Raw genomic sequence first — 288,358 nt, 5'->3', positions numbered from 1 at the left:
TAGCTCTGTAGTGTCCCTAGGGCAGCTGGGAAGTGTGGTGGCATCGAGCTCTGTTCACGGAGCAGTGTTTGTTCTCAGGAGGAGACCAGTGGAAAATTTTGAGCTGCAGTTAGAAACCAGGTGCATGGAAACTGAAGATGTTCCTTTAAAAGAAAAATCTCAGTGCTTTTTAAACTCAAATAGCAGCATCGACCATTATCTGCTTTTCTCTCTTGCCAGCTCTTGAGTTTTCTTGGGATGTTATCAGGGCAAGTGTCAGAACAATGTCCACTTCTGTTTTGTTTTTAACCTGAATTACAAATTACCCACCAGCTGATGTAGGCCAGGCAAGAGAGCTTCTCCTGAATGCTGGACTTATGCAAAAATGTGGAGGCTTGGTGGTTGTAGTTCTGGGTTTTTTTTGTGTGTTTTTTTATTCCCCTCTCCTTTTCCCCAATGAAGGTACTTTTTATGTTCAGTTTTTGAGGACTACTGAAGATTGTTTGAGAACTTGCCTGCAGAGTAGTACTGACATTTTCTATTGCCAACTGTTATTTATTATTCTTAAAAAAAAAAAAATCAAACAAGCAAAAGCTATCCCTCCAAACAAACTCTAAAACCAAAACAAAACACACAAACCCACAACTTTCATATAGTTCTTTCTGAAAAGCAAGATGCTTTTGGTCACCACTAAAACCTTTTAAAAACTTCACATTTCAAGATATAGTAAAGATAGACTTTATCTGATTATTTTTATTTTGGAACTATGTTTCTCTTCCTGAAAGAGGGTTCAAATTAAAAGAAAACCTTTTGGTTGTCTTCTTTTATCTAGTTCAGTTTTCAGGGGTCTGATAGGGTGTCTGATGTACGGTGTCCCCAGCACACTCACTGTATGTAGTTCATCTTCTCACCTCTTTGCTCTGAGAATACTTTGCCCTTGACCTGTTGTCCTGCTTACCAATGACATATGATTCCCTCTTTTCCACTACACAGCAGGCTGTTTGGGGGCAGGGCTGTGTGGTCTACAGCTTTGTAGCCCAGTGCCAAGCAGGGATTGTTGCCTGGCAGGAGCCCAGAGTCTATTAAACATGAGCTGAGCATCTGTGGTAGCAGGGTGTCCAGTGGCCATTAGGAAGAACACGCTGGCCGTACTGACAGCAGCTCTGAAAGAGGAGTCAGAAAGTGACCTGCACAAAAGCCCAGGGGCTCCAGGCCTGGCTCCATCTCCCCGGACTCATTTGTTGCACAACAGAGAAATGGCAGCTGGTTAGGTGTGTGAGAGTCCTCCTTAACTCTCCCTCATTAGTCTGCCATTTCCTGAAGGTCAGGGTCTGCTCTTAATCATCTTTTTATCCCTACATCTAGGGTGTGATAGGTAAATGGTGGAGGGAAGGAAGGAGACAGGGAGGGCAGAAGGGGTCTGGGTCCTTGCTACGGGGCTTGTTCCAGACCTGAGTTCCCACTGGCCCTTAGCGCGCCTTCCCAGCTCCCAAGACAGCAGCACAGGGTGGCCTATCGTAACTGTTCTTGGGAAGGAGTCACAGGGGGGGACCCACATTAACATGCCCTAAAAACCCAGTTCCAGTCTCGGGCTATTTCAAAGTGGAAGATGGCAAAAATGTTTTTGTTGAAAAGCAAGTTGTTCCTTTTCCTAACTTTTATATCCCAAGGCTAAAAAATAGCATAAAACAACTTTTAAAAATCGATTTCAATGTGTTCCATTGTTTCCTGAAAGAGGGTCATGAAGGATACAAGAACATTCATGTGATTCACTCATGAACGCATCATGAGCTCTTTCAAAAGAACGTTTTATTTAGGAAGAAATTATTAAGAACTTATGGCTTTAATACAAATTATATTTAAAATTTTCATACAGGTTTAATAGTTGGTACAATTTTACTTGCTATCTCCCCCTAATTCCCTGCAGGCAACATTCAGAAAAGGCAGGGCCATATGTACACAGGTATATAGATTTGCACACACACCTTTAAACTGCAGAGTCAGGATGAGAGTTTTTCCTATGAAATACAGGTGTTCAACAATCTATTCTAAGATACTTTTAATCCACTTTCATTATCAGATCATCTCTTCTAAATTTTATCATTACACCACAGTTCCAGGAGGAAAAACCTAACGTAAGCTCTGACTTGGTTTTTAAAAAACACGCTTGGGATTTAATATTCTAGTAGAAGAAAGTTTGGCTTCTGATACTATCCTTAAAACAGAGGACATAGTATTTACTCTATTTCTGTAAGGTGAAGACAGATATTTCCTAAAAGGCCTTGTTATTTAGGCCAATGTTAGTGCTTTATGTATTATTTTACTCCCTAAGGTCTGCAATTCTTTGCATCCAAGTGAAATGCTCTGTTTACTGAACAACAGCCACCCCTTAACTATGCAGACTCTTCCAAAGCATACAGGGTGAGTATAAAACATTGGGGATAGACAATCAGAAGTCTTAGCAAAGCTAGCTTACCCATCTCCAGATGTCAAACCTAATAACATCAGGGTACGATCAGTACACAGGGATTATCTCTGAGCTTCTCTGCACTGTTATCAGTCTTCACTTTACGGAGGGGGAACAACAAAATAATAGTACCTACCATTTATCTATTCACACATGAGTGCTTATCCTATATGGGTTACATCCTTGTTAACCATTACATTTTACAGTCTTCCTGGTGAGACACACATCTATGGGTTCGCCTATTTGTAGCATTCTCATGGCTTACAAATAAAAATTCTAATGTGCTTCTTTAGGAGGATGTGTGATTCCATTTAGTGTTTGATAAATACAGCCCATCTTAGTACTTAATGTGGATTCTTTTTCTGTTTTTACACTTTTCCTAATTTTTTGAATAACTATTGTACTCCAAAAAGCTTTAATCAGCAACATTTCCAGTGAATGAGTTGGGACATGCCTCATTTAGGTGGAAACTAGGAAGTCACCAGCCTCTCTCCCTCATATGAGCCATGGTTCTGATACATCCCAAGGAGGAGACCAGCTTTTACAAGTTGCTGCAGGAAACAGTCATTTTTCCTTAGCCAAGCAAAAATTCTTTTGATTTTCTAAATCTGCTCTGTCTAATTCCATAGCCACTTGCCACATGTTACTATTGAAGTTTAAATTTTAATTAATTAAAATGAAATAAAATTAAAAATCCAGTTCCTTAGTCACAGTAACCACATTGCAAGTGCCCAATTCCCACATGCAGCTGATGGCTACCAGCTTGAACAGCAAAGATATAGAGCACTTCCATCCTCCTAGAAAGTTTTACTGGGAGCTGTCCAGATTATTTAGACTATCAAGCACCAAGTTCTACAGTTTAAAGTGAGGGTGGCTTTGACAATCTAGAAACCAAAGGAGAATTGTCCTTCAGTGATTTTATATGAATCTGGGCCTCTGACTGCATCTTCTCACTGCCAGTTCCATTTATTTCCATCACTGGGAGTAAACAGTGTTCAGCTCATTAGCTACTGATGCAGAGTAGACAGTAAACAGCAGCTCCCGGCTGCTTTTGCCAGCTTCTCTCAGGTGCTCTGCTTGGGTGGCAAGTTGAAACCTTCAAGATGGCCTGGGTGCCCAATGCAGCTAGTCTTCAGCAAGCCTGGTGCAAGAAAACCAGGGCGTTTAGTGCCCTCTTTCCAATGAAAACCCTTGTTCATTGTTGACCAGACTTAAAAGCTATTTTCCCTAGATTTATTCATGATCACATTCTAGTTTGTCTCATCTCCACTGTGTCCATATAGTAATAAAAATTTGGAGGAGTCTGTAGGTAGGATGGGAACACAGCCCTCAGGGCCACAGTAACTGTTCACAGATGCCACCCTGGCAGCAACCACAGGGGCCAGCGTTTGTGTGATGGAGGCTGGAAATTGCCCAGGGAAATTTAAGTTGTGTTTGAAGCTTCAATGCTCCAACTACCATCTTGGCTTCTCTATATGTTTGAGAAACATGACTTCACCTTGAGTCATTGAACTAAGTTGAAAATCTTTTTTTTTTTAATCCTCACCCTAGGATAGGTTTATTGATTTAAAAAAAAAATTTTTTTTTTGAGAGAGAGACACAGAGAGAAACATCGATGTGAGAGAACCATTGATTGGCTGCCTCCCATATGCACCCTGACAGAGGATTGAACCTGCACCCCAGGTATGTGCCCTAACCAGGAATTGAACCCACAACCTTTTGGTATACAGGATGACACTCTAACCAACTGAGCTACCCAGCCAGGGCCTTTCCCTCCAACTTTTATCTCCCCTGACTAGAACCTCCAGAAGCCTATAGCCTTCGCTCCCAGCTACACAGCCTCTTTCTCCCAGTCTTCCTTTACTTGAAAGAGTATTTTGTGTGTTTTCTTTTTCTTGCTTTTTATTTTCTTTCTGACCCATTACAGTCTGACTTCCACCCCACAACTCTACGGAAACTGCTCTTCTTAAGGCAACCCATTTCTTCCTGGATAGGAAATACAGTAGGATATTTGGTGCCCTTAATTTTTACCTTCCTCTGTCATTTGATATGGGATGTTATTTGCTTTTCAAAGGCATTATTCTCATGGTTTGTATGATAACACTCTCAGGATATCAGTCCCTCTTGGTGGAGTGTGTACCCTCCTCCTCATGGCTGGTTCTTACTCACCAAGATCCAGCTAGAGAACTGCCTCCTCCTGGGAGCCTGCCTTGACTGGGCCCTCCCTGCTGGGTTTGAGCCTCAGCACACTCCCGTAGACCCAGGAGAGCAGAGCCACTTGTATGTTCTCACTCCAGCCCATTCTTCTGTTCCAGCCATTCACTGCATACCTGGCTATCAGGTGTTATTGTAGTGACTTATTGGCCTGGGCCATAGTTTTCTTCTCTTTATTGTTTAAAAAGGCTACATAGACAACACATAAATATATTTTAGTACAAGTTCAAATAATGGAGAAATGTATAAGTCATACGTGGCAGTCCCGAAACACCACCTCTAATCCTACCTCTCTTCCTGAAGTAATCTCTGCTGGTCATGATCTTCTTCCCAGGCCTTTCTGTGCACTCACAGTCATATTGTATATGTACACATTAAATCTTTTTGAGACATATTAGGGTCTCCACCTGTGTGCCACACCACATAGGCCATGGTTTTCTTACTAAAGGACTGAGTTAACTGAGCCCTAAGGTGTCTATTGCTTGTCTCTCCAAGTAAATGGATACCCAGATGTTTTGTGGGCAATTGTTTTCTAAAAATCTCACAAAGAATTTTACTGTATTTTCTAATTAAGAGCCTCTAGGAATAGTGTTCTTAATTTCACCTTATGCTGCCAGTTTACTGAATATGTTTATTACCCTTGGAGTCTCTTTCCAGACAGTCATATAATGCCCAAGTAATAAGACAAAAAATAGAACTATAGTACGTTTTAAATAAAAATTTTTTAAAGGCAGACTGCCAAGGGCAACCCCTCAGGTGGATGTGTCTGGAGTGTTGACGCTGCCTTACGTTCTCCTACAAATGGACCTTGAGAGCGAGTGTGGAGGTTCTAGCATGGAGGCAGCTACTCCTATGCTCTTTGCTGAAAACAGTCCTCCTATATCTATGAGGCAAGGTCGTCCTCTTCATTGAGTGCAGCTTCTGGGGATGCAGATGGAGTGGGTAGGAGGGGTGACACCAGAGCAGCTGAATCCACTCTGGTGGACAATGGATGACTGATCACCTTCATATCCAGAACTATATATTTTTAATTTAAAGAAATATCAGCAATTCTAAAACTCTGAAATATAGAAAAGGCTATTAATAGAAAAGATGATTCTTTTTATTTCTATTAAAAATAGAAAAAGGTGATCCCTGGTAGCTATGGCTCGGTTGGAGCATCGCCTGGTGCACCAGAAGGTCACGGTTTGGATTCCTGGTCCGGGCACATACGTAGGTTGCGGGTTTGATCCCCAGTCAGGGTGAGAACCAGAAGCAGTTGAACGATGTGTCTCTCTCACATGGATGTTTCTCTCTCTTTCTTCCTCTCAAAAAATAAAAAAGAAGAGGTGAGCTGATTATTCTTGTCATCTTGCTATTTTTAAAGGAAATAAAATAGTGTATCTTTGCTTTACAATATGCCAATCAAGATAGATTTCAAGGTAATAATAGTTACTTGATGTTAATATTCTTTTATTCCCTCATTAATAAAATAAGTTATGCTTATATATTCCCAGTGTCATATCAGCTCATCATTTCCAAAATTAGCCAAGCTTTTAGTGTGTTCGTATATTATCTATTGCTATTTGATTTTAAACCCTATCCTTTAAGGAGACTGGCCTATTTGGGATACTTACAAATCTGAAGATTAAACTATAATAAACTTGCAAAAGAAAGTTAACACTGTACTTATTTGTAACAGAGGGAATTTCTGTTCTTTTAAAAACTCAGAAAATCCTTGTGAACTGTTGGCAAGAATATAAAAAGGTGCAGCCATTATGGAGAACAGTTCTTTAAAAATTAAAAATAGAACCATATGACCCAGCAATTCTACTTCTGGGTGTTTATCCAAAAGACTTTAAAGCAGGATTCCTTTTTTTGTTATTGTTGTTACTAAAGAGAGCTTTATTTCTTTTCCATTCTGGAAATATTTTATTTATTTTTATTGCTATATTGCCTGAATTAACACCACCAATACAATATTGAATAGAAAGGTGAGAGAGGGCATCCTTACCTAATTTATGATTTCAGGGTCAAAAAATTCAGTCTCTCATCATTAAGCATACATTGTCAATTTGAAAAAGTTCATTTCTTTTCGTATTTTTTTGAGAGTTTTTATGAATGGTTGATGGTTTTTGTCAAATAATTTTTCAGCATCTATTGACATATCCATAAATACTTTATCTATTTTTAACTTTCTTAACTTACATTGATTTTATTTTATTTTATTTTTTTGATGAAAGTATGACAGGTGCCCCCCTTTTTCCCAATTGACACCCCTCCTCCCCACTCCAGCCACATCCCCAGGCCTTCACTGCACTTTTGTCTGTGTATATAAGTTCTTTGATTAATCTCTTCCCATCCATTCCCCAATTACCACCTTCCCTCTGAGATCCCTCAGCCTGTTCCATGCTTCTATGTCTATTTTGTTCATCAGTTTATTTTGTTTATTACATTCCACATATGAGTGAGATCATGTGATATTTGTCTTTCTCTGACTGGCTTATGTCACTTAGCATAATACTCTCCAGTTCCCGCCAGGCTGTCTCAAAGGATAAGAGATCCTTCTTTTTCACTGCTGCATAGTATTCCATGATGTAAAGGTCCCACAGCTTTTTCTTTTCTTTTCTTCTTTTTTTTTCTTGTAAAGCAAAATATTTTATTTTGTTGTTACCCAGGAAAGTAGGTGTTTGGGGTGGAATTGTCCCACCCAAAGGGCATATTTAAATCCTAACTTCCAGTAATTCAGAATGTGATCTTACTTGGAAACAGGATCCTTCCAGTGGTAAGCAAGTTAAAATGAGGTCTTTAGGGTGGGCCCTAATCTAATATGACTGGTATCCTTATTTTTATTATTATTTTTTAAAATTTTATTTTTGTTTAAAATATTACAGATGTCCCTTTTTCTCCCCAATGACCTGCTCCACCCCATCCCTTCCCCCTTCCCAGTCCCTCTCCCCACCATTGTCCGTGTCCTTGGGTTGTGTATATTTGCATATAAATTCTTTGGTGACTCTCTCCCCCTCCACCGACCAGCCCTCCTCCATCCCTTTGACATTCGTCAGTCTCCTCTATGCTTCCATGTCATTGAATCTATTCTGTTCATCAGTTTATTAAGTTCTTTAGATTCCACGTATAAGCGAGATCATGTGATATTTGTCTTTCGCTGCCTGGCTTATTTCACTTAGCATAATATTCTCCAAGTCCATCCATACTGTCCCAAAGGGTACGAGATTCTTTTTCTTTACAGTTGTGTAGTATTCCATGGTGTAAATGTCCCACAGCTTTTTTATCCACTCATCTACTGATGGGCACTTGGGCTGTTGTAAATTGCTCTGCTATGAACATAGGGGTGCATAAGTTCTTTCTGATTGGTGTTTCGGGTTTCTTAGGATATATTCCTAGAAGTGGGATCACTGGGTCAAATGGCAGTACCCTATTTAATTTTTTGAAGAAACTCCATACTGCTTTCTTTAGTGGTTGCACCAGTCTGCATTCCCACCAGCATTGTACTAGGGTTCCCTTTTCTCTACACCCTCGCCTGCACTTGTCTAACATTGATTTGTTGATGTTAGGCATTCTGGCAGGTATGAAATGATACCTCATTGTGGTTTTAATTTGCATCTCTCTGATGATTAGTGACTTTGAGCATTTTTTCATATGTCTCTTGGCCATCTGTATGTTTTCTTTGAAGAAGTGTCTATTTAGGTCCTTTGCCCATTTTTTAATTGAATTGTTTGTCTTCCTTTTGTTAAGTTGTATGAGTTCCTTATATATTTTGGATATAAACCTTTATCAGATACATGATTGGCAAATATGTTCTCCCATGCAGCGGATTCCCTTTTCATTTTGTTGGTGGTTTCTTTTGCTGTGCAGGAGATTTTATTTTGATGCAGTCCCACTTATTTATTTTCTCCTTTGTTTCTCTTGCCTTAGGAGATGTATCAGCAAAAAATATTGCTTCTAGAGATGTCTGAGATTTTGCTGCCTATGTTTTCTTCTAGGATTTTTATAGTTTTACATCTTACATTCAAGTCTTTTATCCATTTTGAGTTTATTTTTGTGCATGGTGTAAGTTGGTGGTCTAGTTTCATTTTTTTGCATGTACCTGTCCAATTTTCCCAACCCCATTTATTGAAGAGACTGTCTTTACTCCACTGTATGTTCTTGCATTCTTTGCCAGATATCAATTGGGCATAATGGCTTGGGTTGATTTCTGGGTTCTCTGTTCTGTTTCACTGATCTATATGTCTGTTCTTGTGCCAGTACCAGGCTGTTTTGATTACAGTGGCTTTGTAGTATAACTTGATATCTGGTATTGTGACCCATCCAACTTTGTTCTTCTTTTTCAAGATAGCCATGGCTATTTGGAGTCTTTTTTGTTTCCATATAAATTTTCAAAGTGTTTGTTCTAGATCTGTGAAATACTGTATATTCTTCCACTTGTTTATATCTTCCTCTATCTCTTTTTGTAATGTCCTATAGTTTTCTGCAGTACAGGTTTTTTACCTTCTTGGTTAAATTTATTCCTCAGTATCTAAAATTTTGTTGTAATGGTAAATGAGATTGTTTTTATAGTTTCTCTTTCTGAGAGTTCATTGTTGGTGTATAAACACCCATCAATTGATGGTGTATAACACCCATCAATTTATGGGTGTTAATTTTGTTTACAGTTACCTTGCCCAATTCATTGATTGAATCTAGTAGTTTTTTGGTGGAGTCTTTATGATTTTCTATGTACAATATCATGTCATCTGCAAATAATGACAGTTTTGTTTCCTTCTTTCCAATTTGGGTGCCTTTTATGCCTTTTATGTTTTCTTCTTGTCCAATGGCTGTGGCTAGGACTTCCAGTACCATGTTGAATAAGAGTGTTGAAAGTGGACACCTCTGGTTTGTTCCTGTTCTTAGGGGAAATGCTTTTAGTTTTTGCTCATTGAGTATGATGTTGGCTGTAGGTTTGTCATATATGGCCTTTATTATGTTGAGATATGATCCCTCTGTTCTCAGTATGTTGAGAGTTTTTATCAAAAATGGGTGTTGGATTATGTCCAATGCCTTTTCTGGGTCTATTGATATGATCATGTGATTTTTGTCTTTCAGTTTGTTTATGTGATGTATCACATTTATTGATTTGCAAATATTGTACCAGCCTTGCATCCCTGGAATAAATCCCACTTGGTCATGGTGTATGGTCTTTTTAGTATATTGCTGGATCTGATCTGCTAATTTTCTGTTGAGGATTTTAACATCTATGTTCATCAGGGATTTTGGCCTGTCATTCTCTTTCTTTGTAGTGTCTTTATCTGGTTTTGGAATTAGGCTAATACTGGCCTCATAAAAAGAGCTTGGAAGTTGTCCTTGCTCTTGGATTTTTTGAAATAGTTTGAGGAGTATGGGTGTTAGTTCTTCTTTGAATGTTTGGTAAAACTCCCCTGTGAAGCCATCCAGACCAAGGCTTTTGTGTGCTGGGGTTTGTTTTTTTTTACTGCTTCAACTTCATCAGCAGTTATCAGGCTATTCAGGTTTTCTGACTCTTCTTGATTGAGTTTTATAAGGTTCTATTTTTCTAGGAATTTGTTCATTTCATCCAGGTTGTCCAGCTTGGTAGTGTATAATTAATTATTCATAGTATTTTCTTACAGTCCTTTGTATTTCTGTTGGGTCCGTTGTTAATTCACCGCTTCTGTTTCTGATTTTGTTTATTTGGGTCCTCACTTTTTATTTCCTGATGAGTCTGGCTAAAGGTTCATCAATCTTGTTTATCTTTTCAAAGAACCAGCTCTTGGTTTCATTGATCTTTTGTATTGTGTTTTTAGTCTCTATGTCATGTATTTCTGCTCTGATCTTCATTATTTACTTCCTTCTACTTACTCTGGGCTTTTCTTGTTATTTTTGTTCTAAGTTTTTAAATTGTAAGTTAAGAGAGTCTTTTAGAATTTTTTCTTGTTTTTTGAAGTATGCCTGAAGTGCTATAAACTTCCCTCTCAAGGCGGCTTTCGTTGTGTCCCATAAGTTTGGGGTTGTTGTGAGTTCATTTTCATTTGTTTCCCCAAAGTTTTTTTTATTTCTTCCTTGATTCTTTGGTAACCCATTCATTGTTTAATAACATGTTATTTAGCCTACATGTGTTTGAGTGTTTTTTAGTGCTTTTATTGTAGTAGATTTGTAATTTCATTCCATTGTGATCTGTGAAGATGCTTGATACGATTTCAGTCTTCTTGAACTTGTAGAGACTTGTGTTGTGTCCTAACATGTGGTCTATCTTTGAGAATGTCCTGTGTGCACTTGAGAAGAATGTATATTCTGTAGCTTTGGGGTGGAATGTTTTGTAAATGTCAATTAAATCCATCTGATCTAGTGTGTCATTTAAGTTCACTGTTTCTATGTTGACTTTTTGTCTGGAAAACTTATCCAGTGAAGTCATTAGGGTTTTTAAAGTCCCTTACTAGGACTGTGCTGCTGTCAATCTCTCCCTTAAAGTCATCCAGAAGTTTTCGTTATGAATTTAGGTGCTCCTATATTGGGTACATATGTTTATCATGATTATATAAATTTGTTGGATCAATTCCTTTAGTATTGGGTAGTGACTTTTCTTGTCTCTCATTATGGACTTCAATTTGAAGTCTAGTTTGTCATATATGAGTATTGCTACCCCAGCTTTTTTTCATTTCCATTTGCATGGAAATTTTTTTTCTATCCCTTCACTCTCATCCTGTGTATGTCTTTTAATCTGATGTAGGTCTCTCATATACAGCATTTATTTGGGTCATATTTTCTTATCCACTCACCTGCCCTATGTCTTTAATGGAGCATTTAATCCAATTATATTTAAGTTTATTTTTGATAGATAGTTATCTATTGTCATTTTAATTCTTAATGCCTATGTTTCTCTCTCTATTTCTACTTCTAATTATAGCAGTCCCTTTAATATTTCCTGAAATGCTAGTTCTGTGGTGATAAACTCCTTTAGCAATTTTTTGTCTGGGAAACTATTTCATCATCTATTTTGAAAGATAGTCTTGCTGGATAGGGTAGTCTTGGTTTCAGATCCTTGTTTTGCATTACCTTGAATACCTCATGCCATTCCTTTCTGGCCTATATAGCTTCTGATGAGAAGACATCTGATAGCCTTATGGAAGCTCTTTTGTAACAGATTGCTTTTCTCTTGCTGCCTTTAAAATTCTCTCTTTGTCTTGAATTTTTGGCATTTGCTCCACCCACTGGGAAACCTCTTACCCCACTCTGTGGAGTTTACCCTTTGCTGTGTTATACAGCCTGAGGCTTATTAAGAGACTAAAGTGAATCAGCCTGTAGGCAGAGGCAGACCTCTAGGAGCTTTGAGTCTTTGCCTGATCTGCTCAGGGAACTGGGCCTTGGTAAAGCAGCATTTGGTGTGCATCTTGATCCTGTCCTAACACACTCAGCTCCAGCAGAGGGAACAACAAGCCAGCCCAGCAGAGGGAACCACAAGTCATGAGTTGTTGATAGCCCCAAACATGGTACACAAGGCCAGTCACAAAGACTGTCTGACACTGACCTGGACCAGAGACCCTCCAGAAAGACTGAAAGTCCTAGCATAGCCACCTAATACAAAGAAACAACCCAAATAGGCAGCCATAATGGAGATACAAAAACAAGCCTCAAATGAAAGAACAAGAGAATTCTCCAGAAGAAGAACTAAATGAAATGGAGATAAGCAGTCTATCAGATATAGAGTTCAGAATACTGATTGTAAGGATGCTCAACAGCATGAAAAAAGATATGGAAACTATGAAGGAAATTAAGAATGACATAGCAGAAATAAAGAATATATTGGAAGGAAGATTAGAAGAAACTGAGGATCAGGTAATCAAATTAGAAGACAGGATAGAAAAAGATAACTCAATTAGGACTTGAAAAGAAAGAACAGTTAAAAAACAGGAGGACAGCTTAAGGGAGCTGTGGGATGTCATGAAACATAGCAATAGTCACATTATGGGAGTGCCAGAGGGGAAGAGAATAACCAAGGAATAGAGAATTTGTTTGAAGAAATAATGGCAGAAAACTTTCCTAACCTGGTCAAGAAAAAAGCCACAGAAGTTCAGGAAGCACAGGGAATCCCAAGCAAGAAGAATCCAAAGAAGCCTATACTCAGACACATCATAATTAAAATACCAAAATTCAAGACAGAGAGGTTCTTAAAGACAGCAAGAGAAAAGCAACCTGTTATCTACAAAGAGCTTCCATAAGGCTGTCAACTGATATCTAATCAGGAACGCTACAGGCCAGAAGGGAATGGCATGAAGTATTCAAGGTAATGCAAAACAAGGATCTGAAATCAAGACTACTCTTTTCAGCAAGGCTATCCTTCCAAATAGGTGGCAAAATAAAGAACTTCCCAAACAAAAAATGGCTAAAGGAGTTTATCAGCACCAAATCAGCACTGCAAGAAATATTAAATGGACTGCTGTAATAATTAGAAAAACTAGAGAGAGGAACATAGGCATAAAGAATTAAAATGGCAATAAATAAGGACCTATCAGTAATAACACTCAGGACTTTAAGGGAGAGATGTCAACATCAGTACAATCATAGCAGGGGATTTGAACACCCCACTGACTCTACTGGATGGGTCTTCCAGATAAAGTCAACACAGAAATAGGATTCTAAATGGCACACCAGATCAGATGAATTTAATTGACATTTACAGAACATTCCACCTCAACGCTACAGAAGATGCATTCCTCTCAAGTGCACAAGGGTCTTTCTGAAAGATAAACCACATGTTAGGACACAAAACAAGTCTCTACAAGTTCAAGAATATTGAAATGATATCGAGCATCTCAAATCACTAGGGCATGAAATTAGAAATCAACTCCATTAAAAACACTCAAAAACATTCAAACACATGAAGGCTAAATAGCATGTTATTAAACAATGAAGGGTTTCCAATAAGATGAAGAAAGAAATCAAAACTTCCTGGAAACAAATGAAAATGAACACACAACAACCCAAAACCTATGGGACACAGTAAAAGTAGTCCTGAGAGGGAAGTTCAGAGCACTACAGGCCTGTCTCAAAAAGAAAAAAAAAAAAAAAAAAAAATTTAATAAACTATCTAACCCTAGAAGTTAAAGAATTAGAAAGCTCCCCTGTGAATCTGTCTGGGCCAGTGCTTTTGTTTGCTGGGAGTTTTTTTTATTGCTGCTTCAATTTCATCAGCTGTTATTAGCCTATTTATGTTTCTGATTCTTCCTGATTCAGTTTTACATGATCTCACTCATATGTGGAATCTAATAGACAAAATAGACTAAGGAACAAAATAAATCCAGAGACATAGAAGCATGGAACAGATTGATGAATATCAGGGGGATGGCGGGGTTGGGAGAGTGGGTGGGGGGAGATTAATGAAAGAACTTATATGCATATATGCATAACCCATGGACACAGACAATAGTGTGGGGAAGGCATGGGGGGGCAGATTTGGTGTGGAGGGGATCAATGGGGAAAAAAAGGGGGGCATATCTTTAATACTTTCAACAGTAAAGATAAATTTTAAAAAATAAAAAATAAAAATAAAATTGTAGCTTTAAAAAATTAAAATTATAATTAAAAATAAAAAAATAAACATAAAAATATTTGCCTTCAAGAAATAAATTTAAAGAGATTTCTCTTATTTTATACATTATGTGAAGAATTTAGATCTATTGGTTTGCACAAGTTCCCTCGTGGAAAAAAAATTGTTCTGTATATCTCTCTTCTCAGTGACGCTTCTTTGGATCTTTTTAATACCTGAATTATATTACTAGTTTGACTCTTTTTTTTTTTTCATTGAAAGTTTAAAATTTTTTAAGCTTAGCCATTTTAGTTTAAAATTTTAGTTTTGAAAAATATTTCTGTGGAGGAAATAATACATTATATTAAAATTAACTAATCCTTCACACAAATTAATTGAAAAGTTAATTTGTTCTATAATCTTAATCCCCAAAAGATAACCATACTGAACTGGTGTGTACTCCTCTAAAACTTTAGTAAAGACATATGCAAATATATTCTTTTATTTCTTTTTTCAAAAAACACTGTACTGCATGATACATACTATACTTACTATACTTGTTAGCTTATTGTTATTTTCCATGCTGCTGTATGTGGACATGAATCACTCTTTTTATAGGTGCATAATTTGTCATTCTATGGATATACTGTATATTTTTTGGAAATATTTCCATATTAATAAGCATTTAAGTTGTTTCTATTTTTTCATTTACTAAAGATGTTTCGATAACTATTCAAACACACACACACATACATATATACCCTTCTGCAGTTCTTCCAGAATTTCTATATCCAAAGGATAAAATGTTTACAACTTGATGAATATTTTAAATTGTTCTTCTTAATGAAAACACTAATTTTCTACCTCCTCAGATTCTCCTCTAAACTGATCATTATTAACTGTTTTACTCAGATGTTCTTTTAACTTGATTATTAGCTTTTTTATCTAAACTAATGTGATAAATGAAAAAATAGTGTTTTAGTTTGTATTTTTTTAATTCTAATAAGATTGATCCTTTTCCAAATGTTTATTGACCATTTTTATTGTTCATAATATATATATATATATATTATGGAGTTCTTTGTACAGTGTTGGTATGACAAATATCTTCTCTTACTCTGTGGCTTGCTTTTTCAGTCTCTTAATGCTGTCTTTTGATGAACCAAAGTTTTAATTTAGATCTTAAATTAAGTAAATTGCTTAAATTAAGTAACTTAAGAATTGAAGGAATAATTATTAAAATAACCCAATTTATTATTAATTATTTATTATTAATTATTAAAATAAACCCAATTTATTTGTTTTTCTTTATGGCTAATACTATTGGTGTCATTTGCCTTTCACATTTAAAACTACAGTTAAACCAGAATGATTTTGCTTATGGTGTGAAGTAGGATCAAAGTTCATTTTTTCCATATAAATAGCTAATTGATTACCATTTATACTAAAAAAGTCCTCTCCTCACTGCTTTGTTTGTTTGTAATGCTGACTTGGTCATAAACCAAACATTCATACTTAACTGTTTTCTTTTTGGCCATCTTCTATTCTGTTGGGCAACTGACCCACCCTTATGCCAATACCACAACTGCCAGAGCTAGTCCTCCCAGGCTATTCTTATTCAAGAGTATCTTGATTATTCTGAACCTCATGCATTTCCAGATAAATTTTAGAATCAGCTTTTCAAATTTCATAAAAATATGTTGGTATTGCATCTCGTTACTTTGGGGAGAACTGACATTTTTATAATATTGACCCTTTCAATCAAAAACATGGTGCATTCCTCTATTTAGAAATTTGCTTCATTTTCTCTTGGTGATGTTTGACAGTCTATGTAGAGTAGAGGCCTTGGCACTTTTGTTACATCTAGTCCCAGGAACAGTCAAGTAGCATTATTAGCAGTTTCTGTAATTTTCAAATTTGCCTACTTGCTGATGTGATGTTTTCATGGTCATTTGTGTTCATGTGGAGAGTGACAAAAAATTTGAGTTACCCACATTCCCCGCTGAGGTCAAGCAAAGTGACATGCTGCCTGTTTGCTTTAACTCTGTAAACAAGTGTCTTTTTCTTTTATTTTTCTTTCTTTATTTTTCTTCTTTTTATGTTAATCCTCCGCCAAGGATATTTTTCCATTGATTTTTAGAGACAGTGGAAGGGAGGAAGGGAGGGAGACACATCAATTGGCTGCCTCCCACTCATGCTCCAACCAGGGCCAGGATCAAACCTGCAACCCAGGTATGTGCCCTTGACCAGCATCTAACCCCAGACCCTTCAGGGAACAGGTGGGTGCTGTAACCACTGAACCACATAGGCCAGGGCATACTTTTCAAAGTCAATTTAGTGCCACATTCCCCACACTTTGGTATGTTTTTTTAGGGTGGTACAGGGATAACTTTGCCATTTAAAATGGCCCCAAAGATTCCGGAAGATGGTGGCATGGTGAGAATCACCAGAGCACCCCTCCTCCCAGACACGGTCTCATTTTACTAAGATACTATGTAGCCAGCTTGGAAAAACAAGAGAAATATACCTAAGTGGACATATTTTGAGTAGGGAGCACTGAAGAAACATCACAGAGTCTGGTAAGAGAAGGGGGCATAGAAAGTGGGAGTACCTACCCCCTGAAGCCCATGCTGGGCTCCGAGCCCCTAAGGCTTAGAGGATGCAAAGCTCCCTCCCCTCAGGAGTGCTGATTGGCATCCAAAAACAGGGATCTCAAACCTGGAGAAGAGGAGAGGGGAAGGAGAGCCCCGCACAGAGTGCAGAGGGAGCCAGGGGAGCTGTGTGCCTGAAAGGAGGAGACTTTGTTTCCTAGGAAACAAAGCTTCTAATGGCGGCCTCCACCGGTGTCTAATGCACAGGGTGTGACCACAGGAAAGGCTGTCTCAAAGCTTTTGGCACCCAAGTAGAAAGGGACCAGAGGTCTGCAGTCAGCAGCTACATACAGGGACCCTAGGCCTTCTGGTAAGGCATTGTGTTGAGCCCCAGAAAGCATTTAGTCTGTGTGGCATGGGGAAAGGAAAGAGAGCCCTCCCACCTCCAGAGATAGACTAGAGCTACCAGTAGGAGGGAGATTTCCTTCAGCGGCCTGAACTCTTGTTGGGGAGAGTCTGGGATTCTGGGCCAGCCCTGAGGTGTGTCGTGGTGGTGCACATGGAGCTGCCCCAGCTTTACTGATATCAGTGGTGCAGGGGAGCTGCGTGGAGCTGACTTTGGGTCCCCTCCTGTGGGGTGCTTTGGCACGAGGGCTGCAGGAGCTGGCAGGGAAGACTCTCTGCTTATGTGTTGCTTTGTGCATTTTTGAGTTTTTGATCGCTGAACTGGCTTCCACCTTCCTGGCTTGCATTAAGTGGACAGACCAGCAGAAGCTGGGATTGGTGTCTATACAGTAGAGCGAAATACATGTCCTGTGCGACCAGCCAACCAGATCTGAGAAAGGAGGGGCGGAGCACGCCTACTTCCCCTGCAGCCTAGGATCACCACCCCCAATAGGAAAGGGGTTGGTTAAGCTCACTGAAGCCCCAGGTATCCCCCACAAGGCACAGTCCTGAGGGGGAAGAAAGAAGAGCTCACAGAAGGACATTACAAGAATAAGACTCTAAGGGACTATTGTTTGGGAACTGGAGGAAAAGCTGGGGGCTGGACAGGCAAAGTGTTCATTGGAATGTTTTTTAATTGAATCCACTAAGCCCAAACTGCTGAAACTGCCCATACAGAAAAGGCAACAGACTGAAGTCAGTCTGAAACTGCAGCAGGCCAGTGTACGGGGAACTAGAATCAGAGGATAAGGTAGAGACTGAGGAGCTGGCTGTGGAGCAGAGACTAACTTCCCCACAGTAAGTGCCTGACAGTGAAACCTCTAAGTAAGGGGAGTGATATCCTGAGCTACACGAGCCATCCTGCACCCTAAAGACTCTACAGAAGACTCTGGAGTAATACCATGCAACTACAATGTTCCAGAATAGCTGACAAGTAAAAGTGGCTCACAGAGAGCCTCAGATCAGCCAACTACCTAAGGACACCAAAGCCAAACCTAGATAGCCCCTCACAGTGGCTGATACACAAGTACCTCCTAGGAGAACAGAAATCAGCATACAAAACAGTGAGCCGCAAACAACATAAGCTGCCCAAAAGAAACTCACCTGATTGACTTTCTTTTTCCTTAAAAAACAAAAGGAAAAAAAAAGTTCTTTCTTTTTAAATTTTATAATTTTTTTTAAATTTAAAAATTTTAAATTAATCTTTTTAAAGGAATTTTATTTTGCTTAGCTTTTTTGTTTTGGTGTTTTTTTGTTTTTTGTTTTTTTGCTTTATTTTGTTTTATCTTTGCTTCCACTATCAAGATTTTCTTGATATTATCTGTTTAATTGCTGGGACTTTATCATTATAACGAATAAGTTCACTCTTTTCTCTATAGTTTCCCCCATATCCTTTATTGGACTCCCTTCCTGCCTGTGCTTTACCTCTCTCTCTATCCTCTTCATCCATAAGTTAACTTTTTTCTTCTTCTTTTCTTTCTTTCTTTTGTTTTTCTCCCTTCTTTCTTCCTGTCTTTTTGTTTGATTGTTAGTTTCTTTCTTCCTGTCTTTTTGTTTGATTGTTAATTTCTGCTTATTTCTTTATTGTATTTTTATTTTTTTATTTACAACTGTTCTCCTATTCTTACTCTCTCCCTTAATTTTTTGCTCAACCTTCTTTCAAAATCTTCTCTGCCTCTTTTACCTCCCAGTAGCTTCTCTATTTTTTACATTTTAGTTTAGTTTATTATTATTTTTTAAATTTTCGTTACTATTAACAATAATATACTTTTCTCTCTCTAGCTTTACTTTTCTTTCTTTCTATTTGACCTTTTTTTCCCTTTAGAATTTGTGTCCTCGCCCAACCAGGTGTGGCTCAGCAGTTGAGCGTCGACCTAGGATCCAGGCGATCGGGGTTCGATTCCCGGTCAGAGCACATGACCCGGTTGTGGGCTGCAGCTGATCAATGACTCTCTCATCATTGATGTTTCTGTCTCTCTCTCTCCCTCTCCTTTCCTCTCTCTGAAATCAATAAAGATATATTTTTTAGAAAAATAGAATTTGTGTCCTCCCTTCACTCTCCCAGTTCTATTTTCACTTTGGTTGTTTTCATTGTGACTGCCAAGATATTATGTAAGATTCCTCTTGTTTCCCGGAAGTTTAGTTATGTATTGTCCTGCCTTGCCAGCAACCATACAACAGCTCACACAACGTGATTGGGACTGAGAAACACAGTTAGCCAATCTGAGAGGAGAGTCCTCCAAAGAGAAGTCAAAAACTATCTAGACCCAATCACAACAGGAGAGACCAAAGAACCCACAAAAGAGACAACCATAGAAGGAACAAGGTTAGAGCAAAGAACTCAGAAGTATAAGGAAAACACACCTCTGGGCTGCACTGTACTCACACTACAAAATCCTTCCCAATAAGGCTGGGAGACAGCAAATATATCTAATATATAGATACAAACACTAAGAGCTAACAAAATAGGGAGACAAAGACACAACCCCTAAAATAAAGAAAAGGAAAAATCGCCAGAAAAAGACTTTGATGAGATGGAGTTAAGGAAGTTATCAGAAATAGAGTTCTGAGTAATGATTATAAAGATGCTGAAAGGAATTAATGAGAACAACAAGACACTTAATTGTAAGGTTGAGGAACTTAATGAAAACATAAAAAAATAGATAAATACCATAAATAAGAATCAGGCAGAAATGAAGAATACTATATCTGATATCAAGAATACACTGGAAGGAATTAAAAGCAAGCTCAATGAAGCAGAGGATAGAATAAGTGACTTAGAAGATAAGGTAGAAAAAACCACTCAATGAGAACAGGAAAAAGAAAAAACACTTAAAAAGCATGAGGACAGTCAAAGAAGCTTTGGGACAACATGAAGCAAAAAAACGTTTGCATCATAGGGGTAACAGAGGGGGAGGAAAGAGAGCAAGGGATAGAGAACTTGGTGGAGGAAATAATGATAGAAAACTTCCCTAAACTGGAGAGGGAGAAAGCCACACAAGTTCAGGAAGCACAGAGGGTTGCAAACAAGAGGAACCCAAAGAGATCAACTCCAACACATATCATAATTAAAATTACAAATGTCAAGGACAAAGAGAGAATATTAAGGGCTGCAAGAGAGAGATAAGCAGTGACCTACAAAGGAACCCCCATAAGGCTGATAGAAGATCTCTCAACAGAAACTGTTCAGGCCAGAAGGGAGTGGCATGAAGTAATGAAAAGTAAGAACATGCAACCAAGATTGCTTCATCCAGCAAGGCTATCATTTAAATTGAAGGTGAAATAAAGAGTTTCCCAGACAAAAGAAGGCTAAAGGAGTTCAGTACCATGAAACCAGCTTTGCAAGAAATGCTAAAAGGAGTGCTCTAAGAAAAAGAAGGAATAGTGAGAGAAAAGTACATCAGCATAAAGGGGAAAAATGGCATTAAATAAGTTGATATCAATAGTAACCTTAAATGAAAACGGAATAAAAAGTCCAATCAAAAGACATAGGGTAGCTGAATGGATAAGAAAACAAAACCCAAATATATACTGTCTACGAGAGACCCACCTGAGAGCAAAAGATTCACACAGGCTAAAACTGAAGGGATGGAATAAAATATCCCATGCAAATGAAAACAAAAAAAGAGGTGGAGTAGCAGTAGTTATTTCTTACAAAATAAACTTCAAAATAAACACCAAAACAAGAGACAAAGATGGTCACTACATAGTACTAAAGGGATCAACCCAAAAGGAGGAAAGAACCCTTATAAATATATATATGCACCCAATATAGGAACACCAAAATATATAAAAAATTTCTTGGTGGACTTTAAGGGGGAGATTGACACCAACACAATCATAGTGGGGGACTTTAACACCCCACTGTCAACACTGGACAGATCATCAAGCCAAAAAAATCAATACGGAAACACAGACTTTAAATGACACACTAGATCTAATGAATTTAATTGACATTCACAAAACATTTCATTCCAAAGCAGCAGAATACACATTCTTCTCAAATGCACATGAAACATTCTTAAAAATAGACCACATGTTAGGGCACAAAACAAGTCTCTACAAGTTCAAAAAGACTGAAATCATATCAAGCATCTTCTCAGATCACAATGCCATGAAATTAGAAATCAACAGGTATAAAAAAACTCAAAAGCATTCAAACATATGGAAGATAAATAGCATGTTATTAAACAATGAATAGGTTACCAATGAGATCAAAGAAGAAATAAAAAACTCCTTGGGAGAAAATGAAAATGAACAGACAACAACCCAAAATCTATGGAACACAGTGAAGCAGTCCTGAGAGGAAAGTTTATACTGCTGTACAGGCCTATCTCAGGAAACAAAGAAAAAGCTCTACCAAATCATCTAACACAACAACTAAAAGAACTAGAATGATAGCAGCAAGAAAAGCCTTAAGGAAGTAGAAGGAAGGAAATAATAAAGATCAGAGCAGAAATTAATGACATAGAAACAAAAAAAACAAACAAAAAAAATCAATAAACCAAGAGCTGGTTCTTGAAAAAGATAAATAAGATTGATGCACCTTTAGCCAGACTCAGCAAGAAACAAAGAAAGAAGACCCAAATAAACAAAATCGGAAATAAAAGAGGCGACATAACAATGGACCCAAAAGAAATACAAAGAATTGGAAGCAAATACTATGAGCAACTCTATGCCAACAACTGGACAACATGGGGGAAATGGACAAATTCCTAGAAGCATACAATCTTCCAAAGTTGAATCAAGAAGAAGCAGAAAACCTGAATAGGCCGATAACAACTAATGATACTGAAGCAGTAATCAAAAAACTCCCAGCAAACAAAAGTCCAGGACCAGATGGATTTACAGGAGAGTTTTACCAAACATTCAAGAAGAATTAATACCTATTCTACTCAAACTGTTACAGAAAATTCAAGAGGAGGGAAAACTCCCAAACTCTTTTTATGAGGCCAGCATCATCTTAAGACCAAAACCAGATAAAGACACTACAAAGAAAGAAAATTACAGGCCAATATCTCTGATGAACATAGATGCTAAAATCCTCAACAAAGTACTAGCAAACTGGTTCCAGCAATACATTAAAAAGATCATAACCACGACCAAGTGGGGTTTATTCCAGGGATGTGAGGCTGGTATAACATCCACAAATCAATAAATGTGATACATCACATAAAAAATACAAAGGACAAAAATCATATAATCATATCAATAGGTGCAGGAAAAGTATTCAACAAAATCCAGCACCCATTTCTGATAAAAACTCTCAGCAAAGTGGGAATAGAGGGGTCATAGGTCAACATAATAAAGGCCATATATGACACACCTACAGCCAACATCATACTCAATAAGCAAACACTAAAACCGTTTCCCTCAAAAACACTATCAAGACAGGGGTGTCCACTTTCACCACTCTTATTCAACATAGTACTGGAAGTCCTTGCCATAGCCATCAGACAGGAAGAAAATGTAAAAGGCATCCAAATTGGAAAGGGGGAAGTAAAACTGTCATTATTTGCAGATGACATGATACTGTACATAGAAAACCCTAAAGACTCCATCAACGTACTACTAGATTTGATAAATGAATTTGGCAAGGTAGCTGGAAACACAACATCCAGAAGTCAGTGGCATTCATATACACCAATAACGATCCCTCAGAAGGAGAAACTAAAAAAGCAAAATCATTTACCATTGCAAATAAGGATTAAAATACCTAAGAATAAACTTATCCAAGGGTGTAAAAGACCTGTACTGAGAAAACTACAGGACACTGAAAAAGAAATAGAGGCAGATATAAACAAGTGGAAGATTATAACATGCTCATGGATTGGAAGAATTAATATCATTAAAACGTTCATACTACCCAAAGCAATCTATAGATTCAATGCAATTCCTATTAAAATACTAACACCATATTTCACAGACTTAGAACAAACACTTTGAAAATTTATATGGATCCAAAAAGACCCTAAATAACTGCAGCCATCTTCAGAAAGATGAACAGAGTGGGAGGGATCACTTTACCGGATATCAAACTGTACTACAAAGTCATTGTAATCAAAACAGCCTGGTACTGGTACAACAACAGACATAAAGATCAATGGAACAGAACAGAGACCCCAGAAATTGACCCAACCCATTATGGTCGGTTAATATTTGACAAAGGAGGCAAGAGCATACAATGGAGAAAAGAGAGCCTCTTCAATAAATGGTGCTGGGAAAACTGGAAAGGTACATACAAAAAAATGAGACTGGACCACCAACTTTCACCATACACAAAAATAGACTCAAAATGGATAAAAGACTTAAATGTAAGTCATGAAACTATAAAAATCTTGGAAGAAAACATAATCAGTAAAGTCAAAGACATCTCACGTAGTGGAATTTTCACTGATACATCTCCTAGGGCAAGAGAAACAAAAGAAAATATAAACATTGGTACTACATCAAACTAAAAAGCTTCTGCACAGCAAAAGAAAACAGCCTCAAAATAGAAAGGAACCCCAAGATCAGAGAAAACATATTTGCCAAGGGTGTATCTGATAAGGGACTAATTTACAAAGTGTACAAAGAACTCATACTACTCAGCAAGAGGAAGACAAACAATCCAATTAAAAAATGGGCAAAGTACCTAAATAGACACTTCTCCAAATTGGACATACAGATGGCTAAGAGGCACATGAGAAAATGCTCAACATCGCTAATCATCAGAGAGATGCAAGTTAAAACCAAAATGAGGTATTACTTCACACCTGTAAGAATGGCTACCATCAACGAATCAACAAATGACGTGCTGGCGAGGATGTGGAGAAAGGGGGACCCTAGTACACTGCTAGTGGGAATGCAGACTGGTGCAGCCACTAAGGAAAACAGTATAGAGGTTCCTCAAAAAAATTAAAAATGGAGCTGCTTTTTGACCCAGTGATCCCACTTCTAGGAATATATCCTAAGAATCCTGAAACACTAATCAGAAAGAATATATGCACCCCTGTGTTCATAGCAGTGCAATTTACAATAACTAAGATCTGGAAACAGCCCAAGTGCCCATCAGTAGATGAGTGGATAAAAAAGCTGTGGGACATTTAAACCATGGAATACTACACAGCCATAAAGAAGAAGAATCTCTTACTTTTTGGGACAGTATGGAAGGACCTGGAGAATATTATGCTAAGGGAAATAAGCCAGGCAGAGAAAGACAAACATCATATGATCTCACTTATATGTGGAATCTAAAGAACTTAATAAACTGATGAACAGAAATAGTTCAATGATATGGAAGCATGTATCAGACTGATGAATCTCAGAGGGATGGAGGGGGTGAGTGGGTGGAGGGGGAGAGATTAACCAAAGATCTTATAAGCATATATGCACAACCCAAGGATAGGAACAATGGTGGGGAGAGGGAATAGAGAAGGAGGAGGGGAAGAGTGGAATGGCTCATTGGTCAGGAAAAGGGACATCTGTAATATTTTGAACAAAAATAAAAAACAAAAAATAAAATAAAGTAAATACAAAATTAAAAAATAAAATGACCCCAAGTCATAGTTCTGAGTGCTGCCTGATGTTCCTAAACACAAGGCTGTGATATGGAGAAAATCCATTTGTTAGATGAGCTTTCGTCAGCCTCAAGTTACAGAGCTGTTGGCTGTGAGTTCAATGTTAATAAAGCAACAACATATATTAATTAGGTGTCTTTAAAGAGAAACACACATAAAACAGGTTATGTACTGATTCATTGATCAGAGGAACCTAAGGTTTTATTTTCCCAGAAGCAATAATTCACTATTCACTAATCCAGTGTTTGCAGTAACTTTATAAAACAGAACTACTGCAAAAAATGATAATCAACAGATATTTTTATAGTATTTTAAATGTTATCTTTTAAATTTTTCAATCTAAAATTTTTTACTGGTATTAAAAATTCAATTAATTTTTTATAACTGTACTGTGGTTTATTAAAAATATTCAGCTAAAAGACTGCATTTGCAAGTTACTGATAACTCACCCTATAACAATTCTAGAAAATGTAAAGTATTTATAGTTATTCCTTTAAAATATCTATATTTTACAATATTGTTTTGCAAAATGTTGTAAGGTATAGAAAGATAAAAAATGTTCAGTCTTATTTTTAAATGGGAGTCAAACTTTCTAATACATTATTGTGTGACCAATTAAATACTAAAAAGTGGCAATATTTTGCAAACTAATGATATAATGAATAGTTTAGAAAATTGACAAGTAACTGTAGCAAAACAACAACAACATTAATGAAAACTTTCACTTTCTCCCCCAATGCATTAAATGGTTGACCTTGAACTAGTGAGTTATGATTTTTGAGAAATAGTTATATATTTTTGATCATGTAGTAAGTTTGATCTTTGGAGGGGGGCTAAGAATTTTAACACAGGAATAGATTTGTGTGACTACCACCACAGGCAGGATACAGAAGAGTTTGAATGCTCCAGTAAACTTCTTTTTGCGATACTCTTACAGTTGCCCTGGCCCTAAACCCCAAGCAATTATCCATTTGTTCTCCATTTCTATAGATTTATCTGTTTGAGTATGTCATACAAATGCAAGAGGCAAAAGCCTAAAGTTTTTCACAATCTAGACTTTGCCCCATGTGTCTTGCAAATCATTTGATTTTATCTTAATCTTATTTTTCTTTCAAAACCCCAGTCAATTGTAATTTCTCTGGAAAGTGTGCCTTGACCGCTCCTCACTATCATCAGGCTAATCAAGATGTCCATTCTCTGAGCTCCCATGACATTCTGTGCAAACTTACAGGAATTTTAACCTCCATTAGACACAAAGTTTTTTGGGGACAGGGGTTATGGTTATTCAAATTTGTTTTCCAATTACCTATCATATACATACATATGTATATATAATTAGTAATTAATTATTAAATATTGAATGAATAGATGAATAACTAAGAGAGATGTTAAAGAGGATAGCATTGAAGCTCCTAACCTTGGGTATCTGGGTGCTGGAGCTAAGGAAAAAATAAAAGCAATGGCACATTAGTAACTTCAAAATACAAGAATTTGAGAAAGTTTCCTAGAAAAAAGTCACAAATACAAAGTTGTGCCCAGATTCCATTATTTATTACATATTATAACTCCACACATGTATTCAGGTAGTCCAGTACAAATATTTTAATAAATATTTTCATACTTGATGGCCAGTTATGGTAGTAACCAATAGTCATTCAGTGAGGAGAGGGTGAATTTCCCAGGTCAATGGTTTTCAAGCTATGTCCCATTTTAACTGTCTAAAGAAATACCTCCAAAGTCAGTAGGACTGAGTAAAAGACTCCAAATCCCTGACTTCGGTTTTAATCAGAGTTCTGCTTTTGTTTCAGTTTGAAGAAAGAATTCTATAGCTTAAAAAATTAAAGTTGGAGCACCATTGCCTTGGATGGAGTAGCCAATGTGGCCCGTGTCCATCCTTGATGTGCCAACTTCTTCAAATTGTTTCCTTTAAGGTATTCTTTAATCAGATCGTTGGCATTTGATCCTGTTCATGGTTATAATCCATTCCTGTCATGCTTTCTTGAATTTCTGCCATGTTCTATAAACTACCATTAGTTTTGATAGTTCTCTGGAGGTCTGTCATGGCAATATGGTCTTCAGCGAACTCCTGAAACTCCTTCACTAACCAACAGACACTTAACCACCTCCATTCAGAGTTCTTTGCAGTGAAAATCCTTCTCAATAAATAATTGTGTTAGCAGTCAATAGTCCTTTCATTTATATTGTTCATTTTTTTTTATTTATAGTGTTCATGGTGTAGCATAAAATTATGAGACTTGTAAAAAACAGAAATAGTACCACTTGAATTCCACAGTCAAGTTTAACTTATAATTTGAATGCAATTATGATAAACTCATAGTGTCTTTAATCCATGGTGTCTAATTCTGAGTGGGAAGGGAGGAAAGTAATTGCCTTCAAAGGAGGGTGACAAGGGATTGGGAAAATTGGGTGAGGTAAAGAAACAGAAACTCCTAACAAGCAGGAAGAGTAATTTCAGTGGGTGTAGCATGTGGGAGAAGTAGAAGTCAAATAAGTTCTGGTCAAGAGAGGCCAACAGGAAGGTTCTAGAGGTGAAACAGGTCTAAGGGATGACAAAATCCAAGATGTGACACTGCTGGTGGGTGGCTGATGGATGAAGTGAAGGTAAATTGAGGAAGTCATCTTGTGAGGCAACTACCAATAACAGAAACAAAAGATGGGAAATCATTACAGATCCTATAGACACAGCTTATCAAGATCTGTGTGATGTTGAAGAAACTTTATAACTTTGAATGGATATGTTACAAAAGAAGAAAGATCCAAAATCAATCAGCTAAGCTTCCTTCTCAGGAAGCTAGAAAAAGAAGAGCAATTAAATCCAAAATTGGCAAAAGAAAAGAAATAAGAATTAGAGCATAAGTTAATGAAATTGAAAACAAAAAATCAGAAGAGAAAATCAACAAAACAGAAAGCTAGTTCTTTGAAAAGATCAATAAAATCAATCAGCCTTTAGCCAGGCTAAGGAAAAAAGACACATAAATTACTAATAATTAAAAGAAAATAATAATTAGATATAAAAGAGGAGACATCACTTAAAATAATAATCAGAAATGAAAGAGGAAACATAACTAAAGATCCCAAGGGCATTAAAAGGATGATCAAGGAATACTATGAACAAGTCTACGCCCACAAATTTGATAACCTATATGAAATGGACCAATTCTTTGAAAGACACAATCTGCCAGAACTCACACACGAAGAAACAATCTGAATAGGCCTAACCAATTAACAAAATTGAATCAATATTTAATAAAGTGCCATAAGGGCTCATATTTAAGATAGAAATTATACAAATTCCCTACTATGTCTTCCCAAAGACAGAAGCAGAGGGCTCACTTCCTAACTCGTTCCAAGAGACCAGCATTAGCATAATAACAAAGCCAAATAGACACTAAAAGAAAAAACTACAGACCAATATCTCTCATGAATACAGATGTAAACATCTTCAACAAATATTAGCAAATCAAATCCAATAATGTATAAAAAAATAATATACCACAACCAAGTTGGATTTATCCTAGGTATTCAAGGCTGGTTCAACATTTGAAATCAGCTAATGTAATTTCATTACATCAATAGGCTAAAAAGAAAAATAATATGATCATATCACTAGATGCATAAAAAGCATTTGTGAAAATCCCACACCCATTCATGATTAAAAACTCTCAACAAACTAAAACTAGAGAACTTCCTGAATTTGATGAAGAACATCTATAAAAAACTTATAGCTAACATCTTAATTACTGGTGAGAAACTTGAAGCTTTCCCATTAACATCAGGAACAAAACAAGAATGTTCCCTCTCCTCACTGCTTTTTACCACCATATGAAAGTCCCAACTAATGCAATAAGACAAGAAAAACAAATAAGTGATGAACAGATAGGAAAGGGATAATAAAACTGTCTTTGTTTGCAGGTGACATGATTATCTATGTAGAAAATCTGAATGGGCAAAAAATTTCTGGAACTAATTTAGCAAGATCGCAGGATACAAACTTAAATTTTTCAGAATACTAAAGAAACTCTTTCCTAAATACCAGCAATGAACAAGTTGAATTTAGAATTTTTTAAATGCCATATATATTTGCATCCAAAAATGATATATTTAGGTATGAATCTAACAAAATATGTACAAAATCTATATGAAGAAAACTACAAAATGCTGGTGAAAGAAATCAAAGAAGAATTAAATAAATGAAGAGAGGTTCCATGTTTATGGATAAAAGACTCAATATTTTCAAGATGTCAGTTCTACTTAATTCAATCAATGCAATCCTGGATAAAATCTTAGCAAGTTATTTTGTGAACATCAACAAATTGATCCTAAAGTTTATATGCAGAGACAAAAGACCTAAATACAGTATTTAGGGAAAAAACAAAATCAGAGGACTGATGCTATGTGATCCCAAGACTTACTATAAAGTTATAGTAATCAAGACAGTGTAATATTTGCAAAAGAACAGACAAGTAGATCAGTGGGCAGAATAGAGAGCCCAGAAATAGACCAATGTAAATATAGTCAACTGATCTTTGAAAAAGGAACAAAGACAACACAACGTAGAAATGACAGTCTTTTCAACAAATGGTATTGGAAAAACTAAACATCCACATGCAAAAAGATAAATCTATACACAGACTTTACATCCTTCACAAAAAACTAACTCAAAATGGACCACAGACTTAAATGTATAATGTGAAACAAACTCCTAGAAAATGACATAGGAGAAAATCTAGGTGACCTAGGATTTGGTGATGTCTACAACACTAAAGGCACAATCCATGAAAGAAATACTAATAAGCTGGATTTTGTTAAAATAAAAAATTCTGCTCTGTGAAAGACATTGTCAGGAGAATAAAAAGAGAGTCCATAGACTGGGAGAAAATATTTGCAGAAGACACGTATGATAAAGAACTGCTTTCCAATTTATACAAAAAAAAACCCCTTAAAATTAACAAGAGAAGGCAATTCAAGATGGCAATGTAGAAAGATCTGGAACTCAAGCTTCTCCCATGATCACAACAAATACACAAGACACAACAAATACACAATTACATATGGAACAGTTCCCTGCAAAGAACCTGAGAACCAGCTGAACAGATACTCCACAATAAAAGACAAAAGGACCTGCTGAGATGGGTAGGAGAGGCAGAGACATGATCTTGCCAAACCTCACCCCAAGCACAATAACCCACCATTGGGAGGGACCTCAAAAACAAAGGAAAAAGTACATAACTAGAGCAGCTAAAGATCTTACTAGACACCTCACTGAAGAAGATATACAGATGCAAATAAGCATATGAAAGATGCTCCTCATCATATGTCATCTGGGAAATGCATATCAAAACAACAATGAAATACTGCTCCATACTACTAGAGTGGTCAAAATCTGGAACATTGACAACATTAAATGCTGGGGAGGATGTGGAGCAACAGGAACTCTTACTCATTGCTAGAGGGAATGCAAAATGGTTCAGCCACTTTGGGAGATAGTTTGACAGTTTCTTATAAAACTAAACATAGTCTTACCATAGGCTCCAGCATTTGTGATCCTTGGTATTTACCCAAAAGAGGTGAAAACTTATGTCCATACAAAAACCTGCACACAGATGTTTATAGCACTTTTATTCACAATTGCAACTGATATGTCCTTCAGTAGGTGAATGGATAAACTGTGGCACAACCAGAAAATGGAATATTCTTCAGCAGTAAAAAGAAATAATCTATCAAGCAATGAAAACACACAGAGGAACCTTAAATGCATGTTGCTAAGTGAAAGGAGCCAGTCTGAAAAGACTACTTACTGTATGGTACCAACCATATCACATTCAGTGGTTGTCAGGGGTTGGGGCAGGGAGGGATGAATAGGCAGAGCACAGGGGAGTTTTAGGGCAATGGAACTAGTCTGTGTGATACTATAATAGTGGAGACCTGACATTGTACATTTGTCCAAACCCATAGAATGTACAACACCAAGAGCGAACCCTAATATAAATTATGGACTTTGGATGATAGTGATGTGTCAGTGTAACACATCACTCATCAGTTGTAACAAATTCACCTCTCTGGTAGGGAACATTGATAATTCTGGGGGGCTATTATGTGTAGAGCCAGGAGGTATATGAGAAATCTCTGTATCACCTGCTTAATTTTTCTGTAAACCTAAAACTGTTCTAAAAAATAAAGTATATTTAAAAAACTTTTGTAAGCCTCAGAATAAGAGGGCTGGCACAAGCCAAGCATCCCAGGTTGGGCACAACTCCCTGCTGCACAGTGCTGCTGCAGCTGAAGGCAGGTCTCTGGGGTAAGATCTCTGCACCTGCTCCTGCCCTGCTGGGGAAACTGTCAGACATGTGTGGATGGTCATTCTGATCTGTAGCCTATCTGAAATACGCAGAAATCCAGGAGTCAGATGACTTTCCAAAGATAGCCTAGAATGGAAACTGAAGGATTAAGCAGGGAGAGGGGACCTCTCCTGTTCATTGCCTGGTGAGGGTAGCCTCAATGACCAGCCCAGTAATAGACTTTGAAATCAGTTTGGTGGGTCACAAACAGGATTTTCTACATAACTAGGATAAAATAGAGTTGAAATGGAATGCATGGTATTGTTTTGTACACTTTTTGTTTTAGATACTTCTGTGTGTGTGTGTGTGCGTGCGCGCGCGTGTGTGTAGTGGGTCACAATATAAAATATATTTCTTACTATAGATTAGGTCAGAAAGGGTTGAAAAACAATGCAGAAGGTGATACTAACAAGAGGTGATTGGAAGATTGTCAGGCTCAGAAAGCCAGGTTTTGCCTCTTTTCAGGATACTAGTTTTATGACGTCACATATTCCTTCCCGCTCTGCTTTTGCCGGTCGCAATCACTGTTTAAGTCTACCCCACAAGTCAGGAGCAAGTGGACCAAGGTTTGAGGGGTGTTTCTGTGTTCAGCATGCATGTTAATTAGAGGAGTGAAGTGGGGGTGGTGAGAAAGTGGACAGCTTGTAGCACCTGCTGAACAGTTCAGTGGCTTCGAACATCTTATTTGTCAGGGAACATACCTTCATACCATCTATGAGAAGTAGAAAGTTCTAAATGGCTGTTATCACTCCAACATTAGCTCTTACCCAATCCTCTCTTACCCACCGTAGAGGCCATTGGTGACTTCAGAATAAAGTCACTTTGATGTTAGAAGAAATACAGTGGTACCTCAGTTTTCAAACGTCTCTGTTGATGAACATTTTGGTTTATGAACACTGTAAACCCGAAAGTAAATGCTTTGGTTTTCGAACATGCCTCGGAAGTCACACATGCCACATGGCTTCGGCTGAGTGCAAGATCCTGAGGCCTAACTGTCAGTTGTTGATCCCTCGGTTTTCGAACGTTTCAGAACTTGAAGTCTTCCAAAACAGATTACATTCAAAACCCAAGGTACCACTGTAGAAGGATTCTGTTCTCATGTGCCCAAGGCCTGTTTGTGGCCTCATTACAATACTGAGCAGGGGCAGGGCTTGATTACAATGTGACCTGTTCTAAACCCCAAGTTCTGTGTTTATCTTTGGCCAGTTGGCTATGTGACCCCTGCAGGGCAGATCATTCAATGAGATTTGTTTTCTGAGGTTACAACATATAGATGTTGCCATTTTCTCTTACATGCTGTGAAAATCCCTAAGATCAAGTTTAGGATATGATACAGAAGCTATTCTCCAGAGTAAGTACACCACATTATTACAACATGACCGATCTGAAGGAAGTTCACTTATGTTTTCCCCAGTGTGAATGAAAACAATTAATGTGGTTCACAAACTCCTTTTGTTATCAAACGCCAGAAGTTACCTGAAAATAATTTCTCTTCTGAGTTCTCCTGCTAAGAATATATATATATAGTTGTTGTTTTGTTAATCCTCACCTGAGGATATTTTTTCCATTGATTTTTAGAGAGAGTGGAAGGGAGGGAGGGAGAGAAGAACATCAATGGAGAAAAACACATCTATTGGTTGCCTCCTGCCCCGACAGGGGCCAAGGATAGGGCCTACAACCCAGGTAGGTGCCCTTAACCAGGAATTAAACCCTTGACCATTTGGTCTGAAGGATGACACTCTAACCAATGAGCCACACCAGCCAGGACAAGAATATATATATATTTTAAAGTATATATCTTTATTGATTTCAGAGAGAGGAAGAGAGAGGGAGGGAGAAAGATAGAAACATTAATGATGAGAGAGTTATTGATTGGCTGCCTCCTGCACTCCCCTGACTGGGAATGGAACCTGTAACCCTGCATGTGCCCTGACCGGGAATCGAACCGCAATCTCCTGGATCCTAGGCCAATGCTCAACCACTGAGCCACACCCAGCCAGGCAAGAATATATTTTTTTAAGCAGAATCACATTTATACATTTTAGTGGACACTTGGGGGTTGGGGGTTTGGGGGACACAGAGAGAAGGAGGAAAGAAGAAAAACACTAGATTTAATACTAAGGATTAAATCTGAAAACAAAAACTACCAGCAAGGTGGAGCGGGAGTCTAGGCACAAAGAGCAAGAGAAAACAATACAAGAGAAAGACAAAGTAAAAAGACAGTATCTTCATTTAAATTATCATTTTAAAACATAAAAAAAAAAAAGTCTCCCTTCCATGGGGCCCCATAAGGCTGGCTTGGCACCCAGTAGAGTGAAGGTTGAGAAGTGGTTTTGGGAGAAGGTAAAAAAGCCCTTTGTGTTCTAATGAGGGAACTCCATCCTCAAAGCAGCAGGCTGATAAAAAAAATGTAAACAGTTCTTTCAAGACTTCTTGTACATTAAAGAGTTTGTAAAATTTGTCAGTGATTTTAGAACAAAATTTTAGTGTCTTATTTTGTACCCACTCTGCAGTGTCTAGTACTGGTAATTTACTGAGCTACTAACAGACTTGGGAAAATTTAAAATGCATCAAAGAACATTATCAAGAAAGTGAAAACACAACCTTCTGGATGGGAGACACTATTTGGAAATCATCTATCTAATAACAGCTTAATATACAGAATCTATAAAGAACTCCTATGACTCAACCACAAAATACAAACAAACCAATTTAAAAAATGGCAAAGCACTTGAATAAATATTTCTCCAAAGAAGACATACAAATGCTCAGTGAGCACATGGAAACATGCTCTACATCACCAGTCATTAGGGAAATGCAGATCAAAACCATGAAGAGATACCACCTCACACCCATTAAAATGGTTATAATTTTTTTGAAAAGGAAAAGAAGTATTGATGAGGATGTGGAGAAATTGGAATCCTTGTGCATTGCTGGTGTGAATGTAAAATGGTACAGGATTGTGGAAAACAGTCTGACAGTTCCTCAAAAAGTTAAACAGAATTATCACATAATCCAGCAAACCCACTCCTAGGGATATACCTAAAAGAACTGAAAACAGGGACTCAAGTATCTAATAGATACTTGTACGTGAATGTTTCTAGTAGCACTATTTACTGTAGCCAACATGTGGAAGCAACACAAGTGTCCATTTACAGATGAATCGATGAACAAACTATGGTATAGACATACAATGGAGTATTATTTAGCTTTTATAAGGAATGAAGTTCACACACATGCCACAATAGAAATAAGCCTTGAAAAATATGCCAAGTGAAATAATTCAGACCAAAAAAGACAAATATTGTGTGAGTCTATTTATATGAGTTACCTAGAATAGGAAAATTCATAGAGACAGAAAGTAGAATGTGGGGAGAGGGGAGAATGGGAAAGTAGGGATTAATGGTCATTGAGTTTCTGTTTGGGGTGATGAAAATGTATTAGAAATAGACAGTGCTGATAGTTGTACAACATTGTCAATGTACTTAATGCAACTCACTGAATTGTACATGTAAAACTAGTTAAAATTGCAAATTTTATGTTAAATATATATTTACCATAATTTTAATAGTTAATAGCATAATATTCCAAAAACCACTGAATTGTGCACTTTAAAGGGGTGAATTGTTTGGTATGTAAATTGTATTTCAATAAAGCTGTTTTTAGAAAAAGATGTGAAAGCAGAGATTGGGCAAAATAACTGCTGACTCTTGCTGAGTGCTGAAACATGGGACCTTTTTCACCTAACGGTGTCTGCAGTTGGGACAAGCTTGGTGTGTGTCCCTGGGGACTTTCTGGAGTTTCTGGAGTTGTATTTACTTTTACAGATACTGCTGAATTCGGCAGAATTTTCTACATCCACTTGTATTTTGTTTGGTATTCACTTTCTTACAAAAATGGACCACCAAACCCAAGAAAACAAAAGGTCCAATTACTACTCTTCATTTCACCCCAAAGCAAAACAAATTCAATTTCCAATTTTAAAAAAAAATAGAAAGCAATGTAGGTCCTGTATTACCTCCTCTTCCATAAAACAAGTGTTTAAGATGCCCAAAAGAAAAGCAGTTTTCTCCAAGGGCAAGAGACTTTACCTTTGAGGTGTTGGTGTCAAAGTCAACGCCACTCTCACATGGGTTTTGGGGCATATCCAGGCCCTGGTCCCAAGAGCTTTTCCACTTATCAGAATGAGGTTTCCATACCATCTGCAGCAGAATTCCCTGGGCTGCCCAAATTCTTGGTGTGACATCAGGAGTCTGCATTTCTTTCTTTTTCTTTTTTTTAATATAAAGAATGTTGGGAGTATTTTAAGTAAAACTTATGATTTCAGAAGTTTTCGAGAATTCCCAGGAATTCCAGGGAATTTGGAAACACTGCTTTCTACCTTATCTCTTAAATTTCAGGATCTGTTGCCTTCATCTCTGCCCTGACCCCGAGGTGCCATCCCCTTTTTTGTTTGTTTGTTTGTTTTTTTATCTTTATTATTGAAAATATTACAGATGTTCCCTTTTTACCCACACTGATCCCCTCCACCCCACATCCACCCTACCCCCAGGCCTTCCCAGGACCAAGGTCTGTGTCCATGGGTTATGCTTATAAACATATAAGCTCTTCGATTAATCTCTCTCCACCAATTCCCCCATCCTTCCCTAACCTCTGATATCCCTCAGTCTGTTCCATGCTTCTGTGTCTCTGGATCTATTTTGTTCATCAGTTTATTACATCCCTCATATGAGTGAGATCATGTGGTACTTGTCTTTCTCAGACTGGCTTATTTCACTTAGCATAATACTCTCCAGTTCCCTCCAGGCTGTCCCAAACTATAAAAGATCCTTCTTTTTTATAGCTGCATAGTATTCCATGGTGTAAAGGTCCCACAGCTTTTTTATCCACTCATCTACTGATGGACACTTGGGCTGTTTCCAGATCTTAGCTATTGTAAATTGTGCTGCTATGAATATAGGGCTGCATAAGTTCTTTGTGATTGGTGTTTTGGGTTTCTTAGGATATATTCCTAGAGTGGGATCACTGGGTCAAAAAGCAGCTCCATTTTTAATTTTTTGAGGAAACTCCACGCTGCTTTCCATAGTGGCTGCACCAGTCTGCATTCCCCCTAACAGTATACTAGGGTTCCCCTTTCTCCACACCCTGGCCAGTACTTGTCATTTGTTGATTTCTTGATGGTAGCCATTCTGACAGGTGTGAAGTCATGCCTCATTGTGGTTTTAATGTGCATCTCTCTGATGATTGTTGACTTTGAGCATTTTTTCATGTCTCTTGGCCATCTGTATGTCCTCTTTGAAGAAGTGTCTATTTAGGTCCTTTGCCCATTTTTTAATTGGATTGTTTGTCTTCCTTTTGTTAAGTTGTATGAGTTCCTTATATATTTTGGATATTAACCCTCTATTAGATCTGCCATTGGCAAATATGTTCTCCCATACAGTGGATTCCCTTTTCATTTTGTTGGTGGTTTCTTTTGCTGTGCCAAATATTTTATTTTGATGTAGCCCAACTTGTTTATTTTCTCCTTAGTTTCTCTTGCCCTGGGAGATGTATCAGCAAACATATTGCTATGAGAGATGTTTGAAATTTTGCTGCCAATGTTTGTTTTCTTCTAGGCTTTTTATGGTTTCATGTTTTACATTCAAGTCTTAATCATTTTGAGTTTATTTTTGTGTGTGGTGTAAGTTGGTGGTCTAGTTTCATTTTTTTGCATGTACCTGTCCAATTTTCCCAACCCCATTTATTGAAGAGACTGTCTTTACTCCACTGTATGTTCTTGCGTTCTTTGTCAGATATAAATTGAGCATAATGGCTTGGGTTGATTTCTGGGTCCTCTGTTCTGTTTCACTAATCTATATGTCTATTCTTGTACCAGGACCAGGCTGTTTTGAATACAGTGGTTTTGTAGTGTTACTTGATATCTGGTATTGTGATCCCTCCAACTTTGTTCTTCGTTCTCAAGATTGCTGTGGCTATTCTGGGTCCTTTTTGGTTCCATATAAATTTTTGGAGTATTTGTCCTAGATCTGTGAAATATGTTGTTGGTATTTTAATAGGAATTGCATTGAACTTATAGATTGCTTTGGGTAGTATGAACATTTTAATGATGTTAATTGTTCCAATCCATGAACACGGTATATTCTTCCACTTGCTTATATCTTCCTCTATCTCTTTTTGCAACATCCTATAGTTTTCCCAGTACATGTGTTTTACCTTCTTGGTTAAGTTTATTCCTAAGTATCTAAATTTTTTTTGTTGCAATGGTAACTGGGATTGTTTTTTAGTTTCTCTTTCTGAGAGCTCATTATTGGTGTATAAAAATGCCAATGATTTCTGGGTGTTAATTTTCTATCCTGCTACCTTGCTGAATTCGTTGATTAAACCTAGTAGTTTTTTGGTAGAGTCTTTAGGGTTTTCTACGTACAATATCATGTCATCTGCAAATAATGACAGTTTTACTTCCTCTTTTCCAATTTGGATGCCTTTTACTTTTTCTTCTTGTCTGATCGCTGTGGCCAGGACTTCCAGTACTATGTTGAATAAGAGTGGTGAAAGTGGACACCCCTGTCTTGTTCCTGTTCTTAGGGGAAACACTTTTAGTTTTTGGTCATTGAGAATGATGTTTGCTATAGGTTTGTCATATATGGCCTTTAGTATGTTGAGGTATGACCCCTCTATTCCTACTTTGCTGAGAGTTTTTATCAAAAATGGGTGTTGGATTTTATCAAATGCTTTTTCTGCATCTATTGATATGATCATGTGATTTTTGTCTTTCAATTTGTTTATGTGATGTATCACATTTATTGATTTGCGAATATTGTACCAGCCTTGCATCCCTGGAATAAATCCCACTTGGTCATGGTGTACGATCTTTTTAATATATTGCTGGGCCCGATTTGCTAATTTTTGTTGAGGATTTTAGCATCTATGTTCATCAGGGATATTGGCCTGTCATTCTCTTTGTTCATAGTGTCTTTATCTGGTTTGGGAATTAGGGTAATGCTGGCCTCGTAAAGAGAGCTTGGAAGTGTTCCTTCTTCTTGGATTTTTGGAAATAGTTTGAAGAGGGTAGGTGTTAGCTCTTCTGTGAATGTTTGGTAAAACTTCCTTGTGAAGCCATCAGGGCCAAGGCTTTTGTGTGCTGGGAGCCCTTTGATTACTGCTTCAACTTCATCAGTAGTTATCAGCCTATTCAGGTTTTCTGACTCTTCCTGAATGAGTTTTGGAAGGTTGTATTTTTCTAAGAATTTGTCCATTTCATCCAGATTGTCCTGCTTGGTGGCATGTAGTTGTTCATAGTATTTTCTTATAATCCTTTGTATTTCTGTTCGGTCCGCTATTATTTTTCCTCTTTTGTTTCTAAATTTGTTTATTTGGGTCCTCTTTGTTTCTTGATGAGACTGGCTACAGGTGCATCAATCTTATTTATCCTTTCAAAGAACTATCTCTTGGTTTCATTGATCTTTTGTATTGCTTTTTTAGTCTCTAGGTCATTTATTTCTGCTCAGATCTTTATTATTTCCTTCCTTCTGCTTACTCTGGGCTTTTGTTATTGCTCTATTTCTAAGTTTTGAAGTTGTAGGGTTAGGGAGTCTATTAGAAGTTTTTCTTGTTTTTTGAGGTAGGCTTGTAGTACTATGAACTTCCCTCTCAGGACTGCTTTCATTGTGACCTATAGATTTGGAGGAGTTGTGTGTTCATTTTCATTTGTTTCCAGGAATTTTTTGATTTCTTTCTTGATCTCTTTGGTAACCCATTATTTGTTTAAAAACATGCTACTTAGCCTCCATGTGTTTGAATTTTTTTAGTGTTTTTATAGTAGTAGATTTCTAATTTCATGCTATTGTGGTCCAAGAAGATACTTGATATGATTTCAATCTTCTTGAACTTGTAGAGATTTGTTTTGTGTCCTGATATATGGTCTATCTTTGAGAATGTCTCGTGTGCACTTGAGAAGAATGTATATTCTGTAGCTTTGGGGTGGAATGTTTTGTAAATGTCAGTTAAATCCATCTGATCTCGTGTGTCATTTAGGTTTGCTGTTCCCTTGTTGATTTTTTTTCTGGAAAATCTATCCAGTGAAGTCAGTGAAGTGTTAAATTCCCCCGGTATATTATTGTCTATCTTTCCCTTAAAGTCCTCTAGGAGATTTTTTTATAAATTTAGGTACTCTTATATTTCTAACTGCGCCCCTTCTGATTTTATGCAAAGATTAGAACAAGTGGTGTGAATGCTTTTGTTTTTCATCTACACTAAGAGGTTGCAGGCTTTACTCTACAGAAGTGATGTGATAGAGTGACATTGCAAGTCCCCGCTAGAAGTACAAACCTGCTATATTGAGCCATGGTATAATGCTTTTCTCTCCCAGCTCTCCTGTGTCTGCTTGGTGACTCCTGGTTGCTGATCTGCTCTAACTGCAACAACTTGAGGGGCTTAAGTTCTGTGCTCTTGACCTGACCTTGGGCCTCAAATATGTCCATCCTCAGCTTAGACCATTCCCTGTTTCCTGCCAGGTCTCTCCTACTCCCAAGACAGCTGCTTTGAGAAAGTCATTTCCAAACTCTGACCTGTGGTTCAGGAGGATTTTAAACAAAAAGGCATTACCTTCCTTAATGCCCAGCCCTGATGTTCTCACATTCTTTTAACAGCATGACAAAAGATTTGGTTCAGTCCTCTCCTCTTGGAACAGGTCTTCTAGATATCACATCAGGGCTGGACACAGAACTGCCCAGAGGGGTGCCTGCCCCAAGGAACACTGCTCACTTGAGAGCTTTTTTACTGAGATAAAGCTGAGGTCATGTCTGTGTCTTACTCATCCTTCCACCTTGCCCCTGAGCTCTTCTTTAAGGGGGGCTTTTTCTCATGTGCACCACCCCTTTTCCAGTCCCTGTCCTACACTCTTCATGAAATGGTATTTCTCTATCATTTTTTTGAAAGGAAGGTTAATTATAAATGTGTGGTGAAAAGGAGCAACCTTACTAGAAATAAGTGGTGCCTCAGTTGGATGCTCTGCTTACTGTTGGGTATGAAGCCTTCCCAACCCCATTTTAACCATAATTACACTGCAGTACAAATGTCTGACTTAAAGAATGGAGGTGTCACACAAGACATGTCACATTTGCCTGAACCCTTGCAAGTTTCAATAACCCTCTGTATATCATCCTATCCAGAAGCTCCATCTCCCAGCAGAACTTATGTGAAACATGCCTTTAGTATCATCCAGCTGTCTCCTGACTCTTGGCGATTTCATTTTTATGAATATCTCTAACAAATGTATGGATGCCTTCTATGCACCAGCTGAGTACTGAGTACTAATATTCAAGGCTGAACAAGGCAGACCTGGGTCAGTGGGTGCAGACAAGGAAACTGATCACCAGTGTGCACTGGATACTAGGCAAGAGGGGCTGTCAGGTCCTTGGGGCCAGGTGGGGGTGTTTAACAGTCTTTAGGACCCAGGAATGAGTTGCTGAGAAGTGGTATCTAAGCTGTACCCTGAAGGCTGAGTCAGATTTTAACCATTTTATCCCAGTCCCTAAATAAGTTACTAAGCTTAGCATTCTTCCTTCCTTTCTTTACACCTGAGATAGAAGGCTCTTCTAAATAGATAATTAATGAACAAATGGGAAAACCATTGAAAGGAATCTGGAAGACTCAAATCACTTGGATTAATAAAAAATATTTCAGCGGTCAAAAGGTTTGAAATCCTGGGATGTCATTTGTCCCCCCAAAGATTGGAACCATTTCCTCCTTGGTGCTGTCATTAGCCTCATCTTCATAGTGGTATTTATAATAATGCATTTGCTGTAATGTTTTGTTTTGCTTTGTTTTGAGAAAAGAATTAGCCCCGTTAGGACATTAGATTATTTCCTGTTGGTGACATTCTGTCCCTGGGAAACATTTTTTGCCCTGGAGACCAGAACCCCATTAAGTAAAGAGTGTTGAAGCCAAATGCAAGGTTCATTATTTGTGAAGGAAATATAAGCAGCAGTTTCAGAGCTGAGTTTGTGATTGTTTAAAAAAACCCACAGAATTAAAAGTCCAAAGATTCTAGTCCTTCGGAAGCAGCTACTACTTTGACTCTTGGTGCGAAACAAAAATGCTAAAAACAAAGAAACAAACAAAAACCCACCACTACGTCAGAGCATTCTATTAAACAATGTCATTATTTCTCTTATTTCTCCATATTTTATAATGCAAGTTACGTAAATGTTCATTTAGTATTAGTGATGATTGTTATCACAATTTTTCCTTTCTCAGCATTGTTCTAAGGAAACGTAAATGACATTGTTACGACAGTCCACTGACAGCTTCTCAAGCAGAAAAACCAAACACTTAGGCCTCACTTTACACAAATGACCATAAAATGTTGAATCAACATTCCCGATAACACATTGGCAGTAGAACAATGCAATGAGGGGGGTTCCTATATACCCGGGTCAAATATGCCCCCAAGAGAAATACAGGGAAAGTGTGGATGGGTATATTCTCACCCAATCCAGTATTTCATCAATATTTATTTTATCCATACTATTTCACCAAGTCAGTTTAAAAATATTTATGAGGCAAAAATGGATGGTTGTCTTCTCACCATTTATTTTTTAAGGTCTGCAGTCACTGCTTTAGAGCGGAATGGAGTGGAGAACTCACTATACGCTGGGGGTGTTGGGAGCCCTTCCCTCTACCCCACAGTGACATCTATAAGCACACGGATGAGAATGTCTGCATTGGGGACAGGTTCACTCAGAGCACAGACCCCTGAAGGGTCAGCGATAGCAGTGGTGGTCCCTGCTGCCACCTTGCCACATCTCACATGACTTCCTGCCCCTCAGAGCCAGCTCCGCATAGAGACTGCTAGTCAATGTGGTGTGCGGTTTCCATTTCTTTTTTCTGGTCTTTTCCTGGGCAATGTGCTGCAAGAATCTATATGTAGGACATGACCTACCAAATTCCTAAAGAGGCTGTTGTTTACAAGTCTAAGGATTTTTATGGAGGGCTATTCCACTGAAATTTATATTTGTAATTAAGTGGCTCTTGTGTGTGTTGTGCCTTATACAGGAAAACAGCTAAGGACAACACAGCAGAGAGCTGGAGCCAACTGTGCACACAGCAGAGAAGCTGCACATTGAAAACATCTTGTCCTAATCTCTGCACCCAGAAGACCTGCCAAGAGCCACTCTGACATTTCCAAGGTCTTGAGAGCTGCCTAGAGAACTAGCTACCCCTGTGCATCCAGGACAATGCGGGGTGAAGAGGTTTTCATTCTCAACCCTGCTGCCCTGAAGAAGCCCATGGGGAACGTGTCCCGCAGAGAGGAGGCTGCTCACTCCCACTTTCCATCTGGGTGGCCTTAGTGAGTTACTTCACTTCTCTGAGCCTTGGTTTTCTCACCTTTAATTGGTGGTAATTATAACTGCCCTGCCCACCTCTCGGGGTTGTTGTGAAAGAGTGTTTCAAAGGGTAAGTCACAATGCCAGTGGGAGTTTTTATCATTATTACTAATCCTAATAATGACCTTGCCAGGCAGGCAGTGCACAAAGTCACTTTATAAAGGAGGAAAGAGGCTTAGTGATCTTAAAGTGATTCACCTAGTGTCACAAGCTGCCTGGGGAAGGAACACAACTAGAATTCAGACGTCCTGATACCTGGTTGAATGCTGTTTTCCCTATAACATAATCAGGGGAAGAAAATATAGCTGACCCTTAACTGACATTTTGTTTCTGGTTGATAATTTAAATGTAACCAAGAGATATGATGATTAGATCTTTTTTTGTCTCCTAAACATTGACATAAGACTTGCAGAAGTGTGCTCTATTTCCTTCCATAGTAGTTTTTCCATCAAAACTATATATAGTCTTGTTCTATATAGAGATTCTTACAGCACAATACCTAGGGGAAGAGCACAGAAAAAACCCCAGAAAACCCAAGACAACTGGTAGTGGGTAGTAGCCACTAATTATCTTTTTCTTTTTTTTAATCTTTTTTTAAAATTTAATATATATTTATTGATTTCAGAGAGACGAAAGGAGAGGGGGAGAGAGAGATAGAAACATCAATGATGAGAGAGTCATTGATCGGCTGCAACCTGCAACCTGGGCATGTGCCCTGACCGGGAATCGAACCCTGATTGCCTGGATCCTAGGTCGATGCTCAACCGCTGAGCCATGCCCGGCTGGGCGCCACCAATTACCTTAATAGCTTTGTAAACTTCTTTTTGAAAGCTATTTCTAAAGTCCCAGGAAAAGTGATGCCTAAATTATTTATCATCTATCTACTATCTATCTATATCTATCTATCTATCTATCTATCTATCTATCTATCTATCTATCTATCTATCATCTATCATCTATCTATCTATCATCTATCTATCATCTATCTATCTATCTATCATCTATCTATCTATCTATCTATCTATCATCTATCTATCTATTATCTATCTATCTATCATCTATCTATCTATCTATCTATCTATCTATCTATCTATCTATCTATCTATCATCTATCTATCATCCATCATCTATCTGTCTATCATCTATCTGTCTATTATCTATCTATCATCTATCTATCTATCTATCTATCTATCTATCTATCTATCTATCTATCTATCTATCATCATCTATCATCTATCTATCATCTATCTATCTATCTATCTATCTATCTATCTATCTATCTATCTGTCATCTATCTATCATCTATCTATCTGAATTTTGATCCAGCCCATGCTGATTGGGAAAAAAATGCCTATGGTTTATGAAATTCATCTCTTGCTGGACCCAAGATGAATCAGTCGTTATCTAAACATAATGCCTTCCTGGTATGTAGTAGGTTCTCTACAACTATTTGTTGAATAAATTAGCTACTCAGTAGAGCTGGGTCTTGTTAGCCTGAAAGGAATAAAAAAGATGTGGATGTGGAGCTGGAAGTCGGAGGCCTGGGCCCATTCCTGGCTCTGCCGCCTAGTAGCAGTGAGGCCCTGGTTTCATCCTGGTTTTGTCAGTTAGTGTCTTTAGCCTCTGGCTCTCCTTCTATAAGTGGTAAGGGCTGGACAGGACCAGCATGGCAAAAGATTTCCATTCAAATCCCACTTGCAGTCTGGGTGGAAGCTGGTGGAGGTGCTGGTTAAGGATTCTGAGGCTGTGATCAGGCCAAGGGGGAGAGTGCCGGCTGGATGACAGGGACCACCTGGGGAATGGATGCAGGGCAGCACGAATGCAGACATCTGTCATTGCTGGTCTGAATCATCTCCAGGACCTTGTAGTTTTATGAATCTACAACAAACGAGGGTCCTGGATTTGGCAGAAGTTGAATCTTAGAAGAAACTCAGGTAGCTCTGTGTCATTTATGTTAAAAGCTTCTTCTCCTAGGGTTCTGGGTTGCAAGAAATAAAGAATTAGAGAACTACGTTGGGACATAACCAGGCTCATGGTTAAGAGAGCTCTCTGCAAATTCTCCCAGAATCTCTGGAAGGGAAGGCAGTGCATACTCAAGACACTATTATCTCTCCCGATTATAGAGAGGGGATTTGAGGCACAAAAGGTAGAATTATCTGTCTTGAGTCATCTGTAGATCTGGGCACATATTTAGGTCATTTCACTCACTTATGCTTTCCTTCCTAGTGAACCGAGTTCTAGCTAATTCAGGACATAAGCACCTCACCGCTTTCATTCTCGTTACTTGTCCTGGCTGCAGGGTCGGGCTTGCTGCTGCTCCATGAAAGGACTTGCTTATTGCTCTCACCCTGGTGACTCTCACCCCATCAACACTCTTCTGCTCAGGAGCTTCAGTGGATCAAACCCACAGCTTCCTAGCTCTCTCTACTATCTGTTTCTTTATGTCACAACTTAGAGAACCATCTGTTAAGGGTGCTGACAAACACATATTAGCCACTCTCAATGTCAAACTGATGCTATGGTCCTGGAAGGGATTTGTCACTTGGACAGAACTGCCTTTCAGAATGTGCAGACTGTAAGGTAGTGTTCCTGGAAGCCCCAACATCACATGGCAGGAAAAACACAGGCATGGAGTGGAAGCTGGGTTTCAATCTCAGTTTTACTGTTTATTAGCTAAACGACTTGGTTTCCTCCTGAGTAAATGGGAAAAATGAGGATCATTGTGAGAAAGGACAGAATTATATGAAGTATCTGTTACAACGACACGCAGCATGGGGAGCCAATAGTGCTTGTTTCTTCTTCCGTTACAAAAAGAAAATTATGTCACACAGTAACTTCAAAATGTCACCCACCAAAATGTCCCAAAGTTACAAACATTTGGAGCACTCACAATTGTGTGTGTTGTTTTTAGCAGTTCCATCTGTAGTGATCATAGCCAGAAGCTTCCAGAGCTTGGAGCCAGCCAAGAAACTAGGTGGGAGGGCAGAGGGAAAACTGGCAAAGAGGAAACCATTTTAAATAAATCAACCCTAAATATAAACCAGTATGCTAAATAGGAGGTAAACCATGTAGGCCAGGAATGCTGCAAGAAACTCCTTTAATTGCTTAACCACCCCACTGAGATGTCATTAGAGGAAACCAGGGCTTTTGTAACCAAGAACAGGAAGAGAGTCCTGAGGTGGGGCGGCCACCTGAACCAGCAAAGTGATAGTTCTGGAGTCAGGCTGCTTTTCTGGTGTGGGCCTTTCTATCCTGCCACAGGGACCAGGGCTAGCTGTCCTGAGAGGTGCATCCCCAAGAGTGTGAGGGGTGAGCATATGATCCTAGACCCTCATTTGAGCTCCCTGTCACTCTGGGTCTGGGGCTGAGGCCAAGCTCTGTGAGGATGAATGGACAGAAGCTCCTGCCCTGGCTCATGGCCACCTCACCTCTCTCTGGTGTTTCCTTATCTGTAACGAGGGCTTGGACTAAGTGGAGGTGAAGACCCTTCCCTATGGAAGGTTGTGAGGGTTTCCACAAACCCCCACCTGAGTGACTAAGCTTGTAGCTGCAGATGTCCTGGTCTCTTAGCCCCTTTTGAAGAAAAGTAACTGAGGCTCAGAATCCTTAAATCCTGATTCTATGTGCTTTGCACTGAGAAGTTTCTCAGTAAAAGCTGACCTTGTAACTGAAAGAAAGGAAGCCTAATAGATGAACAGACACAATCAATCATCTTTGGTTAAGAAAGGCTGTGATGCCCGGCCGGGCATTGCTCAGCGGTTGAGCATCGACCTAGGATCCAGGTGAGCGGGGTTCAATTCCCGGTCAGGGTACATGCCCAGGTTGTGGGCTGCAGCCGATCAATGACTCTCTCATCATTGATGTTTCTATCCCTCTCTCTCCCTCTCCTTTCCTCTCTCTGAAATCAATAAAGATATATTTTAAAAAGAAAAAAAAGAAAAGAAAGGCTGTGATGAGCCAGGGTGCTGTGGGCAGATTCTTCCACAGCTCAGTGGTGGGGATTAGGTGTGTGTCCTCTGGAAAGCAATGTGATACATGCATATAGAGCCATAACAGCCCCCTACCCTTGACTCAGTGATTCCATGTTTTAAACCTATCATAGGAAATAACAGGAATTTTGATAAAAATTCATCAGAAAGGGCTCAGTGCATTCGTACTGTTTTTCAGTGTACATCAGTGTGTCAACAGGTTTGTGTCCATCGCTGCCCACCTGTGACCTGAGGGCTCTGAGGGCTCTGCCTCAGAGTCAGGACAATGGAGAGGCTCAGGCTTTACTTACTCTCTGAGCAAGAACCTGAGGCACTCTGTGTGGGGCATCGGCAGGGATGTGGTGAGTACTGAAGATGGTACAACTTGGTATCTACTCTCACAGAGCTTCACATTTAAGGGGAGTCATGACTCAGGCACTTTCATGCCTGTGATACACACTGTGACAGGTGGCAGGACAGAGGTGTCTAAGTCAGGCCAGGGAGCAGAGACAGGTCAGAGGTGCGCAGGGAGAGGGGACAGGACAGGCAACAGCCTGTACTATGCAAGGGCAACAGCGGGGAGGGAGCAGAGAAGGCACCTGCTGGCTCCATGAAGAGTCCAGTGATTACTTGGGTGTCTGAGGACCACCCCTACACTGCCACTAAACCAAGTATAGATTGGACAACTCATACCATTGAGACAGAAGTCCCTTTGTCAACTGACATGTCCCATGTCTAAGAATGCTTTTCTGGAGACCCCAACAAGTCCTTGGAGGTAGCAGCCTAGAAGAGAAAGAAGAAAACAAACAGTATTTACTAAGCTCAGTTCTCAGCACATGGAACAGATGTAAAAGTGCCATGTCCCAGGCCAGCCCAGGATCAGGGGCACTTGTGAATGGAGACCAGACAGTCACAGGGGGTGGGGTGAATCCTGGAAGAGAGGAATAGCTCCTCCTCCATGTTTTCTTTCCTCCTGGCTCCTTTTTGTTTCCCTCCCTCCCCCTCCCTCCCTCCCTCCCTCCCTCCCCCTCCCTCCCTCCCTCCCTCCCTCCCTCCCTCCCTCCCTCCCTCCCTCCCTCCCTCCCTTCCTTCCTTCCTTCCTTCCTTCCTTCCTTCCTTCCTTCCTTCCTTCCTTCCTTCTTCCTCCTTACCCAAGGGCATGGTGTTGGTTTCTTTATTGATTTTAGACAGAGAGAGAGACATCAATGTAAGAGAAAAACATTGATCAGCTGCAACCAGAGATCGAAACTGCAACCTAGGTATGTGACCTGACTGGGAATCGAGCCCACAACCTTCTGGTGTGAGGGATGGTGCTCAAAACCAACTGAGCCATTCGCCCAAGCTCCTTTTTGTTTTTTAGTGTGGTAAAAGGTACATAACATAAAACTTACCATTTTAAGGGAAAGGTTCCGTGGCCCTAACTACATTCACATTGTTGTGCAACCATCACCACCCTCATCTCCAGAACTTTTTCATCAGCTTCTTTTTGAAAAGATTTTCCTGTCTTTTTCTTTCTCCTGCCTAAGCACCCAACTAATCCTAATGGAATTTGTTTAAAATTGTATTATTGGATGTACTGAATAAAAATTCTTTGCAACTCTTCATTTTGAAATCTTTCATAAAAATCCCACCAGTGGATTCATTATAAGTTAGTTTTCACTTTAAACTGGTCCTTGGTGGACTTTCTTTCTCACCTGGGAGAAGGAACAACCTGTCCACAAAAGTAATTTCAACCATTGGAGAGTGGACCCCATGTGCTGAAAAAAGAGACACAGATAACACAACTTCCATGTAGACAACACTGGACTTCCTTCCTCGAATATTCAATGGGTGGGAGGGCAGGCCATACCTAGAAGACACATTTCACAGCCCCCTGCACAGCGACGTCCACTGGCCATGCAAGACCACTGCATGGATTCACAAATGGACTTGCTGTGTTTGCTGAGAACTGTCTTTCAAATGACAAGTCAGTTATTCCAACACTATTTACTGTCTAATCCAGTGATTTTCAACCTTTTTCATCTCATGGCACACCTAAACTAATTACTAAAATTTTGCAACACACCAAAAAATATATTATGTTTTTTGCCTGTCAAAAAATAGGTATAATTTTGATTCGTTCACACCAGATGGCTATTGTTGTATTGGCTGTTGTCATTTTTTATTTGACAGTTTAAGGGAAAAGAGGTCAGTGCCCCTGACTAAATAGTCAGGTATTGCATGTTGAAAATCGTTGGTCTAAACATTATAAATGAATTACCATATATCCTGAATTTTGTTTCTAAATTTCCTATTCTGGTCTGTTTATCTAGCTAGTCCTACATGACCACCATCTGTTTTATTATTACAGTTTTATAAAATGACTGAAATATTTTTCTTCACTTAAAACTTTGGTTTGAATATTCTTACATTTACTTGTACAGGTAGAATTTTAATCTAGAAACACATTACAAAAGCATCACATTGGGATTTTGATTGGGATCACATTAAACATTTATGAGTTAATTTGGGATAGTGTATTTTGCAAAATTAATTTTTTTCATCTAGGAACATGGAATATGGCTCTCCACTTAGACAAGTCTTCTTAAAGTTGATTGAGATAGACATGTCTTTTACAACCTAGTAGTAAGATTGACAATTTAAAAAATTATATTAACAAAACGTGATGAGTGTTGATAGAGGAAATGTTAAAATGTCCACAGGACTTTGCAAATCAAATCACCAAGTCACTGTATGATCATAAATCCATCATTAAGTGTGCTCATTCATGCTCACACATGCATAAGCTCACACGTGTCACTAGGTGCCTGCCCATGCACTTGCCTGTCCCAGTTCCTCAACTTGGAACGCTGTCGTCATCCTCCATCCTCTTGCTTGCCCCTGCGTTGTCTACGTAGTGATTTTTTGTCCTACTGGGTCATCACTTTGATGCTTCTCTCAATTCCTAGCACCCAGTTCAGGGCGCCCCGCTCAGTTCTATCTCTGTCCGTTGTGCTCCCACTATGGCACACACCTTGGATTCCAGTCACCTTTCCATGTGTTCTGACCCCGCATTGGGGGGACCCCCCTGAGAGGTGGCAGTGCTTAGCCCAGTTGTGAGGCCTTCACAAGTATTTATTGTCCTGGGCTAGAGGCTCTAGAAGAAATTTGCAGGGACGCTACCATACCCAGTGCTTTCTTTTTGTTTCTCCCACCTTCTCTACCAGTGAAAGCTCCATGTGGCCCAAGTTCGTGGGTCAGCAAACACTTGATTTCCACTGGCCAGTGTTGTCCTTGGCAGAAAATGGAAGAGTCAACAACCCTGGGTGGAAAGATGGAATAAATGTATGTGGAGGCTTGGTGGTAGGGGATCTCTAGAGCAGATTTGTATTTCAAAACAACTCAGGCTCAGACACTCATGTTCCACTTTCTTCCAGAACTGCTCCCTTTGCAAAACTCTGCTTAAAACAAGAAGAGCATAGAATAGACTGGCCCTGCCTTCCTCTCAGCAGGTGCACAGCAAGGGCCCTTTATATCCCTGGGACAGGCCCAGACTTCAGGGAGAAAGATGCTGCTGTGGCCCATCCAAATATTAGCTGTGGACACTTTCCCACTTTGAAAACATGAGACACCATGCATTCAGAGCCTTGCCTTCCAGAGAACACAATTGCATCTCCTTTTCTTCTTCCAATGGATTGAGGCTTGACACTGGCCATAACTTTATCTTCACATATTTGCTAAGGGTTTGCTAAGTCAGGGCTTATTACTGCTGTTCTTTGGGCAACGTCTGCTGTCCAGTGATCTTCTCTGCCTGGGCCCTCAAAGCAGGAGATAAACCACAGACACAAGAGAACATCCTGAGGGTCCACAGGACTTCTGCAAAGCTGATGAACTTCATCAAATCTGTGGGGGAAACTGGCCCTAAACTGATGTTAAACAAACAAGTGTTACCTCCTGCACCTGGTACTAAGATTGTTCCAAGGTCCAACTACAATCTGTAACCAAAATCAATATTTTTCATGTTACTATCTGATCATACAAAGAAGGTCAATTTATCAAATTAGAAAAATGTTGCACAATGGGTCAACATTGAGTCATGGCTATTTTTTCTTTTTAATCCTCAGTTGAGGACATGCTTGGAGAGAGGAGGGTTGAGAGAGAGGGAGAGAGAGATATAAATATCATATCAGTTGCCTTCGGTATATGCCCCAAACTGGCAACCTTTTGATGTGTGGTTACAATGCTCTTATCAACTGAACCACTCAGCCACGGCTGGCCTATCAGGCTTGATTGTCATTTTCCCAGGGTAGGTTTTTGTTCATTCATTTGTTTTCATTTTAAATATGTTTTTAGTGATATTTAGAGAAGAGAGGGAGAGAGAGATAGAGAAACATCAATGTGAAAGAGAACATCTATCGGCCGCCTCCTGCACAACCCCTACTGGGGACATGCCCCCTACTGGGGATTGAGCCCCAACCCTGGGCATGTGTGACTGGGAATCAAACCAGCAACACTGATCAGGGCCTCAGGGTAGGTTTTAAAGTCAAATTGGAGAGTATGTCAAGAGAAGTTAGGCTGCTATTCAATTCAGTGTATAGACTTAATTGAATTTTATTCCTTTTGACTTGGCACTGCTGTGGCATAAGGTTACAGGGAGAAGCAGGCATGGTCAGTGCCTGTCAGCACTAGCTATGAACCAGCTTTTAACCAAGGTGAGTCTATGTGTTTTTTCCATTGCTTTTCAGAGAGTGGAAGGGAGGGAGGGAGTGGAGAGAGAGACAGAGAGAGAGAGAGATCAATATGAGAGAGAGAGACGTCAATTGGTTGACTTCCATGCACAACCGGACTGGGAGCAGGGAGAGAACAGCAACCTAGGTACATGACCTTCACCAGGAATCGAACCTGAGACCCTTTGGTGTGCAGGCCAACTCTCTAACCCCTGAGCCACACTGGCCAGAGCAGACTGCGTGCTTTTACCCACTGGAACAGTGAACTGAGATTGTAATTTGGATCATAAAAACCTCTATAATCTAAAAGTAGAAACAATCCAAATGATCATCAACTGATGAACTGACAAATAAAATATGGCTTCTCCATATAATACAATATTATTTGGCCATAAAAAGGAATGAAGTTCTTTTTTTCCCCCTCCCCCCTACATCCCCTCCCCTACAAGCCTTCACCACACTATTGTCTGCATCCATGGGTTATGCATATATGCATAAAAGTTCTTAAGTTATTCTCTCCCCACCGACTCCTCCATCCCTACCTTCCCTCTGAGATCCCTGTCTGTTCCATGTTTTTATGTCTCTGGATCTATTTTGTTTATCTGTTTATTATGTTTATTACATTCGACATATGAGTGAGATCATGTGGTAGTTGTCTTTCTCAGACTAGCTTATTTCACTTAGCATAATACTCTCCAATTCCCTCCAGGCTGTCCCAAAGGATAAGAGATCCTTCTTTTTCACAGCTGCATAGTATTCCATGGTGTAAAGGTCCCACAGCTTTTTTATCCACTCATCTACTGATGGGCACTTGGGCTGTTTCCAGATCTTAGCTATTGTAAATTGCTCTGCTATGAACATATCGGTGCATAAGTTCTTTCTGATTGGTGTTTCTGGTTTCTTAGGATAGATTCCTAGACATGCAACCACTGGGTCAAATGGCAGGTCAATTTTTAATTTTTTGAGGAAACTCCATACTGCTTTCCATACTGGCTGCAACAGTCTGCATTCCCACTAGCAGTGTACTAGGGTTCCCTTTTCTCTACACCCTTACCATCACTTGTCTATCACTGATTTGTTGATGTTAGGCATTCTGACATGTATGAAGTAATACCTCATTGAGGTTTAAATTTGCATCTCTCTGATAATTAGTGACTTTGAGCATTTTTTCATATGTCTGTTGGCATCTGTATGTCCTCTTTGAAGAAGTGCCTATCTTTTATTTGTATTGTTTGCCCATTTTTAAATTTGGATTGTTTGTTTTCCTTTTGTTAAGTTGTATGAGTTCCTTATATATTCTGATAAACCTTTATCAGATCTGTCGTTGGCAAATATGTTCTCCCATACAGTGGGTTCCCTAATTGTTTTGTTGATGGTTTCTTTTGCTGTGCAGAAGATTATATTTTGATGTAGTCCCACTAGTTTATTTTCTCCTTAGTTTCTCTTGCCCTGGGAGATGTATCAGCAAACATATTGCTATGAGAGATGTTTGAAATTTTGCTGCCAATGTTTGTTTTCTTCTAGGCTTTTTATGGTTTCATGTTTTACATTCAAGTCTTATTCATTTTGAGTTTATTTTTGTGTGTGGTGTAAGTTGGTGGTCTAGTTTCATTTTTTTGCATGTACCTGTCCAATTTTCCCAACCCCATTTATTGAAGAGACTGTCTTTACTCCACTGTATGTTCTTGTGTTCTTTGTCAGATACAAATTGAGCATAATGGCTTGGGTTGATTTCTGGGTCCTCTGTTCTGTTTCACTAATCTATATGTCTATTCTTGTACCAGGACCAGGCTGTTTTGAATACAGTGGTTTTGTAGTATTACTTGATATCTGGTATTGTGATCCCTCCAACTTTGTTCTTCGTTCTCAAGATTGCTGTGGCTATTCTGGGTCCTTTTTGGTTCCATATAAATTTTTGGAGTATTTGTCCTAGATCTGTGAAATATGTTGTTGGTATTTTAATAGGAATTGCATTGAACTTATAGATTGCTTTGGGTAGTATGAACATTTTAATGATGTTAATTGTTCCAATCCATGAACACGGTATATTCTTCCACTTGCTTATATCTTCCTCTATCTCTTTTTGCAACATCCTATAGTCTTCCCAGTACATGTGTTTTACCTTCTTGGTTAAGTTTATTCCTAAGTATCTAAATTTTTTTTGTTGCAATGGTAACTGGGATTGTTTTTTAGTTTCTCTTTCTGAGAGCTCATTATTGGTGTATAAAAATGCCAGTGATTTCTGGGTGTTAATTTTCTATCCTGCTACCTTGCTGAATTCGTTGATTAAACCTAGTAGTTTTTTGGTAGAGTCTTTAGGGTTTTCTACGTACAATATCATGTCATCTGCAAATAATGACAGTTTTACTTCCTCTTTTCCAATTTGGATGCCTTTTACTTTTTCTTCTTGTCTGATCGCTGTGGCCAGGACTTCCAGTACTATGTTGAATAAGAGTGGTGAAAGTGGACACCCCTGTCTTGTTCCTGTTCTTAGGGGAAACACTTTTAGTTTTTGGTCATTGAGAATGATGTTTGCTGTAGGTTTGTCATAAATGGCCTTTAGTATGTTGAGGTATGACCCCTCTATTCCTACTTTGCTGAGAGTTTTTATCAAAAATGGGTGTTGGATTTTATCAAATGCTTTTTCTGCATCTATTGATATGATCATGTGATTTTTGTCTTTCAATTTGTTTATGTGATGTATCACATTTATTGATTTGCGAATATTGTACCAGCCTTGCATCCCTGGAATAAATCCCACTTGGTCATGGTGTACGATCTTTTTAATAAATTGCTGGACCCGATTTGCTAATTTTTGTTGAGGATTTTAGCATCTATGTTCATCAGGGATATTGGCCTGTCATTCTCTTTGTTCATAGTGTCTTTATCTGGTTTTGGAATTAGGCTAATGCTGGCCTCGTAAAGAGAGCTTGGAAGTGTACCTTCTTGGATTTTTGGAAATAGTTTGAAGAGGGTAGGTGTTAGCTCTTCTGTGAATGTTTGGTAAAACTTCCTTGTGAAGCCATCAGGGCCAAGGCTTTTGTGTGCTGGGAGCCCTTTGATTACTGCTTCAACTTCATCAGCAGTTATCAGCCTATTCAGGTTTTCTGACTCTTCCTGAATGAGTTTTGGAAGGTTGTATTTTTCTAAGAATTTGTCCATTTCATCCAGATTGTCCTGCTTGGTGGCATGTAGTTGTTCATAGTATTTTCTTATAATCCTTTGTATTTCTGTTGGGTTCGTTGTTATTTTTCCTCTTTTGTTTCTAAATTTGTTTATTTGGGTCTTCTCTCTTTGTTCCGTTTTTGTTCTTTTTTTTTTTTTTACATCATTCTATGCTACCTTTTTTCTTTAATTTATTTTTATTGTTCAAAGTATTACAGGTGTCCAACTTTTTCCCCAATTGACTCCCTCCATCTCTCTCCCACCCCCTCCCCAGGACTTCATCCCATTATTGACTGTGTCCATGGGTTCTGCACAAATGTATATAACTTCCTTGGTTAATCTATTCCCACCCTCCACCCCCCTTCCCTCTGCCCTATGAAATATAATCATCTGTTGCATGCGTCAATGTCTCTGGATCTATTTAGTTCATCAGATTCTTTTGTTCATTAACTTCTTCTTAAAAAGACCCTTCAACATTTCCTGTAGTGCTGGTTTGGTGGTGATGAACTCCTTTAGCTTTTTCTTATCTGTGAAGCTCTTTATCTCACCTTCAGTTCTAAATGATAGCTTTGCTGGGTAGAGCAATCTTGGTTGTAGTTCCACGTTTTTCATCACTTTGAATATTTCTTGCGACTCCCTTCTGGCCTGCAAAGTTTCTTTTGAGAAATCAGCTGACAGTCATATGGGTGCTCCCTTGTAGGTAACCAAATGCTTTTCTCTTGCTGCTTTTAAGATTCTCTCTTTGTCTTTAACCTTTGGCATTTTAATTATGATGGGTCTTGGTGTGGGCCTCTTTGTGTTCCTCTTGTTTGGGACTCTCTGTGCTTCCTGGACTTGTAAGTCTATTTCTTTCCTCAGGTAGGAGAAGTTTTCTGTCATTATTTTTTCAAATAGATTTTCAATTTCATGCTCTCTTTCTTCTCCTTCTGGAAACCCAATAATACAAATGTTGGGCCGCTTTAATTTGTCCCAGAGGCTCCTTATACTATCTTCATATTTCTGGATTCTTTTTTCTTTTTGCTCTTCTGGTTGGGTGTTTTTTGTTTCCTCTTGTTCCAAATTGCTGATTTGATTCTCAGCACCCTCTACTCTACTGTTGATTCCCTGTAAATTATTCTTTATTTCAGTTCACGTAGCCTTCATTTCAAATTGGTACTTTATTATGTCATCGATGGTCTCAGTTGTTTTCATAATACTCTTACTAATATGCTTGAGCATCCTTATAAACATAATTCTGAACTCTGTATCTATTAGCTTGCTTGGTTCTATTTCATTTAGTTCCTGTTCTAGAGATTTCTTCTGTTCTTTCCTTTGTGACATGTTTCTTTGCCTCCACATTTTGGCTGCTTCTAGTTGTTTGTTTCTATGTATTAGGTAGAGCTTCTATGTCTCCTGGAATTGGTAAGGTGGCTTTGTGTAGTAGGTGTCCTGTAGGGTCCAGTGGCTCAGCCTCCCTAGTCACCTGAGCTGGGCCTTCTAGGTTCTCCCCTGTGTGGGCTGTGTGCTCTGATCTCTTGTAGTTGAGCCTTGGTGGCTGTTGGCATCACTGGGAGGATTTGACTCCCAGGCCAATCGGCTGTGGGGACCAGCTGCAACTACAGCCAAAGAGCTGCTGTGCTGGAGACACCCCTATGGAGCAGGATTTATTTCAGTGGAGCTTTGGTGTTCACCAAGTGCACCCCTTGAGTATGTCACTCGCGGATATGCTATGGTTGTAATCCAGCATGGTCGAGTCTCACCACCAGGTGCACTGTCTCTGTGCCTCCTGGGAGGTGCAAAGTCAGCCTCTGCTAGTGCCTTGCCCAGGGCCAGCCAGCATGAGCTACAAAGCAAACCATAGTTGGCTGCTACTTGTGTTGGCTTGGCTGTCTCCCAAAGAGGCCAAGCTATGCACCAATGCAGGCTGCCACTAGTGCCAGGCTTGGGGCCACTTATCAAGACATATGGGGCAGCTGCTGCTTGTTTGAGAGATTTTAGGAAAGTCTTAAGCATGAGGCTGGAGAGGCCACTTGCACAGAAAAGCCACTGGAAATAGATTGGATGAGCTTGCAAGTAGGGAGGGCTGAGGTCTCTGGGAATCACCGGGGCAGGACCAAACGTGTGAGTCAGGTGCTGGCGATTCAAATATGGCTCCTGCCTACGGGCTCTGTTGGGGGAGGACTTGCCAAGGGAGCAATGGCCTCTGCCAGCTCTTCTGTCTGGGGGAAAGCTGCCCGTCCAGCTCTCACCCCAATTTCAGGCAGGTTAGTTCCTCCCCAAATGTCCCACGTTCCTTTCAAGCTGCTGCCCAGCACTGGGGCTCAGAGGGAGTGCTCTGAGTGAGTCCGTGCGTGGGCCCTTTAAGAGAAAAGTCTGGGACTCCCACACCCTCCACGACCCTCGGGGACAGTCCCCGCTGGTTTTCACAGCCCAAAGTTGTGGGGACTTCTCTTCCTGGCCCTGGACCCCTGGGCTGGGGGACCTGCTATAGGGCTGGGACCCCTCACTCCTCCAGGGAACCTCCACTGCCAAGGTATCCTGCCCTGATTTAAACTGCAGCACCAGGTGTGGGCCCACTGCTGAGTCTCCAGGATTCGTCCCCAGTCCACCCACATCTCCGCCCCTCCTATCGGTCTCGATGCTCCTTTAGTTTCCTGTTAAGCTAAATTTCAGGAGGTTCTGAGTGATGGTTGTTCTGTATTTTAGTTGTAATTTTGATGTGGTTGTGGGAGGTGGCGTTACAGCTGTTACCTACGGTGCCATCTTGTTTCGCTTCCCTCTCTTTATTTCTTAATGAGTCTGGCTAAAGGTTCATCAATCTTGTTTATCTTTTCAGAGAACCAGCTCTTGGTTTCATTGATCTTTTGTATTGCTTTTTTAGTCTCTATGTCATTTATTTCTGCTCAGATCTTTATTATTTCCTTCCTTCTACTTACTCTGGGCTTTTGTTATTGTTCTATTTCTAAGTTTTGAAGTTGTAGGGTTAGGGAGTCTATTAGAAGTATTTCTTGTTTTTTGAGGTAGGCTTGTAGTGCTATGAACTTCCCTCTCAGGACTGCTTTCATTGTGTCCCATAGATTTAGAGTTGTGTGTTCATTTTCATTTGTTTCCAGGAAGTTTTTAATTTCTTTCTTGATCTCTTTGGTAACCCATTCATTGTTTAAAAACATGCTACTTAGCCTCCATATGTTTGAATGTTTTTTAGTGTTTTTATTGTAGTAGATTTCTAATTCCGTGCCATTGTGGTCAAAGAAGATGCTTGATATGATTTCAATCTTCTTGAACTTGTAGAGACTTGTTTTTTGTCCTGACATATGGTCTATCTTTGAGAATGTCTTGTGTGCACTTGAGAAGAATGTATATTCTGTAGCTTTGGGGTGGAATGTTTTGTAAATGTCAGTTAAATCCATCTGATCTAGTGTGTCATTTAGGGTCACTGTTTTCTTGTTGATTTTTTGTCTGAAGACCTATGCAGTAAAGTTAGTGGGGTTTTTAAAGTTTCCTAGTATGATTTTATTACTCTCGATCTTTCCCTTAAAGTCCTCTAGAAGTTTTTTAATAAATTTAGGTGCTTCTATATTGGGTGTATATATGTTTATCAAGGTTATATTCCCTTGTTGGATTAATCCCTTTATTATTATGTAATTACCTTTTTTGTCCCTCATTATGGTCTTCATTTTGAAGTCTATTTTGACAGATATGAGTACTGCAATCCCAGGGGGTTTTTTTCCATTTCAATTTGCATGGAAAATGTTTTTCCATCCCTTCATTCTCATCCTGTGTGAATCTTTTGTTGTGCGGTGGGTCTCTTGTAGACAGCATATATTTGGGTCATGTTTTCTTATCCATTCAGCCACCCTATGCTTTTTTATTAGGGCATTTAATCCATTTACATTTAAGGTTATTACCAATAAATACTTATCTATTGCTATTTTAATTCTTTATGCCTATGTTTCTCTATTTCCACTTCTAATTACAGCAGTCTCTTTTACATTTCCTGCAATGCTGATTTGGTGGTGATAAACTCCGTTAGCCTTTTTTGTGTGTGTGGGAAGCTTTTTATTTTACCATCTATCTTGAATAATAGTCTTGCTGAATAGAGTAGTCTTGGTTTCAGAATCTTGTTTTGCATTACCTTGAATACTTCATGCCATTCCCTTCTAGCTTGTAGAGTTTCTGATGAGAAGTCAGCTGACAGCCTTTTGGGAGCTCCTTTGTAGGCAACAGATTGCTTTTCTCTAGCTTCCTTTAAGATTCCCCCTTTGTCTTGAATTTTTACATTTTAATTATGACGTGTCTGGGCATGAGCCTCTTTGGGTTCTTCTTGCTAGGGACTCTCTGTGCCTCCTGAACTTGTGTGACTTTGTCCTTGATCAGGTTAGGGAAGTTTTCTGCCATTATTTCTTCGAACAGGTTCTCTAACACTTGCTTACTTTCAACCTCTTCTGGCACTCTCGTAATGCAAATATTATTATGTTTCATGTTGTCCCTCAGCTCCCTTAGACTGTCCTCCTGATTTTTAATTGTTTGTTCTTTTTGAGTGTCTGAATGAGTTATCTTTTTCTACCCTGTCTTCTAATTCAATTATCCGATCCTCAGCTTCCTCTAATCTGCTATTTATTCCTTCCAATGTATTTTTTATTTCTGCTATGTCATTCTTAATTTCCTTCATAATTTCCATATCTTTTCCCATGCTGTTGAGCATTCTTACAATCAGTATTCTGAGCTCTATATCTGATAGATTGCCTATCTCCATTTCATTTTGCTCTTTTTTTGGAGAATTGTTCTTTCATTTGGGGCTTGTTTTTTTGGTTCCCCATTTTGGCTGCCTATTTGGGCTTGTTTATATGTATTAGATAGATCTGCTAGGACTCAGTCTTTTTGGAGGGTCTCTGGTGCAGGTGGATGTCAGATGCAGTTTGTGAGTGGCCCCGAGTACCATTTGGAGTTATCAACAATCCTCACCTTGAGGTCTCCTATGTTGGGGATGGGTGTGGTTGGACAGGACCAAGATGCACACCAGAGTCTGCTTTTCCAAGGCCTAGGTCCCAAAGCAGAACAGGCAAAGACACAAAGAACTCTGAGGTCTGCCTCTGTCTGCAGGATGATTAATCTGATTCTCTTAGTGAGCCTCAGGCTGTAGAAACTCCACAGGATGGGGCAGCTGGTTGTTATCAGTCTCTTAACAAGCCTCAGGTTGTAGAAACTTCTCTGGGTAGGGCAAAAGGTTTTTCAGAAGGGTGGGGCAATTGCTTCCCCCATCCTCACTCCCACCCCCAGGCAAAAGCAGCAAATTGTCTGCCTGAGAAAGATGTCCTTTGCAGTATAGTGGAATGACTTGGCACAGGAATCCAGATGGGTGCCCTCTGATCTCAATCTCCAAAGTCAGTAACCCTAGATTCTCCTCATTCAGCTCCAGTCCACCCTGCTCTCCCTCTGCTGGAGCCAAAGGTGAGGGGCTTCACATGAAACTTTGTGTGTTGGCTCTTTAAGAGGGTGCCTGTAGTTCCAGCTGTCTCCCCCTGGCAGACAGAAACTCTGCTACTTTTCACACCAGTTGTTATGTGGGCACCTTTCTCAGTTCTGGTGCTCTTGGCTGGAAAGCCCAGCCTGAGGTTTAGGCCCCAGAGTTCTCAGTGGGAACCTCCCACAGCTGAGATATCCCTTGGAACCTTCAGCTACTGCCTGTGGGTGACCAGCCAGCCCTCTCACATCTCTGCACTTTCTACCAGTTTCTATGAGGTTTCCACATTTCCTCGTTGGTTATGAGGGTGCTCTCCACCTCGTGTTCTGTGGATTACTCAGGATGTTTTTTCTATATTTTAGTTGTAATTACAGTTTGGTCCCAGGAGAGTGTCTGTGTAGCTTCCACTCAGTCTGCCACCATCTTTAATCTCCACCATTTTAATTCTTTATGTCTATGTTTCTCTCTCTATTTCTATTTCTAATTACAGCAGTCCCTTTAATATTTCCTACAATGTTGATTTTGTGGTGATAAACTCCTTTAGTCTTCTTTAATCTGGAAAGCTCTTTATTTCACCATCTATTTTGAATGATCGCCTTACTGGATAGAGTAATCTTGGTTTCAGGTCCTTGTTTTGCATTACCATGAATTTCATGCCATCCCCTGCCAGCCTGTACTTTCTGATGAAAAGTCAGCTGGAAGCCTTATGGGAGCTCCTTTTTAAGTAATAGATTGGTTTTTCTCTTGCTGCCTTTAAGATTCTCTTTTTGTCTTGAAATTTTGGCATTTTAATTATGGTGTGTCTGGGCTTGAGCCTCTTTGGGTTTTTCTTGCTTGGGACTCTCTGTGCTTCCTGAACTTGTGTGACTTTTTCCTTGCCCGGGTTAGGGAAGTTTTCTGCCATTATTTCTTCAAACAAATTCTCTATCCCTTGCTTATTCTCTTCCCCTTCTGGCACTCTTATGATGCAAATATTGTTATTTTTCTTGTTTTCCCACAGCTCCCTTAGACTATCCCCCTGTTTTTTTATTGATTTGTCTTTTTGGATCTCTGATTGAGTTATTTTTTCCTACCCTGTCTTCTAATTCACTGATCTGATCTTCAGCTTCCTCCAATCTGTTTATTCCTTCCAATGTATTCTTTATTTCTGTTATGTCATTCTTCATTCCTCACTGGCTATTTTTCATATTTTCTATATCTTTCCTCATATGAGCTGTTGAGCATCCTTAGAATCTGTATTCTTAACTCTATATCTGATAGATTGCTTATCTCCATTTCACTTAGCTCTTCATCTAGATAATTCTCTTGTTCTTTCATTTGGGGTTTGAATTTTGTCTCCCTATTTTGGCTGCCTATTTGGGTTTGTTTCTATGTATTAGGTAGATCTGCTAGGACTCTCAGTCTTTTTGGAGGATCTCTGGGGTAGGCCGATGTCAGACAGTTTTTATACTGTCCTTGAGTAGTGTTTGGGGCTATCGACAACCCAGGGCTTGAGGTCCCCTCTGCTAGGACTGGGTGCGTTTGGACAGGACCAAGACGTACACCCAGGAATGAAGTTCTGGTCCACGCTACAATGTGGGTGACCCTGAAAATTTGATGCTAAGTGACACAGATCAGTTACCCAAAGTCATATAGTGTATGATTCCATTTGTATGAAATGTCCAGAACGGGCAAATCCACAGAAACAAAAAGTGGATCAGTGGAGCCATGTTGGGGTCAGGGAGAATGAGATGGTTGCTAATGGCTGTAGTGTTTCTTTATGGAATGATAAAAATGTCCTAAAATATATTGTGGTGACAGTGGCCCAAATCTGTGACTATATTAAAAACCACTGAATTTTATACTCTAAATGGGTGAACTGTATGGTCTGTGAACTGTATCTCATTAAAGCTGGGTGTTTTTTTATTAATTAAAAACTTGTAGCCCGGCCGGGCGTCACTCAGCAGTTGAGCCTTGACCCAGGATCCAGGAGATCGGGGTTTGATTCTTGGTCAGGGCACATGCCCAGGTTGTGGGCCTGATCCCCAGTTGGGGGCGTGCAGGAGGCAGCCAATCCATGACTCTCTCATCATTGATGTTTCTCTCTATGCCTCTCCTTTCCTCTCTATGAAATCAATAAGGATATATTTAAAAAAAAACAAAAACCTGTATAGTTTTTGTTCTATATACAGGCCCATTTAAAACCCCATTTAATGTAATGAAGTGATGTCTTTTTAAATAAATTTTTTGTTTTTAGTTTGTGAAAAGTAAATTATCTTACCATTATGTCTCAAATTTACCCATTTGGTCAGAAGTGGGGTTTTAGACATGGTCAAGAGTACGAGGCCCCAGAAAGTCACACCACCGTATTCCCTTCCCCAGAGGACCAAAAAGGCATGAGAAAGGACAGCCAATGGCCTTCACACCCAGCAAAGGGATATCCTGACCTTGTTTTTTTCATATCCAGCCCACATCCATCTGGGCTACACCAGTGAGTATCTGACATCTTGGCTATAATAGGCTCTCCAGCAGCCATGGCTTATACTCCTCAGAAAAACCAAAGTACCCAACATAGCAACTCTCCTCTAAGACCTGGGATTCTGGTGGAAGCAAAGAACATTTTAATGTAATGCTGAGAATCACTGGGGGGGGGGGGGGGGAGTGTCATTTCAGACCTGGCCTTTCCTCACACTTCCAAGACCTCCATCACTACCCTTTTCTCAGGCATTGACTAGACTCCCGGTTCCCTCATCTCCAATTTGTTGGTCCTCCTGTGTCTGCTCCTATTTTCATTCCTACTGTCACAGTGGGTGCCATGTCCTGGTTCTGGGCAGATAATTTATCCTTCCCACATCCTCAAGGACCTTGTACCTGCAGTAAGTATACCCTTCTCTCTTCTGCATTGATTCTGTCTTCTCTGGATCATTCCTAATATGCTCCAGTATATAATCCCTCCTTTGTTTTTAAACTTCTTTTGATTCCAATCCTTTATCTCCTCTACCTTATCTCTCTGTCCCCTTCACAGATAGTCTCAAAAGAACTATCTATAATCACTGCCCTCACTTCCTCCCCTCCCACTCTTGCCATATCCAGTCACGACTTCTCTGTTCTCATTTTATTTGGCCTCTTAGTAGTATTTGGCATGATTCACAGCTCCCTCTTTCTTCACACACTCTTTCCTTTGTTTCTGTGACATCACACCCTCCTGGTTTTCATTTCTCCCTATTTACCACTCCTCCTTGGCCTCTTCTGCTTTCTTCCCTTTCTGGATCTGACCTATAAATGCTGGTGTGTCCCTGGTTTGTCCTGGGACCTCCCTAGGACTTTATTGCTAGTCTGGGTGGGGCTGGCAGGTAGGTCAAGTTTCTTGGTAATCCATGGGCTTACATTTTAATACTCATATGGGGAGAGGCTGACAGGTAGTGGGCCCAAATAAGAGAGGATGTTAAAATTATAAGTGGACAAACCTGAGAATGTGCAAAGGACTATAATCCTAAATGAAAAGGTTGACTAGAAAAATATACAAAGGAAGATGACAAAAAAAAGCTTTCTTGGGCTGAGAGTCTAAAAGACTTCAAAATAAGTGTGTTTTAAATGATAAAGAATAAAAATAAAGGAACCAAACCTAAAACAAGTAAACAAGCTCCTCCCATCAATGAAAAGAATAGAAAGATTTGAAAAAGACTCAAATAAAACTTCTAGAAATTAAAGCCATTGTCATTAAAATGAACACCTCTGGGATGAATTAAATAATGAATTAGGTACAGATAAAGAGCTAATTACTGAACTGGAAGATAAGCCAAAAGGAAATTACTCAGAAAGTATTGTTTAATGGCTACAGAGTTTTTGTTTCAGATGATAAAGAAATTCTGGAACAAGATAGAGGTGATAGCTGCACATCAATGTGAATGTACTTAATGCCAATGAACTGTACACATTAAAATGGTTAAAATAGTAAATTTGTTTGTATATTTGACCACAACTTAAAAAATCACCAAAAAATATAAATGTAATCATTAAAAGCATAAAATAAAATATGATTTTCAAACTAGTAAAGGGGAAATAAAGAGGGAATACACCCCAAAAAATAAAAAGAGAAAAAAGAGGGGCAAAGAAGAGACACAGTAAAAAGAGTTCAAAATAAGAAGGTACAAATAAATTCAAATGTATCAGCAATGGGAATAAATATAAATAGACCAAACTCACTAGTGAAACAACAGAGATTCTAAATCTACACATTTACCCTATGTATTCCAATCACTTTTATATTTATATCTCTAGCCAACACTGTGTAACAAACTTCCATATGCAGGTTACTACTTCACATTGCTTTTTGGAATAATAATAAGCATCTCCAACTTAACAGGGACAAAACAGAAGTCTTAGTTTCTTCTCCAGATATGTTCCCTAATTTTCCTCTTACATCTTCCTCATCTGAGTAAATATTTTTACCATCCACTCAGCCGCTCAAGCCAAAAACCCATATCATCCTTGGTTCTTCTCATTTTTTTCACCATTCCTCCTCATCCAGTCCATCTGTCAGTCTCTCATGTTACTTCCCAAACACCTGGTCAGTCTGTTTCTTTCCATCTCCATTGCTATAGTCTGAGTCCAAACCATCCATAATTTCTCTAATCCCTCTGCACATCTCCTGATGTCTCTCTTACCTATCTATAAACTATTCTCTATATCAGGGATGCGGAACATCCAGCCTGCTGGCCGTATACAGCCCGTGAAATCATTTGGTCTGGCCCCACCAAGGCAATCGCAGGAGGAACTCAAAATTCAATAAATCTAGGAGCTTTAGTCATAGCTAATTTTTAAGTTGATAATTTTGTATGACCCACAAATGATCTTATAAATATCCAAATGGCCCTTGGCAGAAAGTTTCCCCACCCCTGCTCTATATGGAAGACAGAGTTTTTTTAAAGTATAAAATATTTATATTATCAATATTATATACATTATATTTTATTACGAAGCCAAATAATAAAATGACACTTATGAACCTACTACCCTACTGAAGAATTAGCAGAATGTTCCTGCAAAAATTAAATCTGAATGTTACCCTCCACCCCTTAAAATCTCTAACAGCTTCCCACTACACTTAGAGCACAATCCTGACTCCTTTGCTAACTCCCAAACTCCTTTTGGACTCTTACTGTCTGACCATGTTCCAATCACACTGACCTTTCTGCTCCTAGAATATGCCCCAGGGCCTTTGCACTCACAGTTCTTTATCTTGAGAGGATTGGCTCTTTGTGTCATTCGGATCTTAGTACAGATATAACCCTCCCCATGAGGCCTGCTCTGACTACCTTATCTAAATAGCATTTCCACTTGCAACCATGATTCCTGTTTTATTTCCTTCAGAGTGCTTATCACTATCCAAAGGTATCTAACTCATTTTGTTGTTTATTTTCTGTCTTCCTTGTATAAGCTCTATGAGAACAGAGACCTTGCCTGTCTTATTATTTCCAGGTGCATCCCTAGTGCCTAGGACACAGTAGGTGCTCAACAGACACTTGAGTAAATATGCAAATAAATACACCTGAAATAAGTTATAATTTATGAGTTGTAGCTAATAGGCCCTTGTTAGATTTTTCTTTGAGCTCTTTGTTGTCAAGTCCACATTATTCTCATATGAATATTCCATTATAGTGATTTATCTTAAAAACTTTGAGAGCCTTATAGCCAGCATATTATTTTAGCATCCCCAAATCTAGCATGACTTGAAGCATTGGGGAAAACTTCAGGTCTGGAACTAAAGCCTAAATATCTCACTCTGGAGGGAGATCAGTCAGGACCATATTCTCTCTAATGAGTGACTTCTGGGGAGCTGGTCCAGTCCTGAGTATTTTCCCTGACTTCTCTAATGAATTTAGCCAAATTGTAAAATTCTAGATCATTTTTTGTGCTTTCTTGTGGTTATTAATAAGCATATGTCACCTTTCTACTCCCACACTGGCATAAACCATAGGCAGTTTTAGATTACGAAAGTATCTCACATTGCTCATCCCTTTAATAATCCTCTCCAGTGGTCTCCTCCATAAATTCACTTCTGTATTGAGCACCAACCAAGTACACAGTGAGCTACGTACTGGGAATAATACCATGCTGGTTCTCACACTTTACTGTGCATAACACTGACCTGTGATGTCTGGTTAAAAATGCACATTTCTACCCTGTTTGGGATGGCTCAGTTGGTTGGAGCATTGCCCTGTGCACTAAAAGGTTGCAGGTTCAATTCCGGTCAGGGCACATACCTAAATTGTGGGTTCATCCCTGATCAGGGTGCGTACAGGAGGCAACTGGTCAATATTTTTCTCTCACATCGATGTTTCTCTCTCTCTCTCCCACTCTCTCTCAAATCTATTTTTTAAAAACACACAAAAACATCCTCAGGTGAAGATTAAAAAGAAAAAAGCAGAGATCTAGTCCTAGTTTGGCAAGTTTTAGGTAGGGCCCAGGACTTGCACTTTTTAATTCATACTATATCCAATGCAGGCGTCTGCCAACTCCATTCAGACAAACACCCAAGGGGAATTTGCTGGTATTTCTATGTGCATGGGAAACACAGCCCCTAATCCGAGTGTCCTGTGCAAGAGGACCCCAGCAAAACTCCCACAGAGAGGCTGGCTTTGCTTAAATAGTGAGCATCAGGGCTCTTTCCTCAGCATCTTTGTTTACATAAAAATTCCACTCTATGAAGCTAATTTTTCTAAAAATATTAAATGGCTACATCCTGTCAGGGGTATTTTTTTAATTAATAAACTTTGTTAGAGCTGTTTCAGGTTTACTTAAAAATTGAACAGAAAATGCAGTGAGCCCTCTATGCCCTTCCTCTATGCACATTTCCCCTCCATATCTTGCATTCGAGCAGTGACTTTGTTATAATCGATGAGCCAATATTGATCCCTTATTATTTTCTGAAGTCCATAGTTTAAATTAGAATTACTCTTGGTGTTGTACATTCTGTGGGTTTGACAAATGTTTAATGGCATGTACCCACCATTACATGAACATTTGGATTGTTTCCAATTTTTGTCTATTATGGATAATGCTACGGTGAACATTTGTCCACAAGTTCTTACATGTTTTCAGTTCTCTTAAAGCTACATATTCTGGAAATGTGCTCTGATCTCTTCCATGCTCTGAATGGAGCAACAAGCTGTGCACCGACTAGGGACATATTAATGGTGAGACAAAGCCCCTCCCCTCTTTAACTCCACTCTATGTTCCCCCTGGTCCATCCCCCTGTCCCTGCCTTGGCTCAGGCCCCTAGTGTCCCAGGCATCTTCTAACTACTCACCTGTCCACCATTTTGCTTCCCTTAAGTCCATCTAGACATCAGGGTGAACCATCTATAAAGCCAGCTAATGTGGCCCTGTCAGCCATCTGCTTTAAACCCCTCATGGAGTTGGTCATCTCTAGGATAAAGGCAGCACACTGAGGTCCACACAGGCCAGCGATGATGTGACCCTTACTTTCCTGCCTCTCCAGCTGCACCTGGAGCCTGGCACCTCCCGGGGCTTAACCCCACCTTCACAAAACTGCCCACACTTCTTACAAGTCCTCACTGTTCCAAGCTCTGCAGAGTACTTCCCATCTAAACACCCACTGCACATCCAGCACCCACCACCACTGGGATTCCACAGTCAACAGGACATACACCCATCCCTCTCTGCCTTTCTTCCTGAGATCATCTTCCTCCCAGTGTCTCCTATTTATCCATCCAGTCTCACCTCCCTTCTGGAATCTTCCATGATCCCTCAACTCATTTGCTACCTCTCATGGGACTGTTGCAGGAGAGCAGGAGATGGAGCTGGGGTCAAACCCCACTTGACCTCATTAACTGAGACTTCACCAAGTTAACGTAACCTTTAAGTGGCAAATTCCTCAGCTGCAGATGTGCAGGGGGCACTGGACACAGAGGAGATGACACAGGACAAGGGGTGGCACAGTGTTGAGGCATCTCAGGAAGCCTGTATTAAGCTAGTCCTCACTTTTACCACTACTTGAGCATGTAACATAATACTAATTTTCCCAATAGAATTATCACATTGTATTACTGTTTGTTTATATGTTCCTTCTGCCCTACTAATCTAAGAGATTCTGGAAGGCAGTAACTACTTATTATGACTAGCCCTGGAATCCCTCATTCCAGCACATTACTTGAAAGTAATTCATGGGTTTTCCTTCCGTGGATTATTTTAATTACCCCTAAGAAGATCTGGGAATCTCGCTGCACCGGGCAACACGGTGGTTTCCTGGTAGCCAACAGGATGATCCCAATGCACAGAGAAGGAACCTGAGTGACTGACAGGTGGGCCACACTCCAACACCTGTGGTGGTGACATTCAGCATCTGCCTTGGTAAAGGGCTCTCTTTTCATGGTGGTCTCCTCTCCCCCAATAAGCCCTCAAACCTCCTCCCTGCACTAACCAAAGTGCACACAGACCTGCTTGTTCCCTGTGGTAACAGGTGCCAGGGCCTCTGTGGGGCCAACTGACGTCTCCTACAGGCTGGTTCCCAAAAGGAGGGAGCCTGGGTCCTGGTCCAGCTTCTGATTTCATACTGGTGTCCTCAGCAAACCCTCTCATCAGGCTGAGTTCTTAAGCTTTAGTGCACAATAGAATTACCCTAAGGTCTTAAAAAAACTACTGATGCTCCCACCTGGGGACCTTCAAGGGCTTTGGAGCTCCCAGGGGCTTTTTAATTTTTATTTATTTATTTTTTTTAGCAGTGCTTAGCAAAGATTGGGAATCTGGGAGCTAAGCTCACAGAGCAAAGAGCATCTCCAGAGGTTGCCCTCCTCTGGATGTGTGGGTGACAAAGAGCACCAGCAACTGTCACCTCACTGTCACGGGATGGGAGTGGAGGGTTCCTGTCATAACATCCAGAACATTTGGGTGGTAGTCACCACAAAAACCCTTAAACAGAGAAATTACTGTTTGGTGGTGAGGTAGATTTTTCCATTATGGAATGCCACTGTTTGAAAAGCAAGCAAGCAAACAGAAACAGGGGGGAAAGGTGAGTTTTTAAAAATGAAGATGAAATTTGCCCCCAGCTCCTGCCTTGCTCTCCTTGCTCCTGCCTGCTACCTGAGCTGCATGGCAGTTCACTTTTCTTTTATCAATACTTCTATTTTGTGGGACACAGGAAGGAAAACGTGGTCCCTGACTCCAAGGAGCTTCCAGCCTAAGGGTAGAGACAGACTCCCAACAATGATCAATTCTACACAGTCTGGGAGGTGAGAACAAGGTGCTGTGGAGCAGAGGGGGAAGGAAGTTAGTCTGCTCCCACATTTGTAAGGCCATGTGCCTGGACCTGTGTGTTTCTCTTCTCCTGCTCAGGGTGGGGGCTCATTTGTGGAGTTACTCAAAGGAAGGATGCCAGATGCCCCCACCATGCTGATTCAGTTGGATAACTATTCCCCAGAGTCCCAGACAAATCAGTCTGTGCTTTGATCATGAAACAGTGGGAAAGTTTTATTTCTTCAGTGATTAAGTTAGATGCACAAGATATGGTTAATTATCAGATGGTGAGGCTTCCCCTCTCTCCTACGCAGTTGCCTTCTGGTAAGCATATCATTGTGTTGGCCCCAAACCAACCATAAGAAACCAGAGTGAGGGTGGGGAGCTATTTCAGTAGTTCCATACACATTCCTGGCTGCACAGCTAAGAGGCCATTTGGGCAGCTGCTGTTCTGGCTAAACATTGTGAGGTCCACACTCCATCATGAACTCAGTTAGAAGCACTCATAATGAAACCACTTCTCTTTTCCAGGAGATGGATATGCTCAGAGTCTGACATCACATGTCTTCAGTAGTTAAAGATACACACAGTCATTCAGAAAGAGTAAGGCAAGGGCTCAGCTTCAAAGAACAAATCCACCACAGCCTAGTTGCAGCAGGAAGAGATTTATTCTAGGCATATCCAACAGCTTACACTGCTGGGTGAAGGTTAGAGAAACAGAGTCAAGACTCGGAAAATTCTCCTAAGGCCACAGCTCAAGACCAGACCAGTGAAGAGGCAGCTATCTCTGCTGGAATCTGGAAGTTCCAGCCCTGAACTCCAGACAGGTCACACTGTCAGGACTTGCAGCAGCTGTAGGTGCTCCAGGGCCCAGCTCTCCACCTCTTCCTCGCCGCTGGCTGGCCCTGCACAGCCCACCACCTGGCCGCCGCAGCAGAGAAGGGCCCACATCTGCTTGGGCTCCAGAGCCACTTGAGAGTGTTAAGTCAACCAAACACAGATCCTGAACTGTAACAAAGCTGGAAATAAGGATCTCACATTCGGTTTCTACTATGCAGTGACAGTAAAAAAATGCCCAATACCAGGCTGCATCTCCACACAGGCCCCTGTGAACTGGGAAAGGACAGGGACACTCAGACCTGACCCCAGACTTTAGAACCAGGACATCCTGTGTTGCCATGACTCCCTCCCCAGCCCTTGGTCTGGCAGGCAGCCTTCTCTCCTCTCTCACAGTCTATATAACGAGACATCTGTATCCTGCTGCTATCATGTGCCAGCCTGGATTCCCTCCCACTTCTGTTATTTTGTCCCATCCAGCCTTCAAATTACAGCTGAAGTCTTCAGTGAAGACTCTTCGACTGCTCTGTGCTTGTGAGGTCTCTATCACTGAGTACTATGCCCTCTGGTTTCCTCCAAACGATTCAGCATGTATGTCCTCTCAGTGGTGAGGCCACTGATACCCCTACAATTGCTGCCTGTGTGATAATCATGAAAATGTTTTCCCCAGAAGCCTTAATGTGGGGTTGCTTAAGAAAGGACAACTGAAACATGAAGGATAAAAATTCACAGACCCATTGAGAGTATGTCAGACATGATTGCTGAAGTTTGAGATACTCTGTCCCTGGGTCCGGATTCTCAGTGCAGATTCTACACACAAGTGCAAAACCAGGTCTGTGAGCCCTTTCTCCATCCCTCTCCTCGCTGATTTGTATTTACTAGGACAAAATTGTGATTCACCATGAATTTGAACTAGAATAGCCAACTTTTTAAAATTTGTTTCTATTTCTTGCTCATTCCTGCCTTTTTTAGCCAAATTCTTAATTATGGTAAATATCACTGCTTTTTTTAAGCCCCACATATGATTAATGGCAGCAAAACATTATGACTCTGAATATTAAAATCTAAAGGGCAAGCAGTGACCAGAAAGTGGTTGTCAACAATTTTTGGATGGCCATTCCAAGAAATTACTCAGGAGATTACACTTTTTTGAAGAAGTGATAAGGAAGGCTTGGTGACTCACTCAGTTCTGGGGTTTGGGATATAAGAGTGATCCTTGAGTATATATAGGGTTTAGTGGTTTAAAAAAAGTGTTTCACACCAAAAATGCAGGCCTGTGGATGATGATGGAACTTCAGACACACAGTGCCCAATGCAGTGTTTGACTGAGTCCTGGGCCGCCATGTGGCAGCCTCTGCCCTCTCTACTAGCTCAGGAATTTGGTAAGTTGATGGCTTTCCACTGGAATGCATTTTCACTTTTCATCCAAGTCGGATCCTTCTTTGCCTCCCCAGTTGAACCCTCACCCCCACAGGGAGTTAGTACACATTTTAGTGTTGGCACTTTCACAGCAAGAAAGAATAAAAATCATCACAAGTGGTAAATCTATGGGTACATATAAAAGGCTATTTTTCTTAAGTTCTTGATAAGCAAATTGTCTGTAAAATGTAGAAATAATAAAAATATGTTTATTGTATGGTTTATATATATGTAGAAGTAAAATGTATGACAATATAGTAAAGGGCTAGGGGTGTAAATGAAATAATAAGGTTCTTGCATTAGATGTAAATACTAAAGTTTGACTATAATACATTGAGAATATATAGTAAATCTCTAGAACAACCACTAAAATATGTTAAACAAAGCTCTTTACCTTTTAAGTCAATTAAGGAGATAAAATAGAATACTAAAAATTACTTTTCACGTAAATCAAAAGAAGGCAGGAAAGGAAGAACAAACAGGTAGGACTAGGACAAATAGAGGACAAACAGAAGGTAGACTGAACTTCAACCCCATCACTCATTATACTAAATGGAAATGATCTGAACATCTGTATGCGGCCATGCTGGCATGAACAGTGAGAAAACTGGACAAATCATATAACAAGCCCTGTGCACTGCACAACTATGAGAAGAGTTTTTTGGAGAGAGGCCTTTATTTTAGACCATCTGGTAACTTCACCCCAAACCCATAATTCAAACCATCTCCTTGGATAAGTCAGTCTCTGCTTGAATGACTCAGGTAAGTGGATCGTCTGTTGGGTTTGCATCCAGGTTTATCATATGGAGTGTGGAGTAGCAGATAAAAAAACCTGTGTCCTTGTAGGGAGAGGGATCCAGCCTTGTGCTGTCTAGGGGGTGTGTCTGGCCTTGACCCATCCCTGGTGTTTTGTGGCACTCCTGCTAATATCTGAGGTTGATAAAATTATGGCCAATTGTTTTCCACTGGCCTCGTGGCCTCCCAATCAAAGAGGGCCTCCTCTCAAGCACTTCTGGTGTCTCTGTCAGAGAAGCAAGAAGATTCTGTTGTATCTATCTGGTTGAATAAATGAAGGATTGAATGATTGAGCAAGCCCAAGAATATGCTCAAATATAATGTTAAGCTACAAAAAGAACATAAAAATAAAAATTTTACATAGACCTTTATTTCAATTTCTCAAAGAAAAATACATATGCATTTGTGTGTATTATACACAGTCACACAAGACACACACACACACACACACACACACACGACCAGAAAGAAACATACCATATAAGCACTGGTTATTTGGTGCAGTGAGACTTTGTGATTCTTTTTTATGTACACTTTCCTTTGTACTTTTCATACTTCCCTGTATTAAAAAAATATTTCTCCTTCTTCATAGCCATGGTGTCATGTATTTCTCCCTGGAAGACTGAACCTTAGAGAATGAATGGTCCTGTCAAGCTCACTTCCTACCAAACTTTCATTTGGTTGAATGCCAATTATATGTAAGTAAACCCAGGACCGTATAAACCCCAGCACCCCTCAGGAACACTTTGCCTGCAGTGAAGGGCACAGGATACTGCCTGTGGGAGTAACTTCATTTGGGGTTTTGCCCACCATGTCACACTGTTCACCCTTATAGTCACAATGGTGCCCCAGTCTCTAAGAAAGCTATGATCCTAGTATTCTTATGATAGACTGCTTTCCATTCTGTGATTAAACTTACATCTTTCCAACTAGTATCCCCATGATATTGAGAATGTAGCCTTTTAAATTAATCTTTGCATCAGTGGGAACTAAAATGCAGGGTCCTAGTAAAACAAAGGAACAGGCAATTCTCAGAGTGAGAACATGAATTCTACAAATATTTATCCTTACAGTGATTTTTTAAAATTCTACAGCAAAGACTCAAATCAACAAGAAGTAATCTTTGAAGTAGCTACATCAGAACAAATTCATGCACTACCTCAGTCTTTCCCTTCATCACTGTCTTTCATTTGACAAGGCTTGATTTCAGGAATCTGGGCAAGAAAGCTGCACTTACAGCCAAAGAGATGTGGAATTCCCAAGAGCAATTCCTAGGAATGAGGCTGTGATATTATCTGTTCCTAGAGACGAATTCCCTTGCAAAGGACAGGCCTTAACTGATAGGAAGAAGCCAGCTTACAGTTAGTTAAACATATTTGTAAATGGAAGACAACTTGGAGATATTGGACACTGTTTTGGGGGTTCCCCAACTCTTTGCTGTTAACCCTTCTCCAGGCTGCATAATGGAAACACATTTACACTTTTCCCGAAAGTGAAGGAAAATCCAGGAAACGACAGAGAGGAAAGAACAGACTATGAAGCTGGACAGGTCTGAGTTCTGATCTCCTTTACACAATTGATAATGAAAGTACTTCCTTCCAGGGTTTTCTGGATCAAAGATAATGAACATAAAGTACCCATCAGTGTCAGGAACATGGTAGGTACTCAATCAAATGGTAGATGTTATTATTTGGGGAAAGAGAAGCTGAGATGAGACCCAGCTCTACCACATACCAGCTCTGGGTACAATATCTTAGTTCTACTGTAAAGTAGGAATAATAATGGCAAAGACAAATTAGATCACAGGTAATAAAACTAAAGCACTAGACATCACATGGTGTTATTCTGACCTTTGCAGTCTATAATTTACTATCTGATAAAGGGTGGCATTAAAGGTACTATGGTTTAGAACCAGATGAGGTTTACAAAAAATAAGGGCTCACTTGCAACAGCAATTCTGGTATTTTCAAAGTAAGAACGTTAATGTTATCTTCCATAACCCAGTGGGTTTTCAATTGTAGATAAAGACTTATGACATAAAGCTGTAGTTTAGGACCAAAGCTAGCCCTATAGTGGAATTAATGCTCTCTGTTAAACTAGAAAAACTAGTGGTTATCATGGCTTTTGGAAATACAATGTAAAGACTCCTGATTTGTATGTTTTGAAAACCCCAAATTCTCTTGTAGAAAACGGTAGGCACCATCAAAATATTGTGCTTTTTCAATCTGACAAACACCCTTTTATGATAGGCAAGCAACTTTTTTCCATTATGTATTATAAACAAGGTAAAGTGGAATAAAGAGAAAGGAGTTCCGGTCAAGATCGCAGCATAGGTAAATACAGTACTTGGAATATCCCACAACCATATCAAAATTACAGCTAAACTACAGCACAACCATCATTCAGAACCATCTGAAATCTAGCTGAACAGAAGTCCTGTAACTAAGGATATAAAGAAGCAGCTACTCAAAACTGGAAGGAGGGGCAGAGACAAGGAACAGGCTAGCCCATACCCTGTAGTGGTGATTTAAAATCTGGAGAGATATAGTGGATGCAGAGGTCCCCCCTGAGAAGCAAGGGGTACCAGCCCCACACCAGGCCCCCAAGCCCAGGGTTCCAGTTCCAAGAAGAGAAGTCCCCATAACTTTTGGCTGTGAAAACCAGGTCAGATTGTGGTTGAGTGAGTTGAAGGACACTGGAGTCCCAGGCAGTTCCTCTTAAAGGGCCCATGCATAGACTTACTTGGACTCACTCCCTTTGAGCTCCAGTGCTGAGACATCAGGACATAAGGCAAGGAACTTAGTTGTCTGGCACTGGCCAAGAGCTGGAGGGGAAGCTTTCTCCTGGACAGAAGTGATAGCAGAGGCCATTGTTCCTCTTCTGGGCCCTCTCCACACACAACCCGCAGGCAAGCACCACATAAGTCTCCATCAACCTGGCTAACACCATTCACCCCACCCTGATGATTCCGAGACCCCACCCTACCCAACATGCAGACCCAACCTACACCATTTGCAGTGGCTTTTCCATACACAGAGCTTGTCTTGGCTCATGCTTTAAATTTTCCTAAAATCTCTCAAACAAGCAGCATCTGGCCACGGCATACCCTGTACCTCTCATAAGTGGTCCCATGCCCCACACTAGTGGCAGCTGGCCTTGGTTCGCAGCTTGGCCTCTACTGGGCATCTCCAAGCCCAGCACAAGTAGCAGCCACCTGCAAATTGCTTTGTAGCTCATGCCAGGTGGCTCTAGGCAGGGCATAGGTAGCAGCTGACCTTGGCTACACCTCCAGGGTGGTCCCAGAGCCAGTGCACCTGGTTTCAGTTCACAACACTTTCAGATCACATCAAAGCACCACCCAAACTCCTCTACAAGGGATAGACTCAAGGAATGGACTCAGCAGGCACCAGAGCTCTGAAGAAGTCCTGCTTCATGGGGTTGGCCCCTGCACAGCTAATTCTCCACTATAGTCAAGGTCAGTCCTCATAGCCAGTTGGCCTGAGGGTAAATCCCTCTCACTGACATGCCAACAAAAATCAAGGCTCAGGTACAACAGGAGGGTGTACACAGCCCACACAAGGGTGTGCACCTGGAGTGCTTAGCCAGAGCAACCGGAGAGGCTGTGCTACTGGCCCCTACAGGATACCTACCTTTTCTTCCCGATGGAAAGTACTATTTTCTTGAAACATAGTTGCCCCTTCAATTGCATTTGGTAAATCACAAAATCGTACTCAAGGGAAACTCTCAAGTCTGTCGTACAAGAAACACTGTGCAGGGCTGGATTAGACTAGCAGGACATAGGAGAGGTTAAAGGACTGACGGGGAACCAAGGCAGAGGCTCCAGGACACAGATGTGATTCAACATGAGAAAAAACCTCCTAAGTCAAGATTAGCACACAAAAGGTGGTAAGAACTTATCTCTGCAGAGATTTGAGAGAGATCAGATGGGTGGTAGGACTAGAGTAATTAATGGCTGTTCACCAAAGTTACCAGGGGTTCCTGTTTAAAACACAAATTCCTAGGCCTTGAGCCACAGATTTTGATTTAGATGGTCTAGGAGATGGAAAAACTGTATTTTTAACAAGTGCCCCTGGTGGATCCAATTCACTCTGGGTGGTAGTTTCAGAACATTTGGTTTATACATTTCTTCTGCAAGATTTGGAGGATGTCAAAGGTTGAACTGGGTGGTTGGTAATGGGTGGGGGTGGGGGGATGAACAGTGCAGGCCAGTCTGAAAGGTGTGGGTGTCATCTGAGAGCCTGGCTCAGCAATCAGTGAAACTAGGAAATGGGACATGACTTTCAGGCTGGTGTCAGCCTGGGGAGTGCTGGTGAAGGTTTAACCACCACCACCATCACACACACAGAGAAAAAAACACACCAAAAAAAACAGCTAATTTTTTTGCCTTGCCAAATTCTGGATATCCATACATTTAACACATTGTAGTGTATGGCCAATTTCAAGCTATCAATTTGACATCACTGAACATAGAGCTGGAAAGAGATGCCCACAACTGGCCCACATGGCCTAGGATGAGCCAGCTCTAGTCCACTGCTGAGCCAGCATAGCTACCCAGTGGTCAGTCAATGGGAGAATCCTGGCACCTGGCATTCATCTAAGAATGGGTATTGAGAAGAGAGCTAAGAGTTGTGTGTTCAGGGCTCCTCCACTTGGAGTACCCCAGGTCCCAGAGTGGGTTCATGGTCCATTTGTGTGTGTTCAAGTACAATGGGTATGGATTATCAATACAAAATTTAGAACTGAGTTGAAGGCAGGGCTATGGACAGAAAAGGTGAAGACAAGGAATTTTTCTTTAAGGATAGAAGACAGATCTGAGAAGTCTCAAGGGAAGAAAGCAACGAAGAGGCAGAGATGACTGATGAAACCAAGTCTTGAAAGTGGGGTGGGAAGAGAAGATGGGCAAATCTGAACAAGTGGGTACAGATGGCCTAATACACCAGAAAGAGTCATGGACACACAGAAGAATCAGTGAGTCGTGATCGAAGACATGTCCAAGTTGATAAGTATTGAAGTTAGGTTCAGGCAGAATGAGGGCACACATAGCTCATCACATTATTTCTACATTTGTGTATATTTGAAATTTCCCGTAATAAAAAGTGTTTTAATCCCATAGACATACTCTTAAAACCTTCTTTTTGTGAAATACAACCTTACTACAGAAAATTTCATAAAACATAAATGCATATTAAATATAATAACTAAAAGGTAAACACACATATGTAGTTACCACCCAAGTCAAGAAATAGAACACTGACAGCACTAGAAGCACCTACCCCATTTTTTTAATTTAATTTTTTTATTGACACTATTGCAAACTTCTCCCCCTTTGCCCATCTCTACTCCAGTCCCTGCTCCCCACTCCGTTGGTCCTCACCACATTATTGCCTTTGTCCGTGGACTATGCATATATGTTCTTTAGCTAATCCCTTCACCTTCCTTTAACCAGTCAGCCCCACCCCCTTTTCCTCTGACATTTCTCAGCCTGTTCCATGTATCCATGCCTCTGGTTCTATTTTGTTCATTAGATTCCACATATGAGTGAGATCATATAAAACTGAATCGGGAACAATTCAGAAAACTAAATAGGCCAACAACAACTAATGAAATTGAAGCAGTAATAAAAAAAACTCCAAACAAAAGCCCTGGTCAAGATAGCTTCACAGGGGAGCTTTACTAAGCATTCTAGTTCTTATTACAGCAGTCCCTTTAACATTTCTTGCAATGCTGGTTTGGTGATGGTGAAGTTCTTTAGCCCCCCTTTTTTTTTAAATCTAGGAAGCTCTTTATTTTACCATCTATTTTGAATTATAGCCTTGCTGGATAGAGTGGTCTTGGTTTCAGATCCTTGTTTTTCATTTCCTTGAATACTTCATGCCATTACGTTCTGGCCTATACAGTTTCTGATGAGAAGTCAGCTGACAGACTTATGGGAACTCCTTTGTAGGTAACACATTGCTTTTCTCTTGCTGCCTTTAAGATTCTCTCTCTGTCTTGAATTCTTGGCATTTTAATTATGATGTATCTAGGCATGAGCCTCTTTGGGTTCTTCTTGCTAGGGACTCTCTGTGCCTCCTGAACTTGTGTGACTTTTTCCTTCACCAGGTTAAGGAAGTTTTCTGCCATTATTTCTTCAAACAGGTTCTCTATCCCTTGATCACCTTCTTCGCCTTCTGGCACTCCTATGATGCAAATATTGCTATGTCTCATGCTGTCCCACAGCTCCCTTAAACTGTCCTGTTTTTTAATTGTTTTTTCTTTTTGGTTCTCTGATTGCTTTTTTCTACACTATCTTCTGATTCACTGATCCGATCCTCACCTTTCATTAATCCACTGTTTATCCCTTTCAATGTATTCTTTATTTCTACTATGTCATTCCTAATTTCTTAATAGTTTCCATATCTTTTCTCATACTGTTGAGCATCCTTACAATCAGTATTCTGAACTCTATATCTGATAGATTGCTTATCTCCATTTCATTTAGCTCTTCTTCTGGAGAATTCTCTTGTTCTTTCATTTGGGGCTTGTTTTTTTGACTCCCCATTTTGGCTGCCTATTTGGGTTTGTTTCTGTGTATTAGGTAGATCTGCTAGGACTCCCAGTCTTTTTGGAGGGTCTCTGGTGCAGGCCAATGTCAGATGCTGTTTGTGACTGGCCTTGGGTACCCTGTTTGGAGCTGTCAGCGATCCATAGCTTGTGGCTCCCTCTGTTGGGGCTGGGTGCATTTGCAAAGGATAAAGATGTGCACCAAGGTCTGCTTTTCCAAGCCCTGGGTCCAGAAGCAGATCAGGCAAAGACTCAAAGCACCCACAGGTCCGCCTCTGTCTACAGACTGTTATTCTTAGTCTCTTAATGAACCTCGGGTTGTAGACCACAGTAAGGAGTAAGCTCCACAGGGTGGGGTGAGAGGTTTTCCGACAAGTGTGGTAATTGCTTCTCCCCCAGGAAAAAGCTTCCTAGATGGCAAACGTCTGCCTTGGAAGGATGTCCTCTGCTGTATGGGGGAATGACTCAGCACAGGAATCCAGATGGCTGTACTCTGAGCTCTATCCCCAGAGCCAGCACCTCTAGATTTTCCTCAGACAGATCTAGTCCACTGTGCCCTCCCTCTGCCAAAGCCAGAGGTAAGTGGCTGTACATGAAACTTCATGCATTAGACTTTTAAGAGGGTGCCTGCATTTCCAGCCATCTCTCCCTGGCAGACAGAAACCCTACTGCTTCTCACAGGCAGATGTAATGTGGGCACCCTTCTCAGTTCTGGTGCTTTGGGCTGGGTAGCCCAGCTTGGGGTCTATACTCCAGAATTCTCAGCGGGAACCCCTCCCAGCTGAGATAGCCCTCCAGACCTTCACCTTCTGCCTGTGGGTTTCCGGCCAGCCCTCTCATGCCTCCTCACTTCTTACCACTTTAGTTCCTTGTTTATAAGGGTTCTCTTCAGCTAGTCTTCAGTAGATTATTCAGGATAGTTTTTCTATATTTCAGTTTGATCCTGGGAAAGTGTCAGTGTGGCTTCCACTTAATCTGCCACCATCTTGGAATCTCCCACGGTAAGGATTTTTAAAGTCTGGGAGTTTAGGGGAGGTGTTAGGGAAGTGCTTAGATCTATTTTTACCTTATGGGTTTTTTCAGGATGGTCGTTTCATAATTTCATCATTCTTAAATTAATAGGTTGAATACACAGAAAAAAAAAAATCTATCCTATTCAACTATTTGGTTACCCTGAGGCATATGTACATAGGAAAAGCAAGTGAAATGTTTGAGTCTTAATCAGGGTGCTTGTAATCACAGTGCTCTGTTGCTTCTCAAAGAGAAGGGATTGTGTAATATTTATTTCCAATCCTTGTCATGTTGTTTTTGCTATTGTGTACTCTTGCAGCACATTTCCCTCACTTAAGATCATGGAATAAATAGTGCTCCACCTGTCATCCCTCCGAGGTGAACTGTTAGGTCATGTCCTTTGTTACCATTTACAGGCCATGTGACAAGGTGTGAGCCAGGCTTCTGAGCTGAGGTCAGGCAATGAGCACTGCCTACCCAGTGCTCCCCATAGTGAGCCTTGGAGATCCACCTCCCTCAGGCTGGAAGGTCTTTTTTGTCATAAAAATGAGGGCAGCATTTTAAATCTTCAGCCTCTCCAATGCAAACAGGTCTGACCTGCAACCCAGATGCAAAGGTGCTATGGGCATTTTACACTCCTTCCCCAACGCCAGCATCCAAACCATGACTCTACCTGCATAGGAGTACCCAGTTTCTCCCTCTCCTTGTACCCCCTGGCCTGGCCTGGCCTGCATTACAGCAGCCTCCAACCTCCATCCTCCAACTTGGGCCATGCTGCCTCCCTCAGTCCTCCAGGGTCCAGGCCTTCCTACCACAGTCTTTGATGTCCTGTGAGCTAAGAATGGGCTTTAAATTTAAATTGCTGGAGTGGGGGGGGGGTGTCAAAAGAACATTTCATGATACATGAAAATTCCATGAGACTTCTAGTGAACATGAAGGAGTAGGTAAACACTGTGCTCGCCTCCTCCCACAACCACATCAAAATTATAACTACATTATAGAACCACCATCATTGAGAACCATATGAATAGTAGCTAAAAGGAACTCCTATAACTAAGGATATAAAGAATCCACATCAACACTAGTAGGAGGAATCAAGACACCAAATGGGGTTGTCCCACAGAATTGGGTGGGATATCTCGGCTGCAGAAAGGAGCAAGGGGTCCCAGCCCCACACCAGACTACCCAGCCTCAAGCACCAGTCAGTGCCAGGAAGAGGAGCCCCCAAAGAGCTCGCTGTGAAAACCAGTTTGGACTCCATCCAGATGAGATGGAAAGCTGCTATAGACCCAAGCGTCCTCTTAAAGGGCCCTATGCACAGAATCACTCGCTCACAAACACTCACCCTAAGCTCCAACAAAGGGACTTCAGCTCAAAAACCACCAAGGACATTGAGGGAGGGGCTCAGTTGTGTGCTTCAGGGCAAGGGCTGGAGGGATAGCAGCTCTCTCCACCATTTTGTTTCTTTTCAAAATGCAAAGCAATTAGATCACACCACTCCTGGACCTTCCCACTACATTTAAATGAAATCCTGACCTAATCTTAGAAAGTCTGTGTCCAGCCAATGCCCTCTCTCTCAATATCCTCTCAGTCCACTCCATCTGCCCCACACTGCCTCCCTGTTGCTCCTGGCCCTGCTGAGCCCTCCCCTCTGGCATGGGCTCCTACTGTGCTTTGTACCCCCACACCCCATCCTAGAGTGTACAGGGCTGTCTCCTTCTTGTCACTCAGGTCTCAGAAAGGCCTTCCCAACCATTGTATAAGGCAGACATTGGGCACACACTGTCCCATCACTCGATTTCATTCTCTAATCAGCACTTGTCACTTTCTAGTATGTTCCTTGTTTATCTATTCTTTTTCACAGCCATCCTCATTTAGAACACAAGCTCCCTGAAAGCAGCAACCTGGTCTTGTTTTGTATTGCATCCCCAGGACCTGAAACAGCAGATTCTAAGGCTGTTGAAGAGTAGGTGATGGCAATGGTTTTTAAGAATTTATCCATTCATTCTAGGTTATCCAATTTGTTAGCATATAATTTGTCCACAGTAGTCTCTTATGATCCTTTGTATTTCTATGACATCAGTGTGGGTTTTTTGTATTTTTTTTCTTAGAAGCACCTTTATTACAAAAGCTCTTAAACACTTCTCTACAAGTATTGCAGAATGGGTATAACTTCAATTCACTAATATAACATATCAGCTTTAATGTTTCCTCTTTCATTTCTGATTTTGTTTTCTCCCTTTTTTCCTTAATCTAGCTAAAGGTTTGTCAATTAATCTTTTCAAAGAAACAAGTCTAGGTCTTATTGATATTTTTCCTATTGTTTTTCAATTCTCTATTTCATTTATTTCTGCTGTAATATATTTCCTTACTTCTGCTAACTTGGAGTTAGTTTGTTCTTTTTTGAGCTCCTCACAGTGTAAATTTAGGTTATTTGAGCTCTTTCTTCCTTTTTAATAGAGGCACTTATTACTATAAACTTGATTCTTAGTACTGCTTTTACTGCATCCTATAAGCTTTACAGATGACATGATCTTATATGCAGAAAACCTTAAAGATTCCACACAAAAACTATTAGAACTAATATACAAATTCAGTAAAGTTGCAGGATATAAAATTGACATGCAAAAATCAGTTATGTTTTCATACACTAACAATAAACTATCTGAAAAGGAAATTAAGATAACAATCTTGTTAGCAATAACATAAAAAAATAATATACTTAACTTAATCAAGGAAGTGAAAGACCTGCACACGGAAAACTATAAAACATTGATGAAAGAAATTTAAAGACACAAATGTTTGTTGTCTATGTACCCCCATGTTCCATCCTAGAGTGAACAGGGCTGTCTCCAGCCTATGTTTGTTGATTGGAAGACTTATTGTTGTTAAAATGTCCATTCTACCCAAAGTGATATACAGATTCAATGTAATCCCTATCAAAATCTCAAAGGAATCTTTTACAGAAGTAGAAAAACAATCGTAAAATTGATATAGAACCACAAAGAACCCACCCTGAATGACCAAAACAATCTGGAGAAAGAAGAACAAAGCTGGAGGCACCATACTTCCTATTTCAAAACTTATTATAAAGCTACTATATTTAAAACATTATGGTACTGGAAAAAAGACGTACAGACCAATGGAACAGAATGAAGATCCCAGAAATAAACCCACACATATGTAGTCAACTGATATTCAATTTAAAGGGTGCTGAGATCATACAACAAGGAAAGGACAGTCTCTTCAACAAACATTACTGGGAAAACTGGATATCCACATGCAAAAGAATAAAATTGGACCCTTTTCTTATACCATAAACACAAAAATCCACTCTAAATGGATTAAGGACTTAAATGTAAGACCTGAAACTATAAAATGTCTAGAAAAGCTTCAAAACATAGGTCTTGGCAATGATTTCATGAATAAGACACCAGAAGCGCAGGCAACAAAACCAAAAATAAACAAGTGAAACTATGTCAAACTAAAAAGTTCTGCACAGCAAAGGAAATAATCAACAGAGTGAAAAGGAAACCTGTGGAATGGGAGAAAATATTTACAAATCATCTATCCTACACTTTTGTTCCTCCTCCCTAGATCTCTCCATGGCCCCGTTCCTCACTTCCTTTTAGGCTTCTGCTTAAGTGTTATCTTTCACTATGCCTTCCTTGATTACTTCTGTAAAACTGGACACTCACACACCCCACACTAATTGTATTCCCTATTGCTTTCCCCTGCTTTATTTTTTAGCTACATAACTGAGCACCTTCTGACATTTTCTACACTTTGCCTATTGATTGGTTTATTTTTGCTGTCTCCCACTAGAACTACAGAAGCTTCATACGGGCAGGTAGTTTTTGCCTGTTTATTAGTGTATCCCCAACATTTGGAACAGTGACCAGTACACAGTAGGTGCTCCAAGAATGTTTGATAAATGAATCAATTGAAAATGAATAAAACTGCCCTTCTGTTTTATATTTCAGTGTTGCAAGTTTGATTAGCCTGGGAAAAGCACCTTATACTTCATCAGCTACACATGCACCTCCAAACCAAGCAAGATTCAGACATGAATATCAGGCACCCCACTGCTAGCCCCATCTTTGACATCTTTCTGTGACTTCCACAGAAACAATATACAATCTATTCTTTTGGAGCTGGCACCACCTCCAGTCCTGAAGGAGCACTAAGCAGCTAAGCTGTAGCACACAGAAAGGGAAACCATGGGTCCTTTACGCAGGGATGGGGACCGGGGCTTTGGGGAAAAAGACATTTGAAAGCAGAGACCAACGTGAGAGAAACTGTGTTACAAGGGGGATGGAGACAGATAGCTTTGAAGTTCTGAGAAAAGGACTCAGAAACCAGTCAGGGCAACATCCAACTGGGCTGGTCCTTCTCACAGCCTCAGCAATGTCACGTAGCCCCTCATAGGATGGAACGAGAAGGCACTTCACCCCTGGGGTATTCTTCCCAAAACCTAATCCCAGGGTAACTAACCATGAGAAAACACTAGACAGTTCCACACTGGAGATAGTCTACAGGCTACCTGGCCCAGACTCCTACAATTCTCAGGGTCATGGAAAGCAAAGCAAGACTGAGAAGCTTCCACAGCCTAGAGAGGAGACTTCGCAATACAATGCAGTGTGGTTTCCTAGATGGGATCCTGGGACAGAAAGAGAACATTAATGAGAAAATTGGTACATGAGCTTACATAGTTGCTAAACTCATCAAAGCAAAAAGGCCCCAGGGATAACAAACTGAAGAGCAGAAAGGCCTCCTTTGTCTTACAATTTATCTCAAAGACTTGATTGCTTGGGGTCTGTCGTAAGTCACGCTCACATACCTGGCCTTCTGTTTAGCTCCCTGCTGGACCCATTCCTCACTCTATCCAGCAATTTCCTTAACTGTCTTCCTGTCCAGAGCCACAAATATGCTCTCTGCTGTTCTCACTTGTAAAGTCCAATTTTCTTCAGCCCTTAGATGAGAATCAAATCACCAGTTCTCTGGCATCCGCTCAGCCCATCACTTTCAGTAGCTGCCTCATTACACACTGTGATGGCTGCAAGGAAAACCAAGAAGCAATTCCACTGGTGTATCTCAGGACAAACCTGATTGCCATACAAAAATACTTTACAGCAAAGTAGGGGAACAGAACTGAAACATATAAATGAGTTTTATCCCAAACTGTCCACACTCTGTCTTCCCCACCCACACCACCATAGGGGACACCAGGATGCACCTGCCTTGCTCTCCTACCGGCCTGAGCATTAAGCCAGACAGCCTCATGTGGCCACTCCTTCTGGAACCCAAGTGGCTCATCAATGCCGTGAAACCAAAAGGGCATGTCTATGTGACACCCACCAACACCTCATGTCCCCCAGCTAGGTCATTTGCATATCAGTGTTCCCAAACCTGGGTCCAGGGACTGCGGGCAGCCTTCACGTGCTCCTAAGGGAAGGAATCAGACAAACACTGAGCACAGTGCAGAGGTTTTGAGGAGACGAGGGGGAGTATGTTGAAGGGAGAGGAGCAGAAGCTACTGGAAAAAGTAAGGTTTTGACTGTGGCCCAGAGAAATGGCCCACCAACAGGTCATAGAAGGAAGGACTGAGTCATCAGAGTTTAAGGAGAATTTACAACTTAATCAGATGAAGAAGGATCCTTTCAGGGCTGACAACCTCCTTCGTGTCTTGCCACATTATCTTTTCTGGGAAGTTTAATATCTGGGACATTCCAATTTCCTGGCCCTCCTCCTAATGTCCTTATCTTGTAACATGGCATAGTATCTGCACAGTTGCTGGAGCTGACACTCTGAGGCTCCGATGTCACTTTCCCTAGGTCACCAGATTACTCAGTCCTACCTCCAGAGTGATTTCCACACTCACCAGCCCCCATGCTGACCACAACTGGCTCTGCCTCCAGCTTAGTCCCTTCCATTGTCACAAGGAACTTTATGAAATTCTGATGACTGGACCACATAGGTCATTTAGGCTCTCCATTTCTTTACATAGGTCTTACCATTGATGCGGCCCCAAGGCTCTTGGCCACCATCTGGGTCTGGCCCTAGCTCTAGCCTCCCCTTTCACACCCAGGGAACCACTCCCCTTTTCCAGGGTGCCTAGCACTCTTCCCTGCTCTGCTCCCTCGGCCAGGAAGGCTATCTTCTTACTCAAGACCCAGCTCAAAGGTTGTCTGCTATGAGGCCTTCCAGGGCACACCCAGGGGCAGGTAGTCATAATCTCCAGTGTATATGACCCTCTGGAGCACTGTCCTATTTTACTATAACATTTGACTGTCTTACAGTAAACTTTTGAAAGGCAATGACAATGTGCGAGATGCCTGGTGCATTACAGCTGCTCAGTGGATGTTGCTGCATAAATAAATGTGGGAATGGGTGAAAAGGGGAAGGGATTAAGAAGTACTAGTTGCTAGTTATAAAAATAGTTACAGGGATGTAAAGTACAGCACAGGGAATATAGTCAATAATATTGTAATAACTATGTATGGTATCAGGTGAATACTAGACTTATCAGGAGGATTGCTTCGAAAGTTATATAAATGTCTAATCACTACGTTGTACACCTGAAACTAATAATATTGTATGTCAACTGTAATTACTTTTTTAAACTAATAAAATAAAATAAATAAATGCATGTGATGGATGAGTGATGTGCATACTTATCTGAAAATACCACTTCCACATGGTTCCCAATCAGGGACACTGGTTCCAACACCACCACAGCCTTGGCTCCGAGGAAGACATCTCCTACTGGGTGAAGCTGGGAAGCTGGTTACCTGAAATGTAAAGGCTGGAGCATCATTTGGACTGGGAGCTGTCAGGGGCCCCATACAGGCATCCAGTGATCAAAGTCACTGTGACATGCTGGCCCTATGGGATGGGGGAACTTTTGTGCAATCTCCCAGAGTATTTGGAGAGAAAGTGCTAGAGGCAGACTCCATTTCAAAGAACATGATGGGGTACTGGGTGAAGTTAAACAGGTATCTTTACTACAGAACTTGGAGTCCCTAATTTCCTATAGACATGAGTGCCCAAGGGGAGGCAGTACATGGAGTTTCCCACAGGTGATTGCAGAGCCACAGGGCACTGTGGAACACACTTTGGAAACATTGGCCCAAATAGGTGGATTTTTACTGAATAACAGACAAAGAACCCAGAATGAAGTATTTGCCGCCTACTCATTTATCACAGTCATTCTAAGAAACATCAATCATCAGGATCAAACAGTTTCTCAAAAAGATCAGAAGAAAGAGGACACCAGTATGGAATCAAAAACTTTTATTCAGAATAAGCACTGGCAAAATGAAGGTAGTTAGCTGACTCAAAAATGCAGGGGTACAGAGTACTCAGAAAGGGATTAGAAATAATTATAAAAATATTTTGCTACAGATTAAAATGACTTGAAACTACAATCATTGTCTATAAAATGTAGGATATGTAATCACACTTAAAAATAAAAAATGAAAATCTTGAGATGATTTGCTTGCCCAGATGGGAGAAAATCAACAATGCTCAGAACTCAAGAGCTGTTTTGACACCCACATCTACGGTATGGTCAAAAGTGACTATATCACTGCTAACCAGAGACCAAGCTCAGGACTTGTATGCCAAGGTACCTCTGTGGCTGCCACTGTTTCAAGCAATATGATTAAGTCCTTATAATTCCACCAACCAGGACTTCGAGTGAGGGGAGTAACAGCATTATAAAAAACTTCACTGGTCCTGGCCAGTGTGGCTCAGTTAATTGGGTATCATCCCATCTACCGAAAGGTTGCAGGTTCGATTCCCAGTCAGGGAATATGCCCAGGTTGTGGCTCGAAACCCAGTAGGGGGTGTGCAGGAGGCAGCCCACTGATGTTTCACTCTCTCTATCCCTCTCCCTTCCTCTCTTTCTAAAAATCAATTTAAAAATCTTTTAAAAACAAAAAAACTTCATTGGGATGGCATCTGACTTTTCAGTTTGGCAAGTCTCATGAGGCACTGGTCCCTCCACTGTCTTCTCGCAGCTAAGTGCTCAGGATCATCTGGGACTTTCACACACATGGCCTGGGAACAGGGAAAGAAGAGAAAAGACAACAAGAAAAAAGAAGAAAAAAATAAACAAATGGGACAACATCAAACTAAAAAGCTTTTGCAAAGCAAAGGAAACTATCAACAAAACAAAAAGACAACCTACTAAATAAAAGAACATATTCATCAGTGATCCATCTGATAAGAGTTTAATATCCAAAAACCTCTTAACATAAAACAAACAAACAATTTAACACCAGAAAAAAATTCAATTAAAAAATGGGCAGAGGGCCTGAATAGACATTTCTCCAAAGAGGAGATGCAGATGGCCAATAGACATATGAAAAGATGCTCAACATCACTAATCATTAGAGTACAAATTAAAACCACAATGAGATACCACCTCACACCTGTCAGAATGGCTATCATCAATAAATCAAAGAATTGCTGGCAAGGATGTGGAGAAAAGGGAACCCTCATGCACTGTTGGTGGGAATCGGTACAGCCATTGTGGAAATCAGTACAGAGGTTCCTCGAAAAATTAAAAATGGAACTACCATGTGACCCAGCAATTCCACTTCTGGGTATTTATCTATCTGGAGAAATTCAAAAAACTAATTCAATTAAACAAAAATAAACAAAAAAAAAACAAAAAACTAATTCAAAAAAGAATCCTTGTTCATTGCAGAATGATTTATAATAGTCAAGTATGGAAGCAACCTAAGTGCCCACCAATAGAAGAATGGATAAAGAAGAGATGGTATATATATATATATATATATATATATATATATATATATATATATACACACACATATATATATTTATATTTATATATATTTTTATATATATATATAAATAGAAAATTACTCTGCCATAAAAAAAAAAAAAGAATGAAATCTTACCATTTGAGACAATATGGATGGATCTACAGGGTATAATGCTAACTGAAATAAGTCAGAGAAAGACAATATCATATGATTTCACTTACATGTGGAATCTAAAAAACAAAATAAACAAAGAAAATAGAAACAAATTCATAGATACAGAAAACAAACTGATGGTTGCCAGGTGGTAGGAGGACTTGGGAGAATGGGTGAAAAACATTAAGGAATAAGAAGTACATGGCCTGGCTGGTATGACTCGGTTGGAGATTCATCTTGTACACCAAAAGGTCATGAGTTTGATTCCCGGCTGGTGCACATACCTAGGTTGCAGGTATGAAAGGTAACCAATCAATGTTTCTCTCTCTCTCCTCTCTCTCTCTCTCTCCAGCCATTGCTCCCTCCCTTCCTCTCTCTGTAAAATCAGAAAATCAGTAAACATATGCTTGGGTGAGTCTAATTAAAAAAAAAATACAAACTGTCAGTTACAAAATAGTTATGGGAATGTGAAGTACAGCATAGGATATATAGTCACTGATAGTATAACTATATATGGTGTCTGGTGGGTACTGGGCTTATCAGGAGGATCACTTTGTAAATTATATGTCTAACCACTATGCATATACCTACAACTAATATAAAGTAATACTGAATATCAACTGTAGCCCGGCTGGGCGTGGCTCGGCAGTTGAGCGTAGGCCTAGGATCCAGGAGATCATGGTTCGATTCCCGGTCAGGGCACATGCCCAGGTTGTGGGCTCGATCCCCAGTCGGGGGCGTGCAGAAGGCAGCCGATCAATGACTCTCTCATCATTGATGTTTCTATCTCTCTCTCTCCCTCTCCCTTCCTCTCTCTGGAATCAATAAAGATATGTTTAACTATATATATGTATCAACTGTAAGTAAAAATTTTTTTAAATAAAAAAGAACAAAGAAGCATGAAGAGGAGGTAATTTACCAGAAGCATAATTGATGGTCCTACTGTGCAAACTGAATTTGCTCTCGAAGACAAAAGGAGTGGAGTAAACCCTCTGTGAACACGAGCTTTCTGAATCCAGAGACTCCAGCTCCTCAGAGATAAGTCACAGTGAGCTTAGAGTTCACTGGTCACACTGCTCTGAAGATCTCCGAGGACCATGACAGAATTGTGGATGGCAAAGTTAGGGATGAGGGACCATTAAAACCAAAAACAAAGATTCTAGCTGCACATAAACGTCCCTGGGCACAGAGCTACCTCCCCCTCAGCCTATAAAATTCTCTGCCGTCAAGCCACATACCTGGTGAACCTTTTCAACTGTGGGCCCAGAAAACTCTGGAATGGGTCCAAAAGTCTTGAGGACATGTTTCATGCTTTCACCGTATCTGTCACAGTAGCTTAACATACCTGAAAACATATGAACACAAGAATCCACAAAATCAGTCAGAACATTAGAGGACTCCCAACTAAGACCGACCCGGAGCGTCTTGCCCTGGGTCATATTAATTACATTCCTTTCTTCCTGTGAGTGAATAAAAGGAGGTGGGCAGTGCTCCTGATTACCTGGCACTGAGGACTGAGGGTCCTCACCATGAGTCAGTCACTCATCAAGCTTTCCCTCCCATCTCAGAATCCTGAAAAGCAAGGGGTCCCTGGGGCCTGCCATTCTACCTCTCTCAGTGTACCTCACAGGACATTCCACTCAGCCTGTGTTCCTGCACTGATTTATTGATTATCCCATCAAGTCCTATATTCACCAAAAATGTTACGTAGAACAATGTATCTATGAGGTTACTTGTGCAAATGGCCTGAATGCATTTTCTGAGAATCAGATGTTACAGCTCACTTAAATCTGTTTCCCATTTCATGCTTGTTCCCTCACTTCTAGTCACCGCTTGACTGGGGTCTATAAGGCAGCAGATAATTTAACACAGGCTCAGAGTGTGGCCAGTGGATGACAGCCCTGTCACCGGAGCCCAGGCTGCCTCTGTCCCCAGGCTGCACTGCTCTCCAACTGTTTTTGCAGCTGGCGCTGGGGAACCCAATCACCTTCTCAGATGCCGAGATAAGGGCCCTAGGATTTTGGTGGAGAAACTAATGAAGAGGCTCATTGGCCAGGAGAGAGGAGGAAGAAGCACAGTAACTTAGAAGCAGTTGTGGGCTCTGTGCAGCTGAAGCTAAGCTCTTCAGTTTGAGTCAGATGTACACAGAGAGCAAAGCAGAGTCTAGGGGCCTCACCTCCCAGCAAGTGGAACGGGCCTGCTGGGACCCGTCTGCTCCTGGCACTCCTCCCCTCCCACTGCCTGGGAGGCAGCAGGGCTCAGCCAGTGCAGGCGTGTGTGGGGAACAAGTCCCATCAGAGGCCAGGCCTGGGTGTGCATAGACGAGGCATCTCTGAGCCTGGGCCCACTGGAGACACGGCTGAGCCACCTGCTGTGCCACCCTTTCAAGCTTTCCCTCAGGTTATACCTGTGTTAAATGAAGTGAAACATCTTTCACAACCAGAAAGACTCAGAGGTTGGTCAGTCAGGCTAAAAGGTAATAGGGGAACAAATGAACAGCAGAATTTGCCAAGAACCTCAAGCTTGGTTCTTATCCACCCCAGAAAAACTGTTCTCAATTAATTTTAGATAAAAATCATCACAAGATATTCTTTAAAAAAAAAAAAGAAACTTTTTTGCAGTTTAGTGGTTTTTTTTAAATGTTTTTTTATTAATTTCAGAGAGAGGAAGGGAGAGGGAGAGAGACAGAAACATTAACGATGAGAGAATCATGGATCTGCTGACTCCTGCACACCCCCTACGGGGGATCAAGCCTCCAATCGGGGCATGCGCCCTGACCCAGAATCGAATCCGGACCTCCTGGTTCATAGGTCAATAGTCAACCACTGAGCCACACTGGCCAGGCTTCGGGGTTTAGTTTTGGTGGACCCACACTGTCGTAAAAGCCTGAATTCACTGAATTTCAATTTTATTTGCCTCAAATAGCTCTCCTTCTCTTTCAATGTGCTAAAGTAATATCAAACTTGCTCTTAGAAGAGAAATTATTTTGAAGGGTAAAATATTCAAATATACCAACTTTTCTGACATTAGCACCTACAATTAAGTGGTGGACATTCTCTTCTTAAAATAAGGGGTTTCACTTCATTTAACACAGGTATAACCTGACAAAGATTCTGGAAGACTCCCTAAAGGTTCCAGCACTGGCTAGCTATCTTAGAGAGCTCAGCATATCCAGAACACAGAAAACCACCATTACATTTATTTCCTTTGGAAATTAAATATTTTCTTCACTTTATCTATGAGTTTATTTATTCAAACTAAGCGTGGTAAAATCTAGACACAAATAGTTATTCCTTTTGGGGGCAGAGACACAAGAGTCAAATGAGTTGGAAAGATATTAAATGAGAAGAAAATGGGAGGATTGGCTGGAGCTGCGTATTCATCCACGTGCAGGGAAACAGAGACCAATGGTACCCTCCCGGGAACCAGTTCCATCTCCCTGTCCTCCTTGAGCTGCAAAAAGCCATGGATGCAATTCAAGGACTGTATTTCACCTCTGGATTACTTCACATTTTCTGAACAAGCATTCACCTTTCTGTGCCCCTGTGAAGTCATCTGACTCTCCCAGGGGCTTTCGAAAACTTTTTCCCCTGCTTTTTATAAAATTTGTGGCTTTAAAAGGGCATTTATTTCTTTAAGATGGAATAAAATACAGTAAAACTCTTTATAATATAATTCATAATTTCCCCCCAACTTTTCCAGGAAACCAAATAAAATTCAGTCTTACAAATATAAAAACCCTTTCTATAGCATTCACTCAAGCCCATGGGGTAAGCAGCCCTGAGTCTATGGTGACCATAAGAGGCCACACAGCTGGTGTGTGGAGACCTCCACTTCATGGGTGGAGAACCAGACACCACAGGATGGCTCTCTCACTATCATAAAGTACAAGTTCATGGTTACTTAGTGTCACAATTATTTACAATGTCCCAGCAACATCAGTTATTTGCAGTATCTTCCCTTCCGTTAGAGCAAAATAAGAGGTTTGAATGGGCATGTTCCAAAATACCGAGACACTTCACATTTTATCCCACAGCCTGTCCCTCCTCTGCATTACCGTGAAGTGAGCCTCCCCTATGTTTTTCCTTCTATGCTTCCATGCCCTCTATTCTGGTCAACCATGTACTTCCAACAACTCTCAGAGAGCTTAGCTTTTTACAAGACTTTGAACCTAATTTCTTAAGAGATGCTGATACAGAATGAGAAAAAATGAGAAAAAGAATTGATTATCATGAGATTGGATTTAGCTTCTCTTGCTGCTTTCTGACTTGTTCCTTGAAGGTGTTATTCCTTGTTATTGCCCTGAAGGTGAGACACGACCCAAGGTGATGGAGTGGTGGAGGGCAATCCCATCTGTCTGTGTTTACAGAGCAGGCATCTGTCTGTGTGGCCACTGTCACAGTAGAGGAAGCTGCTGGGACACTCCCCAGGTGTTGTTTCTTGGAGAGCCTTAATTGCTACCCACACCAAAGGAGTCTGTTTTTCATATAGCCTAAGAACCAACACTCACGTGAATTCACCTGCCTTTAAGAGACAAAACTTATTAGGGAAGATCAAAAAGGCCCCAAAGCACAGTGACATTATCTAATTCCCACCTGAGTGAGACTTTGCTGGAGGCGGGTAGACAGAAATTGCCAGGAACAACTCACCTGTTTCACTGTAAATCACAGCTCCACTCAAATGAACCAGACCCACCAAGTAGGCATCTCAATTCAAAACAAACCAACAAACAGCCCTAGCTGGTTTGGTTCAGTGGTTAGAGCATCAGCCCTTGGAACTGAAGGGTTCCAGTTCGATTCTGGCCAAAGGCACATACCTCCATTGCAGGTTTGATCCCTGGCCGTAGCTGGGCTGCGCGCGGGAGGCAACCAATCCATGTGTCTCTCTCACATTGATGTTTCTCTCTCTCCCTTCTACTCCCCTTCCACTCTCTTTGAAAAACAATGGAAAAAATATCCTCGGGTGGAGGATAAAAAAAATAAAACAAAAAAAACAACAAAAAGACAAGTATCTACACAAGTTTTCGAAGAAAGGCAAGATGGTGAACATTCATTTCAACTGGAGGTGATGTCCAGGGGCTGCCAGGTTCCAAGAAACAGTCATTTCTCAGGTAGAGCTGAACTCAGCAGGCACCCAAAAGGCTGCCAGGTGTACGAGGGACCAGTCTTTGCTGACCTGCTAGTCTAAAAGCTTAGCAAGGAAACAAACCAAAGTCTTGAGATTTCATATTCCACAGCAAAAATGTGCTAATCTGTATGCATTCTGTATTTCTCTCATGTATTTGTGAATCTTTTGTGGAGATTTTTTTTTTTTTAAACTGGAAGAGTAGGGAATTAAACAAAACTCTGTGTGAATATAAAATTTATTATGGACTTCATATGTCAGCCATCCAGCTAAGTGTCTCCATCTGGTTTAATTCTGACACCACCCCTGTGAGGTTGTTACTGCTGCTGCCCCATTTTACAGATAGGGATACTGAGGTGCAAAGAACACACTGGCACAGGGCTATTTAGCTTATAGGTGAAGTAGAGACCCAGGCTGACTGGCTCCATGAACCAGGTCCACTCTTCTGAGAGCTTGTCCTTTGTGGGTGTTACTTTTTAAAAGTAGCCAAAAAAGGAAGGAAGCATGCTGGCCTCCTGTTTTTCAGGTGCTATTTTATTAGATTAAAAACAAATAGGTCAAGCCTGTGTGGTTCCATGGTTGAGTGTCAACCCAGAACCAAGAGGTCACAGTTGGATTCCCAGTCAGGGCACATGTCTGGGTTTTGGGCTCGATCCCCACCCAGCAGGGGGCGAGCAGGAGGCAGACGATGATGCTTCTCTCTCATTGATGTTTCTATCTCTCCATCCCTCTCCCTTCCTCTCTCTGAAATCAATAAAAATATTTTTAAAAAGTTAATACAAAATAAAAACAAATAGTCAAATATTTTTACCCTTTCTAGATAAACTGTAGCCTTTAAGACTAATACCTAGTCTTAACCTGAGATGCTGGCTTTATGAAAACAACATCAAAAAAAGAACTCTCTCAACTCCAATCTTGATATATCCTGGGTGACACTGAGAGGAATCATGATCATTTCCACTGGTTCTGAGCCCTATCTTATAACTGTCTCTGTTCCTTGGAATGCTCTGAAGTTGAAAACTACATCCGTCCACCATTATCATATTAAGCCAATTAGGTTTTCTTATCAAACCTGCTTTGTGTGAAAAATTGTTAATGGGCCTCCTTCCTATCTGCCATGTTGTTTGACTCCCGAGTTTCTGGTTTCATCGGCTTCAGTTTCTACTTGTTTGAGAGTCAAAGCAGTTCTCAAGTCTCTCCCTATCAGTTTCTCCTGATACCTGAATTATCTTATTTTTCTCAAGAAAAAAAGAAAAGAAAAACACAGTGGTTATCCAGCAATGTCTACATACATTTCAAATGCTTTAATATGTTCATTACATTTAAGGTTCTGGTTAAAAAAAACATTTAAAATTATCCAAGTCCGGCCAGCATGACTCAACGATTGAGCGTCGACCTATGATCCAGGAGATCGATTGATTCCCAGTCAGGGCACATGCCCAGGGGTTGCCGGCTCTATCCCCAGTAGGGGGCATGCAGGAGGCAGTCGATCAACGACTCTCTCTCATCATTGATGTTTCTATCTCTCCCTTCCTCTCTCTGAAATCAATAAAAATGTATTTTTAAAAAATAAAAAATAAAATATCCAAGACTTTATTTTAATGATACTTCAAAACTCTAGTTTCACTTTAATGAAGCTTGTGTCTTTACATTACCCTCCTACATTCAAGTGTTATTCTACCACAAAAGTAACATGGGGTGCCAGGTGAGAGTCCCGTCTCCCTTCAGTTCCTCTCAGCTGGGTGTTAAGGAAGAATCAAGTCACCTATTGAACCACTTTTGCATGACATGCGACCAATCCACTCAAGGACACAGGTGTACACCTGCTGTGTGCAAGAATACATCTGGTAAAACTGTTTGTAATTATCCATTGGAAATTGTATTTCATTAATTACCACGGTGAAAATTAACTAAAATATTACTAAAACCTTGTGGAATTACAAAATCTAAGGCAGACTCCCAAAGGTCATCTGCTCCTACTTCTGACCTCACTGCAAGACTCCTGTCAACATCCAGTCATCTACACAGGTGAGGACCAGCCTCAGCAGCTAGGCTCATCTCCTTCCACATCAGTTCCACTTCCTAGAAAGTTCTTCCTGCCATGTCCTGATCCCAAACCTGTCTGCCTGCCATTTCCAGTCTTTCATTCTGGTTCCACCCCAACAAAAGTCGTGGACAGACGTACACACATACTCTGATCACTTCTGGATCAGCTTCAGTTTCTTGATATTTTTGTTAAATGTAGATCATGGAGCTGAATAAAATATTCCTTTTCTCTTTCTGCATATGTTTTACAAGTTAATAATATAATTATTAAAATAACATATAATTATAGAAATTTATGACAACACAGAAAAGTAAAAAGGTAATAAAAGTTACTTATAATTTCAACACCAAAAGACAGTCACCAAATTATTTAGGTGACATTTCCCCAGATTTTTATACATGGCTTTTTTTATTCATTGTTTTAATTGGGTGTAGGTTTTATTATTTGTTTTTCAAATAATGTCTTCTTTTTAAATGGCTTAAAATCTGGTGGACAGTTTCATTCTTGGAAGTTTCTCACCCATCTCAAGTGACCTTGCTTTTAAAATCATCAGATCAGGAGCTCATACTTACTTCCCCCAAGCCCTTTGAGGTGGCTTCCAGGGTAACTGATGGCCCAGCCTGACCACTTTCCAAGGGCACCAGCCCCTTCTCCTGTAGAAGCCCCTCTGTCGTGGCACCCTACCTTCTATAGATCAGCAAATCATACTCACAAGCTGCCTGCATTTAGGCAGAAGGTAAGTCAAGCAGAGGTTCATGTGGTTATTTCCCTACTTTTTTTTTTTTCTTGCCTCTAAATAATGCCCTTATCTTTCTCAAGAAAATACCACTTTATCTTCTATCAGGCTGGATGACATGTGACAAAGTCTCCATAACATTGCCCACCTCTCCTTCTAGTCCTCACTGAAGTGCTGTTCCACACAGAGCCCTGAGGTCCATAGACTTACATCCTGGGACACAGCCATCTGTCCTGCCCCTACCTGTGAACAACCAGGGCTGGCCATCCCTCCTGTACATGATACTGTTTCTATTCAGTTGTAAGAAAAGACAACCTTTAATTGTCTATGAAACCCATGAAAACACTACACTGCACAAAATTCCCATCTGAGCCCCTACCTTCTGCATTGAGATGCATGGTTTCCAGGGGTCCAATGAACGCATATCGCAGGCCCAGGCCGTGAGACATGACGAGGTCCAGGTCGCTTGGAGACACTATTCCTTCCTAAACAGAAGAAAGGGGGTGACACATGGGTGAGTCCTCCGGAAAGAACTTTTCTTACCATTACTTTTATCCTAAATGGGGCAGGATCCCCAAAAACTCTCCAAGCACTGTAATAGTGTTTTTATCGAATTTTGCATGATGAAACTATACTATGGAATCTGAAAAGAGACTATTTTGAGAAATGCCAAATACCAACTTGCTTTTTCCATAGCTGTAATCAACCTTTTCCCTTACTGTGCCCATTCTACTATCTTCCCTTCTCCACCCACAACCCATGGCTCACCTGCAGCCCTGGCAAAGGAGGAGAGGATGAAGGGAAAGGGAAGAAATAAACCGGGTACTAAAGGAAAAGGGCAAGAAGAATTGTCTACACATTTGTTAAGAACTGGGGCCGTAAGACTGGAGCCATCAAAAGAACTGTGAAGTTGCTCTCCAGGCTGTTCCTGCATGCAAGCCTGGCCTTGTTTAGCTTCTAGTGAGTTTATAAAGAATGATATTCTTTGATGAAATGCAGCCTAACAGGGTGTTTGTTTGCAAAGGTGGGGCCCTATAATCTTCTGCAAATGTGAATTGCAAAGCAAGAGGCACACTGTTGGGCTTTTAGGTTGTATGTCAAACTGACCATCAGTATGACCTGGTCTGTTAGAAATATTTGCATCATTGGGCCCTTCACTGACAGCTCAGAAAATATCTAAAGATATTTTCACCTTGGCCATTTCAACTGTCAGGAAGACAGACATGGGGGAGGCTGTCATGTGTTCCCCTAAGTCTTCACTGATCAGACCAGTAGAATGACTGTGAAATCTCCAGCTCCTATCCTGGGTGGCTTCTTTCACAAATAAAGCACTGTGGGCACAGACACGGCTCCTGCCTGGCAGCCATGCCAAACTGCCTCTGTAAGTGGCTACTCACTGTGCTGCAGTGCTGATACCTCTTCCACCGGCAACACTGGTGGCCCTCACCAGCCCTAAGGAGGTGGTCCTCAGTGTAGCAAGGTCCCAGGAGAGGAGAATGAAGTGCTCAGCTGTGGAAATCTCAGTTCTGCCCTTACTCCCAGGTCACACCCCCACAAAGTACCCATCCAACTCCCAAGAACAAGCTCAGACATGTGGCCTACCCTACATGGCCTGTTACTCTGGGTTACAGAGAAAAGCCTTTACCTCTCCTTGAAGGGCTGCCAGCTGTCTTATCGGAAGTGTCTGAGGGGGCGAGGGTCATCACAGGTTCACCATGGCCCTGTGGCCAACAGGAAGGAGCCCTCCACCCTCCAGATGGCCCTAGGGGATCTGGGCTAGGCCTTCCATGCTCAGTAACTGCTGTTCCTCCTCCTCCGAACCAGATGACTTCTCAAGTCCCAAACTTCAAAGTCACCCAAGAGGTAGAAAGGGGGTTTGTATCCTCAGCCTCCATGACCTGCAGCCCAGCTGCTGAGGGAGAAACACCAGTGACTTCAGGTCTATGTGGATGTCTGGACCTCCCTGGTGTGGGGCAGTGGGTGGGACTGGAGCTGAAGAACCAAGAAGACAGAACCACCCACAAGGGGCCAGTGCAGTACAGGTATGAGGAGAAACTTCATTAGAGGAAACCATTCTCCACCTAACTTTGTGTGTAAGAGAGATAAACAAAGACATGCAAAAACCATGAATATATTGTTCAGAGAATGATTACAAAGCAACCCCTCCAACCAACACCGTGACTATCTTCCTGATCGTATCCTTTCCAGAGACAAACATCTGACTTTTGTAATAACCATTTAAGATTTGCCATCTAAAGATGACAAATTTAGATTACTAAACCACAAAGTGTGCTTTTTGCATCTTCTTCAAAGTGGAATCATACTGTAAATTCTTTTGTGATGTCAACATAAGAAACGTTCAAATCTATATTTTTGTGAGTTTATTTGAGCCAAACTGTTGACAATTGCTGAGAAGCAAATCTTAATTGATTGGGATAATGCTTCAGAGAATAGCAGTTTTACACCTTATTTTATACATTGTAATCAAAAGAGAAGACACAAGTGGGTTCCATGAAATCCACTGGTGATAGATTAGGGCAGGGGTGGTCAATGTCTGGCCCTCGGGCCATATATGGCCTGGAAAATCACTTGGTCTAGCCCTGCCAAGGCAACCTCAGTTCCAGCCATCACATTAGAGGTGAGTTAATTAAATGACCAAATATAGCAGGCTAATTTTTAAATTGATAATTCTGTATGGCCCTAGAATGATGTTATAAATATTCAAACGGCACTCAGCAGAAAAAAGCTTCCCCACCCCTGGACTAGGGAGACAGGAGAAAGAAAAGAGGGGAACCTCTGGGATTGGATGAAAAGTAAAATGACAGACATATACATCTTTTACGTTGGTGGGTACAGGATAGTTAATAACAATGAGGGGATTTATGGTCTCCCATTGGTTATGCCCGAGGGGTCTGAAAAAGGGGAGTTAGCTTGACACTGCAAAGGTATGTTATCTTAGATGCAAAAGACAATAGACAGGCTTAGTTAAGGTAAAGGTTGACTTTTGTCAGGGAAGATTCTAGCCTAGGATATGACTATCTGCCATAAGCTGCTTTTAGTTAAGAAGTTTTCATTTCAGACCATCCTATGTAGTTACTTTAGGTCTCTGAGTTTGCAAGGCCTCCATGCAGGCCTTCCCTGTGTTTGTAAGGTTAGCATGTGGCCCCTTTTCGTCCACAGTGACCTGCTTCTTTCACGCAAACTTATGCTTTTAAGCTCTGCCTATATGCATAGCTGTAGTCTGCCCATTCTCGCTGATGCATGAAAACCAGAGCTGACTCACCCATCCTGCTGTGCATGAACCTCTGGGTCGTTTCTAGTTATCGAGTACTGTAAACACTGCTGCAGAGAACATTTTTGCTCCCTGCTCCCAGGGTGCATATCTGAGGCAAAACTGCTCTCCCCAAGCATACACATCTCTGATATGTGAGAAAATGCTGAGCTGCTTCCCGAAGTGGCTGCACTCGTGTGCCCCGCCTCCAGCAGTGTATGTGAGGTCTCATCACTCCACATCCCCATCAGCACTTGGTGGCCTCATGCTTGCAAACTTTTTCCAATATGGTTGGCTATTGTGAGACCTCACAGGGTTTCCTATTAGTTCTAAATCATCCTACTGTGAGTTCATCTGGACTCCTAACAGCAAATTATTCTGTTTACTTGAATGCTGACAAGCTTCACCCCCTTCACTTCAGATAGCACAGCTGTAAGGAGGGAGGGGCAACAAAGGGAGGAAATAATATACAGAAGCTCAAAGTGATGCCCAGAATCATTAAGAAACCCATGTTGAACCACAGGGCACCCTCCTCACCCTCCTCCAAGCTCTGGGGGCAGGAAGGGTGGCTTCTGGTTCCCTCTCCAGGCTGCCCACAGGCATCTGGGGTGGCACCTGGCACCCCAAGGGCTCCAGAATGCTGTGAAAGGCAGGGGCCCTGCAGACTCTCCCTCATCCCTGGCTACCAGGTCAACATTCCAACCCTGAAGTTCTCATGATGGCTTTCAAACTGTGAGGATGTGGACAGAGAAGCTGTCTCACACTTGCAGTGCTATTTGCCTTGGCTCTTTTATAACGGTGTTTAGTACTTTTAGGGCTGACTTCAAAAGGATTTCAAAATACCCAGAAAGGGAGCCACCCAAGGGTGGTGGTTTCTTTTTGATTTGTAAGTATCATGTGAACTAACAGTGACACCACAGAAAGCCTCAGAGGGACTCTCCATGCTACATCATCACACAGGGAGGAGCCACACCTTCTCCAGATTCCCAAATGTTCTCCACTCCCTCCTGGCTCGTCTACGGAAGGGCTCTACTTTTATCAGTTACAATTTATTAGCTGAACAAGTTAGAAATGGGATAACATTTTAATATCTTCTTTTCTTAACTCCTTCTTTCTGCCGCATTTGCATTATTGAAGTAGACTTCTCTAAGCTTGAGTTTTTACCCAGCAATTAAATCCAGAGAAAAGAAACAATTAGAAGTGGTTCAGCTGAGATGCTCACTCATTAAGATTTCACCTCACTGAGGAAGTTTATCCCCGCTGCACTCAGCAGTGAATGAAATGCTCATAGTAACGATTTTTGTTTGTTTGTTTTTAATCCTCACCCGAAGACATTCTTAGAGAGAAGATGGAAAAGAGAGAACACACACACACACAGTGTAAGAGAGAAACATTACTTGGTTGCCTTCTGTGCGCTCTTGGACTGGGGAGCAAACCCACAACCCAGGTGTATGCTCTCACTGGCAAGTGAACCGGCAACCTTTTGGTGCACAGACTATGCTCAACCAGCTGAGCCACTCTGGCAGGGTAGTTAGGATGTTTTGAAGCTCAAGTTGCTTAATTTTGTTGTTGAGCTTCATTCTTCTGAGGGAGACCAGAGTTTGCCACCCCAAAATATGCCTTTTGGGATAGTGATGATTTCAAGCTGGTTATTTTTAAGAAACAGAAGACTCAGAAAGAAACTTGGATCCTTCCCCTTCACCTGCCAAAAGGGATTCAGATAGGAAAACCTGCTTCAGGAAGGGAACTTTAGCATATTCGCCTCAGCATATGTAAAGTAAGTGGCAGGCAGGGAGGATCCAAGCAAAAGTCTGTTTGTTGGACTTCCCTCCCTTCTGTGTCCCATGGTTTCCGGGTGGAAAGCAAAAATGTCTTGACCACAAGTTTGCTTTTTCTCATCTACCTGTGAATTGCCTGCTTCCCCCTTTGAAGTCCCAGATCCCGCCTCCCTCTCCTTGGTCCAGAATGGCATATAAGCCTAACTGTCCAGTATGTTGTCCTCAGGTCCCGTATTCCCGTGGAACCCACGTAATGTACATCCATAATAAATTTGTTTGTTTGTTTTGTTTTTGTTAATCTGTCTCATGTTAATTTGATTACTAGGTCAGCCAGAAGAATTTAGAAAGGTTAAAGGAAAATTATTTTTCCACTCCCCCAGTTTTGGCAAGCTAGCCAGGTGCACTCACTAGCTGGGACACCACTAGTATTCTTACCCTGTAGCCTCCCTGGTCTCTTTCTGCAGAGTTTGGTAGAAGTTCAAAGTGGTAAGAGTCCTTTTTTCTCTTCAAAATTTAGACTAGCAAAGGGAAAATATTGGTGAAACTAGTTTTCTGGGCAAACACAACTATGTTGATCCTTTTTCTCCCAGAATGGTCACTGTTTGTCTATGTCATTTGTCTTATTCTGTTTTGAGAGCTTGGTTTTGATCTCCTTTTTGTCTCTACCATCCAGAAGGTTCACATACCAGCATGTATTTGGCAGCCAGTCAGGTAGGCTGAGGGTTCCAGGCAGCTGTGTCCAGTAGATGCAACTGGGCAGCTGTACCCAGTTGACTGACATCTTTTTGCCTGTTTGTCCAATCGTGCCAGCTCTCAGAATTGGTCACGTGTCCCAGTCCTAAAGGGCCTTTATCATCTCAACCTTTGTTGTTTGATCACCTGAAGCAACAAAGGGATTTTACTGTCCTTGACTATCCTGGGGGTGAACTTTTGGATCTTGTGATGGTTGCATCCTTTGCACTCTCTATGGAAGCCTCTTGCTTCCTTGGTTAAGCCATAAAAGGCACTGGTTTGAGTTTCTATAGATCCTATGGTCAATGGCCAGACAATGAAACCTCTGAATTGAAAAAATTTCTAAATTGGAAAATTATTAGAGCTCTCATCATAACAGCTAAAGAAAGACACAATTTAAAAAGTGGATACAAAGAAATATAAATAAAAACCAGTTTAGGAAGCCTTATTGAATCTGCTGTTTCAGCTTTCCCTTTGGATCTTACAGATGCTAATAAAAACAGTAGGTTAGTTAACAAGGGAATGGGAAGAGCTGAAGGGAGAGTCAAGGAATTCTTTCCAACAAGTTGGAAGAATTTTTTTTTTTTAATGATCAAGAAATAAAGTAAATAAAGCAAATATTGATAGGAGCAAAAGAAAGAGGAAACAGAAAGGGAAGAGTCACAGGACCCATCCCAGCAAGGCGGAAATCTTTAGATTATTATTAAGAAATGAGATAAATAAAACTGACATTGATAGAGTTAAAAGAGGTTTTCATACAGCACTAGCAAAGGGAACCCGCTTCTGGTCGCCCAACATTAAAGGGCCCCAAACAAGTCTCCTCTATTTATCCCAGTTTAGAAAATTTTTCAATTTAAAATGTTTAATTTTACAAAGAGATTACAAAGAGAAACCTGACCAGCAATCAGTTGGGCAGCAGTTAGGCTGGTTAATCAAGTTACTCCTTCACACAGCACCCCCTGCACACTGTGGTACCAAAACACATTGGTGAAGCCTGACCTAGGCTACAATTAGATTAGAAAAATGGCAAACTGTAGTGGTTAATAAGATTATAGAAGTTGGAATGTTTAGCAGGTATTATTTAAATTAGTTACATCAACTTTACCTGAATGTTTTATGGGAATGGATATTTTATGTCTGGCTGGGAACATGTTCCCTTCCTAGTGCTATAAATCTAAAACCTGTTCATTAAGACCTAATGGAGGCTGCAGATAGTGAAGGGGTCCAGAACAGGGCTCCCCAAGAGGGTGCCAAATTGGCATTTCAGCCAATTTGAGCTGAAGGTAGAGCCTTCAATTTGAGCCTGTGGGCCCAAGAGGAACTTTTACCTCTCCCTTAAAGAATTTAAACTGAGGACCTTGCCCATAATAAAGAGTTATCACCAGAAATAACTTTTAATGACCTATCCATATGGCAGGGCAAACTTCTAATTACTGAACACCTGCTCTTATCCTGAAAATGAGTTTCCTCCCCTCTGAAGCCCCAAAGCGTATTACCCTCCTTCTTAGCTCAATGCCATATATGCCTCATTTTCCCTGTCTGTCTCTGAATCTCTCACGTATGTGGGCTCCCATATGTATGTATGTAATTACATTTGGGCATTTCCTCTCTTTTATCAAGTGATTGTCTCTTTTAACCTATTGTATTATGAGGATGGAAATTTTATCTAATTGGGGAACATTTCCCATACCTAGTTTCTGTAAAACAGAAGGCATGTGAATCTGCCCTTCAAGCAATAGGAGTTGGCCATGCTAAATGGGAACCAATAAAACTGCCTAAGCCACACAGTGAGGAGTAGAAGCCAGAAGCTTCTTTCAGGGGCTGATAGAAACAGATTTTTCTGAAAAATCTTGTAACTTTGATATTTTCTCCATGCCTTTATAATATAGATTTTCTACCTCCATCTTCTCTAGGACCTAAGAGCCATTCCTTAAAATGCGAATGATTCTTGGAAATCGGGTAAATGAAAAATCTTAAGTATCTTCACTACAACAATGAGATCTCTGTGTTTGTATGTTTTATGGGTGACATAATGGTTTTCTACCTCTGGAGGGTATTACTAAAGAGCTCTGTTTAATCTTCTTAAAGGAATTAAGCACTTATGTAAAAATTCTCAAACATATAATAGAAACTAACCCAAATTCTTTTCAGGGTCACATGATCTGAGAGAATATTTGACATTAAAGCTAATTTAAGTTTGTTGGTTTAATTAAAACAGACGTGGCTTTAAAATTACTCGTATTAAATATTTTTATTTTACCCGGGTTTAAAAAAAAAAAGCTCATATATTTCTAAAAATTATGAAGTACATTTTCCAATAAAAAACCTATGTTTCTAGAGGTTACAAAATGTATTCTCGAACTTGTTGATCTATAGAATGTTGATACGACTACTCATAATTGCTTGCTTTTTGGTTTTCATTAGAAATTAAGGTTTTAAGGGTTAAAAATTCCAATATATGTAATTGAAACTATGAGAGATAATAAGAAAAACAACTTTGAATGCAAGGAAATAATATATGTTTTTGGTAATAGAAGGTATAAGATATGAAGATAAATTTTTTGAGGGACTTTAATAAGGAAATGGTTTGTTCTAAAATATATTGGGCCCAGCTGGGCGTGGATCAGCAGTTGAGCGTCGACCTAGGATCCAGGCGATCGGGGTTCGATTCCCGGTCAGGGCACATGCCCGGGTTGTGGGCTCGATCCCCAGTCGGGGGCGTGCAGGAGACAGCCGATCAATGACTCATCATTGATGTTTCTCTCTCTCTCTCTCCCTCCCCCTCTCCTTTCCTCTCTCTGAAATCAATAAAGATATATTTAAAATATATCGGTTATTTCTGAATAGGTAAAAGAAAAAAGAGACAAAATAAATTAGACAAGGAAAACTGTAGGTTTATGAAAAGGAATTTTGGGAACAAAAATTTATGTGTGGTCAAGTTGAATAAGATTGGAATGAATTCAATTAAGTACATGAATTTAAATATCAAAAGTAAACTAGTACAAAGTTAAAAATAGTTTTGACCCTTTAAAAAAAAAAAGGACAAAGTTTTCTTGGGCTATTGGTCTGCTCTTGATAATATATTGTGATAAGTCTTCTGTCCTGGAAGCTAAGATCCTGTGTTTTTGTTGTTTTAATTAGGTCTTGGTTACTTAAGAAAACTAAATCTCACTAGTTAAGAACTAAAGTTTTGCTAACTATGTAACCTTCTGTATTTGTCTTTGAAATATTTTATTGTCACTTCGGTTAAATGAATAAATAGTGTTTCATAATGATCTGTGCTCTTTTTAGTCAAATATTCAAACCTTTTGATGTTTGACAAACTTCCCAAAATTCAGGTTTTAAATAATTTTTTACTTAACCTGAAAATAGCTTTGAGATTTTCCAAAAAAAGCCCTTGGAATATTTCAAAGGATCTCTCACTCCTCCCCTTATAAAAGAGAAATATTAAACTAATGAGGCTTATTTGGTATGTTGAATTGTATGGAAAGCATTGTCAAATAAGTGAAGATAAACTCCTGTGGTAGATTGTATCAGTAAATGCTATTAATACAACTATTCCAAAAATTGTATGAAATTTCTAAAATTTTGGTATGTCCTGATATAATGTTATCACTTATAATTCTAATTATTTTCTTAAATGTTATATCACAGAAATAAGCAAATTTACTTATCAATTGCATTATAATGAACTCTCATCTGACCCTGAACCATGGGCATTTGGGTATTTGTCATTTGCAAAGTCATTGTCTTACTCAACTGCTTTTACAAATATGTTTCATCTTCAGAGAGCTTCATGGAGAGAACTAGGACACTCTGAAATACAGGTTTCTGATAAAGTTTTACCACTGAACCGGGTAAAAGTCTGCAGAACTGATGGCTCCATAAAACTGCTAACAAAAGATCAAAATAAACAAGAATTAATTATGTGGGACTGAATGAACTGATAAGGATGATTATAATTTTTATGACTTTAATTTGAAATATTGCTGATTTTTAAAATATTTTGTTTTTCTGATATAGGGAAAATTGTTCCTCTTAAACTGCCTATGACTTAGAGTAATTTGGTAAATTATACTTTTGTAAGCAGAATTGAAACATTTATCTTTTTCTCCCTTCCCAATCTCTCCAGAATTCAGAAACTCGCAGTGAGTATTCTTATTTTCATAGAAATATAGTTATTTGCATAAATTCAATAAGAATTTGTTCTCCTTGTAACAAGACACAATTGGAAATTGGTTATATTACCAAGGCTTTGACTGGAAAGTCATGTTTGTGAGAGACATGCATAGACTCAGACATGACCAGACAACTTTAAGGAATTAGGATTCAGATTAATTTATGGAAGCCTATTTAGAAAAATCAGCCTGATACCTTGCTTATTGGGTTCCCAACAATCTTAACAGGTGAGTAAGGGAGGTCACTTCCTGGCAGGTTCCGGAACCTAAGATATTTTGGGAATCTCAAAAAGAGAAGAATTAACCCAAGTGTAAAGGTACTGCAGGCAGTTTGATGGCAAGTATTTGGTTTGGCCTCTTAGTCTCAAGAGGCTGTTAGAAGTTCAATCAGGAGATTCCTTAAAAAAAATCCCAGCAAAGCAAATGTAAAAGAACCTATATGATCCATTGCTATTCTTGTTGTATTTATACAAATAACAGGCCAAAGATATTGAAACAAGACTTGTTTGGAAATAAATTAGTCTTAATTTGGCTATCTTTGGTAAAAATGAAGGCAATTTTAGAGAGAAAAACTGTTTTGGTAGAAACTATAATTCACATTTGTAGACATTAGATTCTAGTTCAGTTAATTGTCTTTGAGGCTTCGTTTTCCAACTGTAAAATGAACTGGACCCTGAATTCTTCTAGTTTCCTCAAATATTGAGCTGCAACTCTCCAAACTAATGTTTCCAATTTTCTTATCTTTTCACTTATTGTCACTGAGAACTAAAACTGCCTTTTTCCTGAAGTCCTGCAAACTGCAACTAGATAACATAATATAAACTTCAGAGAAATCATCCTAACAGCTCATGTTTAGACAATCTTTGTGCCTTTACACTGTAAGCCACCAGAAAAGTCTGTCTGAATACTCAATCACATTCACACTGCAAACAGGAGAATCTTTCAGCCCTGGCTGGTGTTGCTCAGTGGTTACAGCACTGGACTGCACACTGAAGGGTCACAGGTTTGATTCTCCATCAAGGGCACATACCTGGGTTGCAGGTTCAATCCCTGGCCCAGTTGGGGCATGCGCAGGGGGAAAGCAATAGATGTATTTCTCTCACATTGATGTTTCTCTCCTCCCCCCAAAAAAATCAATGGAAAAAATATCCTCAGTTGAGGGTTAACACACAAAAAAAGAGAATCAGACTGTCACAGCCTGCCCTCACTCTGGCAAAAGACGCTTGGAGCCTGACATCTAGAAATTTTCTCAATTGGCAGCCTTCCAGGCTCAGAAACTGGTTTATAATTTGCTCTAATCATTGAATTTATTTTTCTTCTGTTTCCATAGAAATGCTTTTTATTAAATGTCTGATTGCTTGCTTACACAATATAGGTCTAACTTTGGGAGCCACCTGTATTACCGTGTCTTGAGATGAGACAGAATGGTTTAACTGAACTGACCTATTGTCAGGACTCAGTGATTGGATCAGTGAAATAAGAAGCAATCTTCCAACTTAGCATCTGGAACGTGAGCCTTCTTATTCAGTTTCAAAGGTGGGGCTGAGGGAGACCAGAGTTTGCCACCCCAAAATATGCCTTTTGGGATAGTGATGATTTCAAGCTGGTTATTTTTAAGAAACAGAAGACTCAGAAAGAAACTTGGATCCTTCCCCTTCACCTGCCAAAAGGGATTCAGATAGGAAAACCTGCTTCAGGAAGGGAACTTTAGCATATTCGCCTCAGCATATGTGAAGTAAGTGGCAGGCAGGGAGGATCCAAGCAAAAGTCTGTTTGTTGGACTTCCCTCCCTTCTGTGTCCCATGGTTTCCGGGTGGAAAGCAAAAATGTCTTGACCACAAGTTTGCTTTTTCTCATCTACCTGTGAATTGCCTGCTTCCCCTTTTGAAGTCCCAGATCCCACCTCCCTCTCCTTGGTCCAGAATGGCATATAAGCCTAACTGCCCAGTATGTCCTCAGGTCCTGTATTCTTATGGAACCCATGTAATGTATATCCATAATAAATTTGTTCATTTTTCTCCTGTTAATCTGTCCCATGTTAATATGATTACTAGGTTGGCCAGAAGAACTTAGAAAGGTGAGAGGAAAATTACTTTTCCACTCCCATGCCACCCAGAGCCTTAGTGGCATCTGTGGCCTAAGTGTTAATATTGTCAGGATTAACTAATTACAATGGTATAAAAGGCAGAAACAAGTGCTTGAGTTGAGCCCATGGATGTGATAAACAATTCCTTGGAAACAGTACACTGCACACTGTTTAAAGGTTGAAATCCAACTCCACTTCATGGTGTTTGTGGTTCAACCAACATTTGTCTGTATAGCTATCAGTAGTTCCTCCATTTCGTGGTAAAATTCTCAAGTGACCGGTACAAAGGAAGCCCCGTGTTGTTAAAAGATTCCTAAAAGTTATACAGAATGACGAACGCTAAGATCACTATTATTTCAAAGCCTGGCTGTATCACATCTTAAAAAATCAGCAGACGAGCCCAGCTGGGTGTGGCTCAGCGGTTGAGCATTGACCTAGGATCCAGGAGATCGCAGTTAGATTCCCAGTCAGGGCACATGCTCGGGTTGCAGGCTCGATCCCTGGTAGGGGGCGTGCAGGAGGCAGCCGATCAATGACTCTCTCATCATTGATGTTTCTCTCTCTCTCTCTCTCTGAAATCAATAAAGATATTTAAAAACAAAAATCACTAGGCGAGGAGAGCCTAGCCCAAGTGGTAAGGAATCCCCTTTATTGAAAAACTTCTAGCTTCTACTTCCTTTAGTTAAAATCTAAGACTTACCACAATCAACCAACTCATGGCCATGGCACACACTGTGCACCTGGCATGAATTGGAAGAAGGATAGGGGGAGATGTCACAAGACTACCATCCATTAGTAAGAAGCAAATACAAGATGGTAAATAAAGTATTAAATTACTGTGATACAAATTTTAAGTATAATTAATGGTCTGGGGCGGGGGAGAGGGGTATCAGTCAGGGTACTACCAGAGAGACAGAACCAGCAGGTTACATATGTGGAAAAAGACTTTTCCAAGGTATTGGCTTTTGCAGTTGCAGGCACTGGCAAGTCTGAAATATGGGGCAGGTGCTGAATGGTGGAAACCTCAGTTCTGCTCTTAAGGCCTTTCAACTGATGGGGTAAACCTTGCCTAGATTATTGTGAATAATCGTCTTTAATTAAACAGATTATAGATGCTAATCATATCTACAAAACACCTTTACAGCAACATCTAGCCTGTGTTTGACTGGGTATCTGGGCACTCTAGTCTTGCCAAGCCAATCGTCAGGGGATAGAATAGACGCGGTATCCTGGGTCTAGCACTTGTTTGTGGAGTGGTGGGAGGAGGAGAGAAGACACATCTACTGATTAACAACTGGCAAAAAGTTGATGGGTGCAGTGGTTCTTGATCTTTTGGATAAACACGGAGAAAGCAGGGAAGTCTTGCACAATTTAAGGATGAGATATTTGATGAATGAATCTCTTGTATTTCCTCTATTGATTACAAGTACATAGAATTATTTTTCCTTCTCTCTAATCATCCCATTCATAAATTAAATTTTCTTATTCAATTCACATGATTTTCTTGCATGCTCTCATTTTCATTTACTGTTCTCATGTTTCTTCCTGCCATCTTTCCTTGTCCAGTTCTTTTTTTTATTAATCCCCAATTTTGGATCTCCTATTTTGTTTCGCTCTACTTTTCACCACACTTGGTCCTAAATTTTAAAGTTTTTCTCTGTAAATACTGCTATAACTTTGCCACTGCCATCACACAGACTTGCTACCCAGGAACATGGACTAGGTCATGTACAAGTCCTTCCACACCTCCCCAACCAGAGCTGTTTAGGAGTCAATCCATTGTCTTAACTGGGAAACAGAAGCCAGGAAAAGCTGTATCTTAAGTAAATGTTAGATAATGAAATGCAACTCACAGGCATGAAGCAGGTAGTGGACTTGTTCAGTGTCACTGAGGTCAGAGGCCAAGGAGAAAGGGCATCAGGAAGGAAGCCCAACTCAATCTCTAGTTAGAGCAAGGACAGAACAAACTTAAACTTGAATGAGCTCCCCATCTCCAAAGATGTTGCAAAGATGGGCTAGAGAAGAATAAACACTGGTGTAGAAATAACTCAAGTATGAGTGAGTTGGACTCTCTTTTTTTGGAAACATCCAGCCCTGGAGTCCTTGTGAATAGCACAGAGATAATAGAGTTATAGATCTTGAAGTTAAATGAAGAACTATCATGATGATTCATGGTTCTTCTCCTGAGAAACTAACTAGAATTGTGAGTCTGCTCCCTCAATTTATATAGACTTAAACTGGCCCCAAGCAAGAGCAACAAGACCCGATCTGACCAACCCACCCACACTACCTTCAGGGAAAGATGAGGCAAATATAAGACTTTAATAAGCAGAAAATAAAAGACTGCTAAGTGCTGCCCATTGTTGCTCAAAGGCTGTGGTCGGGTTGGAGAGCTGGTCGGCCTTGTGCCAACGCTGACAAGTTTTCTTAGACACGGGGCACAAACGTTCCTGCAGAATGACTCAGGCAAACTTTGCTAAGTCGTAGAAGAGCTGATTGAACACCACACTTAACTGATGCAACAGGACACTGAGTCAGAGCCATGAAATACTCACTGTCCAGAGCCCCAGGGGAGGCCACTCAGGGAGAGGAGATGGAAGTAGGAGGTGGATGTGTTGTCAGGCTGTGGGACACCATTCCACCATTCCACTGATGGCCAGAGGTGTGGGTGGAACCCTCTGGCGGCATTTTGGGTACACCTATCAAGTCATAGAAACATGACGGGGAGACCTGCCACTAGAAATTGTTCCAGAAGAGACTGTGCATGCAAAGGGGCTCACTGAGGTATTATCATGGCAGAAAACTTGAGGCTACCTTAAGACAAGATTAGATTTTTTTTTTTTAAATCAACTTAATGAAGTATCATGAAGCCATTAAAAATGAAAACCCCAGAAAAGTACTCTTAATAGAAACTGGACAGGGACACAGAAAAATAAAAGCCATTTAACAGGGCAGGGGAAACACAAGTGGTATTTTTCTCTTTCAATATTCTTTCAAATAAGGATCTTATATAGAAACGAATCAAAAAAGGGAAGAGAAAAAGAGGAAAGACTTCATCCTGATGCCAGGGACGTTCCAGAGCTCTTCAGGCCCCAGTGGTCATACTTGGTGTGTTTTTTCATTCTGTGCTGTGCACATAACAATGCTTTCAGGGAGAAAAATAGTATTAAAGAGTCTGAAAGAATGGGAAAGGTCTTGACCTTAAAAGCAAACACAGCAAAAGGAATCCATCCTTTTGTGCAAATGTGAAGAAGTGTGCCAATTCAGCAAGGGCAGGGATCCCTTCATTGTGGGGTCTTCTGAGAACAAAGTGTTTTACAAAGAGGTTTGAACCAAAGAGTTTAAGCCCCACTCCAAAACCAGAAGCACAGCACATCCCCCTCTGTGTCTGCTCCTCCCTCAGAATTTCAGCGGGGCTTCTTGTCTCCTGGGTACCAGGTCACAAGCTTTGGAAAGCAGAGAAGGCCAGTATGAGTTGTTACCTGCAGCCGCCCTTCTCTGCCTTTTCTCTTGAGAACCCCTCTGCCTTCCTTCTATCCTCGATTTCAGGGGCCCATTATCTCCTGCCTATTAACTTTCCAACTCATACTGGAGGAGCTGAAATCCATCATTTATATTCACCGATGGATTATCTGTTGGTGGTTGTTAGTAGCCTGGTGTCAGCAAAACAGCATTTTCATTTAGTGTTTTGTTTTGTTTTGTTTTAGAGTTACAATACTAACATAGAAGCTCTTACTTTAAACACTACTAAAGCAATCCCAGGCAGGCCAAGCAGGTGTTTGGGTTTTTTTTAATTAAGTATGTGTTTGATGTTTCCATTATGCTTGTCTGTTAATGCGGCTGGAGGTGTCTCTACAATAATAAATCAGCACGATCTCTCCTTTCAATAGGGCTTTGTTGCTTGCCAATTTGACTACTCAGAAAGTTATCTCCCATAAAGTAATAAAAACAATTATAAAAGTGGACTACTTCTTAAAAAGACACTAGCTACTAGAAGGAGTTCTAATTAATGGATGATTCCCAGCCAGCAAACCAAGTTTTCAGAGAGAAGAGAATTCATTTCTGCAGTGCTCACATCCCCACTGACTGTTCTGGAGGGAAGTCACACTGTGCACACCTCCTTCAGCCACCAGCTTTCTTGGAAGAGTCCTGCCCTCCCTTAGCCACACATCCCATGCATGGTCTCATACCTTGAGTACCATCTAGATTGGGTCCCAACCAGATGGCTGAGTCTACATTGCCTATGAATGCCTATAAATGGCCTCTACTTAACTGACCCTCATCCAGTGGTCAGAGCTGCATCCTAGGTGTGGGTTCTGATACAGCTCTGGGACTTCTTAAAATGCCAAGACCCTTGTTATCTATTCAGTGCCTCCCTATAGATGAAAAGTATCACCCTCTCTCTGAACAAAAGGCCCCTGACAGAAAGCTCTCCAAATTTAAAGCCAAGAGGGAGCAGGTCTCACTCTATTTGGAGGATGTACTGGTGAAGAAGTTGACACATCTGCTCTAAAGGGTCTGAAGTCCCCAGAGGAGTCCTGACTGAGCTGTAGCACAGAGAAGTGGGTGGAGGTAAGGAAAATGACAGTTGTGATGGGTCCATGGCAGGCTTTCGTAAACTGCACGACATGAGAGAGCTAGAGGAGTTAGAGCCAAGAGAACTCCTTAATGTCCTGGGCTGATGAACTTGCTGCCATAGACAAACCAACTCCCAGGCTCTGAGAGGCAAGAAAGACAGAGGCCAGGTGAACACAGGAACAATGGAGCTAGGGGTCTGAGCAAGGTGCAAAAGTAAGCATGCTCCATATACTGAAGGGCTGAGAGACAGTTCACTCAGCCTCATCCATACCAATGTCTGGGTATATTTCCAGGAGCTAGAACAATACAGAAATGCAGAAAAAATGTCTTAGAAAAAGTTTTTGCTGGGGTGAATTTTTGACCAGGTGGGAAAGGGCAAATGGAGATTGGGAGTTGGAAGATTCCATGTCCACTGTACCTGAACCTGAGCAGAACACAAAAGAAGGAACTACACAGAAAGAAACAACAACAACAAAAACAAAACTAGTAAAAGAAAGACAAACAAAAAAAGAAACAAAAATATAAAAGGAGACAAAACCCCACTGAACTTCACTGGAGAGATCTTTCAGACAAAAAGTCAATACAGAAACAGTGGCTCTAAATGGCACACTAGATCAGATGGATTTAATTGATATTTACAGAACATTTCACCCCAAAGCTGCAGAATATACACTCCTCTCAAGTGCACATGGGTCATTCTCAAAGATAGACCACATATTAGGAAACAAAACCAGTCTCTACAAGTTCAAGAAGATTGAAATCATATTGAACATCTCAGATCAAAAGGGCATGAAATTAGAAATCAACTACAGTAAAAACACTAAAAACATTCAAACACATGGAGGCTAAATAGCATGTTATTAAACAATGAATGGGTTACCAATAAGATCAAGAAAGAAATCAAAACTTCCTGGAAACAAATGAAAATGAACACATAACAACCCAAAATCTATGGGACACAGCAAAAGCAGGTAGTTCATAGCACTGCAGGCCTACCTCAAAAAGCAAGAAAAATTTTTAGTAAACTATCTAACCCTACAACTTAAAGGATTAGAAAGCTCCCCTGTGAAGCCGTCTGGACCAGGACTTTTGTTTGCTGTTAGTTTTTTTTATTACTGTTTCAATTTCATCAGTTGTTATTAGCCTGTTCAGGTTTTCTGATTCTTCCTGATTCAGTTTTATATGATCTCACTCATATGTGGAATCTAATAAACAAAACAGATCGAGGAACAAAATGGATCCAGAGACATAGAAGCATAGAACAGACCAATGAATCTCAGTGGGAAGGCAGGGTGAGGGAGTGGGTGGGGAAAGATTAATCAAAGAACTTATATGCATATATGCATAACGCATAGACACAGACAACAATGTGGTGAAGGCCTGTGGTAAGGGGGGATGCGGGGTGGAGGGGATCAATGGGGAAAAAAAGGGGGGACATCTGTAATACTTTCAACGATAATGGTAAATTAAAAAAGAAAAAGAGAGACAAAAATAAAAGGAGACCACGGGTCAGGCAAGGGCACAGCAGGACCCGAGTTGGGACCAGAGGTAAGACCTGCTGTGAATCCAGAAGCGATAGGAACCAATTGCCTTCCTGCAGAGTCCTGTGTAAAGCAGGGAAAGCTGTCCAGGTTGATTCCTAAAGGGAGGCCCAAGCTAGGAATGCAACAGGGAAACGGAGGTGGCTCATTTCTAGGATGTGAGGCTCAGGGCAGGGTCAGGGAAGGTGCCCAGAGATTCTCAAAGCTCAGTGTTGCCCACTGAGCAAGCCTTGCCGGCTGCCGCAAGCTAGTCCCTTACAACCACAGGCGATTCACTCTGACACTTTGTACATTATTTAAGAAAATTAAAACCCTAAACTCTTAAGTTTAAACTTTAAAATCCGTAACATGTAGAAACTCCTACAGCTGAGGGTGTGGTGTGGAGGGCAGGAGCTTGCTTCTCTCTTGGCTCCTTTTAACTCCTCTTTATATTCTGGCCCATCATTCTACATGACTCTTCTTGCCAAGTACACAGATGTTGTCACTGTCTTTACTTTACTCAAGCCTTGGCTTTTTCCTGCTGGACACGTTCCAGGGTAGCCATAGCCTGAAGCAGTGCATAGTGTCTCCAGCATTTCTCTCCAAAGAAAAACTATCACAGCCCCACCTTCCAGCTGCCTATAAGCAACTGATTGCCTTCAATGTGGTTTCTTGTGTTGAGACTCTGAAGCCACAGGAAAACTGCTGCCTCCTTGGTCTCAATATCTGTGAAATAAGTGATCGAGCTGCTCCAGTTTCTTTTTTCCATCCTCACTGCTCGGTTTTATATTGTTTTTCTTTCGAGAGTAGAAGTCCAGGTAGTGTACTTACTTGGTCACAGGGCACCTGCTCAGGGTGATACTTAAGGAAAGATGCTATCAATGGAATGATAGGGCCTCCCTAGACTGTCAGAAAAGGTCAGGCCATGGAGGCAGCATATTGTCGTAAATGTGTAAGAAGAAAACATCCTGGGGATTAATGAGAATTGGAGAACTGGACCCAGGCTAATACTAGTTTATGAAAGGAGAGAAGAACCAAAGACAGTGTACCTCCACATGGCCTCAGCATGTGTGAGGGAAATGTAAGAGGTCATGATAGTGGTAAATTTACATTTTTAGATCATCTTTTCCCCCTAAAATATGTTCGCCCAATCAACCAGTATCCTTTGTGTCACCCTCCCACTCCATAAAGGAGCTTATTGTACATTCTAACTTAAGGGTAACAATTCCTAATATGCAGGTTGCTAGTTCCCTGGCCAACAACACAAGACACGAGTGCACCTGATTCCCAGCCCTGCAGCAGGAGGAGGTGGGCTCTCAATACAAGGAGACTGCCCGTTTTGCCTCATACCCTTGAGGGACCTGCTTCTGTTCACACAGGCCCATGATTAGTAAGAGGAAACCTGAAACAAAAGACTATATGAGGGTGGCTGTTATTGTGTAGCAGCCAGTATGACAAGAAGATGCTGTCTGGGATGTGGGGAGGTCAGCTCTGGTTTGGACCAGAAACTCACATCCTCTGGGCAGTGATAGCCTTGCATTCATTTGTTCTGGTGTGTTTGTTTTATTCAAAAGTAAATTAAATATTTTTTTAATCAATGTTCACATCTTTTTGGGGTAACCAGAGGTATTCAGTGTCGTAAAACTAGGACTGAAAACCATTGCTCAAAAGTGACCATGTGAGAGCCTTTACACAAAGCAGAAAGAAGCTGGTTAGAGCTACAGGTTTATCTATTATGAGCCTGAGTCAGAGGTAAAGAGAGTCACAAACAAGAGCCATAGAGAGACAGAAAAACATGGAAGGAGAAAAGACAAATATAAGAAGGTAGAATATATGGTATCTCATTGAAATTAAGATTAAGACTGCATCAGTTGAAAGTTAAATTAGTATTTAATGTTCCATTAAGGAAGAAAAACACTGCCAATAAAACCAAGATGTTGAAATGTTAAAAAAAAAAAATGTTTATCTTAGAACAGATGAAATATAATACATGAAGACTTTGAGGCCAAGGTTTCCCTGGGCAGTGAGCCAGGACTTCTCTGACTTTAATGTGCACATGAACCTCCTAGGGAGCTTGTTAAGATGCAGACTCCGATTCTGTAGGTCCAGGATGGGACCTGAGATGCTGCACTTCCAACAAGCTCCCAGGCCCACACTGCCATCCACAAGTCCCGGATCTCACCTGGACGTCACTGGTGTAGCTAGGATGTGCGCATTTCAGCCCAGCGCTACCTCAGGGGAGACAGCTGTTGCACACAAAAGTTGTTTTAAAGGACTCAGAAAACATTGTCATCACCAATGTTATCATGATAATCCATTATATTTACTAAACTGTACTATATGTGAGGCAAGTTCTCAGGCCTAAACATATATATATAAAACCCCATCCAATCCTCATCATATCCCAGGTCATATCCATTGTCACCTCCACTTATAAATACAGACACAGAAGCACAGAGGTGGCACAGATTTGAATCCCTGCCTGTCTGTGGAATATGGATTAGACAATCTAACTTCCTGGGCTAGTGTCTTCATTTGTAAAGGCAAAAATAGCATGGTTTTAAGATTGAATGATTAGAAAATATCTGAAAATCCTAAGAAAGTAAAGTACTCTGTTAACTGAAATGATGAATAAAGGATCCCAGGTGGTTTCTGGTGTTGAGTCCTGATTCCTAGGTCACTCTCATGAATTACACTCAACAGAAACCCCAACTGCATTTACCACCAAGAGCCTCATCTATTAATATTACTACATGATCTTTGGGATCTATTTTATTACCTGAAAAAATTCCTCATACACTTGGCATCCATGTCTGAAAGTAAAGCTCAAAGAAAAAGTTCTGGAATCTCAAAGGGTCCCATCTGGGTCCCAAAGACCACCCTTCACTGACAAGAAACCATGAACTGAGCTTGTGCAGCTCAGGACTCTGGGCAACAGAGATCCAGCATAGGGATCACACTGCTCAGAAGGATGAGTAAGATCTGAGCTCAGCACTTTTCACATATCGTCACAGGCACATCAGACAAGCTGAGAACCTGTTCGTGGCCCCATGACTCATGCGTGCTCACCTCCACTTACTCACCCTCTATGGAGCAAGGATTTATGGGTAGTACAAGCTCAGCTATTGTCTGGGAGAGTTTATCACTACAATACAACTTCCTGGATTGTGCTAATTAGCTTAAGAATATCACATAAAGTCACATTCCTGGCCAACAGGATCCTGTCACCCAGTAACACAATCTTGGGTTGCTCAATTGCAGCCAGACTTGTCCATCTACCATTTCCAAGCTTACAAGGGCAGCTTCATCCTGATTCTGAAGCCAACTGGACAGGAAAAAACGGAGTGAGGTCTGTCAGACAACAATAGAACCCAGCTCCCAAATTCCCTCAGATTTTTGGGAGCCCATCTTGCTCCCAGACAGTCCCTGCCCTTGAGAAGCTGTGTGGGGACAGATTCACTCACCGGCGATGAGAAGACAGTGTGTCAAGGTCTAGGATGCAGTCAAGACAAAGTGCTTCTTATTCCTAGCACTTTCCCTTTCCCTAGAAATGAAACCTGCGGCTTGGCTCCCCTCTCGAGACCCACAGTTGACAGGCCAGCACAGGAGCCTCCCTGCCCTATCTTTCTTAAAATTTCTCTTTCATGCTTGGTTGCAAGTATTAAAATATGCCCTCTAGAGTTAGTAAGTGAAGTTGAAAACAGAAAAACCAATGAGAAAGTCAATGAAACAAAAAATTGCACCTTCAAAAAAAATCAACAAAATTGATAAAACTCTAGAAAGAGACAAGGATAAAGAGAGAGCTGACACAACACCACATCAGGAATGAAACCAGGGCCATCACTACAGACCCTGCAGCCACTGAAAGGATAATAAGAGAGTTCCACCAACAACTTTATACTCATAAATTCCACAACTCAGAAGAAATGGACCAATTTCTCAAAAACCACAAACAACCAAAACTCAACCAAGATGAAACAGAAAACCTGAATGGTTCTAGAACCATTAAAGAGGTGGAGTTTGTAATTAAAAACCTCCTGAAAAAAAACTCTCCAGGTTTAGGTGGTTTCACTGGAGAATTCTAACAAACAAAGAATAATTAACAAAAACTTTACAATCTCTTCCTGAAAATAGGACAGAAAACTTCCCAACTCATTTTATACATTATCACCTTAATATCTATGTAGTATTGCCTTCATATCAAAATAAAACAAAGATAGTAAAACAAGAAAGAAAACTACAGACCAGTATCTCTTCTGAACTTAGATGCAAAATATTCTCAACATAAGCAAACTGAATCCAGCAATGTCTAAAAAGAATGACACACCAAGACCAAGTGGGATTTATTCCAGGCACGCAAGGCTGTTCAACATGGGAATGTCAATCAAAGTATCCTCTGCATCAACAGAGTTAGCAAGTGGCAAAGCAGCTTCCTCTGCTTCTCTGACACCCATATCAGGACACCTCCAGGGCTGGGTGGAAATGCAGGCTGTCATTTGGGGCAGGCCCCTGCCTGTCCCACTCCAGCTCAGACACCAATGTGGAGGTGGGGCCCCTGGAAATCCATGGTTGGATTAGGTTTGTGCTGCTGTTTACACAGCCAATAGGGAACAGCACTCCTTGATCCATTGCTGACCAGCACCTAAAAAGTCAGGGCAGAAGCACACAGGCCCCTATCTACTATATAAGATGCCTTAAGAGCTTTGGAATCAAGTCATCTTGTATTTTTCCCACCCAGGCTGGATAGCATACCAGCCCTGGCTGGGGTCAAAGAGAAAATTCTCTGCCAAATTTCAACATGCTTTGTGAATCCAGAAAGTAATGAACCAGAGGCACCCATGTGAGTCCTTGAATAGGGCAACTCCTGCTCATCTCAGCTCGCTCCGCTCACCACATCGAGGCTGAGCCTCACAGGGGCTTCCAACCACACATGAAACCCCTCCCAGAAAGATCATGTCATGAAAATATAAAGTTTGCAAGGTCTTTTGACCTTTTTAACTTAAAATATATACAAAAATCTTCGGTTTTTACTGTAAAAGTTCCCAGATTCAGCTCCTTTTTACAATAAAGCTGCCCCTAAATGTCTTGAGATTAATTTGGAACACTCCAAATCTAATCAAGTTTAACTGGCTCTGAAATTGTGAGTCAAAGGGGTGTCATCTAAGCCCAGCCCTGGCTGGCTCCATGCACACATTGTGCAAAGATGTGCAAAGATGAAGGGGTGGCTCTGAGGGGACATTCTCACCTTTCCTGACTCAATACCTGAAGTGGAAACAGACCCCCAAGAAGCAAAGGTTTTCTTTCAAGAAATTCATGCAATAATGTCAAGAATCCTTAAACCAGTCCCCCTAATACGCAGAAACATTGATCCACTCTTCCCAGAGGGAGTGAGGAAGGGGGTGATATCTCTATTGGGGTGTAGGAATCACAAGTGGCCATGTGCTCAACAAGATGTATCCTGCACTGGTGGAGTGAGACCCACAACTTCTCTGCCCTTGTAAGCAACTACTATGGGAACAGGTGCATGTCTAGTGTGCTAGTGGCCCTCTCGTGTCTGGGAGGCCAAAGAAGCAGCTGTCCCTGAGTAATGATAGCAAAAGCAGGTGCAATACCTCCTTCCATATTTCCTCCCCTTGAAACCTGACCCCCATAGGAGAGACACTTCACTATCACTGTAAGTCTTCCCAGCAGAGCTCAGGGATGCTCTATAGCTCTTCTGTTCCACCCTCACCCCAACCTGGACAGAGAGACCTGTGGTTTCTAGATCTGCCTTCATTCTCACTGTCTGAATATCAACTTTATTTATTTTTTAAAAATTATTTTAATCTTCACCCAAGGATTTTTTAAAAATTTATTTGAGAGAGAGAGGAAGGGGGAAAGAGAGAGAGAAACAGTGCTGTCTCCGGACCAAGAATTGAACCTGCAATGTAAGTATATGCACTGACCAGGACTCAAACCGGCAACCTTTTGGTACACAGAACAACACTCCAGCAAACTGAGCCACTCGGCCAAAGCTCAACTTTATTTTTTTTAAAGTGAATTATCTCCAAGACGTCCACCGAAGACAGTTCTTTGAGTTCTATCCACACTTTCTTAATCTCATTTCTGTAGCCTCTTCTCATTTTGTCACATTCACACTGTATCCCGTGGGATCTCAGCACTAGGTTCCTATGGGAACTCCATGCATGGGCATCCCACAGCAATCACTGCAGAGACACATGCAGGATTCCCTTTCTCAGGTGTATCATCCCCGAAAACCAGCAGACCACACTGTCTGTCATTAGCCCCTGGAGACCGGAAAGTTGAAAGAAGGGTGGGCAAAATGAGGCAATAACTGACAGAGCAGCCAAATTCCATGACCACTCCACCTTCCCACCTCTCCAACCAGTGAAGAGGACAGCAGAATCCTCCATGGCTCTTCTCACAATGTTTTACTGTTATATTGAATTTTTCTTGTGCCTATTATATTGTTCCCCTACTCTAGATAAGTGGAAATATTTTAAATAGCTCTCCAAAGGGGTGCTTTTAGTTCAGTGTTTCTTTCAAATGTCCTATCACCAACTGATGTTCAAAGACATTCTAAAATTGCTAAGAAATTAAAACTGCAAACTTCTGAAACTTTTTTCCTTCTGAAAATGATAACACTGGGGGCACGGGGTCTGAGTCTATGGGAAATGCAGCATGTGACCCAGAGACAGTTATATGATAATGGTAAGTAGGGTCAAGAAACAGTCTATCACCTTGTCCGATATCAGATGATTCCGTGTAACAGTATCTTTGAAACAATGAATGCTGTGCTGACGGTTTATTTTCGTTGCCTTTTCACTGCACCTGAGAGAACAGCTAGCAGTCTCCAGTGAGGAAACCTGACTGCAGCCATGGCACCCAGGAAGCTGTTTCCATTCTGCCTCCCCTCTCAGCTAGTAACCATCCCCAATCCCACCCCTTGCTCATCTGCTCTTCTGCCTCTACTCACATTGGCCCGGCTTCTGCTCCCCACTTCCACCCTCCACCCATCAAGCTCATCCCTTGGCTACTTCCACCCTCCCTCAGACTGTCCCTACTACTGTCCCCACTGACCGGAGCAGCCCAAGTACCTGCACCAGCCTCCAGGCCTCGCTGATGACCGCAAACTGGAGGCGATTCAGGACAAATCCGTCGACCTCCCTCAGGATCCTGACAGGGGACTGTCTGATCTTCTGCATCAGGGTGTGGGTCCTGTCCACTGTCGCAGGGGCTGTCTCTGGGTGTGGGACCAACTCCACCAGCGGGACAAAATACGGGGGATTCACCTTATGAGACAGGAGTGAAGACAGTCAACAGATAGCTCCAGAGTTTGGGCATCATTCTGCAGACCCTGTTCACCCATGTCAGATGGTCAGATTCCTCTGGGAAGGGCCTTGGACTCAGCTCCCAGTGACAGCAAACTTGAGAAACAGAGTACTAATTCACAAAGGAGAAAGAAAAAGAAGGAACTCCAGCACCAGACTGCATGGTTTTGTTTAAAGAAGCATGTCCAATAAAGGAGTTGAAATTTAGAGGTTCAGACCACCATCCTGTCCATTACATCCATTCCCAAACCCCTGATCTCTAGGGGATTTCACTGCTATCAGTTGTATAGACTTCACACCAACCCAGCCACCCTGCTGAGCCACCTCTTCTCAGGACAGTCACTATAGGTCCTGCAATTCTACTGTGTCCATTAGAAAAGACTGACAGGATCTTCCAAAACTTTGGCTTTTCCTTAACTTTCCCATGTTGAGTTTCAAACAGCAGCCTCCCCAGTTGAACCTCACCTATAAATTGCACAGCCCCGGAACCCCTCCACAGCCTAGACCTGGGTTCACAATGTAGGACAGAAGAGTCTGTCCTCAGGAGCAGGTCCTGACGGAAATGCTTGTTCAGCCCAATACTGAAATATTTGGCTCTGGTTTTCTTGGTTGACTTTGAGGAACCATTCTTGAAGATTCCCAGAGAGAATTATCAGATGTCCATAGATAGCACTGCTGAACACAACCCGATACCTCACACACTGCAGTAAACTTTCCCAAGCGTTGCTTGTAGATTGTTTTTCCTTTATACATGGGTGAAAATTGGTAGAACCTCATGTTACCAAATAACTACAAGAAGTACCCATTTTAAAATGACTCCAACAGAAAAGGAAAACAAAATGTATTTCTCCTAGGACACTGTGTAGAAGACGTGGCTGGTCCACACATAGCTATACTTCAAAGGCTCTTGCTCTCAGCCTGACTTGGTCACAGTTGCTCAGCGCTCTTAGAAAATGACAGAGGATGGTACCTGTTTTCAAAATAAATTGTAAATCAATGCCTCACCTCAATTACTTGTCTCCTGCCTTAATCACTGAATTCTTATAAAAACATTTCACCTTTTTTAAAGATCAGAATGATAAGAACTGGAAGTGTGTCTGTGTCAGATGAGCTTTTATCTCACTGTACAGCAGGGATGCTGGGCTCAGGGTTTCTTCAGTGTTGTAAGCTTCATGTAGCAAAACACAGATGCAGTCAAACAGTTAAAAAGCATTTTCAAATGAACTTGCTAGTTCCCTATCTCCATCCTCCTCTCAGACTCTCCTCCTGCCCAAGCTCTCTCTGGGTGATGGTGCTCCAGGCTGCACCCATGGCCTCCCTGTGTCCAGACTTTCCAGGAGGGCTTATCAGCTCCTAGGGCTTGAGTACCACCAAGATGCTGAGACCTTACACAGAGCACAGCTCCCACTCCAGGCCTACAGTTACAGTTGTGCACTGGACACTTCCTCAGACATCTCACAACCTGTCATAAACTCATGTCTCTCTACTCCAACACCTGTTCCTCTTCCTAGCTTCCCATCTTGATAAGAACACCCAACTTAGTACCACAAGAAGCATCCTTGGTCCCTACCTCTCTCCCTTACCTCACCCACTTTCCATTAGTGACAAAAGTCTTCTCAATTACATTCACATCTCTCAAAAAAATCCATTTCCTCTGCTATATGCTTAGCTCGGGCCATCACTTCCAACTTGGGTTCTGACACTCTCCTTTCCTCACTGGCCTCCTCCTGCAGATTTCCTGTCACTACCAGGGTGACCCTTTGTAAGGTGGAGCTGTGAAATCCACAGAGACAGAAAGTACAGAAAGGAGAATGGTGGCTGTCAAGGGATTTGGGAGGGAAATTGGGAGTTGTTTTATGGGGACAGAGTTTCAGTTTTGCAAGATGAAAAGAGTTCTTGAGATGGATGGTGGTGATGGTTGTACAACAGTGTGAATGTACTCAATGTCATCGAACTGAACACTTAAAATGGTTAAAGTGGTAAATGTTATGTGTATTTTATCACAATGAAATTTTTTTTTAAATTAAAAGCAGAGCACTGGCAGGTTTTGCTCAGTGGTTAGAGCGTCGCCCCGCGCACCAAAGGTTGTGGGTTCAATTCCCAGTCAAGGGCATGTACCTGGGTTGCAGGCTTGATCCCCGGCCTGGTTGGGCATGTGTGGAAGGCAACCAATCAGTGTGTCTCTTTCACAGCGATATTTCTCTCTCCACCCCCTTCCACACTCTCCAACTCTCTCTAAAAATCAATGGAAAAATATCCTCAGGTGAGGATTAACAAAAACAAAACAAAACAAAATAACAACAATATTAAAAGCAGGACCCTGCCCTAGCTGGTTTTGCTCAGTGGTTAGAGTGTCTCCCCACAGACTGAGGCGTCCCAGGTTCAATTTCAGCCAAGGGCACATACCTCAGTTGCAGGCTCAATCCTCAGTCCTGGTTGGGGCGCATGTGGGAGGCAACCAATCGATGTGTCTCTCTCACATTGATGTTTCTCTCTCTCCCCCTCCCTTCCACTCTCTCTGAAAAGCAATGGAAAGAATATCCTCAGGTGAGGATTTTTAAAAAGTTAAAAAATAAAAAATATATTAAAACAGGACCCTGATCACACCACCTCAGCTCAGAGTCCTGCAGCAATTCCCCAGCACCCACTATAAAAGTCACAGCTACATGCATCCACCCTTTGTTGTGTCCCCAGGCTCAAGCTGATAGGCCACTGGCAAAGGACCTTCAGGTGCCTGTGGGCCTGGATGGGGTCATTCTTGCCACAGTACCTCCTCCTATGACAAGGAAACTTAATCTCTATTTCACACTCAAGAAGGATCCTGACAATCACGACAGGTACCCCTTAAATTTAACATGGTACAGTTGAGAGGAGAAGAAGGAAGAGGAGAGAAAACCACTGTAAGTGATTTCACTAAAAATGAAAGAATGTCTACTTCCTGAAATGTTCTTCCCTTTCTGACAGGGACACAGAACTGGCTTTCTGCTGTTGGTCTACGAGGAAGACAGAGAAATAGCCCCTCAAGAAATGGAGAAAACAAAAGAGAAAAGGAAGTGATTTCTTTAAAGGTTAGGCACACTGGTCCCCCGGCTGAGCCATGTTGGAGGCATAAGAGGGGACTGTGGCCCAGCTGGGCGGCACAGGGAGCTTTTTTCCATTCACCTCATGAAAAGCCTTGCCCAAATCTGGAACACAGCCGGGGGCATGTGATCCTGCGATAGCACAGCCCAGACACAGAGGCCTGTTTATTCTCTCTGCAGCTGATTAAAGAAGTTAACCTCACAGAGGAAAGGTAGCCTATCCCTTCTCCAAAAGATCCACTCACACCCCCACAGTGAAAGCACTCCTGTACAGGTGAACTCCTCCTCCTCTTACAATATGGGTACAGAAATGATGGGGTTCTTGTTTACAGCTGGTTTGGAGGATTTCATCTCAGTATTTTGATAATTTAATGTTTGTCCTCCACAGAGAGAACAAACAAAAGCAGCCCCTGTGACCAGGGAGCTGGCAATCTGGAACAGGCAGCAATGTGCAGTGTGCAGGACACAGAGACACACGCACTCTCCATACATAGCACACCCAGAAATGGACCATTCCAATGACCACCTGCAAGAGGACAAATAGGCTCAGGTTCAGGGGGGGCAGTGCAGCAGAAAAGGTGCATGCATGGCAGGGAGTGCTGGATGGGAGCACCCTGGACATCTGTGCAGGCACACCTGATTGAATCCCAGCAGCAGTCCAGCTCTGGCATGACTGGTACCTAGGTTAGAGCTGTGACTTTGGGAGCTGCTCCCACTCAGAGCCAAAATCCCTGCGGGCTGACGTGTGTCCTTCCAAGGCATTCCCATCTATGGAGCATCTGTAAGATGCAGGGCAACGCCAAGAGCCCTGGATGCACAAACAAGGCCCCATAAGCTCAACAGGACCATCACATCCTCAACTGCAATAAGAAAGGAAAAAGAGAAAACCTTTATTATAAAGTACGGCTGAAACTATTGGTGGAAACCTAGGCTGTCTTGATGGACTGCTAACATAGATTCTAGGCACCAAGAGAGACTATGCCAAACTAAACCTTCAGACAGTCATTGGCAAACACTGCCCCACATGGCCATCACCAAGCCCTCTACACCTCTACAGGAAGGACAGGCAGACTGGGAAAGGCAGTATAAAAACATCAGATAGAAAGCATGTTGGGACACAGAAAATGGTTGTATCATCCATCTCCCCTCTTGCTGAGCCTGTTACTTTTCCCTCTCTCAATCCCATTTCAACTCCTGGGTGCTGAGAGAGCACAAACACCTACCAGTGCTGAGAGGCCCACTGGAAAGGTGCCCAAGAGAATATTTGTGATCTCAAAACTCACTGGAAGGTGACCTTTTTGTGCAAGGCTGGAGACAGCAATCTTTCAGGACATGAACAGCTTCCTCTTCCTTTATCCTGTTTCCTGCCCAGGTAGAGGAACCCAGTGAAGGGCACCGAGCTGAGGGCAGGTGCATGTAAGCTGACGCTCTGACCTGCTCCTGTCTGGCAGCAGTGCTGAACAGAAAACCCTGCAACTCCTCAAAGGTCACCAATGGGTCCTGGCCGGTGTGACTCGGTGGTTAAAGCTTCGTCCTACATACCAAAGGGTCACAGGTTTGATTCTTGGTCAAGGGCAGGTACCTGGATTGCAGGTTCAATCCCTGGCCTCAGTAGGGGAGAGTATGGGAGGCAACCAATCAACGTGTCTCTCTCACATCCATGTTTCTCTCTCTCTCTCTCCCTCTTTCTCTCTCCCTCCCTTCCACTCTCTGTAAAAATTAATAGAAAAAATATTCTCCAGTGAGGATTAACAACAATAAAAAATGGTTACCAACAGTTCTGGGTTCTGTAGGTTCTCCCAGTCCAGCTAAGGTTGAATTATCCAAGATGCTTTCTGTCCTTTCTAGAGGTCAGTGGAATGATCAAAAGGTGAATTTTTCACCAGCACAGAAGGAAAACAGGATAAAATTGCAAAGAGTGTCAACCTCAGTGCTTTGATTTGCTTTATTTTTTAAAATTTATCTTTATTGTTAAAAGCATTACAAATGTCACCTTTATCTCCCCCACAGAAACCCTCCACCCTACTCCCAACCCCTCCCCAGGTCTTCACTACACTACTGTGTCCATGGGTTATGAATATATGCATATAAGTTCCCAGATTAATCTCTCCCCACCCAGACCTGCCTTCTCTTTGCGATTCCTCAGTCTGTACCATGCTTCTACATCTCTGGATATATTTTGTTCATCGGTTTATTTTGTTCATTAGGTCCACATATGAGTAAGATCATGTTACACTGGTCTCTCTCTGGCTGGCTTATTTCACTTAGCAAAATACTCTCCAGGTCCCACCATGCTCCCTCAAAGGGTAAAGGATCCTTCATTTTTACAGCTCCATAGTATTCTAAGGTGTAAATGTTCAAGAAGGTGCTTGATATGATTTCAATCTTCTTGAACTTGTAGAGACTTGTCTCATATCCTAACATGTGGTCTATCTTTGAGAATGTCCCATGTACACTTGAGGAGAATGTATATTCTGCAGTTTTGGGGTAAAATGTTTTGTAAATGTCATCTAAATCTATCTAATCTAGTGTGTCATTTAGGGTCACTGTTTTCCTTGGTTTTTGTCTGGAAGATCTGTCCAGTAAAGTCAGTGGGGTGAGCCAGTGGGGTGTTAAAGTCCCCTACTGTGAATGTATTGCTGTTGATCTCTCCCTTAAAGTCTTCTAGAAATTCTTTTTTCAGCCCATGTGAGTCTTTTGTTATGAGGTGGGTTCTCTTGTAGACAGCATATATTTGGGTCATGTTTTCTTATCCATTCAGCCACCCTACGTCTTTTGATTGAAACATCTAATCCATTTACATTTAAGGTTCTTATTTGATATGTACTTATCTATTGCCATTTTATTTCTTTATGCCTATGTTTCTCTTTCTATTTCTGCTTCTTATTACAACAGTCCCTTTAACACTTCTTGCAATGCTGGTTTGGTGGTGGTAAACTCCTTTAGCCTTTGTTTTTAACCTAGGAAGCTCTTTATTTCACCATCTATTTTGAATGATAGGCTTGCTGGACAGAGTAGTCTTGGTTTCAGGTCCTTGCTTTTTATTACGTTGAATACTTCATGCCATCCCCTTCTGGCCTGCAGAGTTTCTGTTGAGATATCGGCTGACAGCCTTATGGGAGCTCCTTTGTAGGTAATAGATTGCTTTTTTCTTGCTGCCTTTAATATTCTCTCTTTGTCCTGAATTTTTGGCATTTTAATTATGATTTGTCTGGGCGTGGGCCTTTGGGTTCTTCTTGCTTGGGGTTCTCTGTGCCTCCTGAACTTGTGTGTCTTTTACCTTGTCTATGTTAGGGAATTTTTCCACCATTATTTCATCAAACAGGTTCTCTAACCCTCGCTTACTTTCGACCTCCTCTGGCATTCCTATAATATGAATATTGTTACATTTCATGCCCCACATCTCCCTTAAACTGTCCTCATGGTTTTTAAGTGTTTTTTTCTTTTTGGTTCTCTGATTGAGTGATTTTTTTCTACCCTGTCTTCAAATTTGCTGATCCAAACATCAGTTTCCCCTAATTTGCTGTTTATTCCTTCCAATGTACGTTTTATTCCTACTATGTCATTCTTAATTTCCTTCATAGCTTCCATATCTTTTCTCATGCAGCTGAGCATCCTTATGATCAGTATTCTGAACTCTGAATTTGATAGACTGCTTATCTCCATTTCTTCTGGAGACTTCTCTTGTTCTTTCATTTGGGGCTTGTTTTTTTGTCTCCCCATTTTGGTTGCATGTTTGGATTTGTTTCTATGTATTAGGTAAATCTGCTAGGACTCCCAGTGTTTTAGATGGTCTCTGGTGCAGGCCAATGTCAAATGTTCTTTGTGACTGGCCTTGAGTACCCTGAGTACCCTGTTTGGCGCTATCAACAAATATACGGCTTGTGGTCCCATCTGCTGGGGCTGGGTGCATTTGGAATGGATCAAGATGTGCAACATGGTTTGCTTTTCTAAGACCCTGGGTCCAGAAGCAAATCAGGCAAAGAATCAAAGCACCCAGAGGTTGACCTTATTCAGTGTCTTAATGAGCCTCAGGCTCTAGGAACTCCACAAAGTGGGGCTAGAGGCTTTCCAACAGGGTGGGGTAATAGCTTACCCCCCTCCCCACCCCCTAGGCAAAAGCTGCTTGAACAGTAAATATCTGCCAGAGAAAGATATCCTCACCCTGGGGAAATGACTCAGCAGAGGAATCCACATAGCTGCCCTCTAAGCTATATTCCCCAAGCCAGCATCCCTAGATTCTCCTCACACAGCTCTAGTTCACTCTGCCCTTTCTCTGCTAGAGCCTAAGGTGAGTGGTTGCACACGAAACTTTGTGTATTGGCTCTTTAAAAGGGTGCCTGCATTTTCAGCTCTATCTCCCTCAAACACAGACACCCTGCTGCTTTTCACAGCCAGATGTTATGTGGGCATCTTTCTCAGATCTGGTGCTCTGAGCTGGGAAGCCCAACTTGGGGTTTAGGCCCAAGAATTCTCAGTGGGAACCCCCATAGCTGAGATATCCCACTGAACCTTCAGCTGCTGCCTGTGGGAGCACAGCCAGTCCTAGCATGCCTCCACACTTCCTACCAGTCTCTATGTGGTCTCTACTTTATGTGCTTGGTTATGAGGGTGCTCTCCAGCTACTCTTCAGCTGATTATTCAGAATGGTTTTCCTATATTTTAGTTGTAATTCCAGTTTGATCTTGGAGAGTGTCAGTGTAGTTTCTACTCAATCAGCCGCCATCTTGGATTCTCCCTTGATTTGTTTTGGTTAATGTCCTTTGGGTTTAAAATAATGTATAAAAGTAATGTGAGGTTGCCCTGGCCAGTGTGGCTCAGTTGCGAGAGCACTGATTGTCTGTCAAGGGCAGGTATCTGGGTTGCAGGTCTGATCCCTGTCCCCATCAGGGTTCGTGTAGGAGGAAACAATTGATATGTCTCAGTCACATCAATGTTTCTCTCTCTTTCTCTCTCTCTCCCTTCCACTCTCTCTAAAAATCAATGGAAAAAATATCCTCATTCCTTGGGCGAGAATTGAACAAAAGCAAAAAAAAGAAATGGGTCCATGAATAAAACATAAGTCAAGAAACAAAAATAATGTCAACAAACAAGTGCTAGTGAGGATGAGAAGAAAAGGGAACCCTTGTGCACTGTTGCAAATTGGTGCTACCTGATTCTATCTGATTTGCCCAGCCTCTTAGTGTAGCCTCTCCCTAGCCTTAACCTCCAAAGGCCTAGTCGTTCTAAGGATGTGGCCATCATCCTATACTGTTATACTTCTGATGACCTGAGCTAAGCTAGCCTTTCTGTCCTAAAAGATCATCTAGGTTCTCCAAGGTCATGCTGAGCTCACAGTTGGGACTCAAACATCCTTCAAGTGATCCATGACTTCCCTCTCTGATTCTTCACTCAAACACATTAATCAAGATGATGCATTGAGTGCTTGCGTGCCAACTTTAAACTCATTATCCAATATGCCTCATAATACACTTCTGGTGAATAAGTTTGCCCAGATAATTACAACTGACGGGTGGACAGGAACCAACAAGAAGGAGGCGTTCCTACTGAACTGAAATCTTAGGTGTGGGATTCAGAATCTCCATTTTAGCTAAACTTATCCTACATAGTATAAGTGAAAAATCTATAAAATCCTACTCAATGTACAAATTATTTTCATGTAGACTGTTCTTTGATAAGGGAGTTATTGGTTTAGTATTCTCTCTCCTCAGCAGGACAGTGAGTTACTTGAGGGAAAAAGTCTATAAGGAATGCTCATTCCATCCCATTATGCTTTAGGTACATAGATACAATCCTAAAAATTTGTGGATAAAATTCTTTTTAAAAATGCTAGTCTTTTACAACTCTCTAAATACAATCCCATTTACCATTGTAACAAAAAAATTAAGATACTTAGGAATAAACTTAACCAAGGAGGTAAAAGACCTGTACTCGGAAAACTACAGAACATTGAAAAAGAGACAGAATAAGATATAAACAAGTGGAAGAATAAACTGTGTTCATGGATTGGTAGAATCAACATCATTAAAATGTTGATGTTGCTACCCAAAGCAATCTGTAAATTTAATGCAATCCTTATTAAAATGCCAACAGCATACTTCACAGATCTAGAACAAATACTCTAAAAATTTATATGGAACCAAAAAAGACTCTGAAGAGCCGCAGCAATCTTGAGAAAGAAGAACAAAGTTGGAGGGATCACAGTACCGGATAACAAGCTGTACTACAAAGTCACTTGTAATCAAAACAGCCTGGTACTGCAACAAGAACAGGCATATAGATCAATGGAACAGAACAGAGAACCCAGAAATGGACCCAAGCCATTATGCTCAATAAATATTTGATAAAGAAAGCAAGAACATACAATGGAGTAAAGACAGTCTCTTCAATAAATGATGTTGGGGAAAATGGACAAGTACATGCAAAAAAATGAAACTAGACGACCGACTTATACCATACACAAGAATAAACTCAAAATGGATAAAAGACTTAAATGTAAGATGTGAAACCATAAAATCCTAGAAGAAAACATAGGCAGCAAAATATCAGAAATCTCACATAGCAGAATTTTCACTGATACAATGCCTAGGGCAAGAGAAACAAAGGAAAAAATAAACAAATGGGACTACATCAAAATAAAAAGCTTCTGCACTGCAAAAGAAACGAGCATCAAAATAAAAAGTGAACCCACTTTATGGGAGAACATATTTGCCAATGGTACATCTCATAAGGGGTTGATTTCCAAAATATATAAAGTACTCATACAACTCAACAAAAGGAAGACAACCCAATTAAAAAATGGGCAGAGGACCTTAAGAGACACTTCTCAAAGAAGACATACAAATGGCCAAAAGACATATGAAAAAGTGCTCAAAGTGACTAATTATCAGAAAGATGCAAATTAAAACAACAATGAGGTACCACCTCACACTTGCCAGAATGGCTACCATTAATAAATCAACAAACAACAAGTGCCAGTGAGGATGTGGAGAAAATGGAACCATAGTACACTGCTGGTGGGAATGCAGACTGGTACAACTACTATGGAAAAGTATGTAGAGTTTCCTCAAAAAATTAAAAATTGACCTGCCATTTGACCCAGTGATCCTACTTCTAGGAATATATCCTTAGATACCCTAAACACCAATCAGAAAGAACTTATGCACCCCTATGTTCATAGCAGCACAATTTACAATAGCTAAGATCTGGAAACAGTCCAAGTGCCCATCAGGAGATGGGTTAAAATACAGTGGCACATTTACACAATGGAATACTATGCAGCTATTAAAAAAAGGAGGATCTCTTACCCTTTGAGACAGCATGGAGGGACCTGGAGAGTATTATGCTAAGCGAAATAAGCCAGTCAGAGAAAGGAAAGTATCACATGATCTCACTTCTATGGGACTATAATGAACAAAATAAAGTGATGAACAAAAAAGATCCAGAGACACTGAAGCATGCAACAGACTGACATATTTCAGGGGGTGGTGGAGGGTGAACCAATGAATTTATATGTATGTATGCATAGCCCATGGACAGACAATAGTGTGGGGAAGGCCTAAGGAGGAGGTGGGAGCAGGGTGGAGTGGGTCAATGGGGCACATCTGTAATACTTTCAACAATAAAGATAAATTAAAAAAATAATCAAAATTAATATGCTAAAAACCATTAAATTGTACAATTTGAATTGTGTGGTACATGAATTATATTTCAACAAAGCAGTTAAAAAATATTAGTGGATTAAACAAAATGTTGCTCCCCAAAAGCATAATGAGATATGATCAATATCCATGTTTGACATACTCACAGGATGAGCCACAATGCACTGCTTCACATGCACCAATCCAGCAAACAGCTGGGAAGGCAATAGGCACGAGGTGGAGCTGCTGAGGACAACATCATCACCAATGATTCCATCTAACTGAGCAAAAATCTTCTTTTTCAATTGTAGGTCTTCTGGAACACATTCCTGAGAAGGACATACACAAATCACTACTCATGACCACTGCACTCGGGCCCTGAGCAAATCATCTCAAGTTCTATTCATTCCAAAACGGAACCAATTAGAAAATCATAAGCAATATTTAAGAAAATACAAAAAGCTATCCCAAAATATGATAAATCTTGATAACTCTGGAAACTGGGTGATGCCTATAGGAGAGGTATATCCTTTAGTTTTGTGACCCAGCAATTCCACATCTGGCTATTTATTCAAAGAAATACAAAACACTAATTCTAAAAGATACATGCACCCCTATGGTGTGTTTTTTTAATCTTCACCTGAGGATATTTTTTTCCATTGCTTTTCAGAGAAAGTAGAAGGGAGAGAGAAAGACAAACATCAATGTGAGAGAAACACATCGACTGGTTGCCTCCTGCACTCACCCTGACCAGGGCTAGGGTTCAAGCCTGCAACCGAGGTACGTGCCCTTGGCTGGAATTGAACCCAGGACCCTTCAGTCCATGGGCTGACACTCTAACCACTGAGCCAACACCCTTATGTTTGTTGAAGCATTATTTATGACAGCAAAGATATAGAAGCAACCTAGGTGTCCATCGATAAATGACAAAGATATAGTACATATATACCATGGAATATTATGCAACAATAAAAAAGAATGAAATCTTGCCATTTGTGACAACACGGAATGACGTAGAGGGTATTAAACTAAGTGAAAGCAGTCAGACAGAGAAAGGCAAACACCATATGATTTCACTTATATGTGGAATTTAATAACCAAAATAAATAAACAAGAAAAACAGAAACAGAATCATAGATACAGAGAACAAACTGATGGTTGCCAGATGGGAGGGGTGTTGGGGGAATGGGTGAAAAAGATGAAGAGATTAAGAAGTACAAATTGGTAGTTACAGATTAGTCATGGAGATGTAAAGTACAGAATAAGGAAAATAGTTAACAATATTATAATAACTATGAATGGCGCCAGATGGGTACTAGACTATTGGGGAGATCACTTTGTAAGTTATATAAATGTCTAATCACTATGTTGTGCACCTGAAATTAATATAATATTATATGTCAACTGTAATTGAAAAGTAAATTTTAAAAAATTAAACCTGTCATAATAAAAAATTCCTCCAACCACATGGGGAGGGAGAGGCTACAAACAGAACACACTCAGCAGCACCTAAGACAAAGTGCTGTGAACATCAGTGGCGTTGTTACCACATTTTCCCCTATCTCTCATCTTCATGAAATGAACAAACATGTTACATTCATAGTTCCCCAAAGGCTTCTTGAGCACCCATAGAACTTTGTTTCTAAAAAGCTAAAATTACTTGAATAGGGGTTAGGGAAGAGAATAGAGATGCAAATTTGGATTAAATACTGCAGATAACAACCATGCTGAAATTCTCATCATGCAAAGTTGGGGTGGACATGAGATGACACTACCAAGTACCTAGAGCCAGCCTCCAGTGAGATGCGTCCCTGGGAACAGGATACCTGTGGTGGATCCCTGCCTCGGAAGCAAGTGGACCAGGAGAAGGATGCTTGCTGCTTCAATCCTGCAAGTACTAGAGGCATCCTTCTCTGCCTTCCACCAACAGCTCTGGGAAATCACACCAGGGGCCACTCCAGTCAAGGTGGTACCTAGTCACCTGGAGGCAACAACCCCTGCAAGGGGAAACATCACTATTCCAAACATCCCCTGGTGAATTCAGAATCGTGGTTCTCAGTATGGTCCACAACCATCAGCAACAGAATCAACAATGCGCTCATTAAAATGCATATTCTCAGGCTCTCCCACCCCACACACAGACCTACTGAATCAGAGTCTCTGGTGGTGGGACCCAGGCATTTGCATTTTAATCAAACATTCTGACAATTTTTGCTCCTAATGAAGTTCGAGAGCCTCTGTTCTGAGGAGTGGGTCCAAAGTGTGGTGTGCTACCAAATATATCCTCAGGGCTCTGTTCTTTCCCCTCCTCTATGCAGGACTAACCAACTGTGCCCTGATTAGTGTATTAACACTGTGGTAGTAGAAATAGCATAAAAACCAGTAAATAACCAGAAGTATACAAAAGTGGAAGTGTAATGCTGAAGTACTACTAGGTATTGCATCAAAACCTTCCTCAAAAATAAAGAATATATTTTCAGGCCTGATTTAATAATATCTAATAGTTAATAATAATATCTAATGTTTTGAAATCAGCTGTGTAAATATTATGACAAATTCCATTTCTATATCATCTACAAGATTTTAAATTTTAACTCAAAAGGGTAGGGCATCAATATTGTGTTTGTTTATATTTTTAAAAAATATAATCAAACCACGTGAAATTTTATTGAGAACAAAAGGTCATACCAGCACCACATCTGAAAGACAGGGAAAATGGAGTCATTTAAGATCTGTAAAGCCCATTGTGTTAAATTCCCTTATCAAACGGGAAAAAAGGCTACAGTAGCTGGCTGGTTGTATTGAGTAATTCCTGGATCAGTTATGTCTGCAAGTTGGGTTCAGTTTAAATAGAGCCTTGTAGTAAAGCCAGAGACTAAGAATGATGCAGATACTGTGTAAGCTAATAAAAGGGCCCTTGTGAATGGCCCTATTGTGAGCCTGTCATGCAGCTTCTCCCTTGAAACTCTACGCCCTTCTTCAGATCATTTGATTATCAGAGGCAAGAAAACCTGAACCAGAGGAAACCCAAACCTGCTGCAGTTAGTTATGTAAGGCGTTTTTACCAGCACATTGGCTTGAAGTTTTGTTGTTGTTGTTTTTAATAGTAACCCAGTTGTGCTCAATTTGTTGAGCCAGGTTTATGATGTCTCCCTCATCCATGTCAAGCCTGAAGTTCATTTCCGATCTTCAATGGGGAGCTGACACCCCCCTTGTCTGAGAAAGGGAGCCTGACACACACTGTTAATCAGGACCTTCATCACTTGAGGTGGATTACAAAGCTAAGAGAGGCTACAGGCATTCTCTCTGTTCTAAGCGGGCTGAGAGGAAAGGCAGGGACAATATCACACAATGAGGCAGCTGACGGCCTAACAGCCAAGTCACCATGCTCTCTCTAAACCACAGCAATGTGACCAGGTGAGAACACCCCACCCAACCCCCAAGCACTTTCAAGTCTACGTTATCCAGAGTCCTTTCTAAAGAAAGCCACCAAATGTGAAGTGTTAGCAAAAGCTCCATCACTATGGAAAGTAATTAACTAGAGTTTGCTTAAACTCTAACAGCACTTTCAAAGCAATGACTATTATTTGTTTGTGTTTTGTTTTGAGGTGGGAGGGAGATGATATTCTCATGCAAAACCACTCCAGGGACAGGCTCCAATTTTGACAAACAAAACAAGACAAAACTTTGGGGATGAGGAAAACAGAGTGACAAGTATCACAACTATTGCTGGTACATCAAAAACGAGGTCATTCAAGTCAGCAGCATCTGATGGTTAAAAGGTGGGGTGGAGTTTAAACACTCCTTTTTCCCTTTCCGTCTTGAAAGGAAGAAACTAAATGATAGTATTATAGGTTTACATTAATTCTCTCTAACTTACTTATATTTTTAAAAGTGAATCATTTATAAATGTCCCTGTTTTATTAATAGTAAAGCTGACCTGTGACAGCACTCAACTCATTAAGGAAGCAGCAGCACCACAGCAAGTCAGCCCTGGATCACTCCCAGAGAGGAAGTGCTAGATAAGAACTCACATCTGAGTTTTACTCACTTGCTGTGCAACAACATGCATTTTTCCAAAATAAATATTTTCACGGGGAAAATGAAATTTCATTAATTTTTTTAAAATCCACTTAGGAATTTTAGGCATCCTGTTGCTAGAAAATCTACATTTGCTCATGCAAAATATCTGGAAGCAATCTTAAACGTGCTTTCCAGAAAGAAAGAAAAATTAAATTGGAAGACTTTAGTGCCAAAAGTATTTTATATGCAAAGAAGTTCTATTAGCCGATTTTAGGGAGAAAGACATGGAAGGAAAGAAAGATGAGCTCAAATCCTGTTGTAATCATGGCAGAGGGCAATTCTTTCTCAAGTTGAAGATGGAAGTGCTCCACATGATAAAGTCTGTCTGTTAGCACTAATTAAACCTCTGGCTTCAATCAGTCTCATTATCACCAGCAGTCTCCCGTCACTATTTCTTCCAAGAGTACAATCTTAAAAATCTATCCGATTAATAGACTGTTATGGCTACACTTCTCAAGAGGTGAACATCATAACTACAAAAAAAAGGAAAATCTTGCTCTAGAAGAAATAGTATGTGTTCAGGAAAAAGAAAGGAAAACAAGTATAAGCTTTCAACATCACAGGCAGTAAATTGCTCTACACCCTGACCAGACACTCATTTTTTCCCTTAAATATCAAAACAAAGTTTTAAAAAAACACATATTATAATCCTAAACAGAGTTCTACAACAATATAGAACAAGTTACACCCAATCAAGAGAGAACTTGCCAAAGTAAAAATCAGTGTAGACCGAATTAGGGACATTACTTCCTGGGGCTTAGGTGTTAAGGTTAGCAGGATTATTGTGGTTTGCAATTAAAGAGCAGTCCTTTCTCAGGGTAACCACACACATCAACTGCTGTCCTAATGAAGTTTCTATTCCATCCTCATTCCAATGATTTTTTTATTCATACCTTTTATGAAATCACTCATTTAGAATTGGGTTATAATGTTTTATGTGAAAAAAAATTATATAATTAAAAATATTGCAGTTAAGCCTGCAAATAGCATATAGTTTTACAGCATATCCAAGTAATATTTCTCATGAGGAAAAAGTGAGATTTTTTAAATACAAAGTTTTTTATTTAACAAAGTTCTGGGAATAGCATGAAACAAAAGTTTAAAAAGGCATAAGGAATTAATTTTTGAGAAGAAAAACATAAAATAAATAAGTTGATATAAAAGACATCACATCAAATTACATCACTCACTAAGAGCACTTATCGGTGAGGAACATCTTTTTTTTTTTTTTAATATGATTTTATTGATTTCAGAGAGAGGAAAGGAGAGGGAGAGAGAGAGAGAAATATCAATGATGAGAGTCATTGATCAGCTGCCTCCTGCAAGCCCTTTACTGGGGAGCCAGCGGGCAACCCGGGCATGTGCCCTGACTGGGAATCGAACCACAATCTCCTGGATCATAGGTCAATGCTCAACTGCTGAGCCACACCGGCTGGGTAGTGAGGAATATCTTTAAATTTCAGTTGACAAATGAGACACTGAGAGAACTCTGTAAGTTATTTTTTTGTAATTTTTTGTATCTAATTTGGACACATGTATAATGCATTTCCATCTGTGACCTCTCTGTTTATAATACAGTAATTTTCAAAGCAGCAGAGAACTGGGGGAGAGAGAGTCTGTTAGTGAGATTCAGGGGGAGGAAACATGAAAATTAAAATACATTCCTCTTGCCCTACCTGGTCTGGCTCAGTGGTTAGAGCCCCGGCCCACGGACTGAAGGGTCGCGGGTTCAGTTTTGGCCAAGGGCACATACCTCAGTTGCAGGCTCGATCCCTGGCCTCAGTAGGGGAGAGTATGGGAGGCAACCAATCAATGTGTCTCTCTCACATCTATGTTTCTCTCTCTCTCTCCCCCCTTCCCTTCCATTCTCTCTATAAAATCAATGGAAAAAATATCCTCAGGTAAGGATTAACAAAAAATAAAATAAAATAAAAATAAAATAAAATGCATTCCTCTTGTTGAGAATAATTTAACTAGATATTTTTTGCCAAAACACTTTGTAATTGCTATGAGTAAAACAACAACTTGTGTTCAATATATTTCATTGCATGAGAACCAGTTTTATGAAAATGTTCTGATTTTTGAAAATTCAGGTTTAATAGTATCATAAAACTAGTTTCACTTGCAACCATGTATGTATGTTTGACTACAAAATAATTTTATAGTATTTGGAAGAGAAATAGCATCATCAAAGCAGTAGCTACCTGTATCTTGACAAGAGAAACCAAAAAGTGAAACCATTTATGCCTACAGTTGTGAAGTGCAACATAACTTTAAAAAGTCTGTGCTATGTATTCTAAAAGGCAGTTTTTCTCATCATAAGGTGATACACTCTTTCTAGTTGCTGGTACAAGGCATTTACAGGAAAGAAAATCATTTTAACTAAGAAGAGAGGTTTTCAACATTAGCTGGGCTTGCAAACTTCATGTAGGAATTTTATAACTTTTTTACAAGACATTAAGCTATTATTATTACTTTAAAATACAAATAATTATCTTTTAACTACAACGTTTGTTTCATTTAGTTCTGACAATCAGGCCTTATGTTCGCCTCTTCTTGATTCCTTTTTATCCACTTAATCTCTCTTCCTTATCTATGTCACTGAGGAGAACTACAACTTTAAAATTATTTTTTATTGAATTGAGAAAGGAAGGCAGAGAGAAGGGGAGAGGGAGAGGGAGAGGGAGAGAGAGACATCGATTTGTTGTTCCACTTGTTTATGCATTCATTGGTTGCTTCTTGTATGTACCCTGACCAGAGATTGAACCTGCAACCTTGGTGTAATGAAATGATGATCTAACCAACTGATCTACCCAGCCTGGGGAGAACCACAGTCTTTATTAATTGCTATCTAGAATAATAAACATTCATTTCATTTTATTTTAAATTTCTTTTAAAAAATGGAACCGAGTTGCTTTTTCTGTAATGTTCCTTAAGTGATCTTTTCTGTATCAATAGTTGCTTAATACAAATGCTTAAAATAACCTTGTCCTCAATTTCTAATGTAACTCTGGCCTGTGCCAATATAAGATGAGTATACCCTCATGGGCTCATACATAAATTATTAGGAGTATTATGCTGGCCTCTTCTTATTCTATTAAACATTCAGAAAGTCACCAAGCAGTGTGCTCCTTGCCAGACACTGTATAAAGAGGAATGTTCTGTCACTCCTAGGTCCTTAAATGAGTCCTCCCCAACTAACAAGCATGGAGTTTCCTAGGAAGTATCAAAGCCAAGGAAAGGTGTACTTCAATGACCTGCACTACCAGCCCATGTAAAACTGGTAAAGAGATGCTCAGAAGCAGTTCTGTTTAACAGCAGTTCTGATATTTTACCTCTCATTCAGAAAAAAGGTAAATTTAGAAAGATAGTTAACATAAATGTAAATATGTATTTCTTTGCTTAGTTATTGGTTTGTCTTGTGTGTGTTTATTGAAAAGTGACCTTTGGCCTTCAATAAAATTCAGCTAAAAACAGTTCCTCTTCAGATTTTCCCAATCGGTACAAAAACAGCTGTTAAAAAAAAAAAAAAAGTAAACGTATATAACCCTGAAGAAAAAAGGTGGTTAGGCAAATTCATGTCAATTTTCTTTTTAAGTTAAAAACATATAGTGTGTACGCTAATAAGAGTTTCTCTCATAAAAGTGATAGAGGCGGAGGGAAGATGGCGGCACTCTGAGAAGAAGCAGAGCGCCCTTGCTCCCAGCCATAGGCTTGATTTACGGCTAAAATACTGCGTAACCAGCTTGAAAAAACAAGAAAATTTACCTGAGTGGACACATTTTGAGCAAGGAGCACTGAGAAACACCACAGAGTCTGATAAGAGAGGGGGGCGTAGAAAGGGGGGAGTCCCCCCTGAAGCCTGTGCTGGGCTGCGAGGCCCGAGGGTAGAGGATGCAAAGCTCCCTCCCCTTGGGAGTGTGGACTGGCAGCCAAAGGCTAGGATCTCAAACCCGGAGCAGAGAGAAGGGAAGGAGAGCCCCACGCAGAGGGCAGAGGGACCCAGGGGAGTGGTGTGCCTGCAAAGAAGGGACCATGCCTTCCCAGTGAAACAACGCACCTAATGGCAGCAGATGGGAATGGAGACTTTCACCAGGGACACTGACTGCAGGAAAGGCTGACTGGCAGTGTGGCTGCCGAACAGGAAGGGGACAGAGGGCTGCAGTCAGCAGCCACTTACAGGGACCCTCTGCTTTCCTATAAGGCACTGTGTAGAACCCCAGAAAGTGTTTGAACAGTGCCTGAGGGGAACGGGAAGAGAGCCCGCCCGCTGCCAGAGAGGCATGGGAGCTGCCTGCAGGGTGGATCGGGTCTCCAGCCACCAGAGCAGCAGAGATGGAGAGTTCGGGAGTTTTGACCCACTCTGAGGGAGGCAGGATAGCGCACAGGAGCTGCCCTCACTTTACAGACATCAGCTGTGCAGGGAACCTGCGTGGGGCTGACTTTGTGACCACTCCTGCTTGGTTTTCAGGCACGGGTGCAACTGGACTTCGCAGGGCGGGTTCTCTGCCTATGTGTTGCTTTGTGCATTCTTGAGTTTTTGATTGCTGAATGGTCTTCCACTTTCCTGGCTTGCACTGGGAAGAAAGACCAGCAAAAGCTGGGATTTGTGTATGCATAATGGAGACTTTGAAAGAGAGCATCCTGTGAGATGAGCCAACCAGATCTGGGAAAGGAGGGGCAGGGCACACCTACCTCTCCTGCAGGCTAGGAGCACCACACCCAACAGGAAAGGGGCTGGTTGGACTCACTGGAGCCCTGAGGCTCTCAGGGACTATTGTTTGGGAACTAGAGGAAAAGCTTAAAGCCAATTTACCAAAATTTTTTTGTTTGTTTAAAATATCACAAACGTCCCTTTTTCTCCCCAATGACCCATTCCACCCTGTCCCATCCCCCTCCCCAGTCCCTCTCCCCACCATTGTCTGTGTCCTTGGGTTGTGCATCTATGCATATAAATTCTTTGGTTACTCTCTCCCCCTCCACCCACCCTCCTCCATCCCTCTGACATTTGTCAGTCTGATCTATGCTTCCATGTCATTGAACCTATTCTGTTCATCAGTTTATTAAGTTCTTTAAGAATATTTTTTAATCAAACCCACTGAGACCAGGCCACTGAAACGGCCTATACAGAAAAGGCAACAGACTGAATTCAATCTGAACCTGTACCAGGTCACAGTGTACGGGAACTAAAATTGGAGGATAGGGTAGAGACTGAGGAGCTGGCTGTGAAGCAGAGACTAACTTTCCCACAGTGAGTGCTTCACAGTAAAACCCCTAAGTAAGGGGAGAGATATCCTGAACTACACTAGCCATGGTGCACCCTAAAGACTCTTCAGAAGACTATGGAGTAAGACCAGACAACCACAATGGGGAGGCAAAATAACTGGCAAGTGGACTTGGTCCACAGAGAGCCTCAGATCAGCCAACTATCAGAGGACACCAGAGCCTAACGTAGACAGTGCCTGACACTGGCTGAATCACAAATACCTCCCAGGAAAACCAAAATGAGCATGCAAAACAGTGAGCCTGAGACAACATAAGCTGTCCAGATGAAACTCACCTGATTAACTTTTTTATTGTTCAAGAAAAGAAAAAATTTTCTTTTTAAACTTTTTAATTGGTTTTAATTTTTTAATTTGTGTTCCTTTGGTTTTTGTTTTTTTTGTTTTTTTTTTTGCTTTGTTTTGTTTTGTTTTTTTGTTCTACTATCAAAATTTTCTTGATATTCTCAACATAATTGCTAGGGTTTTATGATTATAACCAATAAGCTTTTCTTTTTTTGCCTGTATTTCTTATTGAACTCCCTCCCTGCCCTTACTTTATCTCTCTCTCTCTCTTCTTGTGCCAAAGGCAACTTTTTTTTCTTTCTTTTCTTTTTCTTCCCTTTTATTTTCAGTCTTCCCGTCTTTTTGTTTGTTTCTGTTTGTCTATTTTATTTTTATTTTTTCTTTTTCAATTATTTTCCTATTCCGACATGCTACCCTTAACTTACTGCTCTTCCATCTTTCAGAATCTTCTCTCTGCCTCTTTTTCTCCCAGTTGCTTCTATTTTTTACATTTTATTTTAGTTTACTTTATTATGTTTTATTTTTCTTTACTATTAACAATAATATCCTTTACTCTCTCCCTATTTTTTTGTTTCTCTTTTGTTGTTTTTGTGTTTTTTTTTTCTTTTGTTTCATTTTGTTTGCTTTAGCATTTGTGTTCTTGTTTTGCTCTCCCAATTCTACTTTCTCTTGGGATGTTTTCACTGAGATTGTCAGGATATTTTGTAAGATGCAGCTTGTTTCCTAGCAGTTTGGTTGTGTTTTGTTTTGCCTTGCCAGCAGCTGTACAACAGCACACAAGACGTACTTGAGGCTGAAACACACAGTGAGCCAACCTGACAAGAGAGTCCTCCCAAGAATGGGTCAACAACAATCTAGACCCAATCACAAAAGGAGAGCCTAAAGAACCCACAAAAGGGACACACCTAGAGTAAATAGCTCAGAAGTATAGGGAAAACACACCTCTGGGGCCCACTGGAAATACACTACAAAATCCCACCCCACAAGACTGGCAGACAGCAAATATGTCTAAATGTAGGTACAAAATAGAGTTCCAAGTAATGGTTATAAAGATGCTCAAGGAAATTAATGAGGAGAAGAAGACACTTAATGGAAAGGTACACGAACTTAGTGAAAACATGAAAAAAGAGATAAATATAATAAATAAGAATCAGGCAGAAAAGAAGAATACTATATCTGATATCAAGAAAACGCTAGAAGGAATTAAAAACAGACTCAATGAAGTAGAGGATAGAATAAGTGACTTAGAAGATAAGGCATAAAAAAACACTCAATCAGAACAGCAAAAAGAAAAATCACTTAAAAAGCATGAGGACAGTCTAAGGAAGCTTTGGGACAACATGAAGTGAAACAACATTCACATCATAGGGATTCCGGGGGGGGGGGGGAAGAGAGCAAGGGGTAGAGAACTTCGTGGAGGAAATAATGGCAGAAAACTTCCCTATGCTGGTGAGGATAGCACAGAAGTTTCCAAACAAGAGGAACTCAAAGAGACCCACTCCAAGACATATTACAATTAAAATGGCAAATGTTAAGAACAAAGAGAATATTAAGGGCTTCAAGAGAGAGACCTATAAGAGAACCCCCATAAGGCTGACAGCAGATTTCTCAACAGAAACTCTTCAGGCGAGAGGGGAGAGGCATGAAGGTCTCAAAGTAATGAAAAGCAAGAACCTGCAACCAAGACTGTATTACTCAACAAGGTTATCACTTAAAATTGATGGTGGCCCGGCCAGGCATGGCTCAGTGGCTGAGCATTGACCTAGGATCCAGGACACCGAGGTTCGATTCCCAGTCAGGGCACATACCCAGGTTAAGGGCTCAATCCCCTGTTGGAGCATGCCAGAGGCAGACAATGAATGACTCTCATCACTGATGTTTCTCTCTCTCTCTCTCTCTCTCTCTCTCTCTCTCTCTTTCTCTCTCCATCCCTTCCCCTCTATGAAATCAATAAAGATATATTTAAAAAAATTGAAGGTGAAATAAAGAGCTTCCAAGACAAAAGAAGGCTAAAGGAGTTCAGTACCACCAAAGCAGTATTGCAAGAAATGCTAAAAGGACTGGTTTCAGAAAAAGAAGTTTTGAGAAAAGCACATCAGCATAAACGGGGGAAAATGGCATTAAATAAGTATATATCGCCTAGCTGGACATGGCTCAGCAGTTGAGCATCAACCTAGGATCCAGGAGATGGGGGTTCGATTCCAGGTCAGGGCACATGCCCGGGTTGCGGGCTGCAACCGATCAATGACTCTCTCATCACTGATGTTTCTATCTCTCTCTCTCCCTCTCCCTTCCTCTCTCTGAAATCAATAAAGATATATTTTTTAAAATAATAATAATAAGTATATATCAATAGTAACCTTAAATGTAACTGGAATAAATGCTCCAATCAAAAGACATAGGGTAGGTGAATGGGTAAGAAAAAAAGAGCCATATATACACTGTCTATAAGAGACCTACCTAAGAGAAAAAGATTCACACAGGCCGAAAGTGAAGGGATGGAAAAAAATATTACAGCAAATGGAAACCAAAAAAAAGCTGGAGTAACAATATTTATTTCTGACAAAATAGACTTCAAAATAAAGACCATAACAAGAGACAAAGAAGGTCACTACATGATACTAAATAGATCAATCCAACAAGAGGAAATAACCCTTATAAATATATATCCACCCAATGATATAGGAGCACTTAAATATATAAAAAATTTCTTGGTGAACTTGGAGTGGGGGATCGACAGCAACACAATCATAGTGGGGGACTTTAACACCCCACTGTCAGCATTGGACAGATCATCAAGACACAAAATCAAAACGGAAACACAAAACTTAAATGACACACTAGATCTAATAGATTTAATTGACATATATAGAACATTTCATCCCAAAGCAGCAGAATACACATTCTTCTCAACTGCACATAGAACATTCTCAGTAACGGACCACATGTTAGGGCACAAAGCAAGTGTCTAAAATTCAAGAAGATGAAATCATATCAAGCATCTTCTCAGATAACAATGGCATGAAACTAGAAATCAACCACTATAAAAAATTCAAAAATATTCAAACACATGGAACTAAATAGTATATTATTAAACAATGAATGGATTACCAATGACATCAAGGAAGAAATCAAACACTTCTTGAAAAAAAATAAAAATAAACAGACAACAACCCAAAATCTATGGGACACAATGAAAGCAGTCCTGAAAAAAGGTTGATAGCAGTTCAGGCATACCTCAAGACACAAGAAAAAGCTCTACTAAACCATCTAACACAATAACTAAAAAAATTACATGGAGAACAGCAAGAAAAGCCCCAAGACAGTAGAAGGAAGGAAATAATAAAGATCAGAGCAGAAATTAATTACATAGATGCTAAACAAATATAGCAAAAAAAAAAAAAAAATCAATGAAACTGAGAGCTGGTTCTTTGAAAAGTGAAATAAGATTGAGGAATCATTACCCATACTCACTAATAAACAAAGAAAGAGGACCCAAATAAATAAAATCAGAAATCAAAAAGGCGATATAACAATTGACCCAACAGAAATAAAAAGGATCATAAGAAAATACTATGAGCAACTATATGCCAACAAACTGGACAACCTGGGAGAAATGGACAAATTCCTACAAGTATACAATCTTCCAAAGTTGAGTCAGGAAGAATTAGAACACCCAAATATGCTGATAACAACTAATGAAATTTTTGAAGCAGTAATCAAAAAGCGCAACAAACAAAAGCACAGACTAGATGGATTTACAAGTGAGTTTTACCAAACATTCAGAGAATAATTAACGCCTATTTGCTTCAAACTATTCCAAAAAAATTCAAAAGAAGGAAAAACTCACAAGCTCTTTTATGAGGCAAGCATAATCCTAATTCCAAAACTAAATAAAGACACTATAAAGAAAAAATTATATGCCAATATCCCTGATAAACATAGATACTAAAATCCTTAAACAAAATACTAGCAAAACAGATCCAGATATACATTAAAAAGATCATACACCACAACCAAGTGGTATTTATTCCAGGGATGCAAGGCTGGTACAATATTCGCCTGCCAATAAATGTGATACATAACATAAACAAAATGAAGGACAAAAATCATATGATCATATCAATAGATGCAGAAAAAGTATTTGACAAAATCCAGCGCCCATTCTAATAAAAACTCTCAGCAAAGTGGGAATAGAGGGAACATACCTCCACATAATAAAGGCCATATACAACAAACCTACAGCCAACATCATACTCAATGAACAAAAACTAAAACCATTTCCCTTAAAAACAGGGACAAGACAGGGTTAGCCAATTTCACCACTCTTATTCAACATAGTACTGGAAGTCCTTGCTACAGCCATCAGACAGGAAGAAAACATCAAAGGTATCCAAATTGGAAAGGAGCAAATAAAACTGTCATTATTTGCAGATGACATGATACTGTACATAGAAAACTCTAAAGACCCCACCAAAGTACTACTAGATTTGATAAGTGAATTCAGCAAGGTAGCTGGATACAAAATTAACATCCAGAAACTGATGGCATTTTCATACACCTACAATGAACTCTGAGAAAGAGAAACTAAAAAAACAGTATCATTTACCATTGCAACTAAAAAAATAAAATACCTAGGAATAAACTTAGTCAAGGATGTAAAAAACCTGTACTCAGAATACTACAGGGCACTGAAAATCAAAATAGAGGAAGATAAGATATGAACAAGTGAATGACCATACTATGTTCATAATTAGAAAAATTAATATCATTAAAGTGTCCATGCTACCCATAGCAATCTATAGATTCAATGCAATTCCTATTAAAATACCAACAGCATATTTCACAGAGCTAGAAGAAATATTCCAAAAATTTATATGAAACCAAAAAAGACCCTGAATAGCTGCAGCCATCTTGAGAAAGAAGAACAAAGTGGGAGGGATCACTTTGCTGGATATCAAACTGTACTACGAAGCCATTGTAATCAAAACAACAGAGACCCCAGAAATAGATTCATGCCATTACGGTCAGTTAATATTTGACAAAGGAGGCAGGAGCATACAATGGAGTAAAGACAGTCTATTCAACAAACGGTGTTGGGAAAACTGGACATGTACATGAAAAAAAAAAGAAACTAGATCATCAACTTACTCCATACACAAGAATAAACTCAAAATGGTTAAAAGACTTAAATGTAAGTAGCAAAAGCATGAAAATCCTGGAAGACAACATAGGCAGTAGAGTCACAGATATCTTATGTAGTGAAATTTTCATTAATACATCTCCTAGGGTAAGAGAAACAAAAGAAAAAAGAAACAAATGGGACTACATCAAACTAAAAAACTTCTGCACAGCAAAAGAAAACAGCCTCAAAATACAAAGGAACCCCATGGTATGAAAGAACATATTTGCCAAGGATGTATCTGATTTGATAAGGGGCTAATTTCCAAAGTGTAGAAAGAACTCATACAACTCAACAAGAGGAAGACAAGCAATCCAATTAAAAAATGAGAAAAGGACCTGAATAGACACTTCTCCAAAGAGGACATACAGATGGCCAAGGGACATATGAAAAAATGCTCAGCGTTGCTAATCATCACAGAGATGCAAATTAAAACCACAATGAGGTACCACTTCACACCTGTAAGAATGGCTACGATCAACACACCAACAAATGACGCTTGCAAGGATGTGGAGAAAGGGGAACCCTGGTACACTGTTGGTGGGAATGCAGAGTGGTGCAGCCACTATGGTAAGCAGTACAAAGTTTCCTCAAAAAGTTAAAAATGGAAGCCCGGCCGGGCATGGCTCAGCCGTTGAGCGTTGACCTAGGATCCAGGCGATCAGGGTTCGATTCCCGGTCAGGGCACATGCCTGGGCTGCGGGCTTGATCCCCAGTCGGGGGCGTGCAAGAGGCAGCTGATCAATGATTCTCTCATCATTGATGTTTCTATATCTCTCTCCCTCTCCCTTCCTCTCTCTGAAATTAATAAAGATATATTTTTAAAAAATTAAAAATGGAACTGCTTTTTGACCCAGTGATTCCACTTCTAGGAATATATCCTAAGAATCCTGAGACACTAATCAGAAAGAATATATGCACCCCCATGTTCATAGCAGTGCAATTTACAATAGCTAAGATCTGGAAACAGTCCAAGTGCCCATCAGTAGATGAGGGGATCAAAAAGTTGTGGTACTTTTATACCACAGAATACTATGCAGCTGTAAAAAAGAAGGATCTCGTACCCTTTAGGACGGTATGGATGGACCTGGAGAATATTATGCTAAGCGAAATAAGCCATGCAGAGAAAGGCAAACATCGTATGATCTCATTTATATGTGGAATCTAAAGAACTTAATAAACTGATGAGAAGGAAGGAAAGCGCAGGCGGCCTTCAAATATAGCCCTGCAACCAGGAGCATGCAGCACGGGAGGGAGGGAGGACACTGGCCATAGCAGGCACTTCCTTTGGCCAGGAGGAACAGAGAGCTGTGGTGGTGAGACCAGCAGAGTTGAGTAAACAGTGACTGAGCCAACAGATACCTAACAGAGCACATGGTTCTGCTGCACAGCTACCCACAGTAAGGCTGGGGTGTTTCTGACAAAGAGCCCTGCTGCCCCTTGAACTCTGAAAACTCACCTCCCATTGCCCTCGGTGTGGGGTCAAGGAACATTTTATCTGTAAGCCAAGAGCTACTGCAGTGGAACTGCTCTTCTCCTCTGTGACTGATCCCCCGGGTTTGGTGCTTGGGGCTGGACCCCATGGATTGCTAAGGTCCAGGGTCCCCATTACAGTGAGGAAGGGAAAAAACATTCCCAAGCATCCTGGCAGTACTGTCTTATGGAAGCCTTGGAGATCAATCCTGGTAGATGACAGAGGGAAAAATACTGTGATTCAGCACCATCTACTGGAAAAGAGTAGAAAAACCTCTTAAGAGAAACCTATTATATAGAAGGGATATTCATACCTAGATAAAGGAGTGTAGCAAATGCCATGAATAACCACGGTAATGAGGATGATCAGAAAGAAAATGGAAAATCCCCAGAAAGAAAGCTGGAACACACGGAAATATGTGATATAAGTAAAAGAGATTTCATGATTGCAGTTCTGCCCGGCCAGGTGTGGCTCAGTGGCTGAGCCTCGACCTAGGATCCAGGAGATCGGGGTTCGATTCCCGGTCAGGGTGCATGCCCAGGTTGTGGGCTAGGCAGCCGATCAATGACTCTCTCATCATTGATGTTTCTATTTCTCTCTCCCTCCCTCCTTTCCTCTCTCTGAAATCAATAAAGATATGTTAAAAAAAAAGATTGCAGTTCTGAAAATACTAAATGGGATGTGAGAAAATACAGATAAGTAATTTAGTACATGCATAAAACATATCAATGAACAAATCAAGTACTTTACCAAAGAGATTGAAACTTCTTTAAAAAGCCAATGAGAAATCCTGGAAATGAAGCATGCAATTAAGGAGAGATAGGAATGAGCTATTAAGCACAGGAAACAAAGCCAACCAGATAGAGAAACGAATTAGTGATATTGAAGATAGAAATGACACAGGGAAGAAGAGAGAGACCAGAACATTAAGAAATATGAAAGAGCTCTATGAGAATTATCTGACTCCATCAAAAGAAGCAATATTAGAATAATAGGCATTCCAAAAGAAGACAGGGAAAAGGGAATGGAGAGTCTATTGAAACAAAGAGTGGATGAGAGCTTCCCAAATCTATGGAGAGAACTAGGTCCTCAAATCCAAAAAGCAAACAGAACACCTAGTTACCTCAATCCAAAGAGGCCCTCTCCAGGGGGCATTACATTTAAACTGTCCAAAATTAATGACAAAGAAAAAATTCTAAAAACAGCCAGGGAAAAGAAGAAAGTGACCTACAAAGGAAAACCCATCAGAATTTCATCAGACTTCTCAGCAGAAACTCTACAAGCAAGAAGAGAGTGGAACCAAATACTGAAATGTCTGAAAGACAGAAATGCCTAGCAATGAGTATATCGAGAAAAATTATCCTTTAAATATGGAGAAATAAAGATGTTCCCAGACATACAGAAGCTGAGGGATTTTATCACCAGAAAAACACTATTGTAGGAAATACACAAGGGAGTTATTCTAACTGGAACAAAGAACATAAGGTCACAACACTACAAGTAAGATCACCAAAAAAGTTACAGCATAAACAGGGATAATTTGTGACAACAAAAACATAAAAGGAAAAGGGGTAAAGATCTGAACTGACAAAGGAGGATAAACATCAGATGCACTCAAAAGAAAAAGACTATGTATATATGCAACTTTATTTTTTATAAACCTAATGGTACACACACATAAAAATCCCCAAACCAGGACATACTGCTTAAAAAAAGAGGACACAAAAGAAAGAAGTAGGAAACACCACCAAACAAAAACAACAGACAGCCCTAGCCAGTCTGGCTCAGTGGTTAGAGCTTTGGCCTGCTAACCAAAGGGTCCCGGGTTTGAATCGCGGTCAACGGCATGTACCTCGGTTGCAGTTTCAATCCCAGGCCCCACTAGGGACTCTTGCAGGAGGCAACCTATGTGTCTCTCTCACATTAATGTTCCTCCCTCTCTCTCGCTCTCTTTCTCCCTCCCTCCATCTATACCTCTCTCCCTTCCACTCTCTAAAAATCAATGGAAAAATATCCTCAGGTGAGGAGTATAAAAAACAAACAAAAACCCAGACAGAAGTACAAAAGTAAAGAACCAATGGAGGCACAGAGCTACCAGAAAACAAAAGATAGAATGGCTATAGGAAATGCTCATACATCAATAATTACCCCAAATGTAAATAGTCTGAATTCACCAATAAAGAGGCACAGAGTAGCAGAGGGGATCAAAAAACAAAACCTGACCACACGCTGGCTATAAGAGACACAACTAAGCTGCAAAGACAAAGGTAGGTTCAAAGTAAAAGGGTGGAAAATGATTCCCCAAGCACATAACTTCCACTGAAGTGGAGGTGTAACCGTTCTTACACCTAACAAAATAGATTTCAAGATAACAAAGATAACAAGAGACAAAGACAGACACTTTATAATGATAAAGGGGACATTACATCAAGAAAACATAGCTCATCATAATATACATGCACCCAACGAAGGAGCACTGAAATATATAAAGCAACTACAGAACTAAAGGGAGAAACAGATCAAGCCAATCACAGGTGGGGATGTTAGTACTCCATTGACAGCTCTAGACAGAGCAACAAACAGAAAATCAATGAAGAAATATCAGCCTTAAATGAAACGCTAGACCAAATGGACATAATTGACATTTACAGAGCCTTTCATCCAAGATTATACATTCTTATCCAGTGCATGTGGAACATTCTCAAGGATAGGCCATATGTTGAGTCACAGAACTAGCATCAACAAATTCAAGAAGATTGAAATTATACCAAGCATATTCTCTGGTCATGCCTTGACATTAGAAATCAACTGCAAAAAGGAAGTAAAGAAACCCACAAATAGGTAAAGATTAAATGACATACTACTAAAAAATGACTGGGTTAAAGAAGAAATAAAATATGAGATCAAAAGATATGTAGAGACAAATGAGGATGACAATACAACATATCAGAACTTCTCAGATGCAGCAAAATCAGTAATAAGAGAAAAGTTTATATCATTACAGGCCTATCTCTAAAAACAAGAGAAATCCCAAATAAACAACTTAATATCACATCTTAAAAAACTAGAAAAAAAAGAACACAAGCAACCCAAAGTCAGCAGAAGAAAAGAAATCATAAAAGTTAGAGCAGAATTGAATGAAACACAGAACAAAAAGATTATACAAAAAATAAATAAAACAAAGAGCTGGTTCTTTGAAAAGATTAATAAAGTTGACAAACATCTGGCTAGACTCAATAATGAAAAAGGGGGAAAGACCCAGTACACAAAATCAGAAATGAGAGAGAAGTCACCACAGACATAACAGATATATAAAGGATCGTACAAGAATATTATGAAAGACCATATTAAATTCAGTAACTTAGAAGAAATGAGTAAGTTTCTAGAAATATATAACCTTCCTACACTAAGTCATAAAGAATTGGAAAATCTAAATGGACTGATCAGCAGTGAGGAAATTAAAACCACCATCAAAAAACTCCCCCCCAAAAAAGTCCAGGACCAGATGGCTTCACTAGCTAATTCTACCAAAAGTTCAAAGAAGACTTAAAACCTACCCTTATCAAACTCTTCCAAAAAACTGAAGAAGAGGCAATCCTTCCTAACACATTTTATGAGGTCAATATAACCTGGATACCAAAACCTGACACACAAAAAAGGAAACTACAGACCAATATCTCTGATGAATATAGATGCAAAAATCCTAAACGAAATACTAGCAATTTGAATACAGCAGTATTTAAAAAAAAAAATGCATCATGATCAACTGGGGTTCATTTCAGGGACACAATGATGGTTCAATACACAGAAATCAATCAATGTAATACAGCATGTTAACAAAAGAAAGGATAAAAATCATATCTTATAAATGGATGCAGAAAAAGCATTTGATAAAATACAATATCCATTTATGATTAAAACACTCAATAAAATAGAAATAGAAGGAAAGTATCTTAACTTAGTAAAGACCACATATAAACACTCAGCTAATATGATACTAAATGGTGGAAAAACTGAAAGCTTCTCCTCTAAGATCAGGAATAAGATAAGGATGTGCACTTTCACCACTATTATTCAATATGGTTCTGAAATGCCTAGCCAGAACAATAAGGCAAGAGAAATAAATAAAAGGCATCCAAACAGGAAAGGAAGAAATAAAACTGTCATTTTTGTGGATGACATGATTCTGTATATAGAAAATCCTAAAGACTCTACCAAAAAACTATTAGAAACAATAAACACAAACTGTAAAGCTGCAGGATACGAAATCAATGTACAAAAATCTATTGACTTCTTGCACACTAACAACAAAACTTCAGAAAAAGAAATGGAAAAAAAAATTCCTTTTGCAATTGCAACCAAAAGAATAAAATGCCTGGGAATAAACTTAACAAAGAACGTAAAAGACCTATATACTGAAAATTACAAAGCATTATTAAAAGAGATTGAAAAGGACACAACAAAATGGAAAAACATCCCATGTTCATGGATTGGAAGAATCAACATAATTAAAGTGGCCATATTACACAAAGCAATATACAGACTTAATGCAATCCCCATCAAAATATCAATGTCATTTTTTAAGAAACAGAACGAGAAATCATCAGGTTTGTATAGAACCAGAAAAGACCCTGAATACCAAAGCAATCCTGAGAAAAAAGAAGGAAGCTGGAGATATCATGCTATGTGACTTCAAATTGTACTACAGAGCTATGATAATCAAAACAGCATGGTATTGGCACAGAAAAAGACACAAAGATCAGTGGAGCAGAATAGTGAGCCCAGATTAAAACCACATGTATATGGGCAGATAATTTTCAATGAAGAAGCCAGATACACACAATGGAACTAAAGATAGTCTCTTCAATAAATGGTGTTAGGAAAACTGGAAAGCCACATGCAAAAGAATGAAACTGGATTACAGTTTGTCCCCCAGGTACAAAAATTAACTTAAAGTGGATCAATGACTTAAAAATTATACCTGAAACAGTAAGTTACAAAGAAGAAAACATGGGTACCAAACTGAGGTAACTTAGTTGTAGAAAACATTTAATGAATTTGACCATAAATGCAAGGGAAGTAAAGGCATAAATAAATTAATGGGACTATATCTAACTAAAAAGCTTCTGCACAGCTAAAGAAACTGACAACAAAACAAGAAGGAGCCATCCAAATGGGTAAAGATATTTGCAAACATTAGCTCTGACAAAGGTTTAATTTCCAAAATATATAAAGAATTCATAAAACTCAACACCAAACAAACAACCCAATCAAAAAGTGGGCAGAGGACCTGAACAGAAACTTTTCTCAAGAAGACATACAAACAGCCAATAGATATATGAAAAGATGTTCAACATCACTAGCAATTAGGAAAATGCAAATCAAAACTACAATTAAGATACCACATCACACCTGTTAAGAGTGGCTATTATCAACAAAACAAGCAATAACAAGTGTTGGAGAGGTTGTGGAGAAAAGAGAACCCTTATTCACTGATGGTGGGAATGCAGACTGGTACAACCACTATGGAAATCAATCTGGTGATTCCTCAAAAAATTAAGAATAGAGCTACCATACAACCCAGCAATTCCTCTTCTGGGCATACACCTGAAAACTCAATAACATGGATTCATAAAGACATATGCACCCCTATGTTCACTGTGGCATTATTCACAGTGTGCCTGACATGGAAACAACCTAAAGGTCCTGCAATAAAGAACTAGATAAAGAAGAAGTGGTACATGTACACAATGGAATACTACTCAGCCATAAGAAAGGATGAAATACTGCCATTTGCAACAACATGGATGCACGTTGAGAATATTATGCTAAGTGAAATAAGTCAGTTAGAAAAAAATAAGAATCATATGATTTCACTTATATGTGGGATTTAAAACTGAAACTCACTGACGCAAACGGCAGTGTGGTGGTTGCCACGGGGAAGGGTATGGGAGTAAAGAGGGTCCTACTATGTGGGGACAGGAGAAGATATAAATTTGGATGGTGGGCACATAGTGCAATATACATATCTTGTAATACAGAAACCCACACCTGAACCTATATGTTCATATTAACCACTGTCATCCCAACAAATTTAATTTTTAAAATGTCTATACTACCCAAAGCAATCTACAGACTCAATGCAATTCCTATTAAAATACCAGTGGCAGATAAAAGATGGCAGCCAACTGAGTGGAAGCTACACTGACACTCTTCTGGGTCCAAACTAAAATTACAACTAAAATATAGAAAAACCACCCTGAATAATCAACTGCAACTGAAGACTAGCTGGACAGCACCCTCATAACCAAGGAGGAAAAGTGAAAACCACATAGAGACTGGTAGGATGTGAAGAGGCTCGAGAGGGCTGGCTGGGCTCCCACAGGCAACAGCTAAAGGTACAGAGTGATATCTCAACTGTGGGAAGTTTCCACTGAGGACTCTGGGGCCCAAACTCCAAGCTGGGCTTCCCAGACAAGAGCACCAAAACTGAGAAAGGTGCCCACATAACAACTGGCTGTGAAAAGTAGCCAGGTTTCTTTCTGCCAGGGAGAGAAGGCTAGAAATGCAGGCATCCACTTAAAGAGCCAACACACAAAGTTTTGTGTGCAGTGACTCACCTTGGGTTAGAGCAGAGGGAGGGAAGACTGGACTGGAGCTGTGTGAGTAGAGTCTAGGGTGATAGAAGCTAGGGATCAGATCAGTGAATTAGAAGACAGGATAGAAAAAGAATCACCCAATCAGAGATCCAAAAAGAAAAAACAGGACAGCCTAAGGGAGCTGTGGGACATTAAACATAACAATATTTGCATCATAGGAGTGCCAGAAGATGTCTAAAGTAAGCAAGGGTCAGAAAACCTATTTGAAGAAATAATGCCAGAAAACTTGCCTAACCTAGTTAAAAAAAAAAAGTCACACACGTTCAGGAGGCACAGAGAGGCTCAAGCAAGAAGAATTCAAAGAAGCCCACACCCAGACACATCATCATTAAAATGCCAAAAATTCAAAACAAAGAGAGAATCTTAAAGGCAGCAAGAGAAAAACAATCTGTTACCTACAACAGAACTCCCATAAGGCTGTCAGCTGACTTCTTATCAGAAACTCTACAGGCCTGAAGGGAATGGCATGAAGTATTCAAGGTAATGCAAAAAAAGAATCTGAAACCAAGACTACTCTATCCAGCAAGGCTACCATTCAAAATAGATAGTGTAATAAAAAGCTTCCCACACAAATAAAAGGCAAACGGAGTTTATCACCACCTAACAAGCATTGCAAGAAATGTTAAAGTGACTGATGTAATAAGAAGAAATACAGAGAGAAATATAGACATAAAGAATTAAAATTGCAATAAATAAGGACCTATCAATAATAACCTTACAGACTTTAAGGGAGAGATCAACAGCAATACAGTGATAGTCGTGGACTTTAACACTAAATTGACGTCACTGGATAGATCTTCCAGACAAAAAGTCAACACAGAAACAGTGACTCTAAATGGCACACTAGATCAGATAGATGTAATTGATATTTACAGAACATTTCACCCCAAAGCTGCAGAATACACATTCCTCTCAAGTGCACATGGAACATTCTCAAAGATAGACCACATGTTAGGGCAAAAAAGAAGTCTCTACAGGTTCAAGAAGATTGAAATCATATCAAGCATCTCAAATCACAAGGGCATGAAATTAGAAATCAACTACAGTAAAAACACTAAAAACCATTCAAACACATGGAGGCTAAATAGCATGTTATTAAACAATGAATGGGTTACCAATAAGATCAAGAAAGAAATCAAAAACTTCCTGGAAACAAATGAAAATGGAAACAAATGAAAATGAACACACAACAACCCAAAACCTATGGAACACAGCAAAAGCAGTCCTGAGAGGGTAATTCATACTACAGGTCTACCTCAAAAAGTAAGAAAAATTTTTAATAAACTTTCTAACCCTACAACTTAAAGAATTAGAAAGTTCCCCTGTGAAGCCATCCAGACCAGGGCTTTTGTTTCTGGGAGTTTTTTGTTATTGCTTATATTTTACCAGTTGTTATTAGCCTATTCAGGTTTTCTGATTCTTCCTGATTCAGTTTCATATGATCTCACTCATATGTGGAATCTAATTAACAAAATAAACTGATCAACAAAATATATCCAGAGACAGAGAAGCATGGAATAGACTGATGAATCTTAGTGGGAAGGTGGGGGTGGATGGTGGGTGGGGAGAGATTAATCAAAGCATTTATATACATATATGCATATCTCATGGACACAGCCAATAGTGGGGTGAAGGCCTCGCATTGGGGCAAATGCGGGGGGGAGGGGATCAATGGGGAATAGAACAGGGAATATCTGTAATACTTTCAACAATAAAGATAAATTAGAAAATAATAATAAAATAAAATACCAGTGATATATTTCACAGATCTAGAAAAAAATATTCCAAAAACTTAGATAATAACAAAAAAAAAACACCCAAAATAGCCTCAACAATGTTGAGAAAGAAGAACAAAGTTGGAAGGATCACAATAACTGATATCAAACTAACCAAAACAGCCTGGTATTGGCAGAACAGGTATAGAGATCAACAGAACAGAAGAGAGAGCCCACACCTTTATGGTCAATTAATATAAGACAAAAGAGACAAAAACATACAATGGAATAAAGATACTCTCTTCAATAAACAGTGTTGGGAAAATTGGACAGGTACATGCAAAAAAAATGAAGCAAGACAATCAACTTAGACCATACACAAGAATAAACTCAAAATGGATAGAAGGCTTAAATGTAATTCACAAAACCATACAAATCCTAGAAGGAAACATAGGCAGCAAAATATCAGAAATCTCACGTAGCAATGTTTTTGCTGATATTTCTCCTAAAGCAAGGGAAAAAAAGAAAAAAATAAACCAATGGGACTGCATCAAAATAAAAACCTTCTGTACAGCAAAAGAAACCATCAACAAAATGAAAAGGGAATCTACTCTATGGGAGAGCATATTTGCCAATAATACATCTGATAAGAGATTAATTTCCAAAATATATAAAGAACTTACACAACTCAACACCAGGAAGAGAAACAATCCAATTAAAAAATGGGGGAAGAATCTAAATAGACACTTCTCCAAGGAGGACATACAGATGGCCAACAGTCATATGAAAAAATGTTCACTGTCACTAATCATCAGAGAGATGCAAATTAAATCTACAATGAGGCTTCACCTCACACCTGCTAGAATGGCTACTAACAATAAATGAATACACGAGTGCTGATGAGGATGTGGAGAAAAGGGAACCCAGGTGCACTCCTGGTGGGAATGTAGAATAGAGAGGCCACTGTGGAAAACAGTATGGCATTTCTGCAAAAAATTAAAAATGGAACTACACCAATTTGAAAGTACAGACCTCTATTATGTTCATAGCACCATTATTTACAATAGCCAAGATCTGAAAACAGCCCAAGTGCCCATCAGTAGATGAGTGGATGAAAAAGCTATGATACATTACATAATGGAATACTATGCTGCCAAAAAAAAAAAGGAAATCTTACCTTTTGTGACAGTATGGATTGACCTGAAGATTATTATGCTAAAGGAAATAAGCCAGTCAGAGAAAGACAAATACCATATGATCTCACTTACATATAGAATCTAATGAACAAAATAAACTGATGAATAAAACAGAAACTGAGGCATAGATACATGGAACAGACTGACAGCTGTCAGAGGGGGGCACTGGATGAAAGAAGATGAATGAATTAGCCAAAGACATATATGCATAGCCCCTGAACACAGACAACAGTGTGGTGATGGCCTGAGGAAAGGAGGCATGGAGGCTGGGTGGAGGTGGACAAGGGGTAGCAGGGATAGGGACATCTGTAATAGTGACAAGAATAAAAATAAATAAATAAAAATAAAATTACTAAATATGTTAAGCAATAGTATAACACAACTGAAGAGAGTATCAATGAACTAGAACACAAGGTTAAGGAAATTATCCAGAATATAGAAAAAATTAAAACAAAATTTGACAGATCAACAAGGAGACTCAGACAAACCTAGCACTGTGTAAAATTTTAACACCTCTCTCTCAAATATTGATAAAAATTTCAGTTAGTACAAGAAAGAAATAAACAACGTACTTAATAAGCTTCATCTACTGGACAAATATAGAGACCCTTGCATCTAAAGACTAAAAAATACACATTCTTTTCAAGCACAGGTGGAACACTTAAAAAAGGTGCCTATGTACTATATTATAATGCAGGTTTCAATAATCCGAAAGGACTCATATCATATACGCCATTTCCTGTAACTACAATGCAATTAAGACAAAATTACAAACAAAAAGTTAGACTTTGAAAATTGAAAAGAAACTTTAAGTAGTTCATGGGACAAAACAAAATCCTCATGGAAGTTAAAATATACTTAGAACAGAGCAGAAATAAAATATTGCATATAAAAATTTGTGGATTGCAACTACAATAGTTTTTAAATGCAGATTTACTTTTTAATTTTTTAAGAAAAGGCCTAAATATTAACAAGCCAAGCATCCAATTTAAGAAATCAGAAATAAAACAGAATAAATCTAAGGAATACAAAAAGATGATAATAAAGGAAACAGAAGTCAATAAAATAGAATATAGGTCACATACAGGGAATCAATATCAAAATTAGTTCTTAAAAAAGATTTGTAACATTGCCAGACTTCTGGAGAAGCATCTTCAACCCAGCACTAAAAATTGTAGCTCCTCAAAGCTCAGTCCCAGATACTCTTCTCCTCTCACCCTATAGAGGCATACCTCATAGTTATGCAATAAAGCGAGTCACACAAATATTTTTGGTTTCCCAAGGCATTTAAAAGTTATATCCACATTATGCTGTAGTCTATTAACTGTGTAAGTATTATGTCTAAAAAACAATGCACGTATCTTAATTTAAAAATATTTTATTGCTGCCCTGGCAGCGCAGCTCAGTTGGTTAGAGTATCATTCCAATATGCCAAGGTTGTGGGTTCGATCCCCAGTCAGGGCACACACAAGTGTCCACCAATAAGTGCATAAATAACTGGAACAACAAATCAATGTCTCTCTCTCCTTCCTCTCTCTCTAAAATAAATAAATAAATAATTTTAAAATTAAATACTTTATTGCTAAAAAATGTTAACTATCATCTGAGCCTTTAGGGAGTCATTATCTTTTTGCTGGTGGAGGTTATTACTAGATTTGTAAAAACAAAAGCAATGTCTGTGAAGTGTAATAAAGTGAAGCACAATAAAACGAGGTACACCTATATTGTTACCATATGAAATCTTAACCAAGCCCGCAGCTTAAATCACTGATCTATATACTCGACTCATACATTTATTTCACCTTCTTTACATGGATGTTCCACAGGAGCCTCAAATTTACCTAATCTTGTTCCCTCTTCTAGTGCCAGCTGGTATAGAAGTTTACTAGTATAAAAATAAACTTTGGAGAGAGACAAGATGGTGGCGTACCCACTGCCTCCCACAACATCAAGATTACAACTAAAATACAGAACAATCATCACTCAGAACCTCCGGAAATCTAGCTGAACATAAGTCCTACAACCAGGGAACTGAAGAAGCAAGGAGACTGGTAGGAGAGATGGAGACACGGGCCATTCAGGGCTGAATGGCAGAAACCCAGTGGCAGGTCCACACCCAGGTGCCTCAGTTTAAAACTGGAGGGATATCTCAGTGGTGGAGGTTTCCCAAAGGAGGGGTCGAAGTCCCACAATAGGCCCCCCAGCCCAGGGTTCCAGGGCCTGGAAGAGAAGTCCCCACAACTTCAGGCTGTGAAAACCATTGGAGATTGTGGCTGAGGAACACAGAGGCTGCTGGAATCCCAGGCAGCTCCTCTTAAAGGGCCAGCACATAGACTCACTCAGATGGGCTCTCTCTGAGCTCCAGCACTGGGCAGCAGCTTGAAAGGAACCTGGGACATTCAGGGAAGAACTAACTTGCCTGAAATTGGGGCGAGAGGTGGAGGGGCAGCTTTCTTCCAGACAAAAGAGCTGGCAGAGGCCATTGCTCCTTTGGTGAGCCTTGCCTCACATAGCCGGCAGGCAAGTGCCATATTTGAATCTCCAGCACCTGACTCACACCTTTGACCCAGCTCTGGTGATTCCCAGAGACCTTGGCCCTCCCTACATACAAGCTCATCCAAGCCAGTTACAGTGGCTTTTCTGTGCAAGTGGCCTCTCGAGCCTCATACTTAGGACTTTCCTAAAATCTCTCAAAAACCAGTAGCTAGCCTCAGCTTGCCCCATACCTCCGAATAAGTGGCCCCAGGCTGGGCACTAGTGATAGCCTGCATTGGTTCATAGCTTGGCCTCTCCTGGACAATGCCAAGCCCAGCACAAGTAGCAGCCATCTACTGTTTGCTGTGTAGCTCATGCTGGGTGACCCTGGGCAACTGACGTAACCCATTGATTAACCAATGTAATCAATTATAATCAATTGATGTAACCCAATTGATGAAGCAGATTAGATGACAAAGAGGATCAAATCAGTGATTAGGAGGACAAGGTAGCAGAAAACACCCAATCAGAACAGCACACCTAAAGTGCCCAGCTCCGGCGATGAGGGAGGCTGAGCTACTGGGCCCTTTAGGACACCTCCTACACAAAGCCACTCTACGAATTCCAGGAGACATAGCAGCTCCACCAAATACATAGAAACAAACAGCTGGAAGCAGCCAAAATGTGGACGCAAAGAAACATGTCACAAAGGAAAGAACAGAAGAAATTCCCAGAAAAGGAACTAAATAGATCCAAGCAAGCCACTAGATAGAAAGTTCAGGATAATGGTTACAAGGATGCTCAAGGATCTTAGAAAGACTATTAAGGAAACTAGTGACTTCATCAATGACATAATAGAGTACCAATTTGAAATGAAGGAGACACAAACTGAAATGAAGAATAATTTACAGAGAATCAACAGTAGACCAGAGGACACTGAGAATCAAATCAGCAATTTGGAGCATGAGGAAACAGAAAGCACCCAACCAGAACACCAAAAAGAAAAATGAATCCAGAAATATGAAGAAGCAAAGGAGCCTCTGGGACAACTTCAAGCGGCCCAACATTCATATTATTGTACTGCCAGAAGAAGAAAGAGAGCAAGAAATTGAAAACCTATTTGAAAAAATAATTACAGAAAACTTCCCCTACCTGGGGAAAGAAATCGACTTACAAGTCCAGGAAGCACAGAGGGTCCCAAACAAGAGGAACCCAAAGAGGCCCACACCAAGACACATCATAATTAAAATGCCAAAGGTTAAAGACAAAGAGAATTTTAAAGGCAGCAAAAGAAAAGCAATTAGTTACTTACAAGGGAGCACCCATACGACTGTCAGCTGATTTCTCAACAGAAACTTTGCAGGCCAGAAGGGAGTCGCAAGAAATATTCAAAGTGCTGAAAAGCACGAACCTACAACCAAGATTATTCTGCTCAGCAAAGCTATCATTTAGAACTGACGGGCAGATAAAGAGCTTCACAGATAAGAAAAAGCTAAGGAGTTCATCGCCACCAGACCAGTACTACATGAAACGCTGAAGTGTCTTTTTTAAGAAGAAGCTAATAAACAAAAGAATCTGGTGAACTAAATAGATCCAGAGACATTAACGCACGCAACAGATGGTCATATTTCAGAGGGAAGAGGGAAATGGGGGTGGAGGGTGGGAAGAGATTAACCAAAGAAGTTATATGCATAACCCATGAACACAGACAATAATGGGGTGAAGGCCTGGGGACGGGGTGGGAGCAAGGTGGAGGTGATTAATTGGGGGGTGGGGGGGGGGAATGGGATACCTGTAATACTTTCAACAATAAAGATAAATTTAAAAAAAGAAAAAAAGAGCCCGGCTGGGCATAGCTCAGCGGTTGAATGTCGACCTAGGATCCAGGCGATCGGGGTTCGATTCCCGGTGAGGGCACATGCCCGGGTTGCGGGTTCGATCAATGACTCTCATCATTGATGTTTCTCTCTCTCTCCCCCTCTCCTTTCCTCTCTCTGAAATCAATAAAGATATATTTTTAAAAAAAAAGAAACTTTGCCTTGGTCGGGTGGCTCACGTTGTTGGTTCAATTCCCCATCAGGGAACATACAGAAAGCAACTGATCAATGCTTCTCACATTGATGTTTCTTTCTCTCTCCTCCCTTCCTCTAAGAAAATCAATAAAAACTTATCCTCACGTGAGGATTCAAAAAACCTTAAATACTCTTTTAATCGAATGCTCTATGGGAAAATAGCATCATAATTCAAATACCCTGCCTACAAAGTTGTTTACAGTAGTAAGTCTTGTTATTTTGTAAAATGTTTCTAAAATACCAAATTTATGTGATAAAAATATTTGTAATCAGCAGTGTTAATTTTTAGTAGTCTAACACTAAGTAACAGATTTTTACTATAATTAGTATATTTAAGAAACTAAAAGATATTGAACAATTTTAGCATATATCTAGAAACTATAAAAAGAATCAAATGGAAATTCAACAACTGGAAAATATAATTAAGAAATTTTAGAGATGGACTTAAAAGCAGATGAGACTTAGCTGAGTAAATAATTAATATTTGAAAGGTACATCAGGATAAAATATCCAGACTGAAGCATGGAGAGACAAAGAAATAGAAAATACAGGGGGAAAAGCATAGGAAAAACACAGAAATGTTGAAAACTTCTAGCATACAGGGAAGTGCAGTACCAGAAAGAAACAAAGTAGGGGAGGGAGAAGAGGGTGGAAAGACAGAGAGAAAGTAGCAATACAGTAAAAGACAATCAGTTTCCAAAACTGATTTAAAAATTATTGTAAGGTGATTATAATAATATGGACATGCAAAGAATGAGATACTGCAATGATTAAAGCAAGCCAGCCTATTTTTCAATATTTATTGAAACAGGAAAGTATGCAAGACATGTTAGGTGAATAAAAAAATAACAGCCTTCATTATAACTTTATAATAAACAAACATAAAATATTAGAAGAACACACAATAGTAATAGGGACTCCATTTTGGAGCAATAAGCATACTAACCATTTTCTTTATTCTTTTTAAAATTTTCTATAATTACTATGAGTTACTTGTACAATCAATCAGAAGAACATTAATTATTGAAAGCAGGATATGATTCTGTATTACAGTAAGATTAAAATTATGTCAAAATATATATCTAAAAATTGAAAATATGTACATGAGAATACTACCACTATTATAATCTTAGAGTGATAGAATTAAAAGTGATTTTTTTTTCTATTTTTCAAGTTTTTTACATTAACTTTAAGGCAGGGCAATGTTTAAGGACAGTGTCAAAAACTATAAAGAAGGTGAGATTTTGCCCTATTTGCAAGTCTGCCTGCCACGGTCTCATAGATGCTTGCAGAAGACACGAGACTCTTGGGTCAGAGACAAAGGACTGTATTAATCATAGGATATCAAACAGCATGAGCTTCACATTCACACAAGTTCACCTTATCTCGAAGTCCCATGGGGGTGACGTGAAGGAACCCAGGTGGATTGTGGGTTTGTGTCCCAACTAAGGAACTCTGAGCTTAGGGAACACAAATCCTTTACAACTGTCTGTAAGCAAACCTATGCCCCAGAGAGTGACGGCAAACAAAGCTGCCCTTTGCTCCAGAGGGTACACTCTCTCTCTATCTTCCAAGGCTATTACTTATAGAAACATCCCTGAAAAGCTAGTACATAACAAAAGGGTAATCAGTGCCTCTGCTAACAAGACAAATAGGGAATTGTATCCCAGCAGCCAGGTCCCCATGTAACTGAGAAAAGTGTTCTCTGGTCTCTTTTTCCCATGTACACTGAAAAGAAAAAAAGCTAATGAGTCTCACAATACATGATAAAGAGTGTTGGCCTCAGAATAAATTTAAGAATAAAGTAAAATTCCAAACCAGTCTTAAACCTCTAGTCTAAGAAAGGAAAAATAACCTTTACACTGAAGATTTTGAAGGGTTTCTCTAGCACTATCCCCAAATTAAAGGCTTTAATCAATACAAAACCCATCTTGGTAAAACAGTTAATGTGAACACACCCTACCAACAGGAATGCATTTAGTGAGAACCTCCAAATTAACAAAATTGCAATCCTTCCGATTAAAAAAAGAAAAATCTGAAACCATGAGTCACAGCCTTAACTTAAAAGGGGATGAGTCCTGTTCTAAGAATTGAGAACCCAGGCGTGAGGACAAGCTGTGGGCAGCTTTTGTCATCCTATTGGTAATCAATTGATTCACTCACTTGGCCAGTTTTACCCTTTCTACTCACTGGGGAGGCCACTTGCCTCAAGAAAGAAGATCCCCTCTTCAACTAAAATGTGTGCAAGGACAGAGTACCAATAAGAGAGGGGCTGTCCCCCTAATTTTACCCAGCTGCCTATGTCATTCAAACTAGTCTACTGGGGATTTTAAAAAGGAGAGATTTACTGAAAACACTTCTGGTGTAAGAATTAGTGTAAGTAATAGCCATTCTCATCTTGCATAATGCATACAGCTTCAAAACAACATAGCATATAGTTTTGTGTGTCTCACTGTGTTAACTTAAGCAATATTTTTGGCTAGTTATAGACCTCTATGAAGCCAGCTCAAAGGCAGAACCAACTGGCCTGGTTAATAATGTCTACACATCTACTCATTATTTATTCCAAGAACGGTATAAGGAAAATTCCTTGATACTCCTGTAATAAGCCAGCTAAATATTGCTTACTAAGTACTAAAAAGAAATGTCTTTCTTTTGCGACGGAACCATTTTATAATATAGTTCAAATTTTTTTTTTAGCAATCACATCTTCACATTTCTATCAAAAAGAATCAACCAGCAGCTAAAATTTTCTGCTCCATGATGCCAGAGCTTCTGGTGCTCAGAACAGATTGACAGGATTCTGTCCAATGCAGGACAGCTGACAGACAATCCTGCAAGATCTACTAATTTTCCAATCCCTTAGGACTACTATAAGTAGACATAAAGTTCTCAAAGGTCAAATGTCCACAGGAAAAATCTAAGGAAGATAATCGGAAATAATTGTGGTTCAACATCTGAGTCATTCACTATGTGACACAAATACAATTTAATTCACTGAAGTGACTGGTGGAAGAGAATTGAAATAAAAACCCTTAACCCTGGGGAAGGAGCAGGAATAGATATGTCTCCCCCAGGAGAAAGAGGGCCACATTCCCAAGCCACGGGGGACGGTTCCTTCCTAAGGCTAGTCTTAATCAGAACCACAAGGAAAGCTCCTGCTGCTGCTCCCTATCACCAAGCTAACAGATATTAAGTAACAAGTAACAGAAAAATACTTCTGGGAGAAGGGCAGTTAGAAAATATGGAAAGAGGTCCTCTCTGAGGGCAGTATAAAGGGAAGACAAAAAGCTGAGGGTGGAGCAGATATTGAGGGGAAAACACCCTATGGCCAACTGGTTCTCACCTTAAATATAAGGCATTGCAGAGAATTTAAAACCTGTCGTGCACCAAGGATAACCATAGCAATTCACAAATTTTAAATCTTGCCTAACTACTAACTAGATTAAGTCAAATCCCTGCATTGAAAGCCTAACAGCAGGAAAGGTGTGCCAAATCCCAGAGATAAAAACTGTTTACCTCACATCAACTGTCCTACTCAAGACACCTGGGTTGCAAAAACAAAAAAACTGTGAGGCATCCAAAAAAGCACACACCCAAGGGACAAAGCAGTCATCAGAACCAGGTTCAGATGTGATTCAGGTGATGGCATGATCTGACAGTGAATTTAACATAACTATGATTAATATGTCAAAGAGTCTAATGAAAAAGTAAACAACACGCAAAAGCACATGGGTAATTTCAGCAGAGAAATGGAAAGTATAAGAAAGTATTAAAGAGAACACTAAAAATGAAAAACAAAGTAACAGAGATGAAGAATGCCTTTGACTGGCTCACCAGTAGTCTCAAAACAGCTGAGGAAAGAAATCAATGAAATTAAAGATTACTCAATGGGAATGATACTAAATGAAGGGGGGGGGGGGAGACTGAGAACATACAAAGCATCCAAGACCTATAGGAAAAATATCAAATGGCCTAACACATGTTATTAGGATTCCAGAGGTAGAAGAAATATAAAATGGGGCAGAAGAAAATGTTAAAGAAATAATGGCTTAGAATATTTCAAAACTAATGAAAGTCGACCAAGAAGCTCAGATACCACAACGCAGGATAAATCCTTTCCTTCACTCCTAATCCACACACATATATTATATTCAAACGCTGAAAAAGCTGAAGACAGAAAACTGTTAAAGACAACCAAGAGAAAAACGTCACACAATATATACAAGAACAAAGGTAAGAATTACAAAAGACTTTCTGGGAGAGTTGATGCAAGTTAGATAAATGGAGTAACTAAAAAAAAAAGTGCTGAAAGAAAAACTTTTTAAATATGCTTTTATTGATTGAAGAGAGAGGAAGGGAAAGGGAGAGAGAGAAACATCCATAGGCTGCATCCTGCACACCCCCTACTGGGGATTGAGTCTGCATCCTGGGCATGTGCCCTGACTGGAAATCGAACCGACAACCTCTTGCTGCGCAAAACGATGCTCAACGAACTGAGCCACACCAGCCAGGGGGAAATTTTAAAAGAAAGTTTGTAGGCAGAAGGAAAAAAAAAAATTATCATATAGAAAATTGGATGTAAACAAAGAAATGAAGAACACTGGATATGGAATAAGTGAAGATATAATACGTGTTTTTCTTTTCAATTATTCAAAAAATGTAACTGAATATTAAAAGCAAAACATTATAGCAATGCATTGTAATGGATTACATTAAATTATTTTCAAATGTTAAACAAGCCTTGCATATGTGAGATAAATCCCACTTGGTCATAGTATATTGTACTTATTACACCTTTTTGGATTTGATTTGCTAATATTATGTTTAGGATTTTTGGGTCTATGTTCATGAGAGATTTTGGTCTGTAGTTTTCTTGTAATGTCTTCATCTGGTTTTGGTATTAGGGTAATGCTGGCCTCACAGAATGAGTCTGAAGTATTCTCTCTGCTTCTGTCCTCTGAGATTGTAGAGAATTTGTATAATTTCTTCCCTGAATGGCTGGTAGAATTCACCAATGAACCCAGCTGGGCCCAGTGATTTCTTTTTTAAAAGGTTATTATCAATTCAAGTTCTTTAATAGATATAGGCTTATTCACATCATCTATTTCTTCTTGTGTGAATTTGGCAGATTTTGTCTTCCAAAGAATTGGTCCCTTTCATCTAAGCTATCAAATTTGTGGACAAAGAGTTTTTCATAGTATTCCTTCATTATCCTTTTTATTGTCCATAGTATCTGTAGTGATGCCACTTCTTTCATTTCTGACATTAGTAATTTGTGTCCTCTCTTTTTTCCTTAGTTAGCTTGCTAGAGGCTTATCAACTATATTGCCTTTTCAAAGAACTAGCTTTTGGTTTCATTGATTTTTCTCTATGGATTTCCTGTTTTCAATTTTATTTATTTATGCTCTAATTATTTCTTTTATTCTACTTTGGATTTAAGTTGCTCTTCTTTTTCTGGTTTCCTAAAATAGAAGCTTACATTATTGATTTTAGATTTTTCTTCTTTTCTCATATATGCATTCAAGGTTATAAACTTCCCTCTAAGCACTGCCTTCACTGCATCCCACAAATTTCAATAAGTTGTCTTTATTTTCATTTAATTCAAAATATTTTAAAATTTCTCTGAGATTTCTTCTTGTATCCATGTGTTATTTAGAAGTGTGTTGTTTAGTCTCCAGGTATATGGGAATTTCCCAGTTAGCTTTCTGTTATTGATTTCTAGTTTAATTTCATTGTGCCCAAGAGCAGACAATGAATAATTATGAATAATTTCTATTCTTTTAAATTTATTAAAGTGTGTTTATGGCCCAGAATGTGCTCTACCTTGATAAATGTTCAATATGAGCATGAGAAAATATGTGTTCTACTGTTGTTGGATGAAGAATTATGCAGATGTCAATTATACTCAGTTGATTGATGGTATTAAGTTCAATTATGTCCTTATTAATTTTCTGGCTGCTGAATGTGTCCATTTCTGATAAAGAGGTGTTGAAGTCTCCAACTATGATAGTAGATTCATCTATTTCTCCTTGCAGTTCTATTCATTTTTGCCCCATGTAGTTTGACTCTGTTGTTAGGTGCATACATATGTCTTCTTTATCATTATGTAATGCCCTTCTTTATCCTTGATAACTTCCCTTGCTGTGAAGCCTGCTGTCTGAAATTAATATAGCTCTCCTCATTTCCTTTGATTAGTGTTAGCATTTTTCTACTTCCATTTACTTATCTATATGTGTCTTTATATTTAAAGTGGGTTTCTTATAGAAAACATACTGCAATCTTGATTTTTTGATGCACTCTCACAATCTGCCTTTTAATCGGTGCATGTACAACATTAATATACAAAGGGACTACTGATATAATTTGTATTTATATATGTCATATTACTACTTTCTATTTGTTGCCCTTCTTCCTTGTTCCTATTTTGTCTTCCCCTCTTTCTAAGCCTTTTGTGATTTCTTTAAAATTTTAATCTTTTCAATTTGTTAATAATGTTACAAAAATACATGACTGTCTCATCCTTGTAAATAATTCAAATAAAGATAAAGTGGATCCCCATTCTCTACCTCCTCTAGTCAAATTACTGTGAATCCTTTTCCCTCCCTTTTTTTCTTTTATCTTTATCGTTGAAAGTATTACAGATGTCCCATTTTTTCCCCCATTGACGCCTCCATCCCACATCCACCCCACACCCAGGCCTTCCCTACACTATTGTCTGTGTCCATTGGTTATGCATTTATGCATATAAGTTCTTTGATTAACCTCTCTGCACCCACTCCACCGCCCCACCTTCCCTCTCAGAACTCTCAGTCTGTTCCATGCTTCTATGTATTTGGATCTAGTTAGTTCATCTATTTTGTTCATTATATTCCACATATGAGTGAGATCATGTGATACTTGTCTTTCACTGACTGTCTTATTTGTCTCAGCATAATACTCTCCAGTTCCATCCACGCTGTCCCAAAGGGTAAGAGATCCTTCTTTTTACACAGTGGCATAATATTCCATGGTGTACATGTACCACATCTTTTTTATCCACTCATATACTGATGGGCATTTGGGCTGTTTCCAGAACTTAGCTATTGTAAATTGTGCTCCTGTAAACATAGGGGTGCATAAGTTCTTTGTGGCTGGTGTTTCGGGTATCTTAGAATGTATTCCTTCCATTTTTAATTTTTTGAGGAAACTCCACACTGTTTTTCATAGTGGCAGCACCAGTATACATTCCCCCAGTGTACTAGGGTTCCCTTTTCTCCACATCCTCGACAGCACTTGTCATTTGTTATTTGTTGATGGTAGCCATTCTGACAGGTATGAGGTGATATCACATTATTGTTTTAATTTGCATCTCTGAGAATTAGTGACTTTGAGCATTTTTTCCTATGTCTCTTTGCCATCTGTATATCCTCTTTGGAGAAGTGTCTATTTAGGTCCTTTGCCCACGTTTTAATTGGATTTTCTTCCTTTTGTTAAGCTGTATGAGTTCCTTATATATTTTGGATATTAACCCTTTACCAGATGTGTTATTGGCAAATATGTTCTCCCATACAGTGGGTTCCCTTTCTGTTTTGTTGATGGTTTCCTTTGCTGTGCAGAAGATTTTTATTTTGGAGAAGTCCCATTTGTTTATTAACTCCTTTGTTTCTCTTGCCTTAGGAGATGTATTGGCAAACATATTGCTTGGAGAGATGTTTGAGATTTTGCTGCTTACATTTTCTTCTAGGATTTTTATGGTTTTACATCCTACATTTGAGTCTTTTATCCATTTTGAGTTTATTTTTGTGTATGGTGTAAATTGATGGTCTAGTTTCATTTTTTTGCATGTATCTGTCCAATTATCCCAACACCATTTATTAAACAGACTGTATTTACTCCCTGTATGTTCTTCCCTCCTTTGTCAAATATTGAGTGTAATGGCTTGGGTCATTTTCTGGGTTCTCTGTTCTGTTTCACTAATCTTATATGTCTGTTCTTCTGCCAGTGCCAGGCTGTTTTGATTACAGTGGCTTTGTAGTATAACTTAATATCTGGTATTATGTAATCCCACCAACTTTGTTCTTCTTTCTCAAGATTGTATGGCTAATCTGGGTCTTTTTTGGCTCCATATAAATTTTTGAAGTGTTTGATCTAGATCTGTGAAATATGCTGTTGGTATTTTAATAGGAATTGCATTGAATTTATAGATTGCTTTGGGTAGTATGGACATTCTAATGATGTTATTTCTTCCAATCCATGAACACGGTATATTCTTCCACCTGTTTATAGTTTCCTCTATCTCTTTTTGCAATGTCCTATAATTTTCCCAGTACAGGTCTTTAACCTCCTTGGTTAAGTTTATTCCTAAGTATCTAAATTTTTTTGTTGCAATGGTAAATGGAATTTTTTTTTTGTATCTCTTTCTGAGAGTTCGTTATTGCTGTATAAAAGTACCATTGATATGTGGGTGTTAATTTTGTATCCTGCTATCTTGAAGAATTCATTGATTAAATCCAGTAGTTTTTTGGTAGAGTCTTTAGGATTTCCTATGTAGAATATCATGTCATTTGCAAATAATGACAGTGTTACTTCTCCTTTCCAGTTTGGATGCCTTTTATGTTTTCTTCTTGTCTGACTGCTGTGACTAGGACTTCCATTACTATGCTGAATAAGAGTGGTGAAAGTGGACGCCCCTGTCTTGTTCCTGTTCTTAGGGGAAATGCTTTTAGCTTTTTCCCATTGAGTATGATGTTGGCTGTAGGTTTGTCATATATGGCCTTTATTATGTGGAGGTATGATCCCTCTACTCCCACTTTGCTGAAAGTTTTTATCAAAAATGGGTGTTGGACTTTGTAAAATGATTTTTCTGGGTCTCTTGATAGGATCATGTGATTGTCTTTCAATTTCTTTATGTGATGTATCACGTTTAATAATTTGTGAATATTGTACCAGCCTTGCATCCCTGTAATAAATTCCACTTGGTCATGGTGTATGATCTTTTTAATATATTGCTGGATCTTATTTGCTAGTATTTTGTTGAGGATTTTAGCATCTATGTTCATGAGGGATAGTGGCCTGTAATTCTCTTTCTTTGTAGTGTGTTTATCTGATTTTGGAATCAGGCTAATGCTGGCCTTGTAAAAAGAGCTTGGAAGTGTTCTTTCCTCTTGGATTCTTTGGAATAGTTTTAGGGGGGTAGGTGTTAGTTCTTCTTTGAATGTTTGGTAAAACTCTCCTGTAAAGCTGTCCGGACTATGGCTTTTATGTGCTGGGAGTTTTTTTTATTACTGTTTCAATTTCATCAGCAGTTATCAGCCTATTCAGGTTTTCTGACTCTTCCTGAGTTTTGCAAAGTTGTATTTTTCTAGGAATTTGTCCATTTCATCCAGGTTTCCCAGCTTGGTGTCATATAGCTGTTTATAGTATCTGCTTACAATCCTTTGTATTTCTGTTGGGTCCATTGCTACTTCACCTCTTTCTGATTTTGTTTATTTGGGTCATCTTTGTTTCTTGATGAGTCTGGCTAAAGGTTCACTGATCTTGTTATCTTTTAAAAGAACCAGCTCTTGGTTTCATTGTTCTTTTGTATTATTTTTTTTAGTATCTATGTCATTTATTTCTGCTCTACACTTTATTATTTCCTTCCTTCTACTTACACTGGGCTTTTCTGGTTGTTCTCTTTCTAAATCTTTACGTTGTAGGATTACAGAGTTTATTAGAAGTTTTTCTTGTTTTTTGAGGTAGTTTTGTAGAGCTATGAACTTCCCTCTCAGGACTGCTTTCATTATGTCCCATAGATTTGGGGTTGTGTGTTCATTTGTTTCCAGGAAGTTTTTGATTTCTTCCTTGATCTCTTTGGTAACCCATTCATTGTTTAAAAACATGCTACTTAGCCTCCATGTGTTTGAATGTTTTTTAGTGGTTTTCTTGTAGTTGATTTCTAATTTCATGCCAGTGTGGTCTGAGAAGGTGTTTGATATGATTTCAGTTTTCTTCAACTTGTAGAGACTTGTTTTGTGTCCTAACATGTGGTATACCTTTGAGAATGTCCTGTATGCACTTGAGAAGAATGTATATTCTGCAGCTTTCGGGTGGAATGTTCTGTAGGCGCCAATTAAATCCATCTGATCTAGTATGTTATTTAGGGTCACTGTTTCCTTGCTGATTTTTTGTCTGGAAGATGGGGTGTTAAAGTCTCTTTCTATGACAGTATTGCTGTTGGTATCTCCCTTAAAGTAACCTCCAAAAGTTTTTTGTGTGTGTGTGTGTATATATATATATGTGTGTGTATATATACACACACACACACACACTTAGGTGCTGCTATATTGGGTGCATATATATTTACCAGGGTTATATCCTCTTGTTGGCTTGATCCCTTTAGAATTATATCGTGACCTTTCTTGTCACTTGTTATCGTCTTCATTTTGAAGTCTATATTGTCAGATATAAATATAGCTACCCTAGCTTTTCTTTTCATTTCCTTTTGCAAAGAAAAAGCTTTTCCATCCCTTCACTCTCATCCTGTGTGAGTCTTTTGTTCTGAGGTGGGTCTCTTGTAGACAGCATATATTTGGGTCATTTTTTTCTTATCCACTCAGCTACCCTATGTCTTTTTATTGGAGCATTTAATCCACTTATATTTAAGGTTATTTATAGGTACTTCTCTATTGCCATTTTACTTCTTTATGCCTATGTTTCTCTCTCTCTCCCTCTCTCTATTTCTAGTTCTTATTATAGCAGTCCCTTTAACATTTCTTGCAATGCTGGTTTGGTGGTGATAAATTCATTTAGTCTTTTTTTGTGTGTCTGGAAAGCACTTTATTTCAACATCTATTTTGAATGATAGCCTTGCTGGACAGAGTAATCTTGGTTTCAGATCTTTGTTTTGCATTACCTTGAATACTTCATTCCATTCCCTTCTGGTCTGTAGAGTTTCTGATGAGAAATCAGCTGACAGCCTTATGGGAGCTCCTTTGTAGGTAACAGATTGCTTTTCTCCTGCGGCATTTAAAATTCTTTGTCTTGAATTTTTGGCATTTTAATTATGATGTGTCTGTGCATAGGCCTCTTTGGATTCTTCTTGCTTGGGACTCTCTCTGCCTCCTGAACTTTTGTACCTCTTACTACTTTTTCCTTGGCCAGGTTAGGGAAGTTTTCTGCCATTATTTCTTCAAACAGGTTCTCTAACCCTTGCTTACTTTTTACCTCTTCTGGCACTCCTATGATGCAAAGATTATTACATTTTATGTTGTCCTACAGCTCCTTTAAATTGACATTTTTTTAAAAAATATATCTTTATTGATTTCATAGAGAGGAAAGGAGAGGGATAGAGAGACAGAAACATCAATGATGAGAGAGTCATTGATCAGCTGGCTCCTGAACGCCCCCGACTGGGGATCGAACCTGCAACCCGGGCATGTGCCCTGACCAGGAATCGAACCCCGATCGCCTGGATCCTGGGTCGAAGCTCAACCGCTGAGCCACGCACGGCCGGGCTGTCATTTTTCAATTGTTTTTCCTGTTTGGATCATTGATTGATTTTTTCTACCCTGTCTTCTAATTCATTGATCCAATCCTCACCTTTCTCTAATCTGATCTTTATCCCTTCCAATGTATTCTTTATTTCTGCTATGTCATTCTTTGCTACTCTATACATAAGTTTTGTTTTGTTTTCCACTCTGGCTTCTTTCAAAATTGCTTCTTTATCTTTGATTTTCTGTAAATGGTATGCCAAGGTGCGGGGCTGGGGGGGGTGAGGGCGTGTTGTTGTTTGTCATTTATCCTGCTTAGTTTTCTCTGAGCTTCCTGGGGCTGTGGAATTGGTGTCTGACATTAATTTTGGAAAATTCTCAGTCATTGTTTCTCAATGGTTTCTCAATTATTATTTCAAGTATTTCTTGTTTCTTTCTCTCTTTCCTGTCCTTCTGATGTTCCCATGTATGTTTCATCTTTTGTAGCTGTCCCACAGTCCTTGGGTATTTTGTTCTGTTTTTTTTTTTTTTTCCTTTCAGTCTTTGTTCCCTTTGCTTTTCAGTTTTCAAAGATTCTCTTGATACATCCTCTAGATCAGAGATTCTTTCCTCAGCTGTGTCCAGTCTACTAAAATTTTGCAAATCATATTTCTGACAAAGAACCTGCATCCAGAATACATAAAGAACTCTCAACACTTGACAATAAGAAAAAAGAAAAAAAAAAACCTAAGTCCCCGTTTTTAAAAATAGTCCAAAGATTTAAATAGATACTTCACCAAAAAGGATATGGATGGCAGACAAGCATGTAAAAAGATCCTCAACATTGTCAGTGATTAGACAAATGCAAATTAAAACCTCAACGATACACCACTGCATTCTGATTAGAATGGAAGAGAAAAAAGACAACATCAACTTCTGACCAGGAGGCAGAACAACAGGAACTCTCTGACAGGGCTGGTGGGAATACAAAATGGCACAGTCACTCTGGAAAACAGTTCTGTAGTTTCTTATAAAGTTGAACATATAGGTACGATCTTACTCCTTAGCTAATAGAAATAAAAATGTATGTAAATACAAAAACCAATACGTCAGTGTTTACAGCATCTTTATTAAAAGTCACCCAAATACAGCCCAGGCTGGTGGTGTTCAGTGGTTAGAGTGTCCGTCAGTGCACCAAAGGGTCTCAGGTTCAATTCCTCGACAAGGGCACGTACCTGGTTACAGGTTAGATCCCGGGCCCAGTTAGGGCACATGCAGGAGGCAATCGATTGATATGTCTCTCTCACATCAATGTTTTTCTTTCTTTCTCTCTCTCTCTCTCCCCCGCCCTCATCCCCCTCCCTCCTCTGCCCTCTCTAAAAATCAATGGAAAAAATATCCTTGGGTGAGGATTAACAGAACAAAAAAAGAAACAAGCTGCTGATTCACATAACAATGCAAATGAAACTTAAACACCTTTTGCTAAAGGAAAGAAGCCAGTCTACAAATTATATTATGCAACTTTTTAAAAATCAACCAGGATGTGGGGGAACCTAAAATGAACTTCAGACTGCAACAACTGAATTACATAACCACACTCACATGAATGGGTAAGAAAGGAGCTGAAAAATGTACAGCTTAGCAGCACTGGATGCTATCTTTTTCATCTTTGCCAATCTCGGAGGCAAAAATAATAAGCAGCTTTGCTCATAGGAGTTCAGTAAGTAAATAATCTATTAAAGAGTAGCATTTGTACAGGAAAATGTGTACACAATAAGTGTGCAGCCATATGAGTTTTCACAAAGTGAATACACTGTGTAACCAGCATACAGATCCTTTCCGGCAACCCAGAAGCCCTCTCCCTCATTGTAAGGGTGCTTCCCCAAGGGTAGTCACTGCCTTGATTTCCATAGCCAACTATTGTTTTATTTTTTATTTCCCTGAATTTTAATAAGCTTTATCATCTTTTATACATGTATTGACTATTTGGTTTCCCTCTTTGTGAACTGCCTTTGCCCATTTTGTTGTTGAGTTCTTTGTCTTTTTCTTACTGATTTATATTTCTTTCAATATGATTCGGACATTGCAAATATTTTTTTCCTGGTCTGCTCCTTATCTTTTGATTTTGTTCACAGTATCTCTTGTCCTACAGAAGTTTAACGTTTACAAATCCAGCATTTGTTCCTCTGGGCCCATCGGTTTTATATCTCACTTGGTAAAGTCCTCCTATCTTAATGTTACAGGACCTATACTATCTTCTAGAATATTTTAGCATTTTAAAAATGTTTATTTAATCCATCTCGTATTTATTTTTTTGTTTATTTTTATATATATTATATAGAAATTTTGACCATCTTTGTTAAAAAGATGGTGGTTCCAGATACCAATCTTTCTTTAGACAACAGGCTTGAGTACTAGGGCAAATGCTGGTATAACAATATCAAGCTGACGTGGTCCTGACTTCACACAGCTCATAATCAAGTAGAAAAATACTCAAATAAACAAATTACCACAATGTAGCATAATTCATTCCACAATAAGATCATGTAAATGGTTCAGCAGTAGGATAAAACCTGATAGATTCTGGTGGGAGCAGGAGAGGACAGGAAAGAAAGGAGTCACTTAAGAAGACCTCACAGAAAGCCTTCCCATCTGTCGTATAATCAGAACAGGACTTTTTCCCAAAGCACGGGTGTGTCTGTGGGCTTTGAAGAGGTCAGTTTGGTGGAAGAGATGAGGCAAGAGATAAGCAGGGAACACATCACAGAGGGGTTGGGGACCACACCAAGGGGCTCAGTTTATATCTTGTCAACAGTAAGAAATGAATGAGGGTTGGAAATGGGGGAGTATTGATCAGTAATGACCATTTAGAAAGAATCTAAAGCAATCGCAAAAGAGAAAAAAAAGAAGAGAAGGATTCTACAACTATTGCAAAAAGTGGAATCATTTATTGAATGTGAGGGTTCTGGGAGTAGGTAGTCAGGAAAAGAATGAATCCCACGCTTCTGGCTTGGGTGAACTGGCAGATGGTGGTGCCACTGGAAATCTCTTGAGAATCATGACACAGATAACTATCTTCTGAGTAGGTGGATTTTAGGACCTTTCAGCACTCATATAGTAAAAGCAATGGCCAAATCTGTTGCATGAAAACAGAGCAACAACATAAATGATGACAGGTTTGAGCACTGCCTAAAAGAAGGTTCTGGAATCCAGCCAGGCCAGTTAATGAAGAGAGTGCTGTTTTCATTGACTTGCCAACATGAATATTTTCTTAGCAACCTCCATTACCTGGGTGCCATTACATACCAACGTAAGCCATTTTGCAGCCTACATTTAAAACAAGAACTAAGTAAGTAGTCATTTCACTCTTAGCCATATTTTCAAAAAGAGATCACAAGTTTCACCCACTTGAGCTTACGTAGGTCTGTAAGCCAGGGAGGGCTCTTATTTCAAGGGAAGGCAGGTGGAACTTCAAGTTTGGCAGTTCACCTAATTCTGGTCAACTACAGAGAAAGAGCCTACTGAGTTCCTTCCTATAGCAACAGGCAAATAATGTCGTTTTTCTAATAGTTGTAGGAAATGTGCATTCACACAGCCTCATAATCAGAAATACAGCCAAGGTCAGTGAAATTGACCTTAAATGTGAAAAAGCATAAGTACTCATCATAAGAAAAAAATTTTTGTAACTATGTGTGGTGATGGATGTTAACTACATTTTCTGTGGTGATCATTTCACAATATATACAAATATCAAATCATTATTTGTATATCTAAAACTAACATAATGGCTGTAATGTTGTTGTATGTAAATTATACCTCAATTAAAAAAACTGACATTTACTTTTTCACTGTAACTGAGGCTCTGAGAAACAGACACAGATGACTACATGCTAGGTGAGTCAATTTCTGTTTTCCCTCTCCTAAAATAGAAAAAAATATACACCTAAAAGAAAAGCATAGGTAAAACTATTGTCATAAGTAACTCTAAAAGTAAGTCATTATCCTACTAATATTTAAAGAATATTTCAAACAATACCTAGTATGTGCTAAGCACTTTATAGATCTTTTTATTTGATTCTCAGAATAATTACGTATTTTTATTACCCATGTTTTGTAAGTAAGAAATCTGTTCCACACAGAGGTGAAATAACTTGCTAACGCTCATGTAACAAGGAAGAAACAGGAGTCGGACGTGAACCTAAGCCCAGGTCTCGAATGCTACTCCCCATTAATGAACCCACCACAGTGAAGTGATCTGTGCACTTCAAATCTACCAGAGAATTCCACATGTGAGGCCTTTTTTTTAAAAAAAAAAAAAAAAGGAAATTTTTCTTATTACAAAAGTAACACGTGTTCACTGTTGAAAATTTAGAAAACATGGCCAAGGACAAAGGCAAAGCTCATTCAAACTTCACCTCCAAAAGACAATCATTACTGGCACTTGTGTTTTTTCCCAGTGTTTTCCCTGACAAATCTCATTACTGTACAAACTGTTTTACAATCTGCTACTTGGAGAGCTCACTCCGAGTGAAGTTAAGACACATTGTGCTCAATTTTAAGCAAAAAGGAAATGCAAAAAGACTCCTCCTCCTTCGTATGCCACTTAGGGAAGCTGACCATTACAAAGATCTCAATGGCATATGTCTTTTGAACTGGAATTTGACCATTCCCTTTCTAAGCTATGTGTTAAATTTACTTCAAACTCCCACTTATTTCCCAAGCAAGGTGGGGGTTTCTCAAAGGCAAAAGCTGTGCAAATACTTGCCAAATTGAGAGCCTTTCCCACCCTATTCTTGAACAAGGGTATGTGACAGCCTGAGAGTGATGGGGTGTGATAGCCTGAATATTATGATTTACAGTTTGATTGTATAACTAGTTGTGCTTATTTCGTAGTATAATGCATGATATATCGTTACAAGTTTTTCCTTTCCAGACCTTTTGTGTTCCCTTTGGATTCAGCAGACCAGTTTATGGTTGGATGCAAACCCACAGGGTAATAAGAACAGCATAAGTCTAGAGGCACAGAACAGTCAGAGACATGTGCTGACCACAAGACTCAGAAACTATTTTGTCCCTGCATCACCAGATTGGTCAATAACAATAGCTGATGTCTGCAGACCTCGAGGGCGGCACATAGCTGCATTCCATTCCCAGTTTCAACTTACCCATTCCCCTTTATAATCCCTTCCCTTGCACCATGCTGTAAGACAGGTTTTGGGTTCTCATATGCTCCCTGTCTTCTTGGTTGGCTGGCCTTCTCAATAAACGCCTTATATGATTCAACCCTGCTTCCACTGAATTGGACACAGACAGGTGGCCTGAACCCAACTGAGGTTTCCCAGTAACATAAATTTGGCAACTCCACCAGGACTCCACTTTGAGCCCTAAGGTAAGTTCCTTCGGGAAGTGCCAAAGGACTGAGTGGCTGTCCGGATATGGGGAACTCCTTGAAAGCACTTGTGGAAACTCCCTAGCAGCTGCCAAGTTATTTAACTTGGGGACTTCTCTAGCGCCCACAAACTCTCCCAGTTGCCTTTGCTGTTGGTTGAATCGGTGTTCTGGTGGTGCACCTGTTCTAGGCTGAAAGTCCTGGGCACTATAAGCCAGGAGTAGCATATTTAAGGTACCTTCTGTTTCTTGTGGATGTTGAAAACTCGAAAAGCATGGGAAATGCACTGGCAACCCCACCTGACAGCCCACTGGGCCGCATTCTGGCTGATTGGTTGACTTATGCTTATGATTCTGTGACTAAAAAGAAAATGATCTATTATTGCAATACTGTTTGGCCCATGTATGTTTTAGAATCTGGTGAACAGTGGCCACTGTTTGGATCTCTTAACTATTTTACTGTTCTGTCAACCATCAGGGAAATGGGGGAAGGTGCAATATGTTCAAGCCTTTGTCTCTGCGTAATTGTACTCAGAAAGAAAAATATGGGAAATAAATCTCTTAAACCCCCCAAGTTTTTTTCTCCCAGAAGGGCCAGAGCTGCAGAAATGCCCTCAGGCAGAGGGAGGGGCACTCCCCTTGGGAAGAAAAAAAATGGTACTTTTACACTAAAGTCTCTGGAGGCCTGGGAGTTGCTGCCGTCCTGGGAACAAGCTGAGGGGTCTATTGTCTCCCTTCTCCCCCAACCTTTTCTCCAGCCTCCTAAAATTTGTCAAGGACATGTTATCCTTGTTACAAAATTTGCCAAGAAAATGCCTTGGGTAATATTTGACTTTAAAATCTCTTAGAGTTTTTAAGACATAATGAATAGATATAACTAAAGTAAAGGGTTTGGATAAAGTTTTACAATATAATTATATATATAAACATAGTGTTTCAAAGTCTTTGGTAACTTAGGTAACTTAAAACTTTGGAGTCTTACTGAGGTAAATAATAAAAATTATTAAATATCTAGGTATTTTGAAATAACAGGATACTAAAATATTAACTGGTCTGAGTTTGCCTACTTTGGGCTTCTTAATACAGGGAATCTAGAGGATGAATTTGAATCTGTGTTGCATTGTATTTGCAATATCTTTTAAAAATGTGAATGTACTGCTAACCTGAGGAATGTTAAATAATTACTTGTCACCTAAAAATTAGTTTCTAAGAGTTAAGAATTCTAACTAATTAGAAAGAAATTGTATGGTTTTGGTAAAAGAAGGCATGAGGCATGGAGATGCATTTTGAAGGGAAAAAAGAAAGTGAGTTGCTCTAAAGCTGGTTATTTCTGAATAGGTAAGAAGGTTTGTGAAAGTTGCAGAAGGGTTATAAAGAGAAATCTTAAAAGGAAATGATAGGTGATCTGAATAATAAATTTAGTTAGTAAGTGACTCTAAAGGGAGCTAATACAGAGTCTGTTTAGTCCTTTTCCAGTCTGTTAAAAGGAAAAAAGTCTTTCCTCTATTTGCTTAGGAGGAAAAAGTTTTATAAATTATTGAAATGGTTATACATTATATTAATAAGGGACTTGATTACTAAAAAAAAGGCCATCTTCCTAATCTTAGGAACTGAAGTTTTGCAAGCCTATGTTTGTATTTAATATCTCTTATTGTCACTTTGAATGGATACTCTAATGCTGTTTCATAATAATAATAATAATAAATGTCCTTTTGTCAAGTAAGTTGGACAACCTTCCCAGGGTTTGGATTTTAGGAAACTTTTTCTTGACCTAGAATTGGCCATAGGTAATCCCAATAGGCCCTGGAATGCCTCGAGGATTTTGTTTTCTCTCCTTATGAAGGAAAACTTATACTTAAGGTACATGGGAAGCTTTGTCAAGTAAAGAAATAATAATAATTCTACTTATATATGTATATCATTGAGATAGATGTAAGAATCTCCAGGAGTATATAAATTCTGATATACTTTCATGTATAACTCTAATTGTTATTCTAGAATATTGTGTTTTGCAAAAATGCCTATTGTCAACTGCATTATAATCAAATCCATAACTATGTCATTTTAAATTTCTTCTTGTTATATAGAGAGAGTCACTGTTTTTGTTGTAATGCATTTGTAGAAATGTCACATCTTCTGAGGGATCCATGGAAAGGACTCTCATTTATTTTAAATTACATATCTCTGAAAATAAATTTTCAGTTCATCCCCTTCAAACTGGTTAAGAATTATTAGAACTCTGTAGAGTATCTGGATTTACAGAAGTACTGGCAAGAAAAATCAGGAGAAACAAAAATTGATTATGGGACTGAATGAACTGAAAATAATTATAATTTTTTTAACTTTTGTTAAAAGTATGTCTGATTTTTAATCTTTCTGTTTTTCAGACATAAGGAAACTTGTTTCTTTTCTTAAAGCAATTAGGTAAATTATATTTTTCTCCCTACCTGATCCCTCCAGAATTTGACAATTCTTAAAGAGTGAGTCATGACAATACCTTTATTTGCATGAATTCAGTAAGACCTCTGGTTTCATTGACCAAGACTTTGACTGGACTGTCATGTCTGAGACAGACATGCCTGGCTCTGGATGTCACCAGAAAGCCTCAAGAAAATGAAGACTAACTTTGAAGCCAAAAAGAGAAAGCCTGGTACCTTGCTTAGTCATATGGTTCATGGCAGTATTTCCGGGTAAGGGAAAAAGGTTGCTTTCTTGGGAGACGGCAAGAAAAGAACCTTAAGACATTTGGGGACTTCAAGAACTTGAGGAATTCATCCAAGTCTATAGGTATTGCAGGCAAAACCTGATGGCAACTAGGTACCTCAGTGTCTTTGCCCTAAAGGTCTAGTTAAAGCTCAATTGTAGGATTCTAGCAAAGCAGATTTTTAAAAGCCTATATAGTCAAGTGCTATTCTTATTGGGTTCATACAGATAATCAGGCCAAATTGAAACCGAATAATACCGTAAAGAGATTGGTCTTAATTTGGCTCTTTAATAAAATGAGGGTGATTTTAGGGGGGAAATTGTTTCAATAGGGAAATATTAGAACTGAAATGTTCTTTTGTTCTTCTTGTTTTGTTTTCTCCTCCCACCAGACCATTTGTCATAATTCTTGTTGTTCTAGCTTTGCCCCAATAATACTAAAACTTATAACACAGTTTGTTTCCACCAGGTTACAAACCCTACTTGTATGCAGGGAAAACCACCTCTAGATACTATCACCACCTCCTTCTGTGCCCAGGCCTCACTGTCCCTATGACAGAGAGCAAGGATCTCTTGGCTCTGAAGAAAAAATGTCACCCCCTTTCAGCAGGAAGTAGCTACAAGAAGAGACTCTGTGCCTCTTCTCTGATATAATTCAGATCCAATATCCTTAAGGGGGGATGTGGTAAGCAGTTAGACAGACATGAGCAGAGCAAGGACAAGGGGCCAGGTACAGAAGGTCATCAGGGCGGTAAGCCCCAGGTGCCTAGCAACAGACAACTGTAGGGTAGGGTGGGACCTCCCCACCAGGATGGCCTAACATATCGCTGGTCTTGCAATTTGGACCCCCTGAACTTTCCTCCCTAGAGATAACATATGGCCTCAGGAAAGGTTAGGAGCCAAAACTATGTCAGGAGACTAATCTACATTGGGACCAGATGCTATCAATTGCCCTGTTGCAAGTCCAAGTAGCCCCCAGAAGTGGGCTACTAAGTCCCTATGAAATTGTTTTTAGCCGACCATTTCAGATCCTCCTTAAGACAGGAAACATGCAAATAGAACAAGATGTGCTTACTCAGAAATATATACAGCATTTAAGTAAATATTTAGCAATTGCTCATAACTTTGATTCCCCTATAGTCTCTCCCCTTCCACGTTCTCTCCACCCCTTTTCTGAAGGGGATCAAGTTCTTCTGAAGAAGTGGAAAGAGGGATCCCCAGGAGACCAAACAGAGAAGTGGAGCAGACCCTGGGATATAGTATTAACGACCCCACGGCTGTCAAGTTGGCTGGGATTAAACCTTAGATGCATCATACTTGCATGAAGAGAGCTCTGGAAGAAGAGAAGACCTGGAATGCACAACCGCTCGGTGACAAAGATATTGAATGTGTCAGATTTCTGTATTTTAGGAGGCAAATACGTAGAACAGACTTTTACCTCGTGCCTAGTAGGTGTCAGAACCCCTCTAGAGACTTTAAGGAATTATACTCTGTTTCAGAATACAGTAGTACCTCGGTTTTCAAATGTCTCCATTCACGAACATTTCAGTTTAGGAACGCGGTAAACCCGGAAGTAAATGCTTCGGTTTTCGAACACGCCTCGGAAGTCGAACAAGCTACACGGCCTCCCCTGAGGGCAAGATCCTGAGGCCTAGCTGTCAGCTGTTGATCCCTCAGTTTTCAAACGTCTGAGAACTCGAACGGTCTTCCGGAACGGATTACATTCGAAAACCGAGGTACCACTGTACACCAAAAAAATTACTTATGATGACTTATGTAACTTTGGTCCTGTTGTTGTTGAAAGGGATCGTACTATGTTTTCTATTAAAGTAGCAGGGGTGGCTTCCATAGGAGAGTATGTGTATTTTACAGGATGTTTCCTACTCTGTCTTTGAAATATCAACAGCAATTGAACTGTTCAAAAGAAAATTCCTCTATATCTTATGGAAATGGGCATGTTCGCCTTCCACCTGGTTGGTTCTTGCTCTATGGTTTAACAGCATATTCTTATGCACCTATGAATAGGGCTGGAGGCTCTTGCACAACTGGATGCTTGACTGTAATGTTGCCACAGAAGCCTCATCCTCAGCGAGTGCACCAGGAGCTCATACTAGGTGAAAACTGTGATGGTAAAGTATGTTTAGCCAAGCTGAATATATTTCTATGACCATATTTGTCACCCCAGTAATGGTAGGATTGCTAAATGCTGAAGTAACTAACCTTGCTTGTGCTATGGTAAAGCTTTAAACTATACTTCTCAAGCTATAGCAGCCATAGGTCAGGAATTAGGGCAAGTAAGGGAAGGCTTCTTTACCAAGGAATTTACTGCTCTTACTTCTTAGCTACCCAGCTGGGCTGGAATCTTCCTCATTTTTTTGTTCTTTGTTGTGATTTGTCTAATATCTTGTTGTATTCAGCGTATGCCTCTCTTTTCTAGTGCATGTCAATTCATAAGAGCTAGAAGAGGTAATCATTGTACAGCAGAAGTGAAAATATTGGCACTACAACAATATGATTACTCTATGAACAAAATATAGAGATTAGCAAGACTGACAGATATCAGATCATTTGGGGTGTGACAGCCTGAATATTATGATTTACAGTTTGATTGTATAACTAGTTGTGCTTATTTCATAGTATAATGTATGATATATTATTACAAGTTTTTCCTTTCCAGACCCTTTGTGTTCCCTTTGGATTCAGCAGACCAGTTTATGGTTGGATGCAAACCCACAGGGTAATAAAAACAAAGTCATAAATTTAGAGGCACAGGTCAGAGACATGTGCTGACCACAAGACTCAGATACTGTTTTGTCCCTGCACTGCCAGATTGGTCAAGAACAACAGCTGATGTCTGCAGACCTCTAGGGCTGCACGTAGCTGCATTCCATTCCCAGCCTCAACTTACCCCATTCCCCTTTATAATTCCGTCCCTTGCACCATGCTGTAAAACAGGTTTTGGATGCTCGTATGCTCCCTGTCTTCTTGGTTGGCTAGCCTTTTCAATAAAAGCCTTATTGATTCAACCCTGCCTCCGCTGAATTGGACACAGTGACAGGCAGCCCGAACCCAGTAGGGGTTTGCCGGTAACACGAGGACGCGCCCTCTCTCCGTGTCTCAGATTATTTAACTCAGAGATGAGAGTTTCTAGAGTGACTTTCCCACACCCTTCCTAACATGATAGTTATGACCCAGAAATGGAAACTTGGCTTTTCATTGAAAGGTTCATCAATACTCAATAGCTGTAGCCTATCAAGCTAAAACGGAAGAAATGTCCCTGAATCTGTGAGCACACTTCTCGTATCTATAAGGAATTTGCACACATAGACTGTCCCAAATGAGCTCTGCATGTCCAAGTGTGCAGACAACCTCAGTGTGAAAGGAAACATGCAGCCACGTGGTTCAGGTTTCATACTGTTGGCCACAGGAAATGACAAAGAGAAGAGATTAGAACATTTGTTTTTGTATTATGTGTAACCTTAGGCCAAGAATTTTAAAATCTAACCAAAACTGACTAAAAAAGCATGCTACTGAAATCAGTACTATAACCATTGGGGAGCCTTTCCCGCCCAATAGAAAAGAAACCAAGTTCAGCCTTTACAAAAGCACTCAGCAAAAAAAAAAAAAAAAAAGACTAACAACCCAATAGAAAAATGGGCAGAGGACATGAACAGGTGATAAACAGCAGAGGAAACCCAATTGCCTGTCAACATTTTAAAAGTTGCTTAATTTTAGTGTTTACTATGGAAATGCAAATTAAAACCATGACCTATCATTTCACACTCAACCAATTGGCAAAAATTAAACAGTGCGAGGATACCAAGTGCTGAAGAGGATGGAGAAATGAAGACAATATGGCTGGAAAATGTGTAAAATGATGTCCACTTTGGAAATTATGACAATACCTAGTAGAGCTGAAAATCCACAAATCCTACAAGCTAGAAATGACACCTTTGAGCATATATGCAAAGAACTCTCACATGTCCATGAGGAGGCTACACAGAGCCCTACACAGTACCATCATAGCTAAATTAAAACCATGAGTCCAACAAGCAGCAATGGTAATAACTGTGGCATATGCATATGAACTGAAATTAAAATAAACAAAAAGGAGTTAGTGTCAATAAGAATAAATTCCAAAACGCATAAGACTGAGTGAAAAAAGCAAACTGTAAAAATATATTTCTGTATGCGTTATGCAAATTACATGTAACATTTTAATACAACTATAAAACACACAAAATTTGTTTATAAATCGTCAGAAATGTATACTAACAGTACAAAAGTTTGTAGAGAAAGAATACCCATTAAATTTGTGCTCATGGTTGCCTTTAAGGAAGGAAGGAAGGAGGAGAAATGCCATTAGGGAAGGGTTCACAGGAAACTTCAATTATATTTACAGAGTTTTGTTTCAAAGAAAAAGGGAAAGATTAGCGAGCAAATAACAAGATGTTGGGCATTTGTTAGTTCAAGCTGGTAGAAGAGTGCAAGTTGCATTATTCTCCATATTTTTGTTTTTAATTTTTTCTCAGAATTAATAAAAAATAAGGCAGCAGGGTAGAGTATTTGTGAATGAGTGCCAATATAACTTCGAGAACACATAGTCCCTATATCATATAGGTATTTCAGAGCAGAGAAAGAAAAATAGAAAACTTCCTAAGATGGTTTCAAAGCAACTTGACACAAAACCTTCCAAGGATGTCACCAGAAACCCTGTTCACACTGTGAAAACAGAGGCCCCTGACTTCGCACCCTATTTCTGGAGAAATACTTCCAATAGCGTAGAGTGGGATTTTTTCTGTGCTTAACCATAGCACAGACATGTCACATATGTGTGTTAGTCCATCCTTAAAATAGTAACGGGACAGATGGACAGACATAAAGACAGAGAGGGAGATGCACTTACAGTGACATCTTTCTAGGTCAGTACAGATGGGGCTACATCCTTTTTTAAAGCTACATAATATGCCAGTACATAAATAACCCATGATTCTTCTACTCTCCTTTTGATAGACATTTAGATTGTTTTCAGTTTTCTATTATCACAAACAATGCTGTGACAAATAGCCTTGAATGTATACCTCTGTGCAGATGAAGACTATTTTTATAGGACAGAGTCCTAGGGATAAGAGAATAGCATCTGCCCATTTAAAACAAATGGAGTGCTGTGGGTTGAACTGTGCCCCCAAAAAAAGATATGCTGAAGTCCTTACCTCTCGTACCTATGAATGTGACCCTATTTGGAAATAGGGTATTTGCAGATATTATCAAATTAAGATGATGTGATACTGAATAAGTGTGAATCCTAAATCCAATAGCAAGTATTCCTATAATTAAAAGGAAAGGGAGATTTGGACAGAAACACAGAGGGAAGAAGTGTGTCTACAGGGAAAAAGGCCACATGATGATGAAGGCAGAGAGTGGGGTAATGCAGCCACAGGGTGGCGGTCACCACCAGACCCTAGAAGACACAGCATGATGGCCTCTGGAGGAAGCATGGCCCTGCCGACACCTGATGTCAGACTTCTAGCCTCCCAAACTGTGAGAGAATAAATCTGTTGTTTTAAGTCACCAAGTTTGTGGTGATTTGTCATGACAGACCACCCAAAGTCACCCAGAGTGGATAACAATATAATCACAATACTGCTTTATCAATATTTGAGTTTTCAATTTGATAGGGAAAAGAGACTTAGATTTTCACACTTCACTTTGCCTTTACATATACTTCTGTGTGTGAATCAGCAATTCATAACACTTGACCATTTTAACACTGGATTTTTTTTTTTTTTTAACATATCTTTATTGATTTCAGAGAGAGGAAAGGATGGGGAGAGAGAGAGAGAGAAACATCAATGATGAGAGAGTCATTGATCAGCTGCAGCCCGCAACCCGGGCATGTGCCCTGACAGGGAATCGAACCCCGATCTCCTGGATCTTAGGTCGATGCTCAACTGCTGAGCCACGCCTGGCCAGGCATTAACACAGAATTTCTTATATCTTTCTTGATTCCTGTAGTTTGTACATTCACCTTTGTAAAACTTTTTTTTTTTTACTGCTATGGATATTCTCCCAATCTCCCTTCTGCTTTTTTATTTTGTTTATTTATTGGCCTAAGGGGCGGGGGGGGGGGGGGGGGAGGGTTGGTCTGTTTTTTTAAGTTTCTTTATCTTTATTTTTGAAAATATTACAGATGTCCCCTTTGACCTCCACTGATCCTCTCCACCCCACATTCACCCCACCCCCAGGACTTCCCCATACCAATGTCTGTGTCCATGGGTTATGCTTATAAACAAACAAATTCTTTGATTAATCTCTCCCCGCTCACTCCCCCCTCCCCACCTTCCCTCTGAGATCCCTCAGTATGTTCCATGCTTCTATCTGGATCCATTTTGATCATCAGTTTATTTTGTTTACTACATTCCAAATTTAAGTGAGATCATGTGGTACTTTTCTTTCTCTGACAGCATTACTTCACTTACCATAATACTTTCTAGTTCCCTCCATGCTGTCCCAAATGATCAAAGATCCTTCTTTTTTACAGCTGCATAATATTCCATGGTGTAAATGTCCCACCGCTTTTTTGATACACTCATCTACTGATGGGGACTTGGGCTGATTCCAGACCTTAGAATTGTAAATTGTGCTGCTATGAACTTAGGGGTGCATAAGTTCTTTGTAATTGGTGTTTTGGGTTTCTTCGGATATATTCCTAGAAGTGAGATCACTGGGTCAAATAGCAGGTCGATTTTTAATTTTTTGAGAAAACTCCATGCTCTTTTCCATAGTGGCTGCACCAGTCTGCATTCCCACCAGCAGTGTACTAAGGTTCCCCTTTCTCCACACCCGCGCCAGCACTTGTAGTTCGTTGATTTCTTGATGGTAGCCCTTCTGACAAGTATGAAATGATACCCCATTGTTGTTTTAATATGGAGCTCTCTGATGATTAGCAAGGTTGAGCATTTTTTTCATGTCTCTTTGCCATCTTTATGTCCTCTTTGGAGAAGTGTCTATTTAGGTCCTTTGCCCATTTTTTAATTGTCTTCCTTTTGTTAAGTTGTATGAGTTTCTTATATATTTTGGATATTAACCCTCTATCAGATCTGTCATTGGCAAATATGTTCTCCCATACTGTGGGCTGCCTTCTCGTATTGTTGATGGTTTCTTTTGCTGTGCAGAAGACTTTTATTTTGATGCAGTCCCATTTGTTTATTTTCTCTTTTGTTTCTCTTGCCCTAAGATGTATCCGCAAACATGGATTGGAAGAATTAACACCATTAAAATGTCCATACTACCTAAAGAGTAGTATAGTTGAGATTTTGCTACGGGAGATATCTGAGATTTTGTTGCCTGTTTTCCTGTAGGATATTTATGGTTTCATGCCTTACATTTAAGCCTTTTATCCATTTTGAGTTTAGTTTTGTGCATGGTGTAAGCTGGTGGTCTAGTTTCATTTTTTTTGCATGTAGTTGTTCAACTTTCCCAACACCATTTTTTGAAGAGACTGTTTTTACTCCATTGTATGTTCTTGCCTCCTTTGTCAAATATTAATTGACCATAATAGCATGGGTCGATTTCTGGGGTCTCTATTCTGTTCCACTGATCTAAATGTCTGTTCTTATGCCAGTACCAGGCTGTTTTGATTACAGTGGCTTTGCAGTATAACTTGATATCTGGTATTGTGATCCCTCCAACTTTGTTCTTCTTTCTCAAGATTGCCATGGCTATTCTGAGTCTTTTGGGTTCCATATAAATTTTCAAAATGTTTGTTCTAAATTTGTGAAATATGCTGTTGGTATTTTAATAGGGATTGCATTGAATTTATAGATTGCTTTGGGTAGTATGGATATTTTAATGGTGTTAATTCTTCCAATCCATGAACACTGTATATTTTTCCATTTGTTTATATCTTCCTCTATTTCTTTTTTCAGTGTCCTGTAGTTTTCCGAGGAAAGGTCTTTTATATCTTTGGTTAAGTTTATTAATAGGTATCTTATTTTTTTAAATGCAATGGTAAATGGGATTGTTTTCTTAGTTTCTCTTTCTGAGAGTTCATTATTGGTGTATAAAAATGCCAACGATTTATGGGTGTTAATTTTGTATCCTGCTACCTTGTCGAATTCATTGATTAAATCCAGTAGTTTTTTGGTGGAGTCTTTAGGGTTTTCTATGTACAATATCATGTCATCTGCAAATGATGACAGCTTTGTTTCCTCCTTTCCAATTTGGATGCCTTTTATATTTTCTTCTTGTCTGACTGCTGTGGCTAGGACTTCCATTACTATGTTGAATAAGAGTTGTGAAAGTGGACACCCCTGTCTTGTTCCTGTTCTTAGGGGAAATGCTTTTAGCTTTTGACTGTTGAGTATGATGTTGGCTGTAGGTTTGTCATATATGGCCTTTATTATGTGGAGATATGATCTCTCTATTCCCACTTTGTTGAGAGTTTTTATCAAAAATGGCTGCTGTATTTTGTCAAATGCTTTTCTAGATCTATTGATACGATCATGTAATTTTTGACTTTCAATATGTTTATGCAATGTATCACATTTACTGTTTTGCAAATATTGTACCAGCCTTGCATCCCTGGGATAAATCCCACTTGGTCATGGTGTATGATCTTTTTAATATATTGCTGGATCTGATTTGCTAATATTTTGTTGAGTATTTTAACATCTATGTTCATCAGGGATAGTGGCCTGTAATTTTCTTTCTTTGTAGTGTCTTTATCTGGTTTTGGAATTAGGCTTGCTGGCCTCCTAAAAGGGGCTTAGAAGTGTTCTTTCCTCTTGGATTTTTTGAAATAGTTTGAGGAGGATAGTTGTTACTTCTTCTTTGAATGTTTGGTAAAACTCCCCTGTGAAGTCATCTGGGATAGGGTTTTTGTGTGCTGGGAGCCCTTTGATTACTGCTTCAACTTCATCTGCAGTTATCAGCCTATTCAGGTTTTCTGACTCTTCCTGATTGAGTTTTGGAGGGTTATATTTTTCTAGGAATTTGTTCATCCTAAGTGTTTTACTCTAATTTTGATTTGTCACTTTGGCTTCAGATTCCACTTCAGATTTAGGAAAGCATTAACGACTGTCAAGAATATAAAAACAATCCTTCAGAATTGTCTGCAACATAGCTGCCTTCAGGGTGGCCCTGAACGAAAACCTCCTCAAATTTTTCTAAGCAACTTTGATCATGTTTTCTGGCCAGGAATTCCTTTGATAGGAATCCTTTAAGCAACTTAACAAATGTAAAATGTTTATGACACATTCAGTTTGCTCTTACTTTTAGAAAAGATACATCAACAACACAATAGTTCATGCAGAGGGGCAGAGAGATTTCTTTACCCGTCCTTTGTGCACATTTTAAAGTTAGACAATACCTATGCCTTGAGGGAGATCAGACTTTTAAATAGAGCAACTATTCACTAAGGATATCCAGAAATGACCTAAGGGCCAGATAAACACAGTTTTACAGCAGGACACAGTTTAGGAATAAACAAAAAACTAATCTGGAGTCACAGCAACCCGAAGCTACTCCCTACTCCCCACTGACTGGCTGCATGGTTCTGGGAAAGTCACTTAACCACCATGTTCCTCTGAACATCAGAGGAACAAGCATGGAGTCATTCAAGCAATGAACCAAAACACAGTGATGTCAAAGATTTTCTAAGGTTGGGCATAAATAAAAAGTCCCCAGGACCCCTTCAGGAGTAATGTGGAGTTTAGGCTTTGTTTGCTCCCTTATGAAAGCAAAAGTCCTAAGCTAGCAATAAAGCATCACTTTTACATCTTTGAAAAGATTTCCATGCTGACAGCAATGAAATTACATGCCTTCTTACCAGCATGGCCAAGCAGCCCTCCAAATGCCCCAGTCTGCAAACAAGAGGTGGGTGTGTGCAGGGGAAGGATTCTTAAACAAGACCTAAAAAGCACTGAGATATTAAGGGAGAGAATCGTAAATTTGCATTGAAATTTTAAGAAGATTTAAGTGCATAAAGATACGGTAAACAAAGCAAGACAGGCTGCAACCTGATTAAATATTAAAACAAAAGATTTGGTTCCTAAAATTTTAAAATGATTGCTGCAGACATCTCACGTAGTGGAATTTTCACTGATACATCTCCTAGGGCAAGAGAAACAAAAGAAAACATAAACATATGGGACTACATCAAACTAAAGAGCTTCTGCCCAGCAAAAGAAAACAGTCTCAAAATACAAAGGAACCCCACGGTTTGGAAGAACATATTTGCCAAGGATGTATCTGATAAGGGGCTAATTTCCAAAGTGTACAAAAAACTGATATTACTTAGCAAGAGGAAGACAAACAATCCAATTAAAAAATGGGCAAAAGACCCGAATAGACACTTCTCAAAAGAAGACATGCAGATGGCAAAGAGACATATGAATAAATGCTCAAAGTCACTAATCATCAGAGAGATGCAAATTAAAACCACAATGAGATATCACCTCACACCTGTCAGAATGGCTACTATCAACAAATCAACAAATGGCATGTGCTGGCAAGGATGTGAAGAAAGGGAACCCTAGTACACTACTGGTGGGAATGCAGACTGGTACAGCCACTATGGAAAAAAGTATGGAGGTTCCTTAAAAAATTAAAAATGGAGCTGCCTTTTGACCCAGTGATCCTAATTCTAAGATTATATCCTAAGAATCCTGAAACACTAATCAGAAAGAATATGTGCTCCCCTATGTTCGTAGCAGCACAATTTACAATACCTAAGATCTGTAAACAGCCCAAGAGCCCATCAGTAGATGAGTGTATCAAAAAAGCAGTGGAGCATTTACACCATGGAGTACTATGCAGCTGTAAAGAAGGAATTCATACCATTTGGGACAGTATGGAGGGTCCTGGAGAATATTATGCTAGGCCAGGCAGAGAAAGAAAAACATCACATGATCTCACTTATATGTGGTCTCTGAAGAACTTAATAAACTGATGAACAGAAATGATTCAATGACATGGAAGTATGGATCAGACTGACAAATCTCAGAGGGATGGAGGGGGGTGGGTGGGTAGAGGAGGAGAGATTAACCAAAGAACTTATATGAATGCATATATGCATAACCCAAGGACACAGACAATGGTTTGGAGAGGGACTGGGGAGGGGGAGGGGTGGAATGGGTCAATGGGGAGAAAAAGGGACATCTGTAATATTCTGAACAAAAATTTTTTTTAAAATGCTGCAAATCAGTAAGAAAACTCTAAGGATTTTGTTTAAATGGGAAAAGTGTATGACAGGCACTTGACACAAAAATAAGGAAGAGGAGGAAGAGAAGGGGCAGAGGAAGGAGAAGAAGCTCCAATAATCAATATCTCAAATAATAAAAAATGTGGAATTAAAACACTGCACACAAATCAGACTGGCAAAAAGTTATATATCTCTCAAATATTTCTGATGCAAAAATAAATTAGTATATAGCCATGTTCCACATAATGATCTTTCCATCAACAACAGACCGCATGTACAACAGTGGTCCCTTAAAATTATGATGGAGCTGAAAAATTCCTATCACCTACAGCAGCAATTTTCAACCTTTTGTTTGTTTGTTTAGAGGTGGTTTTTTTTCTGTTTTCTTTCTTTTTTTTAATTTATCTTTATTGTTGAAAGTATTACAGGTGTCCAATTTTTTAACCACAATTGACCCCCTCCACCTCGCTCCCACTCCCTCCCCAGGCCTTCATCCCATGGGTTCTGCACATATGCATATAACTTCTTTGGTTAATCTATTCCCACCCTCCACCCGCCTTCCCTCTGCCCTCTGAAATATGACTGTCTGTTGCATGCGTCAATGTCTCTGGATCCACTTAGTTTGTCAAATTCTTTTGTTCATTAGCTTCCTTAAAAAAGACCCTTTAACATTTCATGTAGTCCTGGTCTGGTAGTGATGAACTTCTTTAGCTTTTTCTTATCTGTGAAGCTCTTTATCTGACCTTCAGTTCTAAATGATAGCTTTGCTGGGTAGAGAAATCTTCATTGTAGTTCCATGTTTTTCATCACTTTGAATACTTCTTGTCACTCCCTTCTGGCCTGCAAAGTTTCTGTTGAGATATCAGCTGACAGTCATATGGGTGCTCCCTTGTAGGTAACCAAATGCTTTTCTCTTGCTGCTTTTAAGATTCTCTTTGTCTTTAACCTTTGGCATTTTAATTATGATGTGTCTTGGTGTGGGCCTCTTTGGGTTCCTCTTGTTTGGGACCCTCTGGGCTTCCTGGACTTGTAAGTCTATTTCTTTCTCCAGGTAGGGGAAGTTTTCTGTCATCATTTTTTCAAATAGACTTTCAGTTTCTTGCTCTCTTTCTTCTCCTTCTGGAAACCCAATAATACAAATGCTGGGCCGCTTGAAGTTGTCCCAGAGGCCCCTTATGCTATCTTCATATTTCTAGATTCTTTTTTCTTTTTGCTCTTCTGGTTGGGTGTTTTTTGTTTCCTCATGTTCCAAATTGCTGATTTGATTCTCAGCATCCTCTACTCTACTGTTGATTCCCTGTAAATTATTCTTCATTTCAGTTCCTGTAGCCTTCATTTCAAATTGGTACTTTATTATGTCATCGATTTTCACAGTTGTCTTCGTAAAACTCTTACTAATATGCTTGAGAATCCTTATAAACATAATTCTGAACTCTGTATCTGTTAGCTTGTTTGGTTCTATTTCACTTAGTTCCTTTTCTAGAGATTTCTTCTGTTCTTTCCTTTGTGACATGTTTCTTTGCCTCCACATTTTGGCTGCTTCCAGGTGTTTGTTTCTGTGTATTAGGTAGAGCTGCTATGTCTCCTGGAATTTGTAGAGTGGTTTTGTGTAGTAGGTGTCCAGCGGCTCAGCCTCCGTAGTCACCTGAGCTGGGCCTTCTAGGTTTTCCCCTGTGTGGGCTGTGTGCTCTGACCTGTTGTAGTTGAGCCTTGGTTGCTGTTGGTGTCACTGGGAGGAATTGACCCCCTAGGCCAATCAGCTGTGAGAACCAGCTGCAACTACAGCCAAAGAGCTGCTGTGATGGAGACACCCCTATGGAGCAGGATTTACTTCAGGGGAGCTTTGGTGTTCACCAAGTGCATCCCTTAAGTGTGTAATTCATGGATGTGGTAGGGTTGTAATCCAGCGTGATCGAGTCTGACCACCAGGTGCACTGTCTCCTGGGAGGTGCAAAGTCAGCCTCTGCCAGTGCCTTGCCCAGGGCCACCCAGCATGAGCTACACAGCAAACAGTACTTGGCTGCTACTTGTGCTGGGCTTGGCATTGTCCAGGAGAGGCCAAGCTATGAACCAATGCAGGCTGCCACTAGTGCCAGGCCTGGGGCCACTGATCAAGCCTTATGGGGCATGCTGCTGCTTGTTTAAGAGATTATAGTAAAGTCCTAAGCATAAGGCTCAAGAGGCCACTTGCATAGAAAAGCCACTGGAAATGGCTTTGATGAGCTTGCAGGTAGGGAGGGGCGGGGCCTCCACGAATCCCCGGGGCAGGGCCAAAGGTGTAAGTCAGGTGTTGGAGATTCAGAGATGGTGCTTGCCTGCTGGCTCTCGGGGGGAGGGCTCTCCAGAGCAGCAATGGCCTCTGCCAGCTCTTCTGTCTGGGAGAAAGCTGCCCCTCCACCTCTCGCCCCAATTTCAGGCAGGTTAGTTCCTCCCCAAGTGTTCCAAGTTCATTTCAAGCTGCTGCCCGGCGCTGGGACTCACAGGGAGCAGGTCTGAGTCCATGCCCGGGCCATTTAAGAGGAGCTTCCTGTGACTCCCATACCCTTGTGACCCTCAACAACAGTCCTCACTGGTTTTCACAGCCCAAAGTTGTGGGAAGCTCTCTTCCCAGCCCTGTAGCCCTGGGCTGGGGAGCCTTATGTGGGGCTGGGACCCCTCACTCCTCCAGGAAACCTCCACTGCCAAGATACCCCTCCCAGGTTTAAACCGCAATACTAGGTATGGGCCCGCAGCCGTGTCTCTGCGATTCAGCCCAGGTTCGTCCATGTCTCCGCCCTTCCTGCCGGTCTCGATGCTTTTTCAGTTCCCTCATTGTAGGGCTTCTGTTCAGCCAGATTTCAGGAGGTCCTGAGTGACAGTGGTTCTGTATTTTAGTTGTAATTTTTTGTGGTTGCAGGAGTAGGGGAGTACAGCTGTTACCTGTGCCGCCATCTTGTTTCCTTTCTCAACCTTTTTTTAATCTCATAGTGCATTCTGTGGCAAACCAAAAAATTTATTATATTTTTTGCCGATCTGACAAAAAATATATAGGTATAATTTTGATTTGTTCACACTGGATGGCTATTACTGTGTTGGTTGTTGTCATTTTTTAATTTGACAATCTAAGGGAAAAGAGAGCAGTGCTCCCTGACTAAACAGTCAGGTATTGTATGTTTTAAAAATTCTTGCAGCACAGTAGCTGAAAATCGCTGACCGAGAGACATCATAACTGTCATAACATTGTAGTACAACACATTACTCATATGTTTGTGATGATGCTGGTATAAAGAGACCTGCTGTGCTACAAGTCATGTAAAAGTACTATATACCATATTTTACTGTACCTTTTCTAGGTTTAAATGTTTAGAAGATCCAAGGTGGTGTGAATTGAGTGGAAGCTACACTGACATTCTCCCAAGACCAAACTAGAATTACAATTAAAATATAGAAAAAACACCCTGAATAATCAACTGTAACCAAAGATGAGCTGTAGAGCACCCTCATGACCAAGGAGAAAAAGTAGAGACCACACAGAGAATGGCAGGAAGTGTGGAGGCAAGAGAGGGCTGGCAGGACTCCCATAGGCAGCAGCTAAAGGTCCAGAGGAATATCTCAGCTGTGGGGGTTCCCACTGAGAATTCTGGGGCCTAAATCCCAAGCTGGGCTCCCCAGCCTAGAGCATCAGAAGTGAGAAAGGTGCCCACATAACATCTGGCTGTGAAAAGCAGCAGGGTTTCTGTCTGCCAGGGAGAGACAGCTGGAAATGCAGGCACCTCCTTAAAGGGCCAATGCACAGTTTCATGTGCAACCACTCACCCTTGGGCTCTGGCACAGGGAAGGTAGAATGGACTAGAGCAGTGTGAGGAGAATCCAGAGGGGCTGGCTGGGGGAATACATCTCAGAAGGCACCCATCTGGAATTGGTGCTGAGTCGTTCCCCCATATGGCAGAGGACACCTATCTCAGTCAGACATTTACCTTCCAAGCAGCTTTCGCCTGGGGGGTGGAGAGCAATTGCCCCACCATGCTGGAAAACCTATGATCCCAGCCCTTGGAGTTTCTACAGCCTGAGGCTCATTAAGAGACTGAATAACAGCCTCTGTGTGCTTTGAGTCTTTGATTGATTTCCTTCTGGACACAGGGCTTGGAAAAGCAGACGTTGGTGCACATCTTGGTCCTATCCAAACACACCCAGCCCTAGCAGAGGAAATCAGAAGCTGTGGAGTGTACAAAACTTCAAACAGGGTACTCAAGGCCAGTAATAAATAGCATTTGACATTGGCCTGTACCACAGACCATCCAAAACACTGGGAGTCCTAGCAGATGTATCTAATACATACAAACAAATCCAAATAGGCAACCAAAATGGAGAAACAAAAAAACAAGCCCCAAATGAAGGAACAAAAGAATTCTCCAGAAGATCTAAATGAAATGGATATAAGCAATCTATCAGATATAGAGTTCAGAATACTGATCATAAAGACGCTCAACAGCATGAAAAAGGATATAGAAACTATGAAGGAAATTAAGAATGACATAGTACAAATTTAAAAAAAAAAAATTTGCAAGGAATGAACAGCAGATTAGGGGACGCTGAGGATAAGGATCAGCAAAGTAGAAGATAGTGTAGAAAACAATCGCTCAATCAGAGATCCAAAAAGAAAAAAACAATTAAAAAACAGTTTAATGGAGCTGTGGAACAACATAAAACGTAACAATCTTCGCATCACAGGAGTGCAAGAAGAGGTCGAAAGTAAGCAAGGGTTAGAGAACCTGTTTGAAGACATAATGGCAGAAAACTTCCCTAACCTGGTCAAGGAAAAAGTCACACAACTTCAGGAGGCACAGAGTCCCAAGCAAGAAGAACCCAAAAAGGCCCACACCCAGACACATCATAATTAAAATGCCAAAAATCCAAGACAGAGAATCTTAAAGGCAGCAAGAGAAAACCAATCTGTTACCTACAAAGGAGCTCCCATAAGGCTGTCAGCTGATTTCTCATCAGAAACTCTAAAGGCCAGAAGGGAATGGCATGAAGTATTCAAGGTAATGCAAAACAAGGATCTGAAACCAAGACTACTCTATCCAGCAAGGCTATCATTCAAAATAGATGTTGAAATAAAGTGCTTTCCAGACACACAAAAAAGGATAAACGAATTTATCACCACCAAACCAGCATTGCAAGAAATGTTAAAGGAACTACTGTAAAAAGAAGTTGAAATACAGAGAATCAGAAACATAGGCATAAAGAAATAAAATGGCAATAGATAAGTACCTATCAACAATAACCTTAAACATAAATGGATTAAATGTCCCAGTAAAAAAAATTGGGTAGCTGAATGGATAAGAACACATGACCCAGATATACGCTGTGTACAAGAGACCCACCTCAGAACAAAGGACTCACATAGGCTGGAAAAACAAAAAAACTTCTGGAGAACTTTAAAGGAGAGATCGGCAGCAATACTGTCATAGTAGGAGGCTTTAACACTGCACTGACTTTACTGGATAGATCTTCCTGACAAAAAATCAACAAGAAAACAGTGACTCTAAATGATACACTAGATCAGATGGATTCAATTGACATTTATGGAACATTCCACCCCAAAGCTACAGGATATACATTCTCCTCAAGTGCACATGGGACATTCTCAAAGACAGACCACATGTTAAAACACAAAACAAGTCTACAAGTTCAAGAAGATTGAAATCATATCAAGCATCTTCTCGGACATTTACACAATGAAATACTATGCAGCTGTAAAAATGAAGGATCCCTTACCCTTTGAGACAGCATGGTAGGACCTGGAAAGTATTATGCTAAATGAAATAAGCCAGTCAGAGAAGGACAAGTGTCACATGATCTTATTCATATGTTGAATCTAATGAACAAAATAAACCAATGAACAAAAAAGATCCAGGGACACAGAAGCACAGAACAGACAGATGAATCTCAGGGGGAAGGCGGGGGCTGTGGGGGGTAGGGGGGTGAGTCAGGAGAGAGTAATATAAGAATTTATATGTATATATGCTTAACCCATGGACAAGGACATGGGGTGAAGATTGGGAGGAGGGGTACAGGGGGGAGGAGATCAATGGGGGAAAAAGGACCATTTGTAATACTTTCAACAATAAAGATAAATTTAAAATATATATATGTGTTTAGATACACAAATACTTATCATTGTGTTGCGATTGCCTATAATATTCAGTACAGTAAAGTGCTGTACAGGCTTGTCACCCAGGAGCAGTTGGCTGTACCCCACAGCATAGGTGTGTAGTAGGCTGCACCATATAGATTTGTGTAAGTGCACTCTGTGATGTTCACACAAAGATAAAATTGCCTAACCACACATTTCTCAGAACATATCCCCATCATTAAGCAGTGCACGACTGTACTTCAGCAAAGTATGTGTGTGTGTGTGTGTGTGTGTGTGTGTGTGTGTGTGTGTGTGTAAAACTGACATTGAACCAGCTATACAAGATCTATGCTTAATTACATATCCTAATTACGCACCTGAGTATAAGAAAAAAGGTACTAGAATATTCAATGTAGCATTCTTTATAATTCAACAGTTTACAATGTTTACGCACCCACCGGCAGGGGAATGAATATACAAGTTGTGGAATATCTGCATTAATCATGGGCAATGAAAATGAATGAACTCTAGTTACATGTATCAAAATGCATAAACCTCAAAAACATAAATGTAAAAAAGCAAGAGAACTCTTGTAGTAGTATAACATTTTAAAGTAAAAAACTACACAGTATAAACCAGACAGGGCAAATACTATATATGTGTACAGCTAATGTATACATGTAGTAAAAGACACTGTTAGAAAACATAAGTGACAAATTTCATATCCTGATATCTTATAGGCAAAGGACAGCTACACCAGGGAGCTTTATTTGTAGTTATTTCCTTAAATTGTATGGGTATACACAGATCTTCGTTATACTATTCTGAATATCTTTTTGTATGACTATGATACTTTATTAAAATGCTAAAAGGTCCATATTAAAAATACCTAGAAAGATAAATACTTTGTAAAGGTATTATACCTTTACAGGACTGTTTTCTTTTATTCTGAATTTTCCTAAAATGAAATATGTAACATTTGAATTTGAAAAGGAGTTAAAGATGTCTAGAATTTTCCAGTTTTGTAACCAGTGAATACTCTGGTTCAGATATCCCCTCCTAACACACTTGTGTCGCAGGTGTGCCTTCAACAATCTCCAGCATAAACCAATGGCCACTGTAAGTCACTCCACTGGCTAACCAACTAGACAAATGAGAAACTGGCCCATCAGGCTTCTTTTAAGAGCCACAAATACTATTTTCTCCTTTTACCTTCTTTTCCAGTCTATAGTGCTATGAGAACTCTCCCTGGTTTCTAGAAACATGAATATGAAATAAGAAAATGAGACAGCACTTATTATAAGCTTCACTTTCGTGGATAGCATCCCTGCTGTAATTCCACTCACGTCAGAGGTTTCTCAAGAAGTACTCAGTGTCTACCAGACATTTGACACTAATTTACTTTCTGATGCTTTTTCAGGTCTCATGCCTAAAATACCTTGTGGGAGTCTAAAAATGTATATGCACTTTCTTCAGGATGTTGGCTGTCCAGGAAAAAAGTTTATATTTAGGTATTTTCTTTTCAATTTCTTAATTTCTATAATTCAAATTCAGGCCCAGCACTCCTTTGTAAATACAAATTAACTCTAAAGTTCCATATATGAATCTGCAGACAAACAAGCAGTTTCCCACACCTTAACCTACAATAAGATTGTACAATTACCAGGAAGTCTTTCAGAAGTTCAAGTTGGGGTCAGCAAGCAGTTATCATATTTACTAGTCAGAATGCTTTCAGCTATGAGTAATCAAAAATAATTTGAGCCCTGGACAGGTAGCTCAGTTGGCTGGAGCATCGTCCTACACCCCAAAAGGTTGCAGGTTCAATTCCTGGTCAGGGCACATACCCAGGTTGTGAGGCGCATACAGGAGGCAAACGATTGATGTTTCTCTCTCTCTCTCCTTTTCTCTCTCTAAAATCAATAAACATATCCTTGGGTGAGGATTAAAAATAATGATAATAATAATAATTGGAAATGCCCTAAGCAATAAAGAAACAGATTGGCTCACATCACAGAAAGTCCAAAGTAGGAACACATGATTCAATTAACACATGGCTGAAACATTTCCTGCTTTGGAAACCTCTTAGCTATACATTCCTTCTTGTATCTGTTTCAGCCTCAGGCTAGTGGCAAGATGACTGTGGTATTCCTTGTCCTCACAGCCAAGCATAACAATGTTTAACTTCTTCCTGTGGCTTTCTCAGGAGAAAGAGCCCACAGTCCCAGGGCACCTCTCAGTCAGCTGAACCACTCAGTCTGACACCACCGCCTGAAAGAAAGCTGTGCTGTCATCAGCTGGGCCTAATGCCTGGCAAGGCGGTGGGACTCCTCCCCTGGTTGACTAGACAGTTAAGGCCACTCCTACATCTGAGACGACTCCTTTACGCCAAATGCTATCTCATAACAGAGGTGGAATGGGTTTTGAGAGGACAGTCACAATATGCATTACATAGCATAGAAGTTTAAGACTGAATTCAATCTTTTACACCTAATGGTCCTCAAGAAGGCTATCAACAGCATGGTACCTGGAAGTTGGGTTTAAAGCTAAATCTATCTTCCCTAGTCAACAGGGTTTCTCCTCTCTCCAATATCTTGAGAGCATTCAGTATTCCCACTAGGCAGCCCACGTCTCCAATATCAGAGAAGCAGCAAATGAGAACAGTTTCAGGAGAAACATTAGGACCCCTTCTGGCCCTTGGAAAACTCGACCATTCCCAACACACCACAGGCTCAGCCCTGGCAACAAGTTGAGCAGAGTCTGGAGCACCAACCTGTTCCAAGTGAGCAGCAGTGTCCCCCACGGTACACAGACAGCCACTGTGAGCTATGACCGAGCCAAGGTAGAGGACAGCCAGGACCACTCAGCCTGGGGTGGGATGCACCAGCCTGCAACGTGCTCAGTATTAAGAACAGTGACATCGTGAGGACTCCACGGATTTTCTCTTTCTCCAGTGAAAGACACCAAAAAACAACTCATTGTTCTCATAATAGACAAGAAGAGATCAGCTATACTGAACCCCAAACTTCATTTCTTCCAGAGTCTCAAGACAACCACCATGAAACCATTACACACACATACTCTGGGAAATCAAAAAGATCTACAACTATTTTTAAAAGTTAGAGTACACAGCTTCTAGCCCAACAGTCCCACTTTAAGGAAAATGTCCTAAACAAAATTGCCCTCGACACAGAAGCTGTCTCAGGTATCAAAGAAGTCCTTATGTTGAAATATCAAACCAGCCCCGGTGGTGTGGCTCAGCTGGTTGGGCATCATCCTATGCACCGAAAGGCCACAGGTTTGATTGCTGGTTCAGTTCGTCAGGGCATATGCCCAGGTTGCGGCTCCATCCCCGGCGGGGGGGTGCAAGAGGCAGCCAATCAATGTTTCCCTCTCACATCGACGTTTCTTTCCTTCTCTCTCTCTCCCCTCCCTTCCTCTCTCTCTAGAGGAGGAGGAGGAGAGGAGGAGGAATATCAGACCAAGTGTACAGCAGTGCTAAACAGCGATGTATTCACTTAAATACACATGGAACACATATATATAATTGTTCCCTTTAGTGACAGCCATGTACTAAAACAAACAAAACATACACATGAGAAGAGAAAGGAAATCCAAAACTGACAGTACAGCTTGTATTAGGAAGCTAAATTTACAGCAGTCCTTCCCACCCCCCATAACAAGGACAATCACAGCTAACACCACATCGCTGTAGCTCGTCTAAGCACTTCACCTGCGTTAGTCATTTCTTCCTCACTAGAGCCTTATTGGGTAATTTCTATCATTATCTCCAAAATTGTTGGCCATTAGTTGGGGCAAGGGGTAGCTACTTAGGGTCAAAGCTTCTCCTTCCACTGCCTTCTCCTCTAAACAGAATTCTGAGGAGCCTGGGGGCAGGGTGGGGGTCCTCCAATGCAAGGTGCAGGGTCACATGGGCAGCCCTCTGTGAGGAAAGGAAGCTGAGCTCTGCCATGGGGTTGGGCTCTATGCAATGCTCCCAGTTCCCAGTCAGTACTAGAATGGATCTTGGGTTGCCTGGGGGAACAGATGCATCCCATGACATCTGCGATATTGATGGGCCTGGGCAGAGGGAAGTGGGCAAGAAGCGGAAGCCAGCTGAGTTCTCAGCATCTGGGAGGTGGACCCCTCTTTGGACTCACTTCTGTGTCTCTTCTTGCCGGCAAAATGTTAGGATTTTCAGAGTCAAATCTAGGTCTGGAGGGGAGCGGCAGGGGAGCAAAGTCAAGGGCCTATTCTACTTAGGTAAAAAGGGAGGTAAGTGAGGTGATATAAAATTCAATTTTCAGTCTGATTTTTGTTTTCCAACTTTTAATTGAGATACAAATACGAGAAATATTTCACTATCCTCTCCATTCTAAGAAGAACCGTGCAAGAACCATGGCATATGGCAACAGCCTCTTGGCCTCAGTATTAAGGAAACATAAAGGAGAGATGAAAACCCAGGAGAGTCAAACTGTTGCCAGACCAGCTCACTGTAGCCAGATAATCTGACTCTAAAGAGCTGCTATAAATTTACATTTTATATGAAAATGTTTAAAACATCAGTGAGTCATTCAAACACACACACAAAAACGTTTAAACTGTATGTGGCCGGATTCAGCCCTTGGGTCACAGCCTAAGGTCTCTGAACTGGACTTAAGCCAGAAGAGCCTTAGGAGGCCTTGTCACCTCCCAGGACCCAGCCTGGGAAGGCAGGGTAGGAGACCACGCAGGGCAGGGACAATGCCCAAGTCCAGGGTCTCTACCCTGGGTCTCTATTACAGAAATACAAACATAATGTAGTTACCCTTGAGAGTAAGGTGGGGGTGAGGAAGCACAATATAAAATTATACATAAAATTCTACAAGGATGAGAAGACAATAAGAAAGATAAAGATGTGTAATTTGTGAGGGTAACAGGACTCAAGATAATTCATTTTTCATTTCTCATTTTTATCACTGTTTATATAATAAAATAATGACTCTCGCTTATTCCAACATCTCAGGAAAGTATCATAATCTTATCAAGTTAATTGGGTATAAGTAGCAGGGTAATTTAGTGGTCAATTCCCATGATGCTATCAGTAAAAGACATCAGTTTCCATTTCTTAATCTCTAAAGAAGGAGATTCCCTATTTATGATTAGGGAGACAGCAGGCATTTAATAAAAATATCTGCGTACAGGCAGAGAAGCATGGATATAACGTCCTGAATTCTACAAAGAACAGCAGTTTGACCTCGACTACAGCTACTGAAAACTGCTCCACTGAAGTGCACACAGCAGTGGGAGTTCTAAGGTAGTAAAAATACAGTTTCCATCTTTTCTTACACTTTCAGCCATAATAGCAGCTTTAAAGTGCTCATCTCAGAGCATACCTCAAGTCCCACACTGGTCTTGACAACAAGTAGCTTCACAGGGCAACCTGCCCTGCCCCCTCCCCAGGTTGTGCTCAGGAAACGAGATGTAATCTTTCCTCTGATATCTGAGTTAGGAAGAGAGAGCCGTGTTCCCCAAGTGACGAATTAATAAAGCTAAAAACATTAAAGTTGTGTGTTGCAATCAAAACAATTACCAAAAGCTAGCCCCATCCATATTTGACAATATGCAGAATTTCTGCATGGAATTCCATTTATGTAAATGACTGTCATTAGTAATATTTTCCCACAGCCAAACCAACTTTCAAGGGTCAGCTAGAGGAAAGAATGAGGGAGACACTTGGGAAGAAGTCGTGCTCTTGGCCCCCTTGCTTAGATCATGAGGTACTGCTGCTCAGAGGTGTCCACAGGAAACACAGAAACTCTCCTCTCCCCTCCCACGTCCCTTCCAGCCAACACCCCAGCCCCAAAAGGTCTTCTGGAGAAATCCTCTCCGGTATTTCCCCACATCCAGCAGGTTCCTGCTTAGGCTTGCTCTGACCTCCTATACTCTCAGTAAAGGGAAGGGGTTCCTTGGCAACCTCAATCCTCTCAATTTTGGAGTTTTCTTACTCAGCTCCTGAAGAATCAGGCATAGGGCCACCTTGCCTTGGGGCCAAGCCAGCTCAGAACTCCTGTTCTGTCTTCTCCAGCTTCTCACAACCTGGACCCTTGTGCAATGAGACAGATATTAAGCCTCATCCTTCACCCTAAAGTTCGCCATCCCTTCTCCCAGTTCCATAATAAAAGAGGCAGGAGGTAGCTAAGTCCTCTCACTGCACCTGCTTCCAAGATAGCAAAGCAGAAAGTTCTGTCTAGCCGAAAGAATGGCCTACACTGGGCTGAGGGAATGGGGAAGGGCAGAGACCCAGATAAGAGAAAGCAGAGGCCGCAATGAACGGCATGGGGTTCTGGGAAAAGGCTCTCCCCATAGGCCAGGCCTCCCTGCACTCCCTTGTGTCCCTCCTTCCCCTGGAAGAGTTGTAGAGCATGAAGGTTATAAAGGACCTGAATCAAGTGCTGTCTCTACCGCTTACTGCCTGTGGAGTCTTCAGCAAGGTCATTAATGTCTCATCTGTAAACACATCATCCACTTGGTCATCAGCAAATGTTAATACCAAGTTCATGCCATGTGCCAGACACTGTTTAGGTGCTGGGGACCCTGCAGTAAACAAAACAACCAAAAATACATGGAGGTAGGGAGATTACAATGATTGGGAGGCCAGAGGGGTGAGCGGAACAAGGTAAGAATAAATAATAAATAATAGTACCCACCTCTCAGGGCCATTTTTGGATATGAACAGAACCATTATGGATAAAGAACATGACACAGGATCTAGTAAATGATAAGGGGTCAGCACACGGCATTTACCATTAGCAGTAGATCATTGGCCAAGAGGAAAGAAGATCCATGCTGGCCTTGGGGGTCCCCGGGTGTTGTAGGGCTTACTCAGGCAATGCGCAACATCATGGGGAAAAGCCCAGGACCCTTGGGGGGGAAGAGTCCCACCTACCACCTACCAACTTCCTACCAACTTATGTGGCACTTCCTACCAACTTAAGTTAGTGGTTCATTTAAAACTGTAAACAAAGCAAGAAAATGTAAAAAGCCCCAGGACAGCCCAGCCGGGCATGGCTCAGCGATTGAGCATCAACCTAGGATCCAGGAGATCACGGTTCGATTTCCCGATTCCCCGTCAGGGCAAATGCCTGGGTGTGGGCTTGATCCCTGGTCGCAGGTGTACGGGGGCAGCCAATCAATGACTCTCTCATCGTTGATGTTTCTTTCTCTCTCTCTCTCCCCCTCCTTCCTCTCTCTGAAATCAATAAAGATATATTTTTTAAAAAGCCCCAGGACAAGTCCATGCAAGGCAGGAGTAAACAGCAGGAAGAGACCCTGTTAAGGGAAGGCTTGTGTAAACTTTCTCAGTAAGTGTGAAAGGTGTAAGACAAACAGGCATTGTCCAGGAAGGCCACACCACCTCATCCTGGTGAGGTCCCTTGTCCATGCACACACTTTGCAAATGTTAAACCAGGCAAACATATCGTCCCTCCCACCCTCACAACATTTATCATTAGTCAAAGGAAAAGCTACCTCCTCAGCCAAAACAACCAGAACAGCCATTCAAGGGTCCAAGATGCATTCCTTCATACAATGTGCAATCCAGTGCTGGCTAATAACCAGGGCTTCAGAGTGACAGGAAGTTCTCCCAAGCAACAGGGACTGACACAGCAACTCTTGAACAACCCAACTCCTAAAAGGTGAAAGTCACCAGCTTGAAAGAAGCCTTTTGATTTTTCCCCCCACTGTTCAAACAGATATACTGGGCAACAAGTCTCTGAATATTGACTTTCAAATGAAAATAAACATGACCATGGCAGTTCAGAGTCAGCAGATAAATCCCAGGGTGCCTGTGCCACTGGGCAAGCAGTAGGAGGGCTGAGAGCTGCAGGACAAAAAAATTGTCTGGGGATGCTTTCCACAGCACTCACTCCTGAATGCTGGGGTCGCTGGATTTTTATCCACATGGAGTTTTGCCCCAGGTGTTCCTTATTTTTATTAATATGAGTTATCTGACAGATTCCTTCATATGCTTTCTATTATACCTCTTACAAAAGGAGGCCTCTATGATGTGTTCTGAATCATACGTAGTACCTAATGTTCTTAATAAATAATGACCACCCATCACCAATGCAAAAAGTGAAAACAGTTTGGGAAAAATAACCAGGGGCTAGTATTTTAATTGCTAAAGTATTTACTATTTTCCAAGCCTTATATATGCATGCCATGGCTACTTTCAAATGGAATTATCATGTTTTTAACTGAATGATAACATCAAAAATTATTTCCTTAGTTGGTATTTTATATTCCATTTAGCGCATTTCATACAATAAAAATGTTTATATGAGACACTTATTTTGACTTTGGGCATTATTTTAACAGCACACAACTTTTAAAGCAAAGGGACAATTAAGTTTCTATCTATGAAAAGATATGTTTAGATATAGATGGATGGACAGACAGGTTTCTATTTCTACCTATATTATATATAATCAATATTATGTCATTTCTCCAGTTTTTATTATAATATCACCTGATCTTTCCAAAGAGCTGTTCAGTGTCCTTTTAAACAGAGATTTGAGCTTGCATTTTCTTTAAGTTTAGGGGAAAGTAGTGTCACTCATTCAGTTTTACAGTAATTTTAGAAACCACATTATGAATGTAAATGTTGGGACAATGACATGTTTGTTGTTACAAATTTGGATAATGAAGTATCTGTCTTCATTTATCAATTTAATAAACATTTTAAAGATCTATATGCCAAATACTAGCAGTCTTAGAATCAAATTGTCTTCGTAGGTTGCCCTTAAGAGGGTAAGGGGGATTTACAATGTCACTTAATAATACATCACCAAGAGCCAGAAAGGGGCTGATATCTAGTAATTTCAATTTTAATGAACCTGCTCTTATAAAGGTAACTCAAAATATGGAAGAATGATATAGAGGGATGGTTAACCAAGTTTTATTTATAATAGCAAAGTATTGCGAGTAGCCATAAGATTGTTTCTAAGTGATACCTGATTTTCATTGATTGCATTCTGTTGGCTCAGGGACCTCTGTAGAGAAAGAGCATGGGAGCTGGATGTGGACAAATGGATTCATTTAGAGCTGTGAAATATGGTGTCTTCTGATATCTATATCTGGTGTGTTTTTTTTGTTATAAAATTTATAGAGTAACATCACCAAGATGATGGAATAGGAAGCCCCAAACCTCAATCCCCCACAGAGACAGAAACTTAACAATATACAGTCCAGAAAGCCTTTATGACAAAACTAGAAACCAGTGAGGAAGTCACAGTAACCCCAGGTGAGGACAAAGCCAAGAACAAGTGCCCTGAAATGAGTAAGAAAAGCTACTGTATTTCATCTGCAATAGCCCTTCCCCTAGGCAGTACAGCTCAATCAATCAGGAGAACACACTCGACTCATGGCTTCTCACTTGGGAGGGAAAGAAAAGAGTAGAATGCACATCCAACATTCCAGGGCTGCCTGAGGGACTAGTTACTGTCTTACCTGACTGACTCAGCATTGATAGGGAACTGGCACACTTTGGATGCTTGGGGCTACTGAGAACAAAAGGGAGCTTAGTAGCTTGGGGAGGTGCCAGAGAACCTGCAGTACTACACAGACACCCACCAGATGAGCAAAAGATGACAATCTCCTGAAAAAGGTTCAGTAAACCTCTCTAATTGTGAAATTACATGAACAAGCCCAGAGAAGACACATCCCCAGAAAAGGATTAATACCACCCCAACCACCCCCAAAAATCACTAGCCAGGCTGATTAGAGAAAGTCTTCCCCTGTCTGAAGCCAGTACATAAGGTCTGGAAGAGGAGCCCGGTGCTTTTTTTAATGCACAAATCACAGTAAAAAAATAACAAGGCACATAAAGAAACAGGGAAACATAATCCAGTTAAAAGAACAAAATTAATTTCTAGAAATTGGCCCTTAAAGAAAGGAAGAGCTATGAATTACCTCACAAAGAATTCAAAATAATCATCTTAAGAAGCGCAATGTGCTGTAAGAAAACACAGACAACTGAACAAAATCAGGGAAACAATGCACGAACAAAATGAGAATATGAAGGAAGAGACAGAAACAAATTCAGGAGGTGGTGAATAAAATAACTGAATTGAAAAACTCACTCGAGAGGATTAACAAACTTGACCAAGCAGGAGAAAGAATCAGCAAACTCAAAGACAAGTCATTTGATATTATTAAGTCAGAGGAATAAAAAGAAGAAAAAAAACAAAAGAAAAGTGAAGAAAGCTAAGGAAATTATGGGACACCACTATGTGAATATAGGCATTATGGGATTTTTAGAAGGAGGAGAGAGAGAGAATGGGGCAGAAAGCTTATGTGGAGAAGTAATGGCCAGAAACTTCATAAATCTGAGGAAGAAAATGTACATACAGATTCAAGAAGCTTAAAAGACTCCAACTAGGATTAACCCAAAGAGGCTTCCACACATTATAATCAAACTGTCAAAAGTCAAAGACAAAGAAAGAACTTTGAAAGCAGCAAGAGAAAAGTACCGGCCATGTGAAAGGGAGCTTCTGTAAGATCATGAACAGAAATTTCTCAGCATACAGGCTAGGAGGCAGAGGGAAGATATATTCAAAGTGCTGAAAGAAAAAGCTGACAATCAAAAACACTATATCTAGCAAAACTGTCCTAAAAAAAATGGAGAAATAAAGATCTTTCCAGACAAACAAAAGCTGAGGGACTTCATCACCAATTGACCTCCCTTACAAGAACAGCTACAGGGAGTCCTTCAAGTTGAAATGCTAGACACCAACATGAATGCATATAAAAATATATAGCTCTCTGGTAAAGGTAAATATATAAATTCAGAAACCTGTAATATTGCAACTGGGGGTGCCTACATTATTTTTTATTCTGGTGTACAATCTATAAGATGAAAGCATAAAAATAATTATAATTGCAAAACTATGCTCATGCAAACAAAACACAAAGATACGTAATTTGGTAGATTGATAACATAAAGGGAGGTGTAAAGGAGCATAGTTGTTCCATGCAGTTGAAGTAAGTTGTAACAGCTCTTTTTTTTAAGATTTTTTCTAATTGACTTTTAGAGATAGAGAGGAAGGGAAAAAGAGAGAGAAACATCAATGCGAGAGCATAGCATCGATCAGTTGCCTCCTGCACGACCCCTACTGGGCATCAAGCCTGCAACCCAGGCATGTGCCCTACCCGGAAATCGAACTGGCAAACCCCAGGTGTACAGGATGATGCCCAGCCAACTGAGCCACACCAGCCAGGGTCAAGTTGTTACAGGTTAAATTAGATTGCTATAGGATGCGGGTTGGAGGGAATCAATGGGAGATGAAAAAAAAAGAAAAAAGAAAGAAAAATAGAGGGGACATCTCTAATACCTTCAACAATAAAAATAAATTTTTAAAAGATAGATTGCTATAAGATATTTTATGTAATCCCACAGTAACAACAAATACCTATAAAGAAAATGCATATAAGAAAATAAGAAAAAAAATAGCGAAGTATGTCACTACAAAAAAAAAATCAATGAAACACAAATGAAGATAGCAAGGGAGAAGAGAAACAAGTAACTTCAAGACATACAGAAAACAACAAATTGGCATACAGGTAAAACAGTGGAAATGCATTGCATTAAATGCTTACATTAGAAAATAGAGGTCTCAAACAACTATCTAAGGTTATATCTTAACTAGAAAGAAAAGTATAAATTAAATCCAGTGCAAGCAGAAGGAAAGAAAGAAGGCTAACAGCAGATACCAGTAAAACATAAAGCAAAGTAACTAGAGAAAAATCCATGAAACCAACAGCTGGTTCTTTGAAAATATTAGTAAAATTCATAAACCACTAGCCAAACTAATTAAAGAAAAAAGAGAAAAATATATAAATTACCAACAGGTATTAGGAATAAAGAAGACTCGCCCAGCTGGGCATGGCTCAGCAGTTGAGGGTCGACCTAGGATCCAGGCGATCAGGGTTTGATTTCCAGTTAGGGCACATACCCGGGTTGCGAGCTCGATCCCCAGTCGGGGGCCTGCAGGAGGCGGCCGATCAATGGCTCTCTCATCACTGATGTTCCTATCTCTCTCTCTCCCTCTCCTTTCCTCTCTCTGAAATCAATAAAGACATATTTTTTTAAAAAAAGAAGACTCACCAATAAAAATCCCAGGTAGTAAAAGGACAATAAAGGAATACTATAACTTTATTCTCATAAATTCAAAAATATGACATGAGCCTGCCTTGTGACAAATAACATGGACAAATTGCTAATACATTTTATGAAGCCAGTATTACCCCAATATGAAAACCAGATGAAGAAATGACAAGAAAATAGCCCTGGCCGGTACAGCTCAGTGGTAGAGCGTCAGCTGCTCATCAAAGGGCAACCAGCTCGATTCCCAGTCAAGGGCACATACCTGGGTTGCAGGTTTGTTCCCAAGCCCTGGTAGGGCACGTGTGGGAAGCAACCAATTGATGTGTCTCTTTCATATGGATGTTTCTCTCTTTCTCTCTCCCCCTCCCTTTCTACTCTAAAAAAAAAAAAAGGAAAGAAATGACAAGAAAATAAAACTTCCGATGAATAGCCCTCATAAACATAAATGTGAGAAGCCTCAATGATTTTAGCAAATTCAACCCCAAAAATATAAAAAAGATAATATATCATGACCAAATGAGGTTTATGATGGGTATGCAAGGTTGGTTCAACATTCCAAAATAAACCAATAAAATTCATAACAACAGAGTAAAAAAGAAGTTAAATTCAGTTAAAAAGGAAAAAATAAAACTCTATTCACAAATATAGCTGTCTACACAGAAAATTCTGAAGAATCTACAAAAGAGCTACTAGAACTAATGAGTGAGTTTAGCAAGGTCACAGGATATAAGATCAATATACAAAATAAACTATATTACTACATACTAGCAATGAATAATTGGAACATCAATGATGAGAGAGTCATTGATCAGCCGCCTCCTGCATGCCCCCGACTTGATGAAAATTAAAAACTGCTGCTTTTCAAAAGTCACTATCAGGAAAACAAAAATATTGGGAGAAAATATTTGCAAAACACATACCTGGTAAGTGATTTTTGTTCCGAATATATACATAAGGAAATCTCAAAATTCAATAATAAGAAACCCAACCAATTTTTTTTTAATAAATAAAAGGTTTGAACAGACGCTACACCAAAGATGATATGAATGGCAAATAAACAGAGGAAAATACACTCAATGTCATTAGTGAAATGCAAATGAAAGTCACAATATGATGCCTCTAAATATATATATGAGAATGAGGAAAAAAAAACCACCCTCATAACACCAAGATATACAGCAACTGACACTCTTCTACACTGCAAATGGTAGAGCCCCTTTGGAAAATAGTGCTCTAGTTTCTTTCAAAGGTAAACATATACTTGCCATATACCAAGCAATTCCACTCCTAGGTATTTACCCAAAAGAAATAAAAACAATGTTCATTTTAAAAAACGTGTACACACTTCTGGTGGGAATGCAGACTGGTGCAACCACTATGGAAAACAGTATGGAGGTTCCTCCAAAAATTAAAAATGGAGCTGCCTTTTGACCCAGTGATTCCACTCCTAGGAATGTATCCTAAGAATCCTGAAACACTAATCAGAAAGAATATATGTACCCCGATGTTCACAGCAGCACAGTTTACAATAGCTAAGATCTGGAAACAGCCCAAGTGCCCATCAGTAGATGAGTGGATAAAAAAGCTGTGGGACATTTACACCATGGAATACTACGCAGCTGTAAAGAAGAATCTCATACCCTTTGGGACAGTATGGATGGACCTGGAGAAAATTATGCTAAGTGAAATAAGCCAGGCAGAGAAAGACAAACATCACATGATCTCACTTATACATGGAATCTAAAGAACTTAATAAACTGATGAACAGAATAGACTCAATGACATGGAAGCACAGATCAGACTGATGAATGTCAGAGGGATGGAGGAGGGCGGGTGGGTGGAGGGGGAGAGAGTAACCAAAGAATTTATACGCACATATGCACAACCCAAGGACACGAACAATGGTCAGGAGAGGGACTGGGGAGGGGGATGGGACGGGGTGGAATGGGTCATTGGGGAGAAAAAGGAACATCTGTAATATTTTAAACAAAAATAAAATTTAAAAATTAAAAACAAAAAAGTGTACACAAATGTTTACACCAGCTTTATTCGTATTTGCTAAAAATTGGGAACAACCCAAATGTTCTTCAACTGGTGAATGGACAGACAAATTGTGGAATACTACTCATTAATAAAACGGAACAAATTACTGATAACCACAACAACATATATGAACCTAAAATTCATTTTACTCTATGAAAGAAGCCAAACTCAAAGACTGCATATGGTATGATTCCATTTTGTGTAACATTATGAAAAAGGAAAAACTATGGGGGCAAAAAATAGACTGAGGGCAGCCAGGGCCTGGGGAAGAGGGAGAGGACGGTAGCTGCAAAGGGCACTGAGGGCCCAGTGAGTAATGGGAATGCTGTAAAGAGTGAAAGTGATAGTGGTGCCTAGATTGTATGCATCTGCCAAAACACATAGAACTGAACAGTAAAATTGGTGAATTTTATTGTATGTAAATTATACCTCAGCAAATCTGACTTTATAATTTTTTAAAAAAAAACATGGAATAGGAAAAATGAAATTCTAGTTTCAATGTACACTCCTATATATTCTCAGGGTTGGCATCCCACGTGCCCTTTGCTACTTGAACACCCCTTACCTCCACCCGCACCTGCATCCTACCAAAAGAAGGATTACTCTGAGCATCAGTGAACCAAAATGAAAGTCCACCAACCTCCCATCCTTTAAGGAAATATGTAAATTTTAAAATGGTGTTAGTAGCCCGGCCGGGTGTGTCTCAGTGGTTGAGCGTCCAGGCGATCAGGGTTCGATTCCCCGTCAGGGCACATGCCCCAGGAGACAGCAGATCAATGACTCTCTCATCGTTGATGTTTCTATATCTCTCTCTCCCTCTCCTTTCCTCTCTCTGAAATAAATAAAGATATATTTTAAAAATTAAAAAAATAAATAAATAAAATGGTGTTAGTATTTATGAATACAGCTTCCTGTAATTACTAACAAAATCTAAAGTCCTTATCAAAATGACTAGCACTTTCTAAGTGTTAAAAGTAATGTGCTGATGCAAATTCTGATCATCTGCATGGATAATATAATTTTTACTTCTAGATTTCATCTGTTGTCTAGATTTTGTGTAAGGATATTCCACTTAAACTTCATAATTCTATAAGCCATTCCCATGGCTCCTACAAGCTATTGCAGTCTCAAGGCTTAAATTCCAGAGATTAGATAAAGCCTCTGTACCACAGCTAATGAGCCTTAATGCTCTTTAAGCATCAATGCTTTAGACAGGCTTTTCAGAATAAAGTTGTTTTTCCAGAGTAGTAGGTTTTCTTGCCAGGCAAGATTTGATCTCAAAGTTGCACTAAGTTCTAGCAATTCAGGTTTTCATTCTTGCACAACGCCACACTTCAGCAGAGTATTAGGAAACTCTGACCCATGCTCCTGCCTGCTGGGGTTTGGGTAGAAGACAAATCAATCATGGAGATTTACACTCACATTTCTGGGATTTTCACCCTTGGGGATGCAGCATCTACAATTTAATTGTCGTTGAAGAACAGTAGCAGCAACGTGGTTTTGTTCGCTTATTAACTCACAAGCTCTGCCTCCTGCTTTTGAACAACTCCCTAAAGTAATGATAATTTTATTTTCATAAGAAAAAATGTCTCCAAAGAGCCTAGATTAACTTTTCTTTTTATAAATCATAAAAAGGAGTTCTAAGAATTGATAAAAAGGTACAGCCAGCAAGAAGTTTCTGGGCCCTAAGATAAGGAAGCGTAACAAGGCCTGGTGAGTAGATGCCCAACAGGTGACCATGGCCTTTCAGTCCTTCAGCTTTAATGTCATTCTTACGTTAAACATCACATGATAAACATAACAACTGTTTTCAGTTCAAAAATTATACTTCTTCTATCTGACAGAGTCCTGGGTAAATAATGCTGTAAGAAAAATTCTAAGTTTTAAATAAAAACCTTAATATAAAATACTACTTAAACAGTATAATGTCAACTATGTTAGAGAAAGAGAGAAAATAAATAGGAGAAATGGAAAGAAGTACAAACAAAAAAATATTAAAAGACTTTTTGAATAATGGACCTAATCAGTATTTTCCTAAGCCTTATTTTTCTTTAAAATATATTTTTAACATTCCTAAATTGTTAGCAACCTAATATAATTTAATAAACACATGGTATAATATTAAGCAGGCTTTGATTTGGGGGTTTTATTTGCTTGTTTTGTAAAAAAGTGAAATATGCATTAGTTGCAAAATTTGGAAAATTAAATTTGCTGCACGTTGGATAGAGAAATGTGTAAACATGCCCCCAAAAATCAGGCAAGGCAACGGATGGAAATGAAATGTCCTGTTTTTTTTCCTTACCAATTTTTTCTTCTGATTATTTTCACTCTCCTTCTAAACACCTTCCTTGGAGGATTCTAATCAGGATATAGAATAAAACCCAAACTCCTCATTTCTGGAAGAGAACACTTAAATAGCGCTGCTTTATGCCAAGCACTTTATATATATTAACTCATATCATCTAAGTAACTCTTCACGTTGGCACTTAGCATTCCCCACTTGGCTCCACTTAACCTCCAGCCTTTCCCCACCTTTCCAACTGCCATTCTTCTCATATTGACTGGACCACACTCACAGGTACCTCAAGTCCTCTCTGAGACACTGTCCCCCACCTCTGCCCCGGCCTCAACTCCAAAAATCCACTTGTCAAAGGCTAAGGTGGGCTCCAACCCCACCTTCATTAACCCTTACCAATCCTCCTGGTCTGAACTGCTTCCTTCCCCATTATTCTTTGTGGTACTAGGAGTACAAATTATTTCTTTTTTTCTTTTCCAACGATTAAAATATAATTTCCAAAAAATTTTAAACCATTTGTGAAGAACACAGTCTCTTACAGGAATTAAGCCTAGTAGAGCTTACATCGTCTTTCTCTAGTGTCCTCTCCCAGCACTGCCTAACTCAGAGTTGTGCACAATAAATGCTGTTTCATTTAATATATGAAACAAAGACTGGCCTTAAAGAGCAGTTTTTATTACCTACTACACATAGAACAACTTATATTGTCCCATATCATCTGTTTATTGCCAAAATTGTACACAGATGGCTACATTATAAAATAATTTATTTTATAAATTTATTAAGCATTATCTATGTGACAAGTACTATGCTAAGCATAGTACTTTTATATGCATTATAAGTTAGAATATTCCCCAAAAATTATTCCATAAAAGAAATACTAGCTTAATATTCAAGTCATTTTAGAGTTATATTGTTGAGGTTCTCCATTTTTTGAAAAATAATATACTGTTTGGGGAAGAAGCATTAACCTAAACTAATTCAATCATGCTAGTGTAGAAACCATCTGACAGAATCTATTTTTTAAAATGGAACCAGGAGACAAAGAAATTTAACATTGGCATATTAATGATTCCTGGGGCATGAATTTATAATTGCTAGGGCTGCAAAATTTGTAAATAAGCTTTATAAAGATCATATTTATTAAAAAAAGGAACACAGCAAGTTGTTATATTGTGGGACTACAAATCACAAGAGTACCACTGCAGGGAGAAAAAAAACACCTATAGGTCTGAGAATTCGTAGCTGAGTGAAGATAAAACTTCCAGTGCCATCATCATATATGGATTTTTAAAAACTGTGCAGCAAACATCTCAGAGGAAAGCAAAGATGTGCTCTGGAAAACTCTGCTAAGAAAAGAGATTCAAAAGGTCATTCTAACAGGAACAAACACTGGAATCAGATTGTGCTTGTCCGGTTAAGAGTGCAAACAAAAGTGTTTATGTGAAATGTGAAATTAGGAATATTACCAGGATAGGTCACATGTTCATACTTCAGATCACATTATATGCGTAATTATATTTCATTTCCATCATGTAAATATTACGTATCAAATAGACCCCAAAAAGGACTGTTCTAATCTTCTCACTGGAAAAACAGAGCCTTGCCTTACATTAGGGTCTCCTTAGATATGAACACAGACGGTTCTTTATAACCACCCAGTGCGCGGGGTATGACGGCAAAGTCACGCAGCTGTTCAGTACAAAGCTGCCTGACTTAAAAGTCTGTGTTCTCAACCACCGCCTCCATGCGGGAGGTTCGGTTCGCAATGTCTGTGTTTGGGGAGGATTGCTGGACATAAATTGTGTCTCCGTCTCCAGCAGCAGCAGCGTAAGAAGCACACACTTTCTTAAACACTAAGCACGTGTGAAGAGCCTTCTGTGCTGAGGCCATGCTGGAAAGCTTCCATACTCTCTAGAAGCAGGACCTCTTACAACCCCACCACTACCTCAGTGAGGGGTGAAACAGGTGGCATGTGAAAGCGAATTAAAAAAGCCTCCGATCCCTCTGAAGACTCCTCAACTCTACACAACCTTCACCACATAAAACAGATAAACATACTAGAAAAAGTTAAGGAATTAGAAAACAGGTCCCTGCTTACATTCTGACACACATTTGTTAGATGAACTGGAGAAATTTTAGAGCCACAAAGTCAAGAGCCTAGGATTTCCTGTATTTGACTTGAATCTCAGGATAGCAGCTGGCCATAAAACACATGTGCTCAATCTTTTGAGTTTGTTCCCAAATTCTCAGCTATGTTATACACCTAAAACTAATACAAAATAATATCGAATGTAAACTATAATTGAAAAATTTTTTTAATTTTTTTAAAAAAGGAATATAATCTCTCATTCAATAGGAAAATAAAACAAAAGTGTTAGCTGTCCAGAAAATCTATTTTTGCTCAAAATCCTAACACCTCTGAAAGATAACATCATCCCAGTAGTTTAAAGAGAACCCATAAGGGAGATGTTTTGAGGATAATGTTTCCTATCACAAAAATTATAATTCTGCCCTGGCTTGTGTGGCTCAGTGTTGGCCCATGCACCAAAGGGTTGTGAGTTCGATTCCCAGTCAAGGGCACATACCTGGGTTGCAGGTTTGGTCTCCCACCCCAGTCGGGATGCATGCAGGAGAAAACCAATCAATGTGTCTCTCTCACATTGATCTCTCTCCCTCTCTCTCTTCCCTCCCTCCCTTCCACTATCTCTAAAAAAAAAAAATCAATGGAAAAAATATCTTCAGGTGAGGATTAACAACAACAAAAAATCATAATTCTGACCTTCAAGATGTAAGAGGTCCACACTTTCTTTTTAAATCCTCACCCTACAGTATTCTTTTTTATTGATTTTAGAGAGAAAGGAATGGAGAGAAAGAAACAATCGGCTGCCTCCCAGGGATTAAACCAACAACTTAGGTACGTACCCTGACCGGGAATCTAACCCACAACCTTTTGGTGTATGGGATGACACTCCAACCAACTGAGCAACCCGGCCAGGGCAAGAGGTACACACTTTTCACTGCCTTTTTTCTTCCCCTGTTCTTCCAAGAAGGTAGGAAGACGGCTCTTCCAGCCCTTATGGAATTGAGCACAGGTCCTTAACTCACCTGAATGTGCATAGCGCCCTCTACTGCTTCTTGAATATTCGAGCAACCAGTGATGAGTGACAGCTGCTGTTCTGAGCTCAGAGAGCCTTTCAGAGAGCCTGACTGCTCCAGCAACTTCATGTCTTTTCTAAAAAGAAGAGCATAATCACTGTGAGTATTCAAAAACAAATTTTAAAACAAAAAAGACAACATCCCTCATCAGTAGGGAAATACCAATCAAATCCACAAGGATAGGCAACTTCACACCCATTAGTATGGCTACTATCAAAAGAAGAGAAAATAAACCAAGTGTTAGTAAGGATGTAGACAAACTGGAACCCCGTGCACTGTTGGTAAGAATGTAAAACATGTGACAAACAGTCTGGTGGTTACTCAAAAAGTTAAAAATACAACTAGCACATGATCCAGCAATTCCATTTCTGGGTACCTAACGAAAAAAATTGAAAGCAGGGACTCAAACAGATATTTGCACACTCATGTTCATAAAGGCATTGTTTGCAATAGTAAAAAGACAGAAACAAGACCCTGGCTGGGTAGCTCAGGTGGTCAGAGCATTGTCCCAATATTCCAAGGTTGTGGATTCGATCCCTGGTCAGGGCACATACAAGAAGCAACCAATGAATGTATAAATAAGTGGAACAACAAATCGATGTTTCTTTTTCTCTCTCTCTCCCTCTCTCCCCCTCTCTCTCCCTCTCCCCACCCCACCCCTTCCTCTCTTTCTCTAAAAATCAATTTTAAAAAAAGATAGAAACTACCCAAATGTCCACAGGCAGATGAATGGATGAACAAAGTGGGATCCATTCATACAATGGAACATTACTGAACCTTAAAAGGAAGGAAATCCTGTCACATGCTACAACATGGATAAACCTCGAGGAAATTACACTAAATGGAATAAACCAGTCACAAAAAGACAAATACTGTATGATTCCACTTATATGAGGTCCCATAGAGACACAAAGTAGAAGGGTGGTTGCCACGGCTAGGGGAGGGGAATTATTGTTTAATAGGTGGAGTTTCAGTTTTACAAGATGAAAAGTATTATGGAGATGGGTAGTTGTACAATAACGTGGATGTATTTAACATCACTGTACTGTACACTTAAAATTATGATGACAGTAAATTGTGGGTATTTTACAATTAAAATTTTTTTAATTTTTTTTTCAGAAAGGATAAAACAAGGCCGATGGGAGGTAAAACTAGAAAGCAGGAGTTCTTCATCCTTACCCTCAGTCAGTCCTTGGGGAGAAAGGCTGAAAGAAGGTATATTCTAATCAGGACCAACCAGCTTCCTGGTGTATGACCTGTGCTCAGAAGGGCCCTGTGCTGGGTATAACGCTCTGCTGTCACCATCTTAAAATTCTTAATAAATATTGAGCCAAATGCCCACATCTGCGTTTGCACTTGGCAACACAAATTATGTAGTCAGTCCTGCTGAAAATTCATGATGGGCTAAATAAGCAAGGTAGAGCGCATACACAAACACACACACACGCTTGCCTAAGGAGCAACTTTCATGCTTTCCAAAAAATTGTGGAGATTTTTCTGCCAATGAGTCAAATAATTTTTACATGATTTCATGTCATGATTTTTATCTTGAAGTTGTCAAAGTCCTTCAGCCCAAGAATACATCACTTCATCTCCTGAATTACATGCAAAATAGTGTCTTCAAATCTGACCAGTTCAGCTCTCTGTGCTCATATCTGGTCTCTCACGTGTGCTGTCATTTTTCAGTTGTGGCTTCTGAGCCAGTTCATCAAGAAGCTTCTATTAGTTGTACAGAGTATTGTACAGTGTCTTAGTAAGATTCAAAATTTAAGATTTATCAGTTTGATACCTAAAATCAAGAAAGAAATGATTAAGTGCCAGTAAAGAGATATTATTTTATACACCATCGAGGAATTGCAGAAAAAAGGGTCACAAGAAAAGGTTACCCTACTAAGATAAAAAGGGGAAGTAAGGGTTTCCAAGTCCTAGGGTTTCTGGTAACGTCCAGCAAACCTCCCCGAACACAGATGCATTTTTTATTCAAATTACCACAGTGAGGAGAGCTCCATATGATTCAAAGATCATTTCTTTTCCATTTCACAACATATTTTTGATCCATCTTTCAAAAATTTTTACAATTACACAATCTTATACATATTCTAAAAACCATTTAAGCCTTGGCCAGTGTGGCTCAGTTGATTGGAGCATCGTCCCATACACCAGAAGGTGGTGGGTTTGATTCCCAGTCAGGGCACATGCCTGGGTTTTGGATTCAATCCCCAGTCGGAGTGTGTGAGGAGGCAACCCATCCATGTTTCTCTCTCACATCAATGTTTCTCTCTCTCTCTGCGCCCCTCTACTCTCTAAAAACTCCATTTACAAAAACAAAACAAAAACAAACAACAGCCCTAGCCAGTTTTTCTCAGTGGTTAGAGTGTTGATGTGTGGACTGAAGAGTCCTGGGTTCTATTCCAGCCAAGGGCACATACCTCGGTTGCAGGCTCGATTCCCAGTCCCAGGGCCACGTGCAGGAGGCAACCAATCTATGTGTCTCTCTCACGTTGATGTCTGTCTCTCTCTCTGTCTGTCTCTCTCCGCCCCCCTTCCACTCTCTCTGAGAAGCAATGGAAAAAAATATTCCCAATAAGGATTAAAAAAATAATAATAATGAAAACACATTTAATTGTACTCTTTAAACAAGTTGATTGCATGGTATATAAATGATATTTCAATAAAGCTGTTGTTTTTGTTTCCCATTGCTCCTGTAACAAATTACCACAAACTCAGTGGCTTAAATAACGCACACTTACCATCTTATAGTTTGGAGGTTAGAAATCTCAGGTAGACTAATATCAAAGTGTTGGTGGAGCTGTGTTCCTCCAGGAGGCTCTGAAAGTGAATCTGTTCCTTGCCTTTTCTACATCCTAGAAGCCACCTGCTTTCCTTGGCTTTATGGCCCTCTTCCACCTTTACTCCAACTTCTGCATTTATCATCAGACCTCCTTCTTTGAGTCTCCTGCCTCTCTCTTTCCCCCATAAGGACCCTGTGATCACATTGGGCCACCCAGATAATCTCCCCATTTTGATATGCTTAACTTTATTATATCTGCAAAGTCTCTTTTCATGTAAGGTGACATATTCACGGGTTTCAGGATTAGACCCTGTACATCTTTGGGGAGCCATTATTCTGCCTACCATTTCTGTTTTTGAAAAGTGTAAAAGACATATAATATGGAATGTATATAAATTTCCCGTAAAATTACTGTCCAAAATTATGCTTACAAAACAGAGAGAACCTGATTATGATTGACTCTGTGCTTGGCAGATATTATTCCCCCATGTTCTGAATTTCACTGGCTATTAAGAAGTCTGTTATCAATTTGTCATTCCTTTATAGACAGTCTGTCTTCTCTTTCTGGCTACTTTTCAGACTTTTTTTGTGTTCCCTGGCATTTTATAGTCTCACTATGATTCATCTAGGAAGAGACACCCTTTGTATTTAGGCTGTTCAGGACACTTGGTTCTTCTAAAATGAGGATCCATGTCTGTAGTTAATATGAAATCTAAATCATTATGTCTTCATAATTTTCTCCTTTCCCTAGTCTCTCTAAATCTTTCAGACCTCTAATGAACTACTTCACATTTTCCATTGCTTCATCTCCTGAATTACATGCTAAATAGTATCTTCAGATCTGACTTCAGGTCAGTTCACTGTGCTTATTATAATACCTGGTCTCTCATGTGTTTTGCAATTTTTGGTTGTGAGCTGAACTCTATCTGTGGGAATTCTTTTAGTCTTGGATTAATGGTACATTATTCTGGAGACAATATGTATTTTGCTTCTAACAGGCACTGGAGACACTAATAACCAAGGGACTAACCTTAATTTCTTGGCGTGGAGTTTTTAATATCACACAGGTAACATGAATTTGGGTTTCAAAACTCTAAGAGGGCTGATTTATGTATAAACTCTCAGAGAAACTCTTTCTCCTCTCCACCAGAGTCAAGATCAAGATAGATGAGCTTCCACACATGGATGAGTTATATTCTTCTTAGTTCTCCATTTCACTAACAATGTAGCCCTTTGAATACTAGCGTCATTTGAGATCTCCAATTTGATCCCCCATCATCTACAGACTAAGGTTTGCTGTTAGAACCAAAGGTCCAGATTAGTAAAATAGGAAAATACTTAGAGCAGCTGTAGTTTTCACACATCCCTTGGTTTTGTGCTCTCAGACTGGTCTCTGAGAATTTATATTACTTTCTTGTCAGTTCAGCTATGCATTATAAAGAAACTATGAACTATGTACATCTCCATATTTTTAAGTGTTTCAAGTTGAAAGAATTTTCATGATATTTGCTTTGCCATATTGTCAGAAACTAAACTCTAGATTGTTTCTTTAAAGTCTAATATTCCTAGATACTTGGTATAGTTTATATTTCATGAGAAAAGGGAAATACTCACTGTCTTCATTTTTGTAATTCAATGTGAATATGAGCTATACTATACAAATAAATTTATATAATTATTAAGTGATTTCATTATGGTTCTTGTTCACATGTACAGGAACAAAAATATTACTGATGTTAGGATTGTTAATGCTAATGTCTGCTCTTTTGTTTCCTAGTTTTGCCCATTCAGAAAAAAGATATATAAATAATTCCGGAATCTAATAAACTTAGCCTTAAAAACAACTACAGATATTTCAGTGAAATGCATCAAAACACAAATAATGCTTCCTTTTTTTAGTCTAGCTTGTTCACTTTGGTAACACAGAAATCAAGGCCCAAGTTGGTTACAAACTCGCCCTTGGAGCAGGATGGGATGGAAACCATCTTCGAACTCTTTCTCTTAAATATATTAATAAGAACCTCTTCCTCTTCCTGACTCTTCCTGCGAAATTATGATTGCTCTCTCATTTAAAAAAGAAAACTCCATCTGGTGGAATTTATTTATAGGACTAACTGGCACAATTTATTGCCTTAAAATCTGAAGATTCAAGGTACTCAATATACTGAAGAGACTACAAAGAGAGGAACTTGCATCCACTTCCTCATGAATGCTGCTAACACGTGAGTCCCAACCTGCTGAGCCTGAACTTAGACCACAGGGCTCATGTGTTCCCTTGAGGGAGACCCAGTGTACCCAGCAAACCTGCCATCTCCTTTCACAATTTCATTACTAACAGGCTGGGTCCCATGTGAGCCAATACTGTGACTTCCCAGAATGGGCCAAGATGGGAAGCTGACCCAAAGGCAGCTGTGTACAAGCAGACCTGCAGCCTGGCTCCAGAGGGCAGCCCAGTGGGAGCCTGTGTTAATGGCACATGGCCAACCAATCAGCTCATCCCTCTTGGACAGTTTGAAATAAAAACCTAGAAAGTAGACTGGTCAAGGGCAGTTTGAGCAACATGGACAGCCAGTGGCAGAGTCACAATGGTAGACCTTAGAAAAGCAGGTCCTGAGACAAGGACCTGCTATGAAACACCCCGCCCCCCCAAACTACTGCGAGTTAGCAGAGCTTCTGTCTGACTATCAGAGGCTCAGGTATCCCTGAACAATGTCCCATTTCTGTGGCAGCTATGGCTTCCTGTATTCCTTACTCCCTCACAGTCTCACAAATGATCCTCATCGACAGATGTAATCTGAGTACTTTCATCCTTGACAACCTGAAAGAGCCTAGCACCTACTTTGCTTGGAGATTCAATGGGCCTATGGGCTGAAGGAAATGACAACACATCTAAACTGCTCAGTTTTGAACTATATGATTTATGCAGATTAGACCTGCAGCAACAGCTAAGCCTAGGAATCAATGGCATTGGTAAAAGTTAACTACATTGCCAATAAATATAAGCAGAATACAAGTGTTCATATCTCTGTAGAACTGTTTGTGGCCACTACACACACACAAAAAATCACTTTAATTCAATTGATAAGTATTTGCTATCACAGAGAAACAAGAAAGAAATTTATCAGAGTACCCTGTTCCTTTTCTAGAACTATTTTCTTTTCAAAACTTATTTTGAGAAATTTAAAAAAAAATGGAGAAAGAATAATAAACATCTCCATATTTCTACCATCAAGAATTAACAACAACCAATCCTGACATATTTGCTTCTGGTCATTTGTTAAATTTAAAATAAATTTTAAAAAACCACACATTAAAGTTCTTCTAGCCTCCAACCTCACAAAACTTTTTCTGCTGAACTCAGATAGGGTTTTTAATGCCAAAGCCCAATAACATAATGATTAACAATTTTGCCCTGAATAGCTCATGTGCTCAAAGGCAACTTCTTTAAGCTTCAACAGGCCAAAGCAAACTTTTAGACTTTCTTCCAAATGTCTTGAGTCAGATGAGATCAAATCAATGGCAGTACAAGGGAGGCTCTTGTTCCTTTGATGACCTACTGTTTTTAGACCTTCCCTGGGACATCCTAGGCAGCAGGGAAGAAGGCGGCCATGTAGGGACAAAAAGCCAGCAATGCAACAGCCACACCCAATAGCCTCACACAAATTAGACTCAAATGAAGAATCTACCTAAGTGATTTGGCCTCAAGGCCCTTTTCCCCCTGGGCTGGACACAGGCAGAGGGGACAGATGCATATTAACGCACTGGACAGCTGCACACTGGGTCCTGAGGGGAACCCAGATTAAAGGCTAGGAGGAGCTTTCAGACACACTCAAACAAACCCCTTGCATTCCCTTCAAGATCCACAAAGCCATATGCCACAATCAAGCCCAGCCACCTGGCAATGTTAGACTAGTTAGACTAGTTGCAATATTTTTCATGGAGTATTTGGAAAAAACTTCTGCCTCAAGTTTTGCAGAAGACATACATAAAACCCTAGAAAAACTATATGACTCCCAACTGGCTTTCAGCAGCCTCACATATGCCACAATATTCAGCCCTACACTGTAAATAGTAAAGAACCTTCTAATTCAAAGCGCATTAGTAAGTGGTTGTCGCATACCGGTGCTACCTCTAGAGGTCAGCCTAGCACTAGGACTCAAAATAGTACTTGCATCCTTCAGCATATTTACATTTTTACTCAAAATTAGAGAAAAGGAAATGTTAATGATTAGTGTCGGGTAGGATATAGGTGATTTATTTATATTTATATTTTTGAAGTTTTATTGAAAAGGAACATTCATTAAGTTAAAAAGATAAAGACAATGGAGAAAGTGGAACCCTTGTGCACTATTGGTGGGATGGTAAAATGATGTAGCTGCTGTAGAAAATGGTACTGTACTTCCTCAAAAAATCAGAACTGGAATTACAATATCACCCAGCAATCCCACTTTGGGGGATATATCAAAAAGAAGTGAAAGCAGGGCCTTGAAGAGATATTTTTACATCCATATTCATAGGAGCATTGTTCACAACAGCCAAGCAAACTAAATATCCACCAATGGGTGAATGGGTAAATAAACTGTGGTATAAACATACAATGGAATATTATCCAGCCTTAAAAAGGAAATCCTGACTCATGCTACAACATGAATGAACCTTGAAGACATTATGCTGAGAGAAATAAGCTAGTCACAAAAAGATAAATACTGTGTGATGCTGCTGCATAGGGGTCTTAAAGGAGTCAAATTCATAGAGACAGAAATTATAATGGAAGTTGTCGGGGTAGGGGTAGGAAGAATGGGGAGTTGTTTAATGGGTATGGTGCTTTAGCTTTGAAAGAGGAAAAGTTCTGGAGATGGATGGTGGTGATGGTTGTACAACAATGTGAATATACTTAATATCATTGAACTATACACTTAAAAATGGTAAGGAAGGTAAACTTCATGTCATGTATTTTCTTTACCACAATTAAAAATTAAAAAGATAAAGACAATGTTTTCTTTATTAAAGGAATGGTTGCTTTAACTGGCATTAAATTTTGTTTAAACTTGAATCTTCTAGAAGGTAAAAGAGGGTAGAAGTCAAGCAAGGACAAAACTCCACATGAACTACAATTCAGAAATAAATTGATTTAGGGACGATTTTGTAAAAAAAAAAATCTTTTTGACTAGAGTTGTTCCAATTGATTTATGTAACAATCTAGGCCTTGGACTGCCAATTACACATGGCGAATAAAAGACAGTATTTATCTCTTCTCCTGCCAGAAACCTCAATAAAATCAGACTTGAGGGAATCATCCTAACTAGACTTATTGTGACGATCATTTCACAGAATATACAAATATCAAATCATTCTATTGTACACTTGAAAATAATATGCTATGTCAATTATACCTCAACAAATTTTTTTAAATAAAAATATAGGTCCACAGGTAAAAGATACCAAGATACACAATAAATAAAGATCAAATTTTTGAGAAGATGGGAAATAATGCAAAAGCAGTAAGGTAAATGACCAGCGGAGTGAACAAAGCTGATATTTATGTACGGGGAAAGGAAAAGGCCTGTGAGAAGGAAGTCAAAGTGTCTCCCAAAGGAACTGGCAAAGGTCAGGGTTTGCAGATACCGTATGTGACACAGCACAATTGAGGAGCCTGGAGCCCATGAGTCCCTCCCCTCACTGCTCATGCAGAAACTCAACTAAAACACACCAGATACATAAGAGGGCAGGCATGACACCCTATATAAACAGGGAGTTGAGCCCAACCAGCGTGACTCAGTGGTTGAGCATCGCCCTACGATCCAAGAGATCCCAGGATTCAATTCCCAGTCAGGGCACATGCCAGGGTTGCAGACTCAATCCCCAGCAGGGGGCATGCAGGAGGCAGCCAATCAATGGTTCTCTCTCATCATTGATGTTTTTATCTCTCTCTCCCCATCTCCCTTCCTCTCTCTGAAATCAATAAAAATATATTTTTTAAAAAAAGAAAGAGGGAGTTGAGATCAAGTATACTCACTGAATGGTGAGAACCACCCCCCCCCCCCAAACATACACACCCCCTCCAGGCACTTTCCTTAGATGAGCAACAAGAATGCTGGGTGGAGAGTAGCAGATCCTCTTCTGGAGATAGTGTATGTAAAGGAGAAGAGACATAGAGGTACTGATGCCTGGAAATCTCTGTGAGAAAGCTGGAACCCTGCCAACTACTCTGAAAAGATACCCGGGGCTCTTAGCCTGATCCATGCACACAAATCCCATAGAGTTTGTCAGTGCCTCTTTCTTAACAATATACCATTACCCCTCACCATAGAGCCTCTAACGTTAAAGGTAGAGGCCAAAACAAAAACAAAATTCAGTATGGAACTATGAGGAAACCACTGCAATGCAAGGAATGAAAGAGTAAAACAAAAACTATAATATCCTCAGAAAGATAAAGAAAATATTACATCCAGGACTCAGTAATAAGATAGAGTAAGAAAGAAATAGAGAGAGAAAGAAACTGCAAGTTAAATACATGGTAGTTCAAATGGAAATTTTAATGAAAGGGCTGGAGGGTCAATCTGTGGAAATATCTGAGGAAGAACACAAAGACTGAGATGGCCAACAGAAAAGAAAACAGAAAGTTAACACTTTTCTATGAGGTCCAACATCTGACTAGTGAGAGTTCTAGAAAAAACTCTGCTTGGGGAGAAAAATAAATAACTGAGATGAAGCCATCGAAGCCATCATTGGAACTGTCCTAATAACAGCCAAGTGACAGCATGATCTGTGAACATACAGATACGTCAGGTTGAACAACCCAGCTGAACCCTTGGCCTAAAAGAGAACAGGGGGGAAAAGGGGGTGGGATAGGGAAGTAGAGAGTAAACTGATCAAAGAAATAATACAAAAATATATCCCAAACAGAAGGATATGTTTCCAGACCATATATGAAGTCTATCTATAGGGAGACATGGGAAAGGAGACTGCGAGTCTCGGTTATAAACTTGGTAGTGAAGTGACATCAGAGGAATGGCAGTGTGAGAGATTCCCTTGGCCTCTCCCCCTGAAATTTCACCAAGTTAAACAACTATAATTCAACAAAGAATTCCCTACTCAATACATAGGCATGTTGTGAGAGACCCACGCATTGAAACATCTAAAGGTGGGCAACCAGGAATAAATGGGGAGATGAGACGGAAGGAAAGTGCACACACAGCCTTCCAGCTGGGAGCTCATGGCTAGGCCTGGAAAGGGGAGGAAGCTGGCAGTAGCAGGTGGCTCCCTTTGGCAGGGAAGAACAGAGAGCTGGGAGGAGGGAGTCCAGCCGGGCGAGCAGAGCAAACAGTGCCTGATCAGCAAATGCCTGACAGAGCATGGGGTTTTGCCACACAGCTCTCCACTACACAGCGGTGGTTTTTCAGACAAAGAAACAGAGCGACAGAGCCCTGCTGCCCCTTGGACTCCCAAAACTCATCTCCTGTTGCCCTTGGTGTTGGGTTGAGAAGCACATTATCAGTAAACCAAGAACTATTGAACCTCTGTTTCCCTCTGTGGCTAATCCCCAAGTGGGGTGCTTAGGGCAGGAACACACAGAGGTCCAGAATCACCATGAGGGTGAGAGCAAAACAAACTCCACCGCCAAGCAGTGCAGCTGTACTGACTTATGGAAGCCCAGGAGGTCAAGTCTGGGAGACCAAAGCGGGAAGAAAATCTTGTGATTCAGCGCATCTACTGGAAAATCGTAGAAAGACCTCTTCAGAGAAACCTGCTACAGAAGGCCATTAATATAGACATATATACATGCCTAGACAAAAGAGAGTAGCAAATATCATAAATAACCACAGTAATGAGGATGATCAGAAAGAAAATGAAAAATCCCCAGATAGCAAGCTGGAACACATGGAAATATGTGATATAAATGACAGAGATTTCAAGATTGCAGTTCTAAAAATACTCAACCAGATGTGAGAAAATACAGACAGGCAATTCAATGCACTCAGAAAACAAATCAATGAACAAAACGAGTACTTTTACCAAAGATATTGAAACTTTTAAAAAGAACCAATCAGAAATTCTGGAAATGAAACATGCAATTAAGGAGATTAGGAGTGAGCTACTGAGCATAGAAAACAGAGCCAACCAGATGGAGGAAAGAATTAGAGATATCGAAGATAAGAATCTAGAAATGACACAGAGGGAAGAAGAGACAGACCTGAGCATAAAGAAAAACGAAAGACCTCTACAAGAACTATCTAACTCCATCAAAAAACGCAGTATTAGAATAATAGGCATTCCAAAAGAAGCAGACAGGAAAAAGGGAATGGAGAGTCTATTGAAACAAATAGTGGATGAGAACTTCCCAAACCTATGGAGAGAACTAGATCCTCAAATCCAAGAAGCAAAAAGAACACCTAGTTACCTCAATCCAAAGAGGCCCTCTCCAAGGCACAATATATTTGAACTGTCCAAAATTAATGACAAAGAAAAAATTCTAAAAGCAGCCAGGGAAAGAAGAAAGTGACCTACAAAGGAAAACCCATCAGAATTTCATCCAATTTCTCAACAAAAACTCTACAAGCAAGGAGAGTGGAAACAGATATTCAAATATCTGAAAGAGAGAAATTACCAGCCATGTATAATATTCAGCAAAATTATCCTTTAAATATGAAGGAGAAATAAAGATGTTCCCAGACATACAGAAGATGAGGGATTTTATCACCAGAAAACGACCACTGCAGGAAATACTCAAGGGAGTTATTCCACCAGGAACAAAGAACATAAGGTCACAATACTACGAGTAGGATCACCAAAAAACTTACAGCATAAACAGGGATAATTTGTGACAACAAAAACATAAAAGGAGAGGGGATAAAGGTCTGAACCAGCAAAAGAGGATGAATATCAGATGCACTCAAAAGAAAAAAAACTACTGTATATATGCAACTTTATTTTTTATAAACCTAACGGTAATCACACACAGAAATCCCCAAACAAGGACACATAGCTTTAAAAAAGAAAAAACAGAAGAAAGAAGTATGAAACACCACCAAACAAAAACAACAGACAGAAACACAAAGGAAAAGTACCAGTGGAGGCAGAGCTACCAGAAAACAAAGGATAAAATGGCTATACGAAGTCCTCATACATCAATAATTACCCTAAATGTAAATGGTCTAAATTCACGAATAAAGAGACACAAAATAGCAGAGTGGATCAAAAGCCAAAACTCAACTATATGCTGCCTACAAGGCACACATCTAAGCTGCAAAGACAAAGGTAGGTTCAAAGGAAAAGGGTGGAAAACGATTCTACAAGCAAGTAAAATCTATAAGAAAGGTTTAGCCATAGTTATATCTAACAAAATAAGATTTTAATATAACAATGATAACAAGAGACAAAGATGGACACTTTATAATGATAAAGGGGAGACTATATCAAAAAAAACAAAACACTTCTTAATATATATGCACCCAACAAGGGGGCATGGAAATATTTAAAGCAACTACTCACAAAACTAAAGAGAGAAACAGATCAAAACACAATCATAGTTGAGGACCTTAATACTGCATTGACAGCTCTAGATAGATCAACCAAAGAGAAAATCAATAAAGAAATACTGGCCAAAAAGATGGCGGTGGACTAAGTGGAAGCTACAATGACACTCTACCTGGACCACTCTGGCATTACAATTAAAACATAGAAAAACCATCCAGAATAATCAATTGCAACTGAAGACTAGCTGGACAGTGCCCTTATAACCAAGGAGGAAAAATGGAGACCACATAGAAAACGGGAGGAAGTGCGGAGGTGTGAGAGGGCTGGCTAGGTTCCCACAGACAACAGCTGAAGGTCCAGAAGGATATTTCAGCTGTGGGGGGTTCCCACTGAGAACTCTGGAGCCTAAACCCCAGACTGTGCTTCCCAGCCAAGAGCACCAGAACTGAGAAAGGTGCCCACATAACATCTGGCTGTGAAAAGCAGCCAGGTTTCTGTCTGCCAGGGAGAGGCAGCTGTAAATGCAGGCACCCATTTAAAGAGCCAACACATAAAGTTTCATGTGCAGCTACTCACCTTGGGCTCCAGGAGAGGAAAGGCAGAGTGGACTGGAGCTGTATGAGGAGAGTCTAGGGTTGTGGGCTCTGGAGATAGAACTCAGAGGGCACCACTCTGGATTCCTGTGCTGAGTCATTCCCCCATACTGCAGAGGACATCTTTCTCGGGCAGATAGTTTGCTGCTTTTGCCTGGGGGGAAGCAATTGCCCCACCCTAATAGAAAACCTCTTGCCCTGCCCTAAGGAGTTTCTACAGCCTGAGACTCATTAGAGAATCAGATTAATCAGCCTGCAGGCAGAGGAAGATTTCAAAGTGTTTTGAGGCTTTGCCTGATCTATTTCTGGACCCCAGCCTTGGAAAAGCAGACTTTGGTGTGCATCTTGGTCCTGTTCAAATGCACCCAGCCCCAGTAGAAGAGACCTCAAGCAGAGGGTTGCTGATAGTTCCAAACAGGGTACTCAGGGCCACTCACAAACTGCATCTGATATCAGCCTGTACTAGAGACCCTCCAAAACAACTGAGAGTCCTAGCAGATCTACGTAATACATAGAAATAAATCCAAATAGACAGCCAAAATGGGGAGACAAAAACACAAGCCCCAAATGAAAGAAGAAGAGAAGTCTCCAGAAAAGGAGCTAAATGAAATGGAGACAAGCAACCTATCAGATGTAGAGTTCAGAATACTGATTGTAAGGATGTTCAACAGCATGAAAAAAGATATGGAAACTGAAGGAAATTAAGAATGACATAACAGAAATAAAGAATACACTGGAAGGAGTAAACAGTAGATTAGTGGAAGCTTAGGATCAGATTAGCTAATCAGAAGATGGTAGAAAAAAAATCACTCAATCAGAGATCTAAAAAGAAAGAACACTTAAAAAACAGGAAGACAGTCTAAGGGATCTGTGGGACAACATGAAACATAACAATATTCATATCATAGAACTGCCAGAAGGGGAAGAAAGGAAGCAAGGGATAGAGAACCTGTTTGAAGAAATAATGGCAGAAAACTTCCCTAACCTGGTCAAGGAAAAAGTCACACAAGTTCAGGAGGCACAGAGTCCCAAGCAAGAAAAATCCAAAGAGGCACATCAAAATTAAAATGCCAAGAATTCAAGACAAAGAGAGAATATTAAAGGCAGCTAGAGAAAAGCAATCTGTTACCTACAAAGAAGCTCCCATAAGGCTGTCAACTGACTTCTCATCAGAAACTCTACAGACCAGAAGAGAATGACATGATGTATTCAAGGTAATGCAAAACAAGAGTCTGAAACCAAGACTACTCTATCCAGCAAGATTATCATTCAAGATAGATGGTGAAATAGCTTCCCAGACGAAAAAAGGCTAAAGGAGTTTATCACCACCAAACCAGCATTGCAGGAAATGTTAAAGGAACGGCTGTAATTAGAAGTAGAAATAGACAGAGAGAGAAACATACACATAAAGAATTAAAATGGCAATAAGTATCTATCAATAAAAACTTTAAATGTAAAACAAATCTTTACAAGTTCAAGAAGATTGAAATCATATCAAGCATCTCAGATTACAATGGCATGAAATTAGAAATCAAACTACACAGTAAAAACACTCAAAAACATTCGAACACATGGAGGCTAATTAGCATGTTATTAAACAATGAATGGGTTACCAATAAGATCAAGAAAGAAATCAAAAACTTCCTGGAAACAAATGAAAATGAACACACAACAACCCAAAATCTATGAGACACAGCAAAAGCAGTCCTAAGAGGAAATTTCATAGCACCACAGACCTACCTCAAAAGCAAGACAAATTTTTAGCAAACTAACCCTATAACTAAAAGAATTAGAAAGCTCCCCTAAGAAGCCATCCAGACCAGGGCATTTGTTTGCTGGGAGTTTATTACTGCTTTGATTTCACCAGTTGTTATTAGCCTATTCGAGTGTTCTGATTCTTCCTGATTCAGTTTTACATTATCTCACTTTTATGTGGAATCTAATAAACAAAGTAGGCAGGAACAAAACAGGCAGGGGTGGGGGAGTGGGTGGGGAGAGATTAATCAAAGAACTTATGTATATATACATAACCCATGGACACAGAAAATAGTGTGGTGAAGGCCTGGGGGGCCGTGGGTGTGGGGTGGAGGGGATCAATGGGGTAAAAAGGGGTGGATATCCGTAATACTTTCAATAATAAAGATAAATTTTTAAAATAAAAAAAAAGAAATATGGGCCTTGCCCTAGCCAGTTTTGCTCAGTTGTTAGAGCATCAGCACATGGACTGAACGGTCCTGGGTTTGATTCCTGCCAAGGGCACAAACCTCAGTTGCAAGCTCGATCCTCCGCTCCAGTCAGGGCGTGTAAAGGAGGCAACCAAACTATGTGCCTCTCTCACATCAATGTTTCTCTCTCTCTCCGCCCCCCTTCCACTAACTCTGAAAAGCAATGAAAAAAATATTCTCAGGTGAGGGTTCAAAAATAATAATAATAATAATTTGAAAAAAGAAATATCGGCCTTATATCAAACACTAGACCAAATAATTGACATTTACAGAGCCTTTCATCCCAGAACATCAGTTTATACATTCTTCTCCAGTGCACATGGAACATTCTCAAGGATAGACCATATGTTGGGTCACAAAATTAGCATCAACAAATTCAAGAAGATTAAAATTATACCAAGCATATTCTCTGACCACGATGCCTTGAAATTAGAGACCCACTGCAAAAAGGAAGTAAAGAAACCCACAAACATGCGGAGATTAAACAATATACTACTAAAAAGTGACTAGATCAAAGAAGAAATAAAATATGGGATCAAGAGACAAATCAGAATGACAGTACAACATACCAAAACTTCTGGGATGCAGCAAAAGCAGTAATAAGAGGAAAGTTTGTATCATTACAGGCCTATCTCAAGAAACAAGAGAAATCCTACGTAAACAACCTAACATCACATCTCAAAGAACTAGAAAAAAAAGAACAAAAGCAACCCAAAGTCAGCAGAAGAAAGGAAATCATAAAAATTAGAGCAGAATTAAATGAAACAGAGAACAAAAGGACTATACAAAACATTAATAAAACAAAGAGCTGGTTCTTTGAAAAGATTAATAAAAATGACAAACCCCTGGCTAGACTCACTAAGAAAAAAAGGGAAAAGACCCATATAAACAAAATCAGAAATGAGAGAGAAGTCACCACAGACATCACAGACACACAAAGGATCATACTAGAATATTATGAAAGACTGCATGCCACCAAATTCAATAACCTAGAAGAAATAGATAAGTTCCTAGAAATATATAATCTTCCTATACTAAATGATAAAGAACTGGAAAATCTAAATAGACTGATCAGCAGTGAGTGAGGAAATTGAAACAACCATCAAAAAACTCCCAAAAAATAAAAGTCTAGGACCAGATGGCTTCACCAGTGAATTCTACCAAATGCTCAAACAAGATGTAAAACCTACCCTCCTCAAACACTTCCAAAACACTGAAGAAGAGGCAATACTTCCTAACACATTTTATGAGGCCAATATAACCTAGATACCAAAACCTGCCAAGGATAACACAAAAAAGAAAACTACAGACCAATATCTCTGATGAATACACATGCAAAAATCCTAAACAAAATACAAGCAAATCAGATACAGCAGTACATCAAAAAAATAATACATCACGATCAAGTGGGGTTCATTCCAGGGGCACAAGGATGGTTTAACATACACAAATCAATCAACATAATACACCACAGTAACAAAGAAAGGGTAAAAATCATATGATCATATTAATAGATGCAGAAAAAGCACTTGATAAAATACAACATCCATTTATGATTAAAACACTAAATAAAATAGGAATAGAAAGAAAGCATCTTAACATAATAAAGGCCATATATGATAAATCCTCAGCTAATATATTCAATGGTGAAAAACTGAAAGCTTCTACTCTAAGATCAGGAACAAGACAAGGATGTCCACTCTCACCACTGTTATTCAACATAGTTCTGGAAGTCCTAGCCAGAGCAAAAAGGCAAGAGAAAGAAATAAAAGGCATCCAAATAGGGAAGGAAGAAGTAAAACTGTCACTTTTTGTGGACATGATTCTGTATATAGAAAACCCTAAAGACTCCACCAAAAAACCATTAGAGGCCTACCCGGTTTTTGCTCAGTGGTTAGAGCATGGGCCCACAGACTTAAGGGGCACGGGGTTTGATTCTGGCCAGGGGTGTGTACCTCAGTTGCAGGCTCAATCTCCAGCCCTGGTCAGGGAGAGAGGCAACCATTCTCTCTCTCTCTCTCCGCCCCCTCCCCCGCCTTCCACTCTCTCTGAAAAGCAATGCAAAAAATATCCTCCAGTGAGGATTAAAAAAAACTATTAGAAACAATAAACAAATACAGTAAAGTGCAGGATAGAAAATCAAAGTACAAAAATTCACTGCCTTCCTGTATACTAACAAAACTTCAGAAAAAGAAACGAAAAAAAAATTCCTTTTGCAATTGCAACCAAAAGAATAAAATACCTAGGAATGAACTCAACAAAGAATGTGAATGGCCTATATACTGAAAATTACAAAGTATTATTAAAAGATTGAAAAAGATACAGCAAAATAGGAAAATATCCTGTGTTCATGGATTGGAAGAATCAACATATTGGAAGAATGGCCATATTACACAAAGCAATATACAAATTTAATGCAATCCCCATCAAAATCCAATGTCAATTTTTAAAGAAATAGAATGAAAAATCATCAGATGTGTATGGAACCACAAAAGACCCCGAGTAGCCAAAGCAATCCAGAGAAAAAAAGAATGAAGCTGGAGGTATCATGCTACCTGACTTCAAATTATAGTACAGAGCTATGATAATCAAAACAGCATGGTATTGGCAGAGAAACAGACACACAGATCAGTGGAATAGAAGAGGGCCCAGATATAAAACCATATGTATATGGGCAGATAATTTTCAATGAAGGAGCCAGAAACACACAATGAAGTAAAGATAGTCTCTTCAATAAATGGTGCTGGGAAAACTGGAAAGCCACATGCAAAAGAATGAAACTGGATTACAGTTTGTCCTTGTGTACAAAAATTAACTCAAAATGGATCAAAGACCTAAGTATAAGACCCAAAACAATAAGCCACATAGAATAAAATATAGGTAACAAACTATGGACCTTGGTAATAGAGAACATTTTATGAACTTGACCCCAAAGGCAAGGGAAGTAAAGGCAAAAATACATGAATGGGACTATATCAAACTGAAAAGCTTCTGCACAGCAAAAAAAACTGACAACAAAACAAAGAGGCAACCAACCAGATGGGAGATGATATTTGCAAACATTAGCTCCAACAAGGGTTCAATTTCCAAAATATGTAAAGAACTCATAAAACTCAACACCAAACCAACAACCCAATCAAAAAGTGGGCAGAGAACCTTCCCACTCCTCTCCCAAGACATACAAACAGCCAATAAAATATATGAAAAGATGTTCAACTTCACTAGTAATTAGGGAAGTGCAAATCAAAACTACAATGAGATACCACCTCACACCTGTTAGAGTGGCTATTATCAACAAGACAAGTAATAACAAATGTTGAAGAGGTTGAAGAGAAAAGGGAACCCGCATTCACTGCTGGTAGGAATGTAGACTGGTACAGTCACTATGAAAAGCAGTCTGGTGATTCTTCAAAAAATTAAGAATAGAGCTACCATACGACCCCACAATCCCTCTCCTGGGTATATACTCGAAAACATGTATTTGCAAAGATATATGCACCCCTATGTTCATTGCAGCATTATTCGTGGTGGCCAAGACATGGAAACAACCACAGTGTCCTAAAATAAAGGGCTGGATAAAGAAGATGTGGTAAATGTACACAATGGAATACTACTCAGCCATAAGAAAGAATGAAATACTGCCATTTGCAACAACATAGATGGACCTTGAGAGTATTATGCTAAGTGAAGTAAGTCAGTCAGAAAAAGCTAAGAACCATATGATTTCACTCATATATGGGATACAAAACTGAAACACATGAACAGAAATAGCAGTATAGTGGTTGCCAGAGGGAAGGCGGTGGGGGGATAGGGTAAAAGGAGTCCTAATATATGGTGATGTGGAGAAGATTTGACTTTGGGTGGTGGGCACACAGTGCAATATACAAATCCTGTAACATAGAAACTCATACCTGAAACCTATATGATCATATTAACAAATGTCACCCCAATAAATTTAATAAAAAAATAAAATAAGCTTGGTAGTAATAGTTGTCTTTATGCATGTATTTCTTTAATGAGAATTTTTAAAAATGTAACAATCTAGGCTTTTATCTATTTCAGAACAGCATTAATGTGCTATCTACTATTTTGTGACCTCTTTCTTTCAGTCCTTGGTAGAGTGGTACTCTGGCCTATATTTACTCCCACTTCAACAGAAACCAATTAGAAAAACAGAAGGCCAGGATTTCTTCCAGGTGGGGTGACCAGTGTGTGTCACCTATCTGGGTGATGATGCTGTTGCTGTTCCCAGTCCCCTGACCTGGCTCTATCTCAAGTTCAGAGGCCCAACCAGATTGTCTGAGTGCCACAGGGCTCCAACCACACACTCTCACTACATACACATAGATTAAGTTCATGCTTCACAAAATCCCAAATGAGGTCCCTGAAGTGTGAAAGTTGAGGAACAACATCCAACAGTGCAGCGCATCTCCTGCTGTGAAGTATCACATAAACACTTTTCTCCCATTTGTTTATTTCATTTTTATTATTTTTACTGTTTCTGAAGTGGGGAGGAAAGAACACCAAAATTTTATTAAAAAGAGAGCCCCAGACTTTGTGCGACAGCACAGTGTTTTTAAAATCATGACTCATCTCCAGTTTCCTGAGGACTACTCATACAGTTACCAGCTCAGCCCCTCAGACATCTGAATCTGAAAACTTCTCAGTGAAGTACAGGGTGGGGGAAAAGTAGGTTTACAGTTGTTCATAGGGAAAATACAATAATTAATAAATAATAATATAAAACTAAACTCTGTGTTTCTCATACTGTAAACCTACTTTGCCCCACTCTGTATGTAAATTAAATACGCCGTAGAAAAAAAGAAAATTCCCTCCATTTGTCCCCCAGGATGGCTGAGGCTCTGAATGCCTGGACCCACAGCCCTGACTACCCAGGCAGTCACTGTCCCTGCTTTCTCCCCTCTCCTCTCTGAGGCTCTCAGAAGTTCTCTTCCCTTTAGGTTGGTGGTACCATTGGGATTTGGGGAGAGTGGAGATAACTCAGGGAGCGAAAGGTCTGCTTAGGCCTCACATTGTCAATTTCAGCAATGTTTTCACTGGAGAATCCACACCTTTCACACCAAGTAATCTTCACAGCCTACCTTCACTGTTAACGTGTATGTGTCTACATGAGAAAGCACACAGGATCATATATAAGCATGTACCTCAAAATGCTCAACAGTAACTCTTCATCCTGCCATCTGAAGATAATCAAAGCATCCTGATGTGCCCCCAATTTTTTAAATGTACAACTAGCATACATAACTTTCACAGATCAGATAAACAAAGGTATTTCTATTGGGGGGAAAAATAAATAACTGAAATGAAGCCATCATTTGAGCTGTCCTGATGACAGCCAAGTGACAGCATGATCTGTGAACACACAGATAAGCCAGGTTGAACGACCCAGCTGAACCCTTGGACCACGGGGGTGAACTTTTAACAAGAGGACTTCCGATCACTTCTGAACTTTTCTACACCCTACTTCTAGAAGCACTTCAATTAACCTCCAATTAAGGGTTTTCTGCACTCTTCCCTCCTAGGAGCATGCTTGTGCTTTCCTCTCCCTTTCCTTTTCCCCCAACCCCAGGCACATTACCTTTACCCTTCTCTCTCCTAAGCTCTGTAACTTGTTTCCTGGGCCCATTTCTTCTACCACTTACTTCTATCTCTGTGGGGAAAAAAAGTTTTCTGCCCAGGAAATGGTATAGTTACCACTTAGATGAATCTTGTTTTTTGTCCTTCAATAAAACTGAAAAAAAGTCTCCATAAATGTCTTATACATTTTTCTTATATTTATATCTAGATTGCATACATTTTTTGGTAATTGTAGCAAATTTTTAAGTGTTTTCTAACCATATATGGTCAATGTATAGAAACAATTTTTTTCCACTGAAACTTATTTTCCCCAGCCTTGGAATTTTACCAACAAAGTCTATATTCAAATTTCACCCTTTTAAATTTCACCTAATAGTAAAGTACTCACTATCAACTTGGCTAGAACTGCTCAACTTCTCCTGGAATCTCCTATTACTATACATCACTCATCTAGTTCCTGGGGGGGGGGGGAGTAAATATTTTAGGTTTTGTGGGTCATATAGTCTCTTGTCACAACTACTCCCTGTAAAGTGAAAGCAGCCACAGATTATACGTAAATAGTGGGTGTGGCTGTGTTCCAATAAAACTTTATTTATGGCATGACAAAGATTGGAACTGCCAGTTCTGCCTCACTACCTACAGCAGTGGAATTCCCACAGTAGCGGGACAGCTGTAGCAAGACAGAACCAAGAACCCCAGCACCTAGAATCAGTAGAGGTAGCAACCTAACTGCGGCCAGTATATCAGTTCTCTACCATCTATTGTCACAATCTTGGGGGTTAAGAATTTTGGGGGGGCTCTGTTTGGCTCACTTGAGTGGCTACAGTCAGATGAAGGGTTGGCTGGGGGCTATTGATCTGAAATGTCTTCACTCATCCATCTAGCTGTCAGTGTTGGCTAGTACTGGCTGACAGCTGGGCCACTTGTCTCTACTGGCTAGACTGAGCTGACTGACAGGATAGAGGATGGAGGATGGATCCCAACAGCAATGTACCATTGGCCAGTGCAGTCCCTGGGCAAGCCTGGAGTCAGGGAGTGGGAGCAGCAAAGTCATGTGGCAAAGGGGGGTGAGAATAGGGATAGGAACAATGTGTGCCCATTCTGTGATCTATTATCCTCAGCTATTCCAGCCAGTGGTATGTAGGAAAACTGGAAGTCAATTTCAAACCAGAACAGACCAGTCCAGGGGAATCCAGATCAAAGCTGAGATCAAGATGTTTCAGCAAGTGTGCAGAGATCAGAACAAGTTAAAAACAAGCCCCAAGGCCCAGTTACTGGGAACACCAAGTTCAGGAGAGAGCAGTTCAGTTATTCAGGAGAGTGAGTCCATGGCAGCCACCTCGTTTCAGAGGTCACTTCTGATGGTTTATTAAATCTATATCTATTTAGAAAGATTCATTTTTAGGTGGATTGAGTACCATAACAACCATCTTCAGCTGGTAAAGAGGTGGCAGTAAAGACACTGAAGAGAGCAGGCTTACCAAAAGAGGGCGATTTCTGATTGGGACTCCAGCCAGATAAGGCAGCTTATTCTGCCCCAGAGTGAGTTGGTCACTGAAATGTCAACATGGCCACACCAGGAAGTCCTAGTCCCTCAAGGGCAAGACTAGCCGCCTAACTATGTGGCAATGAGCCTGGATCCAAATCATGCAAAGTAAAACACTCCTGATCTATGGGTCCATGTAAAAACTTTGCTTTTTTTTCTTCTTAAAATACATTCATCTTCTCAAATTCTTACTTGAGACCTAGTATACACCCAGCACTAGGCATATAATGCAGAACAAAAACCAAGTATCATCTGCCAATGAAGTTTTCCAAGGTCAAGCTACCTTTCTGTTCTGAGATTTAAATATGTTAAGTTTTGCCCTGGCCAGGTGGCTCAGTTGCTTGGAGCTCTGTTCCATATACCAAAAAGGATGCAGGTTCGATCCCCAGTCGGGGCACATACAGAAGGCAGCCAATCAGTGTTTCTCTCTCACGTAGATGTTTCTCTCTCTCCCCGCCTTCTTCTCTCACTAAAAAAATTAAAAAAAAAAACATATCCTCAGGTGAAGATTAAAAAAAATTAAGTATGTTAAGTTTTAAGTTACTCATTTTGCTAACCCTGGTAGGAAAAGAATGGTGTTGGATAACAGCTTTTCTATTTTATTTTTTTATTTCACTAAGATCTCTGGGCACGGTATGAGTTGTGATAATTTCTTAAATCTTCTACTGTTTTAGTATTTTTTAAAAAATCAACCTCATCGAATTTAAGTTCATTCTTACAAGTTCAGAATCAAGATGCACCATTTCTACTCAGTTAAGATCAATGTTTAACAGTTGTCACACACAGAATTTTCATGAAGAAGTAATGAATTTCAACATTTTATTTTCTACTACAGAATGTTCAGGTGAATCTGAATATGGGAAGTGAACCAAACTGCAAAGGTGGGGCAGCTGGCAGGAAAAAGACTACGAAAAACATGGCCAGAAGAACTGCCTTTTGAGACTCAAGAAAAGGTTCCCATGACTCTGTTAAAACAATTACTGAGCCGGTGCCCATGATGTTCCAGGCTCTATGGACAAGAAACTTGCACACTGCTATTTCTGTGCCCACATGTCTCTCACAGGGATCCTATAACATCTGAATAACAAGGAGTACTGAGAGTCCTCGTGAAGCTTACAGCCTAGTATAATGGATGAAGAGTGTGATAAAAGGACACCCACTGGGCATGATCTATTCTGACCCATCAGTCAATTCAACCCAACCAGGGAAATAGAATTTTTATATTTGTTAACAAAAGGTTCTGCTTATACCTTACACCAAATACGTGGTCAGGAACATTTTAATCTTGGGTTCCTGAACACGTAAGGACTATAGCCAATACACAGTGTTGCTGTTGACATGAGCTAATGCTATTGTTAACCTGCAGGTTGACACAGTTTACTGACTGAAAGAAGCAGCAATGATTCTTTCCCGGCAGAAATTTTGAAACTCAGGATTTACTTTACTGACCAAAATAATTACAAAATTAAAGTTTGAACTCAAGTCTCTTAACCTGATCTCTGTACAGGAAAGGCATTTTGAAAATCTTTTGATTTAAAAAGGGAAAGCAGGTGGCTTTATTTGAGTCACAAGACCAAAAATTTAGTACTTCCTAGGAAGGCAACATGACACTCCTCAACCTGATTTTCCTGAAGCTCTTTGCACATAATAACTTGAAAAGAAAGAGGTAGTCAGTTAAAAGATACCCTGAGATTCCCTACTTTCAGCCAAAGAGGTACAACCAGTTCTGCATATGTACATTAACTCAGCTTAAATGTGAATGAGTTGTAAAGATTAGGTCATTGATATTGAGGAAAGAGCTGTGTTGTACTCTTTTTAAGTCTTAGATACGTAAGAATTCAGTACATTTGCTTTTTCTATAATAAGGCAGCTAATAGTAAGAAATTATTTTGGAATTTTTGGCTTAAAAGTCTTATAAACTGATATCTAAAAATTCAATCTAATCAGGCACCAATAACATTAAGAAACACTAGCTTTTCTGCCCTGGCTGGGTAGCTCAGTTGGTTGGAGTGTCATCCTGTTCACCAAAAGGCTGCAGGTTCGATTCCTGGTCAGGACAAATATGGGAGGCAACTGATCGATATTTCTCTCTCCCCCCCATTCCTCTGTCTCTAAAAATCAATGAAAACATATCCTCAGGTGAGGATTTAAAAAAATAAACACTAGCTTTTCATCAAGCAAAGTAGCAGAGTAACAAGAAAACCTTCAATCTAGCCTTAAAAAAAAAACCTACCCACAATCACCCCATGCACTCCTGATGCCTGAAAGGACTTCAAAAGTGGCCAAAACCTTTAATGATACACCTAAAAAAAGGCCTAAAATACAAATACCCCAAGATATGGAACAAATAACTTTTCAATTAGATATCTTAGAGTTTTTTCTTGGTCACTTTGAGATGAATTGGCTTCATGAAATAAAAGATGAAATGATAATAGTGTTGAAAAGTGTGAAGCAAAGGTCAGCAAACTATATATATATAACCCACTAGCCAAACCTGCCCCACCACCTGTTATGTGGCCTGTGACATAGAGTTTTTATATGTTGAAATGTGTTTTTTAAATCAAAAAAATAATAATATTTTGTGACATGTTAAAATTATATGAACTCCAAAGTTCACCGTTAATCTATTAAATTCTCTTGGAACACAGTCACACCCACTTGTCTACATCTTGTCTACAACTGCTTTTACTCTACAAGGGGTTACTACAGAGACCATATGACCCGAAAGGCCTAAGACACTTACTATCTGGCCATTATAGGAAAAATTTGTCAACCCCTGGTCTGGAGCCCAGGCTGGGCTGGCATGGCTTAATCAGAGGTTCAGGGTCCCCTCTTCCCAGGCTGTTCTCTCCTCTAACACCAGGCCAGCTATTGAGCTAATATCTCTCAGCTCCAAACCCACTTTCCAAAATGGGGTCTGCTGTGCTCTCACTTACACAAATTATTTTTGTTGGAATAAAAGAAAAATTTAACCAAGCAGATGTAATTTTACTTATTTAGGAATGCCATAAGTTCCTTAAAGTTCTGTACAACTGTATTCCCCTTAATGGTTTTTTCCTTATCAATAAATTACTTCTTATTGTTCACTACATCACCTGCATGAAATCAAATATTAAGTTATTTGTGTTCCATACCTCGATGCCTTTTAAAAACACTCTTACTCCATCTGAGGAAATCCTCTTCTTCTTGGCTCCTTTTCTATGATTAGTCAATGTTCTCTCAAGAGGTACATACCACTGATCCTTGAACAATGCGGACGGTAGGGCATGATACACACCCCCAGTCAAAAATCCAGATAACTTTTGACTCCCCAAAAACTTAAATTGTCCCTTGGTATGCATGGAGACTGGTTCCAGGACTCCCACAGATAACAAAATCTGTGGATGCTCAAGTCCCCTATATAACAGCATATGTAGACCAATGCATAGTCGGTCCTCAGTGTCCTCAGACAGGCTCTCAACCATGGATCAAAAACAGTACAGTACAGGTATTTACTGAAAAAAACCTACATGTAAGTGGACCCATGCAGTTCAAATCTGTGTTGTTCAAGGGTCAACTGTAATTTCTTCTATTACAATAGAACATATGGCTTTTGAGCTGCTTTAATTGAGGTTTAAATTTTATCTAAAGACTTTTAAAGATTTCTACTTCCAACACTATGGTAGTCCAGAACCTCTGAAGGGCCTCCTGTTTACATCCTGTATAAAAAGAATTTATGCATTGGGGATTCACAAGTACAGCAAGTAAGGATAATTTTCAAGGCTCCCCTTTTAATCAAAAAAAGAAAAACAGAAAAAGAACTCAAAGAAGATATATAAATGGCAAATAAGCATGTGAAAAGGTGCTCCTTTTCAAATTAAAATGAGATACCATTATGCACCTATCAGAAGGGCCAAAATCCAGAACACTGACACCACCAAATGCTGGGAAGGGTACTGAGTAACAGAAATTCTCATTAATTGCTGTTGGAAATGCAAAATGGTAAAGCAACCTGAGAAGACAGTTTGATGGTTTCTTACAAAATTAAACATACTCTTACCATATGATCCACCAATTACACTCCTCAGAATTTACTCAAAAGATATGAAACTTCTGTCTACACCAAAACCTGCACACAGATGTTTACAGAAGCTTTATTCATAATTGCCAAACTTGGAAACAACCAGATGTCTTTAAGTAGGTGAGTGAATAAGAAAACTCTGGTACATCCAGAAAGGGAATATTAGTCAGCTAAAAGAAATGAGCTATCAGCCCTGACAAGAGAGGGGAGAGAAGCTGGAGACTGAGTTCAATCACCAATGGCCAAAGATTTAATCGATTATGCCTATGAAATAAAGCCTCCATAAAAACCCAAAAGGACAGGATTCAGAGAGCTTCTGGGTTGGTGAACATAAGGAGATTTGTGGAGAGTGATGCTCCCAGAGAGCATGAAAGCTCAACACCCCTTCCCATAAACCTTGCTCTATGCATCTCTCCATCTTGCTATTATATCTTTTTATAATAAACAGGTGACCTAGTAAGTACATTGGTTTCCTGAGTTCTGTGAGCTGCTCTAGCAAATTAATCAAACCTAAGGAGTGGTGGTAGGAACCTCTGATTTACAGCCAGTTGGTCAGAAGCCCAGGTGACAACCTGGCATCTGAAGTGGAGGACGGTCTTGTGGGACCAAGCCCATAACCTGTGAAATCTGATGCTATCTCCATGAAGACTGATTGTAGGACACCCAGCTGGTGTCAGAGAATTGCTTGGTGGTACAGGGGGAAAAAATCTACAAGTCAGAATCTCAACTATTTAACATGGAGACCAAGAAACTTTTTCTGTAAAGGTCACATAGTGATATGTTAGGCTTTGTGGCCACATAAGGTCTCTGTTACCTTTTCCTCTTTTTTTACTTTATAATCCAATCTTAGCTCATGGGATACACAAAACAAGCTGCAGGCCAGGTGTGACCAGCTGGTGGTGTCTGGGGACCCCTGATCTGACACACCGTATATTTCACTAATTCATTTTGGACGATCTACTTCTCACTCTTCCCTCTCCCTGTAAAATAGGAATCCTCAAGATTAGAGATCTCAACCTACTGTATTTACTACTGAATTGCCAGGGCTAAGATGAGCACAGAAGAGGCGCTCAATCAGTGATTCTTTTAATGAACGAAAGTAGGAATAAGTCTGTCAGGGGGAAAATTCTTTTATTTAAAGCCCCCCAATGATTTTTTAAAGATTTTTTTTTTATTGACTTTGAGAGAGAGGATGGGAGAGAGAGAGAAAGAGAGAAACAGTGACGTGAAAGCAAAGCAACAACCAGTTGCCTCCTGCGGGCCCCCTGCCAGGCGTCAAGCCCACAATGCGGGCATGTGCCCTGACCAGGAATCAACCAGGCAACCTTTCACTGCATGGGATGATATCCAACTAACTGAGTCACACCAACCAGGGTAAAGCCCCTCAATGATTTCTGTAGTGGAGGCCATTGGTGTTCTACCCAGATCTCTGAAACCCTTTAACCAGCAGTGAGTGCCAAACCCCCAGCTTTTGAATTCTTTGTTGCTAAAGGCTCACACCTGCCCTCTCCCTCAGAGTAGACCAGACCCAAACCAGAAAACTGGAAGTACCTGGGAGTTCACATCGACCAAGGAGGGTGCCAGACAATGACTGATACAGGAATATGAAAGCTAAGCTCTTTGCCTTCAGGGGTTACAGACTTTTACCGAGTACTTCATGTTCCAGAAATCCCCTGGAATCTTGATGAGCCTGAGACTTCTAAAACCATGTCTTCAGTTGGCTTCTTTGTCTTCCTTATCCTGTCCCCTCATTCCCACACTGGCTTCTGGGAGCACTTCCTTATCAAACCCTGGCCTAGGAACCCTCATCTCAGGAACTGATTCTGAGGATCCCGATCTAAGGCAACATAATATAAAACAATGTATATTAAATGCTCAAAGATTTAAAAAGTGGAACCACAAAGGATGAGCAACTGATGAAAAACTATTGAAAATAAACAGGTATATTTGGGAAAGTATGAAATATAACTTTTAAAACGAAAATTTAATTATTGAAATAAACTCAGTGGATGGTTTAAACAGCAGATTAGGCACAGCTAAAACTAGAATTAGTGAACTAGGAGAAAGATCTAAAAAGTGTAACCAGAATATATTCCAAAGGGACAGGGAGAAAGAATATATAAAAGAGAGGTTAAAACAGTATACAGATGATGTATTGTAGAATTGTGCACCTGAAACCTGTATAATTTTGTAAACCAGTGTCACCCCAATAAATTCAATAAAAAGGAAAAAGAAAGTCAGGGTAAGACAAAGACAAAAAAGAGAGAGAGGTTAAAAGATGTGAATAAGTTTGTTCAATATACACATAATCATGATCCCAGAAGGAAAAATAGACCCAGCAATCTCATTCTTTGGTATTTACACTGCAGACACTCTTACACTTATGTACTGGGAGACATATGCCCCAAACTGGAAACAGCTCTAATGTTCATCAAAAGGATAAAAGAGAAATAATTTATAGCAAAGTCACAGAGCAAAATATTATATAGCAATGAAAACAGATGTACTACACCTACAAGAAATAACATGGATGAATCTCAAAAATATTCTTATAAAGTACAAAAATGAACAAAACTAAACCATATATTGTTTGGGGATACAAATATATGATAAAACTATCTTTTAGGCAAGGTAATAGTAAGTACAAAATAAAGGATATTTGTTGCTTCTGGTAGGAAGTCAGGGGGATCAAACCCACAAGGCACACACAGGGTATTGATAAGGTTCTAGGTCTCAAGTTGGGTAGCAGGTTTATTAATGTTCATTTTATTATATTCTTCATAAACTAGCAGAGGTGATCTATTTGGTTGCATATATCAGATATTATATTAAAAGTAGTATTTGCAGAATCTCTATAAAGCCAATAGTATAGAAGGGTGCTGAAGAGCTCAGACCCACCCTTAATGTATACATAGACCAAAGCTAGACCTAACTTTTCTCATAAAATAATTGCAATAATATCTGCTTCAGTGGGTTTACTATGAGAATTAATATTGTAAAATTACTAGACTATAAGCTCCATGGTGAAAAGGGCTATATCTGTTTTGTTCCCCTGTGTATTATTAGTGCATAGCACATGCCTGGGATGCAGTAGGTATTTATGTTAATTCCTCTTCCTTCCATAGCAGGGCAGAATAAAGCATTGGTGGCTATATAGTGGTTGTTTCATTTTGGAATTTTTGTTTGTTCTTTAGATTGACATTTTATCTTGAAATTGGCTACATGTCACTATATGTAACAAGCAACTTGACTTCTCTGGATTTCAGGTTCTTAATCTCTTACACAACAGAATTAGACTCAAGTATATAATTTCTTGATGCCTATAGCCTGACATCACACCCTATATATTAGTCTTTTCAGAAAGTAAATGATAAAGAATGTTACAAAAAAATGCAAATTCGAGTTACACATTCATGGACAGCTCCTGAATAAAATGACAACTGAGACGGTCAAATTGTGTTCAGTGACCATCATCTCAGGTGGGTGGGCATCTGGGCACCTTGCCTTCTGGCACACTGCATTAGCTTCTTCTACCCAATGGGGTTATGCCTAAAACTCACCCCTCAGCATCTGGTAAGCTCACCTACTCTTACAACTTTACTACAGTTACAGTTAAACTGGGTCCTGCTGTCATTAGATTAATAGGTCAAAACAAACCTGAGGACCTCTGCTCCTAAGATGTAATGCCCATGCAGCTGTGGTTCTCACATGGTGAAAGCCAGCTCACCAGCTCACCAGCCCACAGAGAAGCAAGGATACCCAGGCCTGCAGCCCTGCAGGACACAACAGAAGTTTACAAACTCATTCAGACTGGAAGCCTGAGATCCACGGTCAGTTTCCCTACTCCCATCATACATCTTTACAACCCTAAGGGTCCTTTCCTCACAATTTGAGCCTCTTCTTAGTTCACTACTCCACTGCTGCAGGCCTGGCCTTTACCAGTTCAATAGCACTGTAACAGCCATGAAGTGAAAAAGTGAAGTCACACATGTTGAAGGCCTTGAGAGTGTGATAAATAAGACCTGCTGAGAGCAACAGAGTCAATGTTCCTCCCAGAGTTGCCAGCTGACTTACCTGATGTTTTCTAGGGCGTTTGTTATCTGCTGTTGCTCAATATCACACAGTTTCACCTTGAAGCCTCCACTGGCAAACAACATAGCCCAGCTTCGCCCAATGAGGCCACTAAAGGGAGAGAAAATCAAGAGAGGCTCCTAGTTAACTAAGTAATAGAACAGTTTTTTACTCCTAAATCAGAATAAATTGTTTTAATTATACAATATCCTATTCTTAAAATATTTAATATCTTAAAATTACACATTCTATAACATTTTAAATGTTATCTGTTTCCACATAGGAGTTCCTGAATCCTCAACTCCAGTCCAGCATTAATAATGCACATGGATCACCACCAGACAGGTAGTTAGTACGTGCCACATACTGAAACAAAAAGTTGGAGTAGGGAGGTGGCAGGTTGTCATGGACGTGACAGGCCCCTATGGGAACCTCCATCTGACCACTGTCCTAAGCAAGTCACTTATTCTGAAGGACAGGTAGAATTTCCCATCTCCTCAAATAAATAACTGCGATCACCACCGGCACAGGAGCATGTAGTAGGTGCCAGGCAACATTAAACATGTTATGTCTCACCTCCGTTAATCTTTACAGCAATCTTACAAGGTTAGTGCTATTATTATTTCCATTTTATACGAAGAAAAACTGAGGCACAGGTGGATTAATACGATAGACGCTCTAAGTGCTAGAGCTGAGATAAATCCCAGCAGTCTGATTCTTGAGTCCTTACCATTACATTCTGCCCACTGTTTCAGATTATTGAAAATAAAAGGACAGAGGAACACGTTAAATGACATTACAGGGTTACATTCAGCAAATTCCAGAATGTGGGAAGTTTTACAAATAACCCATGTTCTTCAACAAGTAAACTGCCAGGACGCAGACCATTTCTGAGTTATGTTTGCAGAACAATGTTGAGGGAAGAGAAAATATATCCCTTGAGGACAAAGAGCAAGCTTGCTTACCTCCTACTATAAAAATGGTGGCTTCCTCAAGTTCCATGTCCCTCTCCTGAAACACACTCACTGAATCTGCAGGTCTCCACCTGGCCCCTCCACTTCACCTCCATGGGACTCGGGGAGAAGGGAACCAACGCAAGTATAATGTTCATGCTGCCTGCTCTGATGTGATTAATAAAGTCCTTTGTCTCTGACCCTGCAGTCTCATGTCCTCTGCCAGCATTCAAGAAACAATAAATGGCTAACTTACTAGCATGAAGGTAGCCTGAACGTACAGTAGGGCAAGCTTGTCTCAGTCATGGTGTTATTTCACTGCAGTAACTATATAAGCCACTTTGGGAAGGGGAGGCTAGAATAGCAGTCACAGGGTGGGCTCCAAAAAGCATTCTCCCCACTCCTCCATCTCCCCCTACTTCCTCCTTATTCAGCTAATCTGTAGTTCAGGTTCTGAGCACAGGAAGGGCCTGACACCAGAAATAGTTACAATCCCCATAGCTTCTGTCATAGCTTTTGGACCCAAGTGATTGAAAGAAAGAGCTTGGCACACCTCCCATTAACTTGAAAAATCCTGCTAATGCCACAGAAGTGCTATCCGAGCTTCAAAGCTCTCACGGGATGCTCACTTGAGCTAAGCCTTTAATACATACAAGAGATCAATGAGTGGAGCTACAGTCTTCTTATAAGGTATCTTATGTGAAACCATTTAGTGAAAAAACAGAGTGAAAACAACTGAAATAACCTCTACTCAACTTCTGGAGAAGGGAGTGCAATTTTACAGTATATTTTACTCAACATTTTTCTGCAATATTGAAATCTTGTGCAATTAAAATTTATGTATCATGTTCCTATAATTTTTTTATGAAATGTTCTGTGCTCTAGACCTGCACTGTCCAATATGGTAGACTCTAGCCACGTGCAGGTATTTAAGTTGATTAAAAATAAATAAATTTTAAAACTCAGTTTATCAAGAGTACCAAGCACATTTAAAGTACTCAACAGCCACATGTGATAGTGGCTACCATCTTAGTAGGCAAGGGTATATATAGAGCATTTCTGTCTTTGCACAAGGTTCTACTGGCCAGAGCAATCTAGATCATCTGAAGAAAAAAGAAACCCAGAGTTGGAGATAGTTCCATGCATGAAGAGATTTTTCTGTTCTTCAAACACACACACACACACACACACACACACACACACACACTCCAGAGCTGCAAGGTGGTTGGTTAGAAGGCCAATTAACATTCATGCTGGTCACCCCAATTGACCAGCCATTGACCTTAAACCCTTAAACATTTTCCTCCTATTGCCCTTATCATAATGTTTGAAACATACAGTGACTTATTTAACTGTAAAAGAAGCCCTTAATGCAGCCTAAATCTAGAATTCCTTCACAGTGGTGTGTCCACTCTGTGATAATCATCGAGCTGTATACATGATTTCTACACTTTGCTGTAGGTAAAACATAAGTCATAAAGATATTTCCTAAAAAGAGAATTCTTTTCTTTGCCACTTTGCGGTTTAAGAAAATACCATACCCTGCCCGGCCCATGTGGCTCAGAGCTTGAGAATCAATCTATGATCCAGGAGACTGAGGTTCAATTCCAGGTCAGGGCACATGCCCTGGATGCGGGCTCGATCCCCAGCAGGGGACATGCAGGAGGCAGCTGATCAATGACCCTCTCTCATCATTGAGGTTTTTATCTCTCCTTCTCCCTTCCTCTCTCTCAAATCAATAAAAATATATTAAAAAAAAAAAATACTATACCCTTACAAAATGACTCATCCATACATGTAAAAGCTTTTGCTCACATGCTGATCAGGTACCTGACCCTGATATCCTCAGGGATGAGAATATCAACCTCTAAAACAACCTTAGCATCAGACCCTCAATCTACTGGGTGCCCTGACATCCTGTGTTCACTACACAGTGAAACTGAGAGAAATGGTGGAGAGGAAAAGGGAACTGCAAATGCCAGGTATGGGAAACAGGAAGAGCTGATGGGCTGAACAATGGTAGAAGGGTGAGGTGCTTCAATTGCTATTTTTATAAAAGCCCAAAGTGCTATAGCTGCTTTTACAGAAAAGACTTTCTATAAAGGAGAACATAACAGAGTCATCTCATTAGTTAAACCTCCTCCCACAACTTGATTTGCTTTTTCAAAATAAGTCTGAGCACCTCTCAAATGAATCTGCATTGCAGTGGTAGCCACAAAAGAGGGGGAGAAGGCAGCTTTCTGAAGATCTGCTTTCTTAACAAGAGTTAGATCAATTACTTAAACCTGAATGTCCAGAACAGGAGCCACCAGCCAAACAGAGCTGTTAAGCATTTGAAAAGTGGCTAGTGAAAAAATTCATAAACAGAAACCTCATTTAAAATGAAGTCAGGAGGCCAGAGGGGTTGCTCTCATGCCCCTAGATGGTAGAGCCCAACAGGAAGAACTCTTCATCACAGCTCTCCCAACTTCTTTTCTCCTTTGTTCTCAGAAAATGCCTGAGTTTTGCCAGAAGACCACATGTCCCAAATTGCAAGTCCCTATTATTCCTGAATAAATCCATTTTGCTGGAGAAATATTTGGCTATCTGTTTGCTTAAAGTCAAAACCAGTCTGAAGTGACATGCACTACAGGTATAAAATACACACTGGATTTTGAAGATAATACCAAAAAAAAAAAAGTAAACTATTTCATTAAAATTATTTTATAGAAATTACATGTTGAAATAACTTTGGAAATATTATGCTAATTAAATATATTATTAAAATTAATATCACCTTTTCTTTTAACTTTTTTAAGGTAACAAGAGAAAATTTAATTATGTATGTGGCTTGCATATGTGGCTTACATTATTTTTCTAAAGAGCAGTAGTGACTTAAACAATTACCTAGTGTTATAATTCAATCATTTATCACAGTTGTTAATTTATAACAGGAAACATAGTTCCACCTCCAGATATTCTACTAAGCTAGAATCATACAGAAGTCAGTCACATCTCCAAGGGGGCTGTAGTCATCTATAAATGCAGTTGGGGGTGGGGAAGTGTTCACACTAAAACACTAGTTTCCAACCTTTCCATCAAAGATATTTTTTACAATACTCCAACACACGAAGGTCCTCATATTTGAATAGTGTAAGCCAAATAAACTAACTGATTTTAATAACTTTGTTTATGGCAAAAAAAAATCAACATGAGACAAATGTCCAAGAGGAAATAATATTTATAATATATAAATATAAAAATTCCTACAAACCCAGAAGTAAAAGATGAACATAACAAACATGAGAGGGGAAAAGCCTGAAAAAAGTATATGAACAGGCAATAACTAACTTGAAAACAGATTCTACTGCTTTAGTCTAATAGCAAATAACATATATATCAGAATGACAGAGATTAAAGACTGACAATGCTTCGTGTTGATGACATTGTGGGGAAATGGGTACACACAAACTACTGGGGAGATAAAAACTGATGTAAAGTATCAGGAGGCAGTCTAACACCCTGTATCAAAACTGTGTTTATAGTATTTGACCTAAAAATTTTACTTCTAAAATTAATTTTAAGTTCATATGGGCAATGCACAAAGATATCTGTTCATAGTAGAATTTATATTAGCAAAAAATTAAAAGCTAACCATTTAATATTCATAATTGGTTAAGTAAATTGAACACAGATAAAGCGAATATAACAAATTTTTAACAATTGTTGAACACAGGTGGGTGTGTGGGTATTCTTTTTTCTGTACTTCCACCTTTTCTGTGTGTTTGAGAATTTTCATAATAAAAATTTGGGGAGAAATTAGTTATAGTCCATATATCAGGCATTAAAGACAAAGTTGGTTTATTTTTACTGCAGTAGGTTTCATGGCCTGTATTGCCCACATTCCCCTATAGGGCCTACCAGAAGCAGAATGCTAACAGCTGGGAATCCACTACCAACCCTTACCACACACCCTCCCCACACACACATACTCAGTTGTTGATGACTAGAGGTGAAGTGAACACATGACCTGAAGCAGCCAATAAACTGGCTTACCAGTACCCAATGATTATCCGCATAGAGAAGCTGAGCCAATCAGATTTTCTCTCCTGAAAATCAGGCCCAAAATATAGAAACTGTAAGTCAGTGATAGGAACTAGAATTGAACCATTATGATGGTGGGGTTGCAGGAATGTGCAAGATAAAGAACTGAGGGAGGGGGCAGAAAAGTGAACATGCACAGGCAAAGGGAATGTACAGAGCTGACTAATGTAAAGAGAGGTATAAAGATTGCACAGACTACACAAGCCCAGAAGGAAAGTTCACCGCCTTGGTTTCTGTTGGGCTTTCTTGTCCTCAGTACTAATTTACATCAGGCCCAAAGGCCATTGGCTTCCTGTTCTTAGAGTCTGGGACATCTTATTAACTTTTTCTAAACCCCTAGATGCCTGAGGATCATATAATGGACCCTTACCATTCTGACTATTCTAATATGCTTTAAAGCTCTTAAATTCATAAAAGTGGATTGTTACACAGTAACAAAGCATCAGGACAAAAAAGTTGGTTCAATTCTAATTTTATCATTAGTGGCACTTAGCTTTGAATAAATCTACCCTAGATACTTTTTAAAGTAACCTTCCATTCTACAGTCACTTATTTACTTGCTAAAAGTTGAAGTAAAACTGTCCCTACACTCTTGATATAAGAAGACTATGGGATATTTGTCAATAAGAACTATTAAAAATTCCCTAGGAAGAACAAATTTAGTGTTTGAGCTGACTCAAGTAATTAGAACACCCTATGGTTTTCTCTGTGTCTCCATATATACATCTGTGTTTGTGCATTTAAATGCAAAAATTAGCAAGAAAATATCTACAGTAGCACTTTGAAATAAATTCATGCCTCAGAAAGTTTCTTACAAAAAATATACATAGTCACCTAAAGTAAAATTTTGGAATAGAAAAAAAATAAAGACTAGTTCAAGGATGCATTACTTGATATAAAACAATGTTCTAGTAAGCCCTTCACATTGCACATCAGGTTTTTTTTCCAATGTAATCGCTGTTATAAACACTCAAACATCTGTCTACTAGGACCAGGAAGGTACAGGTTCTACTCTAAGGGGAAGGTCTTAGAAGTAGAGCATTTTCTGGAGGAGATGGCTCCTGAGCTCAGTCCTGAAGGACTGAAAGAGTATGCCCAGTGAAAAGGAGAACCAGTAATATGACAAGGTTGGTCTTCTCCCCCATACAGATTCCTATTTTCAACCAAGCTCAAGGTCTAAAATGTGGGTGAACACATTGCCATATTAGTTGTTGACCTTAAACAAATAGCCTGATAGTTCTCCAGCAAAATGGGTTTATGAACAACAAAGAATTGCAATTCTAGACATGCAGTCCAAGGGCAAAGCTCGTGCAAGTCCAGAGGAAAAAGGAAAGGGGGAGTTAAGAGGGACTGTTGTAAACAGAGTCCATTGGTAATGGCTTTTCATTGGCTGAGCTGTAACAGTATTTCATTGGTTGAGTGGTTGCCCTAGGAGAAAATTCTCCTGAGCAGCAGAGTAGAAAAACTTCTTCCCTAAGCATGGTTCTTCCCGTTTGGGGTAATTGACATTGAGGGATAGGACATGAGAGCTCCCCCCTACAGGCCCTCCTGACTCCAATTTACATGAGGTGTCTGTTTAATAAACTTCAGTTATTCAGTTATATACAGGAATAAGTTCCTCTGTAGATGTGTAAAGCCAACAGAAATGAATGCCTGAGGTCTCCACCCAAATGCAAATTTGTCTACAGGATACCCATTTCTACTCCCATTTTTTAAAGTTGTCATTACCAGATTTTCCCTCTCTTTATGTTCCTGCAGCCCTTCACTCCTTTCTTAACTTTTCAAAAGCACACTCTTACTCTCTCAAGCCCACCATTCTGAAGGGGCTTGCCTTGGGGTTCACAGAAAAGCTAAGTGGTCCTAAGAAAGAGTTGCCTTTAAGAAAAGATGAGTGGATAAGAATTAAATAGAGACTATATTTCTAGCAAGGACTTCTAAGAGGGAATCTGATATTGATAAATCTAGCATTGATGGAAAAACAATGGCCCAACAGGTTCCTGAAACTGAAATATGTTATTTTTTGGTCTACTGAAATCCAAGAATGAAACTCAACCAGGTTTTAGGGAATTTAAATGGATGTTATTTTTGGAATCACCTATGGGAGTGAGAGAGAAAGGGAAAGAAAGGGGAAGAGAGGAAAGGGAGGGAGAGAAAAGGATGACAGGCAGGAAAGCAGTGCTACCCCTGAAGCAGAGATAAGTGTCCTTGAGGTGCTGAGAGTGTGGGGATAGACAGGAATATCTATCCTGTGCCATGTCCCGTGCCCATTACAGTTTGTGCTATCCCCTAATTCCTTGTCACCCTCCCTCAAGGAATCAGAAACAGACTGACTGGCCAGTGGCAGCTCCCACCCGGAACTGCACTCCTCCGCCCTGATGAGGTGCAGAGGCGGCGCCGCTCCAGCGCTGGACATCAACAGTGCAAGGCAAGCCGTCACCGCACCTAATGCAAAGTGCACGTACACACATGGATATTTTTTATATTCCTTTACTACGCAGCCACATATACCCACGTGCCTGGAAAGGACAAGGACAGAGTTAATGCCCCTGCTCTGCGAGCAAAAGAAAGCTGACAAAAGGCAAACTGACTCCTTCCTTTAAAAGACTGTAAAACTGACGGGGGGTAGGGAGGGAGCGGGGGACGGACAGGCGAACACCTTAGTGGCATAAAGGGTCACAAAGCCACCCCAAATAAGGTGCTTCTAACTATCGACAGCAGGTATCAACAGGCGGATAGTATCAACATATGGACAGAGTGATACGAGAGCTTACCGATGGTAAGGTACACATAAATGCCTTTTTAAATAAAAATAACAGGAACTATAAAAGGAGGTGGGAGCACCAACCAGAACAATTTCGATGGAATTTAGGCTGACTGACACACCTTAGCAAACCGGGCTCCAAAGTTCTCCGTCGCCAAGCACCAGTTCCCACCCCGGCGGCACCGTGGAGACCAGAACGCGCTCCCACGCCCCCCAGGCACCGGACACTCCCTTCTGGGCTCTTCCCATCTCCGTCGCTATTGCCTGGGACCTGGGTGCCTAGACTGCTTAATCTCGGTTTTCTCTTCCATAAGTGGGAATAGTTAACAACTCAGTTCTTCAGACAGACTTCAGGCTCACACTGAATGACGCGCAGGTTCAAGTGGGCTCGCTCGCCAGCTGCATCACCCGACAGTCCCCTAAACCGTGTTTGCGCGCAACCTGCTCCATCCGCTTTCCGACCCTCCACTGCGTCTGCGCGGAGAGAACCAACAGGGTGCTCCGCTCTCCCTCCGCGGGCCCGCAGGCGCTGCTTACCTGCCAACTATGACTACGGGCCCCGCCGCCGAGGTCGCCATGCCTGAGCCCGGCTGGCAGAGAAACTGCGGGCGCAACTGCCCGTCTCTGGCTTTCGACCGGGCGCAGCGAACGCCAGCGCGAGGTGGGCGGTGACCCGCGCCCATTGGCTGCGCTCAGAGTCGAGCAGCCCAGGTTGGCTCTGGATTGGCTGCGGATTGGCTCAGGCGGGACCAGGGGGCCGACGCGGCTCCTAGCTCCGAAAGGGCGCGGCAGGGGACAGAGCCTCCAGCTCCCTCACGCCCAGCTGGTGCGTAGGAGCTGGGGCGGAGCTGGCCGAGCAAAACCGGCTGTAGGGAATGCCGGTGGGAAGCGCGGAGACCAGACACGCAGAGTTCAGTAATTCATTATTTTTCTTTTCTCTTTCTTGTTTGTCTTTATTGTTGAAAGTATTACGAATGTCCCCCTTTCGCTCCATTGATTCCCTCCACCCTGCACCCTCCCCGTAGTCCTTCACCATTGTTTATTTTTCAAGTTTCCACAGTGCATCCTAAAATCAGTGTGGGGGGGGGGGGGCACCTCCAGGCTGGCACAAGGCTCCACCAACAAAGGACCCCAAGGAAACTATCACTAGGATTTCATGTTTAAAGGTATCAATAGCCCATCAGTACACCCCAACTCAGGCTTTACACTAAGAGCAGTTACTGCTGAAATTACACTGACCCACTGTCGCCTTCCCATTAGGACAGCAGAAAGGAAAGCTTCAGACCCATGAACCTATAAAACTGGAGACTGGTTTGATTCCACTACAGTAAGCTAAGGGGATGTGAACTGTGGGTGCTATCTGAACTATACTTCCTCCTTCAAAGGAAATGTCACCCTGCCTGATGCCTGGGCCTTTTTGGAGCCCAGGAGAAAACAGATCAAGAAGAAAGGGCATCACACATAACATGACAGCAGTTTGTGTCCACACAGCACACAATGCAGGGAAGTGCCACTGTCATCCGGTTCAGTATGATTATTACTCAACTGGAAAACACCTCCACCACCAGTAGACTCATGACAAGTGGAGCTTTTCCTTTACTTGTTTTCCCCAGCCAGGAACATGGAAAAAGGGATGTCAGAGGGAAGGCTAAGATTTGAAGAACCACTTTACAAATTATCAATAAACATTTGAAACGGTGCTCAACTCAAGAAAAATGAAAAGTACACAACAAACATAAGTCATCCTTCACCCATCAAATTGGCTAAAAGTACAAAGATTGATGATGTTCCCATATTGACAACCAAGACTCTTTACTGCACAATTGAAGGCAGGCCTAAACTGTCACAGGCTTTCTGAAGAGACATATCACAGTATCTTGTTAGGAGAGCTATCACCATGAGTCCTGAGCATCCCTGCACATTCCTGCTGAGTGTCAGATGCAAGGTTTATCCATCTACTGATACTGAACAGTTTATGTAGCTATTCACAGAGGCAGTTAAAGGGGTAAAGCCACCCACAAAGTGATTATAACAGGGTTGGAGAACCTTTTTCTGCCAAGAGCCAATTGGATATTTATAACATTCGCAGAACATACAAAATTATCAACTTAAAAATTAGCGAGAAATTCCAGGATGGCTGCAGATTAAGGGGAAGCTACACTGACACTCGCCCAGGACCAAACTGGAATTACAACTGAAAAATAGAAAAACTGTCCTGAATAATCAACTGAAGACGAGCTAGAGAGCACCCTCATAACCACGGACCTAAAGTGCAGAGTGCATAGAGACTGAGATGAAGTGAGGAGTCTTGAAATACTGGCGAGGCTCCCACAGGCAGCAGCTGAAGGTTCAGAGGGATAGATCAGCTGTGCAGGGTTCCCACTGAGAACTCGGGTATAAACCCCAAGCCCAGAGCACCAGAACTGAGAAAGGTGACCGCATAACATCTGGCTATGAGAAGTAGTGGGGTTTCTGTCTGCCAGAGAGAGACAGCTAGAAATACAGTCATCCTCTTAAAGAGCCAAAGCACAAAATTTTGTCTGCAGCCACTCGCCTGGGGCTCCAGCAGAGGGAGGTCAAAGTGGACTAGAGCTGTGTGAGGAGAATCCAGGGTTAGGGGTCTCTGAGGATAGAGCGTGGACTCCTCTGTTGAGTCATTCCCCTAGACTACAAAGGACATATTTCTGAAGCAGATCTTCACCATCCAGGGAGCTTTTGCCTATGGATAAAGCAATTGCCACACATAATTGGAAAACCTCTAGCCCCACCCTGTGTTTACACCATGCTGTGGTCTACAGCCTGAGGCTCTTGAAGAGACTAACAGTCAGCCTACAGGCAAAGGTGGATTGCTGGACACTTTGAGTATTTGCCTGATATGCTTCTAGACCCAGGGCTAGAAAGCAGACCTTGGTGCACATCTTAATTCTTTCCAAATGCACCCAGCCCCAGCAGAGGGATCCACAAGTTGTTGATAGCTCCAAATGGCACTCAAGGCCAGTCACAAACAGCTTCAGATGTTGGCCTTCACCAGAAACCCTCCAAAAAGAGAGTGAGTCCTAGCAGATCTACCTAATACATAGAAACAAACCCAAACAGGCAGTCGAAATGGGGAGACAAAAAAACAAGCCCCAAATGAAAGAACAAGAGAAGTCTCCAGAAGAGGAGCTAAATGAAATGGAGATAAGCAATCTATCAGATATAGAGTTCAGAATACTTACGGTAAGGATGCTCAGCAACATGAGAACACATATGGAAACTGAAGGAAATTAAGAATGACATAACAGAAATAAAGAATACATTGGAAATAATAAACAGTATATTAGTGGAAGCTTAGAAATAAAGAATACATTGGAAAGAATAAACAGTATATTAGTGGAAGCTTAGGATCAGATTAGCTAATTAGAAGATGGTAGAAAAAAATCACTCAATTAGAGATCCAAAAAGAAAGAGCACTTAAAAACAGGAAGACAGCCTAAGAGTCTGTGGGACAACTTGAAACAACAATAGTCACATCATAGGACTGCCAGAAGGGGAAGAAAGTAAGCAAGGGATAGACAGCCTGTTTGAAGAAATAATGGCAGAAAACTTTCCTAACCTGGTCAAGGAAAAAGTCACATAAGTTCAGGAGGCACAGAGAGTCCCAAGCAAGAAGAATCCAAAGAGGCACATCAAAATTAAAATGCCAAGAATTCAAGACAAAGAGAGAATATTAAAGGCAGCTAGAGAAAAGCAATCTGTTACCTACAAAGAAGTTCCCATAAGGCTGTCAACTGACTTCTCATCAGAAACTCTACAGGCCAGAAGGGAATGGCATGATGTTTTCAAGGTAATGCAAAACAAGAGTCTGAAACCAAGACTACTCTATCCAGCAAGATTATCATTCAAGATAGATGGTGAAGTAGCTTCCCAGACAAAAAAAAAGGCTAAAGGAGTTTATCACCACCAAACCAGCATTGCAGGAAATGTTTCAGGGACTGCTGTAATAAGAAGAAGAAATAGAGAGAGAAACATAGGCATAAAGAATTTAAATGACAGTAGATAAGTAATAGATAAGACAATAGTCAATAATAACCTTAAATGTAAATAGATTAAATGCTCCAATCAAAAGATGTAGGGTGGCTGAATGGATTAGAAAACGTGGCCCAAATATTTGCTGTCTACAAGAGACCCAACTCAGAACGAAAGACTCACATAGGATGAAAGTGAAGAGATGGGAAAATTTTTCCATGCAAATGGAAATTTTTTAAAAGCTGGGGTAGTAATACTCATTTCTGACAAAAACAGACTTCAAAATGACCATAACCAAAGACAAGAAAGGTCACTACATAATACTAAAGGGATTGATCCAACAGGAGGATATGACTCTGGTAAACATATATGCACCCAATATAAGAGCACCTAAATATATATAAAAAAACTTCTGGAGGACTTTAAGGGAGAGATCAACAGCAAAACTGTCAGAGTAGGGGACTTTAACATCCCAATGACTTCACTGGATAGGTCTTCCAGACCAAAAATCAACAAAGAATCAGTGAACCTAAATGACACATTAGATCAGATGGATTAATTAACATTTACAGAACATTTCACCCCAAAGCTGCAGAATGTACATTCCTCTCAAGTGCACATGTGTCATTCTCAAAGTTAGACCACACGTTAGGACACAAAAGTCTTTACAAGTTCAAGAAGACTAAAATATCAAACATCTTCTTGGATCACAGTGGCATGAAAGTAGAAACCAACTACTATAAAAACATCCCAAAACATTCAGACACATGTAGGCTAAATAGCATGTTATTAAACAATGAATGGGTTACCAATGGGATCAAGAAACAAATCAAAAGCTTCCTGGAAATAAATGAAAATGAACACACAACAACAAAAAATCTATGGGACACAATGAAAGCATTCCTGAGAAGGAAGTTTATATCACTATAGGGCTACTTCAAAAAACAATAATAATAATAATAATAATAATAATAATAATAATAATAATAAATTAACCCTACACCTTAAAGAATTAGAAAGCTCCCCTTTGAAACTGGACCAGAGCATCTGTTTTCTGGGAGTTTTTTTTATTACTGCTTCAATTTCATCAGTTGTTATAGGCCTAGCCAGGCTTTCTGATTTTTCATGATTCAGTTTTACATGAGCTCACTCATATATGGACTCTAATGGACAAAATAAACTGATGAACAAAATAGATCCAGAGACATAGAAGCATGGAACAGACTGACGAATGTCCAAGGGAAGGTAGTGGTGGCTGAGTGGGGGAGGAGAGATTAACCTAAGAACTTACATACATATATGCATAACCCAGGGGCACAGACAATAGTGTGGTAAAGGCCTGTGGGGAGGAGGTGGATGCCAGGTGGAGGGGATCAATGGAGGGGAAAAGGGGACATCTGTAATACTTTCAACAATAAAGATAAATAAGAAAAAAATAGCTATGAAAAAGCTCCTAGATTTATTGAATTTTGAGTCCTGCTTCAGTTGCTTGGCAGGGCCAGACCAAATGATTTCACGGGCCATATGCGGTCTGCGGGCCAGATATTCCCCACACCTGCACAACTACTCACTCTTGGGGTCAAAGGAGAGTGGTTTGTTTGCTGCTCACTACAGTGTTGGCTTTTTGTTTTAAAAAGTGCTGGTCCTGACTGGGGGAAGATGGAGGCACTGGGAGAAGAAGCAGGGCATCCCTGCTCCCAGCCACGGTCTCTATTTACTCCTAAAATACTACATAACCAGCTTGGAAAAAACAGAGAAATATACCTGAGTGGACATATTTTGAGTAGGAAGCACTAAAGAAACATCATAGAGTCTGGTAAGGGGGGTTGTAGAAACAGGGAGTGCCCCCTGAAGCCTATACTGCTCTGAGCCCCTGAGACATAGAGGTTGCAAAGGTCCCTCCCCTTGGGAGTGCGGACTGGCATCCAAAAGTGGGGATCACAACCCCAGAGCAGAGGAGAAAGGAAAGAGTGCCCTGCACAGAGAGCAGAGGGACCCAGGTGAACAGTGTGCCCGTGAGGAGGAAACTGCACCTTCCTAGCTAAACAAAGCTTCTACTGGCGGCTGCAACCTGCTTATTATGCTCAGGGTGCTGACCATAGGAAAGGCAGTCCCAAAGTGTGTGGCAACTGAGTAGTAAGGGACCAGAGGTCTTCACTGAGCAGCCACACACAGGGACCCTCTGCCTTCCTGTAAGGCATTGTGTTGAGCCCCAGAAAGCATTTAATCTGTGTGGCGCCAGGAAGGAGAAGAGAGCCCTCCCACCCTGAGCTCCTGGTGGGCAGAGCCTGGAATTTTGGACTAAGGGGTGCCGTGGTGGCTCGTGCAGAGCCACCCCAGCTTTACTGAGATCAGCTGTGCAGGGGAGCTGTGCGGAGCTGACTTTGGGCCCCCTCCTATTGGGTGCCTTTTGGCCCCCTCCTGTTGGGTGCCATGCGGGCAGTGGGACCTTGCAGGGTGGATTCTCTGCTTGTGTGTTGCTTTGTGCATTTTTGAGTTTTTGATCACCGAACTGGCTTCCACCTTCCTGGCTTGCATTGGGTGGACAGACCAGCAAAAGCTGGGATTTGTGTCTGCATAGCAGAGTGTTTGAGGTGCCCGCCTGGTGCAACCAGCCAACCAGATCTGGGAATGGAGAGGCAAACCATGCCTACCTCTCCTGCAGCCTAGGAGCACCACCACCAACAGGAAAGGGGCTGGTTCACCTCACTGAAGCACCAGATACACCCCATAGGGCACAGTCCAGAGGGGGAAGGGATAACAGCTCACAGGAGGACATTACAAGAATAAGACTCTCAAGGACTATTTTTGGGGAAATGGAGGAAAAGCTGAAAACCCCTCTGGGGGCTGGGCAGGCAAAGTGATCACTGTAATATTTTTTAATTGAACTCACTGAGCCCTGGCTGCTGAAACTGCCCATAGAGAAAAAGCAACAGACTGAAGTCAGTCTGAAACTGCAGCAGGCCAGTGTACAGGGACCTAGAATTGGAAGATAGGGTAGAAACTAAGGAGCTGGCTGTGGAGCAGAGACTAACTTCCTCACAGTGAGTGCTTAACAGCAAAACCTCTAAGTAAAGGGAGTGATATCCTGAGCTATAATAGCCATCCTGCACCCTAAAGACTCTTCAGAAGACTCTGGAGTAAGACAAGGCAACTACAAGTTTGCAAAATAGCTGACAAGAAGAGGTGGTCCACAGAGAGCCTCAGATCAACCAACTACCTAAGGACACCAGAGCCAAACCTAGACAGCTCTTCACAATTGGCTGATACACAAGTACCTCCCAGGAGAATGGAATTCAACATACAAAACAGTGAGCCACAGACAACATAAGCTGCCCAGAAGAAACTCACCTGATTGACGTTCTCTCCCCCGCCCCCCCCCCCCGGCCCCTTAGGAAAAGAGAAAGGGGAAAAAGAAATTTTTCTTTTTAAATTTTATAATTTTTTTAAAAAATTTAATTTTTTTGTAAGAAATTTGTTTTTCTTAGCTTGTTTTTTGTTTCGTTTCTTTGTTTTGTTTATTTGCTTTGTTTTGTTTTATCTTTGCTTCTACTATTAAGATTGTCTTGATATTCTCTGCTTAATTGCTGGGACTTTATCATTATAAGAAATAAGTTTACTACTTTTCTCTAGTTTCCCCCATATTTCTTATTAGACTCCCTCCCTGCCCTGGCTTTATCTCTCTCTCTCTCTCTCCTCTCTTCTTCTTTTCTTTCTCTCTTTTGTTTTTCTCCCTTCTGTTTTCCTGTTTGATTGTTAGTTTCCATTTATCTCTTTATTGTATTTTTATTTTTTAATTGTCAACTATTATCCTATTCCTATTCCCTCCCTTAATTTTTTTCTTGCCCTTCTTTCAGAATCTTTTCTCTGCCCCTTTTATCTCCCAGTAGCTTCTCTATTTTTTACATTTTAGTTTAGTTTATTATTATTATTTTTTAAATTTTCACTATTTACAACAATATACTCTTCCCTCTCTAGCTTTACTTTTCTTCCTCTCTCTTTTTTTCCCCTCTAGAATTTGTGTTCTCCCTTCACTCTCCAAGTTCTATTTTGGGTTGTTTTCATTGTGACTGCCAGGATATTATATAAGATTCCTCTTGTTTCCTGGAAGTTTAGGTGTGTATTGTCCTGCCTAGCCAGCACCCATATAATAGCCTATATGATGTGGTTGGGGCTGAGACACACATAGTTAGCCAAGCTGAGAGGAGAGTCCTCCCAAGGACTGGTCAGCAACAATCTAGACCCAATCACAACAGGAGAGCCCAACGAATCCACAAAAGGAACACCCACAAAAGGGACATGCCTAGAGCAAAAGGCTCAGAAGTATAAGGAAAACACACCTCTGGCCTCCACTGGACTCACACTACAAAAACCCTCCCAATAAGACTGGGAGACAGCAAGTATATCTAATATACAGATACAAACACTAAGAGCCACCAAAATAGGGAGACAAAGAAACAACCCCCAAACTAAAGAAAAGGAAAAATCACCAGAAAAAGACTTTGATGAGATGGAGTTAAGCAAGTTATCAGAAACAGTTCAGAGTAATGGTTATAAAGACGCTCAAGGAAATTAATGAGAAAAACAAGGCACTTGATGTTAAGGTTGAGGAACTTAGTGAAAACATGAAAAAAGAGATACATATCATAAACAAGAATCAGACAGAAATAAAGAATACTATATATGATATCAAGAATACACTGGAAGGAATTAAAAGCAGGCTCAATGAAGCAGAGGATAGAATAAGTGACTTAGAAGATAAGGTAGAAAAAAACACTCAATGAGAGCAGGAAAAAGAAAAAACACTTAAAAAGCATGAGGAGAGTCTGAGGGAGCTTTGTGACAACATGGAGTGAAACAACATTCACATTATAGGAGTTCCAGAGGGGGAGGAAAGAGAGCAAGGGATAGAGAACTTGGTGGAAGAAATAATGATAGAAAACTTCCCTATGCTGGTGAGGGAAAAGCCACACAAGTTCAGGAAGCACAGAGGGTTCCAAACAAGAGGGACCCAAAGAGATCCACTCCAAGACACATCATAATTAAAATGGAAAATGTCAAGGACAAAGAGAGAATATTAAGGGCTGCAAGAGAGAGATAAGCAGTGACCTACAAAGGAACCCCCATAAGGCTGACATTGGATCTCTCAACAGAAACTCTTCAGGCCAGAAGGGAGTGGCATGAAGGTATCAAAGTAATGAAAAGCAAGAACATGCAACCAAGATTGCTTTATCCAGCAAGGCTATCATTTAAAATCAAAGGTGAAATAAAGAGTTTCCCAGTCAAAAAAAGGCTAAATGAGTTCAGTACCACCAAACCAGCATTGCAAAAAATGCTAAAAGGACTGCTCTAAGGCAAAGAAGGAATAGTGAGAGAAAGGTACATCAGCATAAAGGGGGAAAATGGCATCAAATAAGTATATATCAATAGTGACCTTAAACGTAAGTAGAATAAATGATCCAATCAAAAGACACAGAGTAGCTGAATGGATAAGAAAACAGGGCCCAAATTTATGCTGTCTACAAGAGACCCACCTGAGAGCAAAAGACTCACACAGGCTGAAAGTGAAGGGATATCATAAAATATTCCGTGCAAATGGAAAGGAAAGAAAGCTAGAGTAGCCATACTCATTTCTGACAAAATAGACTTCAAAATAAAGACCATAACAAGAGAAAAAGATGGTCACTACATAATACTAAAGGATCAATCCAACAGGAGTAAATAACTCTTATAAACATATATTACTCAATATATGAGCACCTAAATATATAAAAAATTTCTTGGTGGACTTTAAGGGGAAGATTGACACCAACACAATCATAGTGGGGGACTTTAACACCCCACTGTTGTCAGTGGACAGATCATCAAGACAAAAAAATCAACAGGGAAACACAGACCTTAAATGAATCACTAGACCTAATGGATTTAATTGACATTTACAGAACACTTCATCCCAAAGCAGCAGAATACACATTCTTCTCAAGTGCACATGGAACAGTCTCAAAAATAGACCACATGTTAGGGCACAAGGCAAGTCTCTACAAATATAAGAAGATTGAAATCATATCAAGCATCTTCTCAGATCACAATGCCATGAAACTAGAAATCAACCACTACAAAAAAACTCAAAAATATTCAAACACATGGAGGCTAAATAGCATGTTATTAAACAATGAAGGGGTTACCAATGAGATCAAGGAAGAAATCAAACACTTCATGGAAAGTAACTAAAATGAACAGACAACAACCCAAAACCTATGGGACATGGTGAAAGCAGCCCTGAGAGGAAAGTTCATAGCATTACAGGCTATCTCAAGAAACAAGAAAAAGTTCTACTAAACCATCTAACACAACAACTAAAAGAACTAGAATGAGAACAATAAGAAAAGCCCCTAGGAAGCAGAAGAAAGGAAATAATAAAGATCAGAGCAAAAATTAATGACACAGAGACTAAAAAAAATAATAATAATACAAAAAAATCAATGAAACCAAGAGCTGGTTCTTTGAAAAGGTAAATAAGATTGATGCACCTTTAGCCAGACTCACTAAGAAACAAAAAGAGAGGACACAAATAAATAAAATCAGAAATGAAAGAGGTGATATAACAACTGACCCAACAGAAATACAAAGGATTGTAAGAAAATACTATGAGCAACTACATGCCAACAAACTGGACAACATGGATAAAATTGACAAATTCCTAGAAGCATACAATCTTCCAAAGCTGAATCAAGAAGAGGCAGAAAATCTGAATAGGCCAATAACAACTAATGAAATTGAAGCAGTAATCAAAAAACTCCCAGCAAACAAAAGTCCAGGAGCAGATGGATTTACAGGTGAGTTTTACCAAACATTCAAGGAAGAATTAATACCTATTCTACTCAAACTATTCCAGAAGATTCAAGAGGAAGGAAAACTCCCAAACTCTTTTTATGAGGCCAGCATCATCTTAAGACCAAAACAAGATAAAGACACTACAAAGAAAGAAAATTACAGGCCAATATCCCTGATGAACATAGATGCTAAAATCTTCAACAAAATACTACCAAACCAGATCCAGCAATACATTAAAAAGATCATAACCACGGCTAAGTGGGATTTATTCTGGGGATGCAAGGCTGGTGTAACATCCGCAAATCAATAAATGTGCTACATCACATAAACAAAATTAAGGACAAAAATCACATGATCACATCAATAGATTCAGGAAAAGTATTCAACACAATCCAGCACCCATTTCTGATAAAAACTCAGCAAAGTGGGAATAGAGGGATCATATCTCAACATACTAAAGGTCATATATGACAAACCTACAGCCAACATCATACTCAATGGTCAAAAACTAAAACCATTTCCCTTAAAAACAGGAATAATACAGGAATGCCCACTCTCACCACTCTTATTCAACATAGTACTGGAAGTCCTTGCCACAGCCATCAGACAGGAAGAAAACATAAAAGGCATCCAAACTGGAAAGGAGGAAGTAAAACTGTCATTATTTGCAGATGACATGATATTGTACATAGAAAACCCTAAAGACTCCTAGATTTGTACATCCAAGTACTACTAGATTTGATAAATGAATTTGGCAAGATTGCTGGATACAAAATCAACATCCAGAAATCGGTGGCTTTCTTATACACCAACAATCAACTTTCAGAAAGGGAAACTAAAAAAATATATTATTTACCATTGCAACTAACAAAATAAGATAGCTAGGAATAAACTTAATTGACTAAGGATGTAAAAGGCCTGTACTCGGAAAACTATAGGACACTGAAAAAAGAAATAGAGGAAGATGTAAACAAGTGGAAGAATATATACCATGCTCATGGATTGGAAGAATTAATATCATTAAAATGCCCATACTACCCAAAGCAATTTATAGATTCATTGCAATTCCTATTAAAACACCAACAGCATATTTCACAAATCTACAACAAACATTTTGAAAATGTATATTGAACCAAAAAGACCCCGAATAGCTGCAGCCATCTTACAAAAAAAGAACAGAGTGGAAGGGATCACTTTACCATATATCAAACTGTACTACAAAGCCATAATAACCAACACAATCTGGCATTGGTACAACACCAGACATATATACCAATGGAACAAAACAAAGACCCCAGAAATAGACCCAAGCCATTATAGTCAGTTAATATTTGACAAAGGAGTCAAGAGCATACAATGGAGAAAAGACAGCCTCTTCAATAAATGGTGCTGGGAAAATTGGACAGATACATGCAAAAAAATGAAACTAGACCACCAACTTTCTCCATACACAAAAATAAAATTTTCCCTGATACATCTCCTAGGGCAAGAGAAACAAAAGAAAAAACATGTGGGACTTATATCAAACTAAAAAGCTTCTGACAGCAAAAGAACATAGCCTCAAAATACAAAAGAACCCCACGGTCTGGGAAAACATATTTGCCAAGGATATATCTGATCTGATAAGGTGCTAATTTCCAAAGTGTACAAGAACTCATAGTATTCAGCAAGAGGAAGACAAGCAATTCAATTAAAAAATGGGCAAAGTACCTGAATAGACACTTCTCCAAAGAGGACATACAGATGACCAAGAGACATATGAGAAAATGCTCAACATCGCTAATCACCAGAGAGATGCAAATTAAAACCACAATGAGGTATCACTTCACACCTGTAGGAATGGCTACCATCAACAAATCAACAAATGGCATGTGCTAGCAAGGATGTGGAGGAAGGGGAACCTTGGTACACTGCTGGTGGGAATGCAGACTGGTGCAGCCACTAAGGAAAACAGTATGGAGGTTCCTCACAAAATTAAAAATGGAGCTGCCTTTTGACCCAGTGATCCCACTTCTAGGAATATATCCTAAGAATCCTGAAACACTAATCAGAAAGAATATACGCACCCCTCTCTTCATAGCAGCGCAATTTATAACAGCTAAGATCTGGAAACAGCCCAAGTGCCCATCAGTAGATGAGTGTATCAAAAAGCTGTGGGACATTTACACCATGGAATACTACACAGCCATAAAGAAGAAGGATCTCGCATCTTTTGGGACAGTATGGCAGGACCTGGAGAATATTATGCTAAGTGAAATAAGCCAGGCAGAGAAAGACAAACATCACATGATCTCACTTGTATGTGGAATCTAAAGAACTTAATGAACTGATGAACAGAAATGATTCAATGACATGGAAACTTGGATTAGACTGATGAATCTCAGAGGGATGGAAGAGGGTGGGTGGGTGGAGGGGGAGAGAGTAACCAAAGAACTTATATGCATATATGCACAACCCAAGGACACGAACAGTGGTGGAGAAGTGGATGGGGTGGGGTGGAATGGGTCATTGGGGAGAAAAAGGTATATTTGTAATATTTTGGACAAAAATTAAATAAATAAAAATAAATTTTTAAAAAGTGCTGGTCCTAGGCCCATTGCAAATGCCAAGGCCATCTGGCCCTCTACGTATCCCCATGGGAATTGAGGGCTCCAAAACCTAGTGTATATATATACATGTGCAGACACGCTGGCTATTGCTGTTGCTGTGACTAATAAGGTTATCTCTGACCCAGGAGTCTCATGTCTTCTGTAAACTTCCACAAAACTCTGACACATTAACTTGTTAGTTTGCAATAAGGTGAAGAATCTCAGTCTCCCCCCTTCCTACCCTCCCACCCTTACAGTGCCTGAAACATCAAAATTTTAAATGTATGTACCCTTTGACTTTGTAATTCCAGTCATACCAAAATACTCACAAGTGGACACCAAGATAGACTGAGTTGTTATTTTCAGCATAGTTTTTCATAGAAAAATATTGAAAACATGATGAATATTTATCATGGGCAGAAGAAACAGTTTTGAGGATTATAGTACAGAAGACCTATGCATGTGGCCAAGATGCTCTTCAAAAGACACTGTTGAGAAAAATAAAAATACCAACCACACTGGGAGAAACTATTGGCAAAACACATATGTAGTTAAAGCTTGTGTTCAGGACATACAGAGAAATCTTGCAACTCAATAAAGAGAGAAACAACTGATTAAAAAGTGGGCAAAATATTTGAAGAGACAGTTCACCAAAGAAGATGCCCTAGTTGGTTTGGCTCAGTGGATATAGCATCGGCCTGTGGACTGAAGAGTCCCATGTTTAATACTGGCCAAGGGCACGTACCTCAGTTGCAGGCTCAGTCCTTGGGTAGGGCATGTGGGGGAGGCAACCAATTGATGTGTCTCTCTCACATCAGTGTTTCCCTCTCTCCCTCTCCTTTCCACTCTCTCTGAAAAGCAATGGAAAAAATATTCTCAGGTAAGGATTAAAAAAGAAGATATATTAACAGCAATGAAAAGATGGTAAACATAATTAGTCATCAGAAAATGTGAATTAAAGTCACAATGAGACACCGCTGCACACCAGGTAGGATTAAAATTAAAATCACCTTGCGTTGGTAAGGATGTAGAACAATGGAATTCTTGTATTATTTCTCAGAGGAATGCAAAGTGGAAGACTCATTTGGGAAAATTGTTTTGCAGTTTCTTCTGAATTGGAGCATACACTTAACATATGGCTCAGCAACCCCACTCTTAGATATTACACAAGGGAAATAAAAACAAGAGTCCACACAAAGATGTGTACAGGAAGATTCTTAGCAGCTTTATTCATAATAGCCAAAAAACAGAAACAACTCAAATAAGGAATAGAATAACAAATTTTGATATAGTCATACAATGCAATACTACTCAGCAATAAGAAAAAAACAAACTAATGATGCCTGAGGCAACATAAGTGACATCCCAATAACATCATGTTGAGCAAAAGAAGCCAAGCACAAGAGAGTGTGTCTATCATTCAATTTAAACGTGACTCTAGAATTCTTAAGTTGGCTCTCTGGGTCTGGGAGTACTGGGGACTGCCTCAGGAGGGGCACAGGAGAAATTTGAGGTGATAGAAGAATTCTGTATCTTGATTATGGTGGTGATTACAAGGGTATATAAATTATTAAAACTCATTGAAATATACACTTAAATAAATGTATTATATGTAAGTTCTAACTCAATAAGTTGATTTTTTAAAGGTAAGATTTGAGGTGATTTATATTCCTCAAGAATAAAAGTTTGGTTCACCCCATCCCCAACTAGGGGGAAAAAACACATACCCAAAACTATGATCAGTAGAGATGCTGGATGAGGGTGAACTTGTAACCGGTAGTTTGAAAATGAAGTAATAAATATTATGTTCTTCTGACCAGTAACAGAAATGAAGACTGTAGCAGCCATGCATTTTTTTTCTTATTTTTACCCATGTATATATGTGTGTGTTTGTTATCTCATTTCTTTCCCTCCCTCCTCCTCTTTCCTTATTATTTTCTGTAAGGATTGTTGGTAGCACTTAAGTTTATAATTTAGTCTATAGGTTGCAGAATATTCAGGTGAGACATAGACTGAATTAGATACAGATGCCCCAGGGTGGATGTAACAGAAAAATGCAGGTTAAGCTCCCTGCTGAAATGAAAGCCAAACTCATGAGGCAGGTGCTGATGCAAAAGGAAAGAGGTTTTATTCAGGTGCTGTGTGACCTGGGAGAATGGTTGACTCCCGTCCCCAAAATCACTTCCCCTTTCTGCTCAAGCCTGCAGTTCTTATAGGGATAGGGAAGAGAGAGCTTTTTTTCCCTTTCCAATATCTTGCTAGCTTTTGATATGCTTGGGCCCTATCCATTCATCTTTCTTTGGGTGTGCTCAGTGTCAGAAACTCCCCGTGCCACCTTGGCCAATGGGGGAGACTCCCCTGCTCTCCGACTGACACCCTACATATGGTGACATAGACACAACAACTGTCAACACTTGCTTCATCTCCCCTTTTGGGGACAATGAGAGCATCTCTGTGGGAAAAGAACTGCATCTTCTTGGGAGAAAACATTGTGCTTACTATTGTGGCGTAGAAGTTCAACCACATGCAGAAGGATGTGTGTAGAAGAGTCTGTGCCAGGATTATTGGGCAGTCGTCTTGCTGCTCCAGTCCACCCTTCAATACTCTGGTGTGTGCTGCTGAAACAGGTTTCCCATTAAGTTCCACTAGAGAAAAACGGAAAGACAGGGGGAGAGACAATGTTAGCTTGCTGATCCTGTTAGTGTCACCCTAGCCATCACACTAGTGACCTCCGCTGGTTTTGTGTCCAGCTCTGTGGGCCCTGCTAGACACCACCTCACATACACCTTCAGGCATGCCCAACTCCCCTGGGCCCCTCCTCTGAGCTTCTAGTCCTAATAACCCCAAATCTTCCTACCTTCCCCAAGTCCTGTGGGTAGTGGTACCTCCTGACATTACCTTGTCACTTCAGTGTCCTCTCTTCACTTTCCAGTCCTTCTGTTGAACTAATTCTCCACATTAAATTTTCTGTTGTACTATCAAGTGTGGTTTCTGTTTCCCAGACTGGACTTTTGAATTCTATAAATGTTAAAAGCAGGTGTTTATGAGTTGATTCTAATGGAACCAGGTAGGCTAAAACCCATATGAATATAGTATATAGAGATGGTTTCACATGAATTTCCTGCCGAAAGTTTAAATGTGTAATCTCTGTCATGTTTTGTTTTCTTTTAATTACTTAATTGAACTTGTTTTTTATATACCTTGGTTATAAGTTTCTGATATTCCAATTAGTCTTTGGAAGTTGCTTTTGTGTAGCATGAAACTCAGGTTTGAGAGAGAAGCTCATGGTTCAGAAAGGAAGCTTTTAACTTGACAAAGTTAAAATTAAAATTATTGCATGAAAACATGTAGATGCTGATGTAATTAGAAATTGAATCTTACCAGGCAGAATGAGTTTGCACAGCCAAAATTTCCTTATTACAAATCTTGCACATATAACCAAGTATTCAGTTGTTGAAAATGAGCCAAATGATGGCTAAATTAAACTTAGGGCATACTTCAGAAGTAAGTTCCTTATGTTTATCCACTCATTTCATAAAGTCAGGATTAATTTCTGTGTAGCTTTTAAGAAATCACATTTTTGTATTGGAATACAAAAATTTCAAACTGAAATGTTCATACAAAATAGGAATTGCAGATGACTATAGAAACTACACTAATTCCTGGGAAATACTCTAAGAACAAAAAGAACCACAGAGAAAACCCTGAACTTCATTTGGTAGTTTTATTTTCTATACCAATATCATATTGCTATTTTTAACTATTTTTTTGTATTTTAGATAATCAAATATGTTGATTTTGTTTGGCACGAAGATTTCACTATAAGAGAAAATAAGGTATAGAAACAAAAAGTTTAAAGAGGAATGTTATGATATAAGAATTGAATTGAAAATATCATTAAGAATTCATACCTTTAAAAAAATGTATTTTCTAGCTCTGCTCCCCGAAATAGCCTAGAATCAGCACCACTCACAAATCTGACCTGAACCCCTGATGCCCACATCTTGGCCTCTGATGCCATTTTTCACTAAAAGGAACCAAGACTCCTTGGAGAACTGGTTGACCCACTTTTGGAGCAGAAAGGGTACAGGCCTGGGACACTTAGGTGCCCAGAGGCAAGAAAGCTTTCAGATACCAGTGTGATGACATCTAGGGGACCTAGGGCTCAGCCTACAGGGTAACAATGAGAAGATTCACTTGGGATACCTGATCTAATACTCTGCTCTTAAGTGACCTCAATTTATTTGTAAGAATTAGATTATTAAAATACCCCTTTTCAATAGAGTATATACCATTTTAAGAGAATAAAGACCATCAAATTTATGTTTTAATTTAAGGAAGGCCATAGAATTTATGTTTTTAATTTCAGAAAGGATCTGTGAATATACAGTAATGTTAAATGTTTGAGAAATTTCGTCTTAGGGACACCCTTGTAACTGCTATTAAAATGTCTAATTGAGAATTGATTTAGATAATTTTTAAGATGAAATCTTTCTAATTTTCTGCATCGTTTTGGAACATCTGAGAGATGTTAGAATTGTTTTAGGATAATTTAGCATTTGAGGAATTTTTAGTCGGACAGTTGAAATATACAAAAAGGAAATCAGAGTAAGTCCTCAGTTAACATCATCAATAGATTCTTGGAAACTGCGACTTTAAGCAAAAAGACATGTAACAAAACCAATATTATCCTTGGCTAATTGATATAAACAAGAGTTAAGTTTCTATAGCATTTTTCTGGTCACAGAAGCATCACCAAACTTCTGAATACTCAAAACACTTCTAATACTAAACATTGACATCATTGTGAGCTATAAATACATTTAACAAAGATTAATTAAAATAAGTAAGATCATTCTTTTCCAACCCAATTATTCCAGGTCAGAGTCACTGGTGGCTGGAGCCTCTCCCAGCAGCTCAGGGCATTAGGTGGGATTCACCTTGAACAGGATGCCCTTCCATCAAAGGATCACTCACACACACACACACACACACACACACACATACACTCAGATGAGAACAGTGCACACCTTTAGCATATGGGAGGAAACCAGAGTCCCCAGGGGAACCCATGCAGACATGAGAAGAATGTGCACACCACACAGACAGTGACCCCGGCTAGGAATCAATTCTTTTTCTTATCAACATTATGAAAAATGACATTGATCCAAACAACATTGTTTTGTTATTGTTGTTTGTTAATCCTCACCCAAGGATATTTTTTCAATTGATTTTTAGAGAGAGTTGGAGAGAGTGAAAGAGGGAGAGAGAGAGAGAGAAAGAGAGAGAGAGAAACATCGATGTGAGAGAGACACATTGATTGGTTGCCTCCCGCATGCACCCTGACCAGTGCCTGGGACTGAACCTGCAACTCAGGTACGTGCCCTTGACTGGAAATTGAACCTGCAACCCTTCAGTGGGTAGGCCAATGCTCTAACCACTGAGTCACACCAGCCAGGGCCAAACAACATTACTTGAAGACATGCTTTACAGTAAATGTATAAATGCAGTTTTTAAATGCAGGGAAGGTATTTAAGTAACTTAGTAAATTAAAAGGCCCCTTAAAAGTGATTGCTAAAATTTGTGATGTATTTTTTTAAAAGGAAAGCAAACTGACCTTCAAAATCTAAGGAAGAATTCTAATATTGTAAGTTTATTTTTTATATTTTTCTAAGAATAGTTTATTGAATTTAGAGAGAGGAAGGGAGAGGGAGAGAGAGAAAAATCGACGTGAGGGCTAACGTCCATCGGCTGCCTCCTGCACACCCCCTACTGGGGATCAAACCCACAACCTGGTTACATACCCTTGATGGGAAATTAAACCAGCAACCTTTTGGTGCACTGAACGACACACAACCAACTGAGCCTCATGGACCAGGGCTAATATTGTAAGTTCAATAAATTAAATATTAATCGTTTAAAATAAAAAGTAAATTCCTGAATCACTTTTTCTATGGACTACAACAACCTAGCAACAAAAACTCCTATGAATTTTTCCACCATCTTATGAATGGTGGAAAACTAGAATACCTGCAGAAGATAAGACCTCAAGTCCTGAGGCTTGCTTTTGACATAGATGGCCGCAAATCTCCTTGATCATAAGTGCTGGAAGGAAAAAGAAGTGCCAGACTAAAGGAAGCAGAGCTGGGCAGAAAAGTCTAAGTCAAAGTGTCAAGACCTTGTAGACAAAGTGGAGACTTTGAACTGGGGTCCAGCCTGCTTTCCCACCTTGATAAACCAACAGACACCTAGGAGTGGAGCCAAAGACAAGGATCTGAGGACATAACTTAACAGCTGTCCACTTCTATTCTTCCAAGAAGCTATTGGTAGGTAAGGATGGGGTCCTTGGCCATGGAACTAGCCAGTCTGTGCAGAGGAGGTCCAGGTGAGATGAACTATTAGTCTACTGGTCTGGCTGTGTCTGATGAACTGACTGGGTCTGCAACTTGTAAAAATACCTATTTCTGTGAACAATTTGCATAGGTAAAAGAGGACATCAAGGAGGTTAGTATGAGAATCCCTGTGGTAGGGACAGAGGCATAAAGAACTCAGGCTGATGACCATTCTCCTTCCATGACCTCCCCAATCTGGCTAAGTCTTGGCAAGAAAAGCTATAGGCAGAAGTCAACAAAGGTGTGCTCTTAAGGAATTCGGGGGCAGAGCTACTTGCTACTGAGCTTTGGTGCCAAATGGCAAAGTTGAGAAAAGGAGGACTTGACGAGAGAGATTAGCCTTCAGTTGGTGTGGAAGATGCAAGTCTCCATGAAGACTGGATAGTCAAACATTGCTTTAGGTCCCTGTTGGCTCCTAGAAAGTCACAAACACTTTGATGTTGGCTGAATTTAGCACACAAATTTGCATTTGTTTTTTTCAACTTGTAGACTTTTTTCTTTTTAAATGTGAATCGCAGTACTTCTGGAGACAGATCCATGGCCTTGTTAACAACATTGTTAGGCTAGTCCCTGGCAGGAGTGGCCAGTAAGCAGCTCTGCTGCCGTCAAGGGACAGCCATCAGGAGGGACTTCATGACTGAACTTGTGTATTGTGTACACAAGGGCAAGAGCCCATGAAATATGAGTCCTTATTTGAATAATCACGTTTGTACCCAAGGTTCCAGGAAACCTGGGCAAACTTGAATTACCACAATAATCATTCACATCCTTCTAGTGTGAAGTTATTTCACCTCATCATCTCATTTACTTCTCACTATCTTTTAATTGTTTTCCCCATTTTACAGGTGAGAAAACAGGAGGCTCAAAGAGGCAAGTTCAGCAGCTTACATTGATTTAACCTCACTCATTAAATATTTTCTGAGCATTTGCCATGCACCAGCCACTATTCTGAATCAGCACCGTCTAGCAGAACTTTCTGTGGTGGTACTTTCTGTGCCATCCAATACGGTAGCCGCTAGTTACATGTAGCTATTGACACTTGAAGTACAGCTAATGTGGCTGAAGAAACCAACTTTCATTGTATTTCATTTTAGTGAACTCTAACTTACATTAAATAGCTACATGTAGCTAGTGGCTATTGTATTAAACAATTCAGTTATAGACATTGGGGATAAAGTGGTGAACAAGTCAGATAAAGACCTCTAGTCTTATGGAATTTATATTCTAGTGAAAGATACGGGAAAAAAAGAGGCAAAAAATGGCACAATATATATAGAAATGAAAATTCAGGTCATGATAAGTGCTATGTAGGAAATAATGCAGGTTAAGGAGATTGTGGATGCTGCTGGGGGAGATGTTTTTTGAAATCAATGATCAGGAAAGGCTTCTCCTAAAAGAATAGGTTTTGAATGTTCAAATAACTATATAGATCTATAACATCTATGGTATCTATCATGAGAATTACATTTCCTTAGATGTGTCTCCGACGTGCAGTGCACAATCTATACAACTATATGTGACAGATGCTGTGATAAGTATAATATTTTCTAGGGAAATTCATGTGCTTAACTATAACTATGTCCAGATAGATAGATGGTAGCTCCTTGTCAGAAACTTAGGACTTCATAACCATTGTAATTACTGTGAATTCTTCCCCCAATGATTTCTAAGGTCACTTAGAGAAGATGTCACTTATGGATTTTATCTTTGTCTAGGCTTAGGATTCTGGGAGTGGTAGGAGGATGAGAAAGAGAAAAGGTGATGGCTGGAGAACCTCAATTTGAAACACCAAGATAGAAGGTGAGAGGCTAAACCAAGAGGCATGTATTCCTACTTTAGCAAACAGGGCAATTAACACCTTCACCCTGAGTGACTCTTGACTTTTTTTTTACTGCGCTTTTAGAGAAAGTACTCAGATGCCCTTTCAAATTCATTACTGGATAGATACACATTTATGATGGGGGAAAAAATAGAATCTCCTTGCCTTTTGGCATAGCTCAACGATTTTATATACAAACCACCATGAAAAGACAAAAACCTCTCATCTTCCCAAACCACTCCCACTTTCCCCAATCAGGAGCCAAATGAAAGGGAAGGTTAACAATGTTTCAGTGAAGTGACATCTGATTCTTCATAAGGAGAATTTTGAAGAGCACATGGAAATATGTGCAACGGTCTGTACTGTATTTTCACAGATATTCAGAAAAGTTTACCTGACACATATCTTTAAAAAATGCTATCATGTCACTAATGATTCTTCGACCTATGCTTTGGGGATTACAAACAAATGCAGTTTGTTCAAAATTGTTTTTAAATGGTGCTGTCAAGTGATTTTAATATTCTCTTCACCCTCCTGGTCCTGTCTAGTAGAACTTTCTGTGATGATGGAAATGTTCTATATGTTCCCTTGCCACCATAGTAGTTACCAGGCACTGTGTGGCTATGGAGCACTTGGAAGGTCTCTAATGGGACCAAGGAACTGGATTTTTAATTTGAATTAATTTAAATTTCATTTCAGCTGGCCAGGCATGGCTCAGCGGTTGAGCGTCAACCTAGGATCCAGGCCATCGGGGTTCAATTCCGGGTCAGGGCACATGCCCGGGTTGCGGGCTTGAGGCAGCCAATCAGTGACCCTCTCATCATTGATGTTTCTCTCTCTCTCTCCCTCTCCATTCCTCTCTCTGAAATCAATAAAGATATATTTAAAAATTATAATAATAATAAATTTCATTTCAAATAGTTACCTGAGGCTAATGGTTATCACTTTAGATAGTGCAGCTTATGCATGCTCTTTTTTCTGCCAGGAGTTTCATTTGTGAAACTCCTAGGAATGAATGTATTACTGTCAGGCACTACGTATAGCTGACACAGATCAATAAAAATATTTAATGCTGGCAATCTAGTGCACTTAATTTCACTGTAATATCAAATATCTTTGTACAATATTCTAAAAGTTTGGGTTATTTGAGCATTCTTGTTTATTTTGCGATTTCAGATGATGCATGAGTTGACATTTACTTTGGACGGGAGGAGAGTTACTAGTTTTTTTCCAAACCACATTCCAGCCTTCACTGATCCTACTTTCAAGTTCAAATGCTAAATTCACATCTGTTATTATGAAGCTGATTTAATTACTGATTCAGGCAAGTAGAAAACACTGACATGTTCTAGTAGGGAACAAGGCTTTTTATAAGCAAACTCTTCTGAAAGCAGGGGGAAAAAAAGCCAAGGCTATGGAAGTTTACTTTGCATGTATACCACACAAACGTCCCTTTCAGAATCAGCTTTGGAGCACTATGAAAGCTGTGGCTGGAACAGCGCGCTGTTTGTGAAGCTCATAAAAGGGCAAAAGGGGCTGCTTCTCCAAGAAACCTTTTCACATGGTCCCTGGTCTGCTCCAAGCACTAGGGCAACAGTTACAATGTACCCAGTTTCCATCCATAAAAAGTGTTTGAACATTTATTAGTGTTCTTCCACTTTCCTTTCTTTCCTCTGCCCAACTCCCCAGTTTTAATCAGCCATCTCTTTCCACACTGACTACAGATTTATTACCTTAAATCTAGGGCACTCTGCTGGTTTTTAAAGTGATAGATCTGTAGAAAGGGGAATCTTACTTTGGAACCTGAACTAAGATACACATGAATACTCAGTGAATTCCCTTAACAATAGTTAAAATTCCTTCCATGTGAACATCAGTTGAATTGGCAAGCCATGAGGAGCTGGTGGAAAGTTGTCCTTCTGACAAATGAAACATTGGGTAAGACTGAAGACTCAGAAGTAGGTAGACCTGGAAGGGGCGAAGGCTTCCCCTCCTTTTACAGATGACAAGACACAGTCCTAGAGAAGGAAGAGACTTGCCCAAAGTCACACAATGACTCAGTGGAAGTGCTGGAGGCAGAACCCCAAACTCCAGTCTCAGAAGGTCAGCTTTCCATGGCCAATGTTTCTCATTTCTTTCCCACCAAAAATTCCAACGGCAGAGGAGGGTGAACACACTTCCTTCCTTGCGTCACAGAGTACACCTAACTCCTCCAAACAACATTGCATTAGAGTTTAGTGTTTTCTTAAGAATGTGTAATAATTTGCATTCTACTCTGTAATATATTCATATAAAATATGTTCATATAAAATAACATTTGAAATTATTTCCCAATTTAAATTACCTAAAATTTTCTACCAAAACATATTCCAGTGGAATGAATGCTTCAGAAATATTCATTCTCTCGCATGCCCCTGACACAATGGCACAAACCCCAGTATCTGAGAAGTACAGCCATCCACAAAACTTGGTAGAAGTCAGGTAATAGACTGGAAAACAATATTGTATCGTCACTGCCTTTTCTTGATAGTATCTTTTCAAATTAAGCTTAAAAATAGTATTTTTGCCTGTGAAATGAAGTCTTACTGTCATCTTTTGAATAGAGGACACAATTCTATGCTTCTATGAAGAAGGTCCTTTGATTTGTAAACTTGGTAAGATGAAGATGAACTTGGAAAGAAAAGTTGAATTATTAAATGTAATTTAGACTAAGCATAAATATGTTTTATTAAGTTAAATTGGTTATTATCACAAGAGTTATATGATATTAATCATTAATGTTATAATTATATAACTATTCTATGTGGTTATGTAATTATATATAATTATATTATTATATAATAATTATTAATCACTAATGTCATGGTTATTGTTAGCTATTATACTCAACATAAGTGAGCTTGAGTTATTAAATGCAGTTTGGACTCAGGTAAGCAAGCTTTATGGGTTGGATAAAAGGATGTGTAGGCCCCAAAATCTTACTGAAGCTGCCTGTAATTTTCTTACAAGTAAAATCTTTTGAGTATTTTTTCTCAAAAACTTCCAATTTTCTTTTTATAGTTGAAAAATCAAAGACAAGAAAAAGATGTACTTTTAATTTATTTTAATTAACTTTATCGGGATGACATTGGTTAATATGATCACATAGATTTCAGGTGTGAGTTTCTATGTTACAAGATCTGTATATTGCACTGTGGGTCCACCACCCAAAGTCAAATCATCTTGTGTCACCATATATTAGGTCCCCTTTACCCACCACACCCCTGCTCCCTTCGTTCTGGCTGTTTGTGTTCACGAGTTTCAGTTTTATATCCCACATATGAGTGAAATCATATGATTCTTGGCTTTTCCTGACTGTATTATTTCACTTAGCATAATATAAACATAAGACCCAAAACAATAAGTTACATGGAAGAAAACACAGGTACCAAACTTATGGACCTTGATGACAGAGAACATTTTACAAACTTGACCCCAAAGGCAAGGGAAGTAAAGGCAAAAATAAACAGGACTATATCAAACTAAAAAGCTTCTGCACAGCAAAAGAAACTGACAACAAAACAAACAGGCAGCCAAACAGATGGGAGATGATATTTGCAAACAGTAGTTCTGACAAAAAGTTTAATTTCCAAAGTATATGAAGAACTCCTAAAACTCAACACCAAACGAAAAACCCAATCAAAAAGTGGGCAGAGGACCTGAACAGCCACCTCTCCCAAGAAGACATACAAACAGCCAATAGATATATGAAAAGATGTTCAACTTCACTAGTAATTAGGGAAACGCAAATCAAAACTACAATGAGCCTGGCTGGGCGTGGCTCAGCGGTTGAGCATCGACCTATGATCCAGGCAATGGGGGTTCGATTCCCGGTCAGGGCACATGCCCGGGTTGTGGGCTGCAGCCAATCAATGACTCTCTCGTCATTGATGTTTCTCTCTCTCTCTCTCTCCCTCTCCTTTCCTCTGTGAAATCAATAAAAATATATTAAAAAAAAAAAAAAACTACAATGAGATACCACCTCACACCTGTTAGAGTGGCTATTACCAACAAAGGCAAGAAGTAACAAGTGTTGGAGAGGTTGTGGAGAAAAGGAAATCCTCATTCACTGCTGGTGGGAATGCAGACTGGTACAACCACTATGGAAAGCAGTCTGGCAATTCCTCAAAAAATTAAGAATAGAGCTACCATACGACCCCGCAATCCCTCTCTTGGGTATATACCCAAAAACTCAAAAACATGTATTCGCAAAGACATATGCACCCCTATGTTCATTGCAGCATTATTCACAGTGGCCAAGAAGTGGAAACAACCAAAGTGCCTTTCGATAGTGGACTGGATAAACATGTATTTTATACATCCATGGGGGATGAAGAAATGTAAGGCATGGCCCTATCTCCAGAGGTTTACAGTGAGGGAAATTATTAGTGATGATGATGATGATAATGATGACCATGATGATATCCCGAGAGGGAGAAGGCAGCAAGAATAACTGAGGCACCATTATCCTAAAATGAGCATGTCACTCCCATAATACACACTGCCTTCTGAAAAACACAGAAATTTGCTCATACAACACCTAGCCAGACCATTGGCCCCAACAGCTCCAGAACTCAGAGATTCTGCTTTCCTAACAGAGGCCCAGTTCCCAGCATCTCATCCCTGACCTAGATCAGGATCCTTGTGTGAGAGTAAACCTTTATTCAGTATTTCATCTTTGTTCCCAGAGTCTTATTTCTCTTTAACTGAAGAAAATAAAGTTAGAAAGGCAGGAGAGGTCCAACATGTGGACAGCTTTCAATGCAGATCGTATAAATGCCTGCAAATTCATGGCAAAACTGATGGGAATAGAAACTGAAATTTTGCTTATACCTAGAAAGTGATAAGCTCAACACAATAATTAGAAATCCTTCTGAAATCCCATTAACCAAGGCGTGTTTTTTACTGAAAAACTATCATCTGGGATGGAAAGTTAAAAAGAAAATTGAAGGGCCAGGCCAGCGTGGTTCAGTTGAGCATCAACCTAGGAACCATGAATCAGGAGGTCATGGTTGGATTCTTGGTCAGGGTACATGCCTGGTTGCGGGCTCGATCCCCAAAAGGGGCCATGCAGGAGGCTGCTTATCAATGGCTTTCTGTCATCACTGAGGTTTCTATCTCTCTCTCTCCCTCTCTCTAAAATCAATAAAAACGTATTTTTAAAAAAAATTTAAAGAAGCAAATTGAAGAGTTATGCTAAACTTAGGTAATTCTAGACATTTACACATATCAACTAAATTATTAGGCTCTTCTTTGTTGTATACATTAAATATCTTTGGTAGTAATAAGGTTAGGAGCATGATTGTGGCATTTTAGAACTTGATTTAAAGTGGCAAGAATGACCCAGGACAAAAACAGAGATTCAAAAGAAAATCAGAGGGAAAGCAACTGAATGCTTTGTACTTACTGGTGACTAGCATACATGGGTGATTTTGTGGCTAATATCATTGATTTTAATTTTACACGTATCTTTCAGTTGAGTTACTTTAAGGCCAAGAGCTTGCCTCTTTCATCCTTTAAAAGTCATGATAGTACTTAGTTGTTATGTATCTTGACCATTCCCTCTTTGGCAAACAATATACGGTAAAATTAATGCTTGGACTTCAGTGAGTACACCCTAGTTATAAATTAGAATTTAAACTGTGCTTTGTTTAGTTCATATGCTACCACATATGCCTCCTTGCATATTACATATTAATTTCAACTTGTTAATGACTGTGCTTTTTGTGGTGTGAACAAAGACTCTTTCATTAGGGTAATTCACAGTCCAATGTCCATTTATTTTAGAACAGATTAGAGTTATTGGCAGGTTAGAGTTAATTTGTAACTTGCAAGTAAAGAATCTTGCCAGCCTGACCACAAAGCATGAGACTTTGGCTAAACTGTGAGTACACTGTCTATGCACAATTCAGGGTCTAAGGATTCTCCCCAAAGGCCATGAGAATGATTTCTCTGGACTTGACTGTGCCAGTTGGAAAAGCAGTGTTTTTCACATTCAGGAATCTGAATCTCACCCAGGCGGCTCTGAAGTGAGAGAGTCTAGTCCATTTGATGTAAAATATGCAAAATTAAGTTTCATTATTCCTTTTCTTGTACATTTCAACACAAAGAGAGCTCCTGATAAAACCCCCAGGTAGGAGCATGAGTTGCTGCTATGTCACACTAACAGGAACAGAAAAAGAGGGTCTGGAACTTCAGTGATCCTATTTTCAAGACACTGAGTGGTGATTATCCTCCTAATAAGTATAAAAAGGATTATAAGTTTCACCGGTCGTGTCATTAGCCCCAGGAAAGAGCAGGTCTCAGTTATTCGAAAGACAAGGAAAACAAAATTCACTCTGCGTTTTCAGGCTCATTTGCTATTAACTTTTAGGGTAAAAGGAGGTCTTGATAATTTTAAATATTTAACAGGCAATTACTGCATTTCATGGTATTTTTCTGGGCAGAATAGGTGAAAACGATAGGGGGAAGGGCACATAATAGGAATAGAACCATAGTTGTTTAATGGTTATTCACTTTACTAACTATAGATAAGAGATTTTCTTAAAGATCCTGGGAAACTGGAGGATGTGTTGCAAGAAGGAAAACAGGGCTGTAAAAGATAAGGTGGCCTCAAAGCCCGGATGGGTCCATTACTCAGAAAAGAAAATACAGGACACATTTTAACTTTGCTGCTGTGCCCAGACCCTGACCCCCTCCAGGGGTTTGCTTCAGGAATGCTGACCATTCTCTAGTCCTAGGAACAGGCTGAGCTGTTTTTAACATCATAGAAGATTAGCCACCTTGTTATTGAACTTTGAGCTCCTGGAGGCAGACATACTGTTATACCCAGTTATGCGAGACTAATTCACACAGAGACCAAATTGAGCCTTTGGAGATTTACTTAGCTGGCAGCAGCGGCTACGAGCAGGCTCATGCCCTAAACAAACTCGCAGCCCCCGAACAGTTTTTGCAAGGAGAATATAAAGGCAGAAAAATCAAACATACTACATTCTATTTGGTTAAGGGGGAGCAGTTCGGTCAAGAGGACGCAGGTGGTGGAACTAGCGAAGCAGTATACAGAAGTTAAGATAAGCATTAATTAACTTTCTACAGTTATCGATCCTCTGGAATTTTGTGGGCTGCAATCCTTTACACAGTGGCAGGAAAGGAGAAGAGGTCATTGCTTCTACATAATAAATTTTGTTGCTCTTGTTTATCTTAAAGTAGTGGTTGTAAGGGTAGAAGATAAGGTGCTGTACTTCAATATAGACTGCAGACCATAAACTTGGAAAATCTCAATCTTTTTTAATGGATAGCAAGCCTAAGTGCCCAGCCTTTGCCCCAAAGGGAAATGATCTTTAATATACTGGACAGCAACAAACCTGCCTTCTTCATTGGAAGGAGACAACTACCTCAATGTTCCAAAGCTTGTCTGAATGCAAACACCTTGAAAAAAGTAGTTGTATTAACCAGGGTTCTCAAGAGCAAGAAAGAGAGAGAGGGGCAGAGGGAGAGAGAGAAAGACCTGGGTTTATTTTAAGGAATTGGCTCATGCAATCATGCAATTGTAGGGGCTGCCAAGTCCCAAATCAACAGGGCAGACTAGAGAGCCAGGTAAGAGCTGATGGTGCCATCTGGAGGCAGCATTCCTTTTTCCTTATGGGACATAAGTGTTTTCTCTGAAGTCCTTCAACTGATCAGATAGGCCCACCCACAGTATGGAGGGTAATCTCTTTACTCAGGGTGAAAACGATAGGGGGAAGGGCACATAATAGGAATAGAACCATAGTTGTTTAATGGTTATTCACTTTACTAACTATAGATAAGAGATTTTCTTAAAGATCCTGGGAAACTGGAGGATGTGTTGCAAGAAGGAAAACAGGGCTGTAAAAGATAAGGTGGCCTCAAAGCCCGGATGGGTCCATTACTCAGAAAAGAAAATACAGGACACATTTTAACTTTGCTGCTGTGCCCAGACCCTGACCCCCTCCAGGGGTTTGCTTCAGGAATGCTGACCATTCTCTAGTCCTAGGAACAGGCTGAGCTGTTTTTAACATCATAGAAGATTAGCCACCTTGTTATTGAACTTTGAGCTCCTGGAGGCAGACATACTGTTATACCCAGTTATGCGAGACTAATTCACACAGAGACCAAATTGAGCGTTTGGAGATTTACTTAGCTGGCAGCAGCGGCTATGAGCAGGCTCTGAGTCTACTGTTTTAACTGCTAATCAATCACATCTAAAAACACATCTTTAGAGAAACATCTAGACTGGTATTTGACAGAAAACTAGGTACCATGAACTAGTCCAGGTGACATTAAATTAACCATCACAATAGTCCATAACAAAAGCAAGACACAGTCATGGAGAATTGTCTCCCAAAATGAACTTAATGTTTAAAACTCATTAATTACTGGTGTCTTTAGACTCCCCCTGCCCTTCCTCTATTTATTTTTGACATTTAAAACAAACTTTAATTTTATTAAACAATTATGAATTTAATTTCTCATTCATTTTCCATTTTTTAAGCTTTCCTCTGAAGCTGGATCTAGGTGCTTGGGACACAGTCAGTTCTTTCCTCTAAGGCACTCACCAGAAAAGAGTAAGTGAACAGTTCTGATGGTCTGCACAGGGCGGCTGTGGGAACAGGTAATGCAAACAGGAGGAGAGGAAAGAGGAGCTGAGGTCTCCCAGAGAGAGAGATGTCTCTGGAGAGTAATTTTATAGGGTGACCAAAGTGTGTCGGTGATCACACGGAAAGCGGAATTCAAAGGCTCACATATTAAGAGTAGTGGCTGATAGTTCATAGTGTCTTAGCGTCATTCTTTACTATTGTTTTCTGTCTGATTTCACGATTTACATTACCTCGGCTTCCTTTCCTTCCCACTAGAGGCCGCCCACCAGGACCCAGTCCTCCGAG

General features: G+C 39.9%; 1 protein-coding gene across 1 annotated transcript; it reads right to left on the bottom strand.

Moving 5' to 3' along the window:
* Positions 1-86,939: 86,939 nt before the first annotated feature.
* Positions 86,940-258,596, bottom strand: CRYL1 (crystallin lambda 1). Its single transcript, XM_081129903.1, has 8 exons — positions 258,313-258,596; positions 249,982-250,089; positions 219,567-219,693; positions 132,878-133,039; positions 121,757-121,951; positions 96,896-97,001; positions 89,848-89,954; positions 86,940-87,722 (listed from the first exon to the last, which is right to left on the bottom strand). Exons 1-8 carry the CDS (start codon positions 258,456-258,458, stop codon positions 87,609-87,611), a joined length of 1,065 nt encoding a protein of 354 aa, XP_080986029.1. The 5' UTR covers positions 258,459-258,596; the 3' UTR covers positions 86,940-87,608.
* Between the last annotated feature and the right edge of the window lie 29,762 nt (positions 258,597-288,358).

The sequence above is a fragment of the Miniopterus schreibersii genome (assembly GCF_964146895.1).
Source record: "Miniopterus schreibersii genome assembly, chromosome: 2".
NCBI lineage: Eukaryota > Metazoa > Chordata > Mammalia > Chiroptera > Miniopteridae > Miniopterus > Miniopterus schreibersii.
Note: the sequence above shows the minus strand (reverse complement) of the source record. Positions and strands in the feature narration are given on the sequence as shown.

Coding starts and splice junctions, on each gene's coding strand:
- CRYL1 (XM_081129903.1), bottom strand. CDS start 258,458: ATGGGCGCGGGTCACCGCCCACCTCGCGCTGGCGTTCGCTGCGCCCGG. Junction 133,040..219,566: donor AGGGCGCTATGCACATTCAG/GTGAGTTAAGGA, acceptor TGTCCTTCTCAG/GAATGTGTTCCAGAAGACCT. Junction 87,723..89,847: donor CAGTTGAAAAGGTTCACCAG/GTATGTGGCTTG, acceptor CCCTGTTCCCAG/GCCATGTGTGTGAAAGTCCC.